Source organism: Homo sapiens, chromosome 16 (assembly GCF_000001405.40).
Source record: "Homo sapiens chromosome 16, GRCh38.p14 Primary Assembly".
NCBI lineage: Eukaryota > Metazoa > Chordata > Mammalia > Primates > Hominidae > Homo > Homo sapiens.
Window position 1 is genome coordinate 14,970,752 of NC_000016.10, and position 284,457 is coordinate 15,255,208.

The 284,457-nt window shown below is 46.1% G+C and overlaps 3 protein-coding genes, 2 long non-coding RNA genes, 3 other non-coding genes and 4 pseudogenes across 37 annotated transcripts, besides 16 other annotated features; 3 read left to right on the forward strand and 9 right to left on the reverse strand.

Moving 5' to 3' along the window:
- Nucleotides 3,141-3,435: a silencer, noted in NCBI's record as "tiled region #4661; HepG2 Repressive non-DNase unmatched - State 4:PromP, and K562 Repressive DNase matched - State 5:Enh". NCBI's record gives its function as "represses a minimal TATA promoter and a strong SV40 promoter by Sharpr-MPRA in HepG2 and K562 cells {active_cell/tissue: HepG2 | K562}" and the evidence as "EXISTENCE:reporter gene assay evidence [ECO:0000049][PMID:27701403]".
- Nucleotides 3,593-4,356: an enhancer, noted in NCBI's record as "H3K27ac hESC enhancer chr16:15068201-15068964 (GRCh37/hg19 assembly coordinates)". NCBI's record gives its function as "activates a minimal SCP1, AML or CMV promoter by ChIP-STARR-seq in naive and primed H9 embryonic stem cells {active_cell/tissue: H9 hESC(naive and primed)}" and the evidence as "EXISTENCE:reporter gene assay evidence [ECO:0000049][PMID:30033119]".
- PDXDC1 (pyridoxal dependent decarboxylase domain containing 1) lies at nucleotides 3,984-182,467 on the forward strand. Of its 23 annotated transcripts, none has more exons than XM_017023059.2 (24): nucleotides 3,984-4,053; nucleotides 4,136-4,222; nucleotides 27,002-27,075; nucleotides 27,589-27,654; nucleotides 31,025-31,105; nucleotides 33,436-33,582; nucleotides 35,643-35,832; nucleotides 38,028-38,096; nucleotides 38,930-39,008; nucleotides 45,378-45,462; nucleotides 46,369-46,417; nucleotides 46,570-46,671; nucleotides 48,089-48,214; nucleotides 51,953-52,003; nucleotides 55,892-55,955; nucleotides 58,127-58,215; nucleotides 59,200-59,305; nucleotides 60,984-61,155; nucleotides 62,110-62,228; nucleotides 62,527-62,648; nucleotides 63,535-63,627; nucleotides 63,706-63,802; nucleotides 64,698-64,802; nucleotides 65,265-67,581. In XM_017023059.2, the coding sequence occupies exons 3-24, from the start codon at nucleotides 27,026-27,028 to the stop codon at nucleotides 65,522-65,524; spliced, it is 2,322 nt and encodes a 773-aa protein (XP_016878548.1). In that variant the 5' UTR covers nucleotides 3,984-4,053; nucleotides 4,136-4,222; nucleotides 27,002-27,025; the 3' UTR covers nucleotides 65,525-67,581. The 23 variants fall into 23 exon arrangements, with proteins under 23 accessions (XP_016878548.1, XP_016878552.1, XP_047289744.1 ...); XM_017023063.2 differs by having other exon boundaries at nucleotides 65,200-66,936; XM_047433788.1 differs by lacking the exon at nucleotides 31,025-31,105.
- Nucleotides 17,258-19,575, reverse strand: LOC728138 (KIAA2013 pseudogene; annotated as a pseudogene).
- MIR1972-1 (microRNA 1972-1) lies at nucleotides 39,570-39,646 on the reverse strand. The gene has a single exon (NR_036054.1). It is a non-coding gene; the product is annotated as a microRNA 1972-1 (primary transcript).
- Nucleotides 42,259-42,364: a silencer, noted in NCBI's record as "fragment chr16:15106867-15106972 (GRCh37/hg19 assembly coordinates)". NCBI's record gives its function as "represses an EF-1alpha promoter that drives an FKBP-Casp9 reporter gene in an ReSE screen in HepG2 liver carcinoma cells {active_cell/tissue: HepG2}" and the evidence as "EXISTENCE:reporter gene assay evidence [ECO:0000049][PMID:32094911]".
- Nucleotides 45,155-45,656: an enhancer, noted in NCBI's record as "H3K27ac hESC enhancer chr16:15109763-15110264 (GRCh37/hg19 assembly coordinates)". NCBI's record gives its function as "activates a minimal SCP1, AML or CMV promoter by ChIP-STARR-seq in primed H9 embryonic stem cells {active_cell/tissue: H9 hESC(primed)}" and the evidence as "EXISTENCE:reporter gene assay evidence [ECO:0000049][PMID:30033119]".
- Nucleotides 45,657-46,156: an enhancer, noted in NCBI's record as "H3K27ac hESC enhancer chr16:15110265-15110764 (GRCh37/hg19 assembly coordinates)". NCBI's record gives its function as "activates a minimal SCP1, AML or CMV promoter by ChIP-STARR-seq in naive H9 embryonic stem cells {active_cell/tissue: H9 hESC(naive)}" and the evidence as "EXISTENCE:reporter gene assay evidence [ECO:0000049][PMID:30033119]".
- Nucleotides 54,461-54,755: a silencer, noted in NCBI's record as "tiled region #1947; HepG2 Repressive non-DNase unmatched - State 15:Elon". NCBI's record gives its function as "weakly represses a minimal TATA promoter and a strong SV40 promoter by Sharpr-MPRA in HepG2 cells {active_cell/tissue: HepG2}" and the evidence as "EXISTENCE:reporter gene assay evidence [ECO:0000049][PMID:27701403]".
- Nucleotides 54,461-54,755: an enhancer, noted in NCBI's record as "tiled region #1947; K562 Activating non-DNase unmatched - State 17:Gen3'". NCBI's record gives its function as "activates a minimal TATA promoter and a strong SV40 promoter by Sharpr-MPRA in K562 cells {active_cell/tissue: K562}" and the evidence as "EXISTENCE:reporter gene assay evidence [ECO:0000049][PMID:27701403]".
- Nucleotides 56,361-56,984: an enhancer, noted in NCBI's record as "H3K27ac-H3K4me1 hESC enhancer chr16:15120969-15121592 (GRCh37/hg19 assembly coordinates)". NCBI's record gives its function as "activates a minimal SCP1, AML or CMV promoter by ChIP-STARR-seq in naive H9 embryonic stem cells {active_cell/tissue: H9 hESC(naive)}" and the evidence as "EXISTENCE:reporter gene assay evidence [ECO:0000049][PMID:30033119]".
- Nucleotides 56,985-57,608: an enhancer, noted in NCBI's record as "H3K27ac-H3K4me1 hESC enhancer chr16:15121593-15122216 (GRCh37/hg19 assembly coordinates)". NCBI's record gives its function as "activates a minimal SCP1, AML or CMV promoter by ChIP-STARR-seq in primed H9 embryonic stem cells {active_cell/tissue: H9 hESC(primed)}" and the evidence as "EXISTENCE:reporter gene assay evidence [ECO:0000049][PMID:30033119]".
- Nucleotides 57,890-58,422: an enhancer, noted in NCBI's record as "H3K27ac-H3K4me1 hESC enhancer chr16:15122498-15123030 (GRCh37/hg19 assembly coordinates)". NCBI's record gives its function as "activates a minimal SCP1, AML or CMV promoter by ChIP-STARR-seq in primed H9 embryonic stem cells {active_cell/tissue: H9 hESC(primed)}" and the evidence as "EXISTENCE:reporter gene assay evidence [ECO:0000049][PMID:30033119]".
- Nucleotides 67,106-85,323, reverse strand: NTAN1 (N-terminal asparagine amidase). Of its 6 annotated transcripts, none has more exons than NM_173474.4 (10): nucleotides 85,140-85,323; nucleotides 77,246-77,348; nucleotides 77,104-77,169; nucleotides 76,691-76,799; nucleotides 73,583-73,656; nucleotides 70,872-70,925; nucleotides 70,317-70,370; nucleotides 69,218-69,315; nucleotides 67,823-67,936; nucleotides 67,106-67,459 (listed from the first exon to the last, which is right to left on the reverse strand). In NM_173474.4, the coding sequence occupies exons 1-10, from the start codon at nucleotides 85,218-85,220 to the stop codon at nucleotides 67,280-67,282; spliced, it is 933 nt and encodes a 310-aa protein (NP_775745.1). In that variant the 5' UTR covers nucleotides 85,221-85,323; the 3' UTR covers nucleotides 67,106-67,279. The 6 variants fall into 6 exon arrangements, with proteins under 6 accessions (NP_775745.1, XP_047289543.1, XP_047289544.1 ...); XM_047433587.1 differs by lacking the exon at nucleotides 85,140-85,323 and adding an exon at nucleotides 84,990-85,063; XM_047433588.1 differs by lacking the exon at nucleotides 85,140-85,323 and adding an exon at nucleotides 84,904-85,063.
- Nucleotides 84,694-84,878: a silencer, noted in NCBI's record as "fragment chr16:15149302-15149486 (GRCh37/hg19 assembly coordinates)". NCBI's record gives its function as "represses an EF-1alpha promoter that drives an FKBP-Casp9 reporter gene in an ReSE screen in HepG2 liver carcinoma cells {active_cell/tissue: HepG2}" and the evidence as "EXISTENCE:reporter gene assay evidence [ECO:0000049][PMID:32094911]".
- Nucleotides 89,271-123,584, reverse strand: RRN3 (RNA polymerase I transcription factor RRN3). 2 transcript variants are annotated; one of them, NM_018427.5, is made up of 18 exons: nucleotides 123,394-123,521; nucleotides 121,758-121,863; nucleotides 120,564-120,620; nucleotides 115,614-115,703; nucleotides 115,378-115,507; nucleotides 114,888-114,947; nucleotides 113,891-113,954; nucleotides 112,762-112,831; nucleotides 109,247-109,345; nucleotides 105,807-105,899; nucleotides 103,972-104,110; nucleotides 102,199-102,329; nucleotides 100,370-100,500; nucleotides 99,319-99,503; nucleotides 97,418-97,526; nucleotides 94,468-94,620; nucleotides 92,445-92,532; nucleotides 89,282-91,154 (listed from the first exon to the last, which is right to left on the reverse strand). In NM_018427.5, the coding sequence occupies exons 1-18, from the start codon at nucleotides 123,480-123,482 to the stop codon at nucleotides 90,993-90,995; spliced, it is 1,956 nt and encodes a 651-aa protein (NP_060897.3). In that variant the 5' UTR covers nucleotides 123,483-123,521; the 3' UTR covers nucleotides 89,282-90,992. The 2 variants fall into 2 exon arrangements, with proteins under 2 accessions (NP_001287993.1, NP_060897.3); NM_001301064.1 differs by lacking the exon at nucleotides 115,614-115,703 and having other exon boundaries at nucleotides 89,271-91,154; nucleotides 123,394-123,584.
- Nucleotides 91,418-91,618: a silencer, noted in NCBI's record as "peak2507 fragment used in MPRA reporter construct". NCBI's record gives its function as "represses an SCP1 promoter by STARR-seq MPRAs in K562 erythroleukemia cells {active_cell/tissue: K562}" and the evidence as "EXISTENCE:reporter gene assay evidence [ECO:0000049][PMID:32103011]".
- Nucleotides 123,501-123,795: an enhancer, noted in NCBI's record as "tiled region #13846; HepG2 Activating DNase unmatched - State 1:Tss, and K562 Activating DNase unmatched - State 1:Tss". NCBI's record gives its function as "activates a minimal TATA promoter and a strong SV40 promoter by Sharpr-MPRA in HepG2 and K562 cells {active_cell/tissue: HepG2 | K562}" and the evidence as "EXISTENCE:reporter gene assay evidence [ECO:0000049][PMID:27701403]".
- On the forward strand, nucleotides 123,660-138,446 carry LOC100505915 (uncharacterized). The gene is made up of 4 exons (NR_125434.1): nucleotides 123,660-124,060; nucleotides 132,384-132,604; nucleotides 136,211-136,416; nucleotides 136,677-138,446. It is a non-coding gene; the product is annotated as an uncharacterized LOC100505915 (long non-coding RNA).
- Nucleotides 133,565-152,747, reverse strand: NPIPP1 (nuclear pore complex interacting protein pseudogene 1; annotated as a pseudogene).
- Nucleotides 133,972-160,850, reverse strand: PKD1P6-NPIPP1 (PKD1P6-NPIPP1 readthrough; annotated as a pseudogene). The gene is made up of 18 exons (NR_123722.1): nucleotides 160,336-160,850; nucleotides 159,884-160,040; nucleotides 159,451-159,703; nucleotides 159,131-159,326; nucleotides 157,471-157,638; nucleotides 157,241-157,384; nucleotides 156,936-157,146; nucleotides 156,719-156,845; nucleotides 154,940-155,056; nucleotides 148,175-148,303; nucleotides 143,692-143,820; nucleotides 139,971-140,070; nucleotides 139,663-139,807; nucleotides 136,579-136,686; nucleotides 135,509-135,569; nucleotides 135,364-135,399; nucleotides 134,798-135,067; nucleotides 133,972-134,007 (listed from the first exon to the last, which is right to left on the reverse strand). The product of NR_123722.1 is annotated as a PKD1P6-NPIPP1 readthrough, transcript variant 2 (transcript).
- Nucleotides 154,388-184,122, reverse strand: PKD1P6 (polycystin 1, transient receptor potential channel interacting pseudogene 6; annotated as a pseudogene).
- Nucleotides 163,324-163,394, reverse strand: MIR6511B2 (microRNA 6511b-2). Its single transcript, NR_106965.1, has one exon. It is a non-coding gene; the product is annotated as a microRNA 6511b-2 (primary transcript).
- Nucleotides 166,944-167,551: an enhancer, noted in NCBI's record as "H3K27ac-H3K4me1 hESC enhancer chr16:15231552-15232159 (GRCh37/hg19 assembly coordinates)". NCBI's record gives its function as "activates a minimal SCP1, AML or CMV promoter by ChIP-STARR-seq in primed H9 embryonic stem cells {active_cell/tissue: H9 hESC(primed)}" and the evidence as "EXISTENCE:reporter gene assay evidence [ECO:0000049][PMID:30033119]".
- Nucleotides 175,481-176,454: an enhancer, noted in NCBI's record as "H3K27ac-H3K4me1 hESC enhancer chr16:15240089-15241062 (GRCh37/hg19 assembly coordinates)". NCBI's record gives its function as "activates a minimal SCP1, AML or CMV promoter by ChIP-STARR-seq in primed H9 embryonic stem cells {active_cell/tissue: H9 hESC(primed)}" and the evidence as "EXISTENCE:reporter gene assay evidence [ECO:0000049][PMID:30033119]".
- Nucleotides 178,471-179,166: an enhancer, noted in NCBI's record as "H3K4me1 hESC enhancer chr16:15243079-15243774 (GRCh37/hg19 assembly coordinates)". NCBI's record gives its function as "activates a minimal SCP1, AML or CMV promoter by ChIP-STARR-seq in primed H9 embryonic stem cells {active_cell/tissue: H9 hESC(primed)}" and the evidence as "EXISTENCE:reporter gene assay evidence [ECO:0000049][PMID:30033119]".
- Nucleotides 184,099-184,251, reverse strand: MIR3180-4 (microRNA 3180-4). The gene has a single exon (NR_037466.1). It is a non-coding gene; the product is annotated as a microRNA 3180-4 (primary transcript).
- A 26,235-nt stretch (nucleotides 184,252-210,486) lies between these two features.
- Nucleotides 210,487-219,776, forward strand: LOC105371096 (uncharacterized). Its single transcript, XR_933126.3, has 4 exons — nucleotides 210,487-210,887; nucleotides 216,621-216,845; nucleotides 217,998-218,059; nucleotides 219,494-219,776. It is a non-coding gene; the product is annotated as an uncharacterized LOC105371096 (long non-coding RNA).
- Nucleotides 219,777-284,457: the final 64,681 nt, after the last annotated feature.

The following is a 284,457-nucleotide window of genomic DNA, read 5'->3' on the forward strand; positions in this document are numbered from 1 at the left end:
GAAACATTGGGTGGAGGAGGAGGAAACTCCAAAAGACATTGAGAAGGAACAGGCAGAAAGGGAAGGTGACGATCCGGAGAATTTGATATTGTGGGAAGCATGGAAAGTCAGTTTCAAGAAGAAAGTGATCATCTGGTTCTAGGGCTGCTGAGAGGTCAGGTGTGATGGACTGAGATGGTTTTAGTGACACTGGTTTGGGTGGAGGGAACAAGGCCGAAGCTAGATTCAGATGAGTTGGTGGTGCTTGTGTGATGAGAAAATTGAGACCATTAGGTGTAACCAGAAGGGGATGTGGATGAAGATAAGGAGTTTTTATTTGCTTGTTTTTTGAGCATAAGAATGTTTAACAAACACTAAAAGGCAAGCATAACCAGAATTTTACAGATGAGGAAACTAATATACCAAGAGGTTAAGTAACTTGCCCAAGTAGTTTTCACTTATACAGCTTAAAAAAAAAAAAAAAAAAGAATCCAGTTCTACTTGTAGCCACAGTCTGAACTCTAACCAATGGGCTATACCATCGACAAGGGAAAAAACTGGCCCAGACATAATCCAATTTTTGTACCTTTGAGTTAAAAGTCTACAGTTGAGGCTGGGCCTGGTGTCTCACGCCTGTAATCCCAGCACTTTGGGAGGCCGAGGTGGGTGGACCACCTGAGATCAGGAGTTGGAGACTAGCCTGTCCAACTAGTGAAACCCCGTCTCTACTAAAAATACAAAAATTAGCCAGGCTTGGTGGCACGCACCTGTAATCCCAGCTACTCAGGAGGCTGAGGCAGGAGAATTGCTTGAACCCGGGAGGCGGAGCTTGCAGTGAGCAGAGATGGTGCCACTGCACTCCAGCCTGGCGACAGAACGAGACTCCATCTCAAAAAAAAGGAAAAAAGAGAAGTGTTTGAGGCCAGGCTCGGTGGCTCAGGCCTGTAATCCAAACACTTTGGGAGGCCGAGGCAGGAGGATCACTTGAGGTTGGGAGTTTGAGACCAGCCTGGCCAACATGGTAAGACCCTGTCTCTACTAAAAATACAGTGTGTGCGATGGCGCACGCCTCCAGTCGAAGCTACTCCGGGAGGCTGAGGCAGCAGAATCACTTGAACCGGGGAGGCAGAGGTTGCAGTGAGCCAAGACTGCGCCGTTACACTTCAGCCTGGACAACAGAGTGAGACTCGTCTGGAAAAAGAAAAAGAAAGAAAAAGACAGGTCTGTTAGCAGCACATAAAGCCATATGTCAGTAGAGATTAAACCTCCCCACAACTGATGGCTTCATGCTCCAAACTGTACAATATTCTGCTTATCTCTCTTCACTAGTCCATAGAATGTTGCATTATAATGTATCAGTTTTCCTATCTGTGCATCCACAAGCCAAATGGTTTCAACTTTTTTTTTTTTTTTTCGGGGATGGGGGAATCACAGACTTGAGTATATAATGAAGACAATGGATGTTTTCCCCAGAAAAATGCACTCACTCACACACAAAATGTTGAGTATAGTTTCAGAGACCTCCATCTGCATCCCAAAGTAAAAACTTCTACCCAAAATAGTGTTTTTCTTCAGGGCAGAGAGCTTGTCTTTGTTTTGTGTGTGTGTGTGTGTGTGTGTGTGTGTGTGTGTGTGTGTGTGTGTGTAGACGGAGTCTTGCTCTTGTCGTCCAGGCTGGAATGCAGTGGTGCAATCTTGGCTCACTGCAACCTCCGCCTCCCAGGTTGAAGCGATTCTGCTGCCTCAGCCTCCCGAGTAGCTGGGATTACAGGCGCACACCACCACACCCACTAATTTTTCTATTTTTAGTACAGACGAGGGTTTCACCATGTTGGCCACGCTGTTCTCCAACTCCTGACCTCAGGTGATCCGCCCACCTCGGCCTCTCAAAGTGCTGGGATTACAGGCATGAGCCACCGCGCCCAGCCTTTTTTAAATTTTTAAATTTTTTATTATATTTTGTTTTTGAGACAGAGTCTCGCTTTGTCGCCCAGGCTGGAGTGCAGTGGTGCGATCTCTGCTCACTGCAAGCTCCGCCTCCCGGGTTCACGCCATTCTCCTGCCTCAGCCTCCAGAATAGCTGGGACTACAGGCGCCCGCCACCATGCCCGGCTAATTTCTTTTTGTATTTTTGGTAGACACGGGGTTTCACCGTGTTAGCCAGGATGGTCTCGATCTCCTGACCTCGTGATCCGCCCGCCTCGGCCTCCCAAAGTGCTGGGATTACAGGCGTGAGCCACCGCGCCCGGCCCAGCCTCTTATTTGTATTTTTATTGTTTTTTGAGATGGAGTCTCGTCTTATTGCCCAGGCTGGAGCGCAGTGGCACAATCTCGGCTCACTGCAACCTCTGCCCCCGGGGTTCAAGTGATTCCCCTGCCTCAGCCTCCCAGGTAGCTGGGATTACAGGTGTTTGCCACCACGCCCAGCTAATTTTTTGTATTTTTAGTAGAGACGGAGTTTCACTCTGTTGGCCAGGCTGCTCTTGAACCAGCCTCTTATTCTTTTACATACTATTTCCAGCACAACTGTCCAAGATGGCAGTCAATAAATGTTTGGCTAAATATAATAAATAATACGGTTGATTATTTCCACTTTTTCATGTTGGGTTTTCAAAGTCTACTTTTAAAACAGTAAAGTTAACTTTTCTCTCTAGTATTTGTTTTGTAGAATCTATTATACTTTGTAATGTAATCCACAGAAACTTGGAGGTGACTTTAGTAAAATTTACTAGTTTTGAATGATACCCATGCTGAGGTGCTCAGAGGTGAAATGTACTAACATATATCGATGGATGGATATATGGATGCATATGTGATTAAAGCAAATATAGGGAAAATTAACTGTAGAATCTAGGTAGTGGGTATATGGTTGTTCACTGTACAACTGTTTAAACTTTTCTACGTTTGAAAAATTTCATAACACGTTGGAAAAGTGACTTGTTTTGCTCAAGCAGGGGTACATTCAATCTTCAATTCTTGAAAGACATAAATCTATCTTTCCTTCTGTTTGGAAAGCTCTTTAGAGAGTCAGAATAATCCCCACAGTACAGTCTAAACCAGCACACAAGGGTTTTTTGGTAGAAAATAATTTTATTAACATAACCAGGCAATTTACCAAATACAACGTAGATAGCTCAAAACATGGAGTTACTGCGCTGAAAATGTGACCCTGTTTACACAGATTTCGGGACGAAGAGTATAAAACAGGAGAGAAAAGGAGTAAGATTGTGGTTGTAGCGTCATCGCAGAGGTGAAGTGTTCCATTGATTGCCACTGTGGTAGTCTATATCAGTTTCCCACATTAAGGTGGGAGGAATCTACTAAGCAAATGTACGCCCTCCCCATTCGTTCGAAACACATTGCAGTAAAATTGCAAAAGTGGCCGGGCGTGGTAGCTCATGCCTGTAATCCCAGCACTTGGGGAAGCTGAGACGGGAAGATCGCCTGAGGCCAGGAGTTTGAAGCCAGCTTGGGTAACATAGTGAGACACCCCTACCTTCTCTATTAAAATGAGATTTTAATTTTTTTTCTCTTCAGTTCATCGGTTAACAAGATAAAAAAATTAATAAAAAATTAACTTTTTAAAACATTTAAAGTAAAGTAGGAGTGGAAGCAGTATGTGGACTCATGGGGCTTGGGTCTGAATCCTACCTAGATCGGCACTGCGAAATGGGGATAATGATCTCCTAGAGCTGCTGAAATAGGAAAATGGAAGAACAGCAGCTGATGTATTAATATTATCATTATTACTACTACCCATTACCTGACAAGTGATAATTGTGACATGAAAGAGGCTGGACCGGTTGTTACAACAATTTTTTCCGTCTAGAATTCGGCGGTAAGGTCTGAGACAACACCTCAGCTTAGATCAGTGCCTTCTCTGAACAGCGTTCACTAAGCAGCCCCCAACCCCAAAACCCCCAAGTCCCCGGGCGCCGAGGACGCTGCGAGTCCTGCGCATGCGCAAGGTTGCCCACTCGCTCACCGCCTCCTTGGCGAATGGCCTGTTCCATTCTCGAGGGATGCCGGCGGGAGGTGAGGCGGGAGACTTGGAAGCCTGGGCCCGGAAGTGAGGTGCGTCACTAGTATTTCCAGCCTTTCACTCCATGAATAGTACTTTGTGATTATTATACTTCTACCTTGATGATTGCAACAGGCTGCTGGAAAGAGTTTGGTGAACAATCCACCGGGCATCCTCCCCCCTTCACCTGCGCACGTTAGGGAGGGCCGGCGTGGCGCCCAGGTACGGAATCCCAGAGGGCTCCGCCCAGCGCTACGGGGCCCCGCCCCGCCGCCTCTCAACCATCAGGTTCGGCAGCCCGCGGCGCCGCCTGGCAGCTCCTCCTCTTCTCCGCCCCGCCGGCCGCGGGCGCGGGGGACGTCAGCGCTGCCAGCGTGGAAGGAGCTGCGGGGCGCGGGAGGAGGAAGTAGAGCCCGGGACCGCCAGGCCACCACCGGCCGCCTCAGCCATGGACGCGTCCCTGGAGAAGGTCCGTGCCGGGAGGGGGCGATGGGGACGGTGCTGCGGCCCGGGGCTCCCGCTTCCGAGGCAACTGTTTCCCAGTCGCGAGCTGCCATTGTGACCCGGACAGGGGGACGCGGGCTGACAGGCCCTGCCTGAGGAGGCCTCGCCGGGAGGGCGGCTGGGGCCCGGGCGCGTCACGGGGCCGGGTGTCTCTTGGGTCCCCGTGGGCCGAAGAGGCTGGGCGGGGTTCGGTGGGGGCCGCGACGGGCCCGGAGCCCAGGACTGGGACCGCGGGGCCGACCTTGGGCCCTGCCGAGGTTCCGCGAGTGGCCGGCCTGAGCTCGGCTGGCCCTTTCGGAGGACCGGGAGCTCTCCGTTGGCGGCCCCAGATGCTCCCGGAAAGAAGCCGCAGTTATTTCAGAGCCAGCTGCAAACCTGTAGGTTTTTCTTGGTCTCCGAGTTAGGAATGAAAATTGCCAAAGCAGTGGTTTTCCAACTTCAGCCTGAGTGGGAATCACCTGGGGCCTTTGGTAAAATGCGGAGGTTCAGTCCCGGGGTCAGAACCTCTGGGGGCGGGACCGGGAACTGCGTGTTTAACCGCCACCGCCCCGCTCCCACTCCGCCCCACGCAGGTGATTCTGATGCTGAGCCTGCGATCACCGGGCGAGAACCTCTGAGTTCCAGAAAGGGGTGGGTGTTGCGTAGATTGCGAATTGAGTTTTGGGGATCGCAGCTGCTCCACAACTTCCTGGCTCCCCCATTCCAGTGGCGAGGAGGGATCCCCGAGTCAACTCGAAATCCACTGGTAACAGAGCCTACCTCTGGTTTCCCCTTGGGGGAACGGCAGCGTGGTGTACCAGGCTGACTGCTCTACCATGTGAAACGGATTCTCATTGTCCCAGTGTTAGGGCTTGTAAATGGAAACCAGTTTGGGTTTCTTCACGGATTCCTGCTTTCGGTACCTGACATTCTGCCCTCCCTCAAAGCCCTTCTGTCTGTTCCAGCTTGGGAGTCTGCTTGTCCAATCCAGTGCATACCCGGTTTTTCATGCATGTGGCATTCAGGAGCAATGCTCGTGTTTTAAGACGGCTACATTTTAATTTTGAGCTGGTAGGAATAATATATTTTGTCTTTTTTCAAGGCAGCAGCTGCTGTAGATTTTGTTCACTTGTCACTGGAGAGTTGAAGGCAATAATTGTAAAGGTTGGGCCAGATGTCTTCATGTGCTCACAGTGGTATAGCCTACTCCTGGGTTGCTTAGCATAAATTGGGTGGAAGACAAGAAAAAGATAATATGGTTTTCTTGTGCCATCTCTGGGGTGAATGTTACGTGTTTTCCTGGCTGGGAATAAAGTCTTTCCGGTCGTCTGATTAGCAGGGTGTCTACCTTTTGGTACTTTGAGTTTGTCCAGATGAGTGGTTCTTAAAGCAGGGGGCAATTTATTTCCCCAGGAGACATTTGGCTATCTCTGGACATAGTTTTGATTGTCACAATGGGGGCAGGGAGGTGCTGCCGGTACCTAGTGGGTAGAGGCCAGGGACGCCTCTAAACATCCTACGTTGCACAGGACAGCCCCCCACGCTGGAGAATTCTCTGGCCCAAAATGTCAGCAGTGTTGAGGCTGAGAAATCCTGGTCAAGATCATGTTTATAACACCAGCAGTTGAGTACAAAACGATGCAAAGTGGTGTTATCAATTTCCTAAGAAGGTGGGTGGGCTTCATGTGATTGTAATTGGAATCCTGAAGAACTGGGGTGATCTTTCCTCCAGGAATAATTAGCCTTTATAGGAAAATCTGCAGGGTGGGTCAGAATCCTGCTTTAAATATTACTTTTCTGGCATTTGATCAGTAGGTTACAGTAGTTGCTCCCTAAGTGTTAATTGATGATAAAAGATCTTAAACTCTCTCAATGAGGATCGCAAGAGGGACTGAAATTCCAGTGTGTTTAATATTGGAGCATTCACAAAAATTGTAGTGATCTTTTAGGAATTCAGAACGTGTGGGCTGGAGGTTTCTGCCTTAGGTCAATGTGAAAATTCTGAGTGTAAGTTTTTCAGAACTATGGGACTTACTTTTTTTTTTTTTTTTTTTTTTTTTTTTGAGAGGGAGTCTCGGTCTCTTGCCCAGGCTGGAGTGCAGTGAGGCGATCTCGGATCCCTGCAACCTCCGCCTCCCGGATTCAAGTGATTCTCCTGCCTCAGCCTCCCGAGCAGCTGTGACTACAGGCGTGTGACACCACACCCGACTAATTTTTGTATTCCCAGTAGAGATGGGGTTTCACCACGTTGGTCAGGATGGTCTCAAACGCCTGACCTTGTGATCCTTCAGCCTCAGCCTCCCACGGTGCTGGGATTACAGGCGTAAGCCACTGCACCTGGCCGGGACTTAGATTTATATTCCCTGAAGTAATACAGGGCCTTAGATGGAATAAACGATTTATATTGGTGCTAATTGGGCAGAAAAGAAAAAGCATTGCTGTAATATGAATGTTGATGACTTTATGTTCTGAAAAATAGTCTGGGTCAAAGTGAAACATTTAATTGTGTTCATTATTCCTGTTTCTTTGAGGAATAGACTATCCTGCGTTAAATTCTACATTGTTAATATAAACTCAAGAGCTATGTGAGCAGTTGTAAATGATCCCATTTAAACTGATTGTTGCATAATTTATACTGATTACAGAAACCACAATGTTATTTGATGCTCACCCTCTAAAATTTAAAATAATATCTCTCACTTTAAAATGTATGTGAAAAAACAAAAACAAAATGTAGTATGCGATCATCATTTAGTAGAATCACTCAGTGATTTGGATTTGGTCCAAATATAGTTCTGTCCCTTGCTTTTTCTGTTATGTAAACGTGCAGACCTGTGATAACAGAGCCATTTTCTCGTCACGATTTGCTTTTCTTCCACAACAGTATCAGTTTTCTTGTATCTGAGATCAGTGATGTCCCAATAAATCAGATGGGTTAATTGAGGAGGCAAAGGAAATTCAAACTTAGGAGAGTAGGAGTAGGGGCTTTGCCCCTGCCCCCCACTGTATGTCCAAGGCATAAGGAACAAGGCCCTGTAGCAGAGTCTCACAGTGTGTACTTATGTTAATATTCAATAAGGAAAATGCCACAGGAAGTAATCACTATAATGATGAAGATTTTAAGTTATTAAACACACCTTCCAGTAAAAACCTGTTATATTATTATTATTTTTGAGACAGGATCTCTCTCTGTCACCCAGGCTGGAGAGCCGTGGTACAATCTCGGCTCACTGCAACGTCCGTCTCCAGGGCTCAAGTGATCCTCGCGCCTCAGCCTCCTGAGTAGCTGGGACTACAGGCACTCACCCCCACACTGAGCTAATTAAAACAATTTTTTTGTTCTCGAGACAAGGTCTCACTATATTGCCCAGGCTGGTCCCAACCTCCTGGGCTGAAGCCATCCTCTTGCCTTAGCCTCCCAAAGTGCTGGGATTATAAGCGTGAGCCACCGTGCCAGGCCAAAACCTGCTACTCTAAACTTGTAGAATAGCCCAGACCTTTTTCTGTTGGTTAAAAGATCTCATTCTTCCTGGGTATTATGTTTAGGCAAGGTATACTGCAGTTTGTTTGCATTTACTTTAATTCTGTCCTTGAGCAAACTTAAAGCAGTTTCTCAGCGTCAGCACTAGTGATATTTTGGGTCAGATAATTTGCTGTTATGGGGGCTGGCCTGTGCATGGCAGCATGCTTAGCAGTGTCCCAGACCTCTGCTCAGTAGATGCTAGTCGCACTCCCTACACCCAGTTGTAACAATAAGAAATGTCTCAAGATGGGGGCAGTTGTCCCCCAAGGGGTAGAGGGAATTGCCTGTCATTGAAAGTCCCTAATTTAGGGAATCTAGAGCTACAGTTCCGGTTTGGTCACCACTAGCCATATTTGGCAGTTTACATTGAGATTAAAATTAAACACAATTTAAAATTCATTTCCTCAGTCATGCTAGCCACATTTCAAGTGCTCAGCAGCCACATGTGGCTGATGTCTGCTACACTGGGCAGCACAGATGTGGAACATTTCCATCGCAAAGAAGGTTCCACTGGACAGTGCTAAGAGCTGGCAATTCGTGTTTTTTTTTTGAGATGGAGTCTCCCTCTGACGCCCAGGCTAGAGTGCAGTGGCACAGTCTCTGCTCACTGCAACCTCTGCTTTCCGGGTTCAAGCGATTCTCCTGCCTCAGCCTCTCAAGTAGCTGGGATTACAGGCACCCACCACCACACCTGGCTAATTTTTGTATTTTTAGTAGGGATGGGATTTCACCATATTGACCAGGCTGGTCTCAAGCTCCTGACCTCAAGTGATCCACCCGCCTCGGCCTCCCAAAGTGCTGGGGTTACAGGCATGAGCTACTGTGCCCAGCCAATTACTTGTTATATCTAATTCTCATCTCTGAAAGAGGCAACTTTGACCCTGTTTCTGACCTAAATCAGCACAACTCAGCCCATTTTTGGTTCTTGAACTCATCCTGAGCTAAGTGTTTCTTTCCTGCTATTTGGGACTGATTTTAGAAAATTCTTTGTCACCTTGCTGTTATGCTAGAGGTTTATAGCAGCATCAATGGAACATTCCTGATCATTACTTACTGATAAGGACTCCGAGAATTTCTATTCCTGCTCCTTCCTTAAAAAGCATGAGAAAAGAACCCCTGTTAGGCAAGGTTGAAATGACCAGTTTCCGTGTATGGCTTTGTAGATCCCACTCTTTTATATAGAATGAGAGGAGATGAGAGGCTGTAATTGTAGCTTTCATATAAAGCCAATTCCAATGTTACAATGTGAGGGTTTTGCATACAGATGCATGGTGGCTATGGCTGTAAATGATTATCTAATACTGGCTGTCAGGGAAAACTGATGGGACTCGGCCATAGTACAAAGTTCCTGATCCTAGATATTTATGGCTTTGTTCATTCTTGATTTATTCAATTTTGCAGGGGAAGTCAGTGGCAGAGCTATTGATGGTCCCATTTCCGTCTTTGCTCCACTATATCTAGGATTATATGAGTTATAGGTAGAAGTTGGTTGAGCTTGATTTCATCTGTTGTCACCTAAAGCAGAAACCTGTTTTGATTTATAATTTTTTTTTTTTGAGACGGAATCTTGCTCTGTCACCCAGGCTGGAGTGCAGTGGTGCGATCTCAGCTCTATGCGACCTCTGCCCCACTGCAACCTCTGCCCCCTGGGTTCAAGCAATTCTCCTGCCTCAGCTTCCCGAGTAGATGGGATTATTTTTGTGCCACGCCCGGCTAATTTTTGTTTTTTTTATTTTTTATTTTTTTGAGATGGAGTCTCGCCCTGTGGCCTAGGCTGGAGTGCAGTGGCACAGTCTCGGCTCACTGCAAGCTCCACCTCCCAGGTTCACGCCATTCTTCTGCCTCAGCTGGGACTACAGGCGCCCACCACCACACCCAGCTAATTTTTTGTATTTTTAGTAGAGATGTGGTTTCACCAAGTGTTAGCCAGGATGGTCTCGATCTCCTGACCTCCACCTCAGCCTCCCAAAGTTCTGGGATTACAGGCATGAGCCACCGCGCCTGGCCAATTTTTGTATTTTTAATAGAGACGGGGTTTCGCCATGTTGGCCAGGCTGGTCTCCAACTCCTGACCTCAAGTAATCTGCCCACCTTGGCCTCCCAAAGTGCTGGGATTACAGATGTAAGCCACTGCACCCGGCCTTGATTTATAATTTTTATTAATCGAAGGTGAGCTGTGGTCAAAGCCCAATGCTGAGTGCTGACAGAGACACAAGGTGAGTAAGATGTGGCCCCTGCAGGAGGTTGCGTTCTGGTAAGGGAGTATACTTTTTTTTGGACAAATCCTTGTATAGAAAGGGATAAAAAGCATAGGAATTAAGAAACAAATTGTGAGTGCAAGGAGCAAGTGACCAGGAAGGATTATGTGAAAGAGATTCTTTAGGCAGAATATTTAGCTCAGAATTATGCTTTTCTAGAGTTTAATTGTAAATATAATGCAAACCTTTACTTTACGAGTGTGCCTCATATTATTGCTGGTAGATAAAAATCAAGAAACAGGAAAAGCATTTCATCTTTACCTTTCCGATTTGATCGCTCCCTAACAATCCCTGAACAAGGTAAATCCTGAATGGTGATAATCATTCAACCTTCATCTCTGCTAAAAGCATTTCTTTTCCTCCCAGGCAAAAACAAACAGTGCCTGCTGTCTAGCACTAGTTAAACTAGTTAAACACTGCCTATAAAGCTTATCTTAAGGAAGAGTTATAACAGTATCTGCTTCTGTTTAGCAGTTTTCTTTTTGTTCCAGAATAAAGGTGTGATTCCAGGTAAACAGTAAAGTTTTTAGAAATAGAGCTTCCCTATTGTATGCTATTTTTCCATCAGTGTCATTATCTGGAAGTGTTTACTCGTGTTATAAGATCTGTGTGAACTGACACTGCAGTAGTGGTCTCTGGGAACACAGGTTTTTGGAACACGGAGTTGGATCTCTAGCATCTCCAACGTATATCTGAGTCAAGTGATTAGAGGCTTTTTCCCTCCTTCACATACTGCTCTCTGACTGAGATGTGATCTGTGCAGTTAACTTTGCTGCCTCCTTTCCACTGTTGGGTATTTTTGTCCTTTTCTTTTGTTTCTTTTTTTTTTTTGAGATGGAGTTTTGCTCTTGTTGCCCAGGCTGGACTGCAGTGGTGCGATCTTGGTTCACTGTAACCTCTGCCTCTGGGTTCAAGCAATTCTCCTGTCTTAGCCTCCTGAGTAGCTGGGATTACAGGCGCCCACCACCGCGCCCAGCTAATTTTTTGTATTTTTAGTAGAGACAGGGTTTCATCATGTTGGCCAGGCTGGTCTTGAACTCTGTACCTCAGGTGGGCCACTGCACCCGGCCTATTTTTGCCCTTTTCTTTCCTATTTTCTGCCTATCTTCTTGAGGAATTTGTAAGGTTAAATACTTATAGTTACACCTTATACAGTACTTGGCTAACCCTTTTCAACTAGGAAGATTATGATGCTTAATCTTAATGAGCCAGTAATTACAGTATGTCTTCATATTCTCACAGACACACTCAAGCGTAGAGACCATGATGGTTAAAAATAAGACTTTCAAATGACAATATCCAGTTCTTAGAAGATGAGAGGAGACGGCTGAGCATGGTGGCTCATGCCTGTACTCCCAGCACTTTGGGAGGCCGAGGTGGGTGGATCACCTGAGGTCAGGAGTTCGAGACCAGCCTGGCCCACGTGGTGAAACCCCATCTCTACTAAAAATACAAAAATTAGCCAGGTGTGGTGGCTCACGCCTGTAGTCCCAGCTACTCAGGAGATTGTGCCACTGCAACAGAGTGAGACTCCATCTCAAAAAAAAAAGAAGATGGGAGGAGACAAAAGTTCTGGTTCTTAAATACTGTACTGTTGAATCAGGCAAAAATACTTACAAATGTAGAAACTGAGACTCCAATAAGATAAACCAGGTTTACAAGTCACTGTATCAGCTTGGAGGATTCCTGTCCTCTTCTCTCATCCTTGGCCCATAAGGAACATTATGTTCTTGCTGTGGCTTCTCAGTGGTATGTATTATAATAGACGTGTGTGGTGTTTGGGGAACTTGTTTAACTAGTGCTAGACAGCAGGCACTGTTTGTTTTCGCCTGGGAGGAAAAGAAATGCTTTTTGCAGAGATGAAGGTTGAATGATGATCACTATTCAGGATTTACCTTGTTCAGAAAGCTGTGGGAGGCAAGAGTAGTTAAGTTAGGAACAGCTGTCTGGAGCTTTACCTCTTGCTTTTTATCTCAGCCGAAGGTAGGTAGTGATTTTTTTTATGTCTAATGCATATGGTATAAACTAGCATCTCATAACTCCAAGGTCTTCTAATATGAGCAGCTGGTTTCTCTTTAGTTAGCCCTAAGAGGCCTCTGAAATAAGTCCTAAAAGTCCCCCAAATAAGAACATTCCTCTCCTGAAAAAAAAACTTTGTTGAAACGAAAGTATTATATACTTCTAGCATTGATGAATGTTACAATTAATATACTTTTAAAAATAAATTTTAGACTTTCTTTGTTATAGAGGCTGCTTCTCTTAAAAGCCTTCTCTTGGCCGGGTATGGTGGCTCATGCCTGTAATCTCATCACTTTGGGAGGCCGAGGCGGGCAGATCATGAGGTCAGGAGATCGAGGCCATCATGGCTAACATGGTGAAACCCCGTCTCTACTAAAAATACAAAAAAACTAGCCGGGTGTCGTGGCATGTGCCTGTGGTCCCAGCTAATTGGGAGGCTGAGGCAGGAGAATCGCTTGAACCCGGGAGGCGGAGGTTGCAGTGAGCCGAGATCATGCCACTGTACTCCAGCCTAGGCGACAGAGCAAGACTCCGTCTCAAAAAAAAAAAAAAAAAAAAAAAAAAAGCCTTCTCTTTGAAGGCTTAGCTCTGTATGTCTTAAACAGCAGTTATTCATGTCAGTTATTCATGTACCATCTGTGAATTTGGCCACATCACTGTACCACCTATACTATTATTTGCTTAGTATTTTCTTTTAAATCTACTTTACATCAATTTACTCCCCCTTTATGAAAAATTGAGGAACCGTTTACTTACAACAAATAGACCCATTTTAATTATATAGTTTGTGTTTTGGAAGTTGTATATAGTGATATTACCACCAGCATGATCAAGATACAAAGCATTGACCTGGTGCAGTGGCTCACACCTGTAATTTCAACACTTTGGGAGGCCAAGGAAGGAGGATCTCTTGAGCCCAGGAGTTTGAGGGCAGCCAGGGCAACACAGTGAGACTCCTATCTCTATAAAAAATAAAAACTTAGCCAGGCTTGGTGGCATGCACCTGTAGTCCCAGCTACTTGGGAGGCTGAGGTGAGAGGATCGCTTGAGCCCAGGAGGGTGAGGCTGCAGGGAGCCACGATAGTGCCGCTGCACTTGGCCTGGGTGACAGAGTGAGACCCTGTCTCAGAAAATAAGTCCCCTACCCACCCACCCCAAAAAAGGTACAGAGCATTTCTGTCTCCCTGAAAATGTCCCTATGTCCCTTTGCAGTGGATCCCTGCCCTGCTTTCTGTCACTCTAGACCTCTTTACCCACCCATCCCATCCCTGCACCCCCGCCTTTTTTTTTTTTTTTTTTTTTAACTTAGATTTGTCCTCAACTGTAATGTCTCTAAATTCTGGGATTTGAGGTGTGTGTTTGTGTGGGTTTTTTTTTTTTTTTCCAAATCACATAAAAGTGAGAGAGAGAGAGAGAGAGAGTGTGTGTGTGTGTGTGTATACATATATATATATATATATATTTTTTTTTTTTTTTTTTCTGAGACGGACTCTCACCCTGTCGCCCAGGCTGGAGTGCAATGGCGCCATCTCGGTTCACTGCAACCTCCGCCTCCCGGGTTCAAACGATTCTCCTGCCTCAGCCTCCTGAGTAGCTGGGGTTACAGGCACACCACCACGCCCAGGTAATTTTTTGTATCTTTAGTAGAGACGAGATTTCACCATGTTGGACAGGCTGGTCTCAAACTCCTATCGTGATCCGCCCGCCTCTGCCTCCCAAAGTGCCAGAATTACAGGCATGAGCCACCGCTGCCAGCCAAATGTATAATTTTTTAAATTCACACTTTGGTGAACTGGTTTAACTGAGGAAAAGTGTTGATTCGTGTGTTTTCAAAAGATGAAATTTTTTTTTTTCCCCTGAAACAGAGTCTTGCTCTGTCACCTAGGCTGGAGTGCAGTGGTGCATTCTTGGCTCACTGCAACCTCTACCTCCTGGGTTCAAGCGATTCTCCTGCCTCAGCTTCCTGAGTAGCTGGGATTACAGGTGCCCGCCATTGCACACGACTAGTTTTTGTATTTTTAGTAGAGATGGATGGGGTTTTACCATCTTGGCCAGGCTGGTCTCGAACTCCTGACTTCGTGATCTGCCCACCCCGGCCTCCCAAAGTGCTGGGATTACAGGTGTGAGCCACTGCCTAAGATGAAAAAATTTTTAAAGTGACTAGTTCATTAATTCCCAAATCTTAGGCTCTAAAGACACCTTTTATTTCTATTGTAGTTACCAGTTTTGGAAGATATGATAAACAACTTTTTTTTTTTTTTTTTTTTTTTTGAGACGGAGTCTTGGTCTGTCGCCCAGGCTGGAGTGCAGTGGCACAATCTCGGCTTACTGCAAGCTCCGCCTCCCGGGTTCACGCCATTCTCCTGCCTCAGCCTCCCTAGTAGCTGGGACTACAGGCGCCCGCCAGCACACCTGGCTAATTTTTTGTATTTCTAGTAGAGACGGGGTTTCTACTGTGTTAGCCAGGATGGTCTCCATCTGACCTCGTGATCCACCTGCCTCGGCCTCCCAAAGTGCTGGGATTACAGGTGTGAGCCACCGCGCCTGGCCTTGCCAATTTATAATTTTCCGTTAGCTTTTTTGAAAAGTTGAGAGTTGCTCCTTGACCTCCTTTACCATCTTACCTTGCATTTGATTCTTGACTTTTCCTCCAACATTTAAATTGTCAGAACTTTTAAGCAATTTTAACATTACATATGTAATATTTCTTCTGGTAGTGAGGGAGTATTTTAATATCCCATACTGTCTGATAAAAATCGCCTAGCATAAAAACGATTCTTGGCCAGGCACTGTGGCCCACATTTCTAATCTCAGCACTTTGGGAGGCCAAGGCAGGAGGATTGCTCGTGAAGCCAGGAGTTTGAGATCAGCCTGGGTGACATAGTAGGACCATGTCTCTCCAAAAAATTTTTAAAAATTAGCTAAGTGTGGTGGCATGTGCCTGTAGCCATGTCTGCTCAGGGGGCTGAGGTTAGAGGATCACTTGAGCCCAGGAACTCAAGGCTGCAGCCAGCTATGATCACGCCACTGTGACAGCCTGGACAATAGAGCGAGGTCATGTCTCAAAAAAAAAAAAAGTTTGTAAAAAATGCTCACGAAGGTATGAATAGTAGGGCTTGTTTTATAAAATGAGCTAACTATTAAAGTCTCAGTTCTGGCTGGGTGCAGAGGCTCACGCCTGTAATCCCAGCACTTTGGGAGGCCAAGGCAGGCAGATTATCTGAGGGCAGGAGTTTGACCCGGCCAACATGGTAAGATCCCGTCTCTACTAAAAATACAAAAAAATTAGCTGGGCGTGATGGCGGGCACCTGGAATCCCAGCTACTCAGGAGGCTGAGGCAGCAGAATCACTTGAACCCGGGAGGCGGAGGTTGCAGTGAGCCGAGATCAAGCCACTGCACTCCAGCCTGGGAGACAGAATGAGACTGCATCTCGAAAAAAGTCTCAGTTCTGTGACAGTGAGCATGCAATTGAATGGCTCTTCTTAGGAAAGGAGAATTAAATCATACCTATCATGCAACTGTGTTAGATAAAATTGTAGCAAAAATATTGAACCCACGTCATTTATACAACAGAATTAACTGTACTTGAAATATAATTTATGAATTTGTAGAGAGGTAAAACTGTGTCTAAATTCTCAGCAATTAGTATCTATCAGAAAATGTGCATGTAGATATACCCACTCTGTAAATGCTTTGTTGCACTTTTTTTGGTTTTGGGATTTTTGTTTGAGACAGAGTCTTGCTCTGCTGCCCAGGCTAGAGTGCAGTGGCGCGTTCTTGGCTAACTGCAAGCTCCGCCTCCCAGGTTCGAGTGATTCTTGTGCCTCAGCCTCCTGAGTAGCTGGGACTACAGGCGCACACCGCCACGTCCAGCTAATATTTGTATTTTTAGTAGAGACGGGGTTTCACCATGTTGGCCAGGCTGGTCTCAAACTCTTGACATTGGGTGATCTGCCCTGCTTTGGCCTCCCAAAGTGCTGGTTTTACAGGTGTGAGCCACCATGCGTGGCCATGCTTTCACTCTTAAAAATGCTTGGGTTTAAGAGTTGGTGGAAAAAGGAAAAAAAAAAAATGCCCTGATCTGGATGATGAGTTTACGGCCATCTGGTTGAGACTGTTGTAAAGTAGAAATTTTCCCTGTAAAGTGTCACTTTCTTCCCAGGTGAAAACATTAATCAAGCAAGGATAATCTTTAAAATTAAACCTTAGTTCTAAATATGATTTTTGAGTACAAGCTTTTTTAAAGTGTTGAGTTGCTTCATTTACTTACTTGATAAAATTGAGAAGCAGTATTGCCCAGTGGTTAAGAGCACTGGTCCTAGAATTTTACTTAGTTTTAAATTCTGGCTCTAAAATGTACTATGATTTGGGGCTTGTGAGGAAGTAATGTGTGTAGAGGCGTTAATTATTAGCACAATGCCTGGAATATAGTAAGCAACCCAGTAAGTATTAGTAATTATAAGGATCATAAATCTGATTGAATATTTACTCTGTGTCTGACCCTGCACTCAGTGCTAAGGGATTCAGAAATTATTTGACATTCTTCCGAGGAACTTGACATAGAATACTGTTTTTCCTTTGTTTTTTTGTTTTTTGAGATGGAATTTTGCTGTCGCCTAGGCTGGAGTGCAGTGGCACCATCTCTGCTCACTGCAGCCTCCGCCTCCCAGGTTCAAGCAGTTCTCCTGCCTCAGTCTCCCGAATAGCTGGGATTACAGGCACCCCCCACCACGCCTGGCTAATTTCTGTATTTTTAGTAGAGACGGGGTTTTGCTATGTTGGCCAGGCTGGTCTCAAGCACCTGGCCTCAGGTGATCCACCAACCTTGGTCTCCCAAAGTGCTGGGATTACAGGTGTGAGCCACTGCGCCTGGCCTGTTTTTTTTTTCTGCCAACATTATCAAACATTTTCCTATGTACTAACTAATAGACATCTTTATACATCTTTATACAATTCTTTTTTTTTTTTTTTTTTTGCCATACAGGTTCATTTTATTGAGTGGAAAGCTTACAAAAGGTCCACTGGCCCCTTCCCTCCCCACGTGACACTCATTCCTTCCAATGCAAACTCTGGTGTATCCACACTCGCTTCTGCGTCACTGGTTTCCCCCAACAAGGCACAAAGGGCGGGTGCTTCCAAAGGATCCCTTGCTCCTGGCAGTGGGACTTTCAGTGCTGGGTGTCTTGTGCAAATGGTGGCTGAAAGCAGGACTGTTAGTTCACTCAGACACTGGGATCTTCCTTACTCCTGCAGAGGGGCTTGGCTCCAGGCCCACAGTACTCGTTGTAGATGAGCTTGAAGAGGAAGAGGTGGAAGAGGGTGATGAGGGAGGCCAAGCTGAACCAGAAGAGGAAGGGCAGCCCGGGGTCCTGCTGAGCCATGTGCTCATCATGGGCCAGGATGGCCTTGAGGTGCAGCGTGTGCCGCAGGTCCTGCAGGTGTGTGAGGTCGGTGGAGATGTAGAGCAGTGGCGTGATGGGCTGTGTCACCATGACCGAGAAGGTGTGGCCCGTGGGCGCCGAGGTCAGCTCCACTGGCTCGTCCAGGCAGCCTGCCTTGCAGGCATAGATCTTGACAGGCTGGCCACGGGACTCCACGGACTCGTGTAGGTAGGGCTTGCCCTCGGCATCCGCCAGCACGGCCAGGTTGATATGGTCGTTCTTGTAGCGGATGCCATGCAATGCATAGCTGTTCTGCAGCACGTCGGGGTCGGCCTGGAACTGGAGGTGGTTCTCTGTGAACTGCAGCCCCCCGAAGCTGAGCACCATGCCCTGCAGGATGCCTGGGGCACCCACCTTCACCAGCCCCTTGCAGCCACTCTTCTGGAGGGTCAGCCTCCACAGGTCAGAGAGCTGCAGGATCTGCTGGACGGAGGACAGCAGCCCCGGCCACAGGTTCTCGGCGTGCATGGTGGCGTGCCCGCTGAAGCGGTGATCTTCATAGTTGAGCGTCGACTCCATCTGGTCTCGCTCCCTGTGGCTCAGGGAGGGGCTGAGCAGCGGGGCTGGCGAGCAGGAGAGCATGTAATAGAGCGTCAGGTTCACGGTGAGGCCAGACGGCCTGTGGGTGTCAGTGATCTTCATTTCCACTCCTGGGCTGAAGAGCTGAGCCCAGAGGAGCTGGTGGTCTTGAAGCAGCTCCGCCGCTGGCATCTCCAAGAGCTCCAGCATTTCCTTCCGTGCCAAGTCCTGCAGCGCCTTGAGCTCCTTGGCTGCTTTGCTTTTGGGCACCTGGGGGATAATGGGGCCAGAGACGTGCACCACCCACAGCACCGTCTCATCCAGCTGCGTCTTGGGAGCCACTTGGAGGCGGTTCACCAGCTTCTTGGCGGCCACCACCACCAGGTGCACCAACCCAGTGGGCGTAGGCGGGGACCGGCCTGAGTAGAGGAGGAACTGATGGTCTCCGACCTTCTCCAGGGTACTGGTGAAGGCCTTGGGGGCTGGGCCGGCAGTGGGCCCCACAGTCTGCAGCGCGGTCACGCGCTCCGTGGGGTTGTTGAGCTGGATGCGCTGCAGGTAGACGTGGGGTCGGCCCCTGTGCGCCAGAAAGCCCTCTTGCAGCAGCACGCAGTCGCGGCCGGACCCCGCGGCAAGGCCAGAGACGGAGGCGGGCCCGGGGCCGGCGGCCACGGGGCCAGGACCTGGGGACCCCAGCTGCAGGCAACGCACGCGGCGCAGCAGCCCCTCCCGCAGCAGCAGCACCGCCTCTCCAGCTTCAGCCAGCGCGCTCAGCGGGCGCAGCTGCACGAAGGGCACAAAGTCCGGCGCCACGGCGGGCTCCCGCTCCCCGGGAGTCACCCACAGCCGATTGGCAGCCACGTCCAGGGCCAGGAAGCCGTTGGCCACCAGGGCCGGCACTCCAGGGCCCAGCGGTACCGCCTCGCCGCGCTCCCGCAGGCCGCGCCAGGCGCGGGTGGCCGCCTCCAGGCAGGCAGACGGCTCGGTGGCGCCCGGCTCACCCCAGGACCAGGGAAGCAGGTGCAGGCCGCCCGCCGCCCGCTGCGCGCCGGACCCCCCAAACCACAGAAGCAGCAGTAGGAGGCCAAGCAGGCAGAGGAGGCGGCGGGCCCAGCTGCTCGACAGCAGTCCCGGCAGCCCCTTGAGCCCCTGCTGTAGCCACATCGGGCCGCCAGGCGCGGGCAAGGGCGCGAGGGCGGCCGCCGGGCCCGCCGCCCAGCCCACCGGCCCGGCCGCCCGTGCCTCACTGCCCGGCCCAGACCGCGGCGCCCACCCCGGCCCCCGCCGCAACCGCCGCAGCAGCCGCCATCGCTGCTTCCTCCTCCTTCTCCTACAATTTAATTCTTCATTTAGGTTTGTGTCTGGCTGTTGCCCTGGTGTTGTTTATTAATGTTGATCATACAGCTATTTTGGCATTGCCCACAGCTATTGAGGATAAGAAATGTGATGAAGAAAGTGGTAGCTGCCCCCAGTAGAAGCTTATGAAGACGCTGTTTTTAGTTTTAAGGGATCAGTTAATCTACAACTTTTCATAGAGCATTCATTGGTTTAGATCTTAATATTATCCTGAAACTGGATAATACTTTATATTTTGAATTATCCAATTAATGCAACAAACACGTGAGGGTCTATGGCATTGGAGTCATTGTTCACATTTATTCACCCAAACTTAACTATCAGTGCTGCTTTTCCTACCCACCCACTCCCCCCTGGGCTTACTCCCTGAAGAGCAAGAATGATTTATTTATTTTTATTTAATTTTTTGAGACAATCTTGGTCTGGCGCCAAGGCTGAAGTGCAGTGTCGCAATTTCAGCTCGCTGCAGCCTCCGCCTCCTGGGTTCAAGCGATTCTCCTGCCTCAGCCTTCCGAGTACCTAGGACTACAGGCATACGTGACCATGCCCAGCTAATTTTTGTATTTTTAGTAGAGACGGGATTTTGCCGTGTTAGCCAAGCTGGTCTCGAACTCCTGGGCCTCAGGTGATCCGTCAACCTCGGCCTCCCAACGTGCTGGGATTATAGTCGTGAGCCACTGCGCCCGGCCAGCAAGAACAATTTAAACATAAGCCAGTTTACGTTTACGTAAACTGCATGTACACTCCAGAGTCAGAGATTCACCTGGGGATTGTGAATCTGCATTTCCCTCCTGCCTTTCAGTTTAAGCATCTTGTCATTACACGGGATTTTAGTGTTTATAAATGCATGTTCACACAATGTGGCTTCTAAACTATTTTGTGTGTATATATATGTATTATATATGTATATAGATATGTGTGTGTGTGTGTGTGTGTGTGTGTGTGTGTGTGTGTATTTGTTGTTGTCGAGACAGGTTCTCTGTTGACCAGGCTGGAGTGCAGTGGTGTGATCATGGCTCACCACCAGAGCCTCAACCTCCCAGGCTCAAGTGATCATCCCACCTAAACCTCCCAAGTAGTTGGGACTACAGGCGTGCACCACCACACCTGGCTGATTTTTGTACTTTTTGCAGATATGGGGTTTTGTCATATTGCCTAAGCTGTATTTTGTCTATTTTTTTTTTTTTTTTTGGTGACAGGTTGTTGCTCTGTCACCCAGGCAGTGGCACAATCTTGTCTCACTGTAGCCTTGACCTCCTGGGCTCAAGCAATCCTCTTGCCTCAGCCTCCTGAGTAGCTGAGACCAGAGGCATGCACTACCATGCCCGGCTTACTTTTTTTGTATTTTTTGTAGAGACGAGGTTTTGCCATGTTGCCCAGGCTCATCTCAAACTCCCGGACTCAACTGATCCTCCTTCCTTGACCTCTCAAAAGTGCTGGGATTACAGGCATGAGCCACCACACCTGGCGTATTTTATCTATTCTTAACAGAAATATTCATTATAATTCTATTGAAAGAAATAGCTGTGTTGCATTTAGAGAACAGTATGTTGATATCCACTCTGGCATGCCTTCCTAAGGGATTTTCAGGTTAATATGACAATTGGAGAATTGAGCCAACTTTAGACCCGTGGTCTAAAGAGAAGTCAAAATTAGTAGGAGTCTGAATCCTTGCCTTCAAGAAGCTTGTAATCTAATTGGAGAGCACATTTATACTGGAAAGCACATCTATAAAACAATTCACAGTAAAGGGTGTAAGGAATCATGAGGATAAATGGCAGCCGCAACAACTGCAAGCATTCTGTCCCATTGTCCCCATAAATACAACCAACATTGTCAAGCAACAAGTCTAGATTTTTGGTTTAGGAAAAAAGGCATCAGTATCATTAGAGGGGATGGGAAAGAGCAAAAGTGGCTTTATCTGTAAAGGCTTCCTGGAATTATTGACTTGTAATTGAATAGGTGCTAGGAGAGAGATAGATAAAAGTCATGAGGATATTTCAGACACTATGGTCGTTGGGAGCATGAAGGTGTGAATCAAGCCAAACTGTTTATCATTTGGCTAGGTGGTAGGGGACACACGGGAGTGTCACAGCAGTGAGGATCGTCAGGAGCATCACCAGCTGACTCAGGGGTGAAGATAAATTCTCTTGACCATCATATTCCTCATTCTCTTCACTGTCTGCACTGAGGCCTTTTTCGAGTGCTTTCTGAGCCTTCTCATAGTTAAAGTGGTGAATTTTATTGAAAACACTTGTTTTAAAATTTGTCTATTTTATCTAAAAATTTGGTCATGGCTAAATGATTACCTTGTAAGCCCTTGTGGGAGCCAGTGTGATATAATAGAGGTCAGAAACAGGAGTCAGGGACCCTAGGTTTTGGCACCTCATTGTCGTTTATTAGCTCTATGGCCATAGGCAAGTCGCTTAACCTCTCTGCATCTTAGTTTCCTCACCTCCAAAATGTTAGACCAGAATCAGACGTTTTTATGCTATACTTTTTTTTTTTTTTCTTTTTTTGAGACAGGGTTTTACTCTGTTCCAGGCTGGAGCGCAGTGACACAATCATAGCTTACTGTAGCCTCAAACTCCCAGGCTCAAGCGATCCTCCTACCTCTGCCTCCCAAGTAGCTAGGTCTACAGGTGTGCACCACCACACCCAGCTAATTTATTTCTCACTATGTTGCCCAAGCTGATCTGAAACTCCTGGCCTCAAGTGATTCTTCTGCCTTGGCCTCCCAAAGAATTTTTTTTTTCTTTTCAATGACACTTTAAAAAAAAATTTTTTTTTTAATTTTTTAAAATTATACTTTAATTTTTAGGGTACGTGTGCACAACATGCAGGTTTGTTACATATGTATACATGTGCCATGTTGGTGTGCCGCACCCATTAACTCTTCATTTAACATTAGTTATATCTCCTAATGCTATCCCTCCTCCCTCCCCCCACCCCACAACAAGCAGCAGTGTATGATGTTCCCCTTCCTGTGTCCATGTATTCTCATTGTTCATTTCCCACCTATGAGTGAGAACACGCGGTGTTTGGTGTTTTGTCCTTGAGATAGTTTGCTGAGAATGATGGTTTCAAACTTCATCCATGTCCCTACAAAGGACATGAACTCACCATTTTTTATGGCTGCATAGTATTCCATGGTGTATATGTGCCACATTTTCTTAATCCAGTCTATCATTGATGGACATTTGGGTTGGTTCCAAGTCTTTGCTATTGTGAATAGTGCCACAATAAACATACGTGTGCATGTGTCTTTATAGCGGCATGATTTATAATCCTTTGGGTATATACCCAGTAATGGGATGGCTGGATCAAATGGTATTTGTAGTTCTAGATCCCTGAGGAATCGCCACACTGACTTCCACAATGGTTGAACTAGTTTAGAGTCCCGCCAACAGTGTAAAAGTGTTCCTATTTCTCCACATCCTCTCCAGCACCTGTTGTTTCCTGACTTTTTAATGATTGCCATTCTAACTGGTGTGAGATGGTATCTCATTGTGGTTTTGATTTGCATTTCTCTGATGGCCAGTGGTGATGAGCATTTTTTCATGTGTCTTTTGGCTGCATAAATGTCTTCTTTTGAGAAGTGTCTGTTCATATCCTTCGCCCACTTTTTGATGGGGTTGTTTTTTTCTTGTAAATTTGTTTGAGTTCATTGTAGATTCTGGATATTAGCCCTTTGTCAGGTGAGTAGACTGCAAAAATTTTCTCCCATTCTGTAGATTGCCTGTTCACTCTGATGGTAGTTTCTTTTGCTTTGCAGAAGCTCTTTAGTTTAATTAGATCCCATTTGTCAGTTTTGGCTTTTGTTGCCATTGCTTTTGGTGGTTTATACATGAAGTCCTTGCCCATGCCTGTGTCCTGAATGGTATTGCCTAGGTTTTCTTCTAGGGTTTTTATGGTTTTAGGTCTAACATTTAAGTCTTTAATCCATCTTGAATTAATTTTTGTATAAGATGTAAGGAAGGGATCCAGTTTCAGCTTTCTACATATGGCTGGCCAGTTTTCCCAGCACCATTTATTAACAAGGGAATCCTTTCCCCATTTCTTGTTTTTGTCAGGTTTGCCAAAGATCAGATAGTTGTAGATATGCGGCATTATTTCTGAGGGCTCTATTGTGTTCCATTGGTCTATATCTCTGTATTGGTACCAGTACCATGCTGTTTTGGTTACTGTAGCCTTGTAGTATAGTTTGAAGTCAGGTAGCATGATGCCTCCGGCTTTGTTTTTCTGGCTTAGGAGTGACTTGGCAATGTGGGCTCTTTTTTGGTTCCATATGAACTTTAAAGTAGTTTTTTCCAATTCTGTGAAGAAAGTCATTGGTAGGTTGATGGGGATGGCATTGAATCTATAAATTACCTTGGGCAGTGTGGCCGTTTTCACGATATTGATTCTTCCTACCCATGAGTGTGGAATGTTCTTCCATTTGTTTGTATCCTCTTTTATTTCATTGAGCAGTGGTTTGTAGTTTTCCTTGAAGAGGTCGTTCACATCCCTTGTAAGTTGGATTCCTAGGTATTTTATTCTCTTTGAAGCAATTGTGAATGGGAGTTCACTCATGATTTGGCTCTCTGTTTGTCTGTTATTGGTGTATAAGAATGCTTGTGATTTTTGCACATTGATTCTGTATCCTGAGACTTTGCTGAAGTTGCCTATCAGTTTAAGGAGATTTTGGGCTGAGACGATGGGGTTTTCTAGATATACAATCATGTCATCTGCAAACAGGGACAATTTGACTTCCTCTTTTCCTAATTGAATACCCTTTATTTCCTTCTCCTGCCTCATTGCCCTGGCCAGAACTTCCCACACCGTGTTGAATAGGAGTGGTGAGAAGAGGGCATCCCTGTCTTGTGCCAGTTTTCAAAGGGAATGCTTCCAGTTTTTGCCCATTCAGTATGATATTGGCTGTGGGTTTGTCATAGATAGCTCTTATTATTTTGAGATATGGTCCGTCAATACCCAGTTTATTGAGAGTTTTTAGCATGAAGGGTTGTTGAATTTTGTCAAAGGCCGTTCTGCATGTATTGAGATAATCGTATGGTTTTTGTTGTTGGTTCTGTTTATATGCTGGATTACATTTATTGATTTGCGTATGTTGAACCAGCCTTGCATCCCAGGGATGAAGCCCACTTGATCATGCTGGATAAGCTTTTTCATGTGCTGCTGGATTCAGTTTGCCAGTGTTTTATTGAGGATTTTTGCATCGATGTTCATCAGGGATATTGGTCTAAAATTCTCTTTTTTTGTTGTGTCTCTGCCAGGCTTTGGTATCAGAATAATGTTGGCCTCATAAAATGAGTTAGGGAGGATTTCCTCTTTTTCTATTGATTGGAATAGTTTCAGAAGGAATGGTACCAGCTCCTCCTTTTACCTCTGGTAGAATTTGGCTGTGAATCCCTCTGGTCCCGGACCTTTTTTGGTTGGTAAGCTCTTAATTATTGCCACAATTTCAGAGCCTGTTATTGGTCTATTCAGAGATTCAACTTCTTCCTGGTTTAGTCTTGGGAGGGTGTATGTGTTGAGGAATGTATCCATTTCTTCTAGATTTTCTAGTGTATTTGCGTAGAGGTGTTTATAGTATTCTGTGATGGTAGTTTGTATTTCTGTGGGATTGGTGGTGATATCCCCTTTATCATTCAATGAAACTTTTTACAAATAAAAACTTTACTACTTTACTCAAAACCCTGTTATACAAAACAGAGCTGATCTGCTAGGGAGTTAGAAGCCCCAACTGCTTACCTAACCCTTCCTTCTCAGAGTCCTCCCAGGGACCTTAAAGCTCAGGAGAACACAGCTGGAAAATCCCTGGACTAGATCCCTTAGGTCCCTTCTAGAATGTAACAATTTCTGAATCTTATATTGATAAATGGAGTGGAATTTCTTAAAAACAATTTTGAGGAGGCAATGCAGTTTTAAATACGTACGTATTGTATGCCATGCTGTAACATATTGCTAGATACAGTGAGCAATAGGAAAAGGTAAACACAGCTCTTCCTTTAAGCAGCACACTTAGAAGAGTAAGAGGGGAACAAAAGAGCTATAACTTATATATGATATTATATGTATTATATGTAATATAATATATAATATATAATTTATTGTTATAACACAACTCATACTACATAGAGATTGAAGTCAACAAGAATTTTCTCCCTAAACATAACTACAGAGATTAAGAATAGAGAAAGGAAAAGGAAAGGAATGCGTATGTTTTAATTCTGCAAAAAGTTCGGGCACAGTGGCTCAGCCTGTAATCCCAGCAGAAGGATAACTTGAGCTCAGGAGTTTGAGATCAGCCTGTGCAGCATAATGAGACCTTGTATCTACAAAAAAATTTTGAAAATTAGCCAGGCATGGTGGCGAGCACTTGTATTCCCAGGTACTCAGGAGGCTGAGGTGGGAGGATCACTTGATCCCTGGAGGTCAAGGCTGCAGTGAGCCACGATCAAACCACTGTACCCCAGCCTGTGTAACAGAGCGACTGCCTCAAAAATAATATTTGTCAAAATAGCTTGTCTTTGTATCACTGCCACATTGCTTGTTTGAAACGAAGCTGACTCACTTTGTTATCATAAGTGATCTTACCAAAGACCAAGTTGTCCAGTTGCCTTGGAGTGTAGGTCATGCGTTGCCGGTACCCTGGGGCTGTGTACAATGGCCAGGCTGAGGGGACCTTGTGGTTACCCCCATGGGACTTGTAACTTGTCAAGTGGGAAGGTGGTACCAAGTGAAGAAGGGTAGGGTCCTTGGTTTTGGCCTCACCTGGTTCTTCCCAGAATGAATGGTGAAAAAATTATAATTCTGCAGAAAAATTTAAATTCTATTTTGTTTACTTTTTGGATGGGAGATAGGTGTACACATGGCACTAAAATTCAAAAGGAACTTAAGGAGGCCAGGCACGGTGGCTCACACCTGCAATCCCAGCACTTTGGGAAGCCAAGGCGGGCAGATCACTTGAGGTCAAGAGTTCGAGACTAGCATGGCCAACATGGTGAAACCCCCCCGTCTCTACTAAAAATACAAAAATTAGCTGGGCATGGTGGTGTGTGCCTGTAATCCCAGCTACTTGGGAGGCTGAGGCAAGAGAATCACTTGAACCCAGGAGGCAGAGGTTGCAGTGAGCAAGGTCATGCCATTGCACTCTAGTCTGGGCAACAGAGTAAGACTCCAACTCAAAAAATAAAAATAAAAACAGCGGCTTCCTCTAGGAAGTGGGGCTGGAAGATTTTTACTTTTTCTGTTATACTTTTGTACTATTGCAAGTTTTAAAATCATGTATTTCACAGTAAATCCAGAAGAAATTATGCACTTAATTTTTCTGGGTGAATTGTGTTATAGAGGTAATAGAGGATTATTAAAATTTCTTTCTTTTTTTTTTTGTTTCCCAGATAGCAGACCCCACGTTAGCTGAAATGGGAAAAAACTTGAAGGAGGCAGTGAAGATGCTGGAGGACAGTCAGAGGTGAGTAGGACAGAGGTGACCCTGTTCAACGAGTTCAGCCTGCTGTGAAGCCAGTGGCTCTGGGTCCTTTCTGTTAAAGGTGCCTCTTGGCTTCACAGTGTCACACACAGCTTTGGCTGACTTGAAAATTGGTATTTGTCTTGGGTAAAAGGTGCCTTGTAATTAAAGGATTTTGAAATTGAGAGGAAAGACTTATACTATTTAATTCTGTCTATTAAGAGTTTCATTTACTTAATATATTGATTTGACTCTATAAATACTTATTATATATTCAGGTCATATAGAGCACCAAGTAAACAAGAAGTGGGTGGAACTTTTTTGTTGCATATTCTTGTCTTTTCCAGAAATTCAAACGATACCTGAAACTGGAGGCAGGGAGATGTGATAAATGTGTTTGAAATCCTGCCTCAGTCACTGGGAGGTTATAGGCAACATGGTCATGTTTGCATATTCAGGAGTTAGAAATTTGGTATGATGAAACAAATGAACAGCTTTTTCTTTTCTTTAAATTAGAAGAACAGAAGAGGAAAATGGAAAGAAGCTCATATCCGGAGATATTCCAGGCCCACTCCAGGGCAGGTAGGTGGCACTGAGGATCCATACCTTTAGTTAAGGTGTAAATTTTTGTTTGTTTCTGAGATGGAGTCGTGCTCTGTTGCCCAGGATGGTGTGCAGTGGCACAATCTGGGCTCGCTGCAACCTCCGCCTCCCGGGTTCAAGCAGTTCTTTCTTGTGCCTCAGCCTCCCGAGTAGCTGGGATTACAGGCGTGCACCACCATATCTGGCTAATTTTTGTATTTTCAGTAGAGATGGGATTTTGCCATGTTGGCCAGGCTGGTTTCTAACTCCTGACCTTCACCTCAGGTGATCTGCCCACCTCAGCCTCCCAAAGTGCTGGGATTACAGGTGTGAGCCACTGTGCCCGGCCTACATTTTTCTTAAACCAGTGTCTTATCATCATTGATTTATGGTTTTAGTTTTAATGAACACATAGCAAATTTAAATAGACTTATGTGCAGTATAACATTAGAAAACTGAAGTGTCGTTGGCTGGTTGGTGATATTGCTGCACCTGCTGGCTTCTCTCCCTCTCCCATTTGGAATTTAATAGATGCTAAGTACAGTGGGTCACATCTGTAATCCCAGCACTTTGGGAGGCCAAGGACAGAGGATCACTTGAGCCCAGGAGTTCAAGGTTACAGCGATCTGTGATTGTACCACTGCACTCCAGCCTGAGTGATAGAGACACTCTCTAATTTTGAGACAGAGTCTCGCTCTGTCGCCAGGCTGAAGTGCAGTGGTGTGATCTCGGCTCACTGCAACCTCTGCCTCCCAGGTTCAAGTGATTCTCCTGCCTCAGCCTCCCGAGTGGCTGGGATTATAGGCACCCACCACCACGCCCAGCTAATTTTTGTATTTTTAGTAGAGACGGGGTTTCACCATGTTGGCCAGGACGGTCTCCATCTCCTGACCTCAGGTGATCCGCCTGCCTTAGCCTCTCAAAGTGCTGGGACTACAGGCATAAGCCACCGCACCTGGCCAAAAATTTTTTAGAAAACCAACAATTTAATACAACCTCATGAGTCAAAAGTGATACATGGAGCTAGGCACCGTGGTGCACACTTGTAGTCCCAGCTGCTTGGGAGCCTGAGGCAGGAGGATGGCTTGAGTCAAGGAGTTCGAGGCCACCCTGAACAACATGGCGAGACCCTATCAAATAAAATAAAAGTGATATACAAATTCATCATTATAACTGGTGTGTCATACTTAGTTCACTCTTGAAACCTGTCATCTATTTGGTAGACTGAGTTTTATTCTAAGAGGTATTTTAATTTGATAAGATTTATTGTTTTCATAATGTAAATGAAAGGAAAATGTCAAATTACTTATTTTTTGGCAACTGAAGCAAATCTGTCATGTTTGAGTAGGAGGAAAAATAGCAAAAAAGTAAGTAGCTGACTAAAATTTTCACAAGACATTAGCAGTTAATCTGGGATTAGTATCCCAGCCCAGCTTCCCTGAGACAAACTTTTTTTTTTTTCCTGTTATAACCAGGAAACTGCACATAAGTAAACAGTACAACTCCCTTAAATATCCTTTGACTTGAATATAAATTGAACCAGGTTGCAAAAGAAAAGTATGGAGGAAGGATCACAGTGTGCCAATAACACGCTGAGATACTAATACTTTAAAAGTCACTCCTATTCGTAGCATGAATAATGCTGATGTGAAGCTAGGTGTGAAGTGCATTCTCAGCTCAGAACAGGAGGCAGGCCCTATAAAATCTCCTCATTCCAGGCCTACTGATGGAAACCAAAGGTTTTAAGGTTTAGTCTCCTAATTCCACGGAAGTTTTCCCAGGGGAGATACTCCCAGCAGCATCTGTAATTCTCAGCCTTAAGCCACTGACTAGGAGGATTCACACTTAGGAGTGCTACCACCCAGCATTCAAGACTAGTAACATGCCAGGCACAGCTAAGTGCCATACCTTCACTGTCTGAAGCCTCCCAAATCCATAACGTCCGGCTTGGCAAGTTGGAATAGCTTGCTCGAGGTCATGTGGCAGGCAGCCAGTGTGCCTCAAGGGCCCCTGCCTGCTCTGATCTCTACAGTGTCCAAGGCCCAGAGCCCCTCTCACTTGAAGGGCAGCACCTTGGGGACAATTGGTTTGGGGACACTGTTTTGATGGCGCTTCCTTTGTTGAAAGAGGAAACCTCTTTTTAGTCTATTCTCATTAACAGACGAATAGCCCTGCGTTATTCCTGTTGCAAGTTGCCTTGCCATTGCTTGCTACTTCAGCCGTTCGAATTCTTTTCGTAACTTTCCATCTCCTCATGTAATGAGCATTTCATAGCAACACATCTTGGATAGAAGTAAAATGTTTTTATACTCTAAGCAGATCTCAAGGTTCCCAGCTTGGGGAAGAGCTGGTAATAAATGAAGCTTGCATTGTTAGAGGCTGTTAGTCCAAACGGACAAGATCCCTATGGAGGAAAATTAGATATACCAGTGGCATTGGAGTGTTCTGTGACTGTCTAGCATTATACTATACTAAGGATGATTATATATTATATTTTATATAATATATTTTATATTTTATATAATGTATAGTATATAATACACTTATATATTATAAGTACATATTATAAGGCCTTTTTGCTCTTATTACATGCTTATTAAATATTCTCTGTCTTGTACTCCAAGATTCAAATGAAATGTATAGAAATGTTGCTAGAGCAAGACTGGTGGCTGGGCAAGGTGGCTCAGGCCTGTAATCCCAGCACTATTGGAGGCTGAGGCAGGAGGATTGCTTGAGCTTGGTGGTTTGAGACCAGGCTGGGCAACATGGCAAAACCCTGTTTCTACCAAAAATAAAAAAACGGCTGGGCGTGGTGGCTCATGCCTGTAATCCCAGCACTTTGGGAGGCCGAGGAGGGTGGATCACTTGAAGCCAGGAGTTGAAGACCAGTCTGGCCAACATGGTGAAACCCCATCTCTACTAAAAATACAAAAATTAGCCGAGCGTGGTGGCGCAAGCTTGTAATCTCAGCTACTCAGGAGGCTGAGGCAGGAGGATCGCTTAAACCCGGGAGGCAGAGGTTGCAGTGAGCCCAGATTATGCCACTTCCCTCCAGCTTGGGTGACAAAGTGAGACCCTGTCTCAAAATAAATAAATAAAAATAAAAAGACTGGTGACATTTATTAAAATGAAACTCATAATTAGGTAGAAGATTTATTTAACCACAAGTAAATTTATATCGGAATTCAGTTTATAATTTGAGCTTTGTTTTTTAAAAAGCATAAACTATATACCACGTTCTTTCTCTTATAGTTGCTTAAGAAAGAAAAAAAAAACTTGAAGCAACGCTAGTTGAATGAGGGAAGTAGCGGGAGAGTGGCGGGGGATGTGTGCTGTTCCCATCAGCCCATCAACTCTTTTTATTCTGCAGTGGGCAAGATATGGTGAGCATCCTCCAGTTAGTTCAGAATCTCATGCATGGAGATGAAGATGAGGAGCCCCAGAGCCCCAGGTAATGAACCTGGCAGCTTCTCTTTTCAAGTGTATGTGTTCTTGATTTCAGTAGTGATTGCGCTCTGACAAGTTGCTCAAATAAGAAGCTATATTTCATTGAGTTACATATGATATTAAAATAATCCTTTTTATTTTCAGAAAGACATTTATATTAATATATATTTTGTGAAATGAAGGCATTTATTGAAATTAGATCCCATAGTTTTTATGGTATCATGCCTTAGAGAGGCGCTGGCAGAAGGACTGAAGAGTGAGTGTCGGATGTCTTTCTGCTGCTGTGCTTCTGCTTCCTAAGAATTGCTGTAGTTGTATTCATTAGGTATTTAGTTAGTTTTCTCTTCAATTATTTTAAATTTAATGTTTTGAAATAAGTAAAATTATTCTCTTGGTTCAAAATTCAGACAATGAAAAATGATATACAAAGGGAATTTTCCTTCCTACCTCTATCTCCCTACCATGTTTTCTTCTCTAGAGACAGACATTACCAGTTTCTTGTGTATTCTTCCAGAGAGATTTTATATGTATTATACACCAGCAAAATGTCTATGCCCACCCTCTCTAATACATAATTACTATGCATATGCTGTGCATCTTGCATTTTTTCACTTATGTCTTGGAGTTCACTGCATATTAATGCACAGGAACTTTCTCCTTTGTCAGAGCTATGTGTTTTACTTTGAACAGATGAACCATATTTTATTTTATTGGTCCCCTGTCATGTTGCACTGTTACAAACATTGCTGCAGCAAACAACTTTCGACATGTGTCACTTCTCATAGAAGCAGGTGTCTGGAGGACAAAGTCCTGAAAGTGGAGTTGCTGTCTCAGACAGTGTGTGCTTTTGTAATTTTGATAGATCCTGCCAAATTTCCCTCCATGGAGTTGCGGCATTTAGCAGTCCCACCAGCAATGTATGAGAGTACTTTATTTCCACACTTTTCACCTGCAAAGGCGTTATCAGACTGAAGGATCATTGATAAGTGATATTCTGATGAGAAATCTGATAAGTGAGAAATGGTGTTTCAGCATAATTCGAATTTGCAGGTTTTTTAAATTATGAACCAAGTGACGTGTCTTTTTGTATGTTTTAAGACCCATTTATATTTCTAGGAACTGTCTGTTGCCCATGATCCTATTAGGTGATTTGTCTTTTTCTTATTATTCACAGTTAACAATTGTAAACTTTTTCCTTCTTTTTTACAGTTATTCTTTATAAGGAAAATTAGTTTTAATTCTATATAAAACATTTTATATAATCAATTTTAATTATATATAAAATAATACCTAGTCCCCCATGAATTTGCTGTATTATTGCAATAAATAATTCTTATTTGATGCATAGACCTGAGATTTAATTCTTTTTTTTTTTTTTTTTTGAGATGGAGTCTTACTCTATTGCCCAGGCTGGAGTGCAGTGGTGCCATTTCGGCTCACTTCAAGCTCTGCCTCCCGGGTTCACTCCATTCTCCTGCCTCAGCCTCCTGAGTAGCTGGGATTACAGGTGCCCACCACCAGGCCCGGCTAATTTTTTGTATTTTTAGTAGAGATGGGGTTTCACCATGTTAGCCAGGATGGTCTCAATCTCCTGACCTCGTGATCCGCCCGCCTTGGCCTCCCAAAGTGCTGGGATTACAGGCATGAGCCACTGCGCCTGGCCAGGATTTAGTTCTTTAAAAAATGCTTTCAGCTCATTTTACCTTAGCTCTACCCTCCACAATTCTTAAGGCTGGTATTTAATTTTTAAAATACTTTAATAGGAAATTATTTTAAAACAGTTTGTAGGTACTCAATTTAAAAAGGGCTATTTATCTCCTGGAACTCAAATTATAAAAATATTTTTCTGGCCAGGAGTAGTGGCTCATGCCTGTAATCCCAGCACTTTGGGAGGCCGAGGCAGGTGAATCACCTGAAGTCAGGAGTTCAAGAGCAGCCTGGCCAACATGGTGAAACCCCGTCTCTACTAAAAATACAAAAAATTAGCCGGGCTTGGTGGTGCGCGCCTGTAATTCCAGCTACTCGGGAGGCTGAGACAGGAGAATCACGTGAACCCAGGAGGTGGAGGTTGTAGTGAGCTGAGATCGCACCACTGCACCCCAGCTTGGGCATCAAGAGGGAGACTCCATCTCAGAAAAAAAAATATATTTTTTTCTCCATCTCAAAAAATAGAAAAAATTCTCACCAAACTATCACTACTGTTTATGCATTGATTTGCCTTCTGGGCCATTAAGTAGATTTCGAGTCTGACAGATATTTCTGTGGAATTCTGTGTCTCTAAGTTCTATGTCCTTTTTTATGGTTTGACTCTAATACTTTAATTTTGCTTAACAGAATCCAAAATATTGGAGAACAAGGTCATATGGCTTTGTTGGGACATAGTCTGGGAGCTTATATTTCAACTCTGGACAAAGAGAAGCTGAGAAAACTTACAACTAGGATACTTTCAGATACCACCTTATGGCTATGCAGAATTTTCAGGTAAAGACATGATGAGTTTCCAGTGAAGACTTTTATGAGTCGGGTGTAGACTGAAAGATCTTTTTTCTGGAGCTGTACTACTTGGGTTCAGATTTCCTTCTCCTTGAAAGGGGTGTTTAACCTCTCAATGCCTGTTTCATCATCTGTTAGATGGGGATAGTATTAATACCTATTTCATAGAAGCGTTGTGAGGATTAAATGAGCTAATGGACTAATACATGTGAAGGGTGGAGAATAGAAGCACATATGTGTTTGATAGGGTCAGCAGTTATTTATTTGTGGGGTATCTAATTGGCACATGTCGGTAGAAGATAGAGCAATGATCTGGATTCAAATACAGTTGTCCCTTATCCTTGGGTGTCCTTGGGGGATTGGTTCTTGACCTCCCATCCTCACCCTATGGATAAAAAAATTCATGGATGCTCAAATCCCTTATATAAAATAGCACAGTATTTTCATGTAACTGAGGCACATCTTCCCATATACTTTAATCTCTTGATTACATATAATACCTAATACGATGTAAATGCTGTGTAAATAGTTGTTACACTGTATTGTTTAGGGAATAATGACAAGGAAAAAAAGTCTGTAGATATTCAGTACAGAGGCACCCATCTTTTTAAATTTCTGAAGATTTTTTACTCATGCTTGGTTGAATCCACAGATGCAGAACCCATAGGTTCAGAGGGCCAGCTGTGCTTTGAAAATATTAGCTTGTGTTTTTATTAGAAAGAAAACTCTGAGGCCAGGCACGGTGGCTCACGCCTGTAATCCCAGCACTTTGGGAGGCTGAGGTGGGCGGATCACAAGGTGAGGAGATCGAGACCATTCTGGCTAACATGGTGAAACCCTGTCTCTACTAAAAATACAAAAAAATTAGCCGGGCGTGGTAGTGAGCACCTGTAGTCCCAGCTCCTCTGGACGCTGAGGCACTGCACTCCAGCCTGGGCGACAGAGTGAGACTCTGTCTCAAAAAAAAAAAAAAAAGAAAACTCTGTCATAAGGAAGATGAAAATGTGCTATGAAACTGAAATTTGTTTTATTCTGTGATAATCCTGGCAGTACTAAGGAATTACAACAGGTGAAGGATTCAGTAGGAGACATAGGACTAGTGGCATTGGGTTTATGCTGTTACTTTTATGGAGAAGGAATGTTTGCCTAACTTGAGACATTTATCTTGAGAGACCCTGACTTTCAGTGTTGGGAAAGAACTTGGCCAAGCAGGAGTATAAGTTTGCCCAACTTTATTAAAGGAGCAGTGTTCTGTTGTTCTAGTAAAAATCTACTGCCTGTAATTGAAATTGTCCATCCTCCTCTAGGAGATGGAGCCTCAGCAGATTATAGTAAAACCAAAAGCTAGCCTGACTAGCTTTTTTATTTTTTTGAGATGGAGTCTTACTCTGTCACCCAGGCTGGAGTGCAGTGGCACAATCTCGGCTCACTGCACCCTCCACCTCCTGGGTTCAAGCGATTCTCCTGCCTCAGTCTCCTGAGTAGCTGGGACTACAGGCACTCACCACCACACCTCGCAATTAGTAGAGACAGTTGTTTCACCATGTTAGCTAGGCTAGTCTCAAAACTCCTGGTCAGGTGATCCACCCGCCTTGGCCTCCCAAAGTGCTGAGATTACAGGCGTGAGCCACCACACCCAGCCTCTAACTAGCATTTTTGACAGTTTTATTTACTTTGGATGTTTTAGGGCTGAAACTCTGCTATGAACTATGCCTGTGTTATCCAGTGCTGGCCTTAGTTCATAATAAGCCAGAACCATGATCTTCAGGCTTTTTATATCTGAGAATTCCTGGTCTCTACTTGTTTTCATAGTTTCTGCTCTTTATGGAATTGGGTATGGATGGAGGGTTATTGTCTCGCTGCTTGGTAACCTCAGCTGTAATGAGGTGTCAGCCATCTATGATGAGGATGTTTCACATTCCTGTCCTCTCTGCCTGATAAAAGTGACAATTCCTAGCTTGAGAAAAGAATTGTCTCCATGATTATAAGGTTGACTTATACAATCCTTAACTAGAAATAAGAGCATATTAATATGTATCTCTTAACAGATATGAAAATGGGTGTGCTTATTTCCACGAAGAGGAAAGAGAAGGACTTGCAAAGATATGTAGGCTTGCCATTCATTCTCGATATGAAGACTTCGTAGTGGATGGCTTCAATGTGTTATATAACAAGAAGCCTGTCATATATCTTAGTGCTGCTGCTAGACCTGGCCTGGGCCAATACCTTTGTAATCAGGTAATGTGGTATCAGGTGGCTATTTTAAAGAAATAATGTCTTATTTTGTTCTGAAAGTTTTAAAGTTGACCCGTTTGTCTAGTTGCTGTTCTTGCTGAGTGAAAAGAAAGATGGTCTTATATGCTTTTGTCATATTTGTAAAAATTACTGAATTTAGAAATAAGGAATATGGGATAGATTACCCAGGGGCATCCACAGTCAACATTTTCTCTTTTTTCCCAGACTTTAATCGAAGGGGGTGTGTTTGTGTTTATATGGTTGTATCTGGCTCTTTTCACTTATTGTTAAAACAGGAATATATCATTTTAATAATAATTTTTCAAAGTATAGTTTATTTTTAATGTCTTCATGGTATTCCTTCAAGTGAATATATAGTAATTAACTGTTGCCCTTTTGGACAACTAAGAGTGTTTGCATTCTCTTGCTTTCTGTGACCATTTTCAGGTAATGTTCTTTGTGTAGTGCTGTTAAGGACTTCTCTGTGCATAAAGCTCTTCCTGTATTTTATTTAGGGTTATGGTCCTCAGATGGATTTTCAGAGTCAGTCTAGAATTGCTGGATCAAAGAGCATGACTTTTTTTTTTTTTTTTTTTTTTTTTTTTTTTGAGACAGAGTCTTGCTCTGTCGCCCAGGCCGGAGTGCAGTGGCGTGATCTCGGCTCACTGCAAGCTCCGCCTCCCGGATTCATGCCATTCTCCTGCCTCAGCCTCCCAAGTAGCTGGGACTACAGGTGCCCGCCACCACGCCCAGATAATTTTTTTGTATTTTTTTTAGTAGAGATGGGGTTTCACCGTGTTAGCCAGGATGGTGTCGATCTCCTGGCCTCGTGATCTGCCCACCTCAGCCTCCCAAAGTGCTGGGATTACAGGTGTGAGCCACTGCGCCCAGCCGAGCATGACTATTTTTAAAGTTCATGGTGCTTCTAGCCCAACTGGGAGGACTACATCGAGATAAGACATTGTTAACCGTCTTTGCCAAGAACGTTTGAAAGCAAAACCATAGGGTTGGAGGGTTCCTCTTTTGTAAGCTGTAGGAGTCCCAGGGGGATGTATGGGAGACACTTAGTGACTTTTAAATTGATTCTGAGCTGTGATCACTGGTGTTAAGAAATTATGTCCTCTTCTTGAGGGGTGTACAAAATGGGGAGTTTAATAATAATCCTCTGAAACGTGAAATGAATTACTTAGTGTCTACTGCAAGCCAGGCTCTTGCAGACACAAGGCTGTTTGGGGACAACAGTCTAACCTTCAAAAGATGTGTAAGAGTGTTCTGTTGGGAATGGCAGCTGGCAGAGCAGCATATATAAGATGGTTATGTTCACGTTTTTTAAAGTGTGTGTATCCTTTATACCTATGTTTTTGTACCTAGAAAAATACGTAAATTTATACCTAGAAAATATCTGAAAGGTTATGTATTAAACTGTTAACGGGGTGGATTGGTGGCTTATAGGGTAGGGGGCTAGGCATTTTCACTTTTAATACCTGTATTTTTTTTGAGGATTTGTTTTACTTGGGTGTCACATTCATAATTTTTAATCCTTTAAGGAGAAAAATGTGCTTATTAAATTTTTGGTCTCTGAATGCTACCAAGTCTTAGTCATACAGAACAATATGCTGCAACTGTTTACAATTCCTAAAACTGTAAACTCCTCAAGGACTTGGAGGCTAAACATGAAGAATATAAAATTAAGTTGACAATCACTGTCTCCTGCATAACACTGACTTCACTTCTCTTGAGAAATGTGCATCTGCTAATCCATATTTATTACTTTTTAGGGGTGGGTGAACCCATAAATAAGATACTGTTCTTTGAATGCCTTTAGCTGGTGTTATTTACCAGTAATGCTTGGAGAAAGAATCCAAAATTACCCCCACTAAAATGCTCACGACCCAGTTGTTTCTGTGTTTGTCAAAGTGTTTCTGGTATATTCTAGAATATACCAAAGATAATTACTTGAATCATTTAGAAAATTTTACATTATATCCTCTTATAAGGCACTTGGAAATTCACCCTTTTTTTTTTTTCGGCTTGGCTTTCTAAATGTACTTTAACATCAATTTATAATATTAAGAGTTCCTAAGGAGAGAGATTTCTTAGAAGAATAATCGTGTCTTGTCTTAGAGCCACAGCCTTTCACAATCTGAAGTGAATGGTGCAGAGAGCTTTCTTGTCAAGTCATATGTTTCTTCCTGCAGCTCGGCTTGCCCTTCCCCTGCTTGTGCCGTGTACCCTGTAACACTGTGTTTGGATCCCAGCATCAGATGGTGAGTTCTACTTTTGGTTTGTAAAATCATGTGGGATTGTGTTTTGAAACTGCCTTTCAAATGAAGTTCTTTTTGCTGGCCTCCAGATAATTAGTAACTTACTCATGTATTGCTTGGATCCTTACATTGTGTAATATATGCTTCTGTTAATATGTGAATGTCCATGAAGGTTGGTTGGTATATAGGTCAGGAGCACCTGGCTTTTAAGGAGTCTTGTAATTACTGTATCACCTGCTTTAAGTAGAAACATGGCAGCTCAATTAAGCACCAGAAATTTCTTCTGAAGCTCCTACTTTTAATGAGTTAGCACTGTTGCCTGGATTTATGAATGGGCAGATTTTGAAAATGAGGTTCTTCATTGTCATCATGGAATTGAGTTCTGCTTATTTTCAGACATGCAGGTGATAAATCTCTCCTTAATGATTCCAGAAGGAAAAGGAAGGGATGGATTTTAGAGTTTTTTATTTCTTTTGTCAAGGTAGTTTTATTTTCTAGTTCAGGTACATCAGTGAGTAATAGTAGAGATACATTCTTGGCTGTTTTAGGAGAGTTAAGAGAACATTTCATTTAAATGTAAATGTTTAAAATCAAAGAAATGTTCCTGCATATGTACAGTTTTTACCTTTAATTTTGTTTAACTGATTTTTCTAGTCTTCAAGGAAAACTATTTGATTTTCACATCTATGATGAGAGAAAACAGAAAAATTGTCAAGAGTAAGAATTGATTTGACATTACTTTTGAGAGTTATCTGCTTCTTTTGTAAGTCATAATTTTTCATTTTATAGCTTTTATACTGGGCACCTCATTTTTTAATGATTTGTTTTGGTTCCAGGATGTTGCCTTCCTGGAGAAACTGATTAAAGATGATATAGAGCGAGGAAGACTGCCCCTGTTGCTTGTCGCAAATGCAGGTAGGTAGCATGATGCTGAATCTACCATTTTGAATATATAGGAGCGAGGCTACGTCCTCAGCCTATAAAAGATAAAGTCTTAAGAAATGTGTGTGTACCACATGTTTAAGATAGTCCATATCCACATTGTAGCAAAAACTGTAATAGTAAGGTTGGCTCGTTAGATTTTTCTTTAATCGTTGGTTTGTTTTGGAAGTTATTTTATGTGTGTGTATACTTTTTCATTTAGATGGTAAATGCTTCTCTATCTTCTCCTTCATGTACTTCTTTTCCCTGTTCTAAACTGAATTTTATTTTATTTTTTTGAGATAGAGTCTCACTCTGTTGCCCAGGCTGGAGTGCAGTAGCACAATCTCACCTCACTGCAATCTCTGCCTCCCGGGTTCAAGTGTTTCTCCTGCCTCAACCTCCTGAATTGCTGGGATTACAGGTGCATGCCACCACATCTGGCTAATTTCTTGTATTTTTAGTAGAGACAGGGTTTCACTATGTTGGCCAGGCTGGTCTCGAACTCCTGACCTCAGGTGATCCGCCTGCCTCAGCCTCCCAAATTGCTGGGATTACAGGCATGAGCCACTGTGCCTGGCCTGAATTTTTAAATGACACATTTAAGCCAGGTGTGGTGGCACATGCCTATAGTCCCTCTACTCAGGAGACAAGCAAGATGTTGGCTTAAGCTCAGAAGTTCAATACCAGTCTGGGTAACATAGCAAGACCCCATCTCAATAAATAAATAAAAATAATTGTACTGACGTTGTAAGATTGTTGTAAAAATTAAACAAGAAAATTCATAAGATGTCACACTTAAATATCTACCTTATAGGCGGCAGAGCAACTACCACTTGCTGCTCCATTTATCTCATTCAGCATCATACTTGAAATCTAAGACAGTGCAATAAGGCAAAAAAAATAACTGACAGATTAGAAAGGAAGAAATAAAACTTTGTTTGCAGGCATGATTGTATAGATAGAAAACTAAAGAAAAGCTACTGGAACTAATGATCAAATCTAAACCATTTTCTGGATTTTTACATACTAGCAAAGAAGAATTGGAAATTGAATTTTAAATGTCATTTATAATAGGATCAAAAAAGATGAAAAATTTATGGATAAATTTAACAAAATATATGCAAGATCTGTACATTGAGAACTAAGAATGTTACTGAGAGAAATTCAAGAAGACCCAAGAACGATATGCCATACACACGGGTTGGAAGACTAAGTATTAAGTCAGTTCTTCCCAAACTAATCTGTAGATTCAACTTGATCCATCTTAAAATCTCAGCAGGCTACAATTTCTTAATAGAACTTGATGAGCTAATTCTAAAGTTTATATAGAAATACAAGGGATCTAGGAACAGCCCAAGGGATTTTGAAAAAGAACAAAATTGGAAGACTTACCTTGTCATACTTCAAGACTTCTGTAAAGTAGCAAGTAAGACTGTGTGAGATTAACCAAAGAAAATAGAGAATTCAGAAATAGACTCATGTGAAGTATATGGACACTTCAGGTTTTTACAGATGCCTGAGTAATTCGAGGGAGAAAGGACCATCTTTTTCCATCAGTGGTCTTAGAGCTTGGATATCCATATGGAAAAAAACTGAATCTTAACCCTTATCTTATTCTCTGTATATATAAATATTAACTATAAATGGTTCATCAACCTAAGCATAGATCTAAGACAATAAAATGTCTCAAAGAAAATACAGGAGATCTTTGTGACCTTAGGTTACATTTCTTAGGATACAAAATATGTGAACCATAAATTGTACTTTATCAAAAATTAAAAGCATTAGCTGTTTGAAAGCCCCTATTAAGAAGATGAAAGGCAAGTTACAGACTGGGAGAAATATTTGCAAAACATTTTTTTCTTTTTTTTTTTTTTTTTTTGTCTTTTTCTATTTTTATTTTTTATGTTTTTGAGATGGAGTTTTGCTGTGCTGCCCAGGCTGGAGTGCAGTGGTGCGACCTTGGCTCACTGCAACCTCCGCCTCCCAGGTTCAAGCGATTCGCCTGCCTCAGCCTCCCGAGTAGCTGGGATTACAGGCGCACGCCACCGTGCCGGGCTAATTTTTGTATTTTTAGTAGAGACGAGATTTCGCCATGTTGGCCAGGCTGGTCTCAAACTCCTGACCTCAGGTGGTCCACCTGCCTTGGCCTCCCAAAGTGATGGGATTACAGGCGTGAGCCGCCACACTCAGCCAGCCACTGTCCCAGTCCTGTCTTCTTTTAAAATTTCTTTTTCATTCTTTTCCCCAGAAGCTACAAAACATTTGTTTGACAAAGAACTTGTATCTAAAATATATAAAGAACTGTTACAACTCAATAAGGACACAAGCAATACAATTTTTTTTTTTTTTGGAGATGGAGTCTCATTCTGTTGCCCAGACTAGAGTGCAGTGGTGCGATCTTGGCTCACTGCAACCTCTGCCTCCCGGGTTCCAGTGATTCTTCTGCCTTAGCCTCCCGAGTACCTGGGATTACAGGCATGTGCCACCACACCTAGCTAGTTTTTTGTATTTTTAGTGGAGATGGAGTTTCACCGTGTTGGCCAGGCTGGTCTTGAACTCCTGACCTTAGGTGATCTGCCTGCCTTGGCCTCCCAAAGTGCTGGGATTACAGGTGTGAGCCACTGTGCCCGGCCCACAATACAATTTTTTAAATGAACAACAGATTTGAGCAGATACTTCATCAAAGAAAATGAAAATGTATAGCACTTGAAAAGATGTTTAACATCATTAGTCATTAGTGAAATGCAAATTAAGATCACCATGAGACATTACTACATGTCTGTTAGAATGGAGAAATTACAGGTGGCTCACACTTGTAATCCCAACACTTGGGAAGGCTGAGACTGCGAGATCAATTGCCCTCAGGTGTTCGAGACCAGCCTGGGCAACATGGCGAAACCCCTAGGAAATCTCTACAAAAAATACTAAACATTAGCCAGGTGTGGTGGTGTGTACCTGTAGTCCCAGCTACTCCAGAGGCTTTGGTGGGAGGTTGGCTTGAACCCAGGAGAGAGAGGTTGCAGTGAGCCAAGATTGTGCTACCATACCCCAGCCTGGGTGACAGAGCCAGATCCTTTCTTAAAAAAAAAAAAAAAAAATTCTTTAAAATATAATGTCAGGCCAGGCACAGTGACTCAAGCCTGTAATCCCAGCACTTTGGGAGGCCGAGGCGGGCAGATTACGAGGTCAGGAGATCAAGACATCCTGGCTAACATGGTGAAACCCCGTTTCCACTAAAAATACAAAAAAATAGCTGGGTGTGGTGGTGGGCACCTGTAGTCCTAGCTACTTGGGAGGCCGAGGCAGGAGAATGGCATGAACTCGGGAGGCAGAGGTTGCAGTGAGGTGAGATCGCACCACTGCACTCCAGCCTTGGTGACAGAGTGAGACTCTGTTTCTGTAAAAAATAAATAAGTAAATAAATAAAACTTGCCAGGTGTGGTGGTGGGCACCTGTAGTCCCAGCTACTTGAGAGGCTGAGGCAGGAGAATGGCTTGAACCCGGGAGGCGGAGCTTGCAATGAGCCGAGATTGTGCTACTGCACTTCAGCCTGGGCGACAGAGTGAGACCCTATCTCAAAAAAAAAAGAAAAAAAAAAAAAAAGGCAAAAAACTACAGTGACAGAAGCAGATCAGGATTTTCCAGGGCCAGTGAGGAGTCAGGGAAAGGGTAATTATATTGGGGTTGATGGGATTTGGGGGTTGATGGAAGTATTCTGAATCTTGATTGTGTTGATGGTTACATGCTCTATATATTTGTCAAAACTCATTGGACCGTATACTTACATGAGTGAGTTTTGTTGCATGTAAATCATACTACAATAGGCCGAGCATGAGAGCTCATGCCTGTAGTCCCAGCACTTTGGGAGGCTGAGGCAGGCAGATCACAAGGTCAGGAGTTCAAGACCAGCCTGACCAATGTGGTAAAACCCCATCTCTACTAAAAATGCAAAAATTAGCCAGGTGTGGTGGTGTGCACCTGTAGTCCCAGCTACTTGGGAGGCTGAGGCAGGAAAATCGCTTGAACCTGGGAGGTGGAGGTTGCAGTGAGCCAAGATCGCACCACCGCACTGTAGCCTGGGCGACAGAAAGGGTCTCTGTCTCAAAAAAAAAAAAAAAAAAAAAAATCATACTACAATAAAACTGCTTATTTAGGCCGGGTGCGGTGGCTCATGCATGTAATTCCAGCACTTTGAGAGGCCAAGGCGGGAAGATCACCTGAGGTCAGGAGTTCAAGACCAGCCTGGCCAAAATGGCGAAACCCTGTCTCTACTAAAAATATAAAAATTAGCTGGTTGTGGTGGCAGGCACCTGTAATCCCAGCTACTTAGGAGGCCGAGGCAGGAGAATAGCTTGAACCCAGGAGGCTGAGATTGCAGTGAGCCGAGATTGCGCTGCTGCACTCCGGCCTGGGCAACAGGGTGAGACTCTGTCTCAAAAAAAAAAAAAAAAGACAAAATAGAAAAACCACATAAATATTCACTTTATTGCCAACAGGAAAACCATCACTTCCTGCCTTATTGTTTAAAAACACAAATTCACCCATATTCAATCACATGATAAACTGGAGGGGCTGCAGTTTGCATGTGACTGAGTGACTTGCCAGTGTGATTATGTTGCAGATGTCAGCAGACACATGTCAAGGGTTAGTCACCAGACATTGCCAAGAAATACGAAAAGAGAATCTGCATGCGATCCAGGCACTAACACAGCAGTACGCTTTTATTTTGCTGGAAGAGCCTGTGGCACAGCCCATGCATTGACATTTGATCTTGTTTCAGCTAAACTAAATGTGTCTGTTAAGATTTTTTTTTTTTAATTTGAGGTAGATTTAGGTATGAGGGGAAAAAGTTTTCAGCCCTTTTCCTGGCATAGACCTTACAAAAGAACTACTTTCTTTAGCTGTGTTTGTTGAGGCCGTTGGTGAGTGTTTGAAATCTTTTTAGTTGGCTTACTGCTAACTGGAAATTTAGGACGGTTGGGGGAATGCCTGACTCAACGTTTTAACTAAGCTCTCTCTGAAAAGGGATCTCCCCAGCAAAATCTGTAGTGCAATCAATTACCAAGGGAGCGGCTGAAAGTGCTTAATATGCTTAAGCTGGCTTCAGAATGCATGTTCTGTATTACAAGGAACCTGGGTGGAAACAAAACAAATTCATCTATATGTTTTGTTTGTTTGTTTTTTGAGCTGGAGTCTTGCTTTGTTGCCCAGGCTGGAGTGCAGTGGCACGATCTCGGCTCACTACAAGCTCTGCCTCCCAGGTTCACGCCATTCTCCCGCCTCGGCCCCGCGAGTACCTGGGACTATAGGCGCCCACCACTACACCCGGCTAATTTTGTTTTTGTATTTTTAGTAGAGACGGGATTTCACCGTGTTAGCCAGGATGGTCTCCATCTCCTGACCTTGTGATCCACCCGCCTGGGCCTCCCAGAGTGCTGGGATTACAGATGTGAGCCACTGTGCCCAGCCCACCTATATGATTTTTATAAAGGGCATATCTAAATCAAAATAATCCAGGAAGTGACAATAAAATAAAAAGGTGGAAAAGTTTATCTTGGACAAATGCTGACAAAATGAAAGTACCATAGCCATATTAGTGTGGGATAAAATAGACTTCATATTGATGAAAGATGTAATCTCCTAAAAGAAATAACAGTTATACCTGCTGGGCACGGTGGCTCATGCTTATAATCCCAGCACTTTGGAAGGCCGAGGCAGGTGGATCACGAGGTCAGGAGTTCGAGACCAGCCTGGCCAACGTAGTGAAACCCCGTCTCTACTAAAAATACAAAAAAATTAGCCGGGCGTGGTGGCCACCGCCTGTAATCCCACCTACTTGGGAGGCTGAGGCAAGGAGAATTGCTTGAACCTGGGAGGTGGAGGTTGCAGAGTTGAGATCATGCCACTGCACTCTAGCCTGGGCGACAGTGTGAGACTCCGTCTCAAAAAAAAAAAAAAACAGTTATGAATGCTTGTGAACATAACTTTAAAATATATAAAGGAAAGCTAAAGGAAAAGTCTGATGTAACACAAGTATATATTGACAAACCACAATCTTGGTGGGAGATTTGAATATATTTCTCATGAGTCAGCAGATCAAGTAGATAGAAAATAAGTATATAAAAGAATTCAATGACACAATTAGATACATGTAATAGAGATTACATACTCTTCAAAGCTTGTAATAAGTCAACTCACAAACACTGATTTTAAGTCCTTCCACAAAGAAAATCTCAATAAAATAGGGATATAATAAGTCACTTCCCTCCTAGGGCGATAATGTGTATAAAAGTGTTTAAGGTATAAAGCCTTAGAAAACATTTGTTCCTTTTAATGCCCTGATGTGTTTTATCCTAGGAACGGCAGCAGTAGGACACACAGACAAGATTGGGAGATTGAAAGAACTCTGTGAGCAGTATGGCATATGGCTTCATGTGGAGGGGTAAGCCGGCGGTGAGGCTGGTGGCTCCATTCGGGCCTGCACAGAGTCCTTATGAGGACTGGACATCCAGGCTCTCACTTTGGTGACATTTATCACGAAGGGCTCTTTGGGTCACAGATCACAAAATAACCCAAATTGGCTTAAGCCCAAAGAGATCTTACTGGCTCACATAACTACAAAGAGCAGTGTTATGACTGCCTCAGGCACGACATCAACCAGGATCCAGTGTGTTACTCCCACCTCTGCTCCCCCAGTCACAGGCACTGGGCTTGGTTTCCTCTATCTGTGGACAGATCTTCCTGTTACAGTGCAAAGTAGCTGCAGAAACTCCAGCCTTCTTTCCAGCTTCGTGGTCAGCTGGAAGTCCTAACAGAAGTCTCGTATTGAACCAGCCACTGTGGCCAGGGAGAAGTAATCCTCTGATAGTTGAGGTTCTTTGCTCTCCTCTGGAGCAGATAGTGGTGTCTCCTCCCCACAAAGCTCATGTTCTGCTGGAAGAAATGGAGATGGCGCCCTGGAAGGCTATTGTAGGGCCATTAAGAGAAGCAGGGGGAACGGACGTGGGCAGCCAGAGTAGCCCATATCCACCACATCATACAGGGAGGTTTCTTTTTGATCCCTAAGTAAAGAATGATAACTGGAAAATAAGATCCATGAAAGAGAAGAATACTCCCATTATATTAAATGAGCGGGGATAGTTCCTGAGACACATTTTTATTAAAGTGCATTTTCAGGATTTTCCTTCATATGTATAAAGCACACCTTCTGTTGCTGTTAATGAAAGCTAATAACATTAAAAATATACTTAAGTGTCAACTTGCAACAGCACAGCCTTTATTTTTTTAAGTACATGGTGAGTAAGCAACATTAAATAATTAGTTCTTGGACTGGTGTTTTTTCTTCCAGTGTGAATCTGGCAACATTGGCTCTGGGTTATGTCTCCTCATCAGTGCTGGTATGTTGTTGATTTACTGAATATTGGTGTTTTTAAGAATGAATTTAAAGTCACTCAGTCCCTCATGGCTCTTCACAGTTTTTATGAATGGAGGAGGGTGTTAGGTTTGTGTATTCTGATAATCTAACAAAGAGTTGTTCTTGTTTTGGTAGGCTGCAGCCAAATGTGATAGCATGACGATGACTCCTGGCCCGTGGCTGGGTTTGCCAGCTGTTCCTGCGGTGACACTGTATAAACACGATGACCCTGCCTTGGTAAGTTTCCACTCACTGGGGAGGGAGTGGGTGTGGCTAATACACATTATTGGCTTTGGGGGCAAAATCCAGAAAAATACAGGAAAAAGTGAAAAATACCCATAATTTCACTTCTATTTCATTTTTTTAAAGAGAAACTTGTGAGACTTTTTTTAATGACATTTTATGATTGTATAATATTCTGTCACAATTTAATTATTCTCCATTTATGAACTTATAGGATGTTTTCAGAGTTTTGTTACTGAAATAATGAAGCAGTGAACGTCTTTCTGTGTTTCTAATTATTTCCTTAGAATAGGTTCCCAGATGTGGAATGACTGAGTGGGGGAGTTTTAAGCCTCCTGATCCACATTGCCCAATAGGTTTTAACTTTTTTTTTTTTTTTTTGATATGGAGTCTCGCTCTGTCACCCAGGCTGGAGTGCAATGGTGAGATGATCTTGGCTCACTGCAACCTCCACCTCCTGGGTTCAAGTGATTCTCTTGCCTCAGCCTCCCAAGTAGCTGGGATTACAGGCATGCGCCACCACGCCCGGCTTATTTTGTATTTTTAGTAGAGGCAGTGTTTCACCAAGTTGGTCATGTTGAACTCGCGATCTCAGGTGATCTGCCTGCCTCGGCCTCCCAAAGTGCTGGGATTACAGGCATGAGCCATCACACCTGGCCACATTTTTTTTTTTTTTTAATCGTAGTTGTGGGCCAGGCATGGTGGCTCATGCCTGTAATCCCAGCACTTTGGAAGGTTGAGGCAGGCAGATCGCTTGAGCCTAGGAGTTTGAGACCAGCCTGGGCAACATGGTGAAACCTCATCTCTATAAGAAAAAACAACAACAAAGAATTAGCTGGGCATGGTGGTGTGAGCCTGTAGTCCCAGCTACTCATGAGGCTAATGTGGGAGGGCTGATTGAGCCCTGGAGATCAAGGCTGCAGTGAGCTATGATCACACCACTGCACTGCAGCCTGGGCGACAGAATGAAAACGAAACCTGTCACAAAAAATAATAATAATAATGTGGTTCTTGATAATATAGGTCAGCGTGCAAAATAAGGTTTAAGTGATTTCTGCTAAAACACTGCTGTCTTGCTCAGCTAATAATGGCCAGGTGTTTGAGGATGCTCAGAGCTACCTTCGAAGTGGGGAGTCTCCTAGGTTCTGGGATGTGACCCATCTGGGTTTTCCACTGGCTTTTCCTGGCTTTGCCACTCCTGAGCTGTGAACCCTTGGACAAACCGAGGTCTCTGAGTGAAGTTACCTAGAATACTTAGCTCACAGAGTTGTTGGAAGATCACATGGATAATGCAAGCCTAGTGACTAGTATGGCATCTAGCCCACACTAAGTGGGTAGCAAATGGTAGCTGGTTAGTTCTATTATGAGATTGCAATGGCTTTGATTAATAAACCTCTTTTGGCTTTTTTAGACTTTAGTTGCTGGTCTTACATCAAATAAGCCCACAGACAAACTCCGTGCCCTGCCTCTGTGGTTATCTTTACAATACTTGGGACTTGATGGGTTTGTGGAGAGGATCAAGCATGCCTGTCAACTGGTGAGTAGAAGCCTGACATTTAAATGAAAGACTCCTTGGCCACAGCAGAGACAGAAAAACATCTCATTTCTGTACCTTCCATCCAGAGTGGTGTTGTCTGGATTGACTGTCTCGTGAGCCAGAGACTAATCGCCCTGCATGTAAATATTTCTTGTTCAAAGTTCTGGGAGAAAGTGCTGGGTTGTCTGTCCCAGCATTTGTGTGCAGATGAAATCAGATGAAAAGGAACACCACTGTCAGCATGGGATCAGAAAAGAAGTCACAGATGACTTCCAAGGAGTGGAGAAGGGTGCAAAAGGTGGAGGGGTGGGGAGCGAGTGTTCCCCTTGATTGACTGACTACGGTGAGGGAATAGGAAGGTTACAAGGTGGTTATGGAGGGCATGGATATTTTATAAACCAGCTGGCTTGGGTTTCCAAATTGCAGGGCTCTTGGGGACAATTCTAATTCTCTCTCCATTTTAGGTGTGTTCTAATTGTGAAAAATATATAATTATGCTATATTTCAGTGTTTTAGAGCATTCAGGCTTCTATAACAAAATACCTTAGAGTGGGTAATTTATAAACAACAGACATTTATTGCTTACAGTTCTGGACGTGAGAAGTCTCAGATCAAGGTGCCAGGAGATTCCATGTCGGGCCCGTTCCTCATAGATAGTGCCTTGCATGTGGCCTCACATGGCAGAAGGGGTGAGCACAGTCCCTTGAGCCTCTTTCAGAAGGTCACTAGTCCTGTTTGTGAGGGTTCCATCCTCATGCCCTAATGACCTCCCAAAGGCCTCAACTCATTTGCGATTAGGTTTCCACATAGGAATTTTGTGGGGACATAAATATTCAGATCATAGCATTTAGAAAGCAAAAAAACAGGCTGGGCATGGTGGCTCACGCCTGTAATTCCAGCACTTTGGGAGGCTGAAGCGGGTGGATCACAAGGTCATGAGATCAAGACCATCCTGGCTAACACGGTGAAACCCCGTCTCTACTAAAAATACAAAAAATTAGCTGGGCGTGGTGGCGGGCGCCTGTAGTCCCAGCTGCTCAGGAGGCTGAGGCCGGAGAATGGTGTGAACCCGGGAGGCAGAGCTTGCAGTGAGCCGAGATCGCGCCACTGCACTCCAGCCTGGGTGACAGAGCGAGGCTCCGTCTCAAAAAAAAAAAAAAAAAAAAAAAAAAAAGCCAAAAAACAGGGTCATGTTTACTCAGGGTTAGAGCTGAGCCCTCCCTAAGCTCAGAAGTGCGTCACCTCCATTTTCTTACCTGTGAAATATAAATTATATGACAAGGATTGCCAGGATGGCTCGAGGAACGAATACAGGTAGAGCTCTTGCAGTAGTGTCTGTTCATATAGTAAGTTATGCACGTGGGTTGAAATCTTTGTTTTAAATATATTCTTGGGGAGTTAGCACTTCCTCAAGTATCATTTCTATATTTAAGAAACATAGGTGGCCGGGTGCAGTGGCTCACGCCTGTAATCCCAGCACTTTGGGAGGCCGAGGTGGGCAGATCATGAGGTCAGGAGATCAAGACCATCCTGGCTAACACGGTGAAACCCTGTCTCTAATAAAAATACAAAAATTAGCCAGGCATGGTGGCGGGTGCCTGTAGTCCCAGCTACTTGGGAGGCTGAGGCAGGAGAATGGCGTGAACCCAGAAGGCGGAGCTTGCAGTGAGCCGAGATTGCGCCACTGCACTCCAGCCAGAGCGAAACTCAGTCTTTTAAAAAAAGAAAGAAAAATAGGCCGGGCGTGGTGGCTCATGCCTGTAATCCCAGCACTTTGGGAGGCCGAGGCGGGTGGATCACCTGAGGTCAGGAGTTTGAGACCGGCCTGGCCAACATGGTGAGACTCCGTCTCTATTAAATATACAAAAATTAGCCAGGTATGGTGGCAGGCGCCTGTAGTCCCAGCTACTCAGGAGGCTGAGGCAGGGAGAATTGCTTGAACTTGGGAGGCAGAGGTTGCAGTAAGCCAAGATCGTGCCACTGCACTCCAGCCTGGGTGGCACCATCTAAACACACACACACACACACACACACACACACACACACGAAAAGTATTTGCGTAGTGCTCTAGCAGTAGTCCCTTCGTTCATCATATGTTAGGATAGTTCAACAGTTTTAAGTATGCTCTGGGCTGGGTGCAGTGGCTCATGCCTATAATCCCAGCACTTTGGGAGGCCAAGGCAGGTGGATCACTTAAACCTCAGAGTTCAACACCAGCCTGGGCAATGTGGTCAAACCCTGTCTCTACAAAAAATACAAAAATTAGCCAGGTGTAGTGGCACACACCTGTGATCCCAGCTACTCAGGAGGCTGAGGTGGGAAGATCACTTGAGCCCAGGAGGTCAAGGTTGCCGTGAGCCCAAATAGCACTACTGCACTACTCCACTCCAGCCTGGGCGACAGAGTAGGACCCTGTCTCAAAAAAAAAAAAGAAAAAAAGATTGATGCTCATTATGTTTACAAAAGCACTGCATTTTTTGAAAAGTGTCTCACTGTGCTATTAGCTCACTTCTTGAGATGTGGTTCTTAGGAAAGAGAAGCCTTAGTAACTTAGTTTAGAGACGACTTGGGCACTCGGGAGATTTTTTCAATATCCCGTGGCTATGGAGTGCGGGAGAATGATGCCATTAACTACCAGACCCTTGAGGTCAGCACAGCTCTGGCATCTTCCTGCAGGCAGAACCGTATACTCCTGAGGATTTGAATGCTGTCCTGCTGCTGACTCACAGGCTAATAAATGCATGTGTTAAATTACTTGGACATTTAGCAGACATGGTGATCTGTATATAGCCATGCCTTATAGTCCACAGTGGAGCATACATTTCCTGAGAGCGTAAATCAGCATTCGCCTCCTCATCCTCCTCTTCCTTCTCTTCTCCCTCTCTTCTTTCTCGTCTTCAGTAGTTATTGAGCATTCACCTCAGTGTCAGGCACCATGAAGTACTTTCATGCATCATCTCATTTGATCCCTGCAACTTCACTAGAATGTCAGTTCCACTGATGACAGTGTATTCAGAATTAATTTTCTTTAAGAAAACAAAAAGGAATTTCTTGAGGGGCTTTCTACTGTCCAGTACTCAGTGAATATCTGTTGAATTAATATACTCCAATCCCATGAGTTAGATATGATTAGTGATGAGGGACCTGGGATTGAGACATTAGTCTAATGACACTACATTCTAGACCCTGTTTCTAAGCACTTCCTGTATTGCATATCAACTCATTTAATCCTCACAGCAATGTGAGATACATACTATCCTCCCCATTTTATAATTGAGGGAACTGAAGCATAGACAGGTTACATAGCTGGTGACTGGCAGATGAATTGACTTATCCGTGGTCCTGCAGGTGATGAGTGGCAGCACTGTGCTCTTATCACCAGCTCTTGAGCGTGCTGCATCCTCTCATTTGTCGTTGGTCTCCCCTAGTGTTCAGTACTGTGCCTTGCACGTGTTTATACTCAGTAGCTTTTGAATGACAGACTTACATTGCAAATACAACAGATTTCCATGTCTTATTAGAAACTGCTTTTCTTGAATTACTACATGTAACTTGAAGGATTGGTGAATATTTACAGTTGTTGAAATACAAAAACAGGTGGCTGAACTTAGAAACCACCAAGTGGCAGGTGACTTTGCCTGACATCCGTGTTCACAGACCTCCACAGCCCCTGGTGAAAACCACTTCTTCATGTCCCACGTCCATCTAATTACATGTGTTATTTTTTGTCATTTGCAGAGTCAACGGTTGCAGGAAAGTTTGAAGAAAGTGAATTACATCAAAATCTTGGTATAGTATATAAGTTCATCTGTTTTCAAAATATAACTTTTTTTGAACCTCAGCAACTTTGAATGATTTTAGAACTTTAGAATGATTTTCTCCACATTTCAGTGGAATTGTGGCAGCTCCAGTAAAAAAACAAAACAAAAAAACGAAACAAAAAACAAAAACAAAAAAACCTGCTTATATTTATACAGTGAGTCTGAAGCGAAGAAATTTGAACCATACAATGTTTAATTCCTATGGTGCTTTTCATGTACTTCATTTATTGTGTTAAAGTTCAGAATTGCACAAAGATAAACACCATTGACTTCAGCTGCCCAAGGCCTTGGGCACACTCTTCTTCCCAAAATGAAAAGTCACTTTGTGCCTCAGAATGCTTTGGGGTTCTCTTTCTGCAACCTTCTGCCATCAGTTTTCATTTGCATGAAGTGGGAGAAAGAGAAAAGCAAATGGCCCTGCTCTTGTCTTCTGATATCTTCCTGAAGTGAATCCAACAGATTGTTCCCTAGGCATAACTAGACAAGGAAATAAGGACTTAGGAGAGAATGGGGATCAGTTCAGGTTTGAAAGTTTTTGTGTTTTGCTTCATGGTATTTTAGAACTTCAGGAAATATATGTCAAATTCTGATTTAAATAGGTTCATTGAGTGTTTCTTTGACAATTCTGCAAGGTATGCTTAAGTTTAACATTTGAGTGTATTTGGGGTTCAAGTCAGTAGGTTTATTTTTCTTTTAGAACATGGTTTGGTTTAAATACAAAAAGTAGCCGCGCATGGTGGCACACGCCTGTAGTCCCAGCTACTGGGGAGGCTGAAGTGAAAGAATTGCTTGAACCCGGGAGGCGGAGGTTGCAGTGAGCCGAGATTGCGCCTCTGCACTCCAGCCTGGGTGACAGAGACCCTGTCTCAAGGAAGAAAAAAAAATGCATGGTTTGGTTGAAGGGGGTGTGGCTACTCTGCCTTCTGAGTGGGAGTCTGGAGCCAGTTGACCCGAGTTCTAGCTCAGTGGGAGTTCTATCCTTGGACGAGGAAGTGGACCACTGGAGAAGCAGAAGGGATGAATCTAAGTTCAGAGGCCTGGGCTCTGCTCTGAGCAGTGCCACAGGGTGGCCCTGTGACATTGAGTCATTTTCTTTCCAAGCTTGACTGTCAAATGAAAGTATGCCGGTTGGTCTCCTCTGATTGCAAACAGAGAAGCAAATTATGGCCTAGATTGAGCAAGCTGTTAAGAATCCAGGCGGTGCTGGGCCCATCTGCTTTCCTGCCCCTGCCATGTTGAGCGCACTTGGCTTTTCCTCAGTCATCGCTGCTCCCTTATTCTCAAATTGGGGGACCCAGTGGTGCTAGTTAATCACCAGTTGTTTTGGAGCATCTCTGTAGGCCACACTGGCCCAGGCAGAAAGCCTGCTCTGTCCCTTCTTCCAATGGCTGTTTTTTCAGTAGAGGATACAATAATTGGCTAATACCATGAGGCATTATGGCCTGTGAGTCCTCATCATCACCATCACCATCACCACCATTCCAGCTGCTGCTTGTGAAATTCATGTGTGGTACTAAGTACCTTACATGAATTATTTCATTTAACCCTCCCAACAGTCTCCTTTGTATGTGCTGTTCTCTCTGCCTGGAAACACTGTTTCCCACCCCCCGTCCCCAATTCTTCTGTTTATTTTTTTTTGAGACAGAGTCTCACTATGTAGCCCAGACTGGAGTGCAGTGGTGCGATCTTGGCTCACTCTAACCTCCGCCTCCTGGGTCCCTGTTCAAGCAGTTCTCCTGCCTCAGCCTCCCGAGTAGCTGGGGTTACAGGCGCATGCCACCATGTCCAGCTAATTTCTGTATTTTTAGTAGAGATGGGGTTTCACCATGTTGGCCAGGCTGGTCTTGAACTCTTGACCTCGTGATCCACCCGCCTCAGCCTCCCAAAGTGCTGGGATTACAGGCATGAGCCAAAGCGCCCAGCCTCCCCAGTCCCAATTCTTCTCATGACTGGTTTCTTATCTTTCAGATCTTAATTCAAATCTCACCTCTTCAGAAAGGCCTTTCCTGGCCACCCTAAGATCATCTCCCACCGTCAGACATCACTCCATCCCCCTGGGTCGTCTTCATCACTCTTACTACTATCTGAAATCAAATCTGTTTGTTTTTTCCTATAGAAGGTTTGTAAAGGCCTTATACAGACTCACCACTGTGCCTCACCTGGGCATTAACACCCAAGACCCTAGCCCTGAAAGCCCAGTGCCAGGCCCCAGACATGCTCCCATCCCCTGCCACTCAGCTTACAGTCCTCTTTCTGTTTCCTCTTCTTTGTGGATTCACCTTTTTTTGGGTGTGAGCCCAGCCATGGTTTAACCTTTTTTTGGTTCTTGGTTATATTTAATCCAGTATTTCAGATATTCAGAATTGACAACTTCAGTGTTCACTCAGTCTATCACGTTACTAGAACCAGAAGTGTCTCCAACCCTGTATACTATTTCTTACACACATTGACATTTGAGACCACTGAGTTCAAAGAAAGAAAAGATGATCATAATATTCATAGCAGTCTTGGCACTCACCTCATTCTGCCATCTCCTAGCTGAGGATGGGAGAATGGGCGGATTATTTTGTTGCCTTTTTGTTCCTCCTTGCTTATTGGGCGTGCGCCCCTATTTAAATATTAAGCACCGCCCCCCTGCCGCCCGCCGCCGTACCTTTAAAAGTATCACGTTTTATTTGTCTCTGTGAAAGTTAAAGATGATAGATGTGAAGGCACTTAGCACAGGACTGGCCCCCTAAATAATTGGCAGATTTGAATTCACATCCTGCTTGGTATGAATACTGTCCACACGGTCCTTTGAAAAGTTAGTAGAAAAGATCTTGGGCCACTGCTTCTTGTCTTTCCAAGTTAGCATTTCCTGTTGCGGCCCTACCAGTGAGTCATCACACTCAGAGCCTTGGAACATAAGTTTTATTACTAGAGCTATAGTACTGGGATTGTTGGATGCTTAGAGATCTTCCCCCTCCAGGGCCACCCACACTCCCCTACAGTACCACAGAGCCTGCCAAGGACATGGATGCTTACGGTACCCTGACCCCATGGCTTGACCAAGTCAGGGTATACTGTTTGATGCAAAACAGGAACTCGCTGCTGGATTATCATAATACATAATGCAGTGGATGTTTTCAACTGTTAGGAAACCCACTAATGAAGTTAGTCGTCTTCGGCCTGTCTTTAATAATAATTAAATATATTAGAAAATACACAGATCCAGTTCTCAGCTGTGCTTGTCTACATCACCAGCAGGACTTGCATCTTGTTCTGAAAGTTTTGCAAAGGGGAGGAAAGTACTTGTTGCCCCCTCTTTTTTTCTATGAGTATGAAAAATTCTAGTTGGCCAGGCACGGTGTCTCACGTCTGTAATCCCAACACTTGGAAAGCCAAAGTAGGAGGATTAATTGAGGCCAAGAGTTCAAGGCCAGCCTGGACAACATAGCAAGACCCCATCTCTAAAAAAACCGTTTAAGTTTCAATAAATCCTGCATAATTTCTGGGATTCTTGAAAGCATGGGCTCTCTCCGCACTGAGTCTAGTTTCACTGCTTCTTACTGGTTTTAATCTTTAATGTTAGACCTATGTTTATCCCTTATTAAAATTTCCCCCTGCTTTAATTTCAATGTACCAGGGTCAAACATCTTATAATTCACAGTGTACTCTCAAGGCTGGCTCATAGTTATTTTTTAAAATTTTACTAAACATTTGATTTTTCTCTAGCAACTGAAATTAACCTCTGAACTTTTTAGTGTGTTTATTTACAAATAGAGCATTTCTAAGCGAGTTTTTGAACTCAGCATTTCATTTTGAAGGCGTCTGGAGTTTAATGTTACTTGGTGATATGAGACTTCCATTCTTCCAGGTGGAAGATGAGCTCAGCTCCCCAGTGGTGGTGTTCAGATTTTTCCAGGAATTACCAGGCTCAGGTCGGTGAATTTTAAAAGAGGGTTATTTTCATATCTGTGTTAAAGGCTTTGAATTTGATACCATTTCAAGTTAAATAGTTCAAAATATTTTTATTGCTGACAATCTTCAGTCAGCATTTCAGAAAAATGTAATAATTTTCATGAAAACTACAGTCCGAAACGCCTTAGCAATTTGCTGATAGTTTGCGGTGATTAAACCAGGGGTTCCCAAATGCCAGTCCCTGGACCAGTGCTGGAATGGCTAAGAAAGAGTTGCTTGAACATAAAGATTTGTGGGTCTTACTTCCCACATATTTTGAGTCAATAGGTTGTGCCCAGGAATCTGTATCTTAAAGAATGACCCAAGTGCCACCAGTCTAGTCCAGGGCACCACTCTTTTTTTACCTGGTTGGCCATTGTCCCCTGTCAACTGACCTCTGACTTTCATACATTCTACACAGCCCATTCCAGACCATTCTCCACCTGGCAGAGAGGGTTATAAGTGGAAGTCACATGGTGTTGAAACCGGAAAGGTTCCCTTGTCCCCCTCGCAGGGCATGTGATGGGGGTGTGGCTCGCTTCTTCAGTGCCCCGCTGCTGCTCAGACCTCTAGGAGAGCATACAGACGGGCAGGCTGTGGGGCTCCGACCCCATGGCAGCATCTGGGGGTGAATGTTTTACAGCTCCTAAGGCTCCAGCGGGCATGTGTTACAGTGTGCTCTTTTAATTTAGCCGTCTGTAGGCAGCTTGTTTTAGCTCACTTAGACCCCCTTCCTTATCACAAGGACAGAGGGATTAATGTATCCCAGGTTCTTGTCTTGGTGTACCGGAAGAATGGGATCACATGTGGGCTTGGAGAATGAGTGCAAGGTTTTATTGAATGAAAGTAGCTCTCCGCTGATGGGGGAGCCAGAAGGGAGACAGATTTCCCTTGGAGTTGGGCCGCTCAGCGGCCCTGGCCAAACTCCGCCTCGTCCCCGTGGTTGATGGCCTGCTGGCTTGCCGGGGCCTGTCGGGGTGCTCTTCTGCCGGCCTGCTCTCCATGACCAGCCGCTTGTGTCTTTTTCCACCAATGTGTTCCTCTGGCCATCCAGCCACTTCTGTCTGCCCACTAGGGTCTCAGGTTTTTATAGGCCCAGGATGGTGGTGTGGTGGGCCAGCGTGGTCTTGGGAAATGCAACATTTGGGGGAAGGCAGGAGTGCTTGTCCTCACCTAGGTCCGTGGGGGTAGAGTCCTAGCCAGGGACCCGCCTTTCTCTCCCCAGCACTTCCCTTCCCCGCTTCTGTGTCATTTAAAGGGACCACGCTCTTCCCTTCCCAGCACTCCCGTATCAGTGTCACTTCCCTGCCCAGAGCCCCTGGGTATCTTACCATTTCGGTCGAACAAAGGCCAGGCTCTCCCATGCCCCATGAGGCCTGCACACTCTGCCCCGAATTCGCTTCTGCCTTCCCCCCTTCCACTCTCCCTCTTGTTCGTTGTGCCTCAGTCAGACCAGTCTTCTCCGCGCTCCAGAACACTCTGCCCTTTCCTACCGCAAGGGCTTAACACTCGGCGTTCCCTCTGTCTTACACACATTTCTCTCTTCTGGTGCCAGCTCCTCCTCACCATTTCGGTCTCCACTAAGTATCCACATCCTCAGCCTTCCCTGCCTATCGTGCCTGAGGGGACTCCATCATTTTCTATCAGAGCCCCCAGCTTCACTTGTGACACTAACAACCACATGGAGTGATTTTCTTTCTTTATGGTCTGTTTCCTCAACTAAAATGTAAGCTCCAAGATGACAGAAACCTTACCTGCCTTCTGTCCCAAGTGTCGGGCTCTGTGCCTGGCACGGGTTGGCACCCACTGTGAGGCCTAGTTAGATGATCGTGGCACTCACAGACCTCGCACGGTGCTTGGTAAACTAGTTAGTAACTTAAAACAATTGCTGTTTCCCCTTGAAATCCCTTGAAAGCAAACCTTTTCAAAAATGAAATTAATAATTCTGTCTTATGTGAATGTATTCAAGTGTTACATAGATCACGAGGAAAAAGAAATGTAGCCCTTCTGTCAGATAATACATGAGAATTCAGTAATACGAGTCAGTGCCCTGGGGCTAATATTGGGATGGGAATGATGTGGGGTTTGGAGGGTGTTTTTTTTGGTCAGCCGTGTTTCTGGGAGTGACTCCCTTTCTGTGTTTTGGTGTCAGATCCGGTGTTTAAAGCCGTCCCAGTGCCCAACATGACACCTTCAGGAGTCGGCCGGGAGAGGCACTCGTGTGACGCGCTGAATCGCTGGGTGAGAATGGCAGTCACCCCCCTTTCCTTTCAGGTCCCCGTCCATCACCATCCGACCTGCTGGTGAGGGTGACGCGTGCTCGTGTATGGGAACTGAGGCCCACAGGAGGAGCCGCCCTGCCAGTGCTGGGCCTGCTCTGGAGTTCTGTTCCCCATTGCGTTACCACCTCACGAGCTGGGTCACCTCTGGCAAGTCCTTCTGGCATTGCTCCCTCACTTTCCTTGCTGCTGTATAAGGCTGTGAGACAACAGGCAAAAGGTGGGCTGCAGGGCAGCTGCGGTGGGTTCTGGTGAGCCTGGGCAGCACAGCCGGGAGCCCCAGGCAGAGTCTGCCGAGCATCTGCAGCTGGCAGTGTGGAGCCAGGCCTGCACTTTGATAGCGTTTTGGGCACTGAATAGCAGCTCTAGGATTTGAGTCTGAAGGGTCTTGTGAACAGTGTGGGATGGCGGCAGCAGCAGTTCTAGCCAATGCTGGACACGCCCAGCCTAGCAGGGTTGGCAGATAAGTCCTGGTACATCCATGCTGGGGCTCAGCACAGCTGTGAGAGACCACAGAGCTGAGTGTCTCAAGCAGAAAGGAACTGGTCATAAACGAAATGAATCAATGCAGGTTACTAAGCAGTGTCAAGTAGCATGTTTTATGACAACAACTACAACTCCCTGCCCGCCACTAGGAGAAAAGACGCTGGGGGCAGACCACATGTCAGCAGTGGGTGTCGCTTAGTAATATATTGTGGGTCATTGTTATTTTCTTCTTTTTGTTTACTTGTATTTCCTAAATTTTTCTACAATGAACTTGTATTAATAAGAAAAAACCATAAAATTTACTGTTTTTAAAAAGCTGCTCTAAGTAATCAGACAGTCAAAAGAGCAGGAATCAGCTCTCCAGGAGGCTCTTTGGTCTGGGGCCGAGGGGATGAGGGTGGGTCCTGAAGACGTCTGAGTCCCTTGTTACAGGAGGGTGTTCATTGTGTCCTCCTCACAGCTGGGAGAACAGCTGAAGCAGCTGGTGCCTGCAAGCGGCCTCACAGTCATGGATCTGGAAGCTGAGGGCACGTGTTTGCGGTTCAGCCCTTTGATGACCGCAGCAGGTAAACCAGGCTTGGTGGACATCCCTTGCTTTTGTTCTGGGGCTGCTGGGTAGATTAGCTTGCCCTTATGATACTCCATTCTCCTAGAGTTATTAGCAGCTCTTTTTGGAGGGGCATTTTCTTTTCTTTTGGGCTAAATTTAGGTAGATTAGCATTCCCATGTAACTTACCAGAATCAGAATGAGAATTCAGAAGTCACCTGAATTGGCCGGGCATGGTGGCTCACACCTGTAATCCCAGCACCTTGGGAGGCCAAGGCAGGCAGATCATCTGAGGTCAGGAGTTCGAGACCAGCCTGGCCAACATAGTGAAATCCCGCCCCTACTAAGAATACAAAAAATTAGCCAGGCATGGTGGTACACACCTGCAGTCCCAGCTACTTGGGAGGCTGAGGCAGGAGAATCACTTGAACCTGGGAGGCCGAGGTTGCAGTGAGCTGAGATTACACCACTGCACTCCAGCCTGGGGGACAGAGGAGACTCCATCTCAAAAAAAAAAAAAAAAAAAAAAAAAGTCATCACATGAATTCCTTTTTTGTTGTTGTTGAGACAGGGTCTTGCTCTGTCACCCAGGCTGGAGTGCAGTGGTGCGATCATGGCTCACTGCAGCCTTGACCTCCTGGGCTCAAGTGATCTTCCCACCTCAGCCCCCGAGGAGTTGGGACCACAGGCATGAGCCACCACACTGGACTAATTTTTGCATTTTTTGTAGAAATGGGGTTTTGCCACGTTGGCCAGGCTGGAATTCCTATATTTTGATGTCTTGTGACTCTCGATTTTCCACTACAAGGGTTCTCACTCCCCACTGCACATTAGAGTCATCCGGGAGCTTTACACACAACCAGTGGCCGCCCACCCCCAGAGATTCTAGAATGGAGCCTGGGGATCTGTGTTTTGGTTTTTATTTTTTTTTTAGAAACAGGGTCTCATTTGTCACCCTGGCTGGAATGCAGTGTCTTCACCATAGCTCATTGCAACCTCGACCTCCTGGGCTCAAGCAATCCCCTGCCTCAGCCTCCCAAGGAGCTGGGACTACAGGCGAGCACCACCACATCTATTTTTTTTTTTTTTTTTTTTTTTCCATAGAGACGTGGTCTCACTCTGTCACCCAGGCTGCTCTTGAACTCCTGGCCTTAAGTGATCCTCCTGGCTCAGATTCCCAAAGCACTGGCCACTATAAGGATTGCCTGGCCACAGCTCTAGATACTTAGTCTCTAAAACTGCAAAAGTAAGCCAGTGAGCCCTGAGGCCCGGCGCTGTCACCATCTCCCTGTCCTTCCTGTGTGGGGACAGCAGCCCACCACAGTACTTCCCTTTCTCTCAGTCATAGGAATGTACAGAATCTGTGGTTGCCTTTTTGTGCTGAACCTATGGTGTGATGTCTCCAGCCTGCCTGAAGTAGGCTTGCTGTGGGAAGAGTGATTTCTAACACTGGAGTATGTCATTGTGGGCCACATCTGTGAGAGAAACACTCCACACCTGCTACAGCCAGCTGTGTCTGTTTCTAACCCTAATTCTTCCATATCTGTGTTGAGGGCCTTTTTTTGTTTAAATCTCCATGGCTCCCGGTAACTGGAGTACCTCGAGCTTTTGACCTTCCCAGTAGTGGAAGAGGGAGCCCTGCCCTCTTGTCATTGGCCATCTCGTGAGCATTTCTCTGACATTGTGAACATCTTCAGTTTTAGGAACTCGGGGAGAGGATGTGGATCAGCTCGTAGCCTGCATAGAAAGCAAACTGCCAGTGCTGTGCTGTACGCTCCAGTTGCGTGAAGAGTTCAAGCAGGAAGTGGAAGCAACAGCAGGTCTCCTATATGTTGATGACCCTAACTGGTCTGGAATAGGGGTTGTCAGGTAAAGTCTTGGCCTGCCGCTTGATGTTGGAGACTTTTCTGTATAAAGAACATGAGTGGGTCATTTTCTGAACCACCTTAGAAATCCAAGATGAACGTGTAGTCACAATATGCTTAACGAAAATGCAACTCGGTTTTCTGGGCATTTACAAAAGCACAGTGCAAGCAGGCAATTTGGCCAGCGTGGCGCTCAGGGAGGGGAGTTGCTGAATGTTCTGTCTGTAGGTGCCGACTCTCAGCTACCTAGGAGAAGATGCCAACAGGTATATATCACTCACTGAGAATGGTTACTATCCAGGGCATATAGAGAATTGCAAATCAGTAAGAAAAAGAACCCAGCTCTCGGGGAGAGAACTGGGTGCAGTCCTATGGCTGCTTTCTCGCCTTCAGAGGTGAGGCAAACCTCTTTTTGTATTGCCCATGAGACTTCCAGACCTTGTATGGAACTAAAGACTTAGGCTTTCAGCTGGGCACGGTGGCTCATGCCTGTAATCCCAGCACTTTGGGAGGCCAACAGGAGCATAGATGACTTGAGGCCAGGAGCTTGAGTCCAGCCTGGACAACATGGCGAAACCCCATCTCTAGAAAAAATACAAAAATTAGCCAGAGGTGGTGGTGCACACCTGTAGTCCCAGCTACTCGGGAAGCTTAGATGGAAGGATCAACTGAGCCCAGGAGGTGGAGGTTGCAGTGAGCCAAGATCATGCCACTGCACCCCAGCCTGGGCCACCAAGTGAGACCCTGCTTTAAAAAAAAAAAAAAAAGGCTTTCCTGTGACTTTCTCTTTACTCCTGGCACACTTCCAGAAAGTTTGTGGTCTGGAGACACTCGCAGTAGCTCTTTTGCCCACTGGTTCCACTGCATTGTCTTGCTAATATTTAGAGGTTTCTAATCCTGTATCAGAAGAGACATTTGATCTTTTAAGCTGAAATGCTGTGGTTTGATGTTGTTTTAGGTATGAACATGCTAATGATGATAAGAGCAGTTTGAAATCAGATCCCGAAGGGGAAAACATCCATGCTGGACTCCTGAAGAAGTTAAATGAACTGGAATCTGACCTAACCTTTAAAATAGGTAACTGCTTACTTTGTAAGTCAGCTGTGGGGTTTGGAAGGACACTTGGTAACCGGCTTTGAAGACGACGGCTCATCCCTTAGCGGGCTAGCGCCTCTCGGGCTGGGTTCCAGGCGAAGATGCGGTTCTGAGACCTCCCTCCCCTTCTGCAGCCTTGCCAGGCCTTTCTCTCCGCCCTTAGAATCTCCATGGAGGAGACCCCTTTGTGTGTGGTCAGGACCCTGAACAGGAGAGTAGGTCCACGTCTCACCCATGACAGAGGACTGAGAAACTCAAGTTTGTCTCGTTACCTTTGCAGGCCCTGAGTATAAGAGCATGAAGAGCTGCCTTTATGTCGGCATGGCGAGCGACAACGTCGATGCTGCTGAGCTCGTGGAGACCATTGCGGCCACAGCCCGGGAGATAGAGGAGAACTCGAGGGTCCGTAGCACCCATCAGTGTTCATTCCTCTTCTGAGTTTTGTCCCACCAAACAGCAGGGGCCACGAGGAAAGCAGCTGCCCTTGGGATGTCTGTTCGTTGTCTCTCAAAGTCTGTCAATGTTTCCTGTAAGCTGGGCCTTGTGCCAGGTGTCAGAGATGCCAAGTAGGTTTGACACAGCCCATGCCCCAGTGATCTCACAAGCTCAGGGGGAAAGATCCACATAGCCACGCTGTGTAGTAACCCTGCCTTAGAGAAGAGGGCGGGTAGCTGGACACTCAGGCAGACACATTCACCCCTGCCACCAAGGTCAGGGAGGACTTCTGCTCTGGAGCTGTGTCCTGAGGGTGAATGAAATGGGCTGTTGTATGTGTGGTTCCCCCTACACCCCTTCCCTATAGCACTTCCCACCAGGAATAGACCTACTGCTGTGGGTCCCTTAGCATGGAGGACCAGGATACAAGGCTGATAAGGTATCCTCCAAACAGATGATTACTTCCCTAAAAATCACTCAAAAGGAGAGAAGAGGGACCAAGGTAAGACTGCTCTGAAAGGAGAGAGACACGAGCCATTGGACATGCGGCCGAGAAGCCAGCTTCATTCCTTTCTGGGTGGACTCCTTAAGGTTTCTTTCCAGCCTGACTTTATGACTTCTCTGTTTTCAAGAATACGTAGCAAATGAGGCTGGTCACCAAGGTGTGTCTGCCTAGGCCTCTATGAGCATGTTATCTGCTTGTCTTTGAGTTTCTGTTCGTTTTACGCCGGCTTTTCAATGCAGGATTTCATTGACCTGCTTTTGAAAAATTCCCTCAGTGCTGTGTTACTAGCTCTTCTGGGCCCCAGGTGAGAACCTTAAACAAGTAATGTCTTTCTTGGTCTTGCCACAGCTTCTGGAAAACATGACAGAAGTGGTTCGGAAAGGCATTCAGGAAGCTCAAGTGGAGCTGCAGAAGGCAAGTGAAGAACGGCTTCTGGAAGAGGTGAGGCCCCCGATGGGCAGCAGGCTGGGGGAGCCGCCGTGAGGCCAGGTGGCCCTGAACTCTGGTCCTGTCTTGCAGGGGGTGTTGCGGCAGATCCCTGTAGTGGGCTCCGTGCTGAATTGGTTTTCTCCGGTCCAGGCTTTACAGAAGGGAAGAACTTTTAACTTGACAGCAGGTAGGACGGCATAGCCTCTTCCCAGGTCTTGCTGACCTTGGGAGGTTTCACCAAATGCCCTTGGGTCCCAACACTTCCCACTGAGAATCCCGCCCTGGTTCCCGTTCTTCATCACTGGGTGTGGGCCGGACATCTGAGGAGACAAGTTCTGGTGTGCCCTGTCCTCCTCCCCACCGCACCCTGGCGGCTGAAACAGCAAGGAAGCAGCTACCCACTCTCCACAGCTGTCACCACCGCAAGGCCATGAGGACACGCCCACTCAGCCGTGCAGACTCTCAGGGTGCTGTGTCTTGGGCATTTTGGTTCAGGGTTAATACTTCTTGTCTTCATGTGTGTTCTGCCCCAGCAGAGGACAGCTTTTGCAAGTGGCAATGCAGAGACTGAAGCATGGAGTGCTGGCACGGTTTATTTTGAACCAGGCAGCCAGCAAGCGTTTCAGCCGCTGGAATGTGGGGAGGGTGTTAACAGTCCGTGACTCCTTTCCTGTTCTACCAAGGAAATAATTTCCTACACTCGAGCCCCTTCCTTCATTCTTTCCCAGGAAACGATGACTCCATTGTCATGAAAGCAAAAGATAATCTGATTTCTAATCTGCCAAGCCTTAGCCTTCAGCAAAAAGGCACCCACTTCTTGTGGCTACAGTACGTTTCCCTGTTGGGCCTGGCTCCCTGGGTGTGCTTACGCCATACTGCTGGCGGATGCTGGCGGTACTGGCCCTGTGAGGTGGCTTTCTCTAGCTCACGGCACATTCATAAGTGCCCTTCTCTCCACCAGTCTGTGGCAGGCTCAGTGGCTGGAAGGAGGTTATTGGGGAGCAAGGCTGTGTGAGGGCAGGTGGTGTCTTCAAGGGCAGCCTGTGCCTGTAGCTTCTACCCAGCCCTCTCCTCTCCCGCAGGCTCTCTGGAGTCCACAGAACCCATATATGTCTACAAAGCACAAGGTGCAGGAGTCACGCTGCCTCCAACGCCCTCGGGCAGTCGCACCAAGCAGAGGCTTCCAGGTAAGTGACGCCTCTGCACCGAGTTCAGGTAACAGGTTTCCCCTGTTGACTGTTACTTGCGTTTGTTTTCTGGGTTCTTGAACTCCAGAGGTCTATTTCTCTTAAGACCAACTACTACCATCTCTTTAACCATCTTGGTAGCCGTGGGATTCAGCCTTGAAGAAATCCCACGGTAGTGCGCTAAGGGGAAGTTGGGGTCTTGAAAGATGACATTGTCACTGTGGTGTTTACCCTCCTGGGCGTTTCCTAATGAAGATGACCTTAGAGTTCCCCGGCCTGGGGAGCATGTTGGTGTCAAGCTAGCAGCTCTCGGTTTTCTCATCTCCTAAAACACCTCAGAGCCAGTAAAGGTTTCTGCTGAAGCTGTGTTGTGAAATAAAGCAATTATCTGTTGCAGAGACAGCCTGTGTTGCAGAAGTATCCTCACTGAGTTTCAGCGCAGTCTGTCTGCCCTTTCTGTAGGCCAGAAGCCTTTTAAAAGGTCCCTGCGAGGTTCAGATGCTTTGAGTGAGACCAGCTCAGTCAGTCACATTGAAGACTTAGAAAAGGTGGAGCGCCTATCCAGTGGGCCGGAGCAGATCACCCTCGAGGCCAGCAGCACTGAGGGACACCCAGGGGCTCCCAGCCCTCAGCACACCGACCAGACCGAGGCCTTCCAGAAAGGGGTCCCACACCCAGAAGATGACCACTCACAGGTAGAAGGACCGGAGAGCTTAAGATGAGACTCATTGTGTGGTTTGAGACTGTACTGAGTATTGTTTCAGGGAAGATGAAGTTCTATTGGAAATGTGAACTGTGCCACATACTAATATAAATTACTGTTGTTTGTGCTTCACTGGGATTTTGGCACAAATATGTGCCTGAAAGGTAGGCTTTCTAGGAGGGGAGTCAGCTTGTCTAACTTCATGTACATGTAGAACCACGTTTGCTGTCCTACTACGACTTTTCCCTAAGTTACCATAAACACATTTTATTCACAAAAAACACTTCGAATTTCAAGTGTCTACCAGTAGCACCCTTGCTCTTTCTAAACATAAGCCTAAGTATATGAGGTTGCCCGTGGCAACTTTTTGGTAAAACAGCTTTTCATTAGCACTCTCCAGGTTCTCTGCAACACTTCACAGAGGCGAGACTGGCTGTATCCTTTGCTGTCGGTCTTTAGTACGATCAAGTTGCAATATACAGTGGGACTGCTAGACTTGAAGGAGAGCAGTGATTGTGGGATTGTAAATAAGAGCATCAGAAGCCCTCCCCAGCTACTGCTCTTCGTGGAGACTTAGTAAGGACTGTGTCTACTTGAGCTGTGGCAAGGCTGCTGTCTGGGACTGTCCTCTGCCACAAGGCCATTTCTCCCATTATATACCGTTTGTAAAGAGAAACTGTAAAGTCTCCTCCTGACCATATATTTTTAAATACTGGCAAAGCTTTTAAAATTGGCACACAAGTACAGACTGTGCTCATTTCTGTTTAGTATCTGAAAACCTGATAGATGCTACCCTTAAGAGCTTGCTCTTCCGTGTGCTACGTAGCACCCACCTGGTTAAAATCTGAAAACAAGTACCCCTTTGACCTGTCTCCCACTGAAGCTTCTACTGCCCTGGCAGCTCGCCTGGGCCCAACTCAGAAACAGGAGCCAGCAGAGCACTCTCTCACGCTGATCCAGCCGGGCACCCTGCTTAAGTCAGTAGAAGCTCGCTGGCACTGCCCGTTCCTACTTTTCCGAAGTACTGCGTCACTTTGTCGTAAGTAATGGCCCCTGTGCCTTCTTAATCCAGCAGTCAAGCTTTTGGGAGACCTGAAAATGGGAAAATTCACACTGGGTTTCTGGACTGTAGTATTGGAAGCCTTAGTTATAGTATATTAAGCCTATAATTATACTCTGATTTGATGGGATTTTTGACATTTACACTTGTCAAAATGCAGGGGGTTTTTTTTGGTGCAGATGATTAAACAGTCTTCCCTATTTGGTGCAATGAAGTATAGCAGATAAAATGGGGGAGGGGTAAATTATCACCTTCAAGAAAATTACATGTTTTTATATATATTTGGAATTGTTAAATTGGTTTTGCTGAAACATTTCACCCTTGAGATATTATTTGAATGTTGGTTTCAATAAAGGTTCTTGAAATTGTTACCAGTGAATTCAGTTTATAAATCTTATTACAAAAGACTTACCCACGTACCTGAAATAGCTGCCGATAGACCAGTGAGAGGTAGGTTCTCCTCTGCCCGTTATTACCGACCAAAAAAAAAACTGGACATCAATTTTTTAGTAAACCAAAAAATAAGTCTCAACAAATGCCTTTGCCAAAATAAGGTTTTATTTTGAAAGTCATTTGATGAAAGTCATTTGAAAGACACTGAGGAGGGAAGGAGGCCTAAGACCCAACAGATGTAGGATCCAGATCTGGATTCGTGCCAGCCCCACCAATGGTCTGTCAGGCCAAGAAGGTGCTTTCTTTGGTAATTCATGTTTTTTAACTTCCTGGAGAAGAGATCTTTTCCCACAAGCCATCTTCATTTTTTTTGTAGAGTAGGGCTTTATTTCCAGAAAACAGTGTGTGAGCTGGAGATGGGTGTTTTTTTAAAAACATCAAGGTAGATCTAATATGTTCAACAAAGTGGGGTGGCTCAGCCAGAGGCGAAGTGGAAAGATTCTGAAAACACAAGATGGTGGGCATTAGAGAAGCCAACCTTACTGTCCCCTGCTGTGATAAAGATGTCAAAGTATCTTTGTTCTTGGACACAAATATATATAATAAAATACGTTAAGAAATGAGGTGGCCTGAATTAGTAAGAAAAAAGTTGATTGCTTACTGCTTTACCCACACACATTTCCATCTAGGACTTGACATATCCCCATTTGATATACAAGTTAAATGGGGTCTGTCAATGGCATCCAAAAAGTTACTACCCGCCAAAGGGAAAGCAGCTATGACCTGGTCTAAACCCTTTTTTTCTTACAGATGGGGAAACCAGGGTGCAGAGATTTAAGACTTACCCAGCCTGTAAACTCTCACCTCTAGTATTTGCTTGTCATCTTGGTGCAACCAGAAATCCACATGTGGAAATGGTGTCCAGGAGTACGGTCCTATACGAAGTTGTTCTGTCTCTGCATCATAAATGCTAATCATCTAAAAAAGAACGTGTCAAGGATAGAATTTCAGGAATGTCACCCACTTTTCAAACCCTCCCAGTAACGCAAGCTCCAGTGTAGTCCTTTCATGCATTTATCTGCCTAAGCTTCTTAAAACCTGTCTCAAATAACAAAAGCTGCCAGCTACTGAACACGTCCAGTGTGTCTGCTTCTGCACACTGTGGGGCACGCACGACTGCTGAGCGCCAACAGCAGTCCCACAGGACGAGGGTGTTTTTTCCCATTTGGGGTGAAAACTTGAGGCTCAGAGAAACAAGGCCCATTTCCCAGGTTACGTGTCCAGTAAGCCTCAGAGCTGGACCTCAAACCCAGGCGCTTCTGACTAAAGTCTGTGTTCCCATTGCCTCATTATTTATACCCCAAACAACTGATCACCTTGCAATTTAAAAGCATACAGTGCCTGCTGCCCCATCAAAAGAAGAAGCTAATTTGCCAAATGATCCAGTCCCTGAATTCCCAAATTTGCCAATGGCAGCCTCAGCTTACCTAGCAATATTCACTTTGGTAACTGACACTGAAATATGTTCTGAATATCAACTAAACTAGGCCTGTTACACTCCTTGAGAAGTCCTAAAAATGTTAAAAGGGTTGGCTCCGAATCCAAACACATTTCCCAGTGAAAACATCAGCATTTCATAAATGAGAAGATTTCTTTGGGGTGGCCTGAATGTGATTTCCGTTTTTTCACACTTTGAGCATTTTTAAAGAATTCTTTCACCCATTCCTCAAATGGCATATAAACCTTGGGTTTTCAGTTTTCTAACTTTTAAAATTACAGTGTAATTTAATTAAGCACCCTAAGGGAATCAGACTTTAAATTAATTTGATCATTATTTTGGGTTAATTAAATTGTTCCAGCAAATTGCTCTTCAGTGACCCGGTCCAAAAGAATGCATAGTCCTGAGTGCAGAGGGGAGAAACCTCTCTCCTGCGTCCCAGTTCTCCTCTCTTTGTAGAACTTTATAGAAAAGCTCTTACAAAGTAACAGAAGTTTGTTCTCTTTGAATTCGGATGCTGGGGTTCACACTTACCTCCCACACCTTTTAGGCAGAGAACTGGAGCTGATGACCTAAAGATGTTCATTACTATTTTGAGACAGCAAGTGTGGGGAGGGGTATATGTATGTGCTGGTCCCTGATAATGTACGGCTATAAAGAAGCTGACAGCATAAACTTTTCTAAGATCCCAAAAACTTAAGGCCTTGACATTTGATGCCTTTTTTTTTTTAACCCCTTAACAAAGATGATTTGAAACTCACTGGTCCTCCTGCTAAAGTTCGCGCAGCACGAAGCTGCTCCTCCGGACCCCGATCTTGAAAGGATGCTCTGTAAATCTCTGCAGTCTTAATGTTGACAGCTGTGAGGGACAACAGGATGACTCTGAATTGACAAAAGACCAAAGCGGAAAGTCTGCACAGTCTTACATTTCTACCACCACTCCTAAGAGAAAGATAGGAAAGTGAACAGAATGGCTCCTAAGTATCTGGACTTCCCCCTCCCTGGAGGGGGAAAATGCAACCTTTACCCCAAGCATCTCGGTGAAAATCGCTGAGGCTCGAGCTGGACTCGGTGAGATTTTGTTCTAAACCAAGAGCTGCTTTCCACATGGGAGGCAGCCATTCCTTCAGTCGGACATGTAGCAAAACCTCTGGTCATCCCTACTGGTGTACGGCCAGGGGTGGCTGGGTGAACTGTGATCGTTCTGTTTGAATCTTCACAATTTAGTATTTTATACATACACGAAGTTACAGAGAATAGAACAGTGAACACTGTGTACCTACCACCCAGCTAAATCAATCAAGTATCACCGCTACAGCAGAAGCCCTCGGAAATAGAGCCGATTCCATGATGCCTTTTCCGCGGGAGTCCTGGGGCTGCCAAGCAGGGAGGATGGTTCTAGGTTTTCTCTAGCCTAAGAGTTTTACACTTTGGAGGATTTCTGTTCTCAAGCAAAACCTTCCTCAGTTCCTGATGTATAAAAGGATTCCAGTGCCTGCCTTCCTCCCCCAGAGCACTGGCAGGAGAAAAGCACGCCGGGCCTGGGGTGCTGGGGGGAGAGGGAAACAAAACCAGGCACTTTCCCAGCTCCTGGGAAGGGTGGGCATGGCCTGTCCTTTCTATTTGCTACCACGTTGCTTCTTCAAAGTCTTAAGAAGTGAATGTTATCTCAGTTTTATAGGTAAAGCTTAGAGAAGTTAAGCTACTTGCCCAAGGCCTCACAGCAGATGTTCGGAGTAGCTGGGATCTGAACCCAAAGCTGTCCCATCCTGACAGCAGTGGGGTCATTGGTTTGCTGAATTAGACTTTAACTGCACATGTGACCAAGACTCCAACCCACAAAAGATGCACACTACTTACCAATGCCATATATTACTGGAAAGTGGTTTTCGTTTTCTTCCCGGTCATTTAATTCTACAAAATAAGAATGTTTAAGATACACTTTTTAAAGAAATACCAAATGATTATTTTTACTTTGTATAATAAAGGCGAAGGAGGAGCTCCTCGATGCAGAAAGGGAGGAAAATTCCAGAAAATGAAAGGGATTGTGGCCCTGTTTCCCTACCCTGTCCCAAGGCAGGGGGGTTTATACTGAACAAACTGGCAGCTGCAGAATCGGTCCCCACTCCCACCCCACCTTCTCTGTGCACCCTGTCTGCCACACGGGTGGCAGCTCCTCTGAGATCCAGTGCCCTCCTTCCTGGTAGACGAGGGGGCTGCACTGGAACTGAGGCTCGGCAGATGGTGGACGAGGGCAAGGGGAAGGGGAAGGCCATCCCACCACAGGAAGAGCCGGAACAGATGGTGGCCAAGCAGTGACAGCAGTGTGTGCCGGTGCTTGGGCCCACTGCAAGACTGGGGACAAAACGGTCCTGAGACCCACATCTTTGCTTTGGGGCAAATGGCAGGACTTACCTGTCACACATAATGTCACTAAGTGAATGTCATCTTCTTGCCTGTCAAATTCACCTATGATGAGAATTTTAAGACCAGAAGTCAGAAAAGTTCCTCTAGTTACCAGAACAAACTGCTGAGCAAGCCAACGACAGGGAGGGACGGCAGCCAACTGAGTGTGCTCCGCCCTACAGCCCGCGCCCACACTGCCACAGCCTGGCCTATGGGGCCAGACACTAGGGAGCTGACACCACAGAACCCTGACCGCCAGGAGATGGCCACATTCTCAGCCTCAGGCCCGAAGGAGCCTGGGCTGAGCCTTCCCATTTTTCTCTTCATTCTGAGAGTTTTGCGGGGACCCATGGATTTATAAGATTTTTACTTTTCTCCTAACTAAACTGTTTTCCTGATTATCAGAATTACAAAAACAAAAATCTGGCCACTGTAACAGATCTGAAAAATACAAGAGAACATAAGGAAGTCGGTTTTTAATGTCCATAATCCTAACACTGTTAATAATTAGTGTATTTTCTTCCATATTTTTCTAAGCTCAGCAGAGCTGACTATAAAGACAATTTTATATCTTTTTTTTTTTTTTTTTTGAGATGGAGTCTTGCTCTGTCACCCAGGCTGGAGTGCAGTGGAGCGATCTCTGCTCATCGCAGTCTCCACCTCCCAGGTTCAAGCGATTTTCCTGCCTCAGCCTCCCAAGTAGCTGGGATTACAGACTTGCGCCACCATGCCTGGCTAATTTTTGTATTTTCAGTAGAGACAGATGGGGTTTCACCATGTTGGCCAGGCTGGTCTCGAACTCGTGACCTAAAGTGATCCACCTGCCTCGGCTGCCCAAAGTTCTGGGATTACAGGAATGAGCCACTGCGCCCAGTCGACAATTTTATATCCTGATTTGCTTGTGCATAGGTATTTTCCCATGTAATTCTCACCCTTTCATGTGTTATTTTTTAGCGACTACATAATTATTATTCTGATGACACCAGATTTCCTGTTATAAGTAATGTTCTACCGCTCATCTTCAGGTTCAAATCTCTATGCACATTTCAGATTATTTTCTTAGCATATATTTCCACAAGGGGAATTACTGGGTCAAAGGATGAACTATTTATTTATTTATTTATTTATTTATTTATTGAGACGAAGTCTCGCTCTGTCACCCAGGCTGGAGTGCAGTGGTGTGATCTCAGCTCACTGCAACCTCCACCTCCTAGATTCAAGCGATTCTCCTGCCTCAGCCTCCTGAATAGCTGGGATTACAGGCGTGCGCCACCATGCCCAGCTAATTTTTTTTTTTTTTTTTTGAGATGGAGTTTAGCTCTTGATGCCCATGCTGGAGTGCAATGGTGTGATCTCAGCTCACCGCAACCTATACCTCCCGGGTTCAAGCGGTTCTCCTGCCTCAGCCTCCCAAGTAGCTGGGATTACAGGCATGCACCACCATGCCTGGCTAATTTTGTATTTTTAGTAGAGACGGGGTTTCTCCATGTTGGTCAGGCTGGTCTTGAACTTCTGACCTCAAGTGATCGGCCTGCCTTGAACTCCCAAAGTGCTGGGATTACAGGCATGAGCCACCGCACCCGGCCTAATTTTTGTAATTTTAGTAGAGACAGAGTTTCACCATGTTGCCCAGGCTGGTGTCGAACTCCTGACCTTAGGTGATCCACCTGCCTTGGCCTCCCAAAGTGCTGGGATTACAGGCATGAGCCACCGTGCCCGGCCGGATATGAACCTTTTTTAAGAGTTATGGCGAGACCCTGTCTCCACAAAAAATTTAAAAATCAGCTGGGCATGGTGGCATGCACCTAGTCACAGCTACTTGGGAGGCTGAGGAGGGAGGATCACTTGAGCCCAGTAGGTTGAGGCTGCAGTGAGCCATGATGGCGCCACTGCACTACAGCCTGAGTGGCAGAGTGAGGCCTTCAGTCATGATGCCAAATTGCTTCCCAGACAGGCTGTACCATCATATGAGTAAGCTTGCTTCATGGCCTGGTGGTTAGTCAACACACGACAATGTTTTCTTTCTTTCTTTTTTGAAAATATTTGCTAATTTAGGCCAGGTGTGGTGACTCACACCTGTAATCCCAGCACTTTAAGAGGCCGAGGCAGGTGCATCACCAGGTCGGGAGTTCACAACCAGCCTGGCCAACATGGTGAAACCCCATTTCTACCAAAAATACAAAAATTAGGTGGGTGTGGTGGCGCACGCCTGTGATCCCAGCTACTCAGGAGGGTGAGGCAAGAGAATTGCTTGAACCCAGGAGGCAGAGCTTGCAGTGAGCCGAGATCATGCTACTGCACTCCAACTTGGGCAACAGAGCAAGACTACATCTCAAAAAAAGAAAAAAAAAGAAAAAATTTGCTAATAGGGAAAAAATGGTATCATCAGTGTTTTAATTTTCTGCAGATTAAAATGGACATTTTTGCCAGGAGGGAGGGTGGCTCTGCTTTCACACAATTCAGAGCACTTACTATTTTGGAATGTGTTCACTGCTGTTTTAGTAGAAAATCTTGTCCCCAGCCCTGCTACCCCTCCCTACACATGAGCTCCACGCATTCAGTCTTTCTGTGAAATTCCAAGCTGGGCAGTCTGTTTCTCTGTGCTGCTCCAAGTGGGTGTGCCCTTCTTGGGTTTTGTACCAATTGGGATTTTTAACCCAAGCAAATATGGGTACATATTTATGTCCAATTTGGGGGAAAGAAAAAAAAAATGAACTTACTAAGAAGTTGATGAGTGAGTTTTTGTGACAACTGCCTGTCGTCACTGAAGCCTCCAACAAGGTGTACTTCCAGCCTGGCAAAGAGATGAGACGGGTCAGAGGCCAGAAGAAGACACCGGTGCGTGCGCTGGTCTCACTTTGAACTTTCATTCTCAGTTTCCATGAACACTTGCTCTACAGCAGAGCTGCAGGTCATCTTCGTGCCACCGCAAAAGAAAGTATCGGCAGCACACTGCCAAGGCCAGTGGCGAGCTTCTGGGGACCCTGCCCAGGGGCCCTGATGACTGAGGGGATCCGTATCTGAACACAAATGTGATGCCGCCTCCATGCACCAGTGGGGAACTTTGCTCTGGAAGAGCACAGGCACAGGACAGGTGCAGTGGCTCACATCTGTAATCCTAGCACTTTGGGAGGCTGAGGTGGGCGGATCACTTGAGGTTAGGAGTCTTGAGACCAGCCTGGCCAACATGGTAAAACCCCATCTCTACTAAAAATACAAAAATTAGGCCGGGCGCAGTGGCTCACGCCTGTAATCCCAGCACTTTGGGAGGCTGAGGCGGGCAGATTGCTTGAGCTCAGGAGTTTGCAACCAGCCTGGGCAACAAGGTAAAACTCCATCTCTACTAAAATACAAAAAAAAATTAGCTGGACATTATGGCATGTGCCTGTAGTCCCAGCTACTTGGGAGGCTAAGGCAGGAGAACTGCTTGACCCTGGGAGGCAGAGGTTGCAGTGAGTCAAGATCGTGCCACTGCACTCCAGCTTGGGCTACAGAGTAAGACTCTATCTCAAAAAAAAAAAAAAAAAGAAAAGAAATTAGCCGGGCATGGTGGCACACCTGTAATCCCAGCTACTCGGGAAGCTGAGGCAGGAGAATTGCTTGAACCTGGGAGGCAGAGGTTGCAGTGAGCTGAGATCGCGCCACTGCACTCCAGCTCTGGGCAATCGAGCAAGACTCCGTCTCAGGGGGAAAAAATAAATAAGTAAGTTGGGCGTGGTGGTGGGCGTCTGTAATCCCGGCTACTCGGGAGGCTGAGGCAGGAGAATCACTTGGACCCAGGAGGCAGAGGTTGCAGTGAGCCAAGATTGCATCACTGCATGCCAGCCTGGGTGACAGAGCCAGACTCTGTCTCAAAAAAAAAAAAAAAAGGTTTGAGGCCAGGTGTGCTGGCATATACCTCTATTCCCAGCTACGCGGGAGGCAGAGGTGGAAGGAATGCTTCAGCCCAGAAGTTTGAGACTAGCCTGGGTGACAGGGTGAAACCCCGGCTCTAAAACAAAAACAAAACAAAACAAAAAGACTGGGCAACTGCCTGCTGGAAGCCCTCCTTAGGAGTCACACTGCGCATTGCACAGTGAAGCTCTTGAGAAGTCCTGCGACTGAAAAATCCAACTAACTTTCTTGAACCCAGTGTTTCCCACACTCATCTACTAACCCCCTTTTCCACAGCCCGTCAAGTGGGCGAATTCACGCTCGGCAAAGTGTTGCCAGACTTTACGCTGCCTTCTCAGACACAAAATCTTCCTAAGGGATGAACCAGAAGCTTGGATGTACCCAACATAGGGCACAGCCTCAAGGGGCCTCATAATAAACTCCAAGTAGTAGCAGTAAGGAGAGCTGCGACCACCATGGCTTTGCCACTGGGCCACCAGGTTTGCCTCTGACTCCCTGAGCGATCACAGTTCTACAACAGATCAGGAAGAGCTGACAAGCACGTTCTGAGAACCACGGAGCAGAGTGTGTGGCAACATAATGGCATTGATTACGTCCCCCTGCGGGGGCCAAGATGATAGGAAAATGAAAATACCATTTTGGGCCTGCATGGGTCACGTGTCCATGAAGCCAGCCCAGCCTTGGCACAGACCACAGAGGGAGAATTTAGAATCGACCAGTATTGACTAGCAAATCTCTCCCAGAGAACTCTCTCTTTCCTTTTTAGACTCCTAGGATTAAGCCTTCGTATATGATGGGAGTAGTTCACTCAATGGCTGCCTTAGACTTCCAGTAAAATGAGAGCAACACCTGCCAGGTCTCCACAAAGAGCAAGGAGAGGGGACAGGTGTGTGAACAGTGGTCTTGACAGCAGGCCTGTGTCGTCGGCCTCCACCTAGCTCCTGTGTGCTCCAGCACATCGAGCCTCAGTTGCCCGTCTCTGTCAAATGGAGGCAGCGGCTACTTTACTGCAGTGAGAGAGGATGAGGTGCTGTGGGGGCACCCAGGCTAGAGGCCGCTTCTTATCCAGCAATCCTTGGGGAAACTACCAATCTGCTGGAATTTAAAACTATACCCCTCAGCTGGGAGGATCACTTGAGCCCAAGAGTTTAAGACCGGCCTGGGCAACTTGGCAAAACCCTGTCTCTACCAAAAAAAAAAAAAAAAAAAAAAAAAAAGCTAGCTGGGTATGGTGGTGTACACCTGTGGTCCCAGCTACTTGGGAGGCTGAGGTCGGAGAATCACCTGAGTCCACAAAGTCAAGGCTGCAGTAAGCTGAGATCACACAACTGTGCTCCAGACAGGGCGACACAGCAAGACCCTATCTCAACAACAAAAAGAGAACAAGAAAAAAAACTACATGCCTCGCCCCCTAGCGGTCCCCACATCTTCCTGGCCTCGTTTTCTCCACAGCCCCGCCTCACCACCCAACACCCCATCTTGTGTACAGTCTCTCGGCTTCGGAATACAAACACCTTGGGCCGGGCTTTCTGTCTACTCTTCACTGCTGTGTCCCTAGAAACTACAAGGTGTAGGTGAGAGGAAGCATTTAACAAGCAACTGCGGGAGGAATGACTGCATGGAGAGCTACCACACCCGGGGGAGAGCAAAACGATGTGAAAATCGCAACCTCGACGTTCCTGAGACGACATCAAGTTCAAAGTCAAGCCTTCCATCTCAAATCCAGCACAGACTCCTTGCCTGTGCCCAGCACCCACTCATTCACTCAACCACTGCTGACGCAGTGCCCACGTCGTGCCAGGTTCTGTTCCAGGGGAACGAGGCAGACACGGCAGTGGTGGCATCCTGTGTTCCCCTAACAGCTTCCACAGCCACGTCCTGTATGCGACGGTTCCAAGATCTCAATTCACCTATGAGAGCAGCGTAGATCTCACCTTCCACATTGAGCGTGGTCAGAAAAGGATTTTATGGAGTTCATGATCAAGGGGACCTCAGCTTTGGTGTCGGTTCCGTCACAATGTGTCAAGCAGGTGGCCCCATTACCTGAAGAACAAGGGTGAAAGGACTCAAGTTATTCCCTGATGCGAGTGCAGTGCGCAGGCCGAGACTCCGCCTGTCCCTCCGGACCGCCTCATCTTTGAATATCCTGTAGGGGAAAAACGGACAGGTCTGTGCTCCCCAGCCAACCCATTCTGACCAGGACACCAGGGAGACACCATGCAGACCAGAAAAAAGGTAAGCGGAGTCCGCTTCCAACAAGACACCAGGAAACTCAACACGAGAAATTCAATGGTCCCAAAGGTTGGGTCAGTTTAAGTAATGGTTTCCTTCACCTCTCTCATCATACCTGTGTGCCTCAGGACCACAATGTGACAAGTAGTGGCATCATCAGAACCCAGAATGGAGATGGAGCCTGTTTAAAAAAGAAATAAAATAAAATATCCAATAGCCTTTTGGGATAACGCCCAATTCACTGCTTCCTAACCTACCATCCTTTGGGGAGGTCACTGCAAGCTCTCTTTGCTGAACATACAGAAGGCCCTGGGGTCCCACTTGTTGAACAGACTGACCTCTGAGAAGTCTGGCTCTTTCCTGTTTAATTAAAAAAAAAATAAAATAGTGATGTAAATTAGTGAGGATGGAAAAACTAAAGATGTGGAGAGAGCCAAAGTGGGCTCTGCGTGGGCAGCACGCTAGTGTGTGGGGAGTGTGTTAGTGGACAGAGAGGCTCAAAGAAAAAGGCAGCAGCCACGGTCATTCAGAACAATGCAGAGAAAACGATGCGGTTCTGCGCGGTGGTTTTTTTAACCTATGAAATCGGATGTCATAGTAACCTATGAAATGAGATGCAAAAATCCTTTATTATAGTTTTTTGTTTGTTTGTTTGTTTTTTAAAGACACAGGGCCTCACTATGTTGCCCAGGCTGGTCTTGAACTCCTGGGCTCAAGCAATCTTCCTGCCTTGGCCTCCCAAAGTGCTGGGATTACAGGCATGACCCACCACACCCAGCTATCACAGTTCTTTACTAAAGAGTGTGAGACTCTTAACAATTTTACCATTGTAAAGAGAATCAGATTACACAGGAATAGTGGATGGATGGCTCTGAAATCACATCCCCTCTTTTTTATTTTTTGAGACAGTCTCTCACTCTGTCACCCAAGCTGGAGTATAGTGGTACAATTTCAACTCACTGCAGCCTCCACCTCCCAGGCTCAAGCGATCCTACCACCTTAGCCTCCCAAATAGCTGGGACTACAGGCTTGCACCACCACACCTGGCTGAGTTTTATACTTTTTGTAGCGACGGGGTCTCCCTATGCTCCCCAGGCTGGTCTCAAACTCCTGGGCTCAAGCAATCCACCCACCCTGGCCTCCTAAAGTGCTGGGAGTACAGGCACACACCACCACACCTGGCTGATTTTTATACTTTTTGTAGAGATGAGGCCTCCCTATGCTGCCCAGGCTGGTCTCAAACTCCTGGGCTCAAGCAATCCACCCACCCTGGCCTCCCAAAGTGCTGGGAGTACAGGCACACACCGCCACACCTGGCTGAGTTTTATACTTTTTGTAGCGACGGGGTCTCCCTATGCTCCCCAGGCTGGTCTCAAACTCCTGGGCTCAAGCAATCCACCCACCCTGGCCTCCCAAAGTGCTGGGAGTACAGGCACACACCGCCACACCTGGCTGATTTTTATACTTTTTGTAGAGATGGGGCCTCCCTATGCTGCCCAGGCTGGTCTCAAACTCTTGGACTCAAGTGATCCACCCACCTTGGCCTCCTACAGTGCTGGGATTACATGCATAAGCCACCATACCTGGCCTCCGCTTTTTTACCTTAGTCCCTAACCTAGTAATTTCACTTCTGGAAATCTGTCCTAAGGAAATAACTCAAAATATGTTCATCCCTGTGTTATTTCTTTTATCTTATTTTTTTTTTTTGAGACAGAGTCTCGCTCTGTTGCCCAGGCTGGAGTGCAGTGGCGTGATCTCAGTTCACTGCAATCTCCACCTCCCAGGTTCAAGCGATTCTCGTGCCTCAGCCTCCCCAGTAGCTGGGATTACAGGTGTGCGCCACCATGCCCAGCTTTTCGTATTTTTAGTAGAAACTGGGTTTCGCCATGTTGGCCACACTGGTATCAAACTCCTGGCCTCAAGTGATCCACCTGCCTTGGCCTCCCAAGGTGCTGGGATTATAGCATGAGCCACCATGCCCAGCCCCCTGTGTAATTTGTAATGGCAAAAAGCTGGGAGCAGCAATGGAAAAGGTAAGTAAATTGGGCACAGAACCAAGTCACAGCCACTAACTGCACAGTCATGAGAAATGAAAACTATGGGAAAAAGAGTTTTGAAATGCTAATTGAAAAGCAAGATACAAAAGTATAAAAAATGTTTTAAAGAGCTATAAATGTGCCATAATACAACAATGATTAAATGCTTATACCCATAGAGAAAAATACTGGAAGGAAATTTCACCAGTACAACCATGGCTGTGCCAAAAAAGCAAACATGAGTGATTTCCTGTTGCTGTTGTCCTCTCTTCTCTCAATGTTCTATCACATAGTTATTGTTAGAATACAAAAACAAAATGGATAAGGCAAATTTACGAAAGGTATGTTAATACTAAGTGTCAATAATCTGAGTGTTTGTACACACTTATTTAGTAAGCTTGTAAAAAAAATTCAGTGGTTAAAAATTCAGTGGTTATTTAACAAAAACTTTTTCAAAATATTAAATTGATACAACACTACAATGTATCATAATTTCCTTCTTACTTGCAACAAACTCCTGGATGAACAAAATCTTCCTCAAATGTCTAGACAACGTATGTATGTATTGCCTACACAGGAAGACAGTTTTGCAGTCTTAGTCTTCTATCAGCTTCTTGCCATTTCGCATGACTGGTGCTAATTTAGGTTAGCGCTCACTTAATAAAACATAAGAGCAGCTGGGTGTGATGGCTCCCAACTGTAATTCCAGCACTTTGGGAGGCTGAGGAGGGAGGACTGCTTGAGCCTAAGAGTTCAAAACCAGCCTGGGCAACAAGGAAGATCCTGTCTCTACAAAAATTACAAAAATTAGCTGGGTGTGGTGGCATGTGCCTGTAGTCCCAGCTACTCTGGAGGCTCAGGTAGGAGGATCACTTGCAGCCAGGAGGTGGAGGCTGCAGCGAGCCATGATTGCACCACTGCACTCCAGCCTGGGTGACAGACCAAGACCCTGCCTCAAAAAAAAAAAAATTAAGATTAAACTAAAAGAAGAGATGTAATAAACATAATGATCAGCTTGATTACTTACATGGTGTTTTCTTCTGTTTATAAACTTCCATTAACTGGAAGCAAGGTATCAATGAAAATGAGACAAGCCCCTTAATTTAAGAAACAAACTAAAGATTAAATGAACTGCAGTGTAAAATTAGATGGGCAAGACAGCCTTGCTTGCTCCAGAAGTCAGTGAGAAACAGGTGTGACTGCTCTAAAACTCAGAACACCTGTACAGGTGACAGCCTCTCATTTTCTCATTCCACTTCTTGCCTCATCTTAGTTCAGAATAACAGGGGAGAATTCAGAATTCCCTCTTGATTACTCCTGAGATACTTACCTTCTGCTTTGTTCTTTGAGGGAAGGGAAGAGAAGGGAGGGCGCAAAGGCGAATTTTTAACACTCATGTTCACAATTGGGTCACCACTCAAAAGCAAAGCTATTTGTGAGAAATTAATTACTGCTTTCACAAAGACCAAAAATCATGTCTCTCTTCAACACAGCTCCTACGATTTCCCAAAGAAATAAAAGCAAAAATTATCAGAAGAGAGAATGCCAGAAAACTAAAACAGTAGACTGCTTTGCTCTATTTTTTAATTTCTTTTTTTAAACAGGGTCTTACTGTCTCCCAGGCTGGAGTGCAGCGGCGAGATCGTGGCTCACTGCAGCCTCTGGCCTCAAGCAATCCTCCCACCTCAGCCTCCCAAGGAGCTGGGAACTACAGGCATGAGCCGACACACCTGGCTAGTTTTTGTACTGTTTGTAGAGATGGGGTCTCCCTGTGTTGCCCAGGCTGGTCTCGAACTCCTGGCCTCAGGTGATCCTCCTGCTTCAGCCTCCTTTGCAGTAGCTGGAACCACAGGCGCACGCCACCACACTTGTGCTAGGATTATAGGCATGAGCCACTGTGCCCAGCCTCTACTTTATTTTTAATTTTTTTTTTTTTTTTTTTAGAGACAAGGCCTCACTCTGTTGCCCAGGCTGAAGTGCTGTGGCCAGATCATAGCTCACTGCAACCTCAAACTCCTGGGCTCAAGCAATCCTCCCACCTCAGCCTCCTTTGCAGTAGCTGGAACCACAGGCGCACGCCACCACACTTGGCTAATTTTTGCTCTTTTAAGTAGTAAAAAGAGTTTAGCCAAACTTCCCTTCTTTGGAAAACCACACAGTCCTACTTTATAAATTCATATGCAAGTAGTCCCAGTTTTCTTAACCTCTAATATGCTCTAGACACTAATATTTGCTTAAAAAAAAAAAAGCTTTTCCCTCAGTCCCTCATCCCTATTTCCCAGTTCCTATTCAATGGCAGTATTCTCTTAACCCAGTGACCAGCAGATTTTCTGAAAAAGGCCAGACAGTAAATATTTGGGGTTCTACAAGGCCGCAGTCTCTGTCACAATTGCTCAACTCTGCTGTTATTATGAAGTGAAAGCAGCCATAGACAATACAGATGTGGCTGTGTTCCAATAAAACTTTATTTATAGGTGACACCGAAGTTTTAATTTCAATACCATTTCCCATGTTACAAAATATTATTTTGATTTTTCTCAACCTTTGAGAAATATAAAGACCATTCTTGGCCTATAGGCTATACATAAGCAGGGTCCGGCCCATGAGCTGTGGCTTGTTGACCTGTGTCTTAGCCAATCACCTAGCTGTGACCTGGGGGATGATCATGTGACCCTCACCCCTGCTGTCCTGTTTATCAATTCTTCCTTTATAAACAGGAGAGGGGCATGAAGGTGATCTGTGAACTGTAAAGCACAATGCTATATAAGAAATTATGAGGCCCAACACACTGGCTCACGCCTGTAATCCCAGCACTTTGGAGGCCGAGGCGAGATGATCGCTTGAGGTCAGGAGTTTCAGACCAGCCTGGCCAACATGTTGAAGCCCCATCTCTACTAAAAATACAAAAATTAGCCGGGCATGGTGGCAGATGTCTGATACTCAGGAGGCTGTGGCAGGAGAATCACTTGAACCTGGGAGGCAGAGGTTGTAGTGAGCCAAGATCGTGCCATTGCACTCCAGCCTGGGTGACAGAGCAAGGCTCTGTCTCTCAAAAAAAAAATAAATAAATAAATAATAAAAGCAGGAACTAAGCTACGCTGCGAGCATCTTGTAGACTCTGTGGAACCGTATTACCCAAGATGTTGCAGGACTGGTTACCGAGTACCCAGTGACTGGTTAAGAGTGACTAAGGGAGGGCTCTAAACAGCTCTGGCCAAAGGAACTTCATGCTGGGATGGCCACCGTCTATATTCACACTGTCTCATTAGTAGCCATGCTGTCTGCTCGGCACTTGAAATGTGGCTACTGCAACTGAGGAACTGAGTTTCAATTTTATCTAATTTTAATTGATTTTTAAGTTAAATCCTAAGTAACCAGATGGCTCGTGGCTACTGTACTGAATAGCGCAGCTCCAGAGTCAAGGGCAGGCTGCCAGGGTTCCAATCCTGGCTTCACCACTCCCAGGATGTGGGGCCTGGGGCCAGTTTCCCAGCCTCTCTGTGCCCCACAGTCCTCATCTGTAAAATGGGAATAGCAGTAACTCTTGCTGTGGTGCTTGGCAGCTTCCACTGTATGACTTATTGTTATTATTTGCTAGTCATAGCTACACACAGGCTTCTAACTGTTGGTACTCCATACTCAGAACACATCGTTACATGAAAAAGACACATTATAAAACAACATATAGTAAGCTATCATTTTTTTAAAAAAAGTAAATTATATACAAAGAAAAACCTTCATTAGGACTTTCACCAAACTAAAGAATGGTTGTAGTCATACTTTTTTTTCTGTATTATTATATTTTGCTTTCCTACAAAGAGGACACCCTGTTTTATTATATAAAAATAATCCAGGCCAGGTGGAGTGGCTCACACCGGTAATCCCAGCACTTTGGGAGGCCGAGACGGGCAGATCACTTGAGGTCAGGAGTTCAAGAACAGCCTGGCCAACATGGTGAAAACCCGTCTCTACTAAAAATAAAAAAATTAGCTGGGTGTGGTGGCATGCACCTGTAATCCCAGCTACTTGGGAGGCTGAGGCAGGAGAATCGCTTGAACCTTGGGAGACAGAGGTTGCAGTGAGCCGAGATTGTGCCACAGCAATCCAGCCTGGGCCACAGAACAAAACTAAGTCTCAAAAAAACCAACCAACCAAACAAACAAACAAAAAACCCAACCTTTAATGTCTCCCTGTTGCTAAGTAGGTGAAAGGTCCATCTAAGCCCCTTGGTCATTTGGTCATCTGGGTACAATCCACCCCTGTAAGGTTACTTTCCATGCTTCCCCTCCTCACCCGGGCTGCTCCGGAGAAACTGGCCAGGACACCCACCCACTGGGCCCTTCCCCTCCTGCCCGCCGCGCCCCAGGCGGCTTGCCCAGCTGCGATGCCCTCACCCTTCTTCTCCTTTTCAAATCTCTCTCGTGCCTGCATCCTTCTTCACTTACACTGCCGCAAATCAAAGTGATCGCCCCCTTCCAAAGTTCCTGTAACACAAACTGGTCCCCAGTACACAGCCTTTCTAGGACATGTCTTCTTAAATAGGCCAAAACCTTCCTTCGAGAGAAGCAGCCCCGGTATGTCACCAAATCTCCCTCCACACTTAAGTGTGCAGCCCGGGACACCCATCTAACTTTCTATCACGGACATTTTCAAACAGACATAAAAGTAGAGCATCCCCTAAATTCTTCAGGCGGCTGAAATTATTTTTCCTTGGTGAGTCCTACTCTTGACTTCGCTAGCTAACAGGACAGTAACACAACGCAAGGATAAAGTGACACGCCACCACGCCTAGCTCGGTGCATGTTGGCTAACAGACGATGGTCGGTCCTGAAATGCAAGCTGAGAATCACACAGAGCTGTCTGCCTTCTCCCCGTCAGTAAGTCCTTGTCACCCTTCAGAACACGTTCAGGGGTCATTTTGTGACCTCATTTATGCAGCAAATCTTTACTGAGCGCCAATTCTATGCCAGGGACCGTCCTACACTCTGAGGATACAAAAGTGAGGACACTACTCTTATCTGCCTTCAGGAGGCTTACATTCTGGCGACAGACCAATAGAGAACAAACAAGCAAACAAAATAATCACAAACTGTACAGCTGTGACAGATGAAACCTCTAAATGCCTTCCCCAACCCAACACACTTGGTCAGGTTCCTGTGCTTCCCATCTCAGAGTGAAAGGGGACGCTTTTTCTTTATGGTACTTAACAGTTTATAGTATCTGAGCCTTCTTCATCAGAAACCATTCTCCCTTCTAGACTATAAACACTCCGAGGGCAGGGACAGTGATCAGTACGTTGCCCAACAGATATTAGGGGCTCGATATTTGACTCTCAAATCAAGGAACTGATTGATTCCCCTTTAACAGGATCTATGGCAAATAGGACGTCTGCCCCCGCCGCCACGCCCCGCTCTTTTTAAAACCTGAGAACCCCCTTGCCAACAGTCCCTGCATAAGCGTGGACAAGAGTTCAGAGATCTATTTGAGCACAAAAGCAGAAAAAACAAAAACAAAACCCGTGCATCAGGGCGTGGTCCTATGGCCCAGCTGCGGAAAGCAGGGCTCTCTCTCCCGGCTAAAAATAACTCGGCGCCCTACGCCCCGGGGGTAGGGGAGAGAGAGGAGGAAGGACTGGGGGTCCCCGCCAAGATCCCCCAGGCCAAACGCTCTCCGAAGCCCACCCTGGAATAACCTCCTGCTTCACGGGGACGCAAGGACGAAGCAACGTTCACCGCAGGCTGCGGGTCCCCGAAGGCGGGCGGCCGGATTTGCCTAAACGGACCCAGCCCTATGGGGGCTGCAGCCGCCCCGTCGGGGAATGGGGGTCCCGGCGTGTCCCCGAGCCGCAGTGCTGTGCGACCTTGGGCAAGTCACCTAACCTCTCTGGGCCCCCGTCCCCTCCCTTGTCAGAGAGTGGCCTCCGGGGCAGCCCGCTGAAGTCTAAAGAAGGCAAAAACTCCCCGACCCCTCAAGGGGAAGACGCGAGCCGACGGCCGGGGCTCCGGATGTGCCAACAGCGCCAAGTTTCAAGTCTGTGTCGCGTGAGGGGGGCGCTAGCCCGCCCTGCAGCTTCCCCTCGGGCCCGCCCCGAAGCCCCGCGCCGCGCCCCACTCACCTCCAAAGGCGGGTGGGCTCGGACGAGGTCCCCGGCTGACTGCGGCAGCCGCACTCGCCGCCCCTCGACGAGCAGCGGCATCGCGGAGGCGGCCGCCCAGGCAGGCCCAGGGAGGCGGCGGCCCCCCGCTTTGCAGCCCCGGGCCGCCCGCCGCCCCCGCCCCTCGGGCCGCGCGTCCCGCCTCGTCCTGCCCCGCCCCACCGCGGGCGCTGCCGGGAAGTGGAGTCCAGGCGGAGGCGGTGCCGGCCGAAGAGACTGGAGAAATCCAGGACATGGCCGCAAGGCCTCACGGGAAATGTAGTCCAAAGCCAGGAAGTGGCCCTGGAAGCAGCGCGCGGCCCGCCTCCTCCGCAAGGGGCGCTGGGAAGTGTAGTCCCAAAAGCGTGGGAGTGAAGGAGCGGGGAAAGGAGAGCTGCCAGGGAGCAGCTGCACCAGCCAAGAGAGCCTCCGGGCGAGTTCCTGGGGCGGGTTCTGGCTCCGACTGCTGCGCTTTAGGTCATTGCTCCACGCTTCCCAGGTGTGTGACCTTCCACAAGCTTGAGTTTGGGACCCTGCTGTGCAGCTCCGTAGGATTGCATTCAATGAGTAATAATAAACCTAATCAGGCGGGCACGGTGGCTCACGCCTGTAATCCCAGCACTTTGGGGGGCCGAGGCAGGAGGATCGCTTGAGGCCAGGAGTTCGAGACCAGCCTGGGCAACATAGTGAGACCCACCCTCCCCCATACCCTCGTCTCTGCCAAAAATTTAAAAATTAACTGGGCACGGTGGCATGCACCTGTGATCCCAGCCACTCTGTAGGCTGAGGCGGGAGGATCTCTTGACCCCAGGAGTGGGAGGCTGCAATGAGCTATGTTTGGGCACTGCAGAGGGACACTCTGTTTCTGAAAATAATAAAAATAAATGTAAACGGTCTTAAACTGAGAAAATAGATCCTGAACTGTGCTAGCCCCACGTACTAAAGAGATCATCGATTAACACGTCGTGATTGGAATGCAATAGGCCACTCACAGGTGGGCTGGGAACCGTGGGGGAAGGATTTGCGGATACTGACTGCAGAGCCCCTAATCTGAGGACAGGTCCCCAAGGTGAGAGGCGTCTCACCGTGGAGCTCTCTTCTAAAACTTGGAAATATTGCTCAAATTCATCCAACTCTGCAGCACATTAACAAAAAGTAATTTTACAAAAGATACAGAGGAGCCACATGATACAGCAGAAACTTTATTAGAATTTTATCATCTGTATTCATCGTCTTCTTTCATAAATCTCCCCCTCAGCTTACACACCCCGTTCAACAAAAATACCAGGAAATTTACTAAAGAAATGACTGTAGAAGATGGTGTTCCCATCGCCAGGTTACCCAACTTCTCACCCAAAATAACTCTATTTCTAGCTACCAGGAAATTATTTCTCTGTATTATTACACCTACATTTCTCATTTGTCCTTACAAATGTAGGAGCTACTATCAACACCTCATTTGTCATTTGTCCTCACAAATGTAGGAGCTACTATCAACACCTCCGTTATAACAGATACAGTAACTTGCTCAAAGTGGTAGAAATAAGTAGTAGAACGAAGACTGAACCTAGCTTTGCATGATTCCAAAGGCAGTGCTCTCCATCACTATAAGATGCTCCTAGACTGTACTGTAAACAACTCATTCTAATGCAGGTGACATTAAGTAAGTCCCAACTAGGAAGCTCGGAGCTAAAAACAGGGTTTGAAACCAGGGTGATCAATGACCAGCAGGCTGGCCTGGAGCAAGTTACTTAACTTCCCTGAACTGGTTTTGTAGAATAGCATGTTTGTTTCACCTGGTACATACTAAACACTAAAGATAGCTATTATTGGAATTGCAGAGCAAAGAGTAGTCAATCAAAGTGAGGCATTTGGAAGTGCAAAGGTGAAGAACAAGGTTCTGTGGGTTCTGCCTGGGGCTGGTGCAGTTTGCCTAACTGGTTTTTCACTTTTGGGTGATCTTTTTTCAAGTAATCTCAGGTTATCAATCTCCTAGGCTGAGTACTGTGTTAAAGGACTAAATGAGCCAGATAACAAGCAGGAAACCACTCCCCTACCTCTCTTCCCACCCAGCTCCACAAATTTTGGTCTACAGGCAATGAGGAAGCAATAGCAGGTGTGTGGCCAGCACTGCGGCTCATGCCTGTAACCCCAGCACTTTGAAAGGCCGAAGGAGGACTCACTTGAGCCCAGAAGTTCGAGACGAGCCTGGACAACACAGGGATCCCTGCTTCTCCAACAAATACAAAAATTAGCTGGGCATGGTGGCAGGCCTGTAGTCCCAGCTACTCGGGAGGATCAATCAAGCCCTAGAGGTCAAGGCTGCAATGAGGCACGACTGTGCCACTGCACTCCTGCCTGGGTGATTACAGCAAGACCGTCTCAAAAAAAAAAGAAAAAGAAAAAGAAAGCACTAATTACAATGTTGGAAAGCCTGTTTCTTTAAGATAGGAAACCAACCTGCCTCACAAGATGGCTGATGGCAAAGTTCAAAGAATATATACAGGGAAATATTTTTTAAATTACACTTTTTTGAGGCCAGACATGGTGGCTCACGCCTGTAATCCCAGCACTTTGGGAGGCCGAGGCGGACAGATTGCTTGAGGTTAGGAGTTCAAGACCAGCCTGGCCAACATAGTGAAACTCCATCTCTACTAAAAATACAAAAATTAGCCAGGCATGGTGGTGCGTACCTGTAGTCCCAGCTACTCAGGAGACTGAGGTGGGCGGATCACTTGAGCCCAGGAGGCGGAGGTTGCAGTTGTTGAGCTGTGATTGCACCACTGCACTCCAGCCTGGGTGACAGAGTGAGACTCTTGTCTCAAAAAAAAGAATGATGAACATTATACAGAACCTTAGTAAATATTTAGTGAAAGGATCCCAATTTGTGTTTCAAATTTTTTAATGTAGAGATGGGGGTCTCACTATGTTGCCCCAGCTGATCTCAAACTCCTGGCTTCAAGAGATCCTTTTGCTGGCCTCCCCAAGTGCTCAGATTACAGGCATGAGCTACCACACCTGGCCCCAAATTATTAGATACATTATAAATCCTACTCAACCATCCAGAGTCAGACTGAAACACACAAAAGCATTTGATGGAAGAAAACATGGTGGAGCTTTGGATGTTCAATTAGTTGAAACAAGAAAAGTATGCAGTTGTACACCAATGAACAGTTCTCAAGGCAGCCTGCACCTTCGAATCACCAGGGGGCTTTAAAAACCATCCATGTCCAGACCCCTCTTCTGGAGACTGATTCAATCAAAGGTTGAGTTGGTGTGTGACGTGAGCCTGGGCATCCTTAGTTTCTCAGCACTCCAAGGGACTGATTCTAGGGCACAGCCAGGGTTAAGAACCACCATCGTAAGCACTGCCCGGCAAGGGAAACACGCTGGTTCCTCCTCTCCAGTTCAGATCTAAGTTGGTACCAGGGAGGTAGGTATTATGGAAGAAATAGAAGTTATCTTTAACCAAAAAAAACTTCCCATGGAAGTGCTTCCTTTCTTGCAAGAAAACAACAGCCATTAACTTGTACATGCATCGAATCCTTAAAGCCTTACACTAGTATCTTATTCCCATTTTACAGTTTAATTAGCGCTCAGAGAGGTTAGGTAACTTGCTCAACGTCAAACAGCTAGCTAGGAAAGGAAGCCCATGGCACTTGGTAAGTTGACTTGTAAAAATTCAGCCACTTCTCATCAAGGAAGACCAAACCAGAGCACACAGACAAAAGGACAGACCCTGGAGACTCCTACAACTGACAGCTTTTTAGTGAAAGGAAAAATTCCCATTGTTGGCATGTAATTTATAAGGAGATTTCACAGTATTTTTCCCCATAGATGTCCCTTCAAAGCATGTAACTTTTTGAAAGAAGTGTCTGCTTCCCTTGGACCTGCTCAAGCCTCAATCACTCTTTGCTGGGTGTGATTAAGGAGAGTCGCGGATACTTCATATAGTGCACACGGAAACCATCCTCACCCCGGCATGCAATGAATTCCATCAAGCTCCCCGCCACACCAGCACTATTTCTCCCTCTTCAACAGCAATGCCTCAGGAGTTTTCCACTGCAAAATGCTTTAATACATTAAATTAAAAAAAAAAAAACAAAACAGAAATTGAAAGAACATGTATTGAGGTACCTTTTATTGGTATAAGAACGTAAGTTCCAGATTAACCATGTCATTGTTTCATTTTCACCATGGATTTTTTTTCACAAACTCCTTTGAAATTAAACAGACTTATATGTAAATGTCTTTCTACATTAAAACTACTTCCCAACCCACAAAGACCCCACTTACTACTAATTTCTGGGGAATTTCGTTTACTCGTTTTATCTAATATTAAAAAATCAACATTTTGCCAGCAGTTAAAAAGACAACCTTAAAGTTCTCAAATTACTTTCCACCAAACCCGGAAAAGAAAACCACCCATATCCAAAACTTTAAAGCAATAAAAATTTCTATTTTCCAAAAAAGTATTTACAGACTGAAATTCAAACTCTACATTGCCATCAATGTAATTATACAAGTGCATACAAAGCCCTGGAAAAGAGGAAGTATTTCATTACAAAATATTTATGATCAAGAAAATATTGCTTGCCTTTAAATAAAGTGGCAGAAAATAAATATGCTTAAAGATGGCCATTTTCACAAGTAAACAAAAAAGTACACATGTAAGAAACAAAGTGAAAATGCTTGAGCTTCAAAATGACTCTAGCAGTGTTTGCACAAATTTGTTTTAAAGCGAGGTCTTCTGAAGACTTCCTCTGTTTAGTTATAAAAATACAAAAAGAGGCTTTAGAGAAGGATTTCACCAAGCCGAATGTGCGATGCACACAGCCATCAGACCAAGACTGCACTAGCAACTTCCACCTATTGTTGTGAGCAAAACCGTACACCAAATAATCTAAAAAAATTTTCCTGTTTCCAACAAAGAAATTCCCAATAACTAAGTGATGCAGATCAAAACTGACTCGATCTAATGGCCACCAAGGAGCAGTTCTAGATCTAAGGGGACACTTGAGAGCCAAGGGGTCAAATCCAATCTCATGTGTTTTACACAAGCCCGAACTCACTTTCAGTCTGTGTGAATTACATCTACCTGGACCTCCATTTTTGTCTTTTAAATCCATTTTTTCGCTGTGCCAAGTATATTACACATCTGATTCTGTTTCCCTATATCCTCTCTCTCTTCCCTATGGGCTTTTATTGGTCTCTGAAGTCCCTGGAGATCTTCAGTGCCAGCTCCAACTCTGTGTCCCAGACCATGTCGGGCCAGCTCTCAGCTTTCCTTCTGTCTTCTCTACACTCCCTTGAAATCCCAACAGACAAATACCAATACAGCAGAAGGTGAACAATGTAGCCAAAATAAACACTTTCTAGTTAAAGTCTTTAAATAGAAGTTTTATCTTAGAGGATTCTTCACTGAAAGCTCATCAGTCAAGTCCTAAGACCATGGATCTGACAAAAACCCATGTTAAAACAGCAACCCGTAAAACAGTCTGCTGCCTATATTAGAAATTACCCAGTAATTGTGTCAAAAAGCTGTTAACACAAAAAATGTACATATTAAACAAGCAAATCCTTCCAAATGTATCATCAACCCCACTGTAAAAGATTGCACATGATAGTCTTCATTTTGTCTGTAAGGGGAACAACAACAACAAAAAAACCCAGTCTTCAGATGCTTGATTCAGTCGAACCTGGAAGTGCCACAGCCGAGGCAGGCACTCGCTCTAGTTCAATGCCATCAATGCCCAATGGCACAAGCTGGGTGCTGAGGGCATGACAAGTGATGGGGAATCCCAAATGTCACATCTCAGTCACAAATTTCTGCCGTCAGAGGGGACTGGGTTGCATGTACAACACGGGTGGGGAGCCCACACTACTTGAAGGACTTCGGAAATGCGTGTCAAAGGAGCTTGGTGTGATCCCAATCACGGTATCATTCTGGGGCACTTCGCCTTTCAGAAAGTCATCATCTTCATCTTCCACTATGTCCTGCAGAAACATCAGAAATCATCAGTAACATCACCAGTGCTGACTGAAAAGCTTTCAACAATTCCTTCCTCAGGAAGGTGTTAACGTTTGTAAAGATGGTGAAGAAAATATCTTAATTTCAAAAGAAAGCCAGTGTAGTGGCACACGCCTGTAGTCCCAGCTACTCAGGAGGTGGAGGTGGGAGGACTGCTTGAGCTCAAGAGTTCCGAATCCAGCCTGGGCAACATAGCGAGACCATGTCTCTAGAAAAACAGAACAGAACAAAAGCTCCCTCTGATAAGCACTTCCTTCTTACCAACATACCCACATAACTGCTCATCACACATTGTAATCATTTGTTTCAAGTCTGACTTGCAAACAGATTTGAAGCTCAATGGGGACAGGAAACATGACGAGTCATTCTTGCCCAGTGTTAGGAACTCTTGTACCTAACACAATGTGAATGAATTACACGCCCCTCAACAAATGAAACATAAAGAAAAAGATGAAAGGGGCTTTCCAATGATTACTTATTAAAAACAACAACAAAAAAGCCATCTTGAAGCTGCTTTTAATGAGAAAACAAATGTGCTCCCAAGCAACAGAGCAGCGAAATTCTTTATTACTGGATTCTAACTTTCCTCTCTAACTGTAACTGTCTCAGCTCCACCTCATGTGACCTGGAGGGTATGTTGCAACCTGCGTCTTCACCACCCATTCATGAAGATCTATAAAACTAATGTAAACTGCTGGGGCAATTTCAACATGAGTCAACTGGAGATTGTTACTTGGTAAGAATGCGCAAGTGGCAAAGATCTAAATTCATTCAGCTAATTTGTAATTAACCTTCGCTTCTCACATGTCAGTATGTGAAGTGTCTGGTTTAAGCAATTTATCCAAAAAAGCCATAGACTCTTTAAATAACAACAAAACCTGGGCCTGGAATTTTATAAAGGCAGAATGAGTAAGACACGGTTTTGGTGTGCTTTTTTAAAGAAAACAGGGTCTTGCTCTGTTGCCCAGGATGAAGTGCCATGCTGCATTTACAGCTCACTGCAGCCTTGACCTCCCACCTCAGCTTCCAGAGGAGCTGGGATTACAGGTGTGCACCACCACGCCCAGCTAATTAAAAAAATTTTTGTAGAAACAGGGTGTCACTGTGTTGCCCAGGCTGGTCTCCAGCAATCCTCTGGCCTTGACCCCCTAAAGTGCGGGGATTACACGCACGAACGACTTGCCACTTACTATCTCACTGTGACCTGGAACCAGAAAGGAGATTCCGAGAGTGTGCTCAATCAATCACAAACTGACCTTTTTCATGGGTTTCTTGAACTCCTGTAGCTCTTCAGCACTCATGTCTTCCCACACCTGATAAATAGGATCAATGAATTTCTTTGACCTGTCAACAAAGATCACATTTCAAAGTCAAGTTAAATACTTCGGCAGAAGTCAAAATTGGTTTGGATCTTTTCTCACAAGATCTATTACCCAAAACCAAGAAGTGAAAACTACAGCTTAAATAATTACATTTAAAAAAAACCTGGCTGGGTGCAGTGGCTCACGCCTGTAATCCCAGCACTTTGGGAGGCTGAGGTGGGCAGATCATGAGGTCAGGAGATCGAGACCATCCTGGCTAACACGGTGAAACCCCATCTCTACTAAAAATACAAAAAATTAGCCGGGTGTGGTGGCGGACACCTGTAGTCCCAGCTACTCGGGAGGCTGAGGCAGAATGGCCTGAACCTGGGAGACGGAGCTTGCAGCGAGCCGAGATCGCGCCACTGCACTCCAGCCTGGGAGACAGAGCAAGACTCTGTCTCAAAAAAAAAAAAAAAAAAGAAAAAAACAAAACAAAAAAACAACCCTCTATGTAAATGCTGTAACTAATGTGGCTCTTTCTGTATAAGAGTTCATTCACTCATGTCGATGGAGTATTGAACTACCGTTTTTCATCTTTCCATTTTCATGTGAAATTGTTTCTAAACTTTACAAAGACTCACAAGTCAGTTAGATACAGTATATCCAAATGGAAATGAAACCGTAATATTCTGGAACTCTCTTTTTTATATTTCTGTAGTAATTTGCTGAAAAGTAAGTCTAGGAAAAACAACTAATCTGGTTTCAGTCAACCAAGACTTCAGGGACCAGACAATCCCAGATGGTCATGATGCTGCTAGTTATTTTAGAAACCATAATAAGCAAAAATCCTGCTTCCTTATACAAGTGCCAAGTTAAGGCTGGCCCAGTGGTTTTCTAGAACAACTCATCTAGATAAATCGCTTTTTGTTTTTTTTTTGTTTTGTTTTTCTGAGACAGAGTCTCACTCTCTCGCCCAGGCTGGAGTGCATTGGTGCAATCTCGGCTCACTGCAACCTCCACCTCCCGGGTTCAAGAGATTCTCCTGCCTCAGCCTCCCGAGTAGCTGGAATTACAGGCGCCACCACCACACCCAGCTAATTTTTGTATTTTTAGTAAAGACAGCGTTTCACCATCTTGGCTAGGCTGGTCTTGAACTCCTGACTTCAAGTGATCCGCCCGCCTCAGCCTCCCAAAGTGCTGGGATTACAGGCATGAGCCATTACGCCCAGCCAATCGTTTGTTTTTCGTTTATCCTGTGCAACAGAATGGTATGTGGTCTCTAGAGGAAGGAACAAGACACTTGGCAGAAAATTATGAAGCAAGAAAAGACAGCACCCTCCCCTATCCTGGCACCATTATCCCCATTAACCTTACATGTTTAAATAACAGTTTAAAGAAAAACAAAAAACAAAAAACCCTTGATGTCAGTCTGGCTCCTAGTGAGGCAAAGATCTACCCACTCTGGGGTGCCTGCGCCACTCGGCAAGTCCTGCTAGGCATCCTCTACTTTGCATCTGGTGAAATATACGCAGGGAGACCACGAGATGCTCATCAACAGCGAGGAAGGGCCACTTCTGGTGAAGAGCCCTAAATCCCAATTTTGGGAAAAGCAAACATGTATCACGTTTAAATCCACCTCCTGGCCGGGCGCGGTGGCTCACGCCTGTAATCCCAGCACTTTGGGAGGCCGAGGCGGGCGGATCACGAGGTCAGGAGATCGAGAACATCCCGGCTAACACAGTCAAACCCCGTCTCTACTAAAAATACAAAAAATTAGCCAGGCGTGGCAGTGGGTGCCTGTAGTCCCAGCTACTCGGGAGGCTGAGTCAGGAGAATGGTGTGAACCCGGGAGGCGGAGCTTGCGGTAAGCCGAGATCACACCACCGCACTCCAGCCTGGGCGACAGAGTGAGACTCCGTCTCAAAAAAAAAAAAAAAATCCACCTCCTCCAGCGTCAATGTTTAAAAGTACCTACCTCTTCAGCACACAGGGATCAAAGGGGAAGAAGGTGTCCAGCGGGTTTGTGCAGATCTGCACTGAGTCTCCTCCAGCGGTACTCCTAATGACTGGCAGCATCTGGCGATTGTTCCTCTCAATGATGGTGTAGCAGAAGACGAGCTGGTACTTACTGTGGAACAAAAAAACAACACAGACAGAGGCATTAACATGCTGGAGTGACTCGGTGCAGATGTGAGCTGCGTGTGACAACTGTACCTACCACAGAGAAATTGCTGAATATAACAAGTGCTAGTAAAAATAACAATATAAAGCAGAAAGTAACACTTTTAGGGTACCGTTCTATGGGTCTTCTATTTGCAAGTTTGCTAAGGAGAAAGAAAACGTGGCTATCACTCAGAATGTGAAACTGGGCTTATATTTTAATGAGTAATAGATATTATTCATTATATTTTAATGAGTAATAGATACTATTCATTAAAAATAAATGTTTGCAAGGCAAAACTCTTAGATTACGTAACTATAGGTGTCTTTATTTTTACTGTTTGCAAAAGAATTAGAAGGTTGGTGGTAAAGGGATTCAGGAGTTACTCAGGAGGAAATAGTGGTTGGTGAAGAGACTTGCTGAAGAAGCACTGAAAAAGAAATAAGCCTTTACTGAAGGAGGGACACGGGGTTGACTAAGTCATGACCTCAAAAACAGGCACAGAAAGGACTAGGCATGCCGAGTGAGAACAGTTAAATGCATAGAAGAAAACATAAAATAAAGACAATTATGTTTTTAATTTTTCCAGTAGTTGTCTCTAAATGATTGAGCAACTTGAAAAATTATCTATTGGACAGCTTCTCCAAGATGAGGACTCAGATCTCACTTCTGTCACTCTCCATCTCAGGTTCTCAGGTCACCATGGCAACTTCAAGCCACATACTTTGATTTCTGTCCTGTTAGCCAAGGCTCACAGCACTTGACCCCTCCTCCTGGTGGAGGACACATCAGCAAAACCACACTGGAGGGTGGTTTGCACTATCAGGTAAAGTTGAAGATCTGCATCTCCTACAACCCCGCAGCTGACCGCACTTCCGGGTGTGTGACAAGGAAGCATGTGCCCACACACAAGAATGTTCCTGAGCACTAAAACACTAACACAGCCGGCTGGGCACGGTGGCTCACACCTGTAATCCCAGCACTTTGGGAGGTTGAGGCAGGCGGTTCACTTGAGCTCAGGAGTTTGAGACCAGCCTGGTCAACATGATGAAACCCCATCTCTACTAAAAATACAAAAATTAGCTGGGCGTGGTGGCAGGCGCCTGTAGTCCCAGCTATTCGGGAGGCTGAGGCAGGAGAACTGCATGAGCCTCGGAGGTGGTGGTTGTAGTGAGCTAAGATCACGCCACTGTACTCCAGCCTGGGTGACAGAGCAAGACCTTGTCTCAAATAAAAAAAAAAAAAAAGACAAAAACTAACAGATGAAATCCCAACAAAGACTCAATAAAAAAGATTCCCAGAACATAACACAGCAGTTAAAATCAAAATAAAGCTTTGTGTCAATATGGTTCAATCTCAAAAGCATCAAGCAGGCAAAAGCAACAGCTACAGAATGGTACACGCCTTTATTTACCATATCTGTACCTAGGCAGAGACTTTTATTTCAATCCCCTGCTCTTAGCCTCACATCGCATCACACTCTGTGCCTCCAATGCGCATGCCAACCCCAAATCGAGAGCCCCTGGACCAGATGGTTCACAAATGCAGTCCTCTGTCCCCACCCCGAGAACATACCAGGGGCAGCGGCCTCTGCTTTGCTTCATCCATCCTCACTCTTTGAGCTGCTCACCATCTTAACCAACGTGCTGAAGCCTCCACCCACTCACTGCCGTTGCTTATTGGTCTCTTTATGCCTTTTCCTAATCCTTTACTATCACTGAGACTCAGAAGAGAGGACACCTTGAACCAGACGCCTAGCAAAGGAGAACTAAAGAGGCTGACGGAGCTCAGCAAGCTGTTGGCTCTTATCTGTTGAAGATTTTAAGCTATGATCCGGCCTAAATATCCTCATTGAATATTCAATTCTCCAATTCGCTTTCTCCATAAAGCAGAATAACTTAGTGAAAGCTTACAAAGGAGCCAGACTACATTTAAATCTGTGCTGCCAGTCTAGCTCTATGACTTTAGGCAAGTGATTTCACCTCTCTGTACCTCCACCTCCCTGTTGATAAACAGGGTTTCATCCTAGAGGATCAAATGAGTTCTATGTAAAGTGCTTAGAACTGCCTGGCACAGAGGAAAGGCTATGGATTAGCCATAGCTACCAGACCTGAGAGAACAGAACTCTCTAAACCAATCTCTTACAGGTCAACATTTGCCTCATGTCCAGTTTATTTCTATTACTATTACAGGAGTCACTCTAATAAGCATCTATGGCTTTGCCCCTCTCAGCTTACTGGTTGCCATACTTATTTCAAAGTGCTGCCCTTTGGATAAGAAGTAGTAGTAATTTCCAACGCCATCAAAGTATAAAAACAATAGCTGTATCACAGTATTTCCTGCAAGGACTGGGTTGTTTTTGTTTGTTTAAGAGACAGGGTCTCATTCTGGAGCCCAGACTGGAGTGCAGTGGTACAATCAGGGCTCACTGCATCCTTGACTTCCTGGGCTCAAGTGATCCTCCTACCTCAGCCTCCTGAGTAGTTGGGACTACAGGCACAGGCAACCACACCCAGCTAATTTTTAAAATTTTTTTGTAGAGATAGGGTCTCACTATGTTGCTCAGGCTGGTCTTTTAACTCCTGGCCTCAAGCAATCCTCCCACCTCAGCCTCCCAAAATGTTGAGATTACAGGTGTCAGCCACCACGCCTGGCCTTTTATAATGTTACTAATTTCATAGAAATTTAACACTCTTACAATACTAGATAAACATAAATAAAAATATTTTAAATAACTCCCATCAAGAAAGCGTAAATAACTTACTTTGTGATTGCAGCAAAAAAGTTAACCACTGAGGGCAGGCAAATCTTCAGGGGATTTAGCTGGCTCATCACTATCCGCTCAAAATTCAGACTCTGAAGATACTGCAAACCTTTGGTTTAAAAAAAAAAAAGATTTTTTTAAAGGTACAAATAAGTGAAAAGTGTAAGATACTTTTAAAAGCACAAATTATCACACATTTAAAAAAAACTTTAAAAAATTATTTGCAGAAATGCTTTAAATAAAGGTCCATGCAGATAGTCACACAGTATATGGCCCAGAAGAGTATCACTAGGCTAACCACATTCATTGGTCACCAAGGCAGCTTCTCTAAAGAAAACTTAGGAAGTAGCAGGCTGTAAGATTCCACGACAATGTGAAATTCATATGTTTGCAAGCTCAGTGTATGCTGAGATAATACAGAGGGAGAAAAGACCTTGTGATTTGGTTTCAGCTAACAATCATGACAGGCAACAAAACAAAACAGCAATTTGATTCTAGCTTGCATGTCTTGTTAGTGAAGCTGAGTGCTGTTTTCAGGTGCACAGTAGTCATCTGTAGTTTTTTTTCTAAACAAGAAAACTCCAAATTTGCCTTCTACCTCAACGGACGGCAAATTTAGACAGAAACCACTTTCTTAGACTTAATGAATATAATTCTTTTCTACATGAGTAAAATAAAGACATCACATTTATTTTAAGAGGCAAGCTGACCAACTTGTACTTAAGTATATTTTCTTAGGAGTTTCTTTGATACGTATTTCAATAAAAATTACCTAAATGGGATGTCACAGCTTACAAAAACAAGATATTTAATCCAGATTCCTGGCATTAATTTATACAAAGAAAAGCAGAGCTTGTATTTACTTACCTTGTGATAAAACCTCATCCTACTAGTTCATACAACATCTTTTAGAAGCATGTAGGATGTAGGTAAACATATATAATGCAACACATACAACTTTCAGTTTAGAGCTGTGGCTGTTAACCCAAGGAGACTGCGACCCCCGCAGAGGACACCTGGCAGTATCTGGAGACACTTTTAGTTGTCACAGCTGGGGGTGGTCGGGGACTGCTGTTGGCAGCTAGTAGGTGGAGGCTGTTAAACATCCTACAGTGCAGAGGACAGCCCCCGACGATGAAGGATGATGCAGCCCAAATGGCAATCGTGCAGGGTTCAGAGACCCCGGTTTAGAGGAAGTGACCCACAAAACCATAAGAATTATTCATAAACATAAACAGAACAATTTACAATGACTTATAAACACTGTTCTTGGAGACTCTCTTCAACTAAAATACACTAATCTAATAAGTTTCAACTGACAGATTTGAATTATAAGTAACTCTTAGAAATTAGCAAAACAATACTGGTCAATTAAGTCTCAAGGCTTCAGGCAGAGTTTAATCTATATAAACTCAAACTTTAGGGTCAGCCAAACCTGGCTTCAGTTTTCTAATCCTGCCACTAACCATGTGATCTTGGGAAAATGACTTTCCTGTGCTTTAGTGCTGTCTGTAAAGGGAGAATACCTGCCATTTACTGGGCTGTTACAAGGACAACAAAGAGAAGGTGCATCCAACTGAAGCTTTGTACAGGGCGCTGGCACAGCCCAGGGCTCAGCCTCACCTCTGGAGACATCTTCACATTTCAAACTTTCAAAGGCAGAAACCTCTTTCTTAACCTCAAATCCATCTTAAGGGGTTTGTAGGGTTCTCAAGCTCAAATCTATCTTAAGGGGTTTGTAGGGGCCTATGAGCTGCTTGAAATTATTATTAAAAGTTTGAGTGCACATGCAGTTTTCTGAATCCAGTTTTTATAAAAATCTCAAAAAAGTAATGAATCACCATTCTGAAGGGTGACAAGAACACAAGGAAAATCCAGTCCAGCACTCCCACAACACTGACCTTCTTTCAGGTTTCCGCTCAAAAGCTGCTTGTGTCTAAAAACAAAGGTGTAGAACACAGCTTGGCAGGCTGAGTAAAATGGTCCATGGAGAGCAACATCGCAGAATGCCTTTGTTCCCGAATCCTGGTTATTAAGGTATATGTGCAGCCAGTTAACCAAAAGATCTAGGCATGATTTTACAGTACTAGAGAAAAGAAAAATTCAAGTCAACTTTACACATCATAAAAAAACCAGAATAACATAAAAACACACAACTGCCTTTCATTACAAACCATGCTAAGTAAGTTCATAGGTTTCTTTAAATAATACCCATGGGTACAGAGGAAAAGCAAAGAAAGGAAGGATAAGGATGGGTGCGTAGGAAGACAACCTTCCAATTACAAGGCAGAGTAGCTCTGACCTTCTAGGAACAGGTGAGCCCCTAAGAACGTCCCAAGGGATGGAAAGCAGGTTCTCCTAACCATCTCAAAGGCACCCCTCTTAAGGTGATTGGCCAAACAGGACACGTTCACCAACACCTCTCAAGAGAAAGACAGTCTGGTGGACTTCAGTATTCCCTGATGCATCCTAGTCAAGTCCTATGGTGAATAATTTTGTGGTTGGGGAAGGGTTTCAACAGCATCCTTGTCCAAAGGTATCTTTATGGGCCACTGGAAGAAACTGGCCTCCTAGATAGGTCTATTACCTTTAAAAGGGTTTTTCTTCAGCTTTAACAGATACAATAGATTTGGAATGCAAATGAAAAAATGACAAACCTACAAAAAGAATCAAAACAGTATACAACACTGTCCTCTATCCACAAAACAAATGGATCTTTAAGTGCAACCAAAAGAGATGACAAAAGCCTTACATACAGGGTTTTATATATAAAAAAGGAGACACTTTATTCTAAAATCACCACTTAGAAATATAAACATCTTGCACAGAGTAGGGATTTTATTCACTTTAAAAACATGCCAAAAAAAATGGGAGATATTTCTGACTTGAGACAATGCTATACTCTTTTTAAAGCATGATATTAAAAAGTATTCGGAAAATTAGGCTACTTACATAAGAGGAATAAATTTAGCTCTTGCCAAAAAGCTTCCAATATAATTTCCAGCAGCCTGCCTGATGATGGCAGGATTACTTGGGTCCTGCAATTTTTTCCAGAGATGTTCCAAAAATGCCTCTGCGAATCCCTATAAAAAGAGAGGGCGTCGGTGTGATCTTTTTTAATGCCTAAGATAATCTGGCTATCAAAATCCCAAGATTTTTACTTCACCAATGTAGGGAAAAGTTCTACTATCTCATAACTATCTCATGGGCTTCATTTTTAAAACACATTGAGAGAATATCATTAAAAACAAAAGGCACCTCGGGTGTTAAATAATCCAGTGGATCCCAAACCTAGCTAAGCATCACAATCAACCCGGGGCCAGGCACAGTGGCTCACGCCTGTAATCCCAGCACTTTGGGAGGCCGAGGCGGGTGGATCACCCAAGGTCAGGAGCTCGAGACCAGCCTGGCCAACATGGAGAAACCCTGTCTCTACTAAAAATACAAAAATTAGCCAGGCATGGTGGCAGGTGCCTGTAATCCCAGCTACTTGGGAGGCTGAGGCAGGAGAATCGCTTGAACCCAGGAGGCAGAGGTTGCAGTGAGCTGAGATCATGCCACTACACTCCAGCCTGGGTGACAGAGTGAGACTCCATCTCAAAAAACAAACAAACAAAAAACAACAAAAAATTCAACCTGGGAGGTACAAATTCAATAGGTTTGTGACAGGGCTTTGGAATCCACATATTACAAAAACTCTTCAAGTGATTCCAATGTCAGCCAGAACTGGTGACCAACAATAATTCACATCCCATGGAGCTCCACATGGGCACTCCTGTGAGTGCAAAGCACCTTCCGGTCTCTGGACACACTGAACTCAACCACGAACAGAAATACGGACTAACGCACAGCTGGTATTTGAGTTAATTATGCCAATCATGGAAAAAAACAGACACAGCTTCTCACCAAAGGGTGTAACTTCCAACTTCTCCTAAATAGCGCTGTTCTAAAGCTAGGCACACCCATGTGGGCAGACTGAATTCAACCTTCTTTCCCATGACCAACACTCTCCTGATCTCTAGGAAGCCACAAAATCGTTGCAGAGAAGGAAAAGCCTTCTACATTCTTTCCCCCACCAAAAAAAAAAAAAAAAGAAGAAGAAGAAGAAAAGACAAAGCCTAAAGTTTTTAAAATTCTAGATTAATAAGTTGGTTTGGGCTAGTTACAACTCAACCCTTGGAAAGAATAAAGGAAATACAGTTAATTACCCCATATGAGATTTTAATAGAGAAAGGCTTAAGGGAAGAGCACCACCTAGTGACCAAAAGGCAGGATGACATTTTCGGAGCACCTAGCTGGGCTGGCAGGCAGCAATCTGTTTTCTCTCCAAGTGTACTGAGAAGGGAACGTGGGCCAGGCACAGTTGTTCACACCTGTAATCCCAACGCTTTGCGGGGCAGGAGGCGGGCAGATCACTTGTGGTCAGGAGTTCAAGACCAGTATGGCCAACGTGGCGAAACCCCACCTCTTCTAAAAATACAAAAATTAGCCAGGCATGGTAACCTGTGGTCCCAGCTATCGAGAGGGTAAGGACTGAGAGTCCGTTGAGCCCAAGAGGTGGAGGTTGCAGCAGTGGGCAGCAGAGCGAGACTGTGTCTCAAAAAAGAAAGGAAAAGAAAACAAAAAAAGAAAGGAGAATGCGATTTTATTAAGCAGACTAGCAAGTAAGCTCAAAGAAAAGAATTATTTACTTCATGGTCTCCGTCCACCCCAGTTTTTAGGGAAAATTTTTGGGCAAAAACAAAGTAAGCTAAGATAATGTTAATCACATTCTTACTCACCAATTTGAAACTACAGAGGTAAAACATGAAAAACTGTACATGGCAGGAGGCATGGGTGGGCAACAGGAGTTTGTCAAAGATGTTTATCAGGTCGCGATATAGATCCTTTGTTTTGCCGTTATCAACCTTACCTATGGAGAAAATCTGGCATCTCAGTTTTTATAAAGACATATTTTCAAGTTTCATCTGCCATATTTTTTATAAACACAACACCATTAAAAAACAACATTATCCAGCCAAGCACAGTGGCTCCTGCCTGCAATCCCAGCACTTTGGGAGGCCAAAGTGAGAGGGAGCCCGGGAGTTCAAGGGCAGCCTGGGGAACACAGGGAAGCTCTGTCTCTACAAAAAATCAAAAAATTAGCCAGGCATGGTGGCACGCCTGTGATCCCAGCTACATGGGAGGCTGAGGCGGATGAACCGCTTGAGCCCAGGAGGTCAAGGCTGCAGTAAGCCATGTTTGTGCGACTGCATTCCAGCCTGGGTTAGAGTAAGACCGTGGCTATTTAAAAAAAAAAGAAAGACAGACATTATCCATTAAAATACCATTAAAACAAAATGCTACTTTTAGTTTACACAGATTTTCCTCTGAATATAATAATCTAACACCTGCAAGGAAGCAGGCCCTCACCTCACACACTGTGGCAAGGTCAGAAATGCAAACCCTTCTGAAGAGCAATTCTATCATTCGTGTAGCAAAAGACCTCTAATCCGATCATTTTACTGTTAGTAAACAGCTGAATATATAGGCACAAGTATGTTCATTATAACTGTTACTTATCATGGTGAAAACAGTAAAAGACAGTTAAACCCATGTGACCAACAACATTTATTATTACGACTTTTTTTTTTAGAGATGGGGTCTTGTTATGTTGCCCAGGATAGTTAGTCTTGAACTCCTGGCCTCAGTGATCCTCCCACCTTGGCCTAAGTGCTGGGATTCAATAACAATTATTTTAAAACAGGCAATGATATGAGAAAATGTTTATCTTCAGCATCCATGTAAAGGGCAGATTATGAAACACTTGTGTTTAGTGTGACACCCAAATTCACTAAAAAATACTCTCCTACATATACAGACGCTAACAGAAAAGGGAAAAAAGTCAAACTTCAAAATGCTCACAATGGTTCTCTGAAGAGTAGAAATGTGGCCATTTAAATTGTTTTTATCCTTTCCTGTAGTTTCCAAATTCTCTAATCAACATGTATTATTTTTATAACAGCAAGACCGTTAAAACAGTAATGCAGTCAACTCAGATTCCAGTTCTATTATTCTGACTCACTGAGCTCATCTTAAATCTTAGCAATGTGAATGGAAAAAAATTCTGTTTTCGCCTGGCAAAGCCTTTAAAGTTCCATGAAGTCAAGAAGCACATATAGTACTAACACTGGCACAACAATGGTGCCAGGCAAAGACCCTCTAAACTCAATACATAACGGAGCACCATATATTAGTGCACCCTACATCATTCTTCAGTGCATTCAGCAACTTGAGCGTAATTTGATCTAAAACTGGCCAAACTCCATATATAATCTTTCAATACAACAATCAGTGAAAAGACAGAAGACAAATATAACTCAGCCAGAATCCCAGTCCCATTTTCAAGCTATGTGACTGGCAAGTAACTTGACCTCTTTAAATCATCTTAAACTCATACTCAATAGATATTTTTACAGGATTTTTAGTATTACTAGAGATAATGGATGGAAAATGCCCAGCACAAAGCCAGGTACACTGCAGGTGTTCAATAAACAGTAGCTACTGTGATTTACCATCTACATAGCAGACATCCTTCATGTAGGACAAAACCAAAGACATCAGGATGTCCAGGCGCTCGGCTACAGGATGCACCATCTGGTCGAGCCGTTCAGGACCAGCCTTTGTTTCATGTTCAGTTTCTTCATCTTCATCCTTTGAAGACAAAAAGTAAATACTAACATTAAAAAATTCAATGTCAAAGTGGTTTAGTAGGAAAACTGTCATAAGTGATTATTTCCCTTAAAAGATAAAACAAAGAGGCTGGGGAAAGCGGCTCACATCTATAAGCCCAGCACTTTGGGAAGCAGAGGTGGGGGGATCACTTGAGGTCAGGAGTTTGAGACCAGCCTGGCCAACATGGTAAAACTCTGTCTCTACTAAAAATACAAGAATTAGCCAGGTATGGTGGTGCACGCCTGTAATTCCAGTTACTCAGGAGGCAGAGGCAGGAAAATAGCTTGAACTGGGAGGTGGAGGAGGCTACAGTGAGCCGAGTTCGTGTGCTCCAGCCTGGGCAACAGAGGAAGACTCTGTGCCCCACCAAAAAAAAAAAAAAAAAACTAAACTAAAACAAAGAAATGGACCACGCACAGTGGCTCACGCCTATAATTACCAACACTTTGGGAGGCCAAGGCAGGAGGATCACTTGAGCTCAGGAACTTGAGACCAGCCTGGGCAACACAGTGAGACCTGTCTCTACAAAAATAGAAAAAAAGTAGCTGGGTGCGGTGGTACACTGTAGTCCCAGCTACTCGGGGAGGCTGAGGTGGGCAGATCACTTGGGCCCAGGAGGTCGAGGCTGGAGTGGGCCAAGATCACACACTGCCACACTCCAGCCTGGGCAACAGAGTGAGACCCTGTCTCAAATTAAAAAAGAAAGAAAAGAAAGAAAGAAATGCAGACACCTTTCCAGGCAGGGGTCTCATTCAGGGATGTGAATCAGAACCACCAGTGAAATTTAAAATAAAAGCCAAGACTCACAGCACCAGCTTCTGATTCTCATTGAGAAGACCCAATGAGACCTATCCATGCAAAAATCACAGATGCCCCCTACCTCTGCTCCTGGTGCCCACCATGGCGGGTGCTTTTGGTGCCGGGCCCCCTTTTGCAGGTCGGGATATCCACCTCCCCACTGCTGTGAGTACTGGCGGCCAATAGCTCACAGCCGCCTACTTTCTCCAGAGCTGCCCTGAGCAGAAAGGAGCCAGGACCACCCTTGCACTCTTTCCAGCCCCTCCCCCTTAGAACCAATGACTGATTGACAAGGCATCAGAAAAGGACATCTCCTTGGTCTCAAGCTGGGAACAAACTCTGTAGACCAATCCATGCCCCAGAATGCCTGGTGGGAGCAGGCTGTAGCGACCTCCCAAGTGAGACCCGGCCCCCGTTTAGCTCCCCTGCCCTCTTCTGCTCCCTGACACCCTCTGTCCCAAGGGCACCTGAATCCCTGTCTCAGACTCTCCTTCCACTGAACCCAACTTCAGATACCACCCAAAAGAAGTAATGCTATAAAGTGTACAAGTGGTAAAATGCAGAAATTAAACAGGTATGCTTTTCTATTAACCACGCCCTCACAGACAGCATCTGGCTTACAAAAACAAACACTGAAAGTTACAAGAACAAAAGTGAAACATACTTCACCAAACCCAAATTCAAAGCCTTGGAAATAGACCAACTATGCTAAGTGCTAAATGACATGGCAGCAAATTACTCATATAAGGAATCGTTTTCAAGTTTGCTGAACTATTTTAATTCTTTCAATCTAAAGCCTTAACAAAGATGAGCAGCACTAGCTGTTTCCACCCTTTATGATAAACTTCATCTCCACTTTCATTAATAAACTGCTAACCATATTAAACAATCCTTCCGTGGAATCTGTCCCACCACAAGTTTGAGTTGCTGTTTCTTCAGCATCTTCAATACCCTGCCGGGATGCATTCACCTATAACAAAGGGAGAAAAAAAAAGAATAAAAGGATTTAAAAAATACAACTATGTTATTTTGGGATGGAAATTCATCTGATATACGCATGTTCAAGGTGTCCAGATTAGTGCCTTATATCACACCCCAACACAATACACAATTATGGTGCAAGCCTGTAAACTGACCTAGGTCATGAAGGAATTTAAATATAATAAACCAAGCCCCTTTTACTACATACTTATATAAAATCGACAACTATCACATGATGCTCTATGCCAGGCAGCCTCAACAAATTCAACATTTATTCTAGCTCTGATATGGTCTGGCTCTGTGTCCCCACCCAAATCACTTTTTTTTTTTTTTTTGAGGCAGAGTTTTGCTCTTGTTGCCCAGGCTGGAATACAATGGCAAGATCTCGGCTCACCGCAAACTCCGCCCCCCAGGTTCAAGAGATTCTCCTGCCTCAGCCTCCCGAGTAGCTGGGATTACAGTCATGTGCCACTGTGCCCAGCTAATTTTGTATTTTTAGTAGAGATGGGGTTACTCCATGTTAGTCAGGCTGGTCTCGAACTCCTGACCTCAGGTGATCCACCGGCCTCAGCTTCCCAAAGTGCTGGAATTACAGGCATGAGCCACCGCGCCTGGCCCCAAATCTCATCTTGAATCGTACTCCTCCTGTAAGTCACACATGTTGCTGGGGGGGGACTGGTGGGAGATAATTTGAATCATAGGGTAGGTTTCCCCCATACTGTTCTCGTGATAGTGAATAAGTCTCAAGAGATCTGATGGTTTTATCAGGGGTTTCCACTTTTACATCTTCCTCATTTTCTCTTGCCGCCACCATGTAAGAAGTGCCTTTCACCTCCCGCCATGATTCTGAGGCCTCCCCAGCCATGTGGAACTGTAAGTCCAATTAAACCTCTTTTTTGGCCAGGTGCAGTGGCTCACGCCTGTAATCCGAGCTCTTTGGGAGGCCGAGGTGGACGGATCATGAGGTCAGGAGATTGAGACCATCCTGGCTAACACGGTGAAACCCCATCTCTACTAAAAATACAAAAAATTAGCCGGGCATGGTGGCATGTGCCTGTAATCCCAGCTAATCAGGAGGCTGAGGCAGGAGAACTGCTTGAACCCCGGAGGTGGAGGTTGCAGTGAGCCGAGATCGCACCACTGCACTCCAGCCTGGGCAAGAAGCGAGACACCATCTCAAACAAACAAACAAAAACATCTCTTTTTCTTCCCAGGCTCAGCTATGTCTTTATCAGCAGTGTGAAAATGGACTAATACAATCTCTATGCACAAGACACTCACAGACACATTGTGTAATAAACATATCGTCAATCAACTGAGCAGAAAAATGATGAACTGCCAGCCAAATGTGCATGATGCAATATTTATTTTGGTATATCACCATTCAAATATCTTAACATACCACTCAAACCATGCCATTTTTTATTATCTATGCTTGACCTTCTTTGTAAACATTCTAAAATGTTCCTTAAGTATATACCAGAGAAAGACTATAAAGAGTACATATACAGTTGGCCAGAGAGGTGCAACTCCAAGTGAGCACTGCACCAGTGAGCCCAAGCTCCAGCTCTTCTGAGACCTTGTTCCATCTTCCTGCTTTCCTATAGCATCAATGTTTTCCTCCACCAAAGCTCCTCTCCCCTCAGTCCACAAACCTGCTCACGTCTCTCCACTCCTAAACCACGCCTCTTAGCCCTGCTCCATCCCCTCCTTCCACCACAACCCTGCACCAAGGTCTCTAACAGCCCCAATTCTGCTTCCCCACCATCCACATCCTCTCCCGAAATGCAGTTTCTGCGTCTTCACTGACATGGTCCTCCAGAAAGCAACAAAGACTACCTTCTAACCACTAAATCCAAGGACTGTTGCTCTTTTCATCTTTCTAAAAAATGACAGCAGTATCTGATGCTGCTGACCAAACTCCTCCTTCCGGCGGATCCTTCCTGAGCATCCAGGCTCTTGGTTTTCCCCATACTTCTGATCACCCTTCTCCTCCCCTGTCCTAAACTGCATCTTTCCAAAGGTTTATGCTCAGGTCCCCATCTGCAGCCACGACTGCCTGTGAGTATTCTCTGGTAGGCTGCCCACCAGCAACTGAACCTGGCCAAGATGGAACTACTCTTCCAACTGCCTCCTCTTCGTATTTTTTTCTTTTTTTTTTTTTTTTTGAGACAGAGTCTTGCTCTGTCACCCAGGCTGGAGCGGAGTGGCGCAATCTCGGCTCACTGCAAGCTCCACCTCCCGGATTCACACCATTCTCCTGCCTCAGCCTCCCGAGTAGCTGGGACTATAGGTGCCCACCACCATACCCGGCCAATTTTTTGTATTTTTAGTGAGACAGAGTTTCACCATGTTAGCCAGGATGGTCTCGATCTCCTGACCTCGTGATCCGCCCGCCTCGGCCTCCCAAAGTGCTGGGATTACATGCGTGAGCCACCACGCCCGGCCTCCTCTTCATATTTCTAACTACCATTAATGGCAACACCAAGATTCAATTCCACAGGGAGCAAAGTTGAAGGATTCCTTTCCCTTACTGTCTGCCTCCCCTCCTCCAAACCAGTCTCAAGCACCAGTTCATCTTTCCTGACAATGTCACTAGAATCTACTACTTCCTTTCATTCCCACTGCACCTTAGTGCGGGCCTCCTTAAACAAAGTTTTAACTGTTTATAATTATAATCTGCCCTTAAGAAAGGCCAAACAGGAAAAATCACTTCCGTAAGAATCCCTTCCTGACCCCACTGTGATTCTATCAGGTTCTCTAACTCATAATGTATGTTTCATTCATAGCATTTTCCACAACCATACTTTTACATTTGGATAACTATGTATTTAACGCCTTGTTCTCCAATCATGAGAAGGAACTGTCTACAACTCCCAGCACATGCACACATTCAAAGAAAGGAAGCAAAGAATGGTGCTAGTGGTTTCTTTTCTTTTTTTTTTTTTTGAGATGGAGTCTCGCTCTGTCGCCCAGGCTGGAGTGCAGTGGCACGATCTCAGCTCACTGCAAGATCTGCCTCCCGGATTCAAGCAATTCTCCCACCTCAGCCTCCTGAGTAGCTGGGATTACAGGCACCCACCATCATGCCTGGCTAATTTTTTATTTGTATTTTTATAGAGACGGGGTTTCGCCATGTTGGCCAGGCTGGTCTCGAACTCCTGACCTCAGGTGATCTGCCTGCCTCGGCCTCCCAAAGTGCTGGGAATACAGGCGTGAGTCACCACGCCTGGCCAAGTGGATTCTTTTCTATCACTGACTATTGTTTCCACATACTGTGATTATAACAAATTCAAGTCAGTAAATGAAAATAAAAATAGATTACTCAATACTTACATCCAACTTGAGTAGTTTTTCAATAATAAGCTCCAGAATTTCATGCCTCAAGGTTGGAAAATATACACTAATCCTTAGTAAGTTATGAACGTAACATTCCTAAAGGAGAAAATGTAAGATAAAACATTTCAACAGAGAATAAACGTTTCACAGTTATGTAAGCAAAACATCAATTACATGACCTTTAGTTTCAAATATTTAAAAAGAAAAAAACAGACTATCCAGCAATACAAAAACTATACTGTTTCTACATGTATTATGTTCGGTATAATCATTTCAATTATTCCCAGTAAATGAAATTTTTAATTTGCATAACTATAGGTTTTTAAGTAGCTGTATTGATAAAACTCATATATCATACAATCACCAACTTAAAGTATACAATTTAAGTTTTTAATATATTCAGTTATGAGACCATCAACATAATCAATTTCAGAACATTTATTTTTCTTTTAGAGACAGGGTCTTGCTCTCTCTCTCAGGATGGCGTACAGTGGTGCAATCATAGCTCACTGCAACCCTGAATTCCCAGGATAAGCAATCCTTCCTCCTCAGCCTCCCTAGTAGCTAGAACTACAGGTGCACACCACCACATGAGGTTAATTTTTCCTTTTAGAGAGACATTTTCTCACTATGTTGCCCAGGCTGGTCTTCAACTCCTGGATCTTCCCACTTCAGCCTCCTGAAGTGCTGTGATTATGGGCATAAGCCACTGCGCCCAGCCAGCAATTTTGTAACATTTTAATCACGCTAAAAAGAAATCCTACATCCATTAGTGCACCCCTAAAAAATGAAGACCTTGGCAACCACTAGTCTTTCTATGAATCTGCCTCTTTGACATTTCATATAAATGGAGTCATATAATACATGTTTTTAGGGTTCAATCATGTTGTAACATGTAAACCATTCCTCTCATATCAATGGAGTCATACACAGTTTGTGGCATGTTTTTAGGGTTCAATCATGTTGTAACATGTAAACCATTCCTTTCATATCAATGGAGTCATATAATACACAGTCTTTTGGCATGTTTTTAGGGTCCAATCATGTTGTAACATATAAAGCATTCCTTTTCATTGCTGAGTAATATTCCATTGTACCATGTTTTGTCTGTTCATCAGTTGACAGACATTTGAGTTGCTTCTACTTGAGGCTATTATGGATGATGCTGCTATGACCATCCATGTACAAGTTTTTCTGTGGACATATATTTTCATTTCTCTTGGGTATAAACCCAGAAATGGAACTGCTGAGTCACGTGTTAATTCTACATTTAACCTTGAAGAAATGCCAGGCTATTTTCCAAAATGGCTGCACCATTTTACATTCTCACAGCAACATATGACAGTTCCAACTTCCCATTTCTCCATATCCTTGTGAACACTTGTTACTGTCTTCTCGTTCTGATTATAGCCATCCTTGTGGGCATGAAGTGAAATCATTTCCCTGATGGCTAATGATGTTGAGCTTCTTTTCATGTGCTTTTTTTGCAGAAATGCCTATTCAGATCCTTTGCCCACTTCAGTTGGGCTATTTGCCCTTTTATTATTCAATTATAAGAGTTCTTTACATATACAAGTCCATTACCAGACATAAAATTTAGAAATATTTCCTCCCATTATTTGGGGATCCTTTTCATCTTCTTGAAGATGTCCTATGAAGCATAACAACGTTTAATTTTGAAGTACAATTGATGCATTTTTTTCTTTGGTTGCTTGTGCTTAGGCATCAAATCTGGAAATTACTGCCTAAACCAACATCATGAAAATGTACTCGTTTTCTTCTCAGAGTTTTACAGTTTTTACTCTTCATGTAGGGCTTTTATTGAGTTCATTTTTAAATATGGATATCCATATGCTTCATTCTTTTGCATGTTCATATCCACTTCTGCCAGCAGCATTTGTTGAAATGACTATTCTCCCCTATTCAATTGTCTTGAACAACTGGTTAGTGTATGTTAGTCTTCTGTCCCGTAACCATGCTGAACTCATTTATTATCTCTAAAATTTCTTGTGTGTGTGTAAACTCCTTAGAATGACATATAAAATCACCTTGCAAAAGAGAGTTTACGCCTTCCTTTCCATCTGGATGCTTTTAATTCTTTTTCTTGCCTAACTGCCTTGGCTAGACAAGCAGCAAGAGCGGACATCCTTGTTTTGTTCTTTGTCTTAGGAAAAAACTTTTGGTCTTTCACCAATGAATATGATGTTAGCTGTGGGTTTTTCAGATGCCCTTTATCAGGTTGAGAAAATTTCCTTCTGTTTTTCTCGTAAAAGGATATTGGTGTTTGTCACACACTTCTGCATCTACTGAGATGATTATGTGGTTTTTGTCCTTTGTTCTATTGCTACAAAATATTTTATTAATTCATTTTCAGGTACTAACTCAATCTCGGCCGGTCACGGTGGTTCACGCCTCTAATCCCAACACTTTGCGAGGTGGAGACGGGTAGATCGCTTGAGGTCAGGAGTTCAAGACCAGTCTGGCCAACGCGGCAAAATCCCATCTCTACCAAAAACACAAAAATTAGCGGGGTGTGGTGCCCCATGTCTATAGTCCCACCTACTCGGGAGGCTGAGGTGGGAGAGTCACTTGAACCCTGGAGGCAGAGGCTGCAGCGAGCTGAGATGGTGCCACTGCACTCCAGCCTGGGTGACAGACGGAGACTGTCCCCCCACCCCTGAAAAAAAAAAAATCAATCTTGCATTCTTAACATCAGTCGCACTTGGTCATGGTACATAATTCTTTTTGTATGCTACTAGATTCGGTTTTCTACTAAGGCAACCACTATTAATTATTAAAAACTGCACAGATGATCTGAACATTGTACAAAAACTTAAGCAGAATTCTTCTATGGAAGGCTTTGTCTTCAGGTTAAAATAAGGCATGTTCACAATTAGTAATACATGAACTATTATCTTCTAGTAATTCTTGTCCATATGAGCATAAAGCCACTACAGATATTCCTGAAATGAACTCAGACCTTGACTTGCACATAGTAATAACAGAAAAAGGCACTGGGAATCCCCAATAGCCGCTTTATAAGAAAGGAATCTGAGTCAAATTCTTAGACGTCAGTTTAAAGTCTAGAAGACAAAGTAACCTTTAAGAAAAAGACCTAACATTAGCTGGGCACAGTGGTTCACTAATCCCAGCACTTTGGGAGGCCGAGGCAGGCAGATCACAAGGTCAGGCGTTCGATACCAGTGTGGCCAATATGGTGAAACCTTGTCTCTACTAAAAATACAAAAATTAGCTGGGCATGGTGGTAGGCGCCTGCAGTCCCAGCTAATGGGGAGGCTGAGGCAGGAGAATCGCTTGAACCCGAGAGGCAGAGGTTGCAGTGAGCCAAGATGACGCCATTGCACTCCAGCTTGGGCGACAGAGTGAGACTCGGTCTCAAAAAAGAAAAAGAAAAAGAAAGACTGGAAAAGAAAGAAAAAGACCTAATATCATCTAAAATGAAATCGTACAAACAACTTTTCCATGATGTTCTCAATGAAAAGATTTCTTACCAGTGTTCTCTCTGATTTTCGAACAAATGGAAATTTTTCCACCAGTATTGGCATGAGAAACCACGGTGTCCTATTTTTAAAAAATTAAATCAATCCATGTTAACTTTACTTTCTAGAAAAGGAATAAAAAGGAAAACTACCATTCTAAAAGCAAATATTGATAGACATAGGAGGCAAACAGGAACCCCTACCTCAAAGAACTGGAACTTTTTTTGTTTTTTGAGACGGAGTTTCGCTCTTGTTGCCCAGGCTGGAGTGCAGTGGCGCAATCTCAGCTCACTGCAACCTCCGCCTCCCAGGTTCAAGCGATTCTCCTGCCTCAACCTCCCAAACAGCTGGGATTACAGGCATGCGCCACCATGCCCAGCTAATTTTGTATTTTTAGTAGAGACGGGGTTTCTCCATGTTGGTCAGGCTGGTCTCGAACTCCCGACCTCAGGTGATCCGCCCGCCTCGGCCTCCCAAAGTGCTGGGATTACAGGCGTGAGCCACCGCGCCCGGCCAGAACTGGAACTTACAATGTATAGCTTCTGAGAAAATCTATAACGACTTAGAGAAAATAAGGTTCTGTTAACTCTGATATCAACAGCAAATCAAAGAGGGAGCTTCTCTCCCACAGAAACATAACAGCACTTTTGCTGACATTTCCCACTACACATGTATATTATTTTTAAAAGAAGAAAAAATCATCAAGTTGGATTTTTTTTAAGTTAACAAATAATCAACGGACAGAGGGAACTAGAGGTCCACCCCTCCAAAAGAAACCCACAAACCTGAAAAGCTTTTCTTAGAAGTGCAATTTTTATTCATATGGCATGACACAAACACACCCAGGGGTTTCTCACTGAAAAATTTTGGATAGCATATCTGTTGAAGATAAAAGCAAAATTCCAACCACCATACAAAATTGGGGGAGGATCTGCATACAAACTTTGAAAAACAATTAAAGAGAATAAATAGAAAATGGAAATGCCACTTTTTGTAGAATGTAATGTTTCCTCAAGTGGATACAAAAAAAACATGCAATGTAAGACTCAAGCTTTAATACTATTAACATTTTATAATTTTTACTAATTGATTACAATTTTCTTGAGAATTAAACATTCAAAATAAGGAAAAGTATACTCACGATGGTACATATCTTGCTATTATTTGCAAGGCTCTGTGACATGTGTCAAAATTTGCAGGAAGATCTGAAAGGAGAAAAGTTCAGAGTATGAGCATCAAAACAAAACTGAAGGGCGACACGCTTGAAGCTAAAAATAAATGCTGGCTGGGCACAGTGGCTCACGCCTGTAATCCCAGCACTTTGGGAGGCCGAGGTGGGTGGATCACCTGAGGTCAGGAGTTCGAGACCAGCCTGACCAATATGGTGAAACCCCATCTCTACTAAAAATACAAAAATTAGCCAGGCATGGTGGCAAATGCCTGTAGTCCCATCTACTCAGGAGGCTGAAGCAGGAGAACCACTTGAACCTGGGAGGTGAAGGCTGCAGCGAACCGAGATCACACCACTATACTCCAGCCTGGGCAACAGAGCGAGACTCTGTCTCAAAAAACAAACAAACAAAAAGTGACATACTTGAAGCTAAAAACACATGCTAACCAAAACGGAATAATTTATCAGAGAAATAATAATTTCAAGATTTTTCTCCACCAGCATCAACGAAAATTAAATGGACTAATTATATAAATAATGCATTCAGGACAAATGACTGCATATCAATGGTAAATATAACAAAAAGATTACATCAAAGGTTGTCATTTGTTGCAGTCTACTTATTAGAATAGGTGCCAGGTATTCTGTGCTTTACTTTTTTTTTTAAAGAAGACAGTGTCTTGCCACCAAGCAGGGCTTGAACTCCTGGGCTCAAGCAATCCACCCACTTAAGCCTCCCAGGTAGCTGTGACTAAAGACACACACTACCCTGCCTAGTTCTACTTTAAGCCTTTTTTAAGAAAATATTTGAAAAAAAATGTTTTTTTGCAGAGACAAGGTCTCACTATGTTGCCCAGGCTGGTCTCAAACTCTTGGCCTCAAGTGATCCTCCCGTCTTGGCTTCCCAAAGTGCTGGGATTATGGGTGAAAGCTACTGTGCCCAGGCTTTAAACCTTTTTATACTTACTATCATCTTCATCATCAGAATCTGAAACATCTACATCGCCTTCCTTAATGATCACTCGGGCTTTTGAGGGAAAAAGAAAATATGTTATTCTGTCATTGATCTAGACAATGAATGGCTATACAAAAAAAGTTACTGACCTAGACAATGAACAGCTATAAAAAAAGTTATTTTTCCATAATCCAAAGTTAGCCCAATGATTAATTAAACGCACAATCTGAAAAAAAGTAAAGCAACTTTATAGTTTTTAAACGGCTAAAAATTCCTAGATTTCACCAGGAGTTCAATAAAGCAAATAAATTCATAAAACTCACAGCAACAAATGAATCTAGACACCTCCATAGGGGTCATTACGGGGAATATATGTCTACCAGACCTGGTGCCAATATGCATCTGGAATCTTCCATGGTAGCAGTCTCTCATATATAAGGGGAAGGTAGTATTTTAATAAAGAAGTATTAAAAAGAAAATAAAATTCCAAGCAATGACTTACGAGGCACAAAATGGGAAGCAATCATGCTGAGACACGGTCTGAGGAAAACAGTCTGTGCTGATACAAGATTACCAAGAAAAGCCAAATACTCTTCCACTACTGTTTGACTTCTATTCAACCAAGGCAATCTCTAGAGTGGGGGAAGAAAGATAAAAGCAGCATGTTATTAATATAACATATACTATTACCAAAGTTCTGAATTACATACTTTACAGTAAAATAAATGGTGAACTTACTAATATAATACTGATAAGTTGCTCAAAGTCTTTTGTCAAGTACATGATAGAAGAACGGAATTCTAGCAGCCAGTTGATGATCTGGTCATCCTTAAGTTAAACAAAGAGTACTTTCAAAATCACAAATCCTCTAACATAACAGAAATTTACAGCTATCTTATATCAATCATTTATCAAGAATAGGTTGGGGGGAAAAGGTCACAAACTTGGAAGGAACTCAAAACTGGGTATTAAAACAGAAAAAGATGTCACAATAAATTACTTAACTGTTTTAAGAAAGTAATCTAGTAACTCTAATACACAGGAGAAAGACTTAAATGCAATACTTCAGCCTGATCACTTCTGTTTGCCCTGAAAAAGCGAAATCACCTCAAATGTTGACACCTGGGACTTTTAAAAACTGCAGCATTCTAGCAGACTGAAATATTAGAAGATCACAAAGGAACAATAGCTACCTCTATTTCCTCTATATTCAAGCTGACCAGGAAGCATGCTGATAAAACTCAGTCGAGGCTGATCAATTGGGGTCATGAATAAACATAACTTTTCTAAACCAAACCTGTGGCTGAGTTTAAATATATTATGATGTGATTGTTCTGTATAAATGATAGCCCCATTCCTCCATGAAATATTTTTCGGGCAATCAAATTACTGTTCATAGTAATTGTTAGTGACATGAGAAGAACTGCTAAATTTGAAACGCAATGTATAAAATACAGTGTCAATTATGTAAAATATTACTATATTAATTATATTCATGCATATATACTGCACAGGAAAAAAACCATTAAGAAAAAGCCCCTAATTTGTGGAAGGCTTAGACATATAAATAAAAGCAACACAAGGTCATACCTACAGGGATATTCATATGGAGTTATCATTTAGTGAGAATACACCATATGCCAGGCATGGTGCCTGACACTCCACATATATATCTTCTTCTAATCCTAAAAACTCTGCAAGATGTTTAGTTATTCCCATTTTGCTGTTCAGGAAGCTGAGGCTAAGAACGATTAATAAGCAATCTGCCCAACCAAGAGGCCAGTAAAGAAGCAGGTCCAAACCCGTCTGTCTCGGTCAAGGCTATCCTCTGTCCACCGTCCCACACGCCTCCCTATATGCGGAGAAGAAGCTGTCCCCTTTTCCCCACCTTAATTCAGCTACTGAGTGCTTACTATGCCATATCCATGTGTCAAACTCCCACAGATCAACCATTTTCTGATGAAATCCCAAGTAGCCTGGCAGTAAAATAAAGTAAAACCACAACTCATTTGTACTATGGTAATTTCATATGTCCACAACTGTTAAGGATAACATTAACGGTAGCTCACTAAGGCCAAAGGCATGTAGAAAACAAGCTAAGTTAGTGTACAAATAAAATAAACTATCCTATCTCTTTTCCACTAAAAAGACTGCAACAAAACTATAAGGATAACATTTAAACTGTACCATTTTTAAAAGTAAATCAGGCTGGGCGTGGTAGCTCATGTCTGTAATCCCAACACTTTGGGAGGCCGAGGTGGGTGGATCACCTGAGGTTGGGAGTTCGAGATGAGCCTAACCAACATGGAGAAACCCCGTCTCTACTAAAAATACAAAATTAGCTGGGCGTGGTGGTGCATGCCCGTAATCCCAGCTACTCGGGAGGCTGAGGCAGGAGAATTGCTTAAAAAACTCGGAGGCAGAGGTTGCAGTGAGCCAAGATCATGCCACTGCACTCCAGCCTGGGCAACAAGAGCAAAACTCCGTCTCAAAAAGAAAAAAAAAAAGTAAATCAGTTGCAGACTTTGATGCTTTAGTACTGAACTATTATTATTTCTACTAGCAGGCAGGAACAGTGGCTCATGCCTGTAATCCCAGCACTTTTGGGAGGCCAAGGCAGGAGGAGACTGCTTGAGCCCAGGAATTTGAGACCAGCCTGGGCAACATGGGGAGACCTCATCTCCAGAAAAATTAGCCAGGCATGGTAGCACATGCTTGTGGTCCCAGATGCTCGGGAGCCTGAGGTGGGAAGATTGCTTGAGCCTGGGAGGTTGAGGCTGCAGTGAGCCATGATCGGGCCCATTACACTCCAGCCCGGGTGACAGAGCAAGACCCTGTCTCAAGATGGAAAAAAGTTCTACTTGCAACACTCCACACAACTAGTGCAATTCTTGGTATGTCAAAATACCAAGAATGAGAACTGCTGATACAAAATACAGTGGAACACAAAGAAAATGTCCCTTTGTATCTGGGAAAGAAGGCAGGGGTCAGGAAAAGCTTTAAAGAGAAAGTGATGCTTCAGCTGTCTTTAAACAGTAACACAGTTGAGTCTTTTCTGGAAGTTCTGCTTCTTACAGAAGGAAAAGTATGTTTTCAGAAAACTGAAAAACGTTCAGTATGGCAGGCATGTATAGTGACCAAGCCAACAGATAATAAATCTGGGGAACAAAGAAGCACCAAATAGACCATGGGGGGCCTTGTAAACCAGATCTGTAACTAGAGAGATCTGGAAGTGTGGGAAATGGACTCAATGAAGGAACAACCATGTGCTTAGAGAGAACCAGGGAAAGCTCCATGAAAGATGGAGCCCAGCCAAGAGTGGACATGCTAAGTTTGGAGCATCTATGATGATTCTGGGTAAATGCATCTAACAGACAGTTAAGAAACAAGTCTAGGCCGGGTGGAGTGGCTCACGTCTATAATCCCAGCACTTTGGGAGGCTGAGGCGGGTGGATCACTTGAGGTCAGGAGTTCGAGAGCAGCCTGGCCAGCATGGTGAAACCCCAAATCTACTGAAAATACAAAAAAATTAGCTGGGCATGGTGGCACAGCTACTCGGGAGGCTGAGGTGGGAGGATGGCTTGAACCCAGGAGGCAGAGGTTGCAGTGAGCCAAGATCATCCCACTACACTACAGCCTAGGTGACAGAGCAAGACTCTGTTCTGCCCGTCCCCAAAAACGAAAATGAAATAAGTCTGGAGCCCACAAGAGCAATCTTGGCTACAGACACAAATATATTAGGACACAGGTAGATTTCAAAGCCATGAAGGGAGATGAGGAGATCACACAGAAGAATCAACAGAGTGAGAAAAGAGTCAAGTTTTGAAGCCCAATCAACACCAAATTTAAGATCAAGAAACTATCAAGAAATACTAGCGATTAAAGGATCACTGGCCGGGCGTGGTTACTCACGCCTCTAATCCCAGCACTTTGGGAGGCCAAGGCGGGCGGATCACGAGGTCAGAAGATCGAGACCATCCTGGCTAACATGGTGAAACCCCACCTCTACTAAAAATACAAAAAATTAGCTGGCGGTGGTGGCGGGCGAGTGTAGTCTCAGCTACTTGGGAGGCTGAGGCAGGAGAATCGCTTGAACCCGGGAGGCGGAGCTTGCAGTGAGCCAAGATTGCGCCACTGCACTCCAGCCTGGGCGACAGAGCAAAAAAAAAAAAAAAAAAAAAAAAACAGATTAAAGGATCAGGAGACAGGAGGATCAGAAACGCTGAAGTTTTAAGAAGTGGGTGGCCAACAGTGTCGGCTGATACAAGGAATACAAGGCTTAAAAAAGTAAGTCCACTGAGGCTGGGCTCAGTGGCTCACACTTGTAATCCCAGCACTTTGGGAGGCCAAGGCGGGCAGGTCACCTGAGGTCAGGAGTTCAAGACCAGCCTGGCCAACATGGTGAAACCCCGTTTCTACTAAAAATAAAAAAAATTAACCAGGCATGGTGGCGGGTGCCTGTAATCTCAGCTATTTGGGAGGCTGAGGCAGGAGAATTGCTTGAACCCAGGAGGCAAAGGTTGCAGTGAGCCCAGATCACACCACTGCACTCCAGCCTGCGTGGTAAGAAGGAGACTTTGTCTTAAAAAAAAAGTCCACTGAAATCAGCATGTAAAAAAAAAACATGGGTAACCTGTCAGGGTAATTACTACAGTGATAAGAACAGTGGACTTAAATGTGAGTGAGAAATGATACAGCGCAGTCAGCTGGAACAAAAACAACAGATGACAATTATTGCCCTTACTTTGAGTCAGAGACTGTTCTAAGTGCTTCTTGCATATTAGCTCATTGAATCCTTGTTAAGTATTTCCATGTTTAAAGCCAGGCACTTTAAACATGGCATGCACCTATAGTCCCAGCTTTTTAGAAGGCTGAAGAGAAAGGATCATTTGAGGCCAGGAGTTCAAGGCTGTAGTGCACTATGATCACACCTGTGAATAGCCAGAGCAACACAGCAAGACCACATCTCTTAAAAACAAAACACTCCATATTTTTTAAATCTCTATTGTTTTCTTGGTTTCACACAGTGGAAAATAGAGGCAGAGAGGTTAAAACAATTTGCTCAAGATCACACACTGGATAATAAAATTGGAATTTCATTCCAGGCAATCTAACTACCACTGCCATAGTAATAAACCATTCTCTTCAAAACTGGGCAGTAAAGGAAGAATGGTGAAACAAAATGCATTCAGCTTTTACTACATGATAGGTGTATCTCGAACCTGGAAATGCTGAATCAGTGGTTTGTTTTTTTTTTTTTTTTGCTTTGTTTTAGCTTTAAAGAGACAAGAGAGTTGCATGCAGCATGGAGGAAAGAGGTAGTAATCTAATAGAAAGGAAGCATTAGAGCAGGGTTTCCCAGCCTCAACACTGTTGTCATTTGGGGCTGGATCACTCTTGGTTCTGGGAGGCTGTCCTGTGCACTGTGAGATGTTTAGCAGCATCTCTGTCATTCACCCACTAGATGCCAGTAGCACCCTTTCCTCCCAGTTGTGACAAAAATATCTGCAGCCATCACCAAATGTCTTCTAGGGGGTAAAACTGTCCCTGGTTGAGAACCACCAGATTAAAATAAGGGAGGACCATGGAGAGAGCAAGTTCTGGAGGACAGAATGGGACCCAAAGAGCAAACTATGTCTGTATACAGTGGCAATAATTTTGCTAATGATCAAACACAAAATTAATTACCTTTATGTCTGGATCTAACAGCTGGTTCTTCAACAACTCAAAGTCATTTGTTTCACCCTTAACAAGAAGGGGAAAGAATTAAGTTATGCTTTTGTTTCCTGTTTAGTATCAACAGCAAGACTTTTAACCGTACTTTAACATCAGATGAAATTATAAAAGGAACACTAACTTTCACATGTCAATTGCGGATTATAAAATCATGACTACAAAAATTTAAACACTCATGTTAGTGCAGCCAGAGGGCTTGGAAAAAGGAAAATGATAAACTACATTTAGCTATACTTCTGTATTGACATTTGAATATAATAGTTGATACTCCTGCGAATTCTCAAAAAGCATGAGGGAAAAAAACAGCCAGCTATAATGATCTAATTCAGGAGGATCTAAAAAAGTATTCACTCAAATATGGATACAAATGGATATTACATATAAACATATGGTTACTTAACATTTTCCCTCTACTGCTGAGATACAGTAGAAATGCTTCTAAACTACCACAAAAACAAAAATCCCTACTCAGAGAACTGGTTTACTGTCCCAAAGTAATGCTTAGGTAAGTTCCTCAAAAAATAAAATGCTGTAGGCCAGGCATGGTGGCTCACGTCTGTAATCCCAGCACTTTGGGAGGCCAAGGCGGGTGGATCACAAGGTCAGGAGTTCGAGACCAGCCTGGCCAACATGGTGAAACCCTGCCTCTACTAAAAAAATAAAAAAATTAGCCAGGTGTGGTGGTGTGTGCCTGTAACCCCACCTATTCGGAAGACTGAGGCAGGAGAATTGCTTGAACCTGGGAGGTGGAGGATGCAGTGAGCCGAGGTCACGCCACTGCACTCCAGCCTGGGTGACAGAGGAAGACTCCAGCACAAATAAATAAATAAATAAAATGGTGTAATTGTTTTTAATTCTGGCACTTGCTAAAGTTAAAAGATGCTTCGTAAATAAAGCATTTGAAGAGGTGAAACCTCAGTAAAGACATTATTACTCTCTCATTATTACCTGTGAAATGGGCCAAGGTGGGGGAAAAAAAGGACACTATTACTCTAATTTTGCACTGACGGCATCATGCTATTATTAAATATTTGATTTCAACTGGTATCTTAATTAATCTTGCTATTTCTATTGGTCTTTAGTATAACAGCAATAGTTGTATTCTGACCTAACCAAAAGCAAACCTCACACATTATCTCCCCTTACCTTTTTGTACTTCAGCAAGACTTCTGTCACAGTTCCACCAAACCGAACAGTTTTTCTTGGGGGAGAATTGAAAAAGTCATTCTCTAATGCACGCATATTTGAAATCCTGTGGAACCAAGATTAACAAGCTATTAAGTTCATGAAAATAATAAAAATTATAATAGCCAACATTTATTGAACCAACATAATTCAGTGGAACTATTGTTAAGGCCTCTTTACTGGTCTCCCTGCTTCCACTCTTAACCAACAATCCTTCCTTTGCTCAGCAACCAATAACTGTCTTCCCACTGCACTTACAGTAAAAATCCAAATCTCTCAGTGTGGTCTTTAAGATCCTACATTAATCTGGCCCCTGCCTACCTCTCTCACCTCATCTCCAACAACTTGTTTTACTACAGCCATAACGTCTTTTCTGCTCTTCAAACAAGCCAAGCTGTTTTTCATTTCACTTACTGTTCACTCTATTGGAAATACTCTTTTCCCAAATCTCTACGTGGCTGGATTTTTTTTTTTGAGATGGAGTCTTGCTCTGCTGCCCAGGCTGGAGTGCAGTGGTGTGATCTTGGCTTAACTGCAACCTCCATCTCCCGGGTTCAAGCAATTATCCTGCCTCAGCCTCCTGAGTAGCTGGGATTACAGGCACCTGCCACCATGCCCGGCTGATTTTTGTATTTTCAGTAGAGACGAGGTTTCGCACGTTGGCCAGGCTGGTCTCCAACTCCTGACTTCAGATGATCCGCCCGCCTCGGCCTCCCAAAGTGCTGGGATTACAGGCGTGAGCAACCGCGCCCGGCCTAGATTTTTGTCTTCATTCAAGTGGAAGCTCAAATGACAGATGTCTTCCCAATGAGAAATCTCAAAAGCTCCTTCTCTCCCTTCTCCCTCCCCCATTACCTTGTTGTATAACTGAAATCATCGTGTTCGTTTATTTATTGGCCTATGTACTGCCTTTCCCCCCTATGCTGTAAGCTCTGTAGAAAGCAGGGACATTAGTGTCTTTGGATAAACCACTGTCCCCAGTGTTTAACACAGTAAGCAGGAGCTCGATAATTATTATGAATCATATTACGCTAATTGTTTTACAAGGTTTGCTTCACTTACACGTAGTAAATTAATGAAAAAACATAGCATCCTAATGACTCTGAAAGTTAAACGCCAAGAGTGCTACGGGGGTTAGGGATTTTAAAAGTGGAGCAAAATAAAGACTGCGAAACAAATACGTGTGTCGAAACAAATTCCAAACAAAAAAGATGTAATATTCAATTTGCCATGAGTGACGACGTTCGGCTGATAACCCACATAGCCCAGGGAAATCCCTTCCAAATTTGGACGAAGAAGAGGGAAGGAAGAGGGGTCAAGGCGCAGAAGGCAGTACCCAGGCCTGGGAAATCACGAAGAGACACAGTCGGGAAAGGGGGCCTCCAGAACAGAGAACATAGTCACTTTTCCAGGCCCCACCCATGTCTATTACCCAGTTAGGAGGAATGAGCTCATTTCTGTGAACGTGAGATGACCCTCCACCCCGTGCTCCTATCACACGCCATGAGCTTTGTCCCACATCCTTTCAATCCGCTCCTCTAAGCGCCGTCCTGAGCTTTCGTCCCAGATACGCAGAAGGAAGCGGCCTGAATCTTACCCAGTCCTCGACGCGCCCAGCTTCTTAACTGCAGAGGACGAAGCGGCCGCATCTCCCGGCAAACGCGTGTGAAGCAGCGGTGCCGCCATTGGGCCGAACTAACGCGACCGCTGCGCCTCAGGCCGGATGCCCAGCTCCTTCCAGCCACAGCCTCTGTCCCGGAAGTTGCGCGTGCCAGCGCAACCTTCAGCCAATCAGCGGCCCCGCGTGGGGAGGGCGTATGCTCTCGGCGGGCTAGAGCGCCGCTGAAACCCGCTCCTCGTTCTACTTGGAGGACTTGTTCCAGCCAGCGCTAGTGCGTGAGTATAAGGAGAGACGGGAAGGACCGGCTCCATCCAGCCCTGAGGATCCCGAAGAAAGGGTGGAAACACCCTGGATGTGCTAAGCTGTGGCCGGGTACACTCAAGTGTTAATTTTTTGGAGTCAAAGCCTCCCTCAGTCAAATCGAAGAAACTGAAGCACTTGTGACTGACCCAGATCTTCACGGAGGAAAGGGGATTCGAACCCGGCTGACCCAGGAGCCTGGGCTCTATACTCAGTGCAGCAGTCTCACAGACACCCAAGATAACGTTATCCTCACGGAAACGAGCTCGACGAAGTGACCTACCTCAGAGCCTCAAGGCTATGGTGATGCTGGCATGAGAAACAACAGGAGAGTTACGAAGAGGTGTTACCCCCTTGACTTTATTTATTTATTTATTTATTTTCTTTTGAGGCCGAGTCTTGCCCTTTTGCCCAGGTGGAGTGCAGTGGTGTGATCTCAGCTCACTGCAACCTCCGCCTCCCCAGTTCCAGCAATTCTCGTGCCTCAGCCTCCCAAGTAGCTGGGATTACAGGCGCATGCCACCACACCCGGCTAATTTTCGTATTTTTAGTGGAGACGGGGTTGCACTGTGTTGGCCAGGCTGGTCTCGAACTCATGACCTCAGGTCATCCGCCCGCCTCGGCCTCCCAAAGTGCTGGGATTACAAGCATGAGCCACCACGCCCGGCCAAACTTAAATTTTTAAAAGAGGAACAGGAGTCAGCCAGACCAACAAAAGAGCCACTGGCGTTCCAAGCATAGGAAACGGAGGAAACAGAGGCCAAAACCTCGGGACTGTGGAGGATGTAGAGGGAGAGCAGGGGCTGCCCCTACTCTCAGGGAGGGGAAAAGGTTGCAACTTTGGAAACTGTACAGGCCTATCAAAAATACAAAAATATCCAGCCTGGGTGACACGGTGAAACTCCATCTCTACAAAAAATTTAAAAAATAAAAATAATAAAAATTATCTGGGTGTGGTGGCACACACCTGTAGTCCCAGCTACTCGGGAGGCTGAGGATTGCTTGAGCCTGGGAGATAGCACCACTGCACTCCTGCTTGGGCAACAGAGTGAGACCCTGTCTCGAAATAAATAAATAAGTTTTTAAAAATGCATATGTATGGGCCCGGCGCAGTGGCTCACGCCTGTTATCCCAACACTTTGGGAGGCCGAGGCAAGTGGATCACCTGAGGCCAGAAGTTTGAGACCAGCCTGGCCAACATGACAAAACCCTGTCTCTACTAAAAATACAAAATTAGCCAGGCATGGTGGCAGTGCCTGTAATCCCAGCTACTTGGGAGGCCGAGGCAGGAGAATAGTTTGAACCCAGGAGGCAGAGGTTGCAGTGAGCCAAGATCGTGCCATTGCACTCCAGCCTGGGTGACGAGTGAAACTGTGTCTCAAAAAAAAAAAAGGTGTGTGTGTGTGTGTGTGTGTGTGTGTGTGTTTATATGTATCTCTCTCCAGGAGTTCAAGACCAGCCTGGGCAACATATGGTGGTGCATACCTGTAGTCCCAGCTACTTGAAAACTGAGGACGGAGGATCACTTGAGCCCTGGAGGTCAAGGCTGCAGTGAGCTGTGATTGTACCCCTGCACTCCAGCCTGGACAACACAGCAAGACCCTATTTCACAACATAAAATACAGCAATTTGGTTTTTTTGTTTTTTGTTTTTTTTTTGAGACAGAGTCTCGCTCTGTCACCCAGGCTGGAGTACAGTGTCATGATCTTGGCTCACTGCATCCTCTGCTTCCCAGGTTCAAGCGATTCTTGTGCCTCAGCCTCCCCAGTAGCTAGGATTACAGGCATGCGCCACCATGCCCAGCTAATTTTTGTATTTTTAGTAGAGACAGGGTTTCACCATGTTGGCCAGGCTGGTCTCAAACTCTTGACCTCAAGTGATCCGCCCGCCTTGGCATCCCAAAGTGCTGGGATTACAGGCATGAGCCACCACGCCCCGCCAGCAGTTTGTTAAACATAAACCATAGCTCTGTTTTGCAACAGTGTAAAATCAGTAACTGTCTTTCCTGAGTCTCTATTTGGTCCTTACTGAGTTCCTTGGGAATGTTGGACAGGAATCATCTGTGTCTCAAGGACAGAGGAAATAATTGCACCGTAGCTCACAAAGATACTTCAAGATAACTGTTTAAATGAGAATCTCTTCTTCACTTCCAAGGGAAAGCAAAGCAAAAACAAAAAGCAACAATAGCAAAACAGCAATCTGACAATTATCTGTTTTGTTTTGTTTTGGTTTGAGACAGGATCTCATTGTCTAGCCCAAGTTAGAGCGCAATGGCGCGATCATGGCTCGTTGCAGCCTCGGGCTCCTACAGCTTATGCAATCCTCTCACCTCAGCCGCCCGAACCCACACCACCAAGCCCAGCTAATTTTTTGTATTTTTGGTAAATACGAGGTCTCACTTTGTTGCCCAGGCTGGTCTTGAACCCCCGGCCCAAGTGATCCTCCCACCTTGGCCTCCCAAAGTGTGTCTCCCCACCTACACTCCCATTCTTTCCCTTAAAAAAAGTCTGAGTCTGGGTGCAGTGACTCACACCTGTAATGCCAGAGCTTTGGGAGGCTGAGGCAGGAGGATAACTTGAAGCCAGGAGTTTGAGACCAGCCCAGGCAACACAGCCAGACTCCGTCTCTACAAATAACACTTTTAAAAAACTTACCCAGGCATGGTGGCACGTGCCTGTAGTTCCAATTATTTGGGAGACAGAGGTGGGAGAATCACTTGAACCCAGGAGTTGGAAGCTGCAGTGAGCTATGACTACACCACGACACTCTCTGGCCTGGGTGACAAAGCAAAATCTCATCTCTTAAAAAAAAAAAGGGAAAAAAAGCTTGATATGTACAAAATAATATGTTAATGTAAGTTATAAGAACATAATGGGCCAGACACAGCGGCTCCTGCCTGTAATCCCAGCACTTTGGGAGGCCGAGGCAGGCGGATCACGAGGTCAGGAGATCGAGACCATCCTGGCTAATGCGGTGAAACCCCGTCTCTACTAAAAATACAAAAAAAAAAAAAAAAAAAAAAAATGTGCCGGGCGTGGTGGCAGGCACTTGTAATCCCAGCTACTTGGGAAGCTGAGGCAGGAGAATGGCATGAACCCGAGAGGTGGAGCTTGCAGTGAGCCGAGATCGCGCCACTGCACCCCAGCCTGGGTGACAGAGTGAGACTCCGTCTCCAAAAAAAAAAAAAAGAACATAATGAACACCTGTGAACATATCGCCCAATTTAAGAAGCCGAACATTAACTAGGACAATTGACACTTACTCTGTGCTGCTCTCGGATCCCACCTTCTACCTGCTTTCCTCCCAAAAATAGTCACCATCATGATTTTTAAAAGTCATTTTAGTTTTCTTTGAATAATTATCATATTTATACTCCTAAACAATGCACTATATTTACTTTTATTTGTCTTTGCATTTTATAAAGTTATCTCCATGCTGTATTATACTGCTGTTTGTTTTCAACATTATGCTTTTTTTTTTTTTTTTTTTTTGAGACGGAGTCTCCCTCTGTTGCCCAGGCTGGAGTGCAGTGGCATGATCTCCCGCCGTCCTCCCACCTCGGCCTCCCAAAATGCTGAGATTATAGGCATGAGCCACCGCGACCAGCCTGAATATTCTTGTATCATGTCCTGATGTATGTGTACAAGTGTTTTTCTAGGGTGGAACTGTTGGGTTGGAGGGGGCACCAAAAGCTTTTAGGAAAGGAGAAAGGAACAAATTGGATATCTATGATTTTTTTTTTTTTTTTTTGAGACAGAGTCTCACTCTGTTGCCCAGGCTGGGGTACAGTGGCACAAGCTCAGCTCACTGCAACCTCTGCCTCCCGGGTTCAAGCGATTCTCCTGCCTCAGCCTCCTGAGTAGCTGGGACTACATGTGCCCGCCACCACACCTGGCTAATTTTTGTATTTTTAGTAGAGATGGGGTTTCTCCATGTTGCCCAGGCTGGTCTCAAATGCCTGACCTCAGGTGATCTGCCTACCTTGACCTCCTAAAATGCTGGGATTACAGGTGTGAGCCATCGTGTCTGGCTACTATTAGTTTTTCTATTTAGAAATTGTTCATCTGGATCCTCCCTACCTTTCAGCCATTTGCAATACATTTGTTGAGCATAAAGAGTGACCTTCTTGGCCGGGCATGGTGGCTCACGCCTGTAATCCCAGCACTTTTGGAGGCCAAGGTGGGTGGATCACCTGAGGTCGGGAGTTCGAGACCAGCCTGACCAACATGGAAAAACCCTGTCTCTACTAAAAATACAAAATTAGCCTGGCATGGTGGCACATGCCTGTAATCCCAGCTACTTGGGAGGCTGAGGCAGGAGAATCACTTGAACCTGGGAGGCAGAGGTTGCAGTGAGCCGAGATCACTGCCATTGCACTCCAGCCTAGGCATCAAAACTCCCTCTCAAAAAAAAAGAGCAACTTTCTTGTCCACAGCAAAGAATCACTGGAAGCCATTTGATGCAATATGACCTCATCTCTCTAGCCAGTGTCGATTGGGTTACAGGAGGGCACCAAGAAGCTTTTTGAAGGCTGTGCCAATGTACACTTCCAGCAATATCTTCTTAAGCTTGAGTGCAGCTCCTTATTTTCCCAAAGCACAGCTAAGACTAAGGCTGCCAAGTTTTTAAAAAGATTTAAAGGAAACTCTGAGCATTATACAAGAAAAATACTGGCCGGGCCCTGTGGCTCATGCCTGTAATCCCTGTACTTTGGGAGGCTGAGGCAGGTGGCTCACTTGAGATCAGGAGTTCAAGACCAGCTGGGCCAACATGGTGAAACCCCATCTCTACTAAAAATACGAATTAGCAGGTGTGGTGGCAGGTGCCTGTAATCCCAGCTACTTGAGAGGCTGAGGCTGGAGAATTGCTTGAACCCAGGAGGCAGAGGTTGCAGTGAGCCAAGATCGCAACACTGCACTCCAGCCTGGGCAACAGAGCAAGACTTGGTCTCAAAAAAAAAAAAAAAAAAAAAAAAAGGAGAAAAAGAAAACCTTAAAACTAAATGCATAATTTCTGTTGTAATTCTTTGACCATGTCCGTTCTTTGTGGAGCCTCTATTCAGTCAAATTGTCCTGTGGGCCAACTCATCTTGGCAGGATAAAAGCCTCCTTATCCAGTCTTGCCTTCCCCAGAGAAAATAAAGGGGGTGGGGGAGGGATAAAGAAAATTAAGACCCTCCCCCTCCAAAAAGAGAAACAACAAAAAGCATGCAAGGATTAACATGCTATCTGCAAAGTCACCACCCTGCCCACAGTGTGGCCTTTCACTTCACTGAGTAATATATTGTTTGTAATACAACAATGTAATCAGCTTCTTCATTCCAGAACAAAATTTTGCTTTACTATCATCATATACCCAGAAGACCCATTAAACTGTTATTTCAAAACAGCAGCCTTTCCTTAGAGATAAATTTTACAGCTACCCCTAGAGTAGTTCTGTTGGCCAAAGCCTCTTAGCTTGCTAGTGAAAGAAACAAAGTCAAGCCAGCTTAAGCAGAAAAGGAGAATTTGTTCTGAGGATACAAATATATAGTAAGGTACCAAAAAAGAATTTATCATTGGCCAATTTGGATAAGGTGCCCTCCTGTAACCCTCCTGTAATCTAATCAACACTGTTAGAGAGATGAGGTGACAGTATACCAAATGGCTTTTGATGAATCTTTGCTGTGAACTAGAAGGGATTAAGTTATGCTCAACTAATGGTTTGCAAATGGCTGAATGGTAGGGCGGATCCACACGAAAAATTTCTAAATAACAAAACCAATAGCATGTATCTCATTTGTCCTTTTTCCTTTCCAAAGAGTCAACAATTATTGTATGAGTCAATTATCTTTATAAAAACTACATTCATTAACACAAATGCAAGATCTCAACTATATATCTTTAGTTATATACATGTATACACATATATGTGTATGTATACATACATTATCCTCAAAGACAACTAATTTAGAGCGTTCCTCATCCCAGTATCTCAGAGAAATACAAAGCAGTTTCTTAGATTTGGCATCATTGAGATTTTGGGCCAACCAGATACTTCTCTGTTGGGTGGGGAGGAGGCTGTTCTGTGAACTGTGGGATGTTCAGCAGCATCCCTGGCCTCTACCCAGTAGATGACAGTAGCACTCCTCTCCTCCCCACAGTAACATTCAAAAATATCTCCAGATGTTGCCAAATGTCCCTGGGGTACAAAACTCTTCCAATTAAGAACCACTGGTATAAACAAGTCAGCTGGGAGTGGTGGCACACACCTGTGGTCCCAGCTATATGGGAGGGTGAGGCAGGAGAATTGCTTGAGCCAGGAGCTTGAGACCAGCCTAGCCAGAATCTCTGCCTAGCCTAGGCAGATCTCTACAGAAAAATACAAAAATCAGCCATAGTGTTGGTGTGCACCTGTAGTCCCGGCTACTCAGGAGGCTGAGACGTGAGGATCAATTGAGCCCAGGAGGTCGAGACTGCAGTGAGCTATGATCTCCCCACTGCATCCTGCAACAGGGACGCTATCTCAAATAGTTAATTAATTAATGGAAGAAAGAAAGAAATCCTAGCTTTGTAATTTACTCTATTACTTTGGGCAATTGCCTTATGTTTCCAGAACTTCAATTTTCTTATGTACAAAATGGGAATAACTTTTTGAGCTATTTTAGAGCTATCGTAAGGATTAGAGCACATAACCACAAACCACAAAATATGTCACGGTGTACAGGACAGGGCAGGTTCTCCGTAAATGACAGTATTTGCCCATTTATTTTCCTGTAAATATGAAATATACTAGGATACTTGATGTGGTTACACTCAGGTGGAAACTGACCTATGAGGGAGATAGACAGATAGGCACGGTCTTTTTTGTTTGTTTGTTTGTTTTTTGAGACGGAGTCTCGCTCTTTCACCCAGGACGGACTGCAGTGGCACGATCTCGGCTCACTGCAAACTCTGCCTCCAAGATGCAAATGATTGTCGTGCCTCAGCCTCCCAAGTAGCTGGAATTACAGGTGTGCACTACCATGCCCAGCTGTTTTTTGTAGAGATGGGGTTAGTAGAGATTTGTTTAATAGAGACGGGGTTTCACCATGGTCTCTACTAAACCCTGTCTCTACTAAAAATACAAAAATTACCCAGGCGTGGTGGCACATGCCTGTAGTCCCAGGTACTCAAGAGGCTGAGGCAGGGGAATCACTTGAACCTGGGAGGTGGAGGTTGCAGTGACCCAAAATCATGCACTCTAGCCTGGGGTCTCGCTTTTGCCCAGGTTAGAGTGCAGTGGCACAATCATAGTGGCTCACTGCAGCCTCAAACTCCTGGGCTGAAGGGAATCCTCCCACCTCAGCCTCCCAAGTAGCTAGGACTATAGGCATGTGCCATCATGGCGAGTTAATTTTTTGTGTGTTTTTATTGTCTCGAGACAGAGTCTTGCTCTGTTGCTCAGGCTGGACTGCAATGGCGTGATCTTGGCTCACCGCAACCTCCACCTCCTGGGTTCAAGCGATTCTCCTGCCTCAGCCTCCCGAGTAGCTGGGATTACAGGTGCGTGCCACCATGCCTGGCTAATTTTGTATTTTTGGTAGAGACAGGGTTTCGCCATGTTGGTCAGGCTGCTCTTGAACGCCTGACCTTGTGATCCACCTGCCTCGGCCTCTCAAAGTGTTGGGATTACAGGCATGAGCCACTGAGCCTGGCCTGGTGAGCTAATTTTTAAATTTGTTATAGAGACAAGAGTCTCTCTTATGTTGCCCAGGCTGGTCTCGACCCCCTGGCCTCAAGTGATCCTCCCACCTCAGCCTCCCAAAGTGCTGGGATTACAGATGGGTGTCACCGCACCTGGCCTCTGAGGAGGATTTCATTATAAACCTGCCCTGAAGGGAGGAAATCCAATTTTACGAGAGGGTGTAGCCTGGTGAGGCCTGGATGACCTCCGGAGGCAGGGGCTTGTGCCTGGGCTGAGGCCTAAGGGTCAATGGGCAGACATGAAGTTGCCCCAGGCAGAGGGTACAGTGTGGGCAAAGTCAGGAAGTGGCAGGGCTTGGATCACTCCAGGAAGAGAGAGGAGTCATGTGTCACAGGAGCTCGAGACCCAGAGAGGGAGGCAGGCAGGCAGGCAGGGACCAAGCTTGGGCACAGCCAGGAAGGCAGGACAGGGCATGGTGGGGCCAAAGGAATCATTACCCAAGACGGGGATTTTCAGGGAAACAGCTTAGATAAGGCCAGGTGTACAGTAGCTCCCACCTGTAATCCCAGCATTTGGTGAGGCTGAGGTAGGAGGACTGCTTGAGCCTGGGAGTTCGAGACCAGCCTAGGCAACATAGTGAGACCCCATATCCACAAAAAATTTAAAAAAGGAGTTTGTGTTCCTGTAGTAGCAGACTTGGGAGGTTGAGGTGGCAGTATCACTTGAGCCCGGAAGTTCAAGGCTAAAGTGAGCTGATTGAGCCATTGCACTCCAGCCTGAGCAACAGAGAGATACGCTGTCTCAAAGGAAATACAAATTAAAAAACCAGCCGGGCATGCTGGCGTGTGCCTGTAGTCTCAGCTACTTGGGACGCTGAAGTGGGAGGATCGCTTGAGCCCAGGAGTTCAAGGCTGCCGTGAGCTATGATTGTGCCTCTGCAGTCCAGCCTGGGCGACAGAGAAAGACCCTGTCTCTTAAAAAAAAAAAAAAAAAAATCTTAGATAAGAGGATGCTGTGCCTCCCTGGGGGTCTTCAGTCACCCATGGTCCTGGCAAGAGAGGAGGGCCAGGAGAGAGCTTCACCCACCTGCTGTCCTGCCCATGTGACATCCGCAGGTGCTGCCATGGCCACGACTGTTGTTACACTCGAGCTGAGGAGGCCGGCTGCAGCCCCAAGACAGAGCGCTACTCCTGGCAGTGCGTCAATCAGAGCGTCCTGTGCGGTGAGTCCCCAGCAGCACCATGCCACCCACCCCGAGTATCCCCTGGGCACCCTGGCATAGCCAGATGACTTCCGTGCCCCTGTGGCAATAACCACTGCTTCCAAGTCTCTATAGACCACCCCTTGGGTATATCTAATGTAAGTGATATTTATTTTATTTATTTTTTGAGTCAGAGTCTCGCTCTGTCACCCAGGCTAGAGTGTGCTGATGTGATCTCGGCTCACTACAACCTCTGCCTCCTGGGTTCAAGCGATTCTCATGCCTCAGCCTCCCAAGTGGCTGGGACTACAGGCATGCACCATCACGCCCAGCTAATTTTTGTATTTTTTCAGTAGAGGTGGGGTTTCACCAAGTTGGCCGGGCTGGTCTCAAACTCCCCACCTCAAGTGCTCTGCCCGCCTCGGCCTCCCAAAGTGCTGGGATTACAGGCATGAGCCGTGGTGTCTGGCCCTAATGTGAGTGATCTTTAACACTGAGCACTTGAAAAAGAAAACCCTGAAGAAACCTAATTCTTTGATGTCTGGATGACAAGGAAGAAGATAGAAATGGCATCAGATAATAAACAGTGTAAATGTTTATCAGAAAGAGGCTGGTGGTCGGGACAAGTAGGAGGATTGCTTGAGTCCAGGAGTGCATCTCTACAAAAAAGTTAAAGGATTTTTTAACATTGGCCAGGCGTGGTGGCACACATCTGTGATCCCAGCTACTTGGGAGGCTGGGGCAGGAGGATTGCTTGAAGCCCAGGAGGTTGAGGCTGCAGTGAGCTGTGATCGAGCCACTGCACTCCAGCCTGGGTGACAGAGCAAACTCCAGTCTCAAAAAAAAAAACAAATAATAATATTTTACATAACCAACCACTTCTAAAGATTAAAAAAACCCCTACGATTAAAAACCTCAGGTCCCTCAGGCAATCATACCAGATATTGAAACAAAGCAATAACATAAGGACTGCAGTATTCATTTTATTTTTATATTATTTATTTATTCTTCGTTAGTTTCTTCAGATTATCATCCACTGAGGGTGGAAGGGGAGTGAGCAGACACACTTGGGAGGTGTCTTGAGATTATCATCCGCTGAGGGTGGAGCTGAGGGTGGAAGGGGAGTGAGCAGACACACTCGGGAGGTGTCTTGAGATTATCATCCGCTGAGGGTGGAGCTGAGGGTGGAAGGGGAGTGAGCAGACACTCGGAGGTGTCTTGAGATTATCATCCGCTGAGGGTGGAAGGGGATAGAGCAGACACTCCGCAGGTGTCTTGAGGCTCAGGGAGTTATCAGTTATAGAATGTTGTTGAGTTGGAGGAGGTGGCTGGTGGCCCATCCTGTTTTTTAAAGTTTCAGCTGTGAGGTAGGGCCAGCAGGGCAATCCTGAAGAATGACGATGCTCCGCTGCCGCCATTCTGACCTGTAGGGCCAAAGGAGGGAATGTTTTCACACATATTCATTTGATGGACAAAATTACCGCCACCAACACAGTCTGCACCTTCTGTTGCTGGTGATAGATTTTTGCACCTTTCCATCCTCCAGGTTTCAAAATAGCAGTATCAGTGTCATATCACCCTTCCACTGAGTACTGCCGACAGCTGGGGGGTAAAGAAAAGTCACTGGGACACACTGTTGTCTCCACATGCCACTGTGTCTGTCTGCAAATGTAGGCAGGCTGGGGTCCTGCCCCAGGGAAGACAGAGTCATAACAGAGTAATAAAGAAGCATGTTTGAGACACAGGAGTGTCTATGTCTATCCTCATTCCTCCCTCACAGCCATCACCAGAGCATGTTTCTTGCACCAGGTCAACAGACAGTAAGAGACAGTAAGAGAGGCATGAAAAGCCCATTGTCCACACATGTTGCAGCTTCTTTTTGGAGAATGTTTTCCAGGCCCTTTATGTTCTGTCTCTGATTCTCAGAACTCTGCAAGGTCAGTGTGACCACCCTGCTCCAAATCTAAGAAAACAGAGGTTTCCAGAGGAAGGAGAAATTGTGCCCAGGGTCACACAGCTTGCAAGAGGCAGAGTGGAAGTTGATTCCAGCTCTGCCTGCAGGACCCTCTCATTTCCCCTCTGTTTCCCTTCTTGACAAAGGATCTTCTTCACTCTGGAGGTGCCACCCATGAGAACAAAGAGCTCTGGAGAGATGTGGATTCCTGAAGAGCTGCAGGGGAACTGGGAGAGGGTTTTCTGACAGAACAATCTTACCTCAAGAAGTCAGTTAGGCATGGCTGTAATATTTCTTTTCACTCCCAGGTAATACCAAATTGTAAGTGCACTAGGACATAAAGAATACTTTTGTCCATGGAAAAATGAGGTGGGAATTCTAAACAAAGCAAGTTTTAAAACTGTGTTTCACTTCAAGTGTACAAGTCCCATCGCGTGTAATCATAGGACTCGGCAGCTTTTGAAGGTACAGAGGCCACACAAGAACCAGCTTAGCTGAGCATCATTTAAGGCCCTCATTTGGAATTGTCCCTGTGGGTAATAAGTTACATTCACTCTTCACTAATTTACAGTCAGGGCCCATTTGTTATTACAAATACGGAACCTCTGACACTTAGAATATTAGATGGGGGCCCCACTGGGTGGGGATGAAGGTGTTTTTGCGCAACACGGTTACCAACAGGGATGGGACTGTGATGCTTGTAGGCAGCCTTCCTCTCTGCCATCTCCCTCTGCAGGGCTTGAGCACAGAGCCGTAGGGAGAAAAATGTATCCATGTCCTGACCTGGCAGACTATGTCCAAAAGCAAGGAAAACAAGCAAACTTACCCGGTTGCAAAGAGGCTTTCTTGCAGAAGGGGTGATCTGAAAAAGCCAACACATGAGAAATTGAATGTTGAGAGAGTCTAAGGGCCGTGGCATCATCTGCATCAGCACTGAACTATCCTGCAACTGCGGGGAGGAAGCTCCTTACTTTGCATCTGTAGTAGTCCTCTGCCCGCCGCCGCAACGCTTGCGCACGTTGAAACATTTCCCTATGGATTACAATCACTTTCATCAGATAAAGCACCACTTTCAGGATGATTTTAAATAATCTGCCATGTTTCTGTTATCCTCACAACTGTACCCTTACACAATCTATCTCTACCTAGAAAACGTATTTCAGATGGCTGTAAGAGTACAGTCTGAGCCGGTCACGGTGGCTGATGCCTGTAATCCCAGCACTCTGGGAGGGCGAGGTGGATGGATCACGAGGTCAGGAGATTGAGACCATCCTGGCTAATACAGTGAAACCCTGTCTCTACTAAAAATACAAAAAATTAGGCGGGCGTGGTGGCAGGCACCTGTAAGCCCAGCTACTCGGGAGGCTGAGGCAGGGGAATCACTTGAACCTGGGAGGCGGAGGTTGCAGTGAGCCAAGATCACGTCATTGCACTCCAGCCTGGGTGACACAGCAAGACTCCATCTCAGAAAAACAAAAACAAAAACAAAAAAACTGTACAGTCTGATCCAAACTGTTGCTATATTGATTCCTCCTCTTGCTTACTGCCTGCTGACTTCTGAGATGATAGTTTCCTTCCCCATTCTCAGTATATCCCTAATTCATCCTTCATTGAGCATCTTTTATCATAAAGCTGTATTCTCTTTGTATTAATATCTTTACTGTGTTTCACAGGGCAGAAACAGCTGGGCTTATAAACAGGAATAGTCCTTTTGAAGGATGTGGTTGATCCTACAACAACACACTTTCCTAAGGATGACAACAACTCACCCCACCCCTAGAATGGCTGGTATGAACCGAGTTTCCACACAGTCTAGCTGGCAATGGGGTCAGGAGCCGTTTTGCTACTTCACATCTTTTGGTCACTGGTAAATATTAAGGTGCTTTGTTTTCTGTTTTGTGAACTCTCTCTCTCTCACGATATGTCTTCTGACCATTTGTTTCTATTTCTGCATTTACTGGGTCTAAACATTGTACAAAGGTTAAAAACAACACTCCAATGGGCGTTTCCCAAGAGGGTGGGGTTCAGTTTCTGAACTCACATGTAGGTGTGTATTTCTTTCATATCCAATTTCCCATTTTCCTCTGCCTCTGACACCTGCCTCTCCTTTTCTCCGTGCTCACGTTCTTTCATGCTTAGTTTCCTCAGACTAGAAGGGAGAGAAATGCACACACATGATCCACCAGCCCGTGTGGGATTCCCTCTGCCCTTCTGGCATCTGAAGGCTGATTCAAAGATCCCCCCTGCAACCTTCCCACAAATGAACCAACTGATTCTCACAAGCAAAGGGAGAATGGACACCTCCCATTGAGGGACAAAAAAAAAATCACACTCTGGCCTGCTGGCAAGTCACCTGTCATTTCCAGCTCATCTTCATAGTTCCATAGTTAGTCCTATTCTTTAGTAAATATAAAGACTATTAAAAGCTTCTATGAGGTGCACTATGTGTGTCTCTGGGGTCAGTCTTGTGCTTGACACAGCGAAAGCTCATTTTAGTTCAGTGTGAAAAACCAGACCTCACCAATTCATCACAACTAACTCCATCGGAAGCAGAGGATTGCTCCTCATCTGACTCCTCCTGTGTGAGACCTGATTCTCAGTCAGAGGCTGATGCTGGAACTGAGACCATCAGCCATAGAGAGATCCTTCCAGAATATGGTGTCATTAACCCCGCAGTTCACTACTGCACTTTGCCATGATTCAGGACTGGAACTCTTGTCATCGACTTTAAAGATCCTGAAAAGGCAATCTGAATGCTGGGCGCATCTATTGAATTAGAAATGATCGGAATGGCTCCTAAGTCAGGGTGTCATGTCCTGAAAATAGGTGACAACTGCAAACCATCCACCCTGGTGTTGACTGACTTTAACAAGGTTCAGTTCACAGAGATTGAGGGCAGAAAAAGGAAATGGCCTCAAAAGGGTAAGTTTGCTGTGTTGCCCTCACACCACTTGATTCATGGTCCTGATCCTAAGGATCTCACCTGATACTTGGTTTTATAGGAAGGATGTATAAAATTCCCAGAACGCTAGGAAACAGGGACGAAAACACTTCAAAGAGAAAGTTAATGAACTTGTTTCTGACCACAGGGCATCCTTCAGCACATGCTGTCTGGAGTGGCCTCAAACAAGGAGTGTGTGGTGAGGTGCTGACAATGCAATGGGAGCAGGGTCCTGTCCCCACGCTAAAGAAGCTCACAGTTTAATGCAAATGAGAAGCCAGTGAGGACATCACTACTCCTGCTGTGCACTTGGGAACTAGAAACACAAAACCTGACTCTGGAGGGAAGCTAAGGAAGCATTCTACTCTTGAGTTGACATAAGTGCATCTGAAGCTTCTGATCTCCGATGAGAACAATGGGGGACACCAAACAGAATATAAAACCCATGATTGAATACATCAAATTGCTAACATGGCAGTAAACAGACATGAGGTGAAGATGGAGAAGAAGGAAACCCAGGACGAAAGTCAGCCTCGCATTTGGAACCCATTTCCCTGAGTTTCATTGCTGAATTCCAGAAGGAACTACTGAGATGCAAAGAAGCACAGCAGCTTTTGCACACATGCGTGGGGTTAGATGGAAAACAAGTGGATTGAGGGTCTGCCAATGAAAGCGACCCATACTGAAGTCCACTGGCTCTGGTTGAGACCCAGAAGAGTCATGCATCAGAATAGAGGTGGACAGGAAATACCGTGGCCTTTGTAGGGACTGAGCCTGCACCGACGACCTCAATTGCAGCCTGTATGGAGGACCCCTGACCATCCCCCAGAAGTAGACTCCCATCTCTTCTGCAGCAAGATAACATGCTACTAGGCCTCAATTCATTGCTAAATATTTTTTAACAAGTATCTCACATTTAACAAAAAAAGATCAGTCATATGGGCAGCAAAATACAATGTAATATGACCAAAACATGAAAGACTGTGAAAATGAATCTGGAGGTGACCCAAGCATTGAATTCAACAATCCAGGCTGGGTGCGGTGGCTCACACCGGGAGGCTGAGGTAGGCAGATCACCTGAGGTCAGGAGTTCAAGACTAGCCTGGCCAACATGGTGAACCCGTCTCTACTAAAAATACAAAAATTGGGCTGGGCACGGTGGCTCACGCCTGTAATCCCAGCACATTGGGAGGCCGAGGTGTGCGGATCATGATGTCAGGAGTTCTAGACCAGCTTGGCCAATATGGTGAAACCCCGCCTCTACTAAAAATACAAAAATTATCTGGGCATGGTGGCATATGCCTGTAGTCCCAGCTACTCAAGAGGCTGAGGGATAAGAATCGTTTGAACCTGGGAGGCGGAGGTTGCAGTGAGCCAAGATCATGCCACTGCACTCTAGCCTGGGTGACAGAGTGAGACTCTGTCTCAAAAAAAAAAAAAAAAAAAAAAAAAAAAAAAAAAAAAAAAAAAAAATTGGCCGAATGTGGCGGCACACACCTGTAATCCAAGCTACTCGGGAAGCTGAGGCAGAATTGCTTCAAACTGGGAGGCAGAGGTTGCAGTGAGCCAAGATTGCACCACAGCACTCCAGCCTGGGCGACAGAGCGAGACTCTATCTCAAAATTTAAAAAAAAAAAAAAAAGGCTGGGTGTGGTGGCTCACGCCTCTAATCCCAGCACTTTGGGAGGCTGAGGCGGGTGGATTACCTGAGGTCAGAAGTTCGAGACCAGCCTGGACAACATGGTGAAACCCCATCTCTAGTAAAAATACAAAAATTAGCTGGGCGTGGTGGTGGGCACCTGTAATCCCAGCTACTTGGGAGGCTGAGGCAGGAGAATTGCTTGAACCCAAAAGACAGTGAGCTGAGATTGTGCCATTGCACTACAGCCTGGGCAACACGAGCAAAGCCCCATCTCAGGAAAAAAAAAAAAAGAGAGAGAGAGACAAAGGAAAACCAATGCCAGTACTAGCAACTCCTCTTCCCCTGAAAAAATGACAAACAAGAATGTAGGAAGGGAAAGGAATTATACAGCTTAAACTAATGAAGCAGAAAGGACAAACTCAATTTTGAACCCACTGAATTTGCCACAAATATTGTAGAAAATATTCTCAAGGACTTTACAGTTGTCTACTTTGATTGGCACATGGTTCATACAACAGTATTTGTGTCAAGGCACATCTTACTGTTCTTTGGCGGTCTTCCTCTTTCCATTGATTTTGTCATGACGGTTGACTTTTGTTGTCACCTTCATCTTACGGATTTTAGCTCGAACCTTGGTTTCCACCTGTCTCCATAAAGTAAAGATGTCTTCCAGGACAATTTTAATTCCTGGAAAGGAAGAAACTCTTTTCTTTGTGTGCATACAAATGGACTTCAGCCCTTGGTGAGAGTGAGGAGAGGAGAAGGTGAGAAACCTGAGGGCAAGAAGCTGTTCTTTCCCTTTCCAGGGCAAACTCATTTCCACACTATGGGGACTCCAACAGAACCATACCTTCCTGTCTACGGCGGTTGGACCTCCTGGCTCTCTGCTGTACATCCGTGGATCCATCATGTCCATTTTGAGACGGGAAGATAGTCTTCAGGAAAGACACCTAGGAAATAATAATATAAGAATGACGGCTGGGCACGGTGGCTCATGCGTATAATCCCAGTACTTTGGGAGGCCGAGGCAGGGTGGATCACGGGGTCAGGAGTTCAAGACCAGCCTGGCCAAGATGGTGAAACCCCATCTCTACTAAAAATACAAAAATTAGCCGGGCATGGCAGTGGGCGCCTGTAATCCGAGCTACTCGGGAGGCTGAGGCAGAGAACCGTTTGAAGCTGGGAGGCGGAGGTTGCAGTGAGCGGAGATCACACCACTGCACTCCAGCCTGAGCGACAGAATGAGACTCTGTCACACACACACACACACACACACACACACACAAAACACACAAGAATGACGAGGCTGGCATGTTGGCTCACTCCCGTAATCCCAGCACTTTGGGAGGCCGAGGCAGGCGGATCACCTGAGGTCGGGAGTTTGAGACCAGCCTCACCAACATGGAGAAACGCTGTCTCTGCTAAAAATACAAAATTAGCCAGGCATGGTGGTGCATGCCTGTAATCCCAGCTAGTCGGGAGGCTGAGGCAGGAGAATCACTTGAACCCAGCAGGAAAAAGTTGTGTTGAGCTGAGATTGTGCCATTGCACTCCAACCTGGGCAACAAAATTCAAACTCTGTCTCAAAAAAAAAAAAAAAAAAATAGGCCAGGTGTGGTAGCTCACGCCTGTAATCCTAGCACTTTGGGAGGCCGAGGCGGGTGAATCACAAGGTCAAGAGATGGAGACCATCCTGGGCAACATGGTGAAACCCCGTCTCTACTAAAAATACAAAAATTAGCTGAGCATGGTGGCGCACGCCTGTAGTCCCAGCTACTCCGGAGGCTGAGGCAGGAGAACTGCTTGAACCCAAGAGGCAGAGGTTGCAGTGAGCCAAGATCCCACCACTGCACTCCAGCCTGGTGACAGAGTGAGACTCCGTCTCAAAAAAAAAAAAAAAAAAAAAAATGACATGAATATACTTCACACAACTGAACTGTACACTTCAACACGGTTAGATGGTAATTATCATCTTGTAAGTATTTTACCACAGGTTAACATGTTTCACAACTTGAAAAGGAAGGAATTAATTACCTTCAGCTCTCTGAGTTCTAGAATTTGTAACATTTCACCCCCTGCTCCTTCCTGATCTGCACTGGAGCATCTTTCTTCTGTCCCTGCTCTACTCAGAGTTCACTTTCCCTTCCCTCACATCAGCTTCGTTGAGGCTGGTTTGAACTTTACGCAAAACATTCTCACTAATGACTGAATTCCCACCAAATTTCCATATTATCACAGTATGCTTTTAATCTTCTCAGATATTAAGTATTTGTTCTCATCATAGCTAAAATGCAAAGCAAATCCCATCTCAGATGTGGGTCAGATACCTATGAATCTCCTGAGGTAGTCATTGAAATGACTTTTTTCTTGAGACGGAGTGTCAGTCAACCATGCTGAAGTGCAGTGGCGCTACCTTGGCTCACGGCAACCTCCACCTCCCAGATTCAAGCGATTCTTGTGCCTCGGCCTCCCAAGTAGCTGGGATTACAGGTGCCTGCTACCATGCCTGGCTAATTTTTGTCTTTTTAGTAGAGATGGGATTTCACTATGTTGGCCCATCTGGTCTTGAACTCCTGACCTCAAGTGATCCACCTGCCTCAGCCTCCCAAAGTGCTGGGATTACAGGCATGAGCCACCACACCTGGCCTGAAATAATATCTTTCAAATTCTTTGTAGAATTTGTTTTTTCCTGATTTCTGCACATAGGATAAAAAAAAAATCATGTACTAGGATTTCGAGAGAAGCAATGGGTAATCTAAAAAGATGAAAAGAGCAACCACGTCTATCCCACAGCTACTGCTAGATTTCATAGGAAAGGTAGCTGGCCCAGTTTGGAGCTAGGAGAAATGTCAAACACATGAAGAAATGAGAAGCAAAGAAATGCCATCACACATGAATGCTTCATGGCACCCATGATGTCCCTGCTTAGGAGGTAATGGTATAGATGACTAGATGACAAGGACAAAGATGAGAGGTACAAAGTTGTCCAAGTCCAACAGCTCAACTGAACTTTCCTAAATGGAATTGTTAAAAAGTGGTAAATTTAAAAACTTCCCCTGGCTCACGTGGTGGCTCACGCTTGTAATCCCAGCACTTTGGGAGGCTGAGGCGGGTGGATCATTTGAGGTCGGGTTTTGAGACTAGCCTGGCCAACATGGTAAAACCCCGACTCTACTAAAAATACACAAATTAGCTGGGCATGGTGGTGGGCACCTGTAATCCCAGCTACTTGAGAGGCTGAGGCAGGGGAATCACTTGAAGCCAGGAGGTGGAGGTTGCAGTGAGCCGAGATCACACCATTATACTCCAGCCTGGGCAACAGAGGGAGACTCGTCTTGGGGGTGAGAAAAGAAAAAAAAAAAAAAAAGCTTCCTCCAATTTATACCAAAAATTCTCTGTTCAGGACTAAGTGGCATAGAGAATGTTAAATGTGCCTAGATATCTTCATAACTCATATATTTTCTGTTTTCCACATATCTTGAAAGGCAGTGCCAAATGACGTGTAATTATCTAGGTGGTAAAACTGAAACATACTTCCTCTTCCCTTGAATATCAAAAAGCATTGTGGTATTAGTACTTTTATCTTGGATCATTGTTCAGAAGGAGGTTCAGCCCCCACACAACCACATTTTTACTGTCATGAGTGGCAAGACAAAATGTAGAGCTCAACTTACCCAAAGGAAAAAAGGCTCAAAAGACAAATTATGCCACAACTTAGCAGCCAAATTCTTACCAAGTACAGACTTTTGACATACTGATCTCTCTCCAGTTGCAAGTGGGAACATGCACTTTGAATGATGTCATTCAAAATTACCCTGCCCAGACACACTTTTCATTGATTCTCTTGGAGGGCAGTTCTAAGAGATTCTCTGGGGCTTTCTCTGCATCATGAGACGCAGTGCAGTTCTGCCCTTCACCTTCCGGCAGTTTGTCACCTCGTCCCTATGACCTCAGAGGAACTTTGTCTCAGGCCAACTGTTTGTTCCTTGGGCTCTTTCATTTCCCCTAAAAATCATTTGCTGCCCCTCTAAATGGCCTACATCTCCATCTATCTCCCTCTCCCCTCAGAAGAGGGTGCTCTTTAAGCATCAACCATCCAGCCCTTCTAGCAGTCTCATTTTTCAGCTGGTTCCCATGTTTATGCCTGTTCTATGTTTTTCTTTTCCTGTTAAGCTGTCTGTTGTCAGCTCATTTCTGCAGTGAATCTTCAGAGAGGAGATTGGAAGCTTTCCTTCCACCCATACGATAGAACTATAAAGCAGAATAGTTTAGAAAGACTTTCCCATTTAAGTGACGAAACCTCATACTCCATTTGTGACAAATAGCACAAAGGTTAAAAAAACTTATTTTTGACCAAAAGCTCTGTTGACATTCTATTAAACACCGACCTATTTAATTTTCATAATGTAAATGGCAGATATTTTCATAATTCTTATGCTAATAAATCATTTCCCTGATTTTTTGGGTAAAACCACATATTCATAATGAAGTCCAGAAACGTGAAGTGTTTCATATAATTTATTCTTATTTGTGATTACAAGTATACCTCTACAGAAAGTTAGTATACTCACACAAAGGTAAGTTGTGCAGAGGGAGATGGCAAATTTATAACTTCTCAGAAACACAGTAATGATAAGTAACCAAGGACTTCCACCAAAGTCAGTCCCACGATGACGATGGTCAGCCAGAGTATTGATAACCTGGAATAATAATAGTTGAAATAATGAAAAGGTCAATGACACTGACAATATTTCACTCAGAAAGAATCATCCTTAGAAACCGTCAACCTCCTCCAAAAGGTAACCACATCCCTCAGATATCACCGTGGGATTCCACTGCTACAAAAAAGAACAGAAGTTAGAGAAGTCTCATGTTTTTCAGATGGCTGGTAGTGTTTTTAGGCATTGCAAATGTGGGGTGTTGTCTTTCTTGGTATAAAGCAGGGATATCCAATCTTTTGACTTCCCTGCCTATATTAAAAGAAGCAAAGTTGTCTTGAGCCACACATAACATACACTAACACTAACAATAGCTGATGATCTAAAAAAAAAAAAAATTTTTTTTTTTTTTTTTTTTTGAGACAGAGTTCTGCTCCACTCAGTCGCCCAGGCTGGAGTGCAGTGGTGCAATCTCGGCTCGCTACAACCTCCAGCTCCTGGGCTCAAGCCATTCTCCTGCCTCAGCCTCCCGAGCAGCTGAGATTACAGGTCTCTGCCACCATGCCCGACTAATTTTTGTATTTTTAGTAGAGATGAGGTTTCACCATGTTGCCCAGTCTGGCCTTGAACTCCTGACAGGCGATCTGCCTGCCTCAGCCTCCCAAAGTGCTGGGATTACAGGTGTGAGCCACCGTGCCCAGCCATTTTTTTTCTTTTTGTTTGTTGTTTGTTTTTGAGATGGGGTCTCACTCTGTCACCCAGGCTAGAGTGCAGTGGTGTGCTCTTGGCTCACTGCAACCTCTGCCTCTCAGGTTCAAGTGATTCTCCTGCCTCAGCCTCCTGAGTAGCTGGGAGTACAGGTGCCTGACAGTGCACTCAGCAAATTTTTGTATTTTTTGTGGAGATGGGGTTTTGCCATGTTAGCCAGGGTGGTCTCGAACTCCTGACCTCAGGTAATCTGCCCGCCTCAGCCTCCCAAAGTGCTGGGATTACAGGCATGAGCCACTGTACCTGGCCAAAATCTCCTAATGTTTTAAGAAAGTTTACAAATTTGTGTTGAACTGCATTCAAAACTGTCCTGGGCCACATGCAGCCCGTCACTCATGGGTAAGACAAGCTAAGTATAAAGTAATTATCTTATCTTTTCTTTTTGTTTTGAGACAAAGTCTTGCTCTGTCACCCAGGCTAGATTGCAGTGGCATGATCTCAGCTCACTGCAACCTCCACCTCCCGGGTTCAAGCGATTCTCCTGCCTCAGCTACTGAGTAACTGGGATTACAGGCGCCTGCCACCACGCTCGGCTAATTTTTGTCTTTTTAGTAGAAACGGTTTCACCATCTTGGCCAGGCTGGTCTCCAACTCCTGACCTCATGATCCACCTGCCTCGGCCTCCCAAAGTCCTGGGAATACACGTGTGAGCCACTGCACCTGGCCAGTAGTTATCTTTTCTTTAGTTATTTACTTGTTTTTTAAATTGATGTATAACATTGGATGCATTTATTATATATCACATGGTAAAAGAATCCCTCTAAATAATACTTCTCTCTTGGATTATATGAATCTTTGTCATTTAAAGCTCAGCATAAGTAAAAAAAAAAAAAAATACAATGAAGAGATTACTTCATTCACAAATAAGTATCGAATTTTAGTGCTTAAAAATTAACAAGGTGGGCCGGGCGTGGTGGCTCACGCCTGCAATCCCAGCACTTTGGGAAGCCAAGGTGGGTGGACCATGAGATCAGGAGATTGAGACCATCCTAGCTAACACGGTGAAACCCATCTCTACTAAAAATACAAAAAATTAGCAGGGCATGGTGGCACGCGCCTATAGTTCCAGCTACTTGGGAGGCTGAGGCAGAAGAATCACTTGAACCTGGGAGGTAGAGGTTGCAGTGAGCCGAGATCGCACCACTGCACTTCAGCCTGGGTGACAGAGCGAGACTCTGTCTCAAAAAAAAAAAAAAAAAAAAAAATTACCAAGGTGGAGATCATGAAAATGGCATGAATAGTGTGGGATTTCTCTAAGATTGTTGATATTAATTCCATTAGACTCTTATGTGAGTGAAGACGAAGACTTCCCCTGAGTAAGTTCAGACAGCTTCTGATAACATTTCTACATCGATTCCTCAGGATTTAACTATATATTCTTGAAAACATCTCAATTTTAAATGTTTCTTTCAAGATGGTGAATTAAACAGAGATAGCCCTTCAACAGGTTGAACTCAGCATATGCTGAGTCTGAAATGGAAATGATGGAGTTAGAGAACCATACAACAATGGTAATGATTTCAGAAATATGGTGTTGAGCAGAACAAAGCAGACACAAAAGAGTACCTATGGCATGGCATGCATCTGTATACGTGAAATTCCAGAATAAGCAAGCTAACCTATGATAAGAAAGAGACTGGCTGGGAAGAGTGAGAGTTCACTTTCTGGGGTGACATAATAGTGTAGATCTTGGCTGGGCACGGTGGTTCACGCCTGTAATCCCAACACTTTGGGAGGCCGAGGCGGGCGGATCACCTGAGGTCGGGAGTTCAAAACCAGCCTGACCAACATGGAGAAACCCTATCTCTACTAAAAATACAAAATTAGCTGGGAGTGGTGGCACATGTCTGTAATCCCAGCCACTCGGGAGGCTGAGGCAGGAGAATCGCTCGAACCTGGGAAGCAGAGGTTGCGGTGAGCTGATATTGGCCCATTGCACTCCAGCCTCAGCAACAAGGGAGAAACTGTCTCAAATAAATAAATAAATAAATAAAATAATGTAGATCTTGAAAGGGGGTTGGTTTATGCTGGTGTATGTACTTTCCAAAGTTAGTAAACTTACACTTAAGGTTATATATTTTGGCCAGGCGCGGTGGCTCACGCCTGTAATCCCAGCACTGGGAGGCCGAGGCAGGCGGATCACGAGGTCAAGAGATGGAGACTATCCTGGCGAACATGGTGAAACCCAGTCTCTACTAAAAATACAAAAATTAGCCAGGCGTGGTGGTCTACTAAAAATACACAAATTAGCTGGGCATGGTGGTGGGCACCTGTAATCCCAGCTACTTGAGAGGCTGAGGCAGGGGAATCACTTGAAGCCAGGAGGTGGAGGTTGCAGTGAGCCGAGATCACACCATTATACTCCAGCCTGGGCAACAGAGGGAGACTCGTCTTGGGGGTGAGAAAAGAAAAAAAAAAAAAAAAGCTTCCTCCAATTTATACCAAAAATTCTCTGTTCAGGACTAAGTGGCATAGAGAATGTTAAATGTGCCTAGATATCTTCATAACTCATATATTTTCTGTTTTCCACATATCTTGAAAGGCAGTGCCAAATGACGTGTAATTATCTAGGTGGTAAAACTGAAACATACTTCCTCTTCCCTTGAATATCAAAAAGCATTGTGGTATTAGTACTTTTATCTTGGATCATTGTTCAGAAGGAGGTTCAGCCCCCACACAACCACATTTTTACTGTCATGAGTGGCAAGACAAAATGTAGAGCTCAACTTACCCAAAGGAAAAAAGGCTCAAAAGACAAATTATGCCACAACTTAGCAGCCAAATTCTTACCAAGTACAGACTTTTGACATACTGATCTCTCTCCAGTTGCAAGTGGGAACATGCACTTTGAATGATGTCATTCAAAATTACCCTGCCCAGACACACTTTTCATTGATTCTCTTGGAGGGCAGTTCTAAGAGATTCTCTGGGGCTTTCTCTGCATCATGAGACGCAGTGCAGTTCTGCCCTTCACCTTCCGGCAGTTTGTCACCTCGTCCCTATGACCTCAGAGGAACTTTGTCTCAGGCCAACTGTTTGTTCCTTGGGCTCTTTCATTTCCCCTAAAAATCATTTGCTGCCCCTCTAAATGGCCTACATCTCCATCTATCTCCCTCTCCCCTCAGAAGAGGGTGCTCTTTAAGCATCAACCATCCAGCCCTTCTAGCAGTCTCATTTTTCAGCTGGTTCCCATGTTTATGCCTGTTCTATGTTTTTCTTTTCCTGTTAAGCTGTCTGTTGTCAGCTCATTTCTGCAGTGAATCTTCAGAGAGGAGATTGGAAGCTTTCCTTCCACCCATACGATAGAACTATAAAGCAGAATAGTTTAGAAAGACTTTCTCATTTAAGTGACGAAACCTCATACTCCATTTGTGACAAATAGCACAAAGGTTAAAAAAACTTATTTTTGACCAAAAGCTCTGTTGACATTCTATTAAACACCGACCTATTTAATTTTCATAATGTAAATGGCAGATATTTTCATAATTCTTATGCTAATAAATCATTTCCCTGATTTTTTGGGTAAAACCACATATTCATAATGAAGTCCAGAAACGTGAAGTGTTTCATATAATTTATTCTTATTTGTGATTACAAGTATACCTCTACAGAAAGTTAGTATACTCACCCAAAGGTAAGTTGTGCAGAGGGAGATGGCAAATTTATAACTTCTCAGAAACACAGTAATGATAAGTAACCAAGGACTTCCACCAAAGTCAGTCCCACGATGACGATGGTCAGCCAGAGTATTGATAACCTGGAATAATAATAGTTGAAATAATGAAAAGGTCAATGACACTGACAATATTTCACTCAGAAAGAATCATCCTTAGAAACCGTCAACCTCCTCCAAAAGGTAACCACATCCCTCAGATATCACCGTGGGATTCCACTGCTACAAAAAAGAACAGAAGTTAGAGAAGTCTCATGTTTTTCAGATGGCTGGTAGTGTTTTTAGGCATTGCAAATGTGGGGTGTTGTCTTTCTTGGTATAAAGCAGGGATATCCAATCTTTTGACTTCCCTGCCTATATTAAAAGAAGCAAAGTTGTCTTGAGCCACACATAACATACACTAACACTAACAATAGCTGATGATCTAAAAAAAAAAAATTTTTTTTGTTTTTTTTTTTTTTGAGACAGAGTTCTGCTCCACTCAGTCGCCCAGGCTGGAGTGCAGTGGTGCAATCTCGGCTCGCTGCAACCTCCAGCTCCTGGGCTCAAGCCATTCTCCTGCCTCAGCCTCCCGAGCAGCTGAGATTACAGGTCTCTGCCACCATGCCCGACTAATTTTTGTATTTTTAGTAGAGATGAGGTTTCACCATGTTGCCCAGTCTGGCCTTGAACTCCTGACAGGCGATCTGCCTGCCTCAGCCTCCCAAAGTGCTGGGATTACAGGTGTGAGCCACCGTGCCCAGCCATTTTTTTTCTTTTTGTTTGTTGTTTGTTTTTGAGATGGGGTCTCACTCTGTCACCCAGGCTAGAGTGCAGTGGTGTGCTCTTGGCTCACTGCAACCTCTGCCTCTCAGGTTCAAGTGATTCTCCTGCCTCAGCCTCCTGAGTAGCTGGGAGTATAGGTGCCTGACAGTGCACTCAGCAAATTTTTGTATTTTTTGTGGAGATGGGGTTTTGCCATGTTAGCCAGGGTGGTCTCGAACTCCTGACCTCAGGTAATCTGCCCGCCTCAGCCTCCCAAAGTGCTGGGATTACAGGCATGAGCCACTGTACCTGGCCAAAATCTCCTAATGTTTTAAGAAAGTTTACAAATTTGTGTTGAACTGCATTCAAAACTGTCCTGGGCCACATGCAGCCCGTCACTCATGGGTAAGACAAGCTAAGTATAAAGTAATTATCTTATCTTTTCTTTTTGTTTTGAGACAAAGTCTTGCTCTGTCACCCAGGCTAGATTGCAGTGGCATGATCTCAGCTCACTGCAACCTCCACCTCCCGGGTTCAAGCGATTCTCCTGCCTCAGCTACTGAGTAACTGGGATTACAGGCGCCTGCCACCACGCTCGGCTAATTTTTGTCTTTTTAGTAGAAACGGTTTCACCATCTTGGCCAGGCTGGTCTCCAACTCCTGACCTCATGATCCACCTGCCTCGGCCTCCCAAAGTCCTGGGAATACACGTGTGAGCCACTGCACCTGGCCAGTAGTTATCTTTTCTTTAGTTATTTACTTGTTTTTTAAATTGATGTATAACATTGGATGCATTTATTATATATCACATGGTAAAAGAATCCCTCTAAATAATACTTCTCTCTTGGATTATATGAATCTTTGTCATTTAAAGCTCAGCATAAGTAAAAAAAAAAAAAAATACAATGAAGAGATTACTTCATTCACAAATAAGTATCGAATTTTAGTGCTTAAAAATTAACAAGGTGGGCCGGGCGTGGTGGCTCACGCCTGCAATCCCAGCACTTTGGGAAGCCAAGGTGGGTGGACCATGAGATCAGGAGATTGAGACCATCCTAGCTAACACGGTGAAACCCATCTCTACTAAAAATACAAAAAATTAGCAGGGCATGGTGGCACGCGCCTATAGTTCCAGCTACTTGGGAGGCTGAGGCAGAAGAATCACTTGAACCTGGGAGGTAGAGGTTGCAGTGAGCCGAGATCGCACCACTGCACTTCAGCCTGGGTGACAGAGCGAGACTCTGTCTCAAAAAAAAGAAAAAAAAAAAAAAATTACCGAGGTGGAGATCATGAAAATGGCATGAATAGTGTGGGATTTCTCTAAGATTGTTGATATTAATTCCATTAGACTCTTATGTGAGTGAAGACGAAGACTTCCCCTGAGTAAGTTCAGACAGCTTCTGATAACATTTCTACATCGATTCCTCAGGATTTAACTATATATTCTTGAAAACATCTCAATTTTAAATGTTTCTTTCAAGATGGTGAATTAAACAGAGATAGCCCTTCAACAGGTTGAACTCAGCATATGCTGAGTCTGAAATGGAAATGATGGAGTTAGAGAACCATACAACAATGGTAATGATTTCAGAAATATGGTGTTGAGCAGAACAAAGCAGACACAAAAGAGTACCTATGGCATGGCATGCATCTGTATACGTGAAATTCCAGAATAAGCAAGCTAACCTATGATAAGAAAGAGACTGGCTGGGAAGAGTGAGAGTTCACTTTCTGGGGTGACATAATAGTGTAGATCTTGGCTGGGCACGGTGGTTCACGCCTGTAATCCCAACACTTTGGGAGGCCGAGGCGGGCGGATCACCTGAGGTCGGGAGTTCAAAACCAGCCTGACCAACATGGAGAAACCCTATCTCTACTAAAAATACAAAATTAGCTGGGAGTGGTGGCACATGTCTGTAATCCCAGCCACTCGGGAGGCTGAGGCAGGAGAATCGCTCGAACCTGGGAAGCAGAGGTTGCGGTGAGCTGATATTGGCCCATTGCACTCCAGCCTCAGCAACAAGGGAGAAACTGTCTCAAATAAATAAATAAATAAATAAAATAATGTAGATCTTGAAAGGGGGTTGGTTTATGCTGGTGTATGTACTTTCCAAAGTTAGTAAACTTACACTTAAGGTTATATATTTTGGCCAGGCGCGGTGGCTCACGCCTGTAATCCCAGCACTGGGAGGCCGAGGCAGGCGGATCACGAGGTCAAGAGATGGAGACTATCCTGGCGAACATGGTGAAACCCAGTCTCTACTAAAAATACAAAAATTAGCCAGGCGTGGTGGTCTACTAAAAATACAAAAATTAGCCAGGCGTTGTAATCTGAGCTACTCAGGAGGCTGAGGCAGGACAATTGCTTGAACCCCGGAAGCGGAGGTTGCAGTGAGCCGAGATCTTGCCACTGCACTCCAGCCTGGGCGACAGAGTGAGACTCTGTCTAAAAAACAAACAAACAAACAAAAAAGTCATCAAACCAGATGACACAAATCAAATGACATTTCACTTTGTTTTGGTCCGTTTTGTTTGTTAGAGACAAGAGTGCAGCGGGGCCATCTCGGCTCACTGCAACGTCCAGCTCCTGGGCCCAAGCGATCCTCCCACCTCAGCCTCTCCAGTAACTGGGATAACAGGTACGCACCACCAGGCCCGACTAATCTTTTTTGGAATTTTTTGTAGAGATGGGGTTTCGCTATGATGCCCTGGCTAGTCTTCAACTCCTGGACTCAAGTGATCTGCCCACCTCGGCCCCCTAAAGTGCTGGGATTACAGGCCTGAGCTGTGTAATTTCATGCCGCGTGACACAGCCCAGTAAAAAGGAAGAAACCCCGCGGGTCCAGCGTCTACTCACACAGGTGGACTGATGGCTGATAAATCCCAGCAGGAGCCGAAAGAGCAGCCACAGCACCCATCTACTCACACAGGTGGACTGATGGCTGATAAATCCCAGCAGGAGCCAAAAGAGAAGCCAAAAGAGCAGCCACCGCACCCGCATGTCCTGGTCCTTTCAGGGCGCCCGGAGGTGGCCAGGACAGAGGTGGAGGTGGCTTAGGGCAGGGGGGAGGGAAGGGGACGGGGACTGGGCGGGATCTGAGTTGGGGAGGGGGAGGGGAAGGGGAGGGGAAGGGGAGGGGAAGGGGGGAGTAAGGGAAGGGAAAGGAGAAGGGGGCTGTTGGGTACCTGGAGGAGGTGGAGGAGGAGGAGGAGAAGAAGAAAGGGGTCTGGGAAAGGATCCGGTTCAAATTAAGTTCTCAAGCGCTGGTGGAAGGTTTAGCTACAGGTCACGGAGAAGATCAGGGAAGCAACAGGACACGCGGGGCAAGGGAGCGTGAGGCTTAGGAGCAATTAGAGGGAGACAAAGGTTCTGCTTTCCACCAAACCTTCTTCGGTCTGGGCCCTCCCTTAGCAACCCTGGGGCTTTAGACTCTCTCTCCACCAATCCCTGATGACCCCGGTGGTGCCTCACAATGGACATTCCAAGTAGCGCCCGCATCATCCCAATGACCCCTCCCCCATCTCAGTCCCCCACGCTCCTCCCAAGACCAGGTCCTCTCTGGAACCTTCACAAACCTGATTTCTGGTCCACCCCAACCAGCTCCCTGTCCCTGCTTCTGGGCGCTCCTTCCTTCCTGAGCTCCCAGGGTTCCTCAAGGTCACTTTTGGTGACAAAACATAAAAAACAAATGATGGCAGGATGGCAGGAAGAACCTCATACCCAAGCAGAGTGCCAGGTTTTACAGCCTCCGCTCAGCCATTCATATCCTAAGCAACAAAACATCAGCAGGATGCGGAAGGTCCCGATAGTAAACCATCTCCATCACATCCATGTAGCCATCCGTCCATCAACCTGTATCTCAGGAACAAATGTACATACATTCATTTTAAGCATGCATGGTACATTTACAAAAATTAACCTGACTTATTTTGTTCCAGCAAATCTCAATATATTTGAGAGCAATCAAATCACACAGCATGTTTCTGATCATATAACTGTGCTAGAAGTCAATGATTAAAAGCTAATTCAAAATTATTATTTGCTTGGAAATTCAAAGTGCCCTTATAAGACATAAACATAAGAAAGAATCCAAAATGAAACAAGATTGCCTTTCAACTCAATGATGAGATCATAACATGGCAATAAAATGTCTCCCTCTGGCCTGGGAATTCCTCTTTGTGGCACAAGGTTGTGTGATCTCAAATCACCCCTAACCCACCTAGACATTTTAACATCCGAAACCGAGTGATGATGTCCTTATCTATATCATCTTACTGCCCGTGTGTGTGGACTTTAAATTCTGAACCCAAATGAGGGGGAGAAAACCAAGCTGACTTTCATGACTGGCCTCTCAGGGACGTCCAAGGAATCTATGCATTTCAAGAAACAAAGTTCATCAGCTTCTCTCCTAAGGTGTTTGCCCACAATACCCAGAGGGCTTGGCCGCATCATGTGTGATGGGTGGGGAGCTCCAAGCAGGTGGGCAGGACCCAGGGGCCTGGTGACCAGGACAGACCCCCACTGTCCATCACCTTTCCTGGCCCTGTCCTCAGCTAAACTTCCCACAGGCCTTCTGCCCAATCACACAGAGTGTGCCCAAACTCTCTCAGGCCTCTGGCAGCTGAAAACCACTGCTTTAAATCCCTTTACCATTTACTATGACATAAGGTTATTGTAAACAGGAAATATTCTATTGATGCTACAAATAGAAAGCCAATGCCTTTACCATAAATAGAAAAACAACCCTAAGAAACAAGCAAAACAAAAACAAAACAGGGGCTGGGGGTGGTGGCTCACGCCTGTAATCCCAGCACTTTGGGAGGCCGAGGTGGGCGGATCACAAGGTCAGGAGTTCCAGACCAGCCTGGCCAATATGGTGAAACCCTGTGTCTAATAAAATACAAAAATTAGCCGGGTGCGGTGGTGGGCGCCTGTAGTCCCACCTACTTGGGAGGCTGAGGCAGGAGAACAGTTTGAACCCGGGAGGCAGAGTCTGCAGTGAGCCGAGATTGCACCACTGCACTCCAGCCTAGGCGACAGAGCGAGACTCTGTCTCAAAAACAGCAACAACTACAAACAAAAAACAGGGTTAACAAAAGTATGGAATTCAATTCTTTTTATATGCTGCAGCCATGTTCCAGCCCTAGATTTGGCTGGGCATGGTGGCTCACGCCTGTAATCCCAGCACTTTGGGAGGCTGAGGCAGGCGGATCACGAGGTTAGGAGTTCGAGACCAGCCTCACCAACATGCTGAAACCCCGTCTCTACCAAAAATACAAAAATTAGCCAGGCATGGTGGCACACGCCTGTAACCCCAGCTACTCAGGAGGCTGAGGCAGGACAATCCCTTGAACCCGGGAGGCGGAGGTTGCAGTGAGCCGAGATCGTACCATTGCACTCCAGCCTGGGTGACAGAATGGAATGAGACTCTGTCTCAAAAAAAAAAAAAAAAAAAAAAAAAAAAGAAGCCCTAGATTTCGGTTGTGTTGGTTGTAAAAGGAGAGACCCAGTAAGTGGGGGTTGTGCCGCAGATTGCTACCCACAATGGACGGGTCACTGAGCAGGTCCGGCCAACTGGGCGTTCCCTCGCTGGAGGGCCAGCACACCAGACTGCAGGTGGCGCGGGTCAGCAAGGTACCAGGGGATGTGTCACACACACAGCCCACCCCCGTCCAGTCACGCACGGACACCCTGGGCTTCCGAGCAAACCTGCTCCCACGTGGTGTGACCACATGGAGCCACAGACACCCAGCAAGGACACGCAGCCCGCACACCCCCGGTACTCCAGACACAGTGACCTGCACCAGGGCTCGAGGTTTCTCTAGGGGAACCCACCTCTTAGAATCATCCAGAAACAAGTCACTCTTCACCTGTCCAGCAAAGGCCTGCTGAGAGGTGCACAGTGTCTGGAGTCCAAGCTGCGCCAAGGCGGCAGGACCCCCAGCCCAGCCCAGGACCCCCAGTAGAGCCCTCACCTCAGCGTGGAGGCCTGAGAACGTGAGGAAGGAGCTGTCCAGCACGGACGAGTCCAGGCAGCTGTCGATGTCCAGCACCTGCTGCCCGGCAGGTGTGGGGCTCGGGCTCCCAGCCACCTGCAGGACGACAGCAGTGGTCAGCGGGCGGCAGCTCAGACCTGCTCAGGACCTGGATGAGAAGCCACCTCCTCAGCAGACAGGACAGAGCCCGGTGCCATCTGACAGAATGTCCTAGAATGCTGGATATATGGGACATCTGCACCGTCCGTGATGGCAGCCCCTCGCGACGTGTGCCACTGAACACTTGACAGCAGACTGGTGCAGCTAAGGAACAGAGTTTTCAATTTCATTTTTTTTTTTCTTAGATGGAGTCTCGCTCTGTCACCCAGGCTGGAGTGCACTGGCGCAATCTCAGCTCACTGCAACCTCCACCTCCCGCGTTCAGGCGATTGTCCTGGCTCAGCCTCCTGAGTAGCTGGGATTACAGGTGCCTGCCACGATGCCCAGCTGATTTTTTGTATTTTTAGTAGAGACGGGGTTTCACTGTGTTGGCCAGGCTGGTCTTGGAACTCCTGACCTCAAGTGATCTGCCCGCCTCCGCCTCCCAAAGTGCTGGGATTACAGGTGTGAGCCACCACACCCGGCCATCGTTCCATTTTAATTAACTTAAATACGAGCAGCCACATGTGGCCTCTGGTTCCTGCCACGGACTCGGGAGCAACCCCTCCTGGTCGCGGCTTATGCGCCTTCTCTGTGTGCTGCTGGGGTTAGTTTGCATGTAACCTCTTGAGGACCCCACGTGTGCATTCCTAAGGGGTGCGGCCTCCCGTTTCCGTATGAATGGGAAGAGTTCCCACCTGCTGTATTCTTGGAAAGAGTCTGTGAAGGATTGGTGTTAATTCTTCCTTAACTGCTTAGAAAAATTCTATCGTGAAGGCTCTGAGCCTGAGCTTTTCTTTGTGGGATTTTTTTTTTTTTTTTTTGGAGATGGAGTCTTGCTCCGTTGCCCAGGCTGGAGTGCAGTGGCGCAATCTCGGCTCACTGCAAGCTCCGCCTCCTGGGTTCATGCCATTCTCCTGCCTCAGCCTCTCGAGTAGCTGGGACTACAGGCGCCCGCCACCATGCCCAGCTAAGTTTTTGTATTTGTAGTAGAGACGGGGTTTCATTGTGTTGGCCAGGCTGGTCTCGAACTCCTGACCTCAACTGATCTGCCCGCCTCGGCCTCCCAAAGTGTTGGGATTACAGGCGTGAGCCACCGTGCCTGGTCCTTTTTAATGTTTTATATAGATGTGGTCTTGCTATGTTGCCCAGGCTGGTCTCAAACTCCTGGACTCAGATCCGCCCACCTCGGCCTCCTGAAGTGTTGGGATTATAGGCGTGAGCCACCACACCCGGCCCGGCCACTGGGAGGTTTCTAAGGGACTAACTCGGCCTCTTCACTTGCTATAGACGTACTGAGATTTTCTTCTGGAGTGCATTTCGGAAGCGTGCACAGCCGCGTGCTTGCTTCTTCTGAGTTATCTGGCGTGCTGCTGTGCAGTTGTCCGTGGCGTCTGCTTAGCGAAGTGCCCTCGTTCTTTCACGATTCTGGCTTCTGAGTCTTCTCTCTTTCTCCCTGGTCAGTCTAGCTAAGGCTGCTCAAGTGTGTTGACCCTTCCCGAGCAGCCTTTGGTGGACGCCTTTCCCTCTGGCTGCAGCACTGGAAAGTGGCGGCTCTGGGCATGGTGCCGAGGCCCAGGCTCCATTCCCAGTACTCCCCGGTCCCCAGCCCCAGCCCACCTTGCTCCGGGACATCCAGAAGAGAAAGAGGATGGCCAGGTAGACGGGATAGACAACCACGCTGGACACCAGGCCAACAGCGACTGTGTCGACGCTCAGCGGGCTCAGCCTGGACACATGCCCCGTGCTGTGTGGAGGAGAGGAGGCCACACAGGTGAGGCTGAGGGGCAGGAAGGGCTGGGCAGGAAGAGGCTGTCCCGACCCCTACGGCACCCACCTGTAGGCAGAGTCACCAACAGCCCCGTACCACACGGCGTTGGCGCCCAGGAAGAGGCAGATGAGGAGAACGCAGCAGGTGGCCCTCTGGATGCGAGTGAAACAGCTACGAGGCGGCCGGTCCCATATGGAGAGCCAGATGTGCTTGTCAAAGAAGCCGCACTGCAGCTCAGCCACCAGCAGGCGCCGGAAGCGCAACAGGGCTGCGTGACCTAGAAGGCAGGGAGGGCCGCACTGCAGGAGGCCACGGGGCAGGACCACCCTGCCCAACCTCCCACGGAGTGGGAACATGGAACGAGGCCTTACTCGCGGCCAGCACCTCCTTCTCCACCAGGCCCCCGTTGGCCTCCGTCTCCACCGAAAGCCAGTCATTGACCAGGAAGAAGGTGCTGTGTGCCGTCTGCAGGTCCCTGATGATGACGTGCTGCAGGAACCAGGCAGGGCTGAGCCCTGCAGAGGCGCGGGAGGGAGGTCAGGCTCGCAGGGCGCCCCAACGCGGGGGCAGAGGGGCAGAGCTTGGCAGGGTCCGCACAGACCTTTGTCGTGCCACACTCGGATCTTCCACACGCTACCCAGGCTGTGCGGGGTGGCGATCCGGAAGATGTCCAGGCTGTTGCGGTGGAAGGCTCTGTCGCCATCCAGGTGCCGGTGGCCGCTCCGGCTGTCCACCCCATACAGCATGATGCCCACGTGGGCCGTGGTACCTGGAGGGCAAGAGGGAGGGGTGGGAGGCTCGGTCTGCTGCCCAACACGTGTGGCATCCCAGGCAAGTCATCTCAGCTTTGGCCTCCGCGCACTCAAGGAGCCACACAGGCAGTCCCGGCTTTGCACGGCTCTGCCATACACGAGGAGCTGAGGTTACTGCAATTTGTCCAATAAACAGCAGGACCTCAAGGACATGATTAAGTTACATGGAAAGAACTGTAACTTGTGACATGCAAACATGGCTGCACACGCCTCAGTCCACACCACAACCAGTGACCCGCACTGCACACCTGTCCACGCCTCAGTCACGCCACAACCAGTGACCCGCACCACACACCCGTCCCTCAGTTCATGCATAGACTGCAAAGCGTGAAGCTGTGTCACCTCCTCTCCCAGTGACAGACCCAGGTGACAGTATTTTTTTTTTTTTTTTGAGATGGAGTCTTGCTGTGTCACCCAGGCTGGAGTGCAGTGGCGCAATCTCAGCTCACTGCAAGCTCCGCCTCCCGGGTTCACGCCATTCTCCTGCCTCAGTCTCCCGAGGAGCTGGGACTACAGGCGCCTGCCAACACGCCGGCCTAATTTTTTTGTATTTTTTAGTAGAGACAGGGTTTCACCGTTAGCCAGGATGGTCTCGATCTCCTGACCCCGTGATTTGCCTGCCTCGGCCTCCCAAAGTGCTCGGATTACAGGTGTGAGCCACCGCGCCCGGCCGACAGTTTTTAAAAGTAGGTAATCAAAAGAAAGAACTGGGAAATGAAGATAAAAGCAGCACGGAAATAAAAAATGGGAACACGGCCAGGTGTGGTGGCTCACACCTGTCATCCCAGCACTCTGGCAGGCCGAGGCAGGCGGATCACCTGAGGTCAGGAGTTCGCCTGGCTGACACGGTGAAAAATTAACTGGGTGTGGTGGCGTGCACCTGTACTCCCAGCTACTCAGGAGAATCGCTTAAGGGGAATCGCTTAAACCCAGGAGCTGGAAGTTGCTGTGAGCCAAGATCACGCCACTGCACTCCAGCCTGGGCAACAGAGCGAGACTCCGTCTCCAAAAAAAGAAAAACGAAAACAAAAAGGGAATGCCAGAAGGGCAATTCCAATGAAAGGAAAATAGAGGTATTGAAGAAACAGCCACGGGGAGGGTGCTGGCGCCTCCGTCTGAGAGACGAGCTATGCAGTCAGGATCGCGGGTGGATGCACGGTCTCCCACAGTGGTAGCGATGCTCATGTCACTTGTGGGGCCACGCTACTGTGCAGAATGTGGGCTGCCCACCCTGACTGACTGGCACCTACTTCCAGCTAGGAGCTGTCCTAGTCCTCAGGGACAGTGAGTGCTCACGAGGTCATTCCCAGGATGAACACACGAGCCCTTCACACAGCACTGCAAAAACTGCCTTGTTCTGACGTCTGCGATGAGACTCACTCCCAGAGGGTGCAACCAGCACAGCCAGTGAGAGCAGGGGAGGCCCTGCCACCCCGCCGCGCCCCTCACCTGAGCCCCGGCCCCAGCCTGTCTTGACGAGGATCTCGTACTTGAAGCGGCCCCGCTGCCCACAGAAGGGGATGGCGCGGCCCCGGCTGGCATCCAACTGGTCCAGCTTGTGCAGGATGGCGGCCATGACCATGTAGGTCACCAGGCACACAGCACATGTCAGCATGACGATGTAGTTTACATCCGCTGTCGGCTCCTGTGAGGACACAGCCGCCGGGCCCAGGAGGTCACGTGCAAGCTGTGCCTTCTCAGGATAGAGCCGAGCCCACCCAGGCCCTCCTCGACTCTGCAGAGGCTCCCAGGAGCACAGGGTCACTCACAGGAAACACAAAGCGTACATGGCTTGGGGGCACGAAGAGGCTGGCGCCGAAGGCGGTGAGGTGGCGGGTGAGGCAGACGGCCTGGCGGGGCGAGGTCTCCTCCAGGGGCAGCAGCCCCTCTGTCCGCCACACCACGTCCTCCTCGCTGAAGTACTGGCACAGGGACGTGTACAGGCCCACGGACACCTCCAGCGCCGACAGGCGGAAGTGGCTGGAGAGGTTCAGACGGTAACTCCCCACTGGGTCTCTGGTCCTGGGCAGGGAAGGGGCAGTGGACGTGAGCCCAGGCTCCGCCAGGTTGGATATCGGAGTCCCAGAGCCCATACCCGGTCCAGTCCCCTCGCTGCCTGCCGTCCCCACAGGGCCTGTAACCCGGGCAATGCTGACCCATGATGCCCTGCCCTGCCCTGCCAGGCCGGCCCGCAGAGCTCACCCCGGGGAAATGAAGAAGGTGTAGGGCCGGTGGTCGGCACCCTGGAGGGACTCTGGGCGGATCCTCCTGCTAGCCGAGCAGTTGTGCTCATTGGGCCGGGGCTCCGAGTGCAGGTAGACTGCCAGGTAGGGCTCGGGTTCCTCAGACAGGTAGCGGCCTGGGGCAGAACGCGCAGGTCACACGCCTGCTGGGAAGCTCAACCACCCGGGGGACACCCACGATGGCCCTCCTGAGCCCACCCTCTGCCACGGGCCTGAAAGGCCATAGGAGCCTCTGCACCAGAGCTGGCACCTGCTTCTCCGTGGCCCCCAGCTCCTCTCCGGCCAGGCCCCCAGCAGCCCATGAAACAGAAAGCAAATTTCACCAGAGACACCCATGGAAGCCCTACGAGAAACGCCTTCCCCCCAAGAACAAGGCCAGGGGGCCGCGTGTGCCTCACCCGCTGCACGCACCGTCCAGCAGCGTATAGTTGAGCTGCAGATGCAGCACGGCCGCAGGGTTGCTGCTGTCCAGGGTGACCACAGCACCGACGGAGGCCTGGGGCTGGACCACAACGGAGTTGGCAGAGCTGCGGTGGCCCCGGGCAGCCCAGTCCGAGTTGTTGGGCACCTTCACGGTGATGGCGCGCTCTGAGGCCAGCCGCTCGATGGGGATCTGGGCGCCGGCCTGTGTCTGGAACGCCATCGAGGCCACCTTGGTGGAGACGGTGTAGTTGCTGATATAGCCAAAGGGAAAGGGATTGGAGTCCACCAGAAAGATGAGCTGCACCACGTCACTGAGGTTAGCCGGGGCCCTGCTGAAAGCCTAGGGGATGGAGAAGTGGCAGCCAGGCCCTGGGGCGCCGCCATAGCACAGCAGGCTCCGCGGGTCCGAGCGCTTGCCCTGGGCCACGATCTCCTCGCCCGCCAGTGTCAGGGGCTCCTCGTTGAGCACGCGGGAGCGCGTGAGGATGCGCATGAGGGCAGAGGTCAGGTTGTAGGCCTGGGACGCCACCATCCGCGATGGTGACTCGGCTCCCAGCTCTGAGCGCTGTGGTGCCCGCACGTCTGAGCTGGCCAGGTGGATGAGGTCTCCTGCAGACAGACGTGAGGTCAGTGCAGAGACAGGGAGGCAGAGGGAGGGTGGGGGCAGGCAAAAAGGGGGAGCCGGAGGGTGGGGGCTGGGAGAAAGGGGGAACCTGAGGGGGCAGAGAGCGAGGTGCAGGCAGAAGAAAGGGGGAAGCTGGAGAGAGAGTGGTGGAGGGGGGAGGGGGAAGGGGATGGGGATGAGGACGAAGATGAGGGGGATGATGGGGAGAGGGAGGAAAAAGGAAGGAAAAGGGTAGAGAAAAGAGAAAGGGGAGAAGAGGAGGAGCAGGGGGATAAGGGAGGGGAAGGGGGATAAGGGGATAAGGGAGGGGAAGGAGGATAAGGGGGATAAGAAAGATGAGGGGAATGGACAAAAGGACGGGGAGGATCGGGGGGGAAATGGAGAAAAGGGGAGAGAGATGGAGAAAAGGGATGGTAATAGGGAAGGGGGAGGGGGAGGAGAATGGGAATTGGGGGAGGGGGATAAGGATGGGAAGGGGGAGGGGAGGAAGGGGGAGGGGAGGGGCTAGGGGAGGGAGGGGCTGGGGGAGGAGTGGAGGGGCTCAGCGGGAGGAAGTGAGGGGAAGGTCTAGGGGAGGGGAGGAGGAGAAGGGCTAGCGGAGGGGAGGGGAGGGGGCAGGGGCTAGGGGAGGGGGGAGGGGCAAGGGGAGGGAGGGGGAGGGGAGGGGTTAGGGGAGGGAAGGGGCAGGGGAGGGGCTAGGGGAGGGAAGGGGGAGGGGAGGGGAGAGTGGAAGGCACAGAACAGCATCTTCTTAGTCCCTCCCCACATCTGGGCCCCTCTTTACACCCTGGGTCCCCCGAGAGGCACCCTGCGTTCACACAGGACAGCAGAAAGGCTGAGGCTACTGAAGCAGGTCAGAGACCGAGGAACGCCATGGCATGAAGGAGCCCAGGCTGGAGGCTCAGCTCCTCGGCCAAGCTGCCCGTCTGCCCTGGGGGGCTGAACCCAGTACCCTGGCAGGCATGCGGGGCGGGGTGAGCATGTGGGGCCATCCTACCATGCACTGGGCCAGCGCAGCAGCGATCTGCTGGATGTCATCCACAGTGTGGACCCTCAGGGACACCAGAGTCTCCGTGATGTTCTTGCGTATCTGGGCTCGGCGCTGCCGCTCGTGCTTGGGCTCTGCCGCCACGTCCAGGGCCCGCTCGTACTGGGGCAGGCAGGCGGCACAGCAAGCTGTCAGCAGGGCAGGAGACCGGCAGGAGGCCAGCAGATGCCCACGACTCCCGGGGTGCAGTTACGTGCTAGATGCTGTGTGATGTGGGCATTGACCCGCAACACTGAGCTGTTTCTTCATGGGCAAAACAGGGTAAGCACATGGGCCCTCCTGGGCGGGGGCTGCATTGTGGAAAGCAGACGCCGGAGAGGGCCCGGTGGGTGTGGCTGCTGGGAGCGGAACGTCGGGGTGCTGCTTCAGGGTCACTGGGATTTATCTCTGGGGCCCGGGATAAGCCCTCCGCAAAGCTCCAGGCAGGGGTACAGGTCTTGGTCCCCAGCACGCATGCAGCAGATGTGAGGTCCCCTGCCAGGCTGCACTCACCTCGTTCAGGACGGTGACCAGGGCCAGCGAGTACTCGATGACGTGCTGGGGATCGGCCTGCCGCAGCAGCCCCGGGAGCACACTAGCGGTGAGCCCGTGCAGCCAGACTGTGAGCCCCATTGCGCTGCCGTTGGGCTCTGGGAGGGTGATGGCCAGAGACCTACGAGCAGAGGGGGGTGGTGAGCAGGTGGCAGTCTCGGGGGCGCCCTCCCACGGCCTGGCTCACCTGTTGAGGGCGACCACAGCGGCTCCCAGCTGGTCCTGCACCACCACGGCCAGGCCCACCTCGAAGTGTGGCCTGAAACCCGGGGGCAGCACGGCTCCGTAGCCGGAGAGGCTGCCCTTGTAGACACAGAACTCCTCGCAGTGGCCCTGGCGACAGCGCTGCAGCAGCAGGGCGTACACCAGCGGGGCGCCAGCATCCTCCGCGTCATGCCAGCCTGAGGGACGGTCCCCATGGCATCACGGGAGGGCTCCGTGACGTCACAGTCGGGGGATCCCGCTGCTCCCCCTAAGCAGGCCTGTACTCACCCGTGCATTCGAAGTGCACCTTGGTGGTGAGGGCGTGCACAGCGCCCAGTGGGAAGAGGCGGCAAGAGCCCCCCAGCGGCGGGCGGTTGGGGGACAGGGGGATGGAGGCGCAGCCCTCCTCCTCGCCAGAGCGGCCCAGCACCGTCAGCGTGAAGGTGTATCCCTCGCCGTCCCGCAGCACGCCCCGCCGCAGCACCAGTCACATGCCTGCGCTGCCCGTGGATGTGGTGGTCTCATCCAGCACCAGTGTCTTGTTGCTGAACGTACGTGCAGCCCACCGCTGCAGGCAGAAGGGGTGGTGAGGGGGCGCAACCCTCTGCCCTGTCAGCCCCACTTCTGCCTGCAGGCCCCGTCCCCTCGGCCATGGGACCCATCCCCAGCCCGCCCACACCCCGCTCAACACTCACCCCTCGCTTGGAGCCGCTGCTGCAATTGAGGCAGCGGCCCTCCAGGTACACGTAGGAGCTGCGGCTCACTTCGTACACGGCCTGTGCCTTGCAGGACACACACTCCAAGGACACAATGGGCACCCGGCCACTGCGGATCAGCACCTGGCGTGGGAGTGGGGTTACCTCCAACACAGGTCTATTTGGCCTGCTGGAAGGTCTGGGGGACCCGTGGAGGATGCTGCTCCCAAACTCCAGGTTTCCCAGGGGCCTGGCCACTGCCGGTGAGCTCACCCCCTCCCAGGATACTCATCCGGTTTGCCACCTTCCAACCTGGGCGGCGGAAGGGCATACACAGGGCAGAGGACACTGGGGTGTGCGTTCTGGTGTACTGGAGCCAGCTGGACCCTGACAGGAGGCAGGCAATGCTCACTGAGGGCCCCTGGGGGGATGCGTGTGGGAACAGACGTATGTGGGGGTGTGAGGACCGCAGTTGCCACGTAGGCCTGACTCACAGACTCCTGCAGCCCTTAGCCAGGGCCTGGGTCAGGAGGCTGAGCCGGGATGGAACCTGCTCCCACACCCTCCCCTCAGACGACCCCTCTGGGCAGACCCCCAATCAGGCCCGTTGAGGAAAGCAGGGACTGGGGAACAGACACCCACTCTGGGGCACCAGCAGGCCCCGCCTGACAGCAGCAGGAGCAGCCACCACGGGCTCAGGGTCACCAAGCCTCCTGGCCGGTCCAGAGTGGGGAGCGTGAGGGTGAGAACCGGCCCACCACATCCAGCAACAGGGACATGGGCTGGGGACAGTGGCTGCCTCTGGGGTGGGAAGGGGCTCTTCCTCACTGTTGGTATTGCTGGGGGACTGTGTAGCTTTTGTCACTAGAGCATATGTGGCTTGAAGACTGTATGTGGAACTGTGGCAGGTTTGGAAGGAAGCAAAGCTGAAGCAGGCTGTCGTGTTACGTAGAATTTGCATCAGAAACAGAGAGGGAAGAGCGCGCGGCCTCCACCAGCACTAAAACACGGAAAACAGTAGATGAGCAGGGAGGTTGGGCTGTCCAAGGCAAGTGGCCGAGGGGCGGGCGGCACCCACCGTCTGGTTGGTGGCCTCCTCCTTGCGGCCGGCCTTCCACACGGTGAGGCTGAAGGTGTACTCCACGCCAGCCGCCAGCCGTTCCCGTGGAATGGTGACCGTGCTGCTCCCGCGGGGCCCAAAGTTCAGCGCACACCCGCCAGCCTCCCTCTGCAGGCCGAGAACAAGGGGCGACGTGGCCCGAGAACCCCATCCAGTTTTAAAGCAGAGCCCGGCCCAGGAGACAGCGCGGGAGACCCCCTCCCCATGCTGGGACGGGGCCCACCAGGCACTGAGGACGGGCCAGCCCTGGTGGCAAGCTGGGTGTTCTCTGGGCTCATGGGTGTGGACGGGTGAGGGGCATGGAGGACGGCCCTGCCACGCACTGACCTGTGTCGAAGCCACACAGGCCCACTGGAAACTGAGCGGCGTCTGGTCGCCATCCTCCAGGTTGGGGTCGTAGGACTCGCTCCCATCCAGCACCAGGTCCTGTGTGTCTGACCACACGCGGTATGAGCCACCCTCAGTGATGGGCACCAGGCGCTCAGGGGCCACCGTCACATTGGCCTGGATGCTCCGTGCCAGTGGCGTGTCCCCAAATGACACGACAAACACAAAGCAGTAGTGCCCCACAGGCAGCGCCAGCCGCGGCAGCACCAGCTGAGGCCGGCTCACGTCCACGCCGGGCAGGGCCACACGCGCCGGGCACCCCGGCTGGTGGGCCCGAGCCAGATGCAGTGCTCGGCTGTGGCTGGGTGTGGCTCCCCGGGCAGCCAGTTCTGGCAGCTCTCCAGGCTGAAGGCCTCGCCCTGCGGCGCTGGGCCCACCTCCACCCGCTGCACAGTCGAGAAGCCGATCCACACGTCTAGGCTCCTGGGGGCGGGTGTGGGATGCCAGGGGGCTCAGGGCACTCCTCCATCCTCCCACCCTCACAGCAGCCCGCTGGGAGCCCCATCACTGTCCCCCTTTCCAGATGGGGAAACTGAGGCTCAGAGCCTGGAGAGCAGGGCCCACCACCCCAGGCTCACAGCAGCACCCACCCACGGGGCCTGTGGGCACCGGCAGGGATCCCCGCGCAGGCCACCTCCCGTATGGCGTGCCCAGGAGTGTCCGGAGGCTGCCCCCAGCTCGCGTCCACCTCTGCATCTGCAGAGCTGACAGGAACGGCCCCACCGGCCGGCGCCACCTGCTCACCAGGGCCGGCCCAGCTCCCACCTCCCTCCTCCTGAGACTCCCCAGCCGCAGGCTCTGCCCCACTGCTTCAGAGATCTCCCAACCTATGGCCCCTCGGGGGGTGGGGGCAGGCACCTGGTGACCCGGGAGACCAGGAAGCGCTGCACGGCGGGACTGTCCACCATTGCCAGGGCGGCCCCGGCCCAGGCCCGACACTGCTCCTGCGCCTGCAGCCAGGCCGCCTTCTCCACCACCAGGCGGTAGCAGTGCCCGTTGCCAGAGAAGATCTCCGTGTCCGAGGGGCAGAGCGGGTGCACCGCTGGAGACCGGTGGGAATGAGGGTGTCAACGGTCAGTGTGGGCCCAAGACGGGGGTACCAGGCTCTGCCCCATCTGGATGGCCCTGGGGAGGAAGGGGAGTGGGCAGCAGACACTCACCTCGGGCCGGCTCCTCGCCCAGGGCCACGATGCTGTAGGCAGCCTCCAGGCCTGAACCACCGCGGTTCTGGATGCTGAGGTCGAGGCTCTCGTCACTCTGCACCGAGGACGGGCACACGAGCTCCAGGGCGGCAGGTGCCGCTTCCACCTGCACGTCTGTCCCCAGCAGGGCTGAGCCGGCCCCCAGGGCCAGCACGGCCGTCACGTGATAGCGCCCAGGCAGCACATAGCGATGCGAGGCAGCCGGCCCAGCGGCATCCACCTCGGGGGAGCCGTCTCCGAAGTCCCAGCGTGTGGCAGTGACAGGGAGCGGGGCAGCGATGTGGAAGGCTGCTAGCTGGCCGGAGGCCAGGGGTCCGTGGGGCCCCACCAGGGGGGCCCCTGGGGAGGCAGGGAAGACGTGCTGGAGGAGGGTGGGGCCCCTACAGGTGGGGGCAGGAGGCGGCGGGGGGCCGGAGCAGAGGGACAGGCAGGCGAAGGAGGCACTAGAGGGCTGGGCCGCCCCACACAGGCACCAGCCCTGCTCCGAGAGGGCTGCGAGGCCCTGGCCGGTGGAGAAGCAGAAGGCGCTGCAGGCCTCTGGCTGAAGCAGGCCTTCGTGGGCAGCTGAAAAGGACACTGCTGCCACGGTGCCTGAGCTGTTGTCAGGGAGGCAGGCGACATACTCCTCACCTAGAAGAGGCAGCCACTGGACCCCGGGTTCTGCTCCTCCTGGCTCCACCCCACACACCCCCATCCGCCCGCCGCACTCACAGGCTCCCATGCTGTTCCCTTGGCCCGGAGCCCCCCCCCAGAGAGGCCTTCCTGAGCCCTGCCCAGTGTCTGCAGGGCCCAGGTCCCACCTGGCTGGGAAGGACAGAGCTGGCCCCACCCACCGGCACTCACCACAGCCACTGTCCAGCAAGGGGATGCCAAGCAGAGGCTGGCCAGCCAGGGAGTCAGGCCCAGCACACGTGGCTGCCTCGGGCTGCACCACCCGCACCTGCTGCTCCTCCGCCCATCGCGGCAGCCACGCCAGGCCACAGTCACACTCAAACGGGTTCCCACTCAGGTTTCTGCGGGGCAGGGGCAGGTGTTGGGGACCAGGTCTGGTGGGAAGGGTCTATGCCAGCCCCCCACTGGCAACCAGGCCCTGGAGCCACCCTGACAGCACCGCCTCCCCTGCCCCAACCAAGCCGGCACTGGGGGGCTCCAAGCAGGTAGTGAACTGCCCCCAGGATCTGGTCTCAAGCCTGGAAGGGGACACAGACCAACTGGGAGGGCAGAAGGGATACTGGGGGCCTGGGGTCCAGCCAGGACCCCACCCAAAGAACCACAACTTACATTTCACTTAAATTAAATAAATTAGCAAATATTCCTTCTTCTAACGTAGAAATCTTGTTGTTGCTTATATCCCTGGAAGAGAGGGGGGATTCGGCAAAGCTGACGGAAGCCCCCACAGCTGAGCAGCAAGAGGCGGTGCCGCCAGCCCACCCGGAGTGAGCCCCGCATGCTGGCACGACTGGGGGACACTCACAGCTCTGCCAGCGCCGAGAGGTTCGCCAGGAGCCCAACGTCCAGCGCCCGGAGCAGGTTGTGGGAGACGTCTCTGAGGAGTGAGTGGCCGTGGGTCAGGGCCAGAGCCCTTAGTAGGCCAGAGGCCATCCCTGGGCCCATCCCACACATTGCCAGCATCCCCAAGCTATGGCCTCCCACCCTTGAGCTCCCCACTCCCAGAGGTCAGGAGGGGCCTTTCTGATGGAAGACCCAAATGAACACTCATCTGGGGAAACCAAGCCGGGAGAGGCCTGGGGGCCTCAGCCCTCTGCACCCATCTCAGCCCTATGCCGAGTGCCACCTGGACCTGTCCACCCAGGGCCAGGAAGGGCACGGACCCCCAACCCATCCCACGCAGGGCCAAGGCCCCCCATCCCCTGTCCACAGTCCCCCACAGAGCCAAGGTCTCCCAACCCTGTCCACAGCCCCCACACAGACTCGAGGGGCCCCCATCTCCTGTTCTGAACCCAACAGGGTGGTCCCACTGTGGGACCACAACCAGGTATGACTGTGTGAGAAGCAGGCTCACTACCAGGCTACCAGGGAGCACAGGGGAGCAGGCGCCACCTTGAGGCATAAACCCAGAGAAACAAGACCTCCAAGACGGCCAGGCACTGGGGCACACGCCGGTAACACAGCACCGTGGGAGCTGAGACGGAAGGATCGCCTGAGCCCAGGATTTTGAAACCACCCTGGGCAACACAGTGAGACCCCGTATCTACAAAAAAATACACATTAGCCAGGCATGGCGGCATGCGCCTGGGGTCCCAAGTACTCGGGAGGTAGAGGAGAGAAAAATCACTTGAGCCCAGAGAGGTCAAGGCTACAGGGAGCTGAGATCGCATCACTGTACTCCAGCTGGGGTGAAACGGCGAGACTCTACCTCAAAAATAAATAAATACATACATAATTAATAAATAAAACATCAAAGACCAGCCGACCTAACTCCATCTAAAATACACAACTTCTACGCAAAATATAAATAAAATTAGAAAACAAACTACAATCTCAGAAAAGCACTAGCAACTTAGACGACATACTAAAGGCCAAAAATACCCTCCTGACACACAGCTAATAAAGAAAAAGTCAACTATTCCAGTTAAAAAGAAGAAAAGGAAACTGGCTGTGGTGGCTTATGCCTGTAATCCCAGTGCTTTGGGAAGGCCAGGAGTTTGAGACCAGGATGGACAGCATAGCAAGACCCCATCTCTACAAGGAAAAAAAGAATCAGCCAGGCATGGTGGTGTGGAGCTGTAGTTCCAACTACTCGGGGGGCTGAGGAAGAAGGATCGCTTGAGCCAGGGAGGTCGAGGCTGCAGTGAGCTATGACTGTGCCACTGCAGTCCAGCCTGGGCGACAGAGCAAGACCCGGTCTCGAAAGAAAAGAAAGAGAAAGCAAGAAAAGAAAGATGGCTGGGCACGGTGGCTCACTCCTGTAATCCCAGAACTTTGGGAGGCCAAGGTGGGTGGATTATGAGATCAAGAGATCGAGACCATCCTGGCCAACAGGGTGAAACCCCATCTCTACTAAAAATGCAAAAATTAGGTGGGCGTGGTGGCGGGAGCCTGTTAGTGCCAGCCACTCTGGAGGCTGAGGCAGGAGAATCACGTGAACCCGGGAGGCGAAGGTTGCAGTGAGCCAAGATCACGCCACTGCAATCCAGCCTGGTGACATAGCGAGACTCCATCTCAAAAAAAAAAAAAAAAAAAAAAAGAAAAGAAAGGGAGGAGAGAGAGAAGAAAAGGAGAAGGGGAAAGAGCCGGGTGCAATGGCTCCTGCCTGTAATCCCAGCACTTTGGGAGGCTGAGGCGGGCGGATCACCTGAGGTCAGGAGTTCAAGACCAGACTGACCAACACGGAGACACCCTGTCTCTACCAAAACTACAGAATTAGTTGGGCGTGGTGGCAAGCACCTGTAATTCCAGCTACTCAGGAGGCTTAGGCAGGAGAATCACTTGAACCCGGGAGGCAGAGGTTGCAGTGAGCTGAGATCGCGCCCCTGCACTCCAGCACCCCATCCTGCAAGAGTGAAGCTCCATCTCAAAAAAAAAAAAAAAAAAAAGAAAAAGGACGGAGGGCGAGAGGGAGGGAGGAAAGAAAGAGAAAACTCCAAAAACAAAAAAAGAAAAACCAGGCAATTAAAAGAAGCACAATTGGTCACAGCCATGGGAAAGACATCCCATGTCAGCAGTCAGTGAAGAAAAGGCAACAGAAACCAAAGGGCGGCAGCATGTCTCTCTTTTCAGAGCTGCCCGAGTTACAAACCAGGTCCTGGAGCTGGTGATGTGGAGGTGAGAAGCCAGAGAGCTGGGGCAAACCGAGAACTCCACCTCCCCTCGGCCTCAAGCACCTCGGGGGTCACCCTGCCGCCCACCCTGGGCACCCCTCCTGGTCCCACGCACTCCCAGTAGTGCTCCTGGCACAGGGACTGTGGCTCCGCAGGTCTGCACACCACCCCCCTGCTCCCCAGGACCCCGAGACCTCACCTCCTGCCACGGGCCTCTACTTCCCCAGGTGTCACCCTCCCCACGAGTGACCCAGCAGGTGCCTCTGCCTAGACTTGCTCTTCCCAGCAATGACCACCCGGCAGCCAGGCCCAAGCCGGGGTGGCCTCCATCCCTGAGCACCCGCCCAGCCCCTACCGGCCTCCATCCCTGAGCACCCGCCCAGCCCCTGCCAGTCCCTGCCACCCTCCATCCCTGAGCACCCGCCCAGCCCCTGCCGGCCTCCAGCCCTGAGCACCCGCCCAGCCCTGCCAGCCTCCAGCCAGCCCTGCTCCTCCCACCGGAGCTCCGCTCCCGCAGCAGCCTACCCGGCGCAGGAGAGACGCACACACAGGCTGCCTGGTGGGGCCCGGGGCCAGGGCAAGGGCTTGAAAAGGGAACCAACAAAGAAGGGGACCAGAGGCCACCCCAGCTGAGGGGACAGAGCAGCCGAGGCCTTCTCCGTGCCAGGAAGCAGCCCCAGCCACGGACGGTGGAGCCGAGCCCTCACCTGGGCTGGGCGCCCAGACAGATGAGACGCTGGGCACTGGCTCCCGGAGCTTCTCGTTCCATCTGCGGATGGAGGGCACGGTTGGGGGTGCAGTTCCCTTCCCCCAGGGGCTGTGGGACACTCAGAGAGCCTATGCCTGTGCCCTGGGCTCCGGGAGGGGAGAGGATCTGGGGGCCAGGCACACAGGGAACGGCCCCTCCGGCAGGGCCACCGCTTCCCCCCTAACTGAACCCTGCTTCTCTGCCGTCCCCTCCTCTACACCAAGGTAGGGACACAGGCTGAGGTGCTCCCCACTGCCCATAAGGATGGGTGGGCCCACAGCCACGCTGCTAGGCATCCACACCATCCCCGCCGTGGGGTGGGACAGGGTGGCGGCTGGGAGACCAGCAAGAGGCCATTCACGAGACAGGGTGAGGCAGCTGGACTCACACCCGCTGCCCAAGCACCATGCCCGAGGGGGAACACTGTGCTGTAAGGAACTGCAGTTAGACCTGAGGAGGGACTTTTCAGCGGCTGCGGCGGCAGCAGAACCAATGCTTTAGGGAGAATGAGGCACCAGGACCTGAGGCGCAGCAGCCCTAAGGGGCGAGAGGTGCTGCAGAGGCCACGGTGAACACAGGCAGGCCCCCTGGAAGGGACACAGCTGTGAAACTGCCCCGGGGAGGGGCACAGGCATGGGGAGCAGCTCCCACCCAGGCCACGGGAGAAAGGAAAGAAGGAAAAGCCTGAAGATGTTTGGCCACACCTCATTTTCTGGAAAATCCATCAAGAGTGGCTGCTGCTGGGAGCTGACAAGCCAGGGCAGGGGTGGGGGCAGGTCAGCCGAGGACCCCAGAGCCCCCCCGCTCCCCACCCATCCCACTGTGAACCAGGCCTGGGGGTGCCATGGACACTTCTTCCATGCCAGCAGGCAGCCCCGCCTGTCACCGGTTCTGGCCATGCACTCCCTGCGTGCCAGGCTCCAGGCTGGCTCCTTCTCCCGGCCCTCACCCCAGCCCAAGGCCCACAAATGCAGCAAGGTCTTGGGGACCCCGCTCGGCCGAGCTCCCAGGGCCCAGGGCAGTGGAATGAAGCTGGGGCCCAGACAGGAGCCAGGTGCAGTCCCCCAGCCCCCAGGGTGTGGAAGCGTCTGCCCTGGGTAGGACTCAGGTGCCCCCTGGGTGTGGAAGCATCTGCCCTGGGCAGGACTCAGGTGTGGGCTTCAGGGACAGGGACCAGTACAGGGATCCCCGTGGAGTCCTCACCCCGCTTGCTCCCGTACTTTTCCACGTCTGCATCTGCTTTTGCCATCGCCGTTCTGGGGGAACGCCAAGGCCTAGCCAGGCAGCCTCGCGCCAGCCCCCCCACCCCGCCCCTCGGGCTTCCTCTGCACCCGCCAGGTGACATCATCGCCGCTGTCTGATGCCCTGCCCCCACGTTCTGGTTCCCTGCAAGGATGGGGGACACAGCAGGGCCCAGGCATCTGGCAGCAGGACCACCGAGCGGCCCTAAGCCCAGGCAAGAGCACAGAGCAGAGTGCAGGGTCCTCTGGGGTCCCAAGCCCTTGCTGCCCCACGCACTCCTCACCCCAGTTCCTGCTATAAGCTGGAAGGGTGGGAGCCAGGTGCACAGGGACAGCCTGATGGGTGCCCGAGGGCCAGGATGTGCTCCCAGGGAAGCTGAAGCCAAGCTTGTTGGGAGAAGTACACCCCCATGGGGGGCAGGACGGTGCCCCAGCCCCGGGACACAAGGGGCCCCCAGCGCCGAGCGTCCGATCTGGAAGGCAGGAGGAGTTAGGACCATCCTAGCGTGGGACCCAGCGGGCTCCTTAGCGGCTGCTGGGGCACCACTGGGTGGAGAAGGAAGTCCCAGGTGTGTGGCCACAGTACGGGTCTTCACCCCTTCCCAGCACCCTTGCCAATCCTGGAGCAGGAGCAGCAACAGCAGAGGGTGTGGCCAGGCCTGGAGGCTGCCCCTCCACACCCCTGTCACAGGTGGGGCCACGTCCCAGGGCTGTGGGCAGCAGGGCCAGCCTGCCGGCCCGAGGTATCTGACACGTGTCTCATGCTGCAGCGGGTCTGCCCGCCACCCGGGCGTGTGAACCCCAGGTCGGGCCCCCTCGCCCTGGAGCCTCGGCCCCTCAGGGGTGTTCCCAGCCAGGCGCTGGCTCTCCTGCCCTCCCCCTGGGCTCTGCCCACAGTTGGCGCGAGGGTGGGTGAAGCCTGAGGCTGGCAGGGCCCGGGAAGTCTTGTGGCTGGGCCTTCTGCCCCACAGGCGCTCCTGGGCCGGGGGAGCCGGGGTCGGGGCGTGCAACAGTGGGACTGAGAACTTCCCTGGGTGTGGGGCAGCTCCCGGGGCCCTCCCAATCCACAACAGAGGGAATGGCCCCAGACAAACCAGACCTGCCTCAGAGCCTCACACTCAGAGCTGAGTGCCCCAGGCGCCCATTTCCCAGACCAGATGCTGAGTGGGGTCTGGGGGCCGGACGGAGCCCCCAAAGAAACATCTGCACATTCCAGACGCGTGTGGTCAGCGGCGGGCGTGTGCCAGGCCCGGCACCCCTGCCCGCGCTGGCCGCCTCACTGGAAACTGGGCTGGGGGGACCGGCTCGGAGGGGCCACCTGCGGAGCTTATGTAACCGCTCCTCCCTCGGCAGGGGCAGGACAGGACGCCAGACCCAGGGAGGCCCCATGCCCCCTGCCAGGCCCCGTCCTCTCCTGGAGGAGCCGGTTCCCCTCCGCCCAGCAAGAGGACCCCCAGGCCCGTCCCTCCCGAGAGCAGGCCCAGGGTGAGGAAATGGGGTGCAGTGTGGGCGCTGGAGAGGACAGGGGACAGGCAGCAGTGCCACCCCCACTGTGGCCCCTTCCTCGCTGGGCCAGCCGAGCCATGACCTCTTCTGTTTCCCTCTGCGCTGTGCTCCTTTCTATTTAAGGAGAGTGAGGCGGCTTCCAGGGCCGGAAATGATCCTGTTTAAATTAACAGGCTGCAGTTTGGGACGGTGCTCATTTGAAAAAAAACAGTGCAGCCCCGGGCTGGGCAGACGGCTGCTGGCTCCGCCTACCACTTCCATGGGGAGGGCCAGGGAGGCCGGCCACAACCCTGGCCCCACGAGGGGTGGGGGTTGCAGCCTCTGATAGAGGACGAGGCTGCCAGGCCCCAGGCAACAGAGCCCTGCACGAGGTTCTCTGGGTCCCGGACACGGGGTGTGAGACTAGCCGGGGAGCCCCAGGCTCAGCGGCATTCTGTCCTTACAGATCCCTCCCATGGCTCAACTGTTCCCAGGATGAGACGCCGGGGGTGACATGGGCAGCCTCAGGTCCTCCCGGGACCCACAGGCAGGCACAGGGATGGAGACTCCGGCCTCGGAGGCTGAACGAGGGAGATGAGAAAGGGGAGTCTGCGATGTCCTTGCCTACACGGATGGAAAAACACAGCCAGCTCAAAAAGGGCCGTTTGGAGACAAGCCCACCTGTGGGTGTAGGAAGGAGAGCGCTTCATACGTATGCCACCTGCCGCTGGGGTCGGGGCCACCCTTCCAGTTCAAGGGGAGAATGAGGGCCGGCTCCTGGTGCCCCTGCACACAGCTGACATGGAGCCAGGCGTTGTGACCCCCTTGCATCCCTCTCCACTCCCACCCTTCACAGCCTGGGTGGGCAGGTGCTGCACTGACCTTATGCTCCTGATGGGCACAGAGGCTCAAGAGGCCCTCCTCCTCCCCCAACACCATCCCCCAAACACCTCCCCGGGCAGCCAGCAGGGTCCAGAGTGTCAATGGAGGAAGCCAAGGTAGGAAGAGGGTGGTGGGGGGGGCCAAGCAAACTGGCCATCTGCGCCCGGCTGTGCGGGCACAGCAGTGCCCTGGAGAGGGCAGCAGCACAGATCCAGCGGGGCAGCCGGAATCCCATCACCCACTCGGCTGTGGGCACAGCCAATGATGGCACGAGCCATCCTGAGGCCAGGGCCACGATGCACAGTGGACGGGCTCACAACCCGGAGCCCCTGTACTCCCACAGCTGTGACGTTCCCTGGGCATGGGCTTGCCCCAGCGCTGGCCTCATTCCTGCCTCAACCAGAAGGAAGAGCTGGCTTCCGCCTCTGCCTGGGCACAAAGCCCTTTCCGAGGTGGCCTGACAGAAGCCAGCCTGTCTTCAGATCATGGCGCTGCTAAGGTCAGGAACGCCAGGCTGGGCCAGGGCTGGGCCTTGGGAGCTGCAGGGAGAAAAGGACCCAGCCCGCCTCAGCCCCAGATGTAGCCCTTCTCCTGCCACCAGTGCCTGGGCACCCCGGCCCCTAGGCGAGGACAGCTGCCAAGCCATGAAGAGCGAGGTGTTCTGGGAAAGGGCGTGAGCTGCATTTTCCAGCTGCGCTCACTCTGCAGGGAGACTGTGACGCCCCCGCCGCTGTGCCCGCAGACGTGCCCGGCCTCAGCCAGCTGGAGCGCAGGCAGCAGAGTGCAGGCCAGGCCCAGACGGCAGCGGGCTGTTTTCATTCCAGGGTGCTTGGCGGGCTGGGCTGCCGTGGCCACTGCAGAGCTCCAGAAAAGAACACGTGTGTCTCCCTCCAAAGTATGTTCCTCGCTGGAAAGCAGATCCCAGGCAGGGTCTCCCCCACGAGCAGGGGGAGAGGCACCCCAAGGTGGGGGAGCGAGGGCAGTGGCAGAACCACCCCATACCCTAGGGGACCCAGGGAGGGGCTTGCAGATGCGGGACCCACATTTGGCAGCGGTGCCCGGCCACTGTCACGAGATGGTGGCCAGCGCATCACCCACACGTGGGCCAGGATGGCAGAGGAGATCCACAGAGATGGCTCCAGCAGGAGGCCCTCACAGAGATGCCCTGGCCTCAGAAGAGCCAACAGAAAGCCGGGAAGGGGGACGTCGAGGCTCAAGCTTGGCACAACCTCCCCAAAGCTCCCAAAGGCTCTTGGTGCCCACCAGCGACAGCGCACACCGCCACCACCTAACAGCAAGGATGCAGCAGGGTCCGCACGTCAGGGCGGGCACTGAGCGGAACTCAGGCAGTGCCACTCGCCAGCTTACGTCAAAAGAACAAAAGGAGTGAGGACGATACTCGCGGCTCTGCCAATACTTCCCAGCCCCGCACGTCTCACACACACCAGAACGCGTCAAAAGGCACCAATGGGCAAACACCCAGAGGTAGGCACAAGCAGGAGTAGGCCGGGTCTTGTGAGCCCCTACAGCCACGCGGCCCTGCGCTGAAGGCACCGAGGCTGGGTGCTGAGGGGTCCATAAGAGTCCACCCGCCCAGGCTGCACTGGCTCCCGTCGTCCAGTGTCCGGTCTAAGCACAGGCACAGTGTCTGGCTCTCACCCTCAGGCTGTTACACTCTGCTCTGTGGCAGGGCAGGTCTCACAGTGCATGGAGGACAGGGGAATGGGCCCCCGGAACCCCTGAGGGAACCGACAGAGCTACTTTAACAAGGTATGATTGTTGGGGCTGCCAGTGGCTGAGCCAGGTCACTGCTACACTGCCCTGCAGGGTGCATCTAATCATGGAGCCCACTTTACAGGTGAGGAAACTGAGGCTGAGAGACTGGACCAAGGTCACACCAGAAGTGGAGGCGCTGGGACGTGAACCCAAGTCTGACTCCAGGGCGCAAATTCCCTACATCTGGGTTCCCAGCCTCCTTCCTGAAACTGAACAGGAAACTACAGGGAAGGGACACAGCAGGGATGAGCCAGGGAGGGAGAGGTGGGAGGGGCTGGCAGGGAGGGAGAGGTGGGAGGGGCTGGCAGGGAGGGAGAGGTGGGAGGGGCTGGCAGGGAGGGAGAGGTGGGAGGGGCTGGCAGCACCCAAGCAGCTGCACCTGGGTGCAGGGCCCCTCAGCCCCTCGGGGAGTGCAAGCACATCCCAGCCCGACTCGGAAGCGCCACTGCCACCTCTGTCTGTCTATAAACCAGGGCACTAGTGTGGGCCCCAGGCACCCTGTGCGGCTGCAGGGGTCTGCCCCAGAGCATGCTGATGAAATCATCACCACGGCTTCTCAGAGCCTCAATTTCCTGGTCTGTAAAATGAGACCAGGAGTGGCTGCAACCCTGCAGTGCCGTGATGAGCTATGGAGAGACAAGAACACAGAGGGCTCAGCGCAGGGCCCGGCGTGGCCACCGCGGGGAGAGGGTGCGGACTCTTCCTAGACCTTTTCTTTTTGAGACAGAGTTTCACTCTGTCTCCCAGGCTGGAGTGCAATGGTGCAATCTTGCCTCACTGCAACCTCTGCCTCCCAGGTTCAAGCGATTCTCCTGCCTCAGCCCCCAAAGTAGCTGAGACTACAGGCATGCGCCACCATGCTCAGCATTTTTTTGTTTTTTTGAGACAGAGTCTCGCTCTGTTGACCAGGCTAGAGTGCAGTGGTGTGATATTGGCTCACTGCAACCTCCGCCTCCCGGGTTCAAGTGATTCTCCTGCCTCAGCCTCCTAATTAGCTGGGATTACAGGCGCCCACCACCACACCTCGCTAATTTTTGTATTTTTAGTAGAACGGGTTTCACCATGTTGGTCAGGCTGGTCACAAATTCCTGACCTTGTGATCCCCCCACCTTGGCCTCCCAAAGTGCTGAGATTACAGGCGTGAACCACCGCGCCCACCCTGTTTTTTTGTTTTGTTTTTTTTTTAAAGACCGTTTCCTAGTCACCCAGGCTGGAGTGCAGTGGCACCATCACAGCTAACTGCAGTCTCAACCTCATAGACTCAGGGAATCCTCCCCCCTCAGCCTCCCAACTAGCTGGGACTACAGGCGCCACCACTAATATCTATTTATTGGTCTCGCTATGTTGCCCAGGCTGGCCTCAAACTCCTGGCCTCAAGCCATCTGCTCTCCTAAAGTGCTGGGATTACAGGCGTGAGGCACCGCGCCCGGCTGGACAGTGGTTTTGATTTCCGTTTCCCTCATGACTAATGAGGCCGACCATCTTCTCACACGCTGTTGGCCATCTGTGCATCTTCTTTGGAGAAATCTCTGTTCAGATCCTGTGATTTTTTTTTTTTTTTTTTTTTTTTTTTTTTTGAGACAGGGTCTTGCTCTGTGACCCAGCCTGGAGTGCAGTGGTGTGATCACAGCTCACTGCAGCCTTGACCTCCTCGGCTCAAGTGATGTCCCACCTCAGTCTCTTGAATAGCTGGGACCACAGATGCACACCACCACGCCCGGCCAATGTTCTTTTATTTTTTAGAGACCGGGGTCTCACCCTGTTGCCCAGGCTGGTGTCAAACTCCTGGGCTCAAGCGATCCACCCACCCTGGCCTCCCAAACTGCTGGGATTCCAGGCGTGAGTGACCCCTTGTCCATGTTTAAACGGGGTCCCTGTCTGTTGTTGAATCATAGTGTTCCCTGTATGATCTGGATGCAAGCCGATACTGCATGGATGACCTGCAGGTGCTCTCTGTCTCCACAGTCGCCTCTGCAGTGGGCGCTCGGGTGCCCCACATTCCCAACTGCTACAGACACAACCAAAGCCTCCCCATCCCTTCCCCCACCCCTGCCGGCAATCGCGTACAGGAGTGAGCGTGTGACTTCTTGTCCACATTTTTGTCCACAAGTTTGGCGAGTTTGCATCCGTGTCTAATAAAGAAACTACCGTTTCTCACGCAGGCACGTTCTGAACGCCCGAGTGCGGGAGCCACGTAAGACCCGGCTCAGGGACCCCGGGTGAGGCCAGCTGCACATGCAGGATGCAGGTCCTCACCACTGCCTCCGCTCGGCTGCCAGGGCTCTTCCTAGAAGACACGGGCCTCTCCTAGGCTCTCCTGACTGAGGCCCTACCCCTGCCCCCGAGTCACCTTGCCCCTTGGGGACTCTCTCTGGGCAGCTCCCTGTGGGAGCTTTGAAACCTGGCTTCAATGTCACCTGCACTGGGGGTCCTTCCAGGCCAGCCCCCTCCCCATCATCCATCTCTGTCCTTGGAGAATCATCTGCGTGTTTGTTGAACGCGGGCTCCAGTGATAACGGAGCCCTCGAGGGTGGCCCTCCTTCTGCTGAGGGCTCATGGAGGCCTTGGTGACAATCCCTAGTCCTTGCTCTCAGGATCCAGGGACCAGAAATGGGAGCCAGGGGCCCCTCCGTGGCCTGGCCAGCCCCCCAAGGAAGCTGTGTCTGTGGCAGTTGCGCTCTAAGGCATCAGGCCTAGGGGTCGCTCCAGAATGACTGTCTTCCCCGACGCCAATCCCAGGCAGGGGCCCCGGGGTCTGCGCCTGCTGTCCCTACACTCTCCCACACTCTCCTGTCATTCAGGGATGCAGGTGGGAAAGGGCAAGGCCCTGGGTGCTCCTATATTTTACATCAGTGAACCAAGCACCTACCAAGTCCCTCGATGTGCCCAGTCCTGGACCCCAGCATTTGCGAGACAGCAGCAGACCCAGGTGACCCCCAGCCAGGGTGAGTGGCAACCAGCACCAGAAGTGGCCTTTAGAGCAGGGGGCCCTGAGCTGATGACATCTACACCTAGGTCACTGCCAGCCAGGACAACCTCTGGGACAATGGGATGTCGGCTCCAACGACCAATTTACAAGAAACACAAAGGACACACTCACAGCACCACGGAGGAGACACCATGGAGGTGGCACCCCCAAGACACAGCGAGAAATCCAGGCTGCAGGAGCCAGTTTCTTCAACAAATTGCACAAGGAAAAAGAGAGGAAGGGAAGCTCCTAGACATCATCGGACATTTAAAAGACAGGCGGTGGCTCAAGCCTGTAATCCCAGCACTTTGGGAGGCTGAGGCGGGTGGATCACGAGGTCAGGAGATCCAGACCATCCTGGCTAACACGGTGAAACCCCGTCTCTACTAAAAATACAAAAAATTAGCTGGGCATGGTGGCGGGCACCAGTCCAGGCTACTCAGGAGGCTGAGGCAGGAGAATGGCGTGAACCCAGGCGGCGGAGCTTGCAGTGAGCCGAGATGGCACTGCTGCACTCCAGCCTGGGCAACAGAGTGAGACTCCATCTCAAATAACAATAAATAAATAAATAAATAAATAAATAAATAAATAAATAAAAGACATCACTCACACCTGTAATCCCAGCACTTCGGGAGGCCGAGGCAAGCAGATCACCTAAGGCCAAGAGTTCAAGACCAGCCTGACCAACATGGTGAAACCCCATCTCTACTAAAAATATTTTTAAAAATTAGCCGGGCGTGGTGGCGCGCGCCTGTAATCCCAGCTACTCAGGAGGCTGAGGCAGGAGAATCGCTTGAACCCGGGAGGTGGAGGCTGCAGTGAGCCGAGATCACACCATTGTCCTCCAGCCTGGGTGACAGAGCCAGACTCCGTCTCAAACAAAACAAAACAAAAGACATCAGCTAGCTGGTCCAAGCACAGTGGTGTTCACAACGAATTGATCACAGCCAGGTAGAATTCTTCATTCTTTCTCCAGTTCCACTGCTTTGCTTGACCAGCCTTAAAGACACACATATACATTTTTGTCTGGGCGCGCTGGCTCACACCTGTAATCCCAACACTTTGGGAGGCCAAGGCAGGCGGATCACTTGAGGTCAGGAGTTTGAGACCAGCCTGACCAACGTGGAGAAACCCCGTCTCTCCTAAAAATACAAAATTAGCCAGGCATGGTGGCACACGCCTGTAATCCCAGCTACTGGAGAGGCTGAGGCAGGAGAATCGCTTGAACCCGGGAGGCGGAGGTTGCCGTGAGCTGAGATCGCGCCACTGCACTCCAGCCTGGGCAACAAGAGCGAAACTCTGTCTCAAAAAAAAAAAAAAAAAGTATATATTTTTAAAAGACATTGGCCGGGTGCGGTGGCTCACGCCTGTAATCCCAGCACTTTGGGAGGCCGAGGTGGGCAGATCACGAGGTCAGGAGATCGAGACCATCCTGGCCAACACGGTAAAACCCCGTCTCTACTAAAAATACAAAAATTAGCTGGGCACGGTGGTGCATGCCTGTAAACCCAGCTACCAGGTACTCGGGAGGCTGAGGCAGGAGAATCGCTTGCACCAGGGAGTCGGAGGTTGCGGCGAGCTGAGATCATGCCACTGCACTGCGGCCTGGAGACAAGAGCAAGACTCCGTCTCAAAAAAAAAAAAAAAAAAAAAAAAAAAAAGACATCAACTAATTGCAGTGTGTGGACCTTATTTGGCTCTTAATTCAAACTATTAAACCAAAAATGTGAACACACCAGGCCTTCGGTGGCATGAAGGAATTGTCTGTTGTGTTAGGTGGGTCTGCAGTATTGCGATGCCCTCCAAAATGCTTGCAGATAAAAGGGTGGCTGGAATTTGGTTCAAAACATGGGTCAGGGCTGGGCGTGGTGGCTCATGCCTGTAATCCCAGCACTTTGGGAGGCCGAGGCGGGCGGATCATCTGAGGTCAGGAGTTCAAGACCAGCCTGACCAATATGGAGAAACCCTGTCTCTACTAAAAATAGAAAATTAGCCAGGAATGGTGGTGCACGCCTGTAATCCCAGCTACTCGGGAGGCTGAGGCAGGAAAAGCGCTTGAACCCAGGAGGCGGAGGTTGCCATGAGCCGAGATCGTGCCGTTGCACTCCAGCCTTGGCAACAAGAGTGAACTCTGTCTCAAAAAAAAAAAAAAAAAAAAAAACACATGGGTCAGGAGGGGAAGGGTCGGGGCAGGGAGGGCAGGGCAGGCTCTGGGGTGGGGGGTCTGTGAGTCAGCCACAGCTCTGCCCACGTCTCCCCACGGAGCTTCGAGCCACGCAGAGCAGCACGTTTTGCAGTACGCCATCTTTTCCAAAAGCCACCACCTCTCGGCAGCATCATTAACCCAAGGCAGGCTGTGGCCTCAGAAGCCCCGGCTGTCCTCCACCTGGAACTGGACACAGCTGTCCCTGCTGAGCTTCAGCAGCCAGGGAGCCACAAGTGGAGAGGCACCTGCGTGAGCTCCCCAGGAAGGCTACTGGTGACACCCAGACAGCAACGCTCCTGGACCCTTAAACACCTGCCAGCAGCTGTGATCTGTGTCCTTCACCTCTCCCAGCTTGACCCCTCTTCCCTGGGGAAAACCCAGCCGTCTCCCCGAGGAGGAGTTTGCAGGGTAGACAGCAAAATGGCTGGGCTGCCCCACAGCACAGAGGGTGGCCTGGGGGGCCAGCCAGGGCCTTCACATCCTTCCTAGGGCCCTAGTTTCCCATGGGTCCCCTCACCCCACCTTCCAGAACTCTCCCAGCGGCGGCCCCAGGTGTGTACAGAACAGCACCCACCTGCCCACGAGGTCACCCTGTGCCCTGTTGCACACTTGAGGGGCCTGGCATTCGGAATCTTGCCAGCTCAGGCTGGGACAGGCCACCAACCCCCAGGGTCCCCCTCCTCCAAACCCCAGGACCAGAGCCTAAGAGGACAACACAAGGCAGGGGCGGGGGCTCCGCTGCTGTGCCAAGGGCCTGGAGAACACGGGCCTTGCTCTCCGCTCAGCAGCCACCAGCGCCCTTCTCTCCCGGACAGCTCCCGAGGGGCTGCTCTCATGGACACCATCAGGTGCTGGGAAGCAGGAACCACCAGGACCTGGACAGAGTCCCCAGTGACCGGCCTGGCAGACAGAGGAGCCCTCAGCTACAGCATCACAAACAACGGGTGGGGTAGGTCTGATGCAATTCTGTGGGTGCTGTTGCCAGGCAGGAGGAGGCCATCTCCACAGAGACAGCCGCGAGACACACGCGTCCGCAGTCAGGGAGCGCAGGAGCAATGTGGCCCCGAGGGGCACGGGCTCCATTGGTCCAGGAGAACCCATTCTTCTCCCACCCTCGAGACCACCCAGCAAAGCCCCAAGGACACACGGCTCCCCTAAGGAAGGGTGGCCACAGGCGGGAGTGACCCAGAAACGTTACAAAACCAAATGCCAGAACCCACCCAATGTTTAGCAAGCCTGGGGATGTGCCACGTCCCCCAGGGATCCAGCACGCACCCAAGGAGACACTGTCCCGGCGAGGAGCCTGGAGCCTGGGAAATACAAGGCATCAGACTGGTCCCAAGACTCTCCCCAGCGCTGGGGACAACTGTCTGCTTATCTTAGTCCCCTGCGCCCTTTTCAATCCAACCCTGGGTCCTGGGCACCTCATAGTTCCAAATCCCTGCTATGCACATCCCGGCTGTGATGCCTGGGACAGGTCCTGTCCTGGCTGTGATGCCTGGGACAGGTCGTGTCACCTCTCCAAACCTGTTTCCTCATCTGTGAAATGCAAATCTCCACGGTCCCTATGCCTCGGATGGTCAGAGTCAGGATTCCGCATGACGACCCCCAACAGGAGCCTGGCACAGACCTGGCTCTGGGCAGCGTCTCCATAAAGGCCACCTGTTGTTTTTATCTCCCGAAAGCGAACATGACAAGGCTTTAACCCCCCACGGCAATCCGCCCTCACCCCTGTTCTCAGGATAGCCTTGGAACCCAATAGCAGAGCGCCTGAGGCCCTTCATGACCCCAGCCCACCCGCGAGCCCACCTCCCACCCTGCCCCTACCCCTCACACCTCCCGTGGCCAGCCTCCAGCCTCATGGTCTTTGCTCACACCGTTCACCCCCCTTCTTCTGGACCCACCTCATCGCCCCTTCCTAAGCATCAGCCCAATTCTTGCACATCCATCAAATCCTTGTCCAGACACCTCCTGGAACTCTTCCCTGCAGCCCCCTACAACCATCCCCACCTCTCCGGGTACCCCGCAGCCCCAGGCCGCATCCCAATTCCTCTCCAATTAGCGACTGTTTGTCCTCCCAGCTGAGCGGGCCTCCGGGCCCCGCCCCCGCTGGCGTCTGCACAGCCCCCGGGTGGGACGTCTGTCTCCAGACCCGGGGTTTTTCGGCTCCCCCGGGCCGTGCCAACCGCGGCTCCAGGCGTTCCTTATTTAGCAGGGCCGCTGTGCCCGCGCCGGAGCCTCGCCCTGGGAGCGTCCTGGCCCGCGTCCTGCTTCCCGTCCCGGGCCAGGGAACGCGCCCACACCCGCCCGTCCCGCGGCCTCTCCCGGGTGCCGCTGGGCCCGCTACTCACAGCGCTGTGGCGTCCGCGGGGATGCGCAGCGCGGGACCGAGCGTCCGCAGCCCGCGGCCCGAGCAGTTGACGCGGCAGGCGGCGCCGGGCGCTAGGCCGCAGAGGCAGGGGGGCTCGCAAGGCCCGCAGCCGCGCCCGGGGCCCCCCGCCAGCGCCCCGAGCCACAGGCCCAGGCCCAGGGCCAGCGCCAGGCGGGCGGGCGCGGCGGGCGGCATCGTTAGGGCAGCGCGCGCATGGCCCCGCCGTCCCCAGGCCCGCCCGCGCGCGGAGGCCGCGGCTCAGGCGGGGCCGGCAGACGGCATGGCGGGCGCGGGGCTGGATGGGGCTGCGGCCGCGACCTGCTGCTGAGCGACGCCCGCTCGAGGCTCGGGGCCAGGCCGCTCCGGGAGCTTGGCCGCCCGCTCGGACGCTGGCGCTGCAGTGCGAGCCCCGCCGCGGCTCCTCCTCCTCCCCGCGCCGCGCGGGGCGGACGGGGCGCGGTGGGGGCGGGGCGGGTGCAGGCTCCGCCCCCTTCGCCACAGCGCGACCAGGCCAGCGATGAGGGACTGGCATCCGGAGGCTTCACCCTCCGCTCCACAGGGTCGGCAGCAGAGCGGGGCCTCCGGAAGCTCCGCCCCACGCGTTCCCGGGGCGCATGCGACGTGGGGCGGAGCGTCTGGAAGCTCCGCCCGTCGCACTGGAGAGTCGGCCGAGGCGCACGAGGTATTTTTCACGCTCCGCCCCACTGCAGGCTAAAGTGCGTGGGCGGGAAGCGGTGGGCAGGGTGCCATCTGGCTCCGCCCTTCTCCTGTGGTGTGGGCCAGGCGGCGGGTTCCTCCTCCTGCAGCAGCCACAGGCTCCACCCTGATCCTTCTCCCGCGGCATGGATCCTTCTCCCGCGGCGTGGATCCTTCTCCCGCAATCTCCGTGCGCGTCCCCAGTCAGTACCCGCAGCCTCCCGACGCACCCGCTGGCTCCAAGCCTCCCTACCCCAGGTTTCCTGGCTAAGAGAGAGACAGAAGGAGAGAGGGGGAAGAGAGAGAACAGGCAATGGGAGGTTGATGGTGAGAGCTTATTGAAAGACAAGAGGGAGGAAACCCACATCCTCCATTCCCCATCCATTCATTTATTGCCTTATTTATTCCATTGAATCTTCACAGCTCTAGAAAAAGTGTGCTACAATTATTCCCTTTATTAAATGAGGTCACTGAGGCACAGTTTAAGAAATTTGCCAGCAGGGCACAGTGGGTCACTCCGGTAATCCCAGAACTTTGAGAGGGGGAGGAAGGTGGATCCCTTGAGCCCAGGAGTTGGAGACCAGCCTGGCCAACATGGCGAGACCCCGTTTCTACAAAAATTAGCCAAAATTAGCCAAACTGGCTCACACTTGTAGTCCCAGGTACTCGAGAGGCTGAGGCCGGAGGAGCGTGTGAGCCCAGGAGGCAGTGGCTGCGCTGAGCCGTGATTGTGCCACTGCACTCCAGCCTGGGCAACAGAGTAAGACCCTGTCTCGAAAAAAAAAAAATGGAAAAAAGAAAAAAAGAACTGGCTGGGAGTGGTGGCTCATGCCTGTAATCCCAGCACTTTGGGAGGCCGAGGTGGGTGGATCACCTGAGGTCAGGAGTTTGAGACCAACCTGACCAACAAGGTGAAATCCCATTTCTACTAAAAATACAAAAATTAGCCAGGCGTGGTGGCAGGTGCCTGTAGTCCCAGCTACTAGGGAGGCTGAGACAGGAGAATAGCTTGAACCTGGGAGGCAGAGGTTGCAGTGAGCCGAGATTGCACCACTGCACTCCAGACTGGGCAATACAGTGAGACTCCGTCTCAAAAACAAAAAAAATCCTACCACATGTGCTCCACCAAGCTCTGTCTCCAAGGTGGCCTTGGAAGCCACATGGGGAAGGTGGCAGAGACTCTAGGAGCCTGAGCAGAGACCCAGATGATTATGAAAAATGCAGACCTACCCATCCTTATTCACCTGGGACCACCGTGAACTATATCATAAGAAATAAACCCCTATTGTACATACATGCACCATTCCAGTTGGGTCTATTTGTTACAGCAGTTTAGCCAACCCTAATCCACATATACAGTGTCAACAGTGGCTGAGATGACATGTTGCACAGACATGAGAGTCAGAAAGACCTGAGTTCAAGTCCCAGTGATGACATTTACTATCTGTGTGACCTTGAAAAGCTGCCTAACTACTCTCAGACCGTTTCCTCATCAGTTTGTTTTGAGAATCAAATGAGAAAATTACTAAAAAGCCCTTAGCACTGCATCTAAGATGGGGAAGAGACAGTCAATGAATTCAAGTTTCCTGAAGCCCAGTTGCATCCCTGCCCTGTCCTGGGCTCTGAGAGACAGTTGCCGAAGCTAGTGTTAAAGTGAACTAAATATGGCCTGAGTGGGACTTCGTACTTCTATAGTTGAGTCCTTGTGGACAAATTGCAACCTAGCTTAATAGGTAGACAAGATTGAAAACCTAACTTAGGAGTATGCGTCTGTAACAATAGCTGAGTCTTGGCCAATCCCAGAGGCCGTAGTTCAACCGCTCATACGCTGCTGAGTGTTCAAACTGTACTCAAATAAGGCAAACGCCAACTTGTAACAATCCAGCCATTCTGTACTTCACTTCTGATTTCTGTACATCATTTCCCTTCTTTTGTCCATAAATCTTCTTCCACCACGTGGCTGCGCTGGAGTCTCTATGAATCTGCTGTGATTCTGGGGTCTGCCCAATTCGCAAATCATTCATTGCTCAATTAAACTACTTTAAATTTAATTCAGCTGAGATTTTCTTTTATCACTAATTTGAGCTGGTTTTCTAATGTTTGCAAATGGGAGGGCTGACTAATATAACACTGCTCCAAATATTAACGTCTTTCTCCCAACCCATCACCCAGGCAGAAGTGGTCCAGCCTGGGGAACCCTAGGAGGAGGCTAGCTCTCCTCTAGGAAGGCTTAGGATGCAGCCAGTGGGCAGTAACTGGCTCACTGTCCCCTGCAACTGAAATCAGAACTGGTTCCAGAAACCAAGTTGACCCCCAACCAGTCTTTCCCAAAATATGGCTCTATGCCCATCTCTGGTCAGGCTGGGCTGTTTTCCTGGACAGAGAAGTCTCAGACAAGCAGGCAGTGGTTAGTGGGCTGTGCCCAGGCTGAGAACATTTCCCAGAGCAGATGGCATCTCTGGCAGTCCCTTAAAGCCAGCAGAGGCCAAGTCATGTCCAAGAGGCCAAAAGACCCAATATGGTGGAGACAGTCTACAGTCCCCATGAATAAGGGATGCCGATGCCTTCCCTATGTACCAGGTAGTCACTGCCTGAGGGGCCCAGAGCAGCAGGAGGGCAGAGCCAGCCTGGGCAGGGGCACTGGGCCGGAAGTGGGGCTCACATCCTCAGCGCGCACACACACTCTCACACACACACACACACACACACACACGAATGCACGCATGCACACACAAATGCACGCACGCACAGGTGCATTCAAACATCACATACACGTGTACATTCCTTGCAAAGTCAACTTCTGCTGATAGCACAACAAACAATGGGGCCACAGTGTGGCATGGAGGAAACCCTGGAGTCTGATCTCATTTTTTTTTTTTTTTGCATCTGTCAGGAGATAAAGATATTTGATAAAAATCCTTGAGTCACATCCCCACCAGGTCCCTGCCTACCTGTAGACCCCATCAAGCCAGCTCCATGGCCCCTCAGATACCGCCTCACTGGGTCCCCAGGGATTGACCTCAGTCCTGGAAATGCAGAAATATCTGTATCTGTCACAGCTGAGACTGGCGGCCTTCCGCCGGCTTTCCTGGAGGCAGAGGTGGAGACAGGGACTTGGGTGGATGTGGTTTTTGTTTTTGTTTTGAAAGGGGCTTTCAGGAGAAGGGAGGTGAGGACTACAGGATGCAGAAGGGGACAGAGCAGAGTGAGAATGTGGTCCCTTAAAGTCCCGCCTTGACCTATCCCACGAGCAGCAGAGAGCACGCCACAGGATCGTCCCCACCGTGGGGCAGGGACCAGCCATTCACGTTGCTGTATCAGTTAGTCACTGGGCCATTACTGGGCATGGCATCCCATCCCAGGCAACGTGGCTCCCATCTGAGGGTGATTCTCTAGAGAAGGACAGCTGTGAGCTCTCAGCAGGTGAGGCTCCAAAAGCAGCTATGCCAGTCTAGACCTCAGGGGAAGGGGGAATTCATCTCTAGGCAGGGATGATTTTCATAACATTGAACTCTTGACATGCAGGAGCACCGACCAATCAGAACAGACACGGTGACCAAACAGGCACAGCCACACCAGTGGATACCAGCGGAATGTCCACGCTGCCTCTGCGAAGGGACAGTCCCATGAGCCAAGCCCTAGACCAGCTGTTCTGGGAGCACTGCATCATTGCACTGAATTCTCACAACCGCCCCATAATGCTGGGACCATCCCCATTTTCCTGCCCAACAGCCTCCGTCTCATAGACACTAGGCGGCTCTCCCAGGGTCACACGGTCCAGTCAATAACGGGCAGAACTCGCACTCCGATCTGTCTGGCTCCAAAGCTGCTAAAAATTTTCTACTTGGCCTCACTGGCTTGACAAAGATTAAAAAAGAAGGCAAGTCCTTCTTTCCAAGAGATGCTGAGGTCCCTCGGCGACGCTAGGTCATGATTTTATCATGTTCAGAGGGCAATGAAAGGGACAGAAAACAAGCGATGTGTGATCTCCTGTCATGTCAAGAGACGCTGATTTCAAAGAAACGTACGTTTCGCAGAATCAATACGCTGTGGGGCCTCAGAAAGCTGAGGCAGACACACGGCCCCGACCCGTGCACGTGGGAGCCCTGTTACAAGAGACGGCAGAAATTAAACTGAATCACCTGGAGCAAGTACATTGTAAATGTTCAATATTAATGACCCACCTCGGCCCCAAAGAAGAGAGCGTTGGGCTTTGTCCAGCTGTGTGCTCTGTTGTTAAAAGACCACCTTGTGGCCAGGCACGGTGGCTCGCACCTGTAATCCCAGCGCTTTGGGAGGCCAAAGCAGGTGGATCACCTGCGGTCAGGAGTTCGAGACCAGCCTGGCCAACATAGTGAAACCCCGTTGCTACTAAAAATACAAAAATTTGCTGGATGTGGTGGCTGGCGCCTGTAATCCTAGCTACTCGGGAGGTTGAGGCAGGAGAATCGCTTGAACCTGGGAGGCGGAGGTTGCAGTGAGCCAAGATCACGCCATTGCACTCCAGCCTGGGCGACAAGAGTGAAACTCCGTCTCAAAAACAAACAAACAAACAAACAACAACAGAAAACAATTTGTGCCTTAATGGGCATTCCTTTCCCTTCTTGCTAAGGGATGAGATGATGGCAGAACTTGTGGCCACTGTCCTGGAGGTTGACAAGCTTTTTCTGTAAAGTGCTAGATAATAAATATTTTGTGGGCCACACGATCTCTGGTGCAACTACACAACGCTGCCATTGTCATGCAAATGTAGCCATAGATGATGATAAATGAATGGGTGTGACTGTGTTCCAATAAAACTTTATTTATAAAACAGACAGCAGGCCAGAGTTGGGCAATGGGCAGTAGTTTGCCCCACACTCCCCGCCCATCCGTCCTATTCCTTGGCTTTTTTGGGTACATCAAGGAGTGCAATCTGGATGCTGGGCTATTTTATGGCCACTGGGCATAACCTTAACCTGGGCCTTTTGTCTGTTAACCTGGGTCAGTGGCTACGGTGAAGGTCGGGCAACCAAGGTTTAGATGGCTCAGTACACATTCACGCCCACAAACCAAACCAGGAAAAAGATGTGCTAAGTTGAGCATATGACACTGTTGGTACTCAAATGGTTTGTTTTTTTTTTTAAATAAATGTTTAAGTAAATTTTTTATTTTAGAACAGTTTTAGAAAAATGGTGAAAGCAGTACAGAGAGTTTCCATGTACCCCATAGCTTGATGCATTATGAACTAAAGTCCATACTTTTTTTGGGGGGGTGGGGACAGGGTCTTGCTCGTCACCTAGGCTGGAGTGTGGTGGTGTGATCATAGTTCATGGCAGCCTCAACCCTCGACCTCCCCTGGCTCAAGTGATCCTCCATCTCAGCCTCCCAAGTAGCTGGAAATACAGGTGCCTGCCACCATCCCCAGAGAATTTGTTTTTGTTTGTTTGTTTGTTTGTTGTTTGTTTGTTGAGACAGGGTCTCACTCTCATTGCCCATGCTGGTATACAGTGGCACAATCACGGGTCACTTGCAGCCTTGACTTCCCGGACTCAAGTGATCCTCCCATCTCAGCCTCCCGAGTAGCTAGGACTACAGGTGCACACCACAAGCCTGGCTAATTTTTTGTATTTTTTGTAGAGATGGGGTTTCGCCATGTCGCCCAGGCTGGTCTTGAACTCCTGGGCTCAACCCATCCGCCGGCCTCGGCCCCACAAAGTGCTAGGGTTACAGGCGCGAGCCACCGTGCCTGGCCACCTGAAGTCCATAGTTGATTCTGATTGCCTTAGTTTTTGCTTAATGTCCTTTTTCTGTTCCAGGATACCACATGGAGCATTTTGAGGAGTGCTGGTCAGGTATTTTGTAGAATGTTCCTCAACTGGGATTTGGCAGATGCTTTTCTCATCCTTAGTCTTGGCTTGTGTGTGTTTTGAGGAGAAGGACCACAGAGCTTAAGAATCATTCTCAGCACTCTGTATCAGGCACGCATTCTCTCAAGATGACTTGCCGCTATTGATGTTGACTTTGATCACCTGGCTGAGGTAGTGTCTGTCCGTGTTCTCCACTGTAAAGTTACTCTCTCCTCTCTTTTCACACTGTACTCTTTGGAAGAGAGTCACTATGCACAGCCCACACTTAGGATGTGGGAAGTCCGCTCCACCTCCTTGACGATGGAATAGCTATATAAATTACCTGGGGCCGGGCACGGCGGCTCACACCTGTCATCCCAGCACTTGAATGGGAGGCCGAGGAGGGTGATCGCTTGAGGTCAGGAGTTTGAGACCAACCTGGTCAACATGGTGAAACCCCGCCTCTACTAAAAATACAAAAAATTAGCCGAGTGTGGCAGCGCATGCCTGTGATCCCAGCTACTCGGGAGGCTGAGGCACAAGAATCGCTTGAACCTGGGAGGTGGAGGTTGCAGTAAGCCAAGATTACATCACTGCACTCCAACCTGGGCAACAGAGCAAGACCCTGTGTAAAAAAAAAAATTAAATAAAAATAAATAAATAAATAATCTGGAATTCTTCTGCCTGGGAGATTTGTCTCTTCTCTCTTATCTGATCATTTATAGCAGTATGGAATCATGGTATTTATTCTTTGAATTCTAATCTGTTACGTATTTATGACAGTATCAGTAAAAGCCTCCCTTGAAATTTACCAATGGCATGAACATTTCAGATGAGTCTGCCATCTTTGGTGCTCCTGGGACACGAGAGAGACCTGTCTTGCTTGCTGATCACAAAGGTGGCTTTTTCTGTGGCCAAAGCTAAGGCTGTAGGGTCTGGTAAGAAGAAAAGATGGTCATGTTCCTCGTCAAGTTTCCAGTTGGCTACTGGAGAGATCAGTCAAAGAGTACAACAATCAATCATTCGTTCATTCAAAACTTAAGTGCCTCCTATATGCCAGGTCCTGTGCTATGGAAGCAGGATTTTGATTAGACCTTTTAAAATGGGAAGCAACAAGAAAAGGGAGAAAGTCTTATCTTTGATTTCAGCCTAACCAAGGGAGGCATCACTGTTTCCTTCTTCTTTTTTCTTTTTCAGAACGACGTCCTATATTACTCCCTGACAGGGGTGAGGAGTGTTTCCTACAGTTCACAGGAAAGATTATGCATCCATGATTCCAGTCCCTAGGCTTGGAAGAGAGGTCTGCATAATTGAGATACAGCTTGGTATGTTCTCCAGTGATACTGAGAAAAGAGTGAGGAGAGTCAAAAGGAAAAAATAATAATAGCAGCAGTTGTAAAACCTAACACATTAAACACTTACTATGTGCCGAGCACTGATCTCAGTGCTGAATAAGAATAAACAAACAAACAAGTAACTGAGTTCTCTTACTAGAAAATAATTGTAAAGTAACGTACAAGTTTGATATTTTCTACACATGGAGTTTTAAATATGAAGCAGATATGAAGGTATAGTAAATAGATCAAATTATTTAAAGCAACATGTTTAAACTTTCAAATAAAACTTAAACAGAATCAGTAGTGTTCAATCAGTTCTAAGTTATTAATACTAAGTTACTCAGTCACTCCATTAAGATTCAACAAAATGGTTTTGTTAATCAGTGGTACCAAAAATTAAATTTTGGTTTTAACCTTAGTCCTTGTTGTTAGCTCTCCTGGAATTTTTCTGAAATTTCATGAAAAGAATAAAAGAATGATTTCAGAAAAAATAAAAAATAAAAATAAACAAACAGAGCCCTTTCATTTTCTCCTGGAGGAAGTAGCAAAAACAGCAGCCCTATGGAGAGAGAATTTCAGAACGGTATCAATGGCCTCCAAAATATCCCTGCCATTTGACTATATTCTTTGTTTTCAGAGAATCCTTTGGAACTAGCACCAAAGCTTCATGCAAAAAGCTGTGCAGCACTGGTTACAATGACCTAAAACCTGGAAGCAAACTGTGTTCCAATAGTAGGGGCTGGCTTAAATAATCTCTCGTACATACATATAAAAGAAGAATGAGGACACTCTCTACTGACATAGAACCATTTCCAAGATTAACCGTTAAGTGAATAATGCAAGGTACAGTTTTGAAATACACATTAACTATAGTCACCATAGTGTGCAATAGATCACTAAAACTTATTCCTTCTGTACCCTTTGGCCAACATCTTTCTTTCCCCATCTACCACATCCTCACCCTCTGATCACCACCACTGCTAAAAGTAGATTTTAAATGTTCTCACCACAAAGAAATGTTAAGTATGTGAGGGGATGAGTATGTTAATTGACCTGATTTAATTATTCCACAATGTATGCACATATCATAACATCCCATTGTACCCCATAAATATATGTACTTATTTGCCGATTGAAAATGTTTTTAAATATAAGATGCAGAAGAATGTGTGCTATCTTTTAAATTTTATGGCATATGGATGTATTAACTTTTTAAAAATTTAAAAGCAATATGTCAAACTATTTATAGAGTAGAATCCAATGATCTATGTGGGAATAAGAAAGTGTGGGAAAGAATTTTTGGGAAATGTTCACTAGTTTTGTTTGGGTAGAAGATCACTGGGTAATTCTTTCCTCCCATTTTTCTCTATTTCTAAATTTAGATGTGTGGTACAATGAAATACTTTTATCATGAAAAAAAGACATTTTAAAATGAAAGAAATCCTGGATCCAGGCTAGGGGTTTGCTTAGATATTTAAAATCCTAGAACGCATATAAAAAGGGACTCGTGATCACAAAAGGACATCAGAGAATGACAAAAATGTCAAAGATATGGTCAGGAAGGCATAAACCCTACACTAATTTGCCAAAACCCAAAAAGCCAATGGGCTCTCAAAATCAAGCCTTAAAGCAACTTTCAGAGGTTTGCTGTTTTAAGTGTTTGGTTAGGACTTTGCTGCAATTAACAAGAACCTCAAATCAAACTGGGTTAAGCAAAAGAAGGAATTTATTGGCTTAAATAATCAAAAAGTTCAGGGGAAAGAAAAGACTGTCTTTAGAATAGCTTGGTCCTGTTCACTCATATTTTTTCTTTTCTTTTTTTTTTTCTTAGAGATGGGGTCTTACTCTGTCACCCAGACTGGGGTCCAGAGGCATGATCATAGCTCACTGCAGCCTTGAACCCTGGGCTGCAGCAATCTTTTTACCCCAGCCTTCCAAGTAGCTGGGACTACAGACATGTGCTACCATGCCCAGCTAATTTTTTTTTTTTTTTTTTTTTTGGTCTACAGACAGGGTCTCACCATATCGCCCAGGCTGGTCTTGAACTCCTAGCCTCAAGCAATACTCCCATGTCAGCCTCCCAAAGTGTTGTGATAAGAGGCATGAGCCAATGGGCCTAGACTCACTTACATCTTGACTTTTTTCCTCTTGACTCAGCTCTCTACCTGGGGCACCATATTGGGGCATTCTAAATATCAGGCCCTAGGTAGTGGCTCCTAGAAGGCCATGTTCACTGTAGCTTTTTTTTTTTAAGCAGTTCTAGAAGAAAAGAGCCAAAGGTGCCTCTTCCCCAGCAGAGGCAACAGTATGCATTGCATACCAACTGAGTCACCTGCTCATTTCTGAAACAATCCCTAGAGACCTGAGAATGCAATGCCCTGAGTGGCGGGGTGGAACCAACACCATCAGAAGCGCACTATTCTAGAGGAAAAGCAGGTACCAGGAAAACAGACTGAGCATTCAGCAGCAAAACAGCAGGCAGCAGAGAAAATTGCAAATTCATGTGTGCCCATCTCTTCAAGTAAAATGAATAAATAAGCAAAATGAAAAAATATATATGTATATCATTAAGAAGAACATGAAATCTGAAATAGATGGACAGCAAGTAAGAGAACATTGCTTTAAATGAATTCAAATTTCTAGGCCACATGCACAAGTCTCAGAACCCATGTTCATATCCATGGAGCTACCTCCAAAGACCTGAACTGTGATCCCTTTCAGAGAAACCAAACCGGAGAGAGGCCGCTGGGGTCTCTCTTTTCACAAAGGGGATGGGTTGGAAGTTGACATCCGAGAACCAGATACAGGCATTGACTTCTGAGGAAACTTTTTTATTAATCAGTTTTATAATTGACAAATAAAAATTGTGTATATTGTATTTATTGTGTGCAACATATTTTGAAATATATATACATTTTAAAATGCCAAATCAAGCTAATTAACATGCATGACCTCACACATTACTCTCTTAGCAAATTTCAAGAATACATTGTTGTTAACTATAGTCACCATGTTGAACCACAGATCTCTTGAACTGATTATCTGAGGAAATTACTGAACAAATTCTAAAATAGCAGATTTATGAAGGCTTAGAGAAGATTGATCAATAAAACCTACTGTAAACTTACCAAGATCGTGTGGTACCAAAACACACTCCACAGGATTACGAGATTGGGAGCTCTAGGGAAGCCCGATAAAATCCAATTTTAAAATAGCACAAAAATTAACTAACTATTGGGTACTAAGCTTAGTATCTGGATGATGGGATCAGCAGAGCCCCAAACCTCAACATCAGAGAATACACCTAGGTAACAAATCTGCACATATACCCCCCGAATCTAAAAATATTTTTAAGGAAAAAAATATTTAAACAATCTGTTGGCCAGGTGAGATGGCTCATGCCTATAATCTCAGCACTTCAGAAGGCTGAGGTGGGAAGATCGCTGGAGACCAGGAATTCAATACCAGCCTGGGCAACATAGTGAGACTTTGTCTCTATGAAAAATACAAAAATTAGCCAGATACAGTGGTGTACACCTGTAGTCCCAGCTACTCAGGAGGCTGAAGCAGGAGGATCGTTTCAGCCCAGGAGGTCACGGCTACAGTGAGCCATGATCCCACCACTGCACTCCAGCCTGAGTGAGACCTTGTCACTTAAAGAAGAAGAAAAAAAAGCATATGCTATTTTCAGAAACGCATTTGAAAATTTGAAAACATCCATGTTTGTGTTCTGAGGATAAAGACAGGTAGAAGAAACATGGGTGTGAATTAGTAGCTGATTGTCTATCCATACCAACTAAATGCCATCATCATCATCATCACCATAGGTATTTGAAGGTTTTTACTACCTTACTTAGTCCTCTAAGGCTGAAGTGCTAGCAGGTAGATATTTATTAGTCCCCTTTTAGAGATTAAAGCACTGATCTCAAGAGGTGAAATAACTTGTCCAGCTAGCAAATAATGGAGCTGGCATCCTGACCCAGATCTGTCCAGCTGCAAAAATCTTTCCTCTCATGAGTTGTTAGCATTATTCCAAACAAAACACTGCCCTAAAAGTGTGAAAATGTCCTCAGTTCACCCCTTCTCTGCAGTGGGACCCTGACATTTAAAGGCACACCAAGAGGAGACAGTGCTCCCTGCAGGGCTGGAGGGTAATATCTGAGGTCTGGGAGGGACAAAATTCACAACCAAGGGTTACTCCCTCCCACCTGTGCCTGACATTTTTCTTTCTAAAAAATCTGCTCATTTCTGTTCTTCTTTCCTCTTCATCTTCCCCCTCTCCCTTTTCAATATTTTATTTCTTTATCTTATTTGGTGTTTTCATTGCCAAAGTAATTCATGCTTACTATAAAAGCATCAAGCAATAGACAAGTGTATAATAAAAAGCAAGAGGTCCAACCCCCAGGAAACTGCTGGGGACAGTTTGGTACCTATCCTTCCACAGTGTTTACTGTGCGCACATCAGTAAATCAGACTTAATACAATGTTACAAGTTATATAGAAGTGCTGAAATATACACCTAAGAAGCCAGCAGCCTTGGCTATAGTCTCTGGTGCATGCATGTGGCATGATTGTGCATGGTTCTCAGAAACCTTGTTGCTGCTCCTATCATTCCTTCCTCTACCAGTCCACAAATGTCTAACTGCCCACCATGTGCGAGGTGCCATGCTCCGTGCTCAGAACACAGCTGTGAACCAGGTGGACATGGTGCCCTTCCTAGAAACAAAATCTAGGCTGCAAGAATGGTGGCTTTAACTCACTTCAAGAAATGCATTCACCAAGCACCTTCTCTGTGCCAGCTTTTGCAGGGGATGAGGCGATGTCACAGATATATCAGACACAGCACTGCTCTGAAATGCTCATGGAATAATAGAGGAGACAGGCTAGAAAATGAGGTCCATTATTTGTGTTTTAAAATTAGGCCAGGCACACTGTTCACAATAGCAAAGACTTGGAACCAACCCAATACCCATCAATGACAGACTGGATAAAGAAAATGTGGCACATATACACCACAGAATACTATGTAGCCATAAAAAAGGATTAGTTCATGTCCTTTGCAGGGACATGGATGAAGCTGGAAACCATCATTCTCAGCAAACTATCACAAGGACAGAAAACTAGACATTGCATGTTTTCACTCATAAGTGGGAATTGAACAATAAGAACACATGGACACAGGGAGGGGAACATCACATACTGGGGCCTGTCAGGGCGTGGGGGGCTAGGGGAGGGATAGCATTATGAGAAATATCTAATGTAGATGATGGGTTGATGGGTGCAGCAAACCACCATGGCACGTGTACACCTATGTTACAAACCTGCACATTCTGCACATGTACACCAGAACTTAAAGTATAATTTTAAAAATAAATAAATAAGGCCGGGCGTGGTGGCTCAAGCCTTTAATCCCAGCACTTTGGGAGGCTGAGGTGGGCGGATCAAGACCAGCCTGACCAACATGGAGAAATCCCATCTCTACTAAAAATACAAAAAATTAGCCGGATGTGGTGGCACATGCCTGTAATCCCAGCTACTCGGGAGGCTGAGGCAGGAGAATTTCTTGAACTCAGGAGGCGGAGGTTGTGATGAGTTGAGATGACACCATTGCACTCCAGCCTGGGCAACAAAAGCAAAACTCTGCCTCAAAAAAAAAAAATTAAATTAAAAAAACTAATAAAATAAAATAAATAAATAAATAATAAAATAAAATCAGGCCAGCTGCAGTGGAACACTCACGTCTTTAATCCCTTTGCACTGTAACCCCTAAGTACTTTGGTAAGCCAAGGCAGGAGGACCACATGAGGTCAGAAGTTCAAGACCAGCCTCGGCAACATAGAAGTTTAATTTAAAAAAAAAATTAAATTTAAAAATAGCCAGGTACAGTGGTGCACACCTGTAGCCCCAGCTACTCAGGGCTGAGGCAGGAGGATCACTTGAGCCCAGGAGTTTGAGGCTGCAGTGACCTATGATTGGAACCCGGGAGTTTGAGGCTGCAGTGACTGATTATCATGCCACTGCACTCCAACCTGGGTGACACAGCGAGATCCTGTCTCTAAGTAATAATGATGATGATAAATTAAAAAATAATAATTTTTATTATGTTGTTGTTACTAACAAAATTTATTGAGCCCTTCCTAGATGTCATACACTATACTAAGTACTTTACAAGCATTAAGTAATTTCATCCTTTTAAGGACCGTTTGAGGTAACTGTGATGATTATTCCCACCTCATAGATGCAGACACTAAAGCTCAAAGAAGATGAGTGCCTTGCCTGAGGTCTCACGGCTGGTGAATGACCGGGCTGTGACTCAAGCCAAGAGCTGTTTGTCTCCAAGACTCTTAAAGACTCTTTTTTAAAACCAGCATGCTATTCCATTTCATGGTATTCTCTTTTTCTCCCTCATTAGCAGATTCCTACAGAACCCACATGACTCTACTGTTCCTGCCCCAATTTATTTTTGCCTGAGTCTCCCCACTTTGGGCAAAAGCCTCGCTTGAACTATATCGATAGCTACAATGACTGAAAATTGTGTCACGTATCACATAGAATCTCTGTTCCCAAGGTACCCAGAGAGACTGAAATAGGTCCGTTAACAGTCGTGTGTTTTACATTCCACTTGGAGGGTTAACATTCAGGGTCACCCTTCTTCTGAGCCTTAAAAACCAGGGGTATCAAAGTAATGAGGGAGTGCGAGCATTCCATGGAGTTTGGATTAATGATCTGTGAGCCTCTGTTCAGCCCTGAATGCGTGTCATTTTTAGAGTTCAGCCTGGCAAGAAAACTTAACAAGAATCCTGGTCAAAAGAAGTCTCGGTCATTTAATGACAAAGGGTAACTGGACAACCTACCACCAGCAATTTATTTTTAGACCAAGTTAAGTCATACTTCTATGCATGACCTCATTCCCATGACTCTCCTGCCCTGCCCCCAGTTACTGTCCTCAGCTCTATGATGCAAATATTCTGCAGACGTGTCTCTGCCCTGCAAGATTCCCTAGACAGCTTTACCTTGACTACAGATATGTCAATGTCCGCCACCATAGAAAGGTCTTTCTGCAGACCGAACTGAACTGATGCTAGCTTGTTCCATCAGGACCCCTTCTTTCACTGTGCAAACTGTCCCCCAAGCTCCTGTGCTCCAATCAGACAATCAGAACTTTCCATTCATTTCAGCAAAGTTCTATTGAGCTTCCACTCTGGGTTGGGTAGTAGTCTAGGCTGGGGACAGAAAGATGAATGAGACCCATGCCTTATGAGACACATGATACTCACAGTGAGGAGGAGAGAGCAGATGACTTACACTGAAACAAAAACAATAATGTTTCACATCCAATAATATAATAATAAACAAGACACAGAGGAAGGGGTTATTTCTTCTCTTCTGAGAGAATAGGAAACAACAAAGATACATTTCTACAGAGAAGGGCTTTAAAGGATGAATAGGAGTTTTCCAGGGAGAAAAGGAGAAAAGGCCATTTCTGGCAGAGCCAACCAAAGCAGAAAATTCTGAAAGTGAATGTTTGACAGGAGCTGCGGAGAGGGAAGAAGAGGGTGACACATAATTCAGTAAAGTGATTGTGTTGAACATGGAACAGCAGAGGGGTGGGAGATGAGCATAAGAAGTTGTGATGGTTCCTTGACACCTTGCTTATTTTTGTAATTTTTTTTTTTTAGATTTTGAAATAATTTGATCCTAACAGGAAAGTTGTAAGCTTGGTATAAAGAGCGCTCATATACAGGCTGGGTGTGGTGGCTCACGCCTGTAGTGCCAGCATTTTGGGAGGCTGAGCTGAGAGCATTGCTTGAGGCCAGGAGGTCGAGACCAGCCTGGGCAACATATCAAGACCCCATCTCTACAAAAATAATAATAATAATGAAAGAATTAGCCAAGCATGGTGGTGCTCACCTGCAGTCCCAGTAACTTGGGAGGCTGAAGTGGGAGGATGGCTTGAGTCCAGGAGGTCGAGGCTGCAGTGAGCTGTGACTGTGCCACTGCACTCCAGCCTGGGCAATAGAGTGAGACACTGTCTTAAAAAAATTCTCATAAACCCGTTTTACCTAGTCTTCCTAAAATCGTCAATATTTTACCACACTTGCTTTATCATCTTTTCTTGATACATACATATTGCATTTGTATTTTTTTATGAATTGTTTAAGAATGAGTTGGGGTCATGATATTCCTTTACCCCTAATCACTTCAGTGTGTATTTCCTAAGACCATGGTCATTTTCTTAGGTAACTACCATATAAAGTCAGGAAATTGACATTGACTTAATACCATTATCTAATCCACAAACCTTATTAATATGTCACCAATTTTCCCAATAATTTCTTTCATAGTAACAAAAAGAAAATGTTGACCACCTGTATTAGTCCATTTTCACACTGCTATAAAGAGCTGCCTGAGACTGGGTGATTTATTAAAAAAAAGAGATTTAATTGGCCCACAGTTCTGCATGGCTGGGGAGTTCTCAGGGAATTTACAATCATGGCCGAAGGGGAAACAGGCATGTCTTACATGGCAGCAGGCAAGAGAGGAGAGCAGGGGAAACAGCCACTTATAAAACCATCGGCTTTCTTGAAAACTCACTCACTATCACAAGAACAGCATGGAGGAAAGAGCCCCCATGATCCAGTCACCTCCCACCAGGTCCTTCCCTTGACATGCGGAGATTACAGTTAGAGATGAGATTTGGGTGGGGACACAGAGTCAAACCTTATCACCACCCTATTTACAATTGGGACTCCAACCCTCTCAACATGCCCTGGGCCCTGGCTCTGCTTTTTCTTTGTAGCATTTTCTGACCTCTAACATGTAGCATTATTCCTATTTCTAAAATGTCTCTCCCTTCCCACCATCCCACTAGAATGTAGATCTATGAGGTCAAGAACTTTTGTCCATTTTGCTCACTGTCATATCAACACCCAGGAGAGTGACTGCCACATGAAAGTTATTAAATAAATAGTCTGAATGACTGAATGGCCAAACCTGGAGGTATCTCTTCCCAACCCCTCTTCCTCTTATTTTTTTAAGCAAAAAACAATAGGCTATTTTTTCATGCCAAGAAAACTGAGCCTCCATGTTAGTGTTTTTCTCCCTTTAAGTTCTTGCTTGGGGTTTTCTTATTTTGCCTCCTGATAGGTACGTAGGGTATATTGCAAAGGAGAAGGTTATCCCCAGAACAGCTAGGGCTTCTTCTAAGAATAGCCCAAGTCAACTGAATCTCCCCTGGGTCTCCTATACAGATGTGAAAGTCCTTGACATGCAATGGTATCTATCCCTCTGCAAACAGAGTGAGCATCTTTAGATCTAATTGAAAGATTAAAAAGAAGATCCCCAGCTGGAAGGTCAATTTATAGATTCCACAGTTAAATCAAGCCACATTCTTAAGCACATGGGACACAAACCTTGCATTAAATCAAAGACTTAATCCAAGTTAAGCCACCCTGGATGAGGAGCTAGAGCTGGAGACATGTAATTAACACCAGCCAGTCAGCACCAACTGCTTCAGCTGACAGGTCCACAGCCTGGAAAACCTTGTTACAATTTCCAGGAGGGCTTTGGGGATGCTTGTTCTCAAGTTCCAGAGACGGTGGGCTTTGCTTCTTTCCATCTGATCTCAACTACTGACCACCAGGCTCCCTGCACTCCAGCCCCACCAACCTCCTTGCCACTTCTCAAACATGTCAAGGACGCTTCCATTTCAAGGTCATTTGCACCTGCTCTCTCCCTGAGCTCCCTCTGGACTTTGCTCAAATGTCACCTCTCTCTCACTCTATTTATTTCTGTAAGCCTCTCTCCTCCTTGTCACCTGCTATTCCCTCCTGCTGTATCCCTTCCCGCCACTCTTATCCCACCTGACACACTGCACATTGTACTTATCCATTTACTCTTTCTTCCCCTGAGAAACCCCATGAAGGCAGGACCTGTGCTTTTTCATTCAATGTTCCCTCACCAATCATCTAGAACAGTATGTAGCATATATCAGGCACTCAGTACCTAACTGCTGAGTTAATTTGTTGGCTAGTTATCTGATTGATTGACTGATTGATTGGGTGGTTAATTAAATGGTTAATTAATTTACCTCCTGAGGCTGGGCCCCCATATGGCCACCTAGCTAAGAAACACCATCAAACCGGGGGTGGGTATTTTGGTTACGAAGGCAAATAAGAGCTACCTAGAAATGCCCTGACGCCAGATGTCTTCAATATTCTGAGACCTGAGTCTCTGTTATAGGTTGGTGTCCTTGGGATAAAGTTCAAGTTCTCTGTCCCTTTGGTTCTTACCTTGAGGAACTCCATCTTCCACCCCTGAACTGCTCATCTACCCTCCAGTGAACTAGAACTTTTGTCAGCTCCTCAAAGTCACCAGGTTCTTGCCACATATGACGTCTCTTCCTAGAACAGTCCTCTCCATCATGCCATAGTCTTCAACTCTGGCCAGCGCCTGCTCCCCAGGTGTCCCCTGTCTGCACTCACCACACTCTTCTTGCAGTGAATCACCAGACTGTGGGTTCCACGAAGCGAGAGCCCTTGCCTTCTTCTTCCCCATGGTATCCCAGTGTCTAGGGCATTGCCAGACTCATGCTTGAATATTTGCTAATTTGGATAGGAGTTATCATCTTATTTCACAGATGGAAGTTATGAACTTTTTACACACCTAATGTACGGGAATTTTCACACTAAACAATCCTCCAATTCTCTGTGGATACCAATTGGGTATTCTATAATTAAATTAAACTTTGGCACTGCCTACCTGGTGTTACCGTCAGACCCTATGAGTGAAGGGTTCCAACCCACAAGAAGGCCCCCAACCTCTGAGGCCAGTTGCAAATCCCAGGTTGCTACCTGTACTCCTAAGCAACCAGCTATAAATCGGGGGTTCCTGCAACCCACTCTCAGGTTTGATAATTTGTTAAAATGACTCCCAGAAATCAGAAAAGTGTTTTAATTACTACTACTGGTTTATTATAAAGGATGAAAGTCAATAACAGCCCAATGGAAGGGAAGCATAGGGGAAGGATGGGAGAAGGGCCCCATGCACACCAGCCTCCCAGCTCCATGCACTCACCAACTCAGAAGCTCTCTGAACCCCATCCTTTAGTATTATGGAGGTTCCACTACATAGGTGTGATTAAACCATTGGCTATTTGGTGATTAGGTCAATGGTTGTTGACTTCAGCCTCTCTCCTCTCCTTGAGGTGGGAAGTAAGATTTGGGGTGGGCAATGAGCCTAATAGCTCCTCCAACCTTTTAATCATGAGGTTGGTTTCTCTATAGCCAGCCCCATCCTGAATCTATCTAGAGCTCACCAAGAGTCCCCTCATTTGCGAAAACTCAGGAATCGTTGAAAGGGACTTGTTATGAACAACAAAAGATGCTCCCCTAAACCCATCATTCAGGAAATTCCAAGGGTTTTAGAAGTTCTGTGTCAGGAACCAGGACAAAGACTAAATATATACTTCTTCCTTCATCGCAGAGGTTAAATATAGTATAGTGGTAAGACCACAGCTTTGAAGACCATGAGTTCAAATCCCAACTCTTCCACGTAATGGCTATGTGACCTTAAACAAGTTATCTCAGCTCTCTAAATCTTTTTCTCATTTATAAAATGACAATCATGGTAAATTTATAATTCATTCAACACCGTTCTCAAGGCTAGGAATATGGCAGTAAACAACAGATTGGCCCAAAGTGATATTCGAGCCAAAACCCAAATGGTGAGAAGAATTTCGCCACCTTGAGCCTAAAAGGAAGAACCTTCAAGGCAGAGGGAATATCATGCCTGAAGGTGTTGAGGCAGGAACAACCTCATAGTGTTCAGGAAAGATAAAAGAAGGCCAGGCCGCCAGGCACGGTGGCTCACACCTTTAATCCCAGCACTTTGGGAGGCCGAGGCAGGTGGATCACCTGAGGTCAGGAGTTCGAGACCAGCCTGACCAATATAAAGAAACCCTGTCTCTATTTAAAAAAATACAAAATCAGCCAGGCATGGTGGCACAGGCCTGTAATCCCAGCTACTCAGGAGGCTAAGGCAGGAGAATCGCTTGAACCCGGGAGGCAGAGGTTGCAGTGAGCTGAGATCGCGCCATTGCACTTCAGCCTGGGCAACAAGAGCAAAACTCTGTCTCAAAAAAAAAAGAAGAAGAAGGCCAGTGGTGCCTCTGGCATCCCCAAAAGCAAGCCTCCAATACCACAAAGGTACACAGGGCCACTTTCCCTGCACCTCTCGGCTCCTGATCTACCCAACTCCAGACCCCAAGGTTCACCTCTAGCTCTGAAAAGGAGCACAGCTTCTCCAGCCACATCTGCCTCATTTTGCCTCAACTGCAATTGGAATCGTTCTCTGATTGGCTCCCCTGGGTACGTCCCCTAGCCTGACCTTCTCAATCCCCCACTTCTGTGCCCTACCATCCCCTTAAGTGACACTGTCAGCCAGGTTTGCCTGGCTCTCAAGCTGCAAATCTCTAAGACAGAAGTCAATGGGTAATGAGAATAAGAAAATGTGAAGGACTAGAACTCCAGATCTTGATGCTACTGGTATTAGTTAGGTCAGAGAAGATAATAATTTGACATCCTAGGAACCCAAATTTCCATCCCCGTCTAACTCCACTATCCAATGCTAAATTCAATGGCTTATACCAATGCTATTTGATTCTTAATCAGTGTCTGCTCCATCTGGTCCCTTTACAGTACTGATTCTCAACCGGGGCAATTTTGCTCCCTAAGGGACATTTCGCAATATCGGGAGACACTTTTGGTTGTCACAACTGGGGTGGACGGTGCTACTGGTATTTGGTGGGTAGAGGCCAGGGATGCTGCAAAACATACAGCAGTGCACAGGACAGCCTGCCCCTGTCCCCAACAACAAATTTTCCTGCCCAAAATGCCAACAGTGCCAAGGTTGAAAAATGCTGCTTTTAAGTAACACAGCTCACCCTGCATAAACATTAAACATATATATAAAGAGATGTTAAAATGTATTTGTATGCAGATAAATGCAAATTAAAACATTAATGAGATATTTCACACCTCGCAAGCAGACAAATTTCAAAAAGGACAAATATTGGCAGAAAAGTGGGGACATAGGAACCCTCAGGCACAGCTGATGGAGGGTATGCTGGTGTGACCTGTTACTATTTAGTCAAAGGAAGATTCACAGACCCAAGGACCAGCAGTTCTATAAGAAAGTCTTACAAAGCTCCTTAGGAAGACACATACAGAAATAATCATTGCAAGGTTATTTGTGGAAGGTGGAGGTAACGAGGTTGTCTATCATTGGGGAACTAGGCAGATAAAAGTGGATGAGCAAATACCGTGGGGTATTAGAAGTGACCTTTTTTTTTTAATTTTTCTTTTTCTTCTTTTTTTTTTTTTTGAGACGGCGTTTCACTCCAGCCCAGGCTGGAGTGCAGTGGCATGATTTCAGCTCACTGCAACCTCCATCTCCTGGGTTCAAGTGATTCTCCTGCTTCAGCCTGCTGAATAGCTGGAATTACAGGTGCCTGCCACCACGCCCAGCTAATTTTTTGTATTTTAGTAGAGGGGGGTTTCACCATGTTGGCCAGGCTGGTCTTGAACTCCTGACCTCAGGTGACCCACCTGCCTCGGCCTCCCAAAGTGCTGGGATTATAGGCTTGAGCCACCGTGCCTGGCCAGAAGTAACATTTTAGATGTACAAATAGCAATAGAGATGGACCTTACAGCTTTAATGAGAGTGAGGAGGGGGAGTTAAAAAAAAAAAAACAAAAACAGCATGAGACGATTAATACAATTCCACATGCATCAATCTTTTTCAAAGTGTACACATTGGGAGAGTAAATTGGCACATGTACTTTGGAAATTTATTTGATAGTATTTACTAAAGCTCAATATAAATACTTTGAACCAGCAAATTCCACTCCTGGAATTATACTCAAGAGATATGAGTGTTTGTGTCCACCAAAAGACATGTACACATTTAATCCATAATAGCCCCAAACCAGAAACAGCCAGTTGTTAATAAAGAAATTGAGGTATATGCATACAATAGAATACAATACAACAATGAAAATACGGATGCATCTCATAGACATCCCATTAAGCAAAATAAGCCAGGCACAAAGAATAGACACAGAATGCCTCCTTTCATGAAGTTCAAAACCAGGCAAAACTAATCAACAGTGTTAGAGGTCATTACACTAATGTCCTTTGGAAAGGATAGACTTTTTTTTTTTTTTTTTTTTTTTGAGACGGAGTCTCGCTCTGTCGCCCAGGCTGGAGTGCAATGGCGTGATCTCGGCTCACTGCAAGCTCCGCCTCCCAGGTTCACACCATTCTCCTGCCTCAGCCTCCCGAGTAGCTGGGACTACAGGTGCCCGCCACCACGCCCGGCTGGAAAGGATAGACTTTAAGGATTGACAGGGAGACTCCTGCAGGGTCAGAAATATTCTATATGTTCATCTAGGTGGTGATTACACAAGATCTATACGTATGTAAGAAAATATCATGCAGTCCACATAAGGTCTGTGCTCTTTATGTTAATTATACCTTAACTACAAATAAAACTTAGGATGGAGGACTTTCAAAAGATATGGATTCAATTGACAATACCAAGCACTGGCAAGCATGCAGAGTAATTAGGAATTTTCATATACTGCCAGTAGGAAAGCAAAATGACATAGCCCTTCTGGAAAACAGTTTGGCCGTTTTTTATAAAGTTAAATATACACTTATAATGTGACCCTGTAATCTCACCCCCAGGTGCCCTAAAGAAATAAAAACACGTTTGTACAAAAACCCATCCACAGGGCTGGGTACGGGTGGCTCAAACCTGTAGTCCTAGAACTTTGGGAGGCTAAGGCAGGCAGATCACCTGAGGTCAGGAGCTCGAGACCAGTCTAGCCAATATGGTGAAACCCCATCTGTACTAAAATTACAAAAATTAGCCGAGCGTGGTGGCAGGTGTCTGTAATCCCATCTACTCGGGAAGCTGAGGCAGGAGAATTGCTTGAACTTCGGAGGTGGAGGTTGCAGTGAGCCAAGATGGTGCCACTGAGCCGAATCCATCAAAAGAAAAGAAAAGGAGAAACAAAAGAAAAGAAAAGGAAAGAGAAAAAAGAAAAAGAAAAGAAAAGGAAGGGAAGGGAAGGGAAAGAAAAGGAAAAGGAAAAGGAAAGAGAGGGAGGGAGGAAGGAAGGAAGGAAGGAAGGAAGGAAAACCTATACACAGATACACAAATTTATAGACACTCTATTCATAGTTAGCAAAACCTGGAGAAAATCTAAATAGCCTCCAAAGAGGAAGTGGATAAACAAACATCCACACCATGGAATACTATTTGGCAATTAAACAACAAACAAACTCCTGATACATAATAACCAGAATGAATCTCACAGGCATTATCCTGAGTGAAATAAGTCAGCCTCAAAAGGTTATTATCTTAGTCCATTCAGGTTGCTATATACCAAAATACCATAAACTTGGTGGCTTATAAGCAAACGAAATTTATTTCACACAGTTGCGGAGGCTAAAAGTTCAAGATCAGGGGGCCAGCATGGTGAGGGCCTTCCTCTAGATTGAGGGCCCTCCTCCAGGTTGCAAATGGCCAACTTCCCATTATATCTTCAAGTGGTAGAAAGAGCATGAGAGACTTCTCTGGGGTCCCTTTTATAAGGGCACTAATCCCATTCATGAGGGCTCCACCCTCATGATCTAATTATCTTCCAAAAGCCTCACTTCTAAATAGCATCATATTGGGGATTATATTTCAGCATGGGAATTTGCAGGAGGACACAAACATTCAGCCCACAACATGACTTTCTTGAAAAGACAAAAGCATAATGATGGAAACAGATCAGTGGTTGCCAGGGACTATGGGTGGGGGAAGCATGCAACTATAAGGAATAACATGAAGGACTTCTTTGGAATGATGAAAGTGTTCGGTATCTTAATTGTGCTCAAAGTGGTTACATTAATCTATATATGTGTTAAAATTCATAGAACCATGCATCAAAAAAAGAGTCAACTTTACTATATGTACTTAAAGTATAAAATAAATGAGATATTGATTCAGAGTCATATTCCACAATTAATAACTATATTAGGAATAAACAAATACGCGCACACAATATTCTTCAAGAATATACACAAACAAAAGATATACATTAAGCACACACGATGGCCTATTAAGGGTAGGAAATGTAAGTAACTAGAGTGAGGTGGTGGGGATGAAAGGAAATGAACCCAGAGACAAATCAGTGAGAGACACATTTGATAATGCAACTAGGAAGACTTACAGGAGTGAGAAGCGATTGTACTCACAGCTATGGTTTATTACAGGATCGGCAAGGGGCAAGGGACACACAGCAGGTAGAATCTGGAAGAATCCATGCACAGACTCCCAGTGTTCTCCCCACCTCTCTCTAGCCCTAGGGATCACGGTGAATATGTTCTTTCGGCAACACCTCTTCAGTGTTTCTGCCTAGAGAAGCCCACGTTTAGGCTCAAAGTTTGGGTGTTTTATTGAGAGCTGGTCACATAAGCACAAAAACTAGAAACAACTATTGAAATTCCAGGCTCCTGGAAAGGAAGCAGGTATTCTGGGCGCGAAGCAGGTATTCTGGGAGCTAAGCGGGCAAAACAGTGTTTTACATAGTTAGATAACAATGCAAAAGCCAAGTTCCCAGATGCCAGTGAAGAGCCAAGCCTGAAAGCAAGCCTTTCTAAAGATGGCAACCTCATGCTGACTATGTTAATTCTCCCTTGCCCTGGGTCCTTGCAGAGACCCATGTGGATGTGCCACGAGCCTGTGATCCAAAAAAATAAAATAAAATAATTTTTTTAAAACTAGGATCTGCTTCTGGTTTTCAATTCTTCTATTATTTAAGTCATGCAACAGTGTTAACCAGGCAGGCTCACTAGCATGATGGATGGATAAATAAGTGGGTGGGTAGGCCGACGGATGAATGGATGGATAGACGAATGGACGGATGGATGAATGGACACATGGATGGATAGAAGCAAAATAAAATCAATACTGTATGAGCCAAACAAAACAATGGCTTGAGCATTCTGTTTCTAATGATGCTCTCAGGAATGCAGCCACAAGGAAACTCTGCCCTCACCTCCACCCCATGAGGCAGAAACTGGCCACCAGTGACAGGGAAACAAAGTGGATTCCTCGAATGTCATTGTTATTAAAACAAAACTAGTCCCAGAAAACTGACCTGAATGTATTTTTTCTCTCACTTTTGGCCTGACTGTCTAATAACCAAAAGTCACCAGAAAAAAAAAATTTTTTCTCAGCAAATGCTTAAAAACAGAGAAGACCCCCAAAGTACACAGGGGCAGAGAACAACTCACAAATCTCAAGAATAAAATAAAGACGGAAGATTCTCACCCTACTGCAATGACTCTCCCAGCCCACTGCCACCAAAGTTTCTGAGATTAAAAAGAGAAATTATTTAATATATGCAGTTTCAATTTTTAAAGTTTCAGGCATGAAAGAGCTTTTGCTCCCTAATGATGTCCCTCAGATGTAGCAAGACCTGGTCTCTCTTTCACTGAAGAATTGCCTTCATTTTCACCACAGACTTCCCTTGCCTCAAAGACAGATGCTCAGTCAGAGAAAGGAGCCTGAGGATCCATAGAAACTCTCTGATATTAATTGATCTGCTCCTAGTTTTCAGTTATTCTATTTTTTAAAACATGCGACAGTGTTAACTAGGCAGGCTCACTAGCATGATGGATGGATGAGTGAGTGGGTGGGTAGGTTGATGGATGAATGGATGGACAGATGAACAAATGGACAGATGGATGGATGGATGGATGGATGGATGGATGGATGGATGGATGGATGGATGGATGGACAGATGGACGGACAGATGAATGGATGGATGGATGGGTGGGTGGATGGATGGATGGATGGAAAAATGGATGGATGTATAGATGGAGATAGATATAGACAGAACTAGATACAGACAAATAGAGACATCGTTAAAGAGAGAGAGGTAATTATTTATTTTTGCAACAAGTATTTATTATCTACTTTAGGTCAGGCACTGCTCCAGCTTATAACTGTTTGTTATAACAGTAACCAAAACAAACAAACATCCACTACCTTCCCGGAGCTTAGAGAGAGACTATAAAAATTAAAAATAATATATAGAATTATAGATGGTGTTAAGTGCTATGGGGAGAGAAACATCAAGTAAAGGGGCTTGGGACCGGCTGGAAAGAGTTCCAGTTCTTAAAGAATAGGGTCAGGAAAGGACTCACCAGAAAAGTGACTTTTGAATGGAGACCTAAAACAGATGAGAGTGTTCAGGTTCAATATTACTTTTTAAATAGACAGACTTAACTACCTGAGAAAAAAACAGGCATATCCCAAAAATACTAGGACAAGGGAAAATTATAAAAGTTGATTTAACACCAACAGGTATGTAAAGGAGATGATGACATAATGCTTAGTTCCTGGCAAGATTTAGATTGGAGAAAAATAGCATGACATGGGCACACTTGGAAGAAACCAATGGGCTATCACCAAGAAGGACCTGCTCGAGCTCAAGATAACCAGGAAACATAACCACCCCTTATGTTATAATAATGTGGTAACACAAAAAGGTGGGATGGCATGTCACATATTGACTCGGAAGTAGGCAAAAACGTGAGACCAACTTGGGCTTAGATACACATACCTAGGAATATACTAGGTGAAGTCAAAGACAGCAGGAGATTGATATTCTACATAAATATGGAAATGCACTTTATGAGTTCTTGAGAATCTCTGGGGATTTTTCATAGGTCTCACCCATCACTGGTCATGTAAATATGTCATTTTTAGCAAAATCACATTCTCTTCACTTCTATCTGTTCTGTATTGCTGCAAGGACTGCTTTTTGAACTAGGGTATGACAATGATCCGTCTTGATAGTGTTTGTGAGTCAATTCAGAATTACAGTGATTACTAAAGTTGGTCACATATTCCCCCCATCTCTATATGCATTCCTCTTTGTGATGTCACTTTGCTGTCCTTTCCACTAAATAGTAGAACCTATTTCTCTACCCTCTTGAGTCCTTGTCATGTGATTTGCCTTGACCAAGAAAATCTCAAAGAAGTGATGTTATGGTAATTCACAGCCTACACCACAACAGGCCAGAAACGTCTACCTTATCCCTCTTGAAATGCTACCCTGAGACTGACATATGGGGAGTCTGGGCTAGACTCCTTGAGGGTGAGAAACTATGTGAAGCAAGGTCTGGCCAATAGACAGCCCCAAATGCCAGAATTGGGAGTGAAGTCATCATAGACAATCTGTCTCTAATGGAGTCCCCAGATGTGTGCAGAATAGGAATAGCCCCAGGAAAGACCAACAGAAGAACCACTCACCTGAGCTCAGCCCAAATTGTTGACTCACAGAATTGTAAGTAAACCAACAAGGTGGTTGTGTTAAGCCATTAAGTTTTGGATAATTTGTTATGCGGGAATAAATAACTAATACAGATGGTAGCTACAAGTCTCTTCCTATGCCTATGGTTGTCAAGTAGACAGGTGAAGCAATTAGTAGTGGAAACTATCCATTCATTAAACAAGTACTTATGGAGCTCCTACTCTATGCACACACAGCCTAGTGGCTCACAATAAGCAACCTTTACAGCCACTGCTTGATGAAATATCTCCAGACAAAAGTATTCCTCCACCATAGCATAAGGTGATGGTCTGCCCTTGTGTATCCATCCTTGTTTAAGAAACAAACTAATGTCCCTTAACTAAAGATTCTCCTTCCAGTGAGGACAAATGCAACTCCTCGTGACCACTGTTTCTCCTCTGGTGCCCTTCCAATAACTCAGAAAATCTAGATTATTGGTTGTTTATGACTTCACTGGATAGCACCTCTATTGTCATCAGGCCTTCAGGAGGTTGGGTCTTCTGAGAAATGCCTGCCCCTCACCCAGCCCTAGCAGGCCAATCCATTCCTCTTTGTGTGGTGGAGTCACGCCAGTGAAGTGGATGAGGAGTAGGATGGGAGTCAGAAAACTTAGGTTTCATTTGTGCATTCTCAGACTTGTGGGAAGATACTTCACCAGCCCCAGCCTTAGAAATGAGAGTAACAGAGCTGTACAATCTCTGAGGTGTTATGTATTCTTAAGGATACACTTACTGGCAGGGAGGAAATGCTCTAAGCCATTTACATACATTACCGACATCTTCTCTTTTAACCCTCCAGGGATCAGGCATCTCCACGGGGTAGGCACTCCCACCTTCCTGATTTTACAAATGGGAGTCTGAGGCTCAGAGGAATTGGGTGACTTACTCAATGTCACACAGCTAGTTGCAGGAGTCAGTCTTTTAACTCAGGCCCATCCAGTCTTAAAAACATGGACTGAACCAGTGTACATCCAACTGACAGATGAGTTTAGAAGCTATCTAGTCCAGACAAGCTTGAACTCAGCTAGTCCAGCCTTTCATGCACCTCACCTATTTAGTGACAGGGAAGTCATTACTTCTCCAAGCAACTTACATTACGTTAGGCTGAAAATTGCCTGCCTGAAATTCCTGCTCACTAATCCCTCTTGGCCCTCTGTTAACATCAATAATTCCACCGATAATTACAAAGCACCTACTAGGCACCAGACATTATCCTAAGTGCTTGGGATACACGTATGAAATTGCTCATTCCAACTTGGTTTGGCCCAGTTTTCAAGGGTTTCCTGCTCAAACTCACACCTCAGCCTGAATTCCCACTCCTGAAGATTTCTTACCTCTCTGTAGTGAGCTCTGTTGATGGCCTCTCTCCATCCTGCTGTAACTCACAATGGAACCTGTCTCTTCCTTCATTTCTCCCAATGATCTCTAAGACAGAGCTGTCTCATGCCGCTGACTTTACTGAAGCTCTCAGGATATGGAGGGGGATTACAGCATGCAATAAGCCATGACTTCCACAAAGTTACTTATCTCTGTCTTGAAGTTCTTCACTCACCCCTGCCGTAGGAAATTTCACTTCCCTAGCCTTTCCTCAGAGCCCAGCTGCTGTCATTTTTGGGGGGTCCTCTACCAAGTCTCTTGAATTCCACATTCCCTAGCCTTTCCTCAGAGTCCAACTGCTGTCATTTTGGGGGGATCCTCTACTAAGTCTCTTGAATCCTACATTCCCCAACCTTTCCTTAAAGCCCAACTGCTGTCATTTTGGTGGGGGGTGGGGGGGTCCTCCACCAAGTCTCTTCTCTATTTCCTTCTAATTTTTCGCAATGGTCAGTACACCCAAGACCCTCTTTCCCTGAGCTGGGAAAAGACCTCAAATTACTATTTTTTTGTCATGCATACCAATGCAACTCTTCTTAATCTAAGCTTTTCTCATCTCTACCGTACTCCAGAGGAAACCTCCCTGCAAATAAGAAAACCACACCAATTAAAGTATTTTTTCTGGGAAAAGAAAATATGCAGTTGTCTCAGAAGGATTCCTCATGATACTCCTAGGTCAACTAATTCAAACAGCAGCCAACTTTTGAAATAGAAGTTTTCTATTAAATAATAGTAATGTCAACTATTAAACCTGCACCTTGGCATATGATATGCTACATTCATTTCTTCATCTTCCAAATGAAGAAACTGAGGCTCAGAGAGAAACATTATCACTAGCTTTAAATCACTGAGCTAGAAAGTGGAAAAGTGAAGATTCAAACAGTCCCCAAACCAACACGCCTTTCCAGTGCTTGAACTATGATCAGGCAAGAAAGTGCAACACTTAAGGTGGCACTCACTCTCAGGGGCTGACTGCACAAGCATGACCCTAAGAATGGGTACTTCCTTAAGAGCAGGGTACCTAGAATCCAAGTTCAGGCAAGTGCAGGGTGAATGCAGCTTTAATTTGCATCCTAAGCACCCCGCTTGCCTCACCACAGCTGGGGCCCTGTACCTTCTCTTCCACAACCCTGAAATGCATGCTGGACAGTGACCATCCTGACTGGGACACTAGCCTGGCCCTCTGGGCTTGCATAGCAATTGATGCCTGGCTTTCCCTGTGCAGGTGGTGCTGATTAATGGTGCTGTTAAGAAGAGATCCAGCTGCTGCTTTCAGTTTCCTCTTCCTGCAGAGATCCTTAATTACTGGGCTTCACCTGTTGAGTTTCCTTAAATGACATGAGTGTGTATTTTTAAGTGGGAAAACAATTCATTAGGAAGTGCCAACATCTCAGAGGAGGTAAATCCTCCAGTTAATTTCAGAACCACACTGCTTCAGCCACATAAGAGAGCGGTCCAAGGGGGTACTGCTTTTTTCTGAACGTCACCAAGCCAAACAACCAACCTTCAGCAGATGGCAGGGAGCGGCCTTGAGAAACCACAGGGAGGGGTCATGAGATCAAACCACCCTTAGCCATCAACCTTTAGCATCCTCCCTGGTTGCCCCTTTAGCTCAGCACCCTGGGAATGATGGGTCCACACAGCCATTTAGGTACTGCTTCCACACGGCTGAAATTGCATTTGCATTTTATTAAATAAAAGCAATCTGTGCAAAAGCCTAGCCTAAAGTTACTAACAGATATTTGAGTCTAAGATAATACATCTTACAGTATTAGAATTCAGGTTCTAAGACAATCACCCTCAACCATTGTCAATCTTTACATTAGGGTAGATTTTTGAAACTTCAGGTCCCTACAATCTAGATTCTGATTTAATTAGTCTAGGGTGGGACCCTGGCCTTTAGTATTTTTTTAAAGCTGCAGCCCTCAGTGGTGACTCCAACGTGTAGCCAGAATTGGAAACCACTCTAATTTGTATTTTATTTTTTTTATTTTTATTTTTGGAAACAGGGTCTCACTCTGTCACCCAGGGTAGAATGCAGTGGCACGATCTCAGCTCATTGCAGCCTCTGCCTCCCAGATTCAAGTGATGCTCTTGCCTCAGCCTCCCCAGTAGCTAGGATTATAGGCATGTGCCACCATACCTGGCTAATTTTTTTGCATTTTTAGTAGAGACGGGGTTTAGCCATGTTGGCCAGGCTGGTCTCGAACTCCTGGCCTCAAGGGATCCACCTGCCTCGGCCTCCCAAAGTGCTGGGATTACAGGCATGAGCCACTGCACCCTGCTAGTTGTTTTATACATAGAGAGAGAGATTACAAAATACTTTCTAAAGGATAGATCCTGGGTCTTATCACTGTATTGCTCATACCAAGCAAAATGCCTGGCACAGAGTGTGCCACCGATACATGTTTTGTGCATAAAAATAAATAATGTCACTTGATGCTTACTAGAGGCAGGAGAAGGGACATAGAAGGAGCAATGGGGATAGGTCGGCCAAGGGGTACAAAGTTAATCAGGAAGAATAAGTTCCTGTGTTCTATTACACAGTAGGGCGACTGGAGCTAATGACCATACATTGCATATTTCAAGATAGTCAGAGAAGAGGAGCTTGAAAATGATCACCACAAAGAAACGGTAAAGGTTTGAAGTGATGGACACACACTGGCTACCCTGTTTGATCATTATACAATGTATATATGTATCAAAATATTACACTATACTTATAAACATGTATAATTATATGTGTCAATTATAAATGAAATGTTAATATGTCCCTTGATTCTTGTTTGTACCTTTTTCCAATTATTTAGCCTTACATATATATCCATGTATATATAAATTTTACATAAATGCATAAAAAGTGAGCATTCCTTTGTGTGTGTGTGTGTGTGTGTGTGTGTGTGTGTGTGTATGAGAAAAAGAGACAGAGACAAGCAGAGAGAGAGAGAGAGAGGCAGAAACAGAGAGAGAGGAGGAGACAGGGAGAGAGAGACGGCAAACTTTTTTTGCTACCAATTTTGGCTCATTTGCCCTGCCCCTCTATTCTCACCCCCATTGCCATCTCCCCACCTGCTCCAACACCTGCCCCACCAGAAAACCTGTACTGACAGTCCAGTCAGTGGTCTTCTATATAGTGTCCATCCTCATTTAATTCTAGACAGCCATACAGACACACGAGTGTGGGCAATCATTGTTTTATAGAAATGGGATCATATTCTACCAACCGTTCCCATGTATTCAACAATTCCTTGTTGTAAGCCCTCCAAGTTGATTTCTCAAAGAACTAAAAATGGAACTTTCACTGGACCCAGCAATCCCATCGTTGATATGTACCCAAAGGAAATAAGTCATTCTACCGAAAAGACACTTGTGCTCATATCTTTATAGCAGTGCTAGTCACAATAGCCAAGACATGGAATCAACCCAGCTGTCCATCAGTGGTGGACTGGATAAAGAAAATATGGTACATATATACCACAGAATACTAGACAGCCACAAAAAAAGAATAAAATGATGTTCTCTATAGCACCATGGATGCAGCTGGAGGCTGTTATCCTAAGCAAATTAACGCAGAAACAGAAAACCAAATACTGCACATTCTCACTTACATGCGGGAACTAAACACTGGGTACACAAAGACAGAAAGACGGGAACAAGAGACACTGAGGATTCCAAAAGGGGGAAGTGAAGGAGGGGGCAAGGGCTGAAATATTACCTATTGAGTACCAAGTTTGCTACTTGGGCAACGAGATCATCAGAAGCCCAAACCTCGGCATCATGCAAGATACCCATGTAAAAAACCTGCAGGTGTACCCCATTAAACTAAAAAAAAAGAAGAAGAAAAGAAAGCCCCCAATACCCCTGATATCACTCACCTTCACTGTCCTTATTGGGCACGTACCAGTCCATAGGTGGAAGCCCCATTGCTTAGTCAGCCACTCCCCCATGGATGAGCACTCACTTTGCTTCCCATTTCTGCCCGTCAGAAATAACTCAGCCACAAACAGGAGGTCATCTGATGCCTGCAACCACCCTATACAGCACAAATATCCATGTGAATCTTTCTTCCCATCCGCAGACACATAGCCAAATGCCTAGCAGGCCTTACCTGACCCCACTAAAACAGTCTTTCTGGCCAGGGAAAATTATAAAGAATTATATGAGATCACACATACAAAAAAAAAAAAACCTTCACAGTGTGCAGAAGGCTTTGTGTCAAAGTCGAGCTCGCACGTGGCCGTGGCCGGGTTCTCTGTGGCCAGCCCCATTCACAACACAGCTCTGGCAGAGCACTCTTCAATAGCATCATTAATAGCCCATTGATCCAATTACATTTCTTTCTGTTCCACTTCAGAATTACAATCTCCTGTTCCCCCTGAAAGAGCCCAGATAGATTCCCAGATGAGTATCGGAAGAGGTAGCTGCCATCAGGACTTGCTTGATGGACCCAAGCACTCATCTAATAGTGGCACTGGAAGAATTAATCTGGCTGATATATCAGACCTCTCTCCTCCGTGGGAACTTGCCATTTTCTCCAGCCTCTGAGTTTTTCTAGTGAGATTCAGAGATACAGCCAAATGTGAGTTAACCCAGGGACATCCTAACACTGCCCTCATTGTGTGTTCCCAGCATGGGGTAGGCACTCCATAAATAATCGTTGAATTGAAAAATGCCTAAGGAGGGGTATATTGGGGCTCAAAGCAGACCAGGTCGGCTGAAGAAATGGGCTTTATCCAGATTGTGACTTTGCAGGTTGGACCAGAATGAGAGTTTGAATCTGATTCCATAGGTAATGCATAAAATGAAAATATATACTATAAAAAGGCAAAGTCAAGACCTTGAATGATAGCTGAGAAAAAAGTAGAGAGAGCTAAATACATATTCCAAGTCTAATGGGCAGGATAATGAGGGACAGAGGTAGGCAGCAATAGGACCAAAATAGCATTCATTCACTTAGTAACTGTATAATGAAGACCTACCTTACGCCGGGCACCGTGCTAAGCACTGGGGAGGCGGTGGTGTAGAAGTCATTATCCCAGCCCTCAATTGCTCATGGTCTTAGGGAGGAGGCCAAGACACAATCACATTAGAGCCATGACCAGGACAGGACAGAGCTAAAGCCTATGACAAACATAAGCCCAGGGAAATTAAGGAGTATACAGGGAGGCGCCTAAGCCAACCTGGGGAAGTATCAAAGGCTTCCTGGAGGAGGAGGATGAGGAAGAATTAGTAATGTTGAATACTGGCAGGTGAACAATTCATACTGTGAGAGGCTGTGGCCCCAGTACCCTTGCATCTGCTCTAGACTTTGACTTCTACAGTGAGACTCCTGGCCAATGAGGATCTATGTCCACAGTCCCTGGGGGTCATCAGCCCTGCACTCTCCCACCTCCACATCTTTGTCCATGTTTTTTCCTCTGTATGGATAGCACTCTCTGGTTCCCTCTCCCCAGTCTGTAAAACCATCACCTTCACCTCCCATCAAGGCACAGCCCCAGTGCTACTTCTTGCATGCAGCTTTTCCAACTTCCTCTACCTGGAATTAATCTCTGTCTCTTTCTCTCTCTCTCTGAATTTCAATAACACTTTGCTTGTTTCTCTCTTATAGTACACAGCACTCTTGACATTGTATTATAATTATTTGTGTATTTGTCTTATCTCCTCTGCTAAACTATGAACTCCACAGGGGCAGAAAAAAACCTTGTCTTAACCACCTTTGTATTCCCTGCAGCGCCTTATACAAGGCAGGTGCTTGATACAGGTTGAATGAAGATTATGTTTACCAGGTTCCAGGTAAGTGGAAGGAAATTAAAAGACAGCCCAGCTGGAAACAGTGGGCAGGCATTACAGGCAGGCCCAGCTTTCTAACAGCTATCATAAAACTGGCTGCTCGCTGGAGCTGTGAATTTCCCATCGCTGGTTAGAGAAATTCTTTAAAAGGGAGATTCTTTTAAAAATGGCTGTCCTAGATGATGTCTAAGCTCATCTAATTTTCACTAGGTTACTACAATGGAGAATGGTTGATGAGTAAGCAAAGACAGCAGAAACCCACTACACAGTGAAATAGGAATAGATGTGTGTTATTGTCAATGTGATTGCTCTTGGTTGAATGATGAGATCAGGGGTATTTATTAGATTATTAAATTTTTAATCAATTAAACTAAAAGATCCATTCTCAGAGAAATAATGACAGTATGTCATGAGCAAGGATTATAACTAACCTAATTCTAAACATCCGAGGATTTTTTTTGTTTTTTTTAGAGATAGGGGTCTCATCATGTTGCCCACACTGGCCTCAAACTCCTGGGCTCAGGCCATTCTCCTGCCCCAGATTCCCGAAGTGCTGGGATTACAGGTGTGAGCCACTGTGTCTGGCTGAGAATCATTTTTAAAGTTTGATTTAAACAATCGCCCATCCCCAGATCTGATTTGGGGCATCAATGGGGCCAAATGACATGGGTTTCCTAGAGAGCAAATCTCCGGATGTCATACAGATACTTAAAACCTTCAATGGCTCCCCATTTCCCTACAACACATTCCTAGTCCTCAGCTTGATGTTTGAGGCTTTTAATAATATAGCTCTTGCCAGCTGTACCTTACACAACGCCAGACACACTCAGACCAGAGGTTTCAATCTCAAGGGCATATAGGGACTCAGTGGAGTGTGCTGGGCCAGGACAAAACCACAAGGGCATGCCCCAACTCAACAACTGAGCAACTTCACAGGTCCAGCCCCTTTGCCCAGCAGAAATGCAGACTCAGCATTGCAAGCTCTTCTGAGTTTTCAAAAGAATCAGGAAATTAAGATTTTTTTTTGTAGAACCTGCCATTTTTCAATGTTACCTTAAAAATGCTTAAACACTTTGTGAAAAATGCCCATCTGTGGCTCAGATCTCTATGATTTACTTAGACTCTATTTTTTAATTACTTAGATTTACTAAAAGGTGCTATGCTCGCACCCCTTCAAATATCCCTCCCCGATGTTTCCTCTCTCTAGGTTACTCCTCTCTGTCTCCTTTCCTGGATTTATTCCAGCCCAACCTTTAAGACTAGCTTCTAGTTGCAGTCATTCCTGCAGAATTACCAATTTCTTTTTACTCTTCCATATTGTCACAATGTTTTACAATGAACCTGAGCAGCAGATGCTGTCAGTGCCCTCCCACATCCCCTCAGCTCCCTTGATGATTTTGTGCACACCAGTTTCCCATGTGCTTTCACTCCCAACAGCCTCAGAATATTGGAATCCACTTTCTCTGAATGCACGGAGAGCTAGAAGCACCTGGGAATTTATGTTGCCCAAGAGCAGCCCTTAGCCAATGATTGACAGGTGGAGGAGTTTAAATACTTCACCTCCCTTGCTTCTTAACGGGAATTACTTCAAAATATGCTGCCTCCAGATCTCCCCTGCAGATTGAGCCACAGTTATCTTCTGCTAGACTTTGTTTGCTATCACACACCTGCTTGGGTTTTTCCTGGAAACACTTCCTATTAAACTGGTTTTAAATGAGCCCTCATTTCAGGATCTGCTTCTAGGACCTTTGATAGACAGCTTTTGACATGTTCTCCAATGATCTCCAGCATCTTCTCTGTTAATGCCCTTATACAATCCCCTCACCATGAGTGTGCCATGTTTCTAAATCCAAAAGTGATGAGTGTCACTTCCATGATTGGGATAGAAGAGATTGACTTCCATCTTGCCACCAGACTCTCTAGATTGTCTTCTCTCCTTGTGTGCTTTGATAATGCAAGCTGCCACATTGAAGAGACCCACATGGCAAAGAAATGAAGGTCATCTCTAGTCAACAGCCAACAAAGAGCTCAATGCTGCCAATAACTACTGAGTGAGCTTGGAAATGGATACTTCCCCAGTCAGACCTTCACGTGAGACCACAACCTTGCACCAACATTTGATTATAGCCTTGTGCAAAACCATGAAGCAGAGGACCTAGCTAACTCACATCCATATTCCTGGCCCACAACTATAAGATAATAAATGTGGGTCAGTCAAGCTGCTTAAGTCATGGGGTCACCTGGTATGTAGCAACAGATCCCAACATAAGACAATGTGTAATATTTCTATAATTAGAAAATATTCCATCCTAGATATCTCCTCCTGAAAGCCATTCCTGAGCTCCCAGACCAGGGTGTTTTTGTCACCTCTGTCATGGTCTTCATCATCCTGAATTTAATAATTAATATGCCCTGCCTCCCCATCTTTTTCTCCCCTACTGATCACCTTGAAGGCAGAGCTTTCAGAGAGAAAAGGTCTGATATATTTCTTTATTCATCATCTAAGCATAGTATCATATAGGAGATGCTTAACAAATGTATATTAAAGTAATTGATTTGTTAATTGTTTTCCATATGAGATTTTGGCCAAGTGCCTCCCTATATACCATTATTCTGCAGATGCCAAATCAAGGGTAAGGGAGGCCTTCAATATTCAGCAAAATCTCTACTCCATGCATCCCCCACATCATTTTCTAAGCAGTTTCTTCCTTTCCATCACCAGGGTGCTTATCAATTGTACATTGACAATTCCTCCCATCTGTTCAATTCATCTGTTGGATGGTCACTCTCTGCCACTTCAGAGCAATGGGGAGTTCACTCTGCCTTTCATACCCCTCTGGGAAGCCCAGGAAAATTATCTCTGATTAATGTCATTTCTTCTTTTGGGTCTAATGACAAAATTACAGCAAAATCCAGCCCTACTTTGCACCACACTTGGAAAAAAATCTGCTCAGCTTTTGTCTGCCAACCACAGCAAAAACTTGATTAACCAGGACTCAGTGCACATGGGCAGAGGGCTTTTTCCCCCCAGTTAGCAGAGGGATGAAACTGAAAATCCCATTTATTTCCTCCCTTATTAACAGAAAAAAAGAATCAATAGCTTAGCCCACATTGCTACCCACTGTCAATAAATTCCCCCAAAGAAATTGAGTCTCTCTTGGAAAGATGAGCATTCTTGCAGGCCTAAGAATTGTGTATTCTGGGACTAAAGATAGTGTTAGAAATTAGACTGAATCAGCAGAGATCTTTGGCATGTGGAATTTTTATTTAAAACACTATTTGCTATCACTTATATTCCCGTCTTTGCCCTTCTCCCAGAAGCAAAGTATAAAAAATGTGTGTTCTCATTTTTCAAGTGTTCCAGATTCCTAAAGTCCAGTTCATATAAATTGCAGCATATTCTTATTTATATGACAGAGACTGTCACAGGCATCTAAGCTCAAGCTTATTAAACTGAAGTTTCCTATTCTATCTACTCAATGGGTTCTCATAGTCTCCTAAGCATCTCATCATCTTCCTCCTCCCTCTGAGACATGAAACTCCTACTTGGAACCTTTTCAAGGTCTACGGCATTGTGCAAAAAGAAAAACCTTTCTTGTTATGCAACTAACAGATCCTTTCAGTTCCAGGGGAGGAAGGAGCCACCAGAATGGTCACTCAATAACTTAGCCAAGTTTCAACTCTGTTTTAAGGGAAAGGAATTGCAAAGAAAGGAAACATTCGATTATTGAGCACTGACTATGCCAGGCACTGAATTGAGAATGCATTTTTTACTCCTAATCATAGCCTGAGGCCCTGCACGATCTGGTCCCTGCCTGCCTTTTTGACTACACCTCTGACCATGCCCCCACATCACTTAATATGCTATACCCACACTGGCCCTTTTTATTTTCTAGAGCATGCCAAGCTCTTCCTACCCCAGGGCCTTTGCACTTGCTGGTCTCTCTGCTGAGAATGCTTTTGCCCAGATATGTGCGTGGCTCACTCCTTGTCATTCCTCATTTCTTAATTCAAGGCCACCTCCAAAAGGTAATCCCGAACTAAGCTGTCCACCTCCCATGCTAAGTCATTCTTTATCTTGTTCCTTTATTGTATTTTTTCCATAACACATCACCATTTTAAATTAACTTAGTTATTGCCTGCCTCCCCATGAATATATAAGCTTCATGAAAGCAAAGTGTGTTCCTGACTTACTCACTATTGTGAAACCAACATGCTAGCACATGCCTGCCATATAATAGAATCTAAAAACATTTCTGGAGTGGATGAATAAATAAGTTTCTCTCTGAATCCTGCCAAGATAAATATTGTTATTATCCCCGTTAGCAGATAAGGAAGTTGAGGTTCCAAGCAGATTAGGAAATCTCACAAGTTTGCACAGCTAGAAGGTGCTAGAGCAAATCTTACAACCACGGAACTGTCTAACTCCAGTGCATGCATTCTCCATCATTCCTAGACACTGTGTGGGAAGACAGGAGATTATAGCTTAATCAATTGTTTTCTAACTTCTGTTCATGAAAAATGTCTGGGCAGCTGTGACAAGGAAAAAAGTCTTTTATCAGCTCACAGTTGTGAGTGTGACAGAGCAGGGATATATCTTCTGCATCAAACATTGCCAGTTTGTCAAATATCAGAATAGAATTGAATTTTAGGAAGCCACTATTTCTGATGCAGCTGTTTCTTTTGGATCCTCTCAATGGGCAGAGAAGATCCCAGCAATAGAATGGGTGAGGCACGCATCTGTCTATTAGGATGGTTGGAATGCATGAATTTGATAAGCCCTATATTTGGTGAGGGATGTCTGTCCTCACCCCAAACCTTCTCACCAACGTGACCTCCCGCCAGCATGGAAGCCAGTGTTACAACATTGTGAGAACTGGGCCCTGCAACTGTGCTGGTGGCCATTTTTCTGGGACCCTCTTCTTTTACTGATACCTTTGGGAGTACTCCCATATTCATTTCCGTTGGGCATCTCATTCGTTGCTGTAATTCTTGTCTTCAGTTCAAAGCTCAAAAGCCTCACCATAAAGAACTGGGTTTTACTTTTTGGATCTTGATCCTTGGGGAAACCCCCTAAAAAAGTCTATATCTACTATATCCACTCCCCATCTTCCAGTCATCTCTGAGCATGGCTGATGTAGGGAATTGCTCAACACAGTTTCAAAGCCCCAAACAACAAGCTAGCTCTGGACATGCCTACCTGCTATGGTTTGAGTTCAGTTTGTGTCCCTCCCCAAAATTCATCTGTTAAAATCCTAATCCCCAAGGTGATGGTATTAGGAGGTGAGGCCTTTAGGAGATGACTGGGTCATAAGACAGGAGCCCTCATGAATCGGATTAGTGACTTTATAAGAGATCCCAGAGAGATCTTTGTCCCTCCTATCAGGTCAGATTATAGTGAAAAGTCATCCATGTAAGAACCAGGAAGCAGGTCCTCAGCAGACACTGAATCTGTAGATACCTTCATCTTGAACTTCCCAGACCTCAAAACAGTGAGAAATAAATTCCTGTTGTTTATAAGCTACCAAGTTTATGGTATTTTGTTACAGCAGTCCAAATGGACTAAGACACTACCCCCATTCTATTTAAAAGAAAATAATCTATTAGCTCACCACATTTACTGTGCTGAAAATTTCCAACCAGAAGAAAAAGCTTTATGGAGGTGACCCAACGATATGGAGGTGCTTACAACCCCATGGGTGGCTACAAGAATCAAAGAGAGAAATTATAGTTCAAAGGCAAAACGTATACTATCTCCTCATCCCTATTTTTTCTTGGTTTAAGTCATTTTTATTAAGAGAGTCATAATGTTCTTTATCTACATGACACTTTCCATCTTTAAACATTAACTAATTAATTGACTGAAATGGTATCTCGGGAGCATTTATCATCTATCACATTAGCCAGAGAGCCAGGGAACTGTCTATAAAAGCTGTTGAACACTCAGTGGAGGCTTCATCTTTCCGCTTCCTTTCCCAGAAATGTTTTTTTGTGTGTCTGCATATGAATGTGCAATGGGGAAAAAAATAAAAAGAGAGGATTTGACTTCCACCAACTGCTATAAAAATTTACCTCTGGGAGACATGGAATTTCAATTGTGAAATAATCAGTCTTGGAAATTGTCCTGTCCTCCAGGAAAAGAAAAAATATGTAGTTTAACAGCAATTGCCCTTCAAAACAATTACTAATTATAACATCTATAAAGAAAAATACCCTCGATACCATTACTCCTAATAAAGCCAGGCGAATCTATAGAAAGGAATTAGCTGGCATGTCTAAAATCTGACAGGAGAGCTGTTGGGGATGGGTCAGAAGAGGAGTGAGCTCCAACCAGCTTAAAAACCTGGATCCAAAGCTTTAGGAGGCTTACCACCTGGAGCAAGCCTCTCTTAGCAAATTGGCAAGATTAGCACAAGAAATCAGGCCAGGACAATTACAAATTGAGAACCCAAGTCATTTTTCCTGACTTTCCTTCCACTCTATCCCATCCCAGCTTTCTCCATGAACCTCTTAACCTCCTCTTCAAGCAGATGTCACGGTACCTGGAACTCATGCCTTACAGCTCACCATCTTCCCTTCACCACAGTCCTCTTAAAGACATATGCCCAGGTAGGGTTACACCAAGCCCCTGAGCCCTTGGATTGAATTTGACTGTCAGATCCTAACTGTTTGAAACAACATATGTCATGGAGGAAGGATCTTGGAGGAAAGAAAGAGAGAAAGGGGCCACAGAAAAGAGAAGTTGGTGGCAGTGCTGAAGATAGACAAATGGAAAAAGTCCATTCTGATTTCAAATTCTCCATCACTTCCCTGCTGTGAAGGCTGTGTCAAGTTGATTTGAACTCTCTGATCCTCTCACCTCAGTTTCTCAAAGTGAGGGGAAAATATACCTGAAAGCCTACTTTTTAAATGAGTGTTCAGTTGCAGACAATGGAAACCACTCCAGCTACCTTACGCAGAAGGGAAGTGATTACCAGATGTAAGCTGACTTAGGAAACCATTGGAAGGACCCAAAGAGTTGGAGCTTCCAAGAACAATTCCCTGGTCCCCCAAATCACTCTGCCTCTGCTATGATGGTGAAAACTGCTACCTGCACTACGAGAAGTCACCACATCAGGAAGCTAATGGCTGCAGAACTACCCAGACTCTGCAGAGATCCACAGGAGCAAAGTGAATGGCATTATGCCATTTTCCCCTCTTAACTCAGTTATAAATTCAAGACGCAAAGAGTATCTGATTTGCAGAACCTGAGTCATAGTCAGAATCCTAGCTGCAAGGGAGTCCAGTATATTGACCTTTTAGCAACCCAGCCTCTGCAGTATAGAATGACACAGTTGACAGAGGCTGGAATGGAAACTGAAGGAGCCCATGCACAAAGGGCACCACCCACATGATTCAGGGCTGTCAAGAGAATCAAATGAGATGGTGTTTACAAAGCACCTAATATGCTGCCTGATCATTAGTAGCTTCTCAATAAGCACTAGTTTTCCTTCACTTTCCCAAAATTTTGCTGCAGCTTGGCCCTCTGAATCATCCTAAAAGAACAGAAGAAAAAACCTGGAAGCAGCCAAATGACCTTCCTAACTTAAATGTGAGGGTTTTTTGGGCATCTTTCATTTAGCAACCTTACCAAACATCAGTTATCTCTATTTAAGGCATTCCCCTACCTCCACAGAAAGAATGAATCATTTTAAGCAGTAGTTTAAGCTTTTACTCTATCCAAACAAAATTGGCGAAAGATCCTCTCCCTGGATAATTACATTAACATTATTTATCTAACCACTATTTTTCTTTTTCTGAGATGGGGTCTCGTTCTGTTGCCCGGAACTGGAGTGCAGTAGTGTGATATCAGCTCACTGCAGCCTCCACCTCCCTGGCTCCAATAATCCTCCTGCCTCAGCCTCCTGAGTAGCTGGGGCCACAGGCATGCAACACCACATTTGGTTAACTTTTTGTATTTTTGGTAGAGACAGGGTTTGTCCATTTGCCCAGGCTGGTCTCGAACTCCTGACCTCAAACAATCCATGCACCTCGGCCTCCTGAAATTACAGGTGTGAGCCACTGCACCTGGCCAATCTAATCATTATTTACTGGTCACCTACTAGTTGCCTGGCAGATGTGATTCCTCTCCTTCAAGGAGTTAACAGTCTAGGCAGGGTAATTGTGCAAAACTTGTAAGATTAAAATTCTGATAAAACATTAAGAGAAGAGATCAGAGTGCCATAAGCCAGAATAAAGAGGGTGAAACTGATTCTACTCAGGGAGTCAGGAAAAATCTCCCTGAGGAAGTAATGTCTACACTAAAACCTGAAGGATAAGGAAAAGTTAACCTAGTAAAGAGTGGGAGGGAAGAGAATTTCTGGCAGAGAAAACAGCACATGCAAAGGCTGAGTATTTAGGAAACCAGAAGAATACCTGTGTGGCTGGAGTATGTTAAGTGAGAAGGAGAGAGAAACGATAATTACTTTGGCTATGGAACTCCAGGCTATTATCTGGGGTGACATTTTCCCTCAGGTTGGAATCCAGATATGTGAGACAATTAACATTTCATAAAAATAACTTTTGAAGCAATGTTTGTCCACCTTTCTGTATCTCAGTTGTCTCCTCTGTAGAATAGTGTTAACCCTTCACTGGATGATCATGAGTGTTAAATAGGATAACAAGTATACGATTATGACAAGAAGGCTGGGCCCTTTTGAGCACAGCAGCGACATCCTCATCATCTTCTTCAGTGTTTAGCCATACCACTCCAGAGAGCTCCACCAAGAACCAGAGAGGTGCTTCCCTACCTGCATGACTTCTCTGAGATGCTCTCTAGCCCACACACAGCAGAGGCACCCACCTGACACCTTCACCTGGCCACATCTGATTGGACCAGAGTGTACACCTCCTACTACCCGGACCTATCATATTCCTACACCTGGGAAACTCTTACATTCAGATAGAGGCGCAATTGATCAGAGTGCATTAGAAGCTGGAGCTGTAAGGTCATGAAGAAGAAGTCCCAGGGCCCTGGGCAAGTAGAAACTGGGAAACAGCAAACCCTGAGATTCCAACGGCAGGCGCCAGTCTGCAGAGAAGAGAATGGAGCAGATGTGCAGAGGTAAGCTCCAGAGAGTGAAATGGAGAAAGCGGCTGATTAACAACATTCCAAGTCCCATGAGGTCCAGCTGCATACGTCGGATTTCCAGAGAGCCTTGTGTGTCCAGACAGTAAAATTTCATATCCACTTTAATCTCTTTGAATGGGTTTCTATTCCTTGCAATTGAATTATCACTGTCTCAGAGGCCCATCAAAGTGGAGAGCTGAGGCCACCCTTCCTTAAATCAGACCTAAAATGTAACCCTATCTTGCTAACAGGACATAATACCGGAACTGAGGACCCCACCACCATCTCAAGGCCTTCACACAGGCTATTCCCTTTGCATAGAAAGCTCTTCCACCCGCTCCTTTTGCAAAACTAAATCTCACTTATCTTCCAGGCTGCCCCCTTTGAGCATCGCTTGTAAAGACTCCCACTCCAAAGTGGACCCTTGCTGTGGTTTCCATAGCTCTCAGGACTTCCCTTTGCATTGTGTAACTCACTTTGGATCACTCGTAAGATGGCTGCCACCCTACCATATGTGACATTCCACACTTGCATCCTGTTTCTTGCTTATTCCCCAGGGTTTGAGTGGGGGACACATAGTAGCTGCACAATAAACATCTGATTAATGCATGATGGATAGTCTAAAAGGATCAAATTGACATTCTACTGAAAAAGAAGAGTTTCACTTTAGCCTACTAGGTGCTCTACTCTATGCAAGGTGTTGGAAACACAAAGATGAATTAGACATCATCCCTGTGTTTAGGTCTTGAAAAGCCTAAGGGAACAGGTGGATAGGTAGATAAATACGTTTATGACAATGTAACAACGTGAGTGTTAGGAGAGAGAGAGACTACAATAGGTGTATTTCTGAAGGTTTTTTGGATGACAGGGGAAGAGAGAGAGATGTTGTAGAGGGTCCTAGTGGCCCCCACACCATCACTCCTCAGAATTTTTGCAGAAAACAAATGTAGTGAGCATCTGATTGTTGGCTGCTCAGCATCTACTCTCTAATTCTGAATATAGCACTTCATTTTTCCTTTTGGTAAAGCACCTTCCTGCCCTCTCAGCCCACCAGCACACTGGTGTAACTGGTATCAATTCAACACCTCTGTCCCCAGAGTCAAGGATGGATGTGTGTCCCAAGCCTAGTCAATCAGAATACTCCATCCTCACAAGGAGTGGTTCAGGGATGATCATGTGACAGTTTAGTTAAATGAGAGTCAATCTGGGAGTGTAAATTAGTTCAACTATTGTGGAAGACAGTGTAGTGATTCCTCTAAGACCTAGAGGCAGAAATGCCATTAGACCCAGCAATCCCATTACTGGGTATATATCCCAAAGGAATATAAATCATTCTATTATAAAGATACAGGCACTTGTATGTTCACTGCAGCACTATTCACAATAGCAAAGACACGGAATCCATCTAAATGCCCATCAATGATAGACTGGATAAAGAAAATGTGGTACATATACACCATGGAATACTATGCAGCCATAAAAATGGATGAGATCATGTTCTTTGCAGGGACATGAATGGAGTTGAAAGTCACTATCCTCAGCAAACTAATGTAAGAACAGAATATCAAACACTGCATTTTCTCACTTATAAGCAAGAGCTGAAAAATGAGAACACAAGGATACCTGGGGGGAAAAATGCACACTGGGGCCTGTCAGTCAGAGTGGTGGGGGACAGAGAGCATCAAGAAGAATAGCTAAGGGATGTTGGGCTTAATACTTAGGTGATGGGATAACCTGTGCAGCAAACCACCATGGCACATGTTTACCTATGTAACAAACCTACACAACCTGCACGTGTACCCCTGAACTTAAAAGGTGAAAAAAAAAAAGATAAGAGTATATCTCAGAATTCCTAGGGAGAAGCAAGGAGAAAGATAAGCTCTTCTGTCACTAGAACCCCTAACCTGGCAGCAGCCTTCAGCTGAGCTGCTGAAGCCTGTCTTGGGACTACAAGGGGAAAAAAACTCCCCAAAAATAAATCTTACAAGGAAAGTAGCAGGCCTGAGAGAAAAAGCCACTTCTGATGTCAGTTTGAACATCTGGATCCAAATAGATTCATCCTGGATTTTTCAGTTGTGAATCAACAAATTCTACTTTTTCTGTTTAAGCTTGAGTTCCTGAACCTCAACACTATTGATAGTGTTTGGCTGGATGGGGGCTGGCTTGTACATTGCAGGATGTTTAGCAATGTTCCTGGCTTCTAGAGCCATTCTCACCCACGAGTCATGGCCACCAAAAACAGCTGCAATCATTGCCAACTGTCCCAAGGGGCAAAATCACCTCCTATTGAGAACCACTGGTTTAAACCAGTTTTCAGGTTCCTATTGCTTGCAACCAAAAGTCACGAGCATACAGTAACCTATCAAATAATTCCCTACCCAATTTCCAGGAATAATTCTCACTCCTACATGCTTTTACTTTCCGTGGTACCTGGAACATCTTTCTATGGGCTTTGCTTTCCAAAGCCAGTCTGTTGATTTTACATTTTTTAAATATTGGTGTCAATGAAAGTAAGTCAATCAGATCAAGAACAGCTTAGCTCTCAGTCCCAGCAGTACTTGTACAAGTGACATATTTGGGGACATTGATTATACTTTTTCTTCCTCTTAAAAATTTAAACATCTTCCCTCATTTACTTTCTTTATTTTAGAATTCTCAGCAGTCAATTTTCTTTTATCTACAGGCCTTCCCTTCGATGGGAAACTAATCAATAAGAAATTAGATTTTTGCCAAGGTATTTTAAAGTAATGTAACCAGCATATTTTTCTCTCATTCATGACTTTATTATTGTGAAATGAAAACAGAAATACCACATCCTTGAAACCCTCATTTTATTAAGCTCCATCACAGCTACCTTCATTCATCGGAGCCATCTCTTCCAACGTCATTGTTTTGGGTGAAGCTTGTGTTTGATCACCAACCTCATATTTTAAATTGAAACTCAGCTGGAGTAGAGTTCTTCCCTCTGAATGAGGGATAGCAGTCTGGTAATTAGCAGCAAAGCTCAAGCAGACAGGCTGCATCCACTTATTCTATCTGAAATTCTTTTCCTTTTCTTTTTTTTTTTGGCCAGTAATTACTCTTATCTTGGTGAAGCTGACCCACCTCTTGGCCCCTCAATTGGAGTCTCCCTTTCAAGAAAATATCACATTGTGTTGAATAAGAAAATCAAAATGGAAATGAAGCTTCAAGAGGAGTCTAGCTACCATCTTTTCAATTGCCTTTTGAAACATCAGCTGGGTGGACTTTCAAGACGCAGGCACAGTTAGATATGTGGATCTGTTTCTTAGATTGCACTTGTGTATCTGAAGACATCCATTATGCCTAAGAGGGAAGGAAATGAGCAAGGACTTCCCAATGCATACAGGTGCTTCGTAACACCTGGTGATCTTGTTACTGAAACACCAGAGGTTCAGTCTAGGTTCTAATGCTTGCTGCACAGAAAGCCAATCACTGAGACAATGAGTATTGCCAGGGAAGAAGGCTTCAATTGGATCCTGCAGCCAAGAAGATGGGAGATCAGCATCAAATCCATTCCCCTAGCTGACTAAAATTAGGTATTTTTATAGCAGGGAAGAAATGTAACCATTTGTGAGAAAACAGGAATTAGGGAGAGGAAAGGAAGAGGAGTTTGTCAACAAGAAGCAAGTGGTTGCTTAGGCAGTCATGATGGATGAAGGGTCGGGTGCTTTCACTGTCCAGATTCAGAGATCTGGTGAGTTTCAGCTCCTTGATTCTATCTGGGAAGCCTGATGGTTGGAGGCCTGAGAAAGGAACTCAGATAAGACAAATGTAACTTTTGCAAGTTTCAAGACTGGGATGGCCAATTTCTATGTGTATTTAAAAGAAACCATAAACATCAGTTCTATGGGACAATTGGGCCAGTTTCAGTTCGGCTCAGTTTTTTGGCATGGAAAGGAGGAAGAGACTATCAATAATATTAACAGTATAGCTATATTGATCCTTTATTAGAGGGGGAGAAATCTATTTATTTGGGAGAGTAGCTTCAAAGTGTGCCAAGTCAGGGAATCAAAGGCACATTGGGAACAAGCTGACCAAACATCAACCAGCATGAACGGTCTTGAGCCCTCAAGACCAAGATGAGCCAAGAACCCACTTCAAGTTTGACCAAAGCAGACAGTAAATAAGACCTCCCTGTAGGAACTCCGCTCTTGTTGCCTAAGCTACATTCCACCTTCCACACTGATAATTTTATCACAAAAACAAGCAAATGCAAAGGAAGAAAGTAGTGATATGATAGGATGACACATGATCTAGCCAATTCCATCTAGAAGGCAAATAAAGGACGGAGGCTTGGTGAGATTAATGCATTTATTCTTTCCAGAAATTATAGAGCCCTTACTCTTTGTCTGGTACTGTTCTAGGCTTGGAATACAAGCAAAGATCCCTGCAGTTGTGGGGTATACCCTGTAACAGGTGAAGAGTGACATATCAGAGGAAGGTCAGTGACTACAGATGAAAGGGATTGCATTGTAGGACATTTCCCATGTCCTACAAGCCTCCTCCTGCCTTTGGTAGAGGTGAGTGTAAATAAACAAAATGTTTCCTGCACTCAAATGCCCTCCTCTATTTTATTTGTTATGGGAGCAAACTTCCATCTCCAGGACAGCAGAGTGTAGAGCATCTTCTGGTGTGGTAGCTGTGGTGAGTTAGCTTGAGCTGAAGCCAATGTGGGCAACTGTCTACTTAAATAACTCACCTATTCACCTATTCCTGGCTGCCATCAACAAAGTTGGAGCCTCCAAGAAGCAGTTAGGATTAACATATTAACACAGAAGATGGTCTTTTTTTTGTTTTTTTTTTTTTTTGAGACGGAGTCTCGCTCTGTCCCTCAGGCTGGAGTGCAGTGGCGCAAACTCGGCTCACTGCAAGCTCCGCCTCCTGGGTTCACGCCATTCTCCTGCCTCAGCCTCCCGAGTAGCTGGGACTACAGGCGCACACCACCACGCCCGGCTAATTTTTGTTGTATTTTTTAGTAGAGACAGGGTTTCACCATGTTAGCCAGGATGGTCTCAATCTCCTGACCTCATGATCAGAGGGCGGTGTCTTAGTCCATCTTGCGTTGCTATAAACAAATACCTGAGGTTGGGTAATTTATAAACAAACAAAGGTTTATTTAGCTACTGGTTCTGCAGGCTGTCCATGAAGCACGGTGCCAGTATCTGCATCTGGTGAGGGCCTCAGGCTGCTTCCACTCATGGTGGAAGGTGAAGAGGAGCTCGCATATGCAGAGATCACATGGCGAGAGGGGAAGCAAGAGAAAGAGGGGGAGGTATCAAGCCTTTTTAACAATCAGCTCTCACAGGAACTAATACAGCAGTAACTCACTTATAAACATGAGGAGGGCACCAAGCCATTCATGAGGGATCTGCCTCCATGACCCCAACCCCTCCCATGAGTCTGCCACCTCCAACATTGGGATCAAACTTCAACATGAGCTTTAGGGGGACAAATACTGAGACGATAGCAGGCAGTCAGCAAAAACAAGAACTAGCATGTGTTGAGTCTGCTTGATTCATCCTTTCACATATATCATGTCTCATTTCACTTCCACAACAATTCTATGAGGTATGTATGTATTAGCCCCATCTCACAGATGAAGAAACTGAGGCTGAGAGAGACTAAATGGCTTGCACAAGATCTGTCTGACTCCAAGTTCTACAGGCTTTCTGCATTGTTGTGCTGCCTATTTCACCCAATAAAGTCCAACCCATCCGCATGAGAGTGTTAATAAATCAATAACCTGAGTACTTCCTGGGGCTGGCTCTGTGTCTATCCCTAGATTGGGCACTGTGAGGGGTATGAAATTAAGGTACAGTCTTTGTTCTCCTGAGACTAAGTTAGCTAAGGAAACAAAGGGAAAAGCATTCATTCAATATTTAACGAACCATACCAACACTCCACCCACATTCACCCTATCTTACGCAAATACTTGTGGATCCCAAAACGTGCCATGCCTTTGCACAAGTCTGCAATGCCCTTTCCTCTCTCCTCTCTGCTTCAACCTACATCATCTTCATCTCGCAAGAGTTAGATCATCCAGAAAGCCCCTCTAAACCCACAGGCTAGTTGGTGGACTTTCTTCTATGAATTCCATGGACCCTGGTGCTCCTCTCCGCCATAAAACTCTCTGGAAAAAAAATCAGTGAGAGCTTCAGAAGTTAGGGAACCCTGTAAGTGAGATGACTGGGGAGAAAACAAAAGCCTGAGATGGGGAAATGGCTAAAGACAAAAGAGGAAGGAATATGTATGTGGCCCAAGGTGGTATCATCTACAACAGAAAACTGACAGCCAGGTAAGGGACTGTATAGAGCTAGGGATGTTGTCACAGTAAGAAATAGAAGATATCATTACTCAAAGCCAAGTTAATTACGATGTTCTGCTTTCACTTATTTTTTCTAAGTGCTTCCACCTCTGGAAGCATTTCTGATCAGCACAACTGTGAGGTTGGTAGTAGGTATTATCATTCCCATTTAGTGGAAGGAGAAACTGAGATGCTCAGAGAGGTTAGGTGAGCTGCCCAAGGACACACAGCATGAAGACACTAAGGCAGCAGAATGGTTGAGATCAGACTTTCTGGTGTCAGGCCTACAGCTCTCAACCACCTGGCCATGTGACCTTGGACAAGAGACTTAACTTCTCCAAGACTCAGTTTCCACACCTAATAAAAGGGGACTAAAGAATCTCTACTTCGTAGAGATGTTGTATGGTGACATAATCATACGAGACCTTTGTCAGTCCTTGACATATCTGTAACAATAAATCTTTGTTCCACTCATCACCACTGCTTTTGTTTCGCTGGGATCATCTGCAAAACCGCTTGTGTGAAACTCTGGTCCCAGCTGCTCTCCAGGGACACCAGGGCTTCCTTGCAAAATATAGCAGCCAAGATGGCTTTGGGCCCCCAAGTTTCTGAGCTCTTGTTTGACTGCACATCCCCTTCCTTAGAAAGCCAGCATCTTCACGTTTCCTTTCTAAGCTGCCAGGAATAAATGCCAGGTTCTGGCTTTATGGAACAGTTTGGGAAATAATTAGTTTGCCTTCCACAGAGGCCAGAGTTCACTTCTAAGATATTTAAAACTCTACTGATGGCTTAAAATAAATATCACAATGGAGATGTCAAAATATCTATGTGTTCTTACACATGACATTGGAGGGGAGGGGAGACTAAAAAAATGTAAATGGATTTACCAAAATAATCTCGAGGTAAGACCTTTGAGGCTTGATACCACAGAAGTGCCATATTGTTTTTAAGTTTCTTTTTTTTTCTTTTGTAAGTTTATTTTTCTCCTCGGAGGGCACTGAAAGTTTTGTTGTGAGAAGCAATAAAGTTCTGTTTTCCAAAAGAAAATAAAAGCATGATTGTATTTTTAAAAATCAATCTTAATAATTTCCAGCCATTACTTTATGAGCTTAATGCAACTCCCAAACACTGATAACTGATTTCTCCAACTGGAAGATGCGAAGCGCACCCAACGGATGCCAAGTTCCGGGCTGAGTACTTTAAATATTTATTGAATTATTAATCCTCATAAGTGCTCAGTGAGGCAGGAATGATATTCCTCATTCTGTAGGGGAGGTAATGGAGACCCTCAGGTACTTGCCTAAAAACATGGGGATAATAAAGCAGAAAGTCAGGATTGAAGCCTAAGTGTCCTTATCCTGACTCCATGCTCTTTCCAGTGAGTTCTTCGCCCCATCCAGATCTAGGAGTGCTGAACACTCAACAACATTATCAGGCAAGACAACAAACACACCCGTGTCAACTGGAGTTTGTGGCTAGTATAAAGCAATATAGAGTAAATCTCAAAGAGAAGTAGGTCAAAGAAATACCTACAACCTCAAGAATGTGTCCTTTTCTGGCTGGGAGCAGTGCCTCATGCCCGTAATCCTAGCACTTTGGGAGGCTAAGGCAGGAGGATCACTTGAGCCCAGGAGTTCGAGACTGGCCTGGGCAGCACAGCGAGGTCTCGACTCTATTATTTTTTAAAAAATAGAATATGTCCTTTCCCCCTTGCCTGCCTGGATAAAACCTTCTTTTTTATCTCTTGCTGCTTCCCACTTCGCATTTTCTGCTCTGTTAAACATCAAACCGCTTCTGTTGCCCAGAACTATGTCTCAGGTTCCACGCAACTGTGCCTCTGCAATGCTGTGCCTTTTTCCCAAATGCTGTTCCTCTACAATCCACTTAGCAAACTCCTGTTCATCCATCAAAACCCTGATAAAACATAACCTTTTAAAAGAAGTCATCTTCATCCCTCTCCCACTTCTAGACCCAATGGAATTCACACGTTCCTCTTAGTCTTCTCTCCATAGCATGTACATGCTTACATTTTTATAATTATTGCAACGTCTGGGATTTGGGTCTCTGGGTTAGTTGATTGGTTTGGCTGATATATCAGTCTCCCTCACCCGACTGGCTTTCCTATAGGCAGGGGCTATGCCTGAATCCACCTTTGTATCCTCTATGCCCAGCCCTGTGCCCAAGTCAAAACAAGCATCGAATTGAATTGAATCAAAATTGAAAATGAAAACAAATATCTTGGAGAACTAGAATATAGGGAAACAAGTGTTAATGTTGTAAGAGTCTATTGCAGAGCAATCAACCAGACCATGTTTCCCTAATACCGATTACAAAGCTGGCACAGAGGCAAGACGGAGCAGCAGTGGGGATTTATGCTCTCTGGACATCTGTTGGGCGTCTCTTCTGATAAATCCTCGCCTTGCCCTGCTGATGATCTCATCTTTCAGAAGACAGAGGAAGCGACAGAGGAAACGGTTACTTGCCACTAAATCCTGGCAACGAGGAAACACTGGTTAATGAGAAAAGTGGAATCGTTAGGAGAAAAAAAAATGGGCACATAATCCTAGAGTTAATGATGGTGCAAGAAAGGAAGAAAGAAAATAAGCACCCATTAAAAACCTACAGTGTGCCGCCTACTTTACGTGTGTTACTACATTTAATTCTCACAACAACCCTGGGAGGTGGGTTTCAGTCACTTCCATTCACAGAAAAGAAAGCCAGAAAATGGAGAAAGTAACTTGCCCAAGCTCATAAAAGGCAAGTCTATCTGCCTGCAAACCCCCAGTTCTAACCTCACACCAGGCTGCTGAGCAAAAAAAGCAAGGCATTGCCTGACTTCAAACCTAGAGTTGATGAATAAGGCAGCGTCAATCTGTATAGGCTAGGTAATGATACAGTAACAAAACACACACACACACACACACACACATATACATACACACACACTGAAATCCAAATCACGGTCATGTGACACGATCAAGCTATTTCTTCCAGCCTTGGCAGCTTTCTAGGACAGGCAGCCACCCTCCTTTGTGTGCTGGCTCAGTTCTCCACTTTGCTTCCACCTCATGAGGCTCCATCTCAACAGATGCTTCAGAGCTTGCCTCATTCAGGGGGAAAAAAAAAGCCCCGGAGGATCTCACCCCAGTAATTAAATGCTGCCACCCAGAAGTCACATATGCCACTTCCACTCGTGTGGCACAACTCAAGGCCAAGGGGCAGAGAAGTGCAATTCTCCACCCAGAAGGAAAACAAGCCAGAAATGGTTGTGCAACGAAAATTCCAACCACAGTAGCTTTTTGAAAGATGAGAAAGCAAGCTTCCATATGCAGCAATGAACACTGGCCAAGCCCGGCCTCTGTGTACTACCAGGGGAGAGAGGAGAAACATGAAAACAAAAATTAATATGTAGAAGGCAATGATCAAAAAGAGAGAGACAAAGGGAGTGATGTTGATGGGAGAACTGGGTTATGGAAAAGGATTTCACAAGAATCACCAAGCACATGTGGAAGGTCAGTGCCATGAACAAGGTCCCCGGACACAACCCAAGAAGGAAATATTGTGCAAAATAGATTGGAGTGCCTTCGTCAGTTCAGGCTCCTATAACAAAATACCACAGCCTGGGGCTTAAACAACAGAAGTTTCTTTCTCGGAGCTTTGGAAGCTGGAAGTCCAAGATCAGGGTGCCAGCATGGTTGGTTCCAGTGAGGGTTCATTTTACGGTGTGTAGACAGCAACTTTCTTGCTGTGTCCTCACTTGGCAGAGAGGGAGAGAGCACCAGCCTCTTTCTCTTCTTATAGGGACACTAATCCCATTGATAAGGGCTCCACCCTTGTGATTTAATTACCTCCCAAAGGCCCTACCTAATATCATCCCAGTGAGATATCATCCCGTTGGAGGTTAGGGTTTCAACACATGAATTTGTGTGGGGGACACAAACATAGCTCCATAGAAAAGAGTCTCAGAAATTGTGTCTACCCATTCAATTTTTACCATTCAATTCCATTCCCGGGAATTAGGAAGAAGCAATTAATAGGACTAATAAGAGCTGTCTGGAGGCTCTTATTGACAAGGCTGTGAGCAAAGGATACAAGGTGGGACACAAAACTGCTTTGAAAATGGAAGCAAGATAGCCTGATAGAAAAGGCACTGGGCCTTTGCCACTGTCCTCTGTGGCTTTATAAAGTTACTTAACCTCTCTGAGCCTTGGTTTGCTTCTATGTGCAACGGGAATAATATACTATCTGCCTCAAAAGGTAGTTGTGAGGATTGAGAAGATCCTGCAGGTAATATACACATCAAAGTGCCCAGCAAGATGTTAGAACAAGGAAAACAATCATAAGAAGGATGAGCATGACAATAAACTCTCCAATTGGATAAATTCAAGTTGGTTGTCTCAGGAACCATCTGTCTTGTAACTCTCTGACTTCATTTCCCACCACCCTATTATTGCCTGAATTTGCTGCATTGATCTTTTTTGTTCTTTTTTTTTTTTCTTTGAGACGGAGTCACTCTGTTACCCAGGCTGGAGTGCAGTGGCACAATCTCGGCTCACTGCAAGTTCCGCCTCCCGGGTTCACGCCATTCTCCTGCCTCAGCCTCCCGAGTAGCTGGGACTACAGGTGTCCGCCACCACGCCCGGCTAATTTTTTGTATTTTTTTAGTAGAGACAGGGTTTCACCGTGTTAGCCAGGATGGTCGTGATCTCCTGACCTCGTGATCCGCCCGCCTTGGCCTCCCAAAGTGCTGGAATTACAGGCGTGAGCCACCACGCCCGGCCGACCCTTTTTGTTCTTATTTGATCATTCCAGGAATGCTCATACCTTAGTGCCTAGGTACTGTGGGGTTCTCTCTTCCTAGAACACTTCTCAGAAAATGAGAGAATGTCTTGTTCAAGTGCTATTATATTTACTCATTGAAACCTTCCATAATTACCTACTTGAAATTATAGCATCCACTCCACTCCTCACACTCTCTATCCTCTTTCCTTCCTGTATTTTCACATTGGTAATTATCATTTCCTAATATACAAAATCATATACACTTTTTTATTGTCTATCCCCCCTTCATTAGAATATATTCTGAAACTTAGATGAATTCTCCAGCCAAGAAAAACATCTGACACATAGTACGCATTTATCACTACGCATCGTTTTTGTTGTTGTTGTTAGAGCAACCCTGCATTTCTCTACTCTGATCCATTACATTTTAATTTTATATTTTAGCAACAGGGAATGCCTTATTTCTTTGTGGAGGTTTTTTTATTTTGTTGTTTGTTCTTCTGTTGTTTGTTTTTTTGTTTGTTTGTTTTTGAGACGGACTCTTCCTCTGTCGCCCAGGCTGGAGTGCAGTGGTACAATCTCGGCTCATTGCAAGCTCCGCCTCCCAGGTTCAGCCATTCTCCTGCCTCAGCCTCCTGAGTAGCTGGGATTACAGGTGCCCACCACCACTCCTGGCTAATTTTTTGTATTTTTAGTAGAGATGGGGTTTCACTGTGTTAGCCAGGATGGTCTCGATCTCCTGACATCATGATCTGCCTGCCTCGGTCTCTCAAAGTGCTGGGATTACAGGTTTGAGCCACCGTGCCCGGCCTAGGGCATGTCTTATTTCTATATACTCCTTCTACACCTTTTACTCTGGCATTGCAAATTCCTAGCAAAACATCCTGAAGGGTTCATGCTGAAAGGGCAACCTACTCTTCCCATACTATCTTACTGAAACTTGTTCTTACTTCAGTCTTGGAGCTGCCCATTACATGAGCCTTGCAGTGGCTTGGACATCAACCTGTGAGAAGTCGCCAGCATCCAAAATATCTGAGACTCACAGAAGACTCAGCATAAGCTCCTGTAACGACTGTATTTCCTCAACTGCAGGATCAAGGTGTGGCTGTGAATGTCACTCTCATCAGTACTCATTTTGTACTGCTTATGGTTTGTTTGTTTGTTTGTTTGTTTGTTTTCAGGGAAATGAGGTTGAGATCAAAACCAGGACCCAGCTCATGTGATTCTGTATCATAAAGAATATGGAAGTACATGTATGGAGCTCTAGTGAAATTTGCTTGGACTCAGTTAAGATGCAATGGTTTGCAAGTAGTTATAACACCTCAATTCCTGGGACAACTTCCGATTACTTTTAGAACACAGAGACACAATATGGGCATCATTTCAATATCAGATCTTATTTGTCTGAAAATACCAGATCACTAGGGCAATGAAATAAACAACCAGCTACAAACCAGCTACAAATTATCTAGAGGGTACAGCCTCCATTCTCTACAGGAAAAGAGATTCACATTCTTAGTACCAGGCCCAGCAATAAACACCTTAAATATTAATGTTATTCCATTTCATATCCACAATAAGCACTACGGCAAGGTAAATTCTATCGGCTCCATTTTATTTTTAATTGCCCAGGCTGGAATGTAGTAGTGCAATCACAACTCACTGCAGCCTCAACCTCCCAGGCTCAAGCCGTCCTCCCACCTCTCAGCCTCCCGAGTAGCTGGGATGACAGGTCCATGCCACCACACCCGGCTAATCTTTGTATTTTTTGTAGGGACAGGGTTTCACCATGTTGCCCAGTCTGCTCTCGAACTCCTGGGCTCAAGCGGTCCTCCCGCCTCGGCCTCCCAAAGTGCTAAGATTACAGGCGTGAGTCACTGTGCCCGGAGGCCCCATTTTTCAGGCAAGGAAATTAAGGCTCAGAAACACTAATATCATTGCCCAACTTCATGCATATAGCAAAAGACAGGGTTAGAAGTCATAGCTATGTCTTCCTGACTCTAGACTGTGCTTTTTCCACTACAAGGGATGAAATTGGGGAAAATAAACTGCTCAAATGAATAAAATGCTCAAATAAAAAAATACAAATAAATAAATAATTTTATATTTTAGCAACAGGGAATGCCTTCTTTGTGGGTTTTTTTTTATTTTGTTGTTGTTTTTTTTTTTTGAGACGGAGTCTTTCTCCATCTCAAAAATAAATAAATAAATAAATAAAAATAAAATGCTCAAATAAATAAAAACAAACCAATGAACAGGAGTGCTGGTAGACCTGCTTCTTTGCGACTGCTTAATGGCTTAAAGGGCCATTCATTTGGTTTTGAAGCCACCAAAGCCAGGGCAAGGTGAAACGTTTAGTCCAAATGGGTCCCTCACCCCATTTGGGAACCAATCACTGTCCCCTATAGACCTAGTTCATTGAAGGCATTTAACTGAATCCAATCATCCACATTACTAATTGACCTCCACAAGCCAACAAAAGAAAAGATCGGTTCATCCAATTAACCTTGGGACTAGCTCACCCTTGATCTCAATGCTCATCCAGATGGAGAGAAGTCCTCTGGGCCAAGATTGGGAAACTGAGCCCCCCTTTCTCAAAGCTGGCAGCTTTTTAAAGGCCACCAACTCCATTTCACAAGAGATGAGGAGAGACAGATGGTGAATAGAGTACCTGCAAAAACTCAAAGATACACAGGACCAGTGTAGCAACTTGCACACTTGCAACTTGTATTTCCCCCTTTTTCCTCCCAAGTAGTCTCAGTCTCCCAACCTGATTGTCTTATAAGCCAAAACAGCTTTTGCGCAGCTTGATAGCCTCAGCCTTGATTTTTAAATGACTAGAAATTCAGGAGGCAAAAGAGCGATAGTCTTAGCTCAAAAGTCAACCGGACCTGGGTTTGAATCCCAGATCCACAGCACAACAGCTGCAAAACCTTGAGCAATTAGTGATATCTCTAAGCCTCGGTTTCTTCATCTCTAGAAGGGAAATACAAACATAGTGTCTTCCTTTCATTAGGTTGTGGCTGTGAAGTGAAGAAATTACAGGTAAAGCCTTCGACATGGGGCTCAGCACACAGCAAGTACTCAATAAATGTTGGTTATTTATTCTAAAAAGGAAAAAAGTTAGCTAGTCTATAAATTTTATAGGTCAACATCAGTACTGAAAATGACTATTCACCATACTCTGAATCTTCTCTTGATCCGTGCGCTTGTAATTTCTGAATTTTAAGCTTCTCTTAAGTCCTTATTGGGGAGTCCCTTGGGATAGTTAATGTTCTCCCAAGACTATCTGCATTGCACCCCGCTTATGTTCCTTCTAGAAATATAATCAGGATGAGCCTGGAAAATCTCATCCACATCATGGTTTTAGCCATCGAATCATTCCCTCAATAAATACGTATTAATCATCTATTGATCACCAATTACTGTGCTCTGTACACAGAGCTGGGCACTGCATATCCAGCTCATCTCCACTTTGGTGGCCAAGATACTGGAAACTCAAACTGTCCAAAGCTTGATGCCATGGGCTAAACTGTATCTCTAAAAATTCATATGTTGAAGCACTAACACATTGGAGAATGTGATGGTATTTGGAGACGGGGCTTTTGGGAGGTACACAGGTTTAAGATTAGGCCATCAGGATGATCCTTATGACGGGATTAGTACCCTTGTAAGAAGGCACTAGACAGCTTGCTCACTCTCTCTTGACCAAGTGAGGACAGAGGAGAAAACTATCATCTGCAATCCAGGAAGAGCCCCTCCCCAAGAACCGAATCAGCAGGCACCATGATCTCAGACTTCCCAGTCTCTAGATCTGTGAGAAATAAATGCTTGCTGTTTAAGCCATTTGATCCATGGTATTTTGTTAAAGCAGCCAGAACTAAAACACTTGGTTTCCAACTTCATCTTAAAACATGCTTCTCCCCTGTCTCCTTTCTTGGTTACAGGCTCCACTGACCAACCCAAACTGAAATCATTTGAGACTTTCCCTCCCTCACTCTCATATCCAGTCAGTCCCCAACTCTTATTTGTGGGTTCTAGATTTGAAAAAAAAATAAAAATAAGAAGCTCTTCCATCTTTATAAACAGAGCTTTTTCTCCATTCATGACTGATTTCTACTCATCCTCAGGGCTCATGGTGTCTCCTCTAAATCCTCCAGCAGTCTTCAAGGCGGTCTTATTACTTTCACTCTTCCCTAGTAGAGTCCCTGCCGAAAAGCCATTTTCTGAAACACAATCCTGAATCTGCCCCTTTTCTGCTTAAAAACCTTCAAGAATTCACAAAACCTCCAGGATATAGTCTCTGCTCCTCAGCTGGGAAATCCTACCATAACTGAGCCCTGGCCCCCGCCCAGCCATTTCTCAACAAGCCCCCTTCACTTTAGATTCCTCAGCCTAATTGCAACATCCCCAAATGGTCCAGGTGCTTTCAAACCTCCACGCCTTTGCAGGTGCTGTTCCTTCTGCTCCAACCCCCTCTCCATTCCTTGACTGCTGATCCTATACTTTATCCTCATCTTTCATAGGTTCAAATCCCCCCATGGGCCATTACTGAGCCCCCTTCCCAGGCTGTATAAGGCTACTACTTTCCTCTCTGTTCCAATATATTCCCACTATAATAAATATGACACAGTCTATTGTAACTTGTTCTTTCCCTCTTTCTCTGTCCCTCCTCCGCATAACCAGATGGTCACTCCTTTGAGAATAGAGAGATCCTGTCTTATTTATTTTCAATGCCATGCAGGTTTTAAGGATAAAAATCAAGAAAAAATAAAGTTTTGGCAACTGTGCTAAAGCCAGAGATTTCTGAAAATGACTGTTTAATGCATACCATGGGGATAATTATAACGATAATAACAATATCAACTATTTTAAGTGCTAAATATGACTAAACATTTTATAGGCATAGCTCATTTAATCCTTTTAACCACCCCAGGAAGAAGTATTATTTTTGCTCTCTTGTTTTTTGGATGGGGTAAATGAAGCACAGATCTCTCTTTCTCTCTCTCTCTCTCTCTCTCTCACAAACAAACACACACACACACACACACACACACACACAATGGGTTTGGGATTCAGAAAGGCACAGTTCCTAAACTGGCTCTGTCATTTATCATCTATGTGACCTGAAGGCAATTCACTTAATCTCCATTTGTTTCCTCATCTCTGGAATAAGAAAAGACTTGTTGTGGTAATTTAAAAAGACTATTTACAAAAGTATTGAACCAGGAGCAGTGGCATGCACTTGTAGTCCCAGCTACTCTGGAGGCTAAGGCAGGAGGATTGCCTGAGCCCAGGAGTTTGAATCCTGCCTGAGCAACATCATGAAACTGTCTCATAAAAAAAATAAAGTTTAAAAAAACAAAATTAAATTGACACATAGTAGGTACTCAGTGATATTGTCTCTTTCTCCAAACACTTACCCAGACCTGTATGCTTCAGGAATAGTATTAATGTCTTAAACCGGGTAACTAGTCTGCTGACTGGCTGAGATTCAGGCATGTCAGTATCGCTTGGCTCCAGCTTACCTAATAGACTAGCTCTGAGTCTGTCTCCATCCATGTCTCCCACCCACACAACTCTAGCCTCATGGATAAGGTGAGGCTCAGGGAGTGTGACCTGGGACGAGGTTAGAATGAGCATGACTGCCATGCAGTTTGCTTGATAACTTCGAAAAAGCTGAAAGCTTAGCAGTTTGGTTTTGAGGTTGTGATGCAAACGTGTAAGTGTTCGATGTGTATTTCTGTCAACCACACCTGAAAGGCCGTGTGCAACACCACGTGCCCAGGTGCGGAAGCTCAGAGACTTGACGTAGGCGGGAATTTGCCGTGATAGCATTTAAGCAGCCATCTGTTTTCCAGGAGATTCTGGAGCCACCTTCCCCATCAAGCCCCCCTTTCCCGTCCTCACGCACCCCCAGCTCCTCACTCAGGAATACATTGACATTTCCAGATGTATTGATTACAGGGGCAGACTAGCTTTTGGCGGGAGAAGGGAGAGAAATGGATTGACTTTATTATTTGTGGGTGGAAAAAAAGAATAAACAAGGGTGCTTTTGTTTGAAGGACAAAACCAAAATTATCGGTTGAATGGGGCTGAATTAAGCACTTAAAGTTCAATCCTTCCAGAGTGCTGACAGTGCACAGGCGGAGATCAATACAGAAACTATTTGGGCCGTGGGGAACCTGGGCCCTGCTTATTAACCGCTAATTATACCAAGTTTTCTGCCGAAATGGGTTAGTTCCCTTGAAGATTACGATACAACAGAACTGGTTGGCACTGTCGGACCCGGGTCTGGGATCCAACCCCTGGAGCAGGAAGTCCAAGGTTCAGGATAAACTCCCAAAGGCCTTCTATTTATGGAGCCCACTTCCCAATTTGCCACTTGCAAATCAGGGTGTAGACAGCCCACCACTTTCTTATTAGAATTTTAAAATAAGACTGCCAACGGCAAGACGGATATTTCACTAGGGCTTTCAGTACGGCCACACCAGTTGTTCAAAACAGGGACACTCTCCCACGCCAGTCGCTCAGCAACCTCCCCTGCTACCTCACATGCCCCTCACTCTCATTATCCAGGCTTAACACCTGGCCGAGCAAGGGCCTGCGGGGCCCGCTCCAGCATCCACTCTGGTGAATCTGTGCTCATGCCCTCCCGGTGCTCAAACATTTTGAGCACGACCCTGACCACAGGCAACAACTTTCCATAATCCGTTAGTCACCAGCCAGTCTACAAACCCAGATGCCTTCCCGTGGGGAGGGGGATATTGATTGTACATACACAATGTCACACACACACACACACACACACACACACACACACACACTATATAAATACACAACTGCATGTATATGTATGTAGTTATGTATATATACAGTTATATATAACCATATAAAATATGGAAAATTTATATTTCATATTATATTCCATTAACTATATATTAAATATGTATATATACTATATATAGTTTTATACACTTAATATTTAACGTACTAAACATTTAGGACTAAAACTAAATATGTACTATATGTATGTAACTATAGTTACATATAGTACATATTTAGTACTAAATATACTATATATACTAAGTATTTACATATCTAGTATACATAAATACTATATATACCATATATATTTATATATAATAATATATAAATATTGATATAATTACATATAATATATATTTGGCACTAAATATACTATATATGTATAGATAGTATGTGTATATATAATATATACTATATATGTGTGTATATACGATATACTATATATAATACTATATATACTATAGATACTGTATTTAGTATATACTAAATTTACTAAATATATATTCAGTATATACTAAATTTACTAAATACATATTTAGTATATTTAGTATACATAAATATTTATAGTTACATATAGTACATATTTAGTACTAAATATATACTATATTTATATATTTAGTAAATATATAAATGAACATGTACTATATGTAAACACATGTAAATATATAAATGTATATATTAAATATATAAATATATAGTTACATATAGTACATAGTATATATGTAGTTATATAGAGTATATATAGACTATAAACTATAACTATATATATATATATGAACTATACACAGCCATCCCTCGGTATACACAGGGGACTGGTTCCAGGACCCCCAGGTGTACCAAAATCTGTGCCTACCCGAGACCTGCAGTCAACCTTGCAGAACTCAAGGACAGGAAAAGTAACCCTTCATCTACACAGGGGTTTTGAAGCAGTTCACATCTGTATTGTTCAAGAGTCAAATATAGATAGATAGATAGGTAGATAGACAGACAGATAGATAGATAGATACACACACGTATATAGATGCACACACATAGTTTATGTAAAGTTGGTGTGCTTGGGAGATATTTCCATGTTGCCACTTATCAATTTATCTTATCTTTTTAACAGCTACATGGCGCCCAGTAGTACGGATATACCATAATTTAGCCACTCCCTAGTTGATGAATATTTAGGTTATCCCACATTTTCTCTATCACAAAACATACTGCAATGAACACCTTGAACATATATTATTCTGCACATATATGAATATTTCCATAGGATGGATTCCAAGAAGTGGAATTGTTGCGTGTTTTTAATTTTGGCAGATCTTGACAAACCATTCCTACTTTCTCTCATACAAAAATGATGGTGACATGTGCCCCCATTTATCTGGATGGTTTGCAGGAATGAGCCCCCTCAAAGTGGTCTCTGGTCAACACAATGGGTCTCTGTGATGTACCCACCTGCATTTAGCAATCAGAGTTCACAGAGCACTTTCCAGTCTGCTTGGCACACATTCGTTCACAAAGAAGCTGAGGGAAGCTTCATTGCTGCTTCTAAAAAGCAGATTATTCCAGATCCCCGCAAAGCTTCCAGTCTGTTGAGCTACCTGAAAATGACAAGCAGCAACTTCCCTGCAGAGACCTGGAGTCAGAGTTTGGCCATCAATTGCCACCCAGACCTTGAAGCCACTCTGCTTGTCTCTAGGGCAATGTGAACTCCTGGCCATCATGCCTTGCTTAGGATGTCACCAAGTGTCCCCTGAAAAACAGCTGTCAGTCTGTCCCTCTAATCATAGGACCTCAAACCCAGCACAGAGAGCCAAATAGAAAGCAGATCCTATTCCATTCCCTTTATCTCCCTGTTTCCATTAAAAATAAAAGCCTCGGAGCATGCAAGCAGGCAGAGGAGAGGGAAGTATTGTCCACAGTCAAAGCATCTCGACCTCCAGATCAGTCAGCCAGAATGTCCTGCTACACAAGCATTTTTATTCGTTCCAGGATGTTCTTGAGGCAGCTTCCAAAAATGCACATAACATAACAAAATTGGAAAGTGCAATTAACAGACAAAGTGAGAAAAATGAAAAATATATATGAGACAAGATATAAAGACCCAACCTAAATGCCTACCAATGATAGACTGGATTAAAAAAAAAAAGTGTTATATATACACCATGGAATACTGTGCAGCCATTAAGAAAGAACGAGCTCACATCCTTTGTGGGGACATAGATGGAGCTGGAGACCACTGTCCTTAGCAAACTAACACAGGAACAGAAAACCAAATACTGCATGTTCTCACTTAGAAGCGGGAGCTAAACGATGAGAATACATAGAGGGGAACAACACACACTGGGGCCTATCAAAGGGTGGAGGGTGGGAGGAGGAAGACTCAGGAAAAATAACTAATGGGTACTAGGTTTAACACCTGGATGATGAAATAATCTGAACAACAAACCCCCATGACACAAGTTTACCTATGGAACAAACCTTCACATGTACTCCTGAACTAAAAATAAAAGTTAAAAACAAAAAAAGAAGAAGAAGAAAGAAAGAAAGACCGAGGAGAAAGAAACCTATATGAGGCATTAAGCTCTGCACAATTTTTAGGCATTTGGACTCCAACAACAGCAACAAAAAAAGGCGGATAGAGGGTTCGGGAGATGGAATTACATTTAGTGTCTATATCTACAATGTGCATGAAAATAATTCCCACATTTTGACTTTAATCACAGAGGCTGGGCATGGTGGCTTACGCCTGTAATCCCAACACTTTGGGAGGCTGAGGCGGGTGAATCACCTGAGGTCAGGAGTTTGAGACCAGCCTGACCAACATGATGAAACCCTGTCTCTACTAAATTAAAAAAAATTAGCCAGGCATGGTGGTGCATGCCTGTAATCCCAGCTACTTGGGAGACTGTGGCAGGAGAATCGCTTGAACCTGGGAAGCAGAGGTTGCAGTGAGCTGAGATCGCACCACTGCACTCCAGCCTGGGCAACAAGAGTGAGACTCTGTCTTAAAAAAAAAAAAAAAAAAAAATCACAGAGTGGAAAATAGGAAATAAAGATGGCACAACTTTCAATTTCTCAGAATGGGTCTGTTTCTCATTTGAACAGCATAAAATCCAGCCAGGCCTCCTCTCCAACCAGCAGGCCAAGACTCTTCCAAACTGACCTGACACCCCGCCATACCCAATCTTGGCACCCCACCCACTTCCCCCTCCTCAGGGTGCTGCCCAAACCAGACAAAAAGCAGGCGCCAAGATGCTCCCACAGGACTAAGGCTCATAGTGACCTTCTTAAAAAAAACAAAAAAAAAACTTAGTTGGCAACTGTTAAACATTGGGAAATTGTACATAAAAAATCCTGATCTCTCACTTTTTAAAAAAACAAGTGGAAAAGAAAAATAGGCAACATAACATCTCCCCATAGCTGGAGCTGGGGCCGCCTTGGAGGAGAAAAGGTACCTCCCATTTTGTGCACGCAGCCCACTTTCCTGACTCATGCCCATGCAAACCCCAGCTAGGCAACAAATACTTAAATTTTTTGTTTTTATTATTATTTTTTTTTAGTAGAAACGGGGTTTCGCCATATTAGCCAGGCTGATCTCGAACTCCTCGCCTCAAACCATCCTCCCACGTAGGCTTCCAAAAGTGCTGGGATGACAGGCGTGAGCCACCACCCCTGGCCTAACTTTTCAATTTTTTTAACAGAGAGAAAACTTAACGGGGTGAGTAAAATGGCACCAAAAGACCTGAACTTGGACCCATGACTTGGCCGTCCATTTTCTGAATCCACCAAATGAGGGGTCCGACACTGAATGACGATTCTTTGCACCTCTGACAATGTTCTTTCTTTTGACTGACGGAGGTCCCACTTTCCAGGGTAGGGGATTTTGCTGGTATCTACGAACCATGCCAACTTGGCTTAAACGGTCAAGAAAGAGGGGGGTCTCCATAATGGGGCCATTTCACTCTAATTTCTTCTTGAAATGCTTACCCGACTGGTCCCCTCCCTCGCCCCTTACCTATCCCTTTCCTCTCTAGGGTTTTGCTAGGATGTTAGCCGGATGTAAGGTACACGGACGAACTGCAAGCTTAGAGGTAGTGATTGGCTTTGCAAGCAGAAACAAAAACAAAACAATGACCAAAAAAAACCCCTCAAAACCAACAAAATAAAACAAAGCACCTCTTCCTTTCCTTAAAATACATTTTGCGTTAAACCAGTAGCCTACCAAAGGCAGCCTGGAGCCTTAAGTGTGTTCTGGAAGCTGAGCCTTGAGCGCCATCTGGGAGCAGAGGGCGGCACTGCAGCCTCCCGCCCTGGAGCTTCGCCTCCAGGTCCTTGCAGACTTTCCCCTTCATGATCCATCTCTTCTCCCGTTGCCCCAAGGTCTCAGAAGAGGGGATGTGCTACAATGGGGAGTTATGGGTTTTGCAATCAGACCCTGACACTTCACTAGCTGTGGGGTCTTGGGCAATTCATTGCCTTTCTGCAACATGAGGACAATCACACCCACCTTACTGGGAGACTGGAAGATTAAAAAAGAAAAATGACATAAACGGGCTTATAGCATGCAGTCAGCAAACTTATCCCCTTCCGTCACAGTGCCATAACTCAGTCTACAGACGAGTAACTCGGGGAGGGGGTTTGTTTGGCTCATCTGTAAAACAGGGCTGCTGGAAGCCGACATTGCATAACCCATATGTACAACAACTGGCACACAGTGAGTGCTCAGCTGTTAATAAAGGGAAGGAAAAGAAACTGTAAATCTGGCTCTGTTATAGGTCCTGAGGTTAAGCAAATAGAGAGACAGTTATAAAGATAAGTAAGACAAGAGAGCCAAATGTAAATAATAATATCAGGTAATTAATTAGATGTATGAACAAAGTTCAAATCAGTGTAGCTTCCAGGCTATATCAATTACCTCGCTTAAGCCCTCTACGCCCTTTACAACACAGGACTGTCACCCCTGCCCAGTTTACGGGCCAGCCAAGGCGGGTTCAGAAACAGCAGAGAATGTCCTTTGGGCTTACGCTGTTTGTGACCCTGCTTCTTCTCGGATCCTAGTCCATCTTCATCTTTTTTTTCCCAAAATGGTTTTCTCATTTCTGCCACTGAAGTTGAACAAATTCAACATCTGATTTTTCCTTTCCCTGTCTCCCCTCTGCCCACACCCTCCCCCAGTACTTCATCTTCCTGAGGTCGGCTCGATCCCAACTTCATGTCTGTCCCATCCGCCCTCTTCAATTCCACTCTCCTCTCTCCAGTTATGACCCCTGGATGCCTGAAGAAGCCTTCTAACTGTGCTCTCCACTGTTCAGCTCTGCTCCCTCCAATCTGCCCTGCATGAGCCCCTGAGGGATCTCACCCTTTCAGCAGGTCCACCTACAAGTATAACCCCTCTAGGTGACATACCTTCCTTCGGGAAGCTTCTCCCAGCAACCACTGACCCACAAGAATCTCTGCTTTCCTCAAACACAAGTAGACTTCGCAACTCTGCCTACCTGTTAGAATAACCTGAAGAAGCTTCATACCACACTGTTCACCAACAAGCACACAAAAAGATGCTCGATGTCATTAGCCATCAGGGAAATGCAAATTCAATCAACAATGAGAGACCACTCCACACCCACAAGGATAGCTATAATTAAAAAGACGAACAACGACAAGTATTGACGAAAATATGGAGAAATTGGAACCTTATAATACCGCTGGTAGAAATGTAAAATGGTACAGTCACTTGGGAAACAAGGCTGGCAGTTAGTTCCTCAAAGGGTTAAACAGAGTTATCATATGACCCAGCAACTCCACTCCTAGGTATATATATGTAAGAGAATTGATAGTTTCTGTATCCACACAAAAAACTTATATACAAATGTTCATAATAGCAGTATTCATGGATATCCAAAAAGTGGAAACCACCGAAGTGTCCATCAACTGATGAATGGATGAACAAAATGTGGTCTAGGAATGATGTGCTGATCCACACTGCAACACAGATGGGTCTTTAAAAGCTATGTAAGTGAAAGAAGCCAGTCACAAAGAAACATATGTTATTTCATTCCATTTATATGAAATGTCCAGACTAGGCAAATCCATAGACACGTAAAGTAGATTAATGGTTGCCAGGGGTTGGGGGAGGGGAAATGGGAGGAAATGGGGAGTTTCTGGTAGTGACTACAGGGTTTCTTTTCGAGGAAATGAAAATGTTCGGACTGTAGGCTGAGTGTGGTGGCTCATGCCTGTAATCTCAGCACTTTGGGAGGCTTAGGTGGGAGGGTCACTTGAGCTCAGGAGTTCAAGACCAGCCTGGGCAATGTAGCTAGATCCCATTTCTACAAACAAAATTTTTTTTAATTAGCTGGGTGTGATGGTGCATGCCTGTGGTCCCAACTACTCAGGAGGCTGAGGCAGGAGGATCCTTTGAGCCTAGGAATTTGAAGCGGCAGTGAGCCATGATCTCATCACTGCACTCCAGCCTGGGTGACAATGTGAGACCCTGTCTCTAAAAAATAAAAAAAGTCGATTGTGGTGATGGTTGCACAATTCTGTGAATATACGACAAACTATTAAATTGTGTACTTTAAATGGGTGAATTGTATGGAATGTGAATTATGTATCTGAATAAAACTTATATTTTTAAAAAAATAAACCTCCCATTCCTATCACTTCCTCATTGTTCAATATGGCTTCATATATTTCTTCATAAATAAATATACTGATTTAATACGTGTTTATTCGCTTATTGTCTACCACAACAGTAAAGGTAATTTCAATGAGAGCAGAGCCTGTGGCGCGTTCACTTCTATATTCCCAGTGCTTTGAGCATGGCACAAAAGGCTACTGAATAAGTAAGTGCCAGTGTGTGAATATATGAGTACCTGTAAGAATCAGCAAAAATAAAATACTGTTTCCAGGGCCCCACCCCCAGAGATTCAGACGCAATTGATCTGAGGGAGAGCCTGACAAAGGTCTGGCTCAAGACTCCTCGAGTGATACCATTGTACAAACCAAGACGAAGAGCCCTGATCCACAGCAGCTGTCATCTATAACCCTAACCCTGTGTCACCCCTGCAGATGAGGCTTCAGTAGCTCACCATTACCTCTACAGACATTCTAAATTCAAGTTAAATAACGCAGATGAAGGACTCAGGTGAGTCTGGGACTTTCTGTATCAGAATCGTCACAGATGCCTCAAAAAATCAGATTCCCAGACCCCGTTGGAGACATTCAGATCCTTGCAGACCCCTGCCAGGGAATTAATGAGTTCAGGTTCATTCCACATGCAGATTCTCGGGACTCCCTCCAGGAAATTAAATTGAGATTCCCGGATTTAACCCCCTGGAAGGGGTCCCAAGAATTCACGTGTTGAACAAGTGTCTTTTCTCAGACACGCTGAAGGTAGGGATCTACAGAGTCACATTCATGCAAGGTCTGTGGCACAAGGCCTGGCTCTGCCTGCATCTCTGGCTTCATCTCTCAACATTCATGCCCCCACCCTGTGCAGGTCCACCAACCCCGGCTACTCCACGTAACAGAAATGGCCTTTCCCTACTCCTTCTCTTGGCTTCTGCAACCAGCCTCCCAACCTTCACTCAGGTATCAAAGTGGCAAGCTTTTCTGGGTTCCGTGTCTATTCTGAGCTCCCAAGCCTCCTACAGTTGCACTTAACCAGGGATGATTGTGCTTTTCAAGGGACATGTGGCAATTCTGGGGATTTTAATTGTCATATTGGGGGGGTCACTACTGCCACCTACTGGGTAGAGGCTAGGAATGCTTAAACATCCTACAATGCGCAAGACAGCCCCCACCGCCCCCAACAAGAACTATCTGGCCCAAAATATCAGTGTAACTGAACTTGAAAAACTCTGCTATAGTCTATTGTCATGTGAGTTCCTCGAAGGCAGGGAATGTGTAACACTCACCTGCATAACCTCAGATACCACATACAGAGCCTGACACACCGTATTTGGTAAATACTAGTGGAATGAATTATCCGTACCTTACATCTGGCATTCAGGTGTGTTCATTTCTGCCCTATTTTATTCCAGAAAAGACGTGTAGATACTTAAAAAAACTTACTCAATGCAACAGGATAAAATCAGTGAAGGTATCGTAGAAGCAGCAGCTATGATGAAGCTATAGGTGGGTTGAGAGCAGTTATTAGGATTATTTTTATAGCCACAAGGTAGAGATAAGCTGAAATTTGACTCTGGGCTTCTGGTTGGCATCCATGCAATAAAAATGTCCCAGTTGCTCAAGGGAAGCACAGCTCTCTCTAAAGTTGAGAGGTGTGGGGCACTGGGCCATAGTGAGAGTGAAGTGGACAACCCTTTCTTTCTTTGTTTTTTTTTTCTTTTTGAGATGGAGTCTCACTCTCTTGCCCAGGCTGGAGTGCAGTGGCGCAATCTCGGCTCACTGCAACCTCCACCTCCCTGGTTCAAGTGATTCTCCTGCCTCAGCCTCCCAAGTAGCTGGGACCACAGGCGTGTGCCACCACGCCCGGCTAATTTTTATATTTTTAGTAGAGAAGGGGTTTCACCATGTTGGTCAGGCTAGTCTTGAACTCCTGAGCTCAAATGATCCACCCGCCTCAGCTTCCCAAAGTGCTGGGATTACAGGCATGAACCACCACACCCATCTGGACAACCCTTTCAACAGCACCAATACACCAGGAGTCTTTCACAACTAGTTGTTATAACTTCCTCTGAGTTCTTTTCCTCTTCCAGAACTCATTCTCTTTCTCTTTCCCATGTAATTTGATAGTTTCTTTCTATCTCTTAAGTTTGAGCTTGGCCACATGACTTGTTTTGGTGAATGAAATGATGATAGACATGATACAAGTAGGAGCTTTAGATGTGTTTGTGCAGCTGGATGTGAATTCCTGAATCTCTCCCATCACCATGAGAAGAGCATGCCCTGGCTAGCCCTCTGGTTCAAAGAAGGTAAAAAAATACCTGGAGTCAAGCTCATTCAACTTAACCCACAGACCTGTAGCCTACAGCAGAACCACACAGCTGAGCCCAGCCTAGCTCAGCACACCCCCTGCTGACCTGCAGTTGCATAAGCAAGCCCAGCTGGGTTCAGCCACCCCCCAGTCGCAGATGCATGAGCTAAATATATGTTCACTGTTGCATGCCACAGAGTTTGGGGAAGATTCACTATGCCCCATTATTGACAATGGGTAACCAAAATATCTCCCAATAGCAAGTTAAAGAATTACGCCAAAGCGTGGCTAAATAAATAAATGAAAGCAATCTTTTGGGGGGCTAAGATAGACCAAATTATTCCATGTTACTTAAGATTCCTCCCAAACTAAGTAGTAACTCCTTGGTGATAGATCATATTCTTCCACCAAGTGACCACCACTGAGCTGGGCACATAAGAATGCTTGATGCCAATGTGTCAATCAGTATTTGATTGGGAATATAGCCAACCCATTTCAAGAGAAATGCTGTGAACTAAAGTCAAAATGTTGGCAACACTGAACAATCAATCGACTGAATTGGACAGTCAATAGATTCAGATGCTCTAAATGCCTTCCATTATATCCGATCTGCCAAAGGTCCAAAAACCAATGATGCAGTGGCAAATTTCCTGGTCTCATCTCCCACGCAGCATCCACTCTCCCCCAGATGGTTGAGTTCTTTCTGGTCATCTTAGATCCCTCCAGAATGGATTTTTTTTACCTCTCATGCTTGCGCAAGGCTCAACTTCAATTCGAAGAAAGCCTTCCCATACTTCCTTTTATGAAATTACAAGCCTGGGATCCCTACCTTGTCTGCTCAGAAATAAAACAGACTCAGCCCCATCTACACTTGAGTTAGAGTTGAGAGTTGCATACTCTCAACTCCTCATGTGGCTGAGTTGCTAAAGGTGTTGTATTAGTTCTTGCACTGCTATGAAGAAATATCTGAAGCTGGGAAATTTACAAAGAAAAGAGGTTTAATAGGCTCATGATTCCGCAGGCTGTACAGGAAGCATGGCTGGGGAGGTCTCAGGAAACTTACAATCATGGCAGAAGGCAGAGGAGAAGCAGGCATGTCTTACATCACCAGAGCAGAAGGAAGAGAGAGAAGAGGAAGGTGCTACACACTTTTAAACAACCAGATCTCATGAGAACTCACTCACTATCACAAGAACAGCAAGGGAGAAATCTGCCCCCATGATCCAATCACCTCCCACCTGGCCCCTTTTTCAACACTGGGAATTACAATTCGACATGAGATTTAGGCAGGGACACAAATCCAAACCATGTCAGGAGTGAACCATGGAGTCAAGCAGTCCTGGTTTCTATCACAGCTCTGCCACTTATATGCTGTGTGACCTTGGGAAAGCACTTAGCCTCTCTGAGCCTCGGTTGTTCTAACTATACAATGGACATAATATTTACCTACTTTAAGACTGTTCTTAGGACTGAGAAAGGTAAGGTCTATAAAGTACTTAGCACAGCCCCTGACACGTAGTTGGTGCTTAATTAATGCTCTTATCACTTGATTTTGAATTCAGAGAGTAGACCCATCACAGCAGAGCTACAGTGGGGTGGAAAGGGGAGGTAACGGAGGTAACAGGACCCACTATGAGCACCTACTGTGTGCTAGCAGCTGTGCTAAGCACTTTAAATACACTCTCTCATTTAATCCTCACCACCACCTACTTTGTCACCATTGCTTCTATAACAGGACATCAAGTAGGAATTCTCCAGTTGTTCTGGATCAATGACTACAGCAGACAGTTGGTACCTAGCTCAGGGTGAGAGATCCCCAAGAGAAATTGCTCCAAAAGAGGGTGATCACACATCCCCAGTTTGCCCTGCATGATCCCAATTTATACCTGTTGTCTTAACATATCTATTAATAACTTCTCATTCCCTTTCATACTCAGAACAGTCCAAATCTGAGCAACAAATTATATGGTCACCTGTCATGGTCACCAGCCAATTATATGGTCACCTGCCATGGAGCCATGGGGGCTGATTGCAAGAAGGAGGGGCTAGCATCTCTATCCCTGAGCTGCAGAGCCATGAGCCCCTCTAGTGCGATCATCTGAGTAAGATGGAGTGAGGACACTCTTGGAAAAGCTGACTCTAAGCAAAGCTTAATGTAGGAAAAGGACAGGGGCAGGCATCTCCCTCTCATTCCCTGTGCCCTAAGAGTGCGTCACAGATGCCTGTGATTTCATGGTAGAAGAGGAAGCCAGAGATACAGATGAGAGGCTATCCAAGGAGCCACTAAATGAGGGGCTTGGGGCCACAGATGATTGAAAGGGGCCAAAGGGAGGCAAGGCTGGCCTTCCCCTAAGGGTCTCAGTGACAGATGGGGCACATATGACATTGAAACCAAGCACACGATCTACACCAGAACCATCTCATTTGCAAAGGTTTTGAGCAGCAAAACCAGTGTTACACAGAACAAGATCAGAAATGCCACCCATAACTACGACCTTGCCAAGTTAAGTAGAAATAAGCCTAAACTCCCCGACCCACTTTCCTCCCCATCTCCACACACAAAGAGAGGAATGGGAGATGCATAAAGAGCTAAACATGCCCTTCGCACGCACCTCTTCAGGTCCCTGCCATGGGGAAGAGAGATAACGTTTGTTTGTTTGTTTGTTTGTTTGTTTTTTAGATGCAGTTTCGTTCTTTTTGCCCAGGCTGGAGTGCAATGGCCCGATCTGGGCTCACTGCAACCTCTGCCTCCTAGGTTCAAGTGATTCTCCTGCCTCAGCCTCCCAAGTAGCTGGGATTACAGGTGCCCGCCACCACGCCCAGCTGATTTTGTATTTTTAGTAGAGACGGGGTTTCACTATGTTGGCCAGGCTGGTCTTGAACTCCTGACCTCAGATGATCCGCCTGCCTCAGCCTCCCAAAATGCTGGAATTACAAGCATGAGCCACCGCATCTGGCCAGAAGTGAACTTTTCATTGGATCTGAAATTGGAGATTTAAGTCAGACTGAACTAAGTTTTTTAATAGCTGAAAGTGGCCAGAAAGTTAAGGGACCTAGCACCCACTGGGGTAGAAAGACTGAACATACAACTGATAATAATATTTAAGAAAAAAAACAAAACTAGTTCATGCTTGTACCCCATGGAGTTGAAACTTCTCCCCAAACTAATTACTGTCGTTTAATAGACACTTGGTGCTGAGTGCTTTACATATTTTCCTTTTAGGGAAAACTCTGAGACACATGGGCTCAGGGGAAATATTTGTTGACTTGGATGGAAAAGGCCCATCCTCAGCTTTTGTTTTGCCCTGTCCTGCTGTCTGTCTGTGTTAAGTTCAATGCCTGAGGCTTTGCCAACTTATATTCCCTGTAAGGGCAGAAATTCAGCTCATGTAAACCTCACAGCAATCCTTATGCCCATCTAACAGAGATGGAAATGGAGACTCAAAGAGGTAAAGAAACTCACCCAAAGAACCCCAGCTAAAACATTTAGCAGAGTAGGGATTTGAACCCAGGCCTGTCCACCTGCACATCCCTTGCTTGTTTGCCTTATTGAGCTGTCTCCTCAATTTCATCTTCACCAGCCCCAATTCTCAGATGTCCCCTGGGCCTCCTCAATACCATGTTGCAGGCCATAGCCCCAGGCTGCTAAATGGCACGCAGCCTCTGTGGGAGAAGACTCTAATTGTGCCTGACCACAAGGTCTGCAGGGAGTTAATAAATTATTCCAAGAGAATATTTGCACTGAAGGCCTTATTGACTGGAGTCCATTTCCTGAGTTGGCATAATTTTTTTTCTCCAGCAATTGTTATAAAGCAAGTGCAAGTCTTGAAGCCTCAACTGTAGAATCTCTTGATTATCACCAAGTATATGGGCTTCCAAGCCTACCTACCTTCAAAGTCAAGGTCATCACAAAGGGATAATCCCTCAGGCAAAAAGAAAGATGAGTTTTAGGGGTCCCCTGGTTTCCATAGAAAAGGCACTCCAGGCCAGGTGCCATGACTCACGCCTATAGTCGCAGCACTTTGGGAGGCTGAGTCAGGAGGATGGTTTGAACCTGGGAGTTCGAGACCAGTGTGGGCAATATGGTGAGATCCCATCTCTGCAAATAATACAAAACAAAACTCGTAAGCATAGTGGCACACACCTGTAATCTCAGCTATTCAGGAGACTGAGGTGGGAGGATAACTTGAGCCAGGAAAGTTGAGGCTGCAGTGAACTGAGATCACGCCATGGCACTCCAGCCTGGGCAGAGTGAGACCCTATCTCAAAAGAAAAAGAAAAAAGAAAGAAAGAAAAAGAAAAGGCACTCCAGTTCCATTCTATTCTTTATGGAACTATTCATAATTTACAGATTAATGTCACTTTTCTCCCTCCCACCCTCATCTTTCTCCCTAAGAAAACCACGACTGATTTGTTGCAGTATTATAACACCCAATGAGTAGAAACAACCCAAATGTCCATCAATAGGGGAATGGTTGAATAAAGCATGATATAGCCACCCAGCAGAGTACTATGAAACATACTAAAAGAATGAGAAGGACCTCTATATCCCCAGTATGGAGGAGTTTCCAGTTCATTCAAATGAAATTAGCAAGGTTTCAGAAAAGAGTATGTTGTTTTGTATAAGGAAGTGAAAGGGATTAGAATATATATTTGCTTATATTAGCGAAATAAAATAATAAAAGGCTAAAACCACAAAAAAAAAAGTTTCCTTTGGTGGAGAGAGAAGAAGAAGGGTAATAGGAATGAAAATGGGACCTCTCTAAGGCTGAGAAGAGGGGAGAACCAAGAAAGAGGAGTGTGGGAGTGCTTTGTTCTGCCAGGTGCAGTCAATAGGTGCCTTGTCTGTAGAGAATTTAAAAAACAGTAATACAATCAACTATTAAATGCAATTGGTATCTAAATCAAATTTTGGATCCAGGAAAAAAGGACATTGGTGGAAAAACTGATGAAATTTGAGTAAAGTCTATAGTTAATAGCATTATATTAATATTAATTTCTTTTGACAAATGTACCATGGTGATGTAAGATGCTAACATTAGGGGGAACTGGATGAAGGGTAACTACAAGAATTATCTGTGCTATTTTTGCAACTTCTGCAAATCTAAAATTATTCCAAAACAACGTGGTGATTTCTAAAAATATATGAATTTCATACACGAGTATTATGACATGAACAAAAAGCAATTAAAGGTCATCCATTTTTATTATTACTGGCAATTCTAAACAATATTGGTGATAGAACTCTCCCACTCCTCCAACCAGGGCAACTAACCACTCTGTACCTACTCTGAGGATGGCTTTTTTATTTAGTTATTAGTTTGGGACATTGTTAATGTTCTGTAAAGACAAATATAAAACAAAATTTGAAAACAAAAACAGAAAGAGCCACAATATTGGGCATGAATAATCCAAATCTGAGCACTGTCACCACGTGCTCCTCTCAAATTCAGGGTTTTAATTTTTTATTCTTTATTACAGACAGGATCTCCCTATGTTGCCCAGCCTAGCCTTGAACTCCTGAGTTCAAATGATCCTCCTGTCTCGGCCTCCCAAAGTGCTGAGATTACAGGCATGAACCACCAGGCCTGGCCTCAAGTTCAGGTTTGAGCAGCTCTCACCAAAATCCCACTGCAGTAAAATTCGCAGTGGGCTTCAAATTCAGGTCCATCTGAGTCCAGATCCCAAAAGCTTTCTGACAGATCTTCTTGAGGGTGACAAAACAGAAATAAAAGATCAGAATGGGAACTTGCAGTTCCTCTTCTGTCCTTTATAGAAGTGTCAACGGGGATGCAAAGATTTCATTATCAACGGGACTGGCACTGTGCCCTTCTATCAGGCGTCTGCTCTCACAGGGAAATCAACTTGGCACAGCCTCAAGCATTGAACCTAACACTGAGAGGCAGCCGGGCAGAGCAGAAAGAAAGCTGAAGACAGGCCCTTTCCATCCAAGTCAACAAATATTTCCTTTGAGTACGTGTACCTCAGGGTTTTTCCCAAAAAGAAAAATCCCTCCCCATATAAACCCCCTAGAAAGAAGTCATTGCTGCCTCAAATGCATGTATTCAGCTGCAAGGCTTCTATTGCTACATGCTTTCTGATTATAGCCACCATTTCTAAGCCCTGCAGGTGTTTGCCCATCTTGGATCCTTTGAAACAGCTCCTTCCCCTGCCCCATTTGCTTCCAGATATCTGCACGGCTCAGCCCCTCCATTTATTTGGGCGTTTGCTCAAAGCCACCTTTTCAGAGAGGCCTTCACTCACCACCCTATTGAAACGGGGTCACACCTCCCATCTCTCTCCATTCTCTATACCTACTTTATCTCCTTAATGCTCACTACCTCTTAACATTTATTCATGTGTTGACTTGTCTTCCCTCTCTGAAAGCTCCATAAAAGCAGGGTCTGTTGCATCTCCAGAGCCTACTATTTTTTTTCGGTGTAAACAGTAGGTGGCTCACGCCTGTAATCCCAGCACTTTGGGAGGCCGAGGTGGGCAGATCACGAGGTCAGGAGATTGAGACGATCTTGGCTAACACGGTGAAACCCCATCTCTACTAAAAAAATACAAAAAAATTAGCCGGGCACGGGGGCGGGCGCCTGTAGTCCCAGCTACTCGGGAGGCTGAGGCAGGAGCATGGTGTGAACTCTGGAGGCGGAGCATGCAGTGAGCCGAGATGGCGCCACTGCACACCAGGCTGGGTGACAGAGCGAGACTTCGTTTCAAAAAATAATAATAATAATAAAGAATTCCAAAATCAAGTACAAAATCAAAAGGCAGATTTTCAAACAAAATCTTTGAAAAGTGGTTCTGGCCGGGCACAGTGGCTCACGACTATAATCCCAGCACTTTCGGAGGCCAAAGCGGGCGGATCACGAGGTCAGGAGATGGAGACCACCCTGGCTAACACGGTGAAACCCCGTCTCTAGTAAAAATACAAAAAAAAAAAAAAAAAAAAAAAATCAGCGGGGCGTGGTGGCGGGCGCCTGTAGTCCCAGGTACTCGGGAGGCTGAGGCAGGAGAATGGCGTGACCCCGGGAGGCGGAGCTTGCAGTGAGCCGAGATGGTGCCACTGCACTCCAGCCTGGGCGACAGAGCGAGACTCCATCTCAAAAAAATATATAAATAAAAATAAAAGTGGTTCTGTCCTGCTTACACCCTCTTCTCACGCTTTTCAGGCACAAAGAAGGGCCAAGAGCAAGAGAGGATTTCTTTGGAGAGAGTCTGTTGAAGACACGCCTTCATGTTACAAGATCTTGAAACTCATGGGCACCATGGTCTGGGATCTGAATCCTGCAGCAAAGCTCTTCCAGGCTTCTTGCTATGCTGCCTGGGGTAACTGCACAAGGCCCCATAATTAGACGACCCCACTGTGATGCTGGCATTTTGAAATTCCTATAATTTTTTTTTTTTTTTTTTTTTTTGAGACAAGGTCTTTCTCTGTCACCCAGGCTACAATGCAGTGGCATGAGGCTCACTGCAGCCTCAACCTCCTAGGCTCAAGCGGTCCTCCTGCCTTAGCCTCCCGAGTAACTAGGACCACAGATGTATACCACCATTCCCGGCTGATTTATTTATTTATTTTTTTTAATTAATTAATTTATTTTTTTTTGTAGAGATGCAGTTTTGCCATGTTGCCCAGGCTGGTCTCAAACTCCTGGACTCAAAGCAACTCCCCAGCCTCAGCCTCCGAAAGTATTGGGATTACAGGTGTGAGCCCCTGCACCCAGCCAGAATTCCTATAATTTTCATAACAAGAATCACCACATTTTCGTTTTGTGCTGGGCCCTGAAAACTATGCAGCCAGTTCTGCCCAAGATGCTTATTTTATTTCATTTTCCCAGCTTTACAGGGGTAAAATTGACAAATAAAAATGGAATACATTTACAGTGTACAATGTGATCTTTGGAGATATATGTATACACAAATTGTGAAATGATCACCATGAACCAGCTAATTACCCTATTCATTACCTCCCATAGTTGTCTTTGGATGTTTATGTGATGAGAACACCTAAGATCTGGTCTCTTAGTGAAAGGATGGTGATTACCAGAGGCTGGGAAGGGTAGTGGGCTGGGGAATGTAGGGATGGTTAATGGGTACAAGAAAAATAGTTACAAAGAATGAGTAACACTTACTACTTGGTCAGGTGTGGTGGCTCACACCTGTAAGCCCAGCTCTTTAGGAGGCCAAGGCGGACAGATCACTTAAGGCCAGGATTTCAAGACTAGCCGGGCAACATGGCAATACCCCATCTCTACTAAAAATACAAAAAATAGCCAGGCATTGTGGGGCACACCTGTAGTCCCAGCTACTCAGGAGGCTGAAGTGGGAGGATCACTTGAGCCCAGGAAGTCGAGGCTGCAGTGAGCTGTCATCATGCCACTGCACTCTAGCCTGGGTAACAGAAATGAGATCTTCACTCCAAAAAAAAAAAAAAAAAGACCTACTACTTGATAGCACAACAGAGTGACTATAGTCAATAATTTAATTGCACTTTTTTTTTTTTTTTTGAGACAGAGCCTTGCTCTGTCACCAGGCTGGAGTACAGTGGCGCGATCTGGGCTCACTGCAACCTCTGCCTCCTGGGTTCAAGCAATTCTCCTGCCTCAGCCTCCCGAGTAGCTGGGACTACAGGCATATGCCACCATGCCTGGCTCATTTTTTGTATTTTTAGTAGAGACGGGGTTTCATCATGTTGGCCAGGATGGTCTCAAACTCTAGACCTCGTGATCCACCTGCTTCGGCCTCCCAAAGTGTGGGGATTACAGGCGTGAGCCACCACGCCTGGCCTAATTGTACATTTTAAAATAACTGAAAGAGTGTATTTGGATTGCTTGTAACACAAAGGATAAATATTTGAGGGTATAGATACCCCATTCTTCATGATGTGATTATTACACACCACATACCTGTATCAGAACATCTCATGTACCCATAAATATATACATTTATTATATACCCACAAAAAGTAAAAAAAAAAATTTAAGAGCTGCTCTCTTAACAAATTTCAAGTAAGCAATATGGTATTGTTAACCATAGTTACCGTGCCAAATATGAGATGCCCAGAACTTATTCATCTTATCACCGAAAGTCTGTACCCTTTGAGCAACATTTCCTCCTAGCCCCTGGCAACCATTCTAATTCGACTCTCTTTTCCTCTGAGTTCAACATTTTCAGATTCCACAGATAAGTGAGATCACACAGCATTTGTCTTTCTCTGTCTGAATTAGTTCACTTAGCTAATTCTACTCTTTTTGTATGAGTTCAACGTTTTTAAATTCCACAAATAAGTGAGATCACACAGCATTTGTCTTTCTCTAAGTCCACTTAGACAATCAGAGGTGCTTGTTTTAAACTCAGGTTCCTGGACCCCACTGTTTTTAACAGTTCAGCTTGATATCCAAGCCTGTAAGAGACACTTTGATTCTCTGGATTAAAATGAGAGACAGTGAGAGGAGAGGAAGAAGAATAGAGGAGGAGAGATTTCTCTCTAAAAATGTAAGGGATTCCAATTAAAAATCACCTCTCATTGTACATGCAGAAAATGTACAGTGAGACACAAAGTTGGGTTGGAAGACAAAACTCTGAAACTAGTCTGGGAGGGTTAAGTGACTTCATGGAAATAAATACTAAAATATCAAAATGCTCTAAACTTTCCATTTTTACTTCTAAATGTGCTGAGAAAAAAATCTGATTATTTGACAGGAATTTTAAAAAGAACAATTTTTATAAAACTAAAATCACATTCCTGAACACTCAAATGCTTAGCATAGGGGATGAAATTGACCTGGAATTTTCTTTGTGAGAGGAAGGACCAAGTTCCCAATGTGGATACATTACCAGTTAGATTTTCCAAGCACAGTTCATACTGCAGAATTCACCTAACTTGATTTAGGTTTCTCCTTTATAATCAGTTTCCACTTGAACTTCAACTACCACGAAAAAGTAAGTAAGTAAAGCAAAGACGTAAATTCTTGGGAACTTTGTTATGAGAGGAACTTTCTAGACTGCACTTAGTTGTCTTATTTAATTAGCTACCAGGGAAACAAAACATATAGTATGTCCAAGGAGTTGACTCAATGGAATGCTGTCATGCTAAACAGATCTAACGTCATGCTGGGTGAGACACACAGTCTATTTTAGAAAGCCAAACAGGGCCGGATGCGATAGCTCATGCCTGTAATCCCCAGCACTTTGGGAGGCCTAGGCGAGTAGATTACCTGAAGTCAGGAGTTTGAGACCAGCCTGACCAACATGGAGAAACCCCATCTCTACTAAAAATACAGAATTAGATGGGCGTGGCGACGCATGCCTGTAATCCCAGCTTCCCAGCTACTCTGGAGGCTGAAGCAGGAGAATCACTTGAACCTGGGAGATGGAGGTTGTGGTGAGCCGAGATCACGCCATTGCACTCCAGCCTGGGCAACAAGAACAAAACTCCATCTCAGAAAAAAAGAAAGAAAGAAAGCAAAACAGAAGCAAAGCATGCCAGAAGTTTATTCCAAGCCTCTGACAGTAGGAGTCCTGAAATCCACCTGGTGGATGAAGGAGGAAACAAAATTTAGAGGACTTGGCAGAATCACAGAATGTGGGGAGATGTTTCCAAAGGGGACCTCATCTCATGCTGCAAACGTTTTGTCTGGAGAATACCAAAAAAAAAAAAAAAAAAAAAAGTTTTGTCTGTGTCTTGTGTCTTGGGTTGTTTTGTTGTTGTTGTTTTTTAACGTCATCAATGAGGCGTTCCTTGTTCTGCTGAGGCCCTAGAAGCATTCAGGAAAGGAAATGCAGAGGTGGGAACTGGAGAGAAATAATGTGCTCAATAAAAGGAGTAAGGTTTTGGAGCCAGACAAGAAAAAAAATGAGAAGCAGAGCTGGGGAAAGAATAGAGGGTTCTAGAAGCCTGAATGTGCCAGAAAATCATCCCCTCCAGAATCCCCCAGTCTTCAGTGAAGCCCTATGAACTCACTAGCTGAGTAGGTTTCCTGCAGGCAATGGGAGACGCAAAGTTCTGCACTTAAGCTCCTGTAGGGGAAAAAGCAGAGCCAGCGTGGGTTGGGGCCACCAGGGCCAGAGGCAGATACGACCTTGAGAAGGTCGCCCTCCCCAGATTAGCAGGAAGTAGCCTGCATAGAAGATCTTACCTAGATCTTTGAGGATTCAGGGGACCCCAGCTGACATGTCGGTTATTCTACTTAATTATAAAATGTTTGAGCAGGGCACAGTGACTCACACCTGTAATCCCAAGCACTTTGAGAGGCGGGGATAGGAGGAATGCTTCAGCCCAAGAGTTTGAGACCAGCCTGGGCAACACAGTGAGACTCTGTCTCTACACACTTTATTTTTTTTTGTTTTTTTTTTTTGTTTGTTTTTTAAATTAGCCAGGTAGGATGCTACAGGCCTGTGGTTCCAGCTACATGGGAGGCTGAAGTGGGAGGATCACTTGAGCACAGGATTTTGAGGCTGCAGTGAGCTATGACTGTGCCACTGTACTCCAGCCTGGGCAACAGAGTGAGACCCTGTCTCACAAAATAAAAATAAAGGCCAGGTGCGATTGCTCACACCTGTAATCCCAGCACTTTGGGAGGCTGAAGTGGGTGGATCACTTGAGATCAGGAGTTCAAAACCAGCCTGGCCAACATGGTGAAACCCCATCTCTATAAAAATGCAAAAAATTAGCCGGCATGATGGCAGGTCCCTGTAATCCCAGCTACTTGGGAGGCTGAGGAGGGAAAATCACTTGAACCTGGGAGGCGGAGGTTGCAGGGAGCCGAGATCATTCCATTGCACTCCAGCCTGGGTGACAGAGTGAGATTCCATCTCAAAAAAAATAAAAATAAAAATGTTTGGCCATTTCCAACCTTGCCTTCAGACTATGGGTTCCTGGAGGACAGGTGCACTTCTCAGCCATCTCTGGATGCACTGATGTGGCCATCTCTGTTAGTGTACTGGTATGGACCAGTAGGGTCCATACTTGCACAAATCCCAACAATCGGTATTTACATCTCTTTGCTTGGCCAGGGCCCACAATGCCTGTGCACAGGACAGGTCGGAAGTCCTGGAGAATTAACATACCTCCTGCATTAGGTCTTCACCAGTGACTAACAGGAGGGACGTATAAATATCCCAGCTCCTTCACTCCTCCAGGGGGTGATTCTGAGCTACATGCTCAACACTAGGGTTGGCAAACTTCTTGAAAAAGGGTCATATAGTAAATATTTTATGTTTTGCAGGTCATATTGTCTCTCACAGATGCTCAACTCTGCTGCTGTTGTATAAAAGCTGCCATGGGCTATACATAAATGAAAGGGTGTGACTGTATTCCAGGAACATTTTATTGAAATAACAGGTGGCAGAACAGGTTTGCCATGGGCCAATAGTTTGCAAATCCCTGCTCTGTGTCATTTTCCAGAGTTCCCCAGAGAGATTAAACTGTGATTCCCCACACTGGTAACTGACATGATAATGCATCTTTCTTGCCACTTCCCTCCCTTGCCTGTCCCCTTTCCCCCACCTCCTCAAGCTTAATAAACTATTGGCACTCAAATCCTTGCCTCAGAGTCTACTTCAGTGAGCATCCAAACTAAAACAGTTGATTAGGACTTTTTTTGTTTTTTTGCAAGAGATGGAGTCTCGCCCTGTCACCCAGGCTAGAGTGCAGTGGCGGGATCTTAGTTCACTGCAACCTCCGCTTCCCAGGTTCAAGCGATTCTCCTGCCTCAGCCTCCTGAGTAGCTGGGATTACAGGTACGTGTCACCACGCCTAGCTAATTTTTTATTTTTAGTAGAGACAGGGTTTCACTATATGTTGGCCAAGCTAGTCTCAAACTCCTGACCTCAGGTGATCCGCCTGTATCAGCCTCCCAAAATGCTGGGATTACAGGCGTGAGCCACTGTGCCCAGCCTGATAAGGATACTTTTGACTGCAAGCAACACAGAGTTGAACTACAGGTGATTTAAATATTAATTTTGCACCAACCTATAATCCAGATTTATTGTATCTCCCACACAAAATCCAGGCGTAGGTGGTCCAGACAGGTTAATTCAATAATGTCATGGCTTTGCGGTTTTTCTGATCCTTACTAGCTCACTACTGAGAACCAGGTCATGTGCCCAAGGCTAAACCAGTCAGCAGTGAGAGAAACAAGATGAGCATGCCTGGCTTGGGCCAACTGAGTTCCATGCCTAAGAGCATGAGGAAGGAAGGGGCTCCATTTCTCTGGGCATATTGCCAACTGATGCATGAATGAAAATGGGATGGTCTCAGCAAAGAAGAAGAGAAAAGGGTTGCTGGGCAGGTAACCAATACATACCCAGCAGCTGGTGCTTAGAAAATGCTGCTGCAGTCTATGAATGCATGAGCCACTGGATGTAAACAATGGATAGCAACTTTCTAGAAGAAAGATAAAGTTGAAGGAGTCATCCTGGACACACAAGAGTGGTGCAAAATAAGCACTGAGTGGCCAGGATGCTCAGGGGAAATCTCAGAGGCTTTAGGGAGCATGGTTACCTAACTCAGAACCATCAGTGCCAACTAAGGAAGACACAAGGTACATTGGTTAAAGTCAAGGACAATCATGTTCTTCCCCTAGTTAATAACAGACACGGCATTTTACAGTTCATAAAGCTCTTGTCCATTCATTAGTCTCACCATTCAGTCAATGAAATAAACCCAGGTAATAATCAGGTCAGGTATTATTCTTTTAAAATAATTTTATCCCCATTTACTGTGAAAAAAACTTCTTGAGACAGCTTGCAATAAAAGGTACACCCAAAGGGAAACCAAAAGAAAAATTATTTATTTATCAAATACATAAGAAAACTCATTTAATATGGTTATTTTGATTGCATGTGCTCTTGGGTTTTAGCTCCCTAATAGCCAGAGCAAAAGAAAAAGAAAACATAAAGGACACATGAATATCATCATTTAACAAAGGGAAGTATAGCTGTTCACAGGAAAGGAAATGATTTTTCTTAGAATAGAATTCAAAAAAAATTCCACTTGGATCCTTACATAAGGCAAATGTAACTAAATGATGGATAATGTCTCCCATGATGGTTTTGCAGAAGATATGAGAATGTCCTCATTCATCATGACATTTGAAGTAGTCCATTCTCACACTGCTAATAAAGACATACCTGAAACTGGGTAATTTATAAAGAAAAAGAGGTGGACTCACAAATGGACTCACAATTCCACATGTCTAGGGAGGCCTCACAATCACGGCAGAAGGCAAAGGAGTAGCAAAGTCACATCTTACATGGCAGCAGGCAAGAGAGGGCTTATTATTTTTAGTAGAGACACGGTTTCACAATATGTTGGGCAGGCTGACAACTGGCCAAGAATAGCATGGAAAAGACCCCCCATCTTGATTCAATTACCTCCCACTGGGTCCCTCCCATGACACATGGGAATTATGGGAGCTACAATTCAAGTTGAGATTTGGGTGGGGACACAGACAAACCATATCAATATCCCTACCCATCAGCTTTTCATACAAAGCCAAAGGTTTCTCCCTGTGGATGGTATCATAGCACTGATACCCATAAGCCTCACTTCCATTCCACATTGTCCTGGATATCCTAGCTAGTGCAGTTAGACAGGGGGGAAATGTCCAGAAAGGAAGAAATGAAACAGTCATCATTCCTAGGTGACTTGATCGTATACATAAAAATCCAAGGAAAATTGTTATGGACTGAATGTCTTTGTCTTTCTCCACCAAATCCACACGTTGAAGCCCTAGCCCCCAGTGCAATGGCATTTGGAGGAGGTAATTTGGGTTAGACGAGGTCATGAGGGTATTACCCCCATGATGGGCCTAGTGTCTTTCCCCAGAAAAACAATATCCTTTACCATATCCCGAAAATTATAACAATACCAGTTTTAAGTACTTACTATGCATGCACCAAGTGTTTACAGGTTTTGATTTACTCATTGAAACCTCACAGCAGCCTATAAACCCAGCTAGTATGTGGCAGAGTTGAGACGCAAACAGAAAAGCAGTACTCCAGATCCCCTTGGATCCTTACATAAGGGAAATGTAACCAAATGATGGATAATGTCTTCCATGATGGTTTTGTGGAAGATATGAGAATGTCCTCATTCATCATAATATTTGTATTAGTCCATTCTCACACTGCTAATAAAGACATGCCTGAGACTGGGTAATTTGTAAAGAAAAAGAAGTTTAATGGATTCAAGTTCCACATGTTGTCATATGCCACACTTCTTAGGGATGAATGAACATCACCATGATGCCACACTTCCTAGGGATGAATCAACGTCAGAATTTTTTTTTTTTTTAAGTTCTGGGATACAAGTGCAGAATGTGTAGGTTTCTTACGTAGGTATACATGTGTCATGGTGGTTTGCTGCACCTATCAACCCATCATCTGGGTTTTAAGCACCACAAGCATTAGCTATTTGTCCTAATGCTCTCCCACCCCTCACCCCCCACTCTCCAACTGTCCCCAGTGTGTGTCGTTTCCCTCCGTGTGTCCATGTGTTCTCATTTGAACATCAGAGCTTAAAGAAGCATTCCTGCTTTCTTCTCTCCCAGCTGGGCTGGGCTTCAGGTGCCTCCTATATGCTTCCTCCATATCACCTCCACCCTTGCTTGTCATTGTCTGGGTTTGTATTCATTTCCTGAGACTTTTGTAACAATGATCTCAAACTAAATGGCTTCAAACAACAGGAATTTCTTCTCTCCCAGGTCTGGAGGTCAGAAGACTGAAATCGGTTGCAATAAACTGAAATCAAGGTGTCAGTAGGGCTCGTTCCCTATAGAAGTGCTAGGGGACAGTCTGTTCCTTGCCTCTTCCAGCTTCTGGTGGCTGCCAGCATTACCTTGCTTGGAGTGGCATCACCCCAATCTCTGCCTCCATCTGGATATATCACCTTCTTGTCTTCTGGGTGTAATATCTCTCCACCTTTCTCTTATAAGACACTTGCAATCAAATTTAGGGCCCACCTAGATAATCCAGAATAATCTCCCCATGTCAACATCCTTAATTTAATCATACCTGCAAAGACTCCTTTTCCTTATAATTTAACATATACAGGTTCCGCGGACTAGAACCTGCTATCTTTGAGTGGCCATGATTCAGCCTACTATAGGTTTCATCACTATCTCTTTATCAACTCTGAAGTCCTTGACAGCAGAGACCACCTGTGGCCATTTTCAAATGGCTGTACATTTTTACATCAAAGCAATCCCTTAGGGCCAGGCACGGTGGCTCACATCAGTAATCTCAGCAATTTGGGAGGCCAAGGCAGGCAGATCACCTGAGGTCAGGAGTTCCAGACCCACCTGGCCAACACAGTGAAACCCCGTCTCCACTAAAAATACAAAAATTAGCTGATGTGGTGGTGGGCGCCTGTAGTCCCAGCTGCTCGGGAGGCTGAGGCACGAGAATCACTTGAATCCAGGAGGCGGAGGTTGCAGTCAGCCGAGGTCACACCACTGCACTCCAGCCTGGGTGACAGAGGCAGACTCCGTCTCAAAAAAAATACAAAAAACAAACAAACAAAAACACACAACAATCTCTTGGGATCTACACCCTCTCCCTTGACTTTAATGACCTCCATGATTGCTTTGACGTATTGAATATGGTGGAAATCATACTGTGCCCTTTTCCAGTCCATGTTTTAAAAGACTATCAAGCGCTACTTCCTATATCTTGGAATACTCACTTTTGGAACTCAGACACCACTATGCTACGAGAAGCCCAAACCACATAGAAAGGCCACATGAAAGTGCTCCAGGCGACAGCACCAACTGAGCTCCTAACCAGTAGCCAATATCATGCCAGCCATGTGTCTCAGCCATCTTGGATGGCCAGCCTAGTCAAGCCTTCAGATGACTCCAGCCCCAGTCATTATCTGACTACAACTGCATAGGACTTGAAATGAGAACCACGTAGGTGAGCCCAATCAACACAGAGTCATGAGCAATAATACCAAATATTTGTTTCCAGCCACTGTGGGATCAGGCTCTTTTTTATGCAGCAAGAGATTATCTGAACATCATATTTGTTGCTGCATACCAGGTGCCTGGAACTATGCCTGGAGGTCTTGATATTCAATGAAAGTGGAATAAATCAAATAAATAAAAATGGAATAAATAAACAAAACTCTAGAAGCTATGGATTCTAGGGAGTTGAGCTGGAGATCAGGAGGAATGGATATTAGGTCTCAAAGAAATGACAAGGTAATAAGGTAGAAGAAGAAGGCTGTGGATAAACAAATTTTCTGGAGCCTTAATGGTGGTGAGAAGTGGGCAAGTTCAATGTTGAGCAGGACCAAATTCAACAGACCCTCAGCAAATGTTTGCTGACTTAGCAGTACACAGATTCTGCACACATCTTCCTTCCTTTTAACCATTCCTTTAATTGTATAAGCAATATATTGAGTATCTACTGAGAGCCAGGCTTTGAGTTGGGTGAAGACTATTCAGCAGTTAAGTCCCTTTAACGCTTATACACTGTTGATGGGAATGTATATTAGTCCAGTCACTGGAAAGCAGTTTGGAGATTTCTCAAGTAACTTAAAATAGAACTAAGGTTGAATCCAGCAATCCCATTCATGGGTATAAATCCCAAAAGAATAATCATTCTACCTTAAAGATGCATGCACACATATGTTCATTGCAGCACTATTTACAATAGCAAAGACACGAATCAACCTAGATGCCCATCAATTGCAGACTAGATAAAGAAAGTATGGTACATATACACCATGGAATATACTATGCAGCCATAAAAAAGAATGAAATCATGACCTTTGCAGCAACATGGATGGAGCTGGATGCCATTATCTTAAGCAAATTAACACAGGAAAAGAAAACCAAATATTGCACATTCTCACTTAGGAGGTAAACACTGACTTCACATGAACACAAAGAAGGGAACAATAGACACTGGGTCCTACTTGAAGGTAGAGGATGGGAGGAGGGTGAGGATTGAAAAACTACTTACCAGGTACTACATTCATTACCTGGGTGATGAAATAATCTGGACACCAAGCCCCATAACATGCAATTTATCCATGAAACAAATCTGCGCACGTACCCCCCAAACCTAAAATAAAAGTTGGAAAGAAAATAAAAATGAAAAACAAGTCCCTTTCTTATGGAACTTAACAACCATAGAGTATTTGGGGAAACCTCAAAACCACAGGCAGGTGGTTCAAGCCCCCATCTCTGACCTTCATTACCCTGCTGTATAGCCATGATTACAAAAAAAAAAAAAAAAGCCAGACCATTCAATGCTATTGCTTCTCTCTTCCAAATGGGATGAAGTGCAGGCAGTAAACAAAGGAAGATGAACTTGGCCAAGTCCTTCTATTCATTTTGTGGCAGTGATGACAATTTCCCATTGTGGGGAGCTGGAGGGGCAGTCTCCTTCTGTTCAAATGACTCAGTACACTTTTGAGGGGGCATAAGAACCAGAAAGTGCAGGTGCTAGTAAAGCAGGCCTGTATTTACAGGGAGAATCAGTCCACAGACTTCAGCTTCTCAAAACCATTGTTAATGTGCTTTTACAAAATGCAAAATGCTGCTAGACAGTTCACTGGGTGGCCTTGGGCCTACCCAGTTCTTCCCTCTTTTCCCAACTCATGGTTCTTAAGAATAACTGAAGAATGTGCTAGAAATGCAACATCTTGAGATAGAGAGGGACTGGCCAGAACGACCCAACCTCTGTTTCAGTCCACCCCTAGAAACAAAATGTCTTAAACACTTTAGCCCAGCAAATCACACATCCTGGGGTATAAAACACAGAACCAGCTGCTTTCTGGGGTATCTGAGCTTCTGTGCAAGTAAGGCATGCACAGATATGACTCTACTTACCCTCAGCAGGTTTCCGGGGACTTGGAGGAATAGCTCACAATGAATCCTAGGCTTCTACCATCTCTTGCTGCCTATCTGTAAGTAATAAACCTACCTCAGGTAACTTGTTGTGTGGGAGTGTTCTGTCTCACTGGACAAGTTGGTAGCCAGTGAACAGTGAACCTGCTTCACAAATTCCTCTGCTGTAAAGTGCACCAGAAGCTCTCAGTCATGGAAGTTCTGTGCTCAAATCTTCCTTCAAGGTGAACTGCTCTGGAAGCAGAGCTAACTGACAACCTCTAGCTGCTGTACCTTTTGACCCACCGAGGTGTTCATGCTAGGCTGCACTTCCCTGGGGATTTTCCCAGCCAGTGACTGGGCACAGTGGAAGTAACGGAATTAGGTGATTCTAACCCAACTGGGAGTTGTCCAACAGAGAGAGTTGCCTTAGGAACTATTACACTGGCTGATACATTCTCAGAGTTGTGCCGAAGCCTTTCTCTTTCTAACTATCTCTCTTCCTTCCCACTCTGCTTTCAGAGGTGTCAGACCTGCATTACGGTCTGAAATCTCTCCCTGCTCCCTCCCCATTTCCCTTCACAGGCATTTTCTTCAATGAATTTCCTGCACAATTAATACTTGGTTTTCTTTCATGTTGTAAACCACTGTAGGATGACTACAGTTAACAATATGTAGTTTTGGCCAGGCGCAGTGGCTCGTGCCTGTGATCCCAGCACTTTGGGACTCTGAAGTGAGCAGACCACTTGAGGTCAGGAGTTCGAAACCAGCCTGGCAAACATGGTGAAACCCCATCTCTACTAAAAAAATATTAGTCGGGCGTGGTGGAGCATGCCTGTAATCCCAGCTACTCGGCAGGCTGAGGCAGAAGAATCGCTTGAACCTGAGAGGCAGAGGTTGCATTGAGCAGAGATCATGCTACTACAAATCAGTCTGGGTGACAGAGCAAGATTCTGTCTAAATAAAATATAATGATAATAGTAATAATAATGCAGTTTCAAATAGCTAGAAGGAAGATACTGAATGTTACCATCACAAAGAAATGAGAAACGTTTGAGATGATGGATATGCTAATTACCCTGATCAAATCACTATACATTATATATATCAAAACATCACTACGTACTCCATCAATAGGTACCATTATTTTTCAATTAAAAAATAATTTTTTTAAAAAAAAGAAATATAGAATGTTATACTTGTAAAAAGAAGAAAATGGAAACTGAGGAATCAAATTATGTAAGAGTGATCTTCCTTCTCATCAGCTATCATTTTAGAAATTTGTAGGAAAAGAAAAGGAGATAAAGGAAGACAGCAAGAGGAAGCAAATAAGCAGAGGGAGGAAAAGAGCAGAAAGTAAAGAAAGAATTAGAAAGTAAGGAGACACAACAGATCAGATCAGCTACCATAATTCAAATGCTCGCCAAAATCACTTCCTATATTTGCAATACAGAAGCTGCAGGAGACATGTTATTTAAAATTAGTAAGAGGGCCGGGCACAGTGGCTCATGCCTGTAATCCCAGCACTTTGGGAGGCCGAGGTGGGTGGATCACAAGATCAAGAGATCGAGACCATCCTGGCTAACATGGTGAAACCCCGTCTCTACTAAAAATACAAAAATTAGCTGGACATGGTGGCATGCGCCTGTAATCCCAGCTACCTGGGAGGCTGAGGCAGGAAATCACTTGAACCCGGGAGGCGCAGGTTACGGTGAGCCGAGATCGCGCCACTACACTCAAGCCTGGCAACAGAGTGAGACTCCGCCTCAAAAAAAAAAAAAAAAATTAGTAAGAGAATGAGAACTTCATACAGAAGTTGAAAAGTGGATTTGAAATCAGTGGAGACTGGGACCTTGTACAATTAATTCTGTTTTGCCTTCTGCTACTCAGAGGACCTGAACTGACTCACCTACCATCTAGAGACAGCTACTATTTTGTATTTCTTTTTTAGTTTCATGCATTTAATTTGCATGATTATCATTTTGCTTTATTTCTCCATTTTACATTATAATATGTGCCACCTCATGTTACTGTGCTTCATGTCTATTATCGATGCCCCATAACATTCTATTGTATGGAAGTATCATAAATATCAACTATTTCCCTTTAGTTGGACATTCAGGGTCTTTCCAGATTTTTTTCCTAATTAAATGATGCTGCAATAAATGCCTTGTTTCGCTCCTTCAGAACAGGTCATTGCAGTAAGGGCCTCTCCATTGGAGTGGTGGATTTTAGTCGTCTGGGACTTAGGGTTTTGGTTCTGATTCTGCTACATCCTAACAGCATGACCCTGAGCAAGTTACTTGGTTTCTCAGGACTCCTGTTTCCTCACCCATCAAATGGAGGTAACACCAGACAAGGATCCTTTGTGACTATCAGATTTAATCCATGGCATCATTTTGAAAATATTTTCTTTTTTCTTTCTTTTCTGTTTTTTTTTTTTTTTTTTTGACACAGAGTCTTACTCCATCACCCAGGCTGGAGTGCAGTGGCATGATCTCAGTTCACTGCAACCTTCACTTCATGGGTTCAAGCAATTCTCATGCCTCAGCCTCCCAAAAGATTTCCATGGAAGGTGCTTGCAAAGGGAAAAATAACTTGTGTGGTCAAAAAGTTTAGAAACCCCTGGTCTAAACGGCGCTAGCAGGACTTATCAGAGCCTTTATTATAACAGCACACAGTCCCAAAGGTAGATCCTTATGGTATTATCTTAGTCTATTCAGACTGCTATAAGAGAATGCCATAGGTTGTGTGGCTTACAAACAGCAGACATTTATTTCTCACGGTTCTCTCCAGAAGATCTGGGAAGTCCCAGGCAGATTCAGTGTCTGGGGAAGGCCTTCTTCCTAGTTCATAGACAGCCCTCTTTTCACTGTGTCTTCCCATCATGGAAGGGCAAAGGGGCTCTCTGGGACCCCTTTTAAAAGGGCATTGGCCAGGCGCAGTGGCTCACGCCTGTAAACCTAGCACTTTGGGAGGCCAAGATGGGCAGATCACTTGGATCAGGAGTTCAAGACAGCCTGGCCAACGTGGTGGAACCTCATCTCTCTAAAAATACAAAAAAAAAAAAAATTATCCAGGTGTGGTAGATAATTATCCAGTAGTCTCAGCTACTCAGAGGATGAGGCAGGAGAATCACTTAAACCCAGAGGCAGAGGTTGCAGTGAGCCTAGATGGTACTACTGCACTCTAGCCTGGGAACAGGGTGAGACTCTTGTCTCAAATAAATAAATAAATAGGCATGAATCCCACTTGTGGAGTCCCCACCATCATGTCCTAATCACCTCCCAAAGGCCCCACCCCCTAATACCATCCATCACACTGGGGATTAGGTTTCAACACATGGTGGGAACACATTTAGTGGATAGCAAGCATGAAGCATTAATCAAGCTTATTTGCCCATCATGCCCATGAAATTCTGAAGTCTGACAAGCAGCCTGTGAGAAGAAAGACATACAACAAGGAGGTAGGACTATGGTGCTTTGGGGTGGAGGCCACTGATGAAAAACTCACCCCTCGAAAGCATCTCCTACTTTGATACCTACGGATGCAACATCCAGGTAGAACCAGCCTCGATGTCTTCTGGAGCCCAGGACCTGATCTCCAAGCTGGCCCAAGACAACGCTCAGAGTGCCACTGTTCAAGCTCCTCTTGCTCCATAATCACTTTAAAGAGGCTGCCCCCACCCCCGGGGCTCAGAGGGCTTCCTGTGTCCTGACACTATGATCGTGAGCGAGCGCCGCGCTCTGTTCCCAACTATGCTTCCTCATCTGTCATCCACGGCTTTTCTTTTAAGGAGTTATTTACGAAGAGGTGAAGCAATTTGCTTTTAAAAATGAAAAACAACAGAACTAGTATTTTTTGTAAGTCAGCTTGATAGGCAGTAAACAATCCTGCCAAAGCAAAGCAGAAAATGCTGAAAAGGTTCATGTCTCTTCAACGACTCTGACCAAGACTTCAGAGGATGCTCCAAGGGGAGAAACATGCTCAGGGCTACAGAAGCGAGAATCATGGATACCCTAAGCTGGTCTTTCCCAGGAGCAATTTTACCATGCAATTTTCCCTGGATCCTTTCTCTATCGCCCCATAACACCTCTCCCATTTGGAAACAAAAATATAATCTTTGAAAGAAAAATAGAAATCACTGTCTAAATAAAAATAATACATTCCTAGCATTCATTCACCCTCTTCATCCTCCTCCCTGCCCCTGCGGGGGGGAAAAATCTCATGTATCATGTTGAATTTCTCATCTCTTGTGAATGCCATGCAATTGGGTAAATAAGTTCTGTGTTCAATCTTTTGTTTTTTTGTTTGTTTATTGCTTTATTCATTCACAATGGAAAGAAAGACTAAACTTCAGGTAGAGATAAAAGAATATAAGATGTATTTTTAACTGTCCAAGATCATGGGATCCCCGAATTCTATTCATGATAGAATGTTTGAGCATCTGTGGACCCCAGTTTGTGAACTCTTGCCCTGAAACAAAGCCTGCCAGTTATCTGTGTTCAGTCTTTTAACAGGGGTTATTCAATTTACTCAAGCCAACATGAGAGGTTTCCATGACAACCTCTCAGCACATTCAGTCTTCATATAAATGAGTTATTGCTTTTATGTTCTCATACTCTAAGACAATGGGGAAATTAACATAATGTGGTCATACAAAAAAAAAAAAAAATCAAAACAATCAAAATCCTCATATCCTCCCCAGAAACTCACAGATAGCATTCGGTGAAAAAGAACCAAAGAGAAATGAAGCCTTCACATCTGACAACACTGTTAACATTAGAGATTTCATTTCAGATGCATTTAAATGAAGCCAGACCATAATGGGGTTCAAAAAAAAGTGTATAGACATAATTAAACTGCAGAGGAAAGAGACTTAAAGTCAGGGACCCAAATTCACTTTCAGGCCATATATCCTCCAAAGATAACCACCATTCTCTGCCTCTCTTTCTGCACCCCATCCACACTAGCATTCCTGCCCCAGGACCTTCGCACATGCTCTTCCCTATGCTTGGAATGTTCTTCCCCTGCTGTTCTTCCACTGCTGCTTTGCTTAGCTAACTCCTACCCATCCTCAGGTCTCAGCTCAGCAAAGTCACTTCCTCAGGGCAGTCAAGCTTTGCCACTCATCAAGACTAGGTAAAATTTTCTTGTTAAATCTATTTATGGATTTTCCTGGTTCTTTGTATTTTTCATCATCTTAGATAGGTTAGGTTTCCCCAGAAACAAATCCTAAGAGAAGGTGAGACGGTTTGGCTGCGTCCCTACCCAGATCTCACCTTGAATTGTAACAATCTCCATGTGTCAAGGGCGGGGGCAGGTGGAGATAATTGAATCATAGGGGTGGTTTCCCCCATACTGTTCTCCTGATAGTAAGTCTCATGAGATCTGATGGTTTTATAAATGGGAGTTCCCCTGCACAAGCCTCTTGCCTGCTGCCGTGTAAGATGTGGCTTTGCTCCTTCTTGTCTTCCACCATGATTGTGAGGCCTTTCCAGCCATGCAGAACTGTGAGTCCATTAAACCTCTTTCCTTTATAAATGACCCAGTCTCAGGCATGTCTTTATTAGCAGCATGAGAACAGACTAATACAGAAGGACTTGAAGATAAGTGGGTTGATTTGGAAAGTGAGCCCAGGAAACACTGGGATGACAATAGGGAAATGAGACAGAGAAGGGAAAGGAGCTAATCCAGGTCATGTTTATAAGCAGGCTGCTACTATGGGCAACTGGGGTTCAATCCCACTGGGGACATCTGGGAGACAGCATAGCGCCTGCCTCACCCTAAGGTATGGAAGGCAGGGCAACTGCCCTCAGCAGCTGGCTGGGGGAGATGTGCCTGTGTTGGTTTCTCTGCACTTCCAGCCTGCCCCACAAGAGCCTAGGTTATGGCAGTGAGACAAAGCCCCAGGCAGTATTGCAGATGCTTGCAGTAGGAATGGTGAGTTCCTATGCCAGAGGACATAGGCAAGGCAACAACTACATCTGCCACCTTCCCCAATGCAAACAGCATAATTATTGCTGGAGACTGGAGATCAGTGGAATAGAAGACAGAAGATTTAATTCAAAGCCATTAGACAAAAAATAATAGTCCCATTGAAGACAAAGGCATGGGAATACGGGGAAGGTATAAATCCACATGAATAGACAATTTTCAAAAGAAGATAAACAAATGGCCAACAAACATGTGAAAAAATGCTCAACATCACTAATGATCAGGGAAACGCAAATCAAAACCACAATGCGATACCGCCTTACTCCTGCAAGAATGACCAGAATCAAAAAATCAAAACATAATAGATGTTGGCATGGAGGTGGTGAAAAGGGAACACTTCTACACTGCTGGCGGGAATGTAAACTAGTACAACCACCTTGGAAGACAGTGTGGAGATTCCTTAAAGAAAAGTAGCACCACCATTTGATCTGGCAATCCCACTACTGGGTATCTACCCTGAGGAAAAGAAATCATTATATGAGAAAGATACTTGCACATGCATGTTTATAGCAGCACAATTCACAACTGCAAAAATATGAAACCAGCTCAAATGCCTATCAATCAACGAGTGGATAAAGAAACTGTGGTATATATATGCCATATACCAGCAGTATATTTATACTACTCAGCCATAATAAGGAATGAATTAATGGCATTCACAGCAACCTGGATGGAACTGGAGATTATTATTCTAGGTGAAGTAACTCAGGAATGGAAAACCAAACGTCGTATGTTCTCACTCACAAGTGGGAGCTAAGCTATGAGGATGCAAAGGCATAAGAATGATACAATGGACTCTGGGGACTCGGGGGAAAGGGTGGGAGGGGGTGAGGGATAAAAGACTACAAATTGGGTTCAGTGTGTACTGCTCAGATAATGGCTGCACCAAAATCTCACAAATCACTATTAAAGAACTTACTCACATAACCAAATACCACCTGTTCCCCAAAACCCTATGGAAATAAAAAATTTTAAAAATAAAAAATAAATTTACATGATATAAAAGACCTTGACTCTAGGCCTGGGTGACTGATTATATACTGGGGTACAGGTTTTAGTCAAAGAGCTGGAGACTATATGGAAGAGGGGTGTCTAAGGCCCTCTCTGACATTCTAACAACCCCCATCATCTCTTTTGCTGGCCAGGGGCCCACCTGGTAGGACAGTCCAATCCAGGGTAATTCTGGCTCACAGGTCACGCAATACCAATCTTTGGTCCCAAGGTTAGGAGTGGCTGCTCTCACAATGGACTTTATAATAACCTCTCCAACCTCTGTTTGTTGAGCTTAGATTCTTAAGCCTCTAAGCTTCTGATGACTCTTACTAGAGAAAGTAATATAATTACCCATCAATAGAGAAATGGCTCATTCAGCAAGGATATATCTGTTCAATCAAATATATTTGTTCAATCAAATCACTAAAAACAATGGCCGTTTAAGAGTACATATACAAAAGGTACGTGTGCAACAGTATAATAAGAGCAAACCTAAATTATGCTTGTTGTTCACTGATTGTCTCCCCACAGTAGCATGGAAGTTCAGCAAGAGCAGGGATCTTTGTTTTTGTTCAATGCTAGGTCCTCAGCACCTAGGACTGTGCCAGGCACAAAAACATCCAGCACCCACCAAGGTAAAATTTACAATGTCTGACATCCCATAAAAGTTACTTTAAAAATAGAGGCTGGGCCAGGTGCCATGGCCCACGCCTGTAATCCCAGCACTTTGGGAGGCCAAGGTGGGTGGATCATGAGGTCAGGAGATCGAGACCATCCTGCCAACATGGTGAAACCTGTCTCTACTGAAAATACAAAAATTAGCTGGGCGTGGCGGTGCGTGCCTGTAATCCCAGCTACTCGGGAGGCTGAGGCTGGAGAATCTCTTGAACTTGAGAGGTTGCAGTGAGCCGAGATCGCGCCACTGAACCCCAGCCTGGGCAACAAGAGCTAGACTCCGTCTCAAAAAATAAAAAAATAGAAGCCAGTGGCCAGGAGCTGTGACCGACACCTGTTATCCTAGCACTTCGGGAGGCCGAGGCAGGTGGATACTTGAGGTCAGGAGTTCAAGACCAACCTGGCCAACATGGCGAAACCCCATCTCTACTAAAAACACAAAAATTAGCCAGTCATGATGGCACACACCTGTAGTCCCAGCTACTCGGAGGCTGAGGCACAAGAATTGTTTGAACCCAGGAGGCAGAGGTTGCAGTGAGCCAAGACTGCACCGATGTACTCCAGCCTGGGCAACAGAGTGAGACTCTGTCTCAAAATAATAATAATAGAGGCCAGGCATAGTGGCTTATGCCTGTAATCTCAGCAATTTGAGAGGCTGAAGCAGGAGGATCTCTTGAGGTCAAGAGTTTGAGACTAGCCTGGGAAACAAAGCAAAACCCCATCCCTCCAAAAAAACTTTTTAAAAACTAGCCATGCATGGTGGTGCATACCTGTAGTCCCAGCTACTCAGGAGGCTGAGGCAGGAGGATCACATGAGCCCAGTAGTTTGAGGTTGCAGTGAGCTATGACTGTGCCACTGTACTCCAGCCTGGGCAACAGAGCACGATCCTGTCTCAAAAAAAATTACCTTAAAATAATAAGTAAATAAATATCAATTTTACAATAAAATAAAAGTGACTCAGCCTACCCTGGGTGGGGTTAAGGGCTGGCCTCTATCACACCTATCAGCTCCCAGAGGTCCTGGATCCCCCAGAAGCTGCTAGGAGGGGCTGAGGGCCATTACTCAGAAGTGCAGAGTGGAGCAAGCTTTGACCAATAAGAGACAGGAAACAGCAGGAGCTGGCAGATGACTGACTCCAGAGTTATCCCATGCTTGTGTTTCTGGGAAACTGCAACTCCACTAGGCAATATGCACTTCTTTGGTTTTGCTCTTCCTCTTTCTCTCTTTCCCTTATCCCTGCTTTCTTGAGATTGCGTGACCCAATGAAACATTCACATATTTGTATCAGGCACTGTTGGTAGGCTAAGATAACCTCCATCCCCAAAACCTATGACACATGGGGTATCTCCTGAAGGATGCCATTCAAGTTAATCCCCAAACATTATGGCTTAAAGCCACAACTGTTTTTATTATAGATCATGATTTTGAGGGTCAGGAATTCAAGCAGGACCCAGCTGGGCAGTTCTTCTGCTCACACAGTATCATCTGAGGTCACTCAGTAGTATTCAGAGGGCTTCGGGGCTGCTCTGAAGGGTCTAGTGCAGTTTTAGTGATGTGCCAGGCACCTTGGTGGGTGTATTAGTCCATTTTCATGCTCTTAATAAAGACATACCTGAGACTGGGTCATTTTTACAGGAAAGAGGTTTAATGGACTCAGAGTTCCACATGGCTGGGGAGCCTCGCAATCATGGTGGAAGGCAAGGAGGAGCAAGTCACGTCTTACATGGATGGCAGCAGGCAAAAAGAGAGCTTGTGCAGGGAAACTCCCTGTTATAAAACCATCAGATCTCATGAGACTTACTATCATGAGAATAGCATGAGAAAGACCCACCCCCATGATTCAATTACCTCCCACCGGGTCCCTCTCACAACATGTGAGAATTCAAGATGAGATTTGGATGGGGACACAGCCAAATCATATCAGTGGGACAGGATGGAAGCTGGGCTCAGAGCAACTTCTCTCCCTTTCCATGTCATCTCAGAGTCTCTCCAGGTTTCCCTCCAGCAAAAGCCCTCAGATTTCTCACACAGTGGCTCAGGGGTTTAAAACCAAGAGTTCCAAGAGGTGTAAGGCAGAAACTGCATGATCCCTTAAATGCCAGGACCAGAACCATCATGGTGTCACTTCTATGGCAATCTATTCGTCAAAGCAGTCACAGGCCAGCCCAGGCTCAGGAAAAGGGAAATAGACCCCATTTCTGAATGCATGGGGTATCAAACAGTTTGCACTCATCTTTGACCTGCCACAGATACACAAGAAACTGGGAGGAGGGGTGGGTGGAAGACTGAAGCATTAGAGTAAGAGGGGCTCCTTCATCCTCCGGTCATCATTTGCCATGTGCACGTCTGACTTTTTTCAAATAAAAACTGGGGAAGGACAAAAAGTGGGGAGGAACCATGTCAATAAGCTGAATCCTCATCTTCTATGGCACAGAGTCAATAGAAAATGTCTTAAATTGATAAATCAAGAAACAGCCACATAAGCATCTTATTTGGAGTTACAGAGATAAATAACCGAAGACCTAAAAATGGAAACAACATTTCAAGCACTTGCCTCCGGGAAATAAGACTTAAGGAGGGGAGAGAGGAGAGAAGGGGCCAGGAACCGCTGCTTTCATTAGCAGCTCCTCTGTACTTTAACTTTGTACGATGTGCTCATATTACTATGATTTTTTTTTTTAAATTCAAAAGGGAAAAAAATAAGAACAAAATGATGATGGTTATTTTTAAAACTATGTAATTAAACCTGGAAAAATCTCATTTTGCTAAACGGAAAAAAAGTAGCAGGATACTAAACTATATTAATAGTATGGTCATAAGTATGTTTAATAAAGAAAGAGAAAAACATATATGGGAGGAGAAAAATCTGAAGAAATTTACTACCAAATGATAGTGGGTGGGTTTCTCTACTTTTCTAGGTTTCCCACATTTTCAGCAACGTGATTCTCATACTTTCCTAATGAAAAGAAATACATTCATTACATAAAATAAATTAACTGGGCCAGGCGTGGTGGCTCATGCCTGTAATCCCAGCACTTCGAGAGGCCAAGGTGGGCAGATCACCTGAGGTCAGGAGTTCAAAACTAGCCTGGGCAACATGGTGAAACCCCGTCTCTACCAAAAATACAAAAATTAGCCAGGTGTGGTGGTGTGTGGGTGTGTGCCTGTAGTTCCAGCTATTTGGGAGGCTGAGGCAGGAGAATCGTTTGAACCGGGGAGGTGGGGGCTGCAGTGAGCCGAGATTGCGCCACTGTACTCCAGCCTAGGTGACAGAGTGACATTCCATCTCAAAAAAAAAAAAATAAAAATGGCTGGGCGCCGTGGCTCACGCCTGTAATTCCAGCACTTTGGGAGGTCGAGGCAGGCAGATCACGAGGTCAGGAGTTCAAGACCAGCCTGGCCAAGATGGTGAAACCCCGTCTCTACTAAAAATACAAAAATTAGCTGGGCATGGTGGCACTTGCCTATAATCCCAGCTACTCGGGAGGCTGAGGCAGAGAATTGCTTGAACCTGGGAGGCAGAGGTTGCAGTGAGCCGAGATTGCGCCACTGCACTCCAGCCTGAGTGACAGAGCAAGACTCCGTCTCAAAAAAAAAATAAAAAAATTAAAAAATAAAAATAAAATAATAAAATAAATGAGCCGAGCATCAATTAAATAAAATGCCAGAAGGGTCTCTGAAGAACTTTCCACAATAGAAGTGTATTTTAAGTCCCTGAGCCTTCATCTCATGCCTATGGACAGGGGACTCTTTGCACTGGTTCTGGAACGCTCCAGTCCACCATGCCCACGGATTTAGTTAGGAAACCTTCCCAGAAAGAACTTAGTCCATGTCATTTCAAAATGAATTAATTCAACTCAACAGGAACTTTTGTAAGCCTCCAATGTATGCGGTTCTGAACTTTTGTAAGCCTC

What these genes read in the sequence shown, in the direction of transcription:
- PDXDC1 (XM_017023060.2), top strand. Translation starts at nt 4,834, where the DNA reads ATGCTCCCGGAAAGAAGCCGCAGTTATTTCAGAGCCAGCTGCAAACCT. An exon ending in CCAGGCCCACTCCAGGGCAG is followed by an intron (nt 27,655 to 31,024) that starts GTAGGTGGCACT and finishes TTTATTCTGCAG; the next exon opens with TGGGCAAGATATGGTGAGCA. An exon ending in AACTTTTAACTTGACAGCAG is followed by an intron (nt 63,803 to 64,697) that starts GTAGGACGGCAT and finishes CCTCTCCCGCAG; the next exon opens with GCTCTCTGGAGTCCACAGAA.
- NTAN1 (NM_173474.4), bottom strand. Translation starts at nt 85,220, where the DNA reads ATGCCGCTGCTCGTCGAGGGGCGGCGAGTGCGGCTGCCGCAGTCAGCC. An exon ending in GAGCCCACCCGCCTTTGGAG is followed by an intron (nt 77,349 to 85,139) that starts GTGAGTGGGGCG and finishes TTAATTAAACAG; the next exon opens with GAAAGAGCCAGACTTCTCAG. An exon ending in AGTGACCTCCCCAAAGGATG is followed by an intron (nt 77,170 to 77,245) that starts GTAGGTTAGGAA and finishes TTTTTTAAACAG; the next exon opens with GCTCCATCTCCATTCTGGGT.
- RRN3 (NM_018427.5), bottom strand. Translation starts at nt 123,482, where the DNA reads ATGGCGGCACCGCTGCTTCACACGCGTTTGCCGGGAGATGCGGCCGCT. An exon ending in ATAGCAAGATATGTACCATC is followed by an intron (nt 112,832 to 113,890) that starts GTGAGTATACTT and finishes TTTTAAAAATAG; the next exon opens with GACACCGTGGTTTCTCATGC. An exon ending in TCAAGAAACCCATGAAAAAG is followed by an intron (nt 91,155 to 92,444) that starts GTCAGTTTGTGA and finishes ATGTTTCTGCAG; the next exon opens with GACATAGTGGAAGATGAAGA.